The sequence below is a fragment of the Brachycentrus maculatus genome, unplaced genomic scaffold, assembly GCF_059751285.1.
Source record: "Brachycentrus maculatus isolate JH-2025_06_01 unplaced genomic scaffold, ASM5975128v1 h1tg000130l, whole genome shotgun sequence".
Lineage (NCBI taxonomy): Eukaryota > Metazoa > Arthropoda > Insecta > Trichoptera > Brachycentridae > Brachycentrus > Brachycentrus maculatus.
The window spans coordinates 1-217031 of record NW_028280883.1 but is presented as its reverse complement, the minus strand read 5'-3'; the positions used below and the strand labels follow the sequence as shown (position 1 = coordinate 217031).

At 35.2% G+C, this 217031-nt stretch overlaps 8 protein-coding genes across 10 annotated transcripts; 3 read left to right on the top strand and 5 right to left on the bottom strand.

Moving 5' to 3' along the window:
* Positions 1-7272: 7272 nt before the first annotated feature.
* sim (bHLH transcription factor single-minded) lies at positions 7273-66075 on the bottom strand. The gene is made up of 8 exons (XM_088260249.1): positions 65630-66075; positions 32920-33120; positions 29953-30128; positions 29066-29272; positions 22968-23146; positions 9729-9835; positions 8627-8774; positions 7273-7942 (listed from the first exon to the last, which is right to left on the bottom strand). The coding sequence occupies exons 2-8, from the start codon at positions 33092-33094 to the stop codon at positions 7348-7350; spliced, it is 1587 nt and encodes a 528-aa protein (XP_088116375.1). The 5' UTR covers positions 33095-33120; positions 65630-66075; the 3' UTR covers positions 7273-7347.
* A 6148-nt stretch (positions 66076-72223) lies between these two features.
* Positions 72224-77866, bottom strand: LOC148309331 (tetratricopeptide repeat protein 1-like). The gene is made up of 3 exons (XM_088260255.1): positions 77675-77866; positions 75234-75847; positions 72224-73411 (listed from the first exon to the last, which is right to left on the bottom strand). The coding sequence occupies exons 2-3, from the start codon at positions 75842-75844 to the stop codon at positions 73123-73125; spliced, it is 900 nt and encodes a 299-aa protein (XP_088116381.1). The 5' UTR covers positions 75845-75847; positions 77675-77866; the 3' UTR covers positions 72224-73122.
* A 1124-nt stretch (positions 77867-78990) lies between these two features.
* Positions 78991-87748, top strand: LOC148309330 (uncharacterized). The gene is made up of 9 exons (XM_088260247.1): positions 78991-79242; positions 80094-80463; positions 81767-81961; positions 83016-83202; positions 83923-84104; positions 84643-84719; positions 84797-84969; positions 85880-85988; positions 87142-87748. The coding sequence occupies exons 1-9, from the start codon at positions 79126-79128 to the stop codon at positions 87361-87363; spliced, it is 1632 nt and encodes a 543-aa protein (XP_088116373.1). The 5' UTR covers positions 78991-79125; the 3' UTR covers positions 87364-87748.
* A 308-nt stretch (positions 87749-88056) lies between these two features.
* Positions 88057-109491, top strand: slmb (beta-transducin repeat containing E3 ubiquitin protein ligase slmb). 3 transcript variants are annotated; one of them, XM_088260240.1, is made up of 12 exons: positions 88057-88241; positions 95278-95412; positions 96391-96499; positions 98216-98402; positions 99327-99462; positions 100806-100934; positions 102544-102735; positions 103795-103938; positions 104661-104812; positions 105459-105615; positions 107292-107412; positions 108737-109491. In XM_088260240.1, the coding sequence occupies exons 1-12, from the start codon at positions 88188-88190 to the stop codon at positions 108745-108747; spliced, it is 1527 nt and encodes a 508-aa protein (XP_088116366.1). In that variant the 5' UTR covers positions 88057-88187; the 3' UTR covers positions 108748-109491. The 3 variants fall into 3 exon arrangements, with proteins under 3 accessions (XP_088116366.1, XP_088116365.1, XP_088116367.1); XM_088260239.1 differs by having other exon boundaries at positions 107289-107412; positions 108737-109220; XM_088260241.1 differs by lacking the exon at positions 88057-88241 and having other exon boundaries at positions 95279-95412; positions 98200-98402; positions 107289-107412; positions 108737-108879.
* Positions 109492-123118: 13627 nt separating this feature from the next.
* On the bottom strand, positions 123119-125998 carry LOC148309328 (uncharacterized). The gene is made up of 2 exons (XM_088260248.1): positions 125546-125998; positions 123119-124197 (listed from the first exon to the last, which is right to left on the bottom strand). Exons 1-2 carry the CDS (start codon positions 125918-125920, stop codon positions 123934-123936), a joined length of 639 nt encoding a protein of 212 aa, XP_088116374.1. The 5' UTR covers positions 125921-125998; the 3' UTR covers positions 123119-123933.
* A 914-nt stretch (positions 125999-126912) lies between these two features.
* Positions 126913-134666, top strand: IntS14 (integrator complex subunit 14). The gene is made up of 7 exons (XM_088260246.1): positions 126913-127274; positions 128490-128644; positions 129554-129665; positions 130537-130637; positions 132067-132381; positions 133324-133635; positions 134062-134666. The coding sequence occupies exons 1-7, from the start codon at positions 127088-127090 to the stop codon at positions 134236-134238; spliced, it is 1359 nt and encodes a 452-aa protein (XP_088116372.1). The 5' UTR covers positions 126913-127087; the 3' UTR covers positions 134239-134666.
* Positions 134667-139996: 5330 nt separating this feature from the next.
* Swim (Secreted Wg-interacting molecule) lies at positions 139997-166074 on the bottom strand. The gene is made up of 10 exons (XM_088260242.1): positions 165951-166074; positions 165200-165263; positions 162753-162922; positions 159335-159503; positions 147551-147723; positions 146320-146503; positions 145072-145206; positions 143857-144059; positions 141717-141853; positions 139997-140387 (listed from the first exon to the last, which is right to left on the bottom strand). The coding sequence occupies exons 1-10, from the start codon at positions 166072-166074 to the stop codon at positions 140226-140228; spliced, it is 1521 nt and encodes a 506-aa protein (XP_088116368.1). The 3' UTR covers positions 139997-140225.
* A 40961-nt stretch (positions 166075-207035) lies between these two features.
* Positions 207036-212453, bottom strand: LOC148309325 (uncharacterized). The gene is made up of 2 exons (XM_088260256.1): positions 212253-212453; positions 207036-211145 (listed from the first exon to the last, which is right to left on the bottom strand). Exons 1-2 carry the CDS (start codon positions 212451-212453, stop codon positions 207036-207038), a joined length of 4311 nt encoding a protein of 1436 aa, XP_088116382.1.
* Positions 212454-217031: the final 4578 nt, after the last annotated feature.

Here is a 217031-nt window from a genome sequence, read left to right as displayed (position 1 = left end):
TGTTTTTGCTTGTCAATAAAATATTGATGACCAATGTGTTTCACATTTGTTCTTCGACATAACATTATTCTCACGAGTGCAGAGTTTAGTAAAAAATAAATTAGTAAAAATCTCAAATATCCCGAGTCTAACTGGACCGTAGTAACCTCTCACCCTGTTTCTTAGAACTCTGAATGGCCCAGACATTTAAAAAAAGCTTAAAAAGTTTTGAAATTTAAATTAATTTTTAATCATATTATTCTTTTTCTAATTGTTTTCATACTCATATTCATATTTGATGTATATATATATATATATATATATATATATATATATATATATATATATATATAACGTGGTAATAATTTTCTTTTGTAAATTAGGTGTAAATAATATGTAAAGTGGGTGTATAATAATAAAATAAACAATGTGTTGCTTTGTAATTAAAGAAACGACAGTAAAAGTTTATTCTTAATTAATCTTTACAATAATTTTCTATCTATCTGATTCTGACAGTTAACAATATTATATTTTTTCTATCTGATTTTTTTTGTTTTATTCAGTGCGACGCATGCGACATCTGGTGGTAGAACTGTTTTATGTAGGTACTAAGTACTTAATAAAATGTATAGGTAGGTACCTAGGTATTTTATTACATATATAATAATAATAAAACCCTTATCCGCACCCCAATGGTGCATAGGGCACTGCTTCATATAAACGCAGTGTTATTTTGATCTTTTACACATGTAAGAAAGGTTATCAGCCCTCCGCTTCAGGTACCAGTCCAGGGTAATATTAAATAAATATTAGACTGAAAAATCACTAATATTTATTTTGACCCTCTTGGGAATCGAACCCGGGACCCCCAGAACGGTAGCCGAACGCACTGACCATTATACTACGGAGGGAAACAAAAAAATAATCGTATATATAAAATATATAAAACTTGTGTAGACCCATCATGACATATGTGGTCGAATGCAAAGCGGACACTGCAGTGACAAAAAACGCGCTAAGAGTGTCAGAAATGAAGACTCCAAGGAGCATATCAGGCAAGAGTCTACGAGATAGAATAAGGAACGCCAGGATAAGGGAAATATGCGAGATCCAAGATGTCGTTAGGTGGGGAAGGCAACGAAGGAGACAATGGTATGCGCATGTGAAGAGAATGGAACCATCCAGACTCCCCCACATTGCACTGCAAGGCCGAACCTAAGGTAAACGACTCCCGGGAAGACCACCAAAGATTGAAGGATTGACAGCTAGGAATCAACATCGCAGGAGGCTAAATTATCTTTAAACCAGGCCACTAGCCTTCGAAGAATTATATTGTGTGAATATATAGAAATTTGATCAAAAATAATCTGATGAGTCTGACTAAGTGTATGGAGTTGGTAAAAGAATAATAAAAGTAGACAGAATGCAGTCGGAAACCGATCTCTCAGCGCGGCAAAACCATGAATGGTAGATGTTCCAATGGTGAAATAAGGTAAGAATACAAGCCTGATATAAGCATTATGGATAAAATGAAGAAAGGTGTATCGAGATGGTTTGAGCATGTCGCTCACTCCTTTCAAGAACGTCATAAATCAAAAATCGTCAATTTTCAGTAGTGCATGTTTTCGGAATGCCCAGAAAATTTACTATATCCCAGCAAAACATGCATATTTTTAACTTAATATTTACCAGCTACAGGGCAGAAAATGTTGTTTTTGAATTTTGAGAAAAAGGTATTGTTTAATTATTTTTTTTAATGTATTAAATATTTTTCAAATGGAGAAAAAACTTTCCGGTTTTACCTAAAAAGATCTGTTGCACAGTAAAAAGTTCGATAATACGTAAAATGTTACCTGGATATAGAAAAATGTAAGCTGTGACTAAAAATTTCCCATTTAATAATAATAATAATAAAACCCTTATCCGCACCCCAATGGTGCATGGGGCACTGCTTCATATAAACGCAGTGTTATCTTGATCGTTTACACATGAAGGAAAGGTGATCTGCCCTCCGCTTCAGGTACCAGTCCAGGGTAATATTGAATAAATATTACAGTGAGGAAATCACTTATATTTATTTGATCCCCCCCTGGGAATCGAACCCGGGACCTCCAGAACGGAAGCCGAGCGGGCTGACCATTACACTACGGAGGCGGACAAAATTTCCCATTTACAAAAAAAAAATATAACTGGCAACTTCGTTTGAAGGAATTGGACCTGAAGGATTTGTTTATTTCGTCGGCGAGGTGGTCACTATGAAACGAAATGTATTAGACACGCAATACTTCCCAAAGGTTCCATGTTCGAGTCCACACTCAACACACTTGCCGACACAATACTTCCTCAATAACAATACCATGTATACAAAATACACCTTCAACTTTGTACAATTCTCGAGAAATATCGTATTATATCGACCCTTTTCTGTCAAAATATTGTAAATTAAAAGTGATAAATATTTATATTCTTCTGCTTCTAACCCTCATCCGCACCCGGTGGTGCATAGGGCACTGCAAACAGTGTTGTCTTGATCAGGCATGTCAAACTCGCGGCCCGCGAGTATTTTTTTTGCGGCCCGTGAATTTATTTTTCATTTATTTGAATTATTCATTAAAATCATTTTTTTGTACGGAACATATGATATTCTTTTACAAAATCATTAAGTAAGATCTACTGTACCTCATGTGACTATCTTTGATAATAAATTATTCTTTTAAAGCAAGATAAAAATGAAAATGAGATTTTTGAGTTTTTTGATGCGCCCCTTCAGGATACACAAAATACCTTATGCGGCCCTTGGTGCCTTTTGAGTTTGACACCTCTAGTCTTGATCGTAAACACATGAAGGAAAGGTGATCAGCCCTCCGATTCAGGTACCAGGTCAGAATATTGAATAAATATTAGAGTGAAAAAGTCTCTTATATTTATTTGAGCCCCCCTGGGAATCGAACCCGGGACCTCCAGTACGGTAGTCGAGCGTGATGACCTACGGAGGCGGGTAAAATATTTATGTATTATGTATGATAAAAATAATACTCATTTACAAAGCGCTGGTTTTGTGAAAAATGGTAGGTAGGTAGTAAGGTAAGCTGGTACTACTTAGTAAGGTAGGGTAGGTAACAACGCCATAAATCAAAAAACTTGACTTTTCAGGAGATTGTTTATAAAGTTTACAAATATAATAAAATGTATAAAAAATAAATATCAAGCCACTTATTGAACTTTTTAGGTAAAACCTAAATGTTTTTTCTCCATTTGAAAAATATTTAATATGTTTAAAAAAATAATAAAACAATACCTACACCTTTTCTTCAAAATGCAAAAACAAAACTTTCTGCCCTGTAGCGGGTAAATATTATGTTAAAAATATGCCGCTGTTGCTGGGATATAGTACATTTTCTGAGCATTCCGAAAACATGAACAACTGAAAATTTCCGATTTTTGAAATATGACGTTGTTGAAAGGAGTGAGCGATATGTATAAGCATTTGCAGTCCTTATTTCATGCAGATATACATACATGTAATGTGCTACCTATTTTTTCTTTCCCATTTAGACAGACTGAGATAAGCAGACTGTGGCCGGGTAACAACTAGTATTAAACAATTATAAAAGTAAAAAAAATCATTCATATTTAATTTGACCCCACTAGGAATAGAACCTAAGTATGCTAGACAAACGTGCTATCCACTATTCTTAGGAAGGTGACATGTTCTCATTAGGGATTAGTAAATAAGGAAATTTTTAAACGTATTATATTGTTTATTTTTCGAAAGATAATTTTATACAAATCTACATTATAAATAACTAATGATAGTCTATAAATATAAGAGTATTAAAAATTCAGAGTACAGGAAAAAAATCTAGCAAAAGTTGGCGTTTTTTCTCTTCTAAATGTTATTTTACATTAAAATAGGGTAAGCGGTCGTATTGTTGACACCCTTCCTGTTATTGACACTTTTGAATTCACCTTGAATTACTTATTTATTTATAATCCATCATACACATAATTACTAATTACAATAAAGTGCCCTACGCAGCTTGTGTCTGCCTGGTATTCCGTCTCAGGACTTAAGATTTCGATTGAGTACTGTATATAACAATTCTTTGAGACTACAAGTGCTCCATATAAATAGCTTACATAGGTAAAGTAAGTAATAATATATGGTTGAACACTTTCCTCATATATTTATTGATTTGGCGTTTAATTTGTAGAACTCCATTTTAATTTATGTAATAATTTTTAAATAAAACATTTTTAAATCTACATATTTACATAACGATATGGCACAGGTTTTATGTAGGTGTATGACAAATTTATATATTTAAACTAAATTCTAAGTGTTTTTTTTGTTGTTGATCAAGAGTTAATTTTATGAAAATTGTAATATGTTTACATTCTTAATTTTTCTATCTTTTTTGTGTGTATATTAAAATGTGGTTAAAATCGTTAAAAACAATAAAAAATGTATTACTAAAGAACTACACCGACAAGACACACAAGGTGGCTTGGTGGGTCTCTGCAAAAAAATTGTTTTAAATATGTTTCAAATTGTGATTTGAAAAAATGCATACAATTTATGTTAATAAAAATAATAAAAAAACGAAATTTTACTAAAACGAAAAACAGACACCGCCATACGTCATCAAATTTTACGTAATCGGGTGTGTTATGGGGCGTATCTCTTTATGTATCTAATCTATAGAGCTGTAATAGTACCTAGTAGTGTGGATTCGTTTCTGTGACGTCATTCGTTGCCAACTTGCGAAAACAACGTTTTTACGAAGGCGAATTTTGCAAATAAAAATATTGATTATATCGGCTGTTATAAACACTTCACGAGTCTTACACAATCCTTTATAGGTTAAGTATGTGAAATTAGATATTCCTCCCGACTGATAATACCCTATTATATACACACTTGTTATACGAGTATATGTTTTTATTTTATTTTCATTAGTTAGCTAGATTTAAAAATAACGATCACATTCCATATCAGTCTGCGGTTACTAAAAACCGATTCGATCTTCCTATTTTTCTACTTTACTAACAAATATTTTTTTCTACGCATCAAATTCCAATAAATATTCTAAAACGAAATACCGTTCGCGGATAACACGTGTGGCTTCTCGCACAGCCGGTCGCGTACTGAATTGTTTGAGATATAATATACTGTAAACCCCTCTATAACGTTGAGATAGGTACCGCGTTATCGGAGGGAACGTTGTAAGAAGTTTATGTTTTAAATTGTATTTTTACATTTTGACCAGCGGAAATTAGGCAGTAGGTACACAACGGAGTCCTAGTTCCAACTCTAATGTATGGAAGTTAAACATGGAGTTGGCAAAAGAAGGATGAAAGTAGAATGAATGCAGTCGAAATGCGATCTCTCAGAAAAATGTGCGACAAAACGATGTATGATAGATGTGCGAATAGTGAAATAAGGAAATAATGCAAGGCTGAAATAAGCATTATCGATAAAATTAAGAAAGGTGTGTTGAGATGGTTTGGACATGTAGAACGAATGAGTGCGGAAAGAACGGTTAAACAAATTCATGAGGCGAATGTAATTGGAAAAAGGACCAGAGGACGTCCGAGAAAAACATGGCACTATCAGGTATGCCAAATACTTAAAAGTGGTTAGGTTTGGAGTCGTAATAATCGGCGGGTATGAATGAGGAGATGCATGAACGTGGAAGAGGCGAAGAATGTTTGCAGAGGCAGAGTGGCATATTATTCTCTCTGCTTACCTCTGCGGAGAAGCGGAATGACGGTTAGTTAGTTAGTTAGTTATACCAGCGGAAATGACTCAAATGAGTTATCATTATATCAAAATATAATTTAAAAACATGTACCCTCTATAACGTTCTCTCCGATAACGATCTCTCCGTTATAGGGGGGTTTACTGTATTTGGCTAATAAATTTGAGAGTACACCCTTATTAAGCTAAAAAAAAAGTTTTATACAAATGCTTAATTTTTATATTTAAAACGACAACTACACAATATAAATAATAATAATCAAATCAATGAAAAATGTTACATTTTAAAAGTGAACGCATTTCTTTTCAAGGCAAAACGATTCTAAGGTACATTTTTCATTTTAAATTACTATAATTAGACATTTTAAAGAATTATGATTATGTACAAGCGATTTACAATTCTTCTTCTTCTTTTTCCTAAGAAGATTTATAATTAATTAATAATTCGACTATTAAATATTCATACTACATATCTCATAATAATAAAATAATAAAACCCTTATCCGCACCCCAATGGTGCATAGGGCACTGTGTCATATTAACCCAGTGTTATCTTGATCGTTTACACATGAAGGAAAGGTGATCAGCCCTCCGCTTCAGGTACCAGTCCATGGTGATATTGAATAAATATTACAGTGTAAAAATCACTAATATTTATTTTACCCCCCTTGGGAATCGAACCCGGGACCTCCAGAACGGTAGCCGAACGTGCTGACCATTACACTACGGAGGCGGACAAATATATTTACACGTTTAAAATACTTCTAAATTCAACAGATTGCAAAGCACCACAAGGGCGCTTATCCACAATGTGTCTGAATTTTACCGTCCGGCAGTCCGGTTTTGAAAAATGAAAGCGACTACGACAGTTTAGCGTGATCGAATTTACGCGCAACGTGTTCACGCACCGATCAAGAACACCGATCTGAAGATAGATGGACAAAAGCACAAGCCAATCCAAGCCAATCATCGTTTTAAAACGCTAACTGACGTGCCGGACGGTAAAATGTAATTTCGTGTTGTGAACAAGCGCCCTAAGGGTGTAGTAATTTCCAATGTGAAGAATATCACCCCCAAGATAACGATGTAGGATGGAAGTCTTGGGAGACGACTAAAAGACAACTAAAAAAATTAGCAGAACGATGAAGGTTGAGAAAAAAACAAGATATTGGAAGTACAGTATAACGAGCGTATAACCTCTTATAACGAGCGAAAAAATATGAGAAAAAGTTGCTTCTTTAACGAGGGACATTTCGCATAATGAGTTACAGAGAAAATGTAAGGGACTTAAATGGCCCTCCTGAACATTTTACGTTTTGTTAGTTGGTCACTTTCTCCTGTACGACTACGATATATATATATATATATATATATATATATATATATATATATATATATATATATATATATATATATATATATATATATATATATATATATATATATATATATATATATATATATATATATATATATATATATATATATATATATATATATATATGTATATATATATATAAAATTAAATAGTATTTTTTTGTACGTTTGAATGATGTTTGATCAGCAACTGATGCACACATTTATGAGTCCATATCTTTACTGCGGCATCATCCCAAGACGTACTCGTCATTGATGCCGTGAGGATGCTGATACTGCTGGGTCGTGGTGACGATGACACTCGTATACGCGGGCGGCGGGGCTGGCTGGTGGGTGTAGCACTGCAGCTGCTGGAAGTGTCCTTCTTCTTGGAGATACACAGGAGCTGGTGGAATATTGACCAGCAGTCTACCATCAGCGCTTTCTGCAGAACTGCAAGACGAAGACCCGGCAGAAAATGGTCTCTGTTGGTTTGAGAGGTTGCTGTGGTCTGCCGTGTCACCATACCCTCCATTATAGAACAGCTCATGGTATCCTCCATCGTTTGGAACCTGGTTTCCAAGGTCTTGCAAGAGGTCGACAGGATATTCTGAATAGTGGAATCCACTCCCAGAATCGCTGAATTCTCCCGAGAACTTATCTACGGAGCTGACGTGGTGGATCTGATGCCCTGCGTGGCTGTGGTGGTTCTGCACTGGTCTTGGCGGGATAGCGTCACAGGCTGGGGGGTTTGGCTGTATTTCTACTGACACGGGAGCCGTCGGAGAAGGCAAAGAGGCTGAACCTTGCTCGGACGTCAGGAGGAGTTCTTTCGCTTCGATGTCACTGTCGAAACAATACAAATCATCATCAAACACTGATATTTTAGCAAGGATGTTCATCATTCTTGTACATCTTTATTGCATTGATTTTTGGAACTTGTTTATATGCAATGGTCTTGGATCCCTTTATGTGGGTAGGATACTTTATGCTGGAGTGTATCATTAGAGACAAAATAAAAAGACACGCATTCGTGGAAGCCTGGGTGTACCGGGCATCAATATTAAGGTAGAGGAAAGGCAAATGAGATGGTATGGGCACAAAGGATGCAGAGAACCTGATCATTAATGAAATGCTTACATGGTCAGCTGGAGTGTCCCTTAGAGACAAAATAAAGAGTTCACGCATTTGTGGAAGCCTGGCTGTAACAGGCATCACAATATTAAGGTAGAAGAAAGGCAATTGAGATAGTACGGGCACATAGGATGCAGAAAACCTGATCATATTGTTAATAAGGCAATCGCCATGGATCTTCCTCGAAAGACTAGACCAAAGAATTCATGGATGCTGCAGAGAGATAACATGATTCGAAGGCATGGCCTGGTTGACGTTATCCATGAAAGAAGGTCCTACAACCTGAGGACGAGGAGAGCTGACCCCAGCAGTCTACAAAGACCTTTTACTATATAGACTATTACTAAATGGGATATGGGATTAGGTGATCAGTGAATGAATCATCAATGTGGTTACCTCAGCACGTAATTGACCGAGACGATGCAGTGAGGTCTGGAGCTTCTGGAATTGTGGACGATGGTGGCATAGCTTTGCATCCACACCCAACCACCGCCCTTCGTGAGGAACCGGTAGTATTTGGAGGTGACTTGGCCTTTGGAGAGTACTGAAATAATAAAAAATGAACGATTATACTTTTGTAATTCTAATGTCAAGGACAATTACTCTCAAGTGAAAAAGAATAATTTTCATATAATTTTTTTTTGTTGACATCTCATCCCAAATGAAGAAGAATATGGAAGTCTGGGCATTTACGGGGCTGATGACCGTCATAGGCTGGTTTAAGTGGTCACTTTACACACGTGGAACATTCACACCAATTCTACCCATTATTGACAACCACACTACTCAAATTCTTGGAAGTTCTATATATGAACCAATTTAGAAATATTGTTCTTGAATACATGAATACATACATATATAAATATGTGGATATATATATATATATATATATATATATATATATATATATATATATATATATATATATATATATATACATATATATATATATATATATATATATATTAATATTAATATATATATATATATATATATATACATATATATATATATATACATATATATATATATATATATATATATATATATATATATATATATATATATATATATATATATATATATATATATATATATATATATATATATATATATATATATATATATATATATATAAATATATATATATATATATATATATATATATATATATATATATATGTATATGTATATATATATATATATATATATATATATATATAATGTAAATTAGTTCAAATTAGTTGTTATATAAGCTAACTAAAAAAAAATATGCCTGCCGATAGAAGAGAAGACCTGCAGAAGCAGGTGACAAGGGTGTATATTGTGTGCTAGGAAAGTGATTTGTTGATGAATGTTGTAAATTTAAAGTTATGGTTTTTGAAAGAGATTAATGTAAATCTGGGTTTAAAGTATTAGTGTATTATTAGTTTAAATTGATATAAAATCACTACCAAAATTTGGCTTGGAAAAGCCAAGAATAAGCTGGTCAACTTACAAGTATAATGGGCGTATCTCATATGGTGTATATCTGTAGCATGGATGAAATTGTAGAGCGTTTTCTCGATCAGGTCTTGGGGCTCGTATCCTGTGAGTGCTGCAACCCTGGGAACAAAAATATCATAATAATAATGTAATAAGGTAATGCATTGAAAATGCTAGGATTTGTTCTGCGTACTGCCAGGGTTTTCCAAAATACCCGCGTGCTGAGAACTCTTTATAACTCCTTGGTGCGAAGTAGACTCGAGAGTGACTCCATGATTTGGGGGCCACATGAGCTTAAGTACTCTCTTATGGTAGAGAAAGTCCAAAAGAAGTTTCTGAGGTATCTCTACATGAGAGAGTACGGCTATTATCCTTTGCTCTACCCGACCCAGTTTCTCCAGGGTATGCTTGGCTACAATAGTTTAGAGACTAGAAGGAATGTGTATTTGATTACGCATTTTTATCGATTGTTGCGCGGTATGATCGATAATCCTGAAATCATCCGGAGCATTGGTCTGTATGTTCCCGAAAGTTACCTAAGACAGCGTCGGCATAGATTGTTTCACATTCCTATACACAGGACCAACCTGCCGATGGTTATGCCTGTAGGAAAAGCTACCGCTTTGTTGAACAATATCACATTGGATATTGATCTGTTCCATGTGTCCGAAGGAGTTTTCCGAAGCGGGATTCTTCTACACCTTTAAGTCTTCTTGCTTACTTTTAATATATACGCCTTGAATATTGTTTGTTATGTATATATTATTTTTTTATTGAATAAATTGAAATTGAAATTGAATAAATTGAAATCAATCGATACTATTAATTACCATAAAACAGAATTGGTGAATGTTACACGTGTGGAAAGTGATCACTTTAGTACACAACCATGATACAACCATGGTCATTTACGGGGCTGACGACCGTCATAGGCTGGTTTGTGATCACTTTACACACGTGTAACATCCACCAATTCTACCAATTCATCTCACCAATAGATGTCTGTAGTGAAGTTCTGGTGATTCAAGAACAATGTTTCAAAATTGGTTAATATATATATAGAACTTCCAAGAATTTGAATAGTGTGGTTGTCAAAAATGTGTAGAATTGGTGAATATTACAAGATAATCCAGGTTTTGTGAACAAGTATTTTGGACACACTAAAAATGTTGTTTTAAAAAAAAAGGTTATGCCATTTTTTTCATATTCATTTATTCTAATGATTAAAATGATTAAAGAAAACACTTGTTTTTTACCACATGAGTTTTATTATAGACTACATGTTTCAGAAGTTAAACTTCCATCATTCAGGTCTGTGGTAAAAAAATAAGTGTTTTCTTTAATCATTGTAACATGTCTTACCACAAAGTTAATGCCGAAACAATAAATAAAATATTAATTTATTCACTCTGTCTAACCGTTCGGAGAAGCGTCATTATATTTAGCTGGTTTACTTATATTTATATTGCCGAGAAAAAATAATTGCAGTATGTCTTATAAAAATAATCACAGTAAGGGTCGTGCCAACCGGCACCCCCTCTGTGTAAATGCAGAACCACTACGGCAAACAGCTAAGTGCTGCGGAGAGCTCTCGATAGCGAGGACGTGCCTAATCTGTCTCCTGGAGCCTCCCTTGCCACCCACCCCACTCGAACCACCCTGAAACATCCCATGGCCTCCCACCCCATAGCGCTGAGTCCAGGCTCTATGGCGGAATGAAGTTTACATTTGCAATATCTAAAGTCGATTTGTAATATCTAGACTGACCGGTGCATTTCGTGGTAACAAAACATCGTAACATCGCTCGCGGCGAGCATACGTTATGACGTTACGGCATTGCTGACTGACTGGCTAGTGGCCTTGTGCTCTGTGTTGTCATATCGCTCACTCCTTTCAAGAACGTCATAAATAATAAATCGTCAATTTTCAGTTGTGCATGTTTTCGGAATGCCCAGAAAATGTAGTATATTCCAGCAAAAGAGGCATATTTTTAACTTAATGTTTACCCGCTACAGGGTAGAAAGTGTGGTTTTTGCATTTTGAAGAAAAGGTATTGTTCAATTATGTTTTTAAATATACAAAATATTTTTCAAATGGAGAAAAAACCTTCAGGTTTTACCTTAAAAGATCTGTTGCACAGCAATAAGGTCAGTGGCTTGATATTTATTTTTAATACATTGTATTATATTAATAAACTTTAAAAACGTTCTCCTGATAATCAAGTTTTTTTTATTTGTGACGTTCTTGAAAAGAGTGAGCGATATGTCACACCAAAAAATCTGAAAATCTGAATCAATAACCCGAAATCTGTATGAATCCTTGTAACATTGCATTCGTACTGTAGTTAAAATGTCGGACGACGAAGACGTGATTCTTGGTTCTGTGATTTTAATAAATTACTGCTTACTCCAAATGAAGGAAAAAAAATATAGTGCCAATCCCCACAAATTCCCCGCAGTTTGGGGAATTTCCCACAGATTGGCAACCCTGTACTAACCTAAAATTGCATCCGACATTTTGATTTTTCAATCTTCTTTAAGATAATGTCTAGCTTACATGGGTCGCATGTTTTGAATTTAGTAATGACGCCATTTTTTTAATACAAAAGAATAATAAAATACATATACAGGCACAAAAAACGCGCTTAGAGTGTCAGAAATGAAGACTCTGAGACAAGGGTGGGCAACCCGCGGCCCGCGGGAAGCATGCGGCCCGCCGGGTGTCGGCGTCAAGGCGTCAAGTAGTAAAGACGTTGGACTAAAGAAGAGAAGAGTAACAGAAGAACTGAGAAGTTTATAAGACAGATGGACTAGTTTTTCGTGGAATTTAAAACAGAGCCAACATGCCTGATATGCAATGATTCTGTTTCTATCTTGAAATAGTATTACATTAAACGGCATTACGAGGCTAAACATGAAAATAAGTTTGAAAAGTACCTAATTAAGTAAAGTAACTATTAATATGTTTGTAATATACGAGTAGAATGTATATAGAAACCTTGTTCTTGAATCACTAGAACTTCACTAGAGACATCTATTGGTGAGATGTTAAGAAGCTTTTCATTAAGATTTTGTGAACAAGTATTTGGACACAATCAAAATGTTGTAAATAAATTATCTGGTCAAATTATAAGCTTAAATAATAAAAATGAAAATGGTATTTTCTGGCGTTTCTCATGTGTGTGATTATAATCCAGGAATCGGACCTCACATACTAATATAAGAGTTTCTGCTTAATAAAAAGCTTCTTAACATCTCACCAATAGATGTCTCTAGTGAAGTATGTATATATATATATATATATATATATATATATATATATATATATATATATATATATATATATATATATATATATCGTGTGCTTTGAATAACAATTTTTTTTAACAGCCCGGTAAGAAATCTCATTTCTAAAATCTGGCCCGGCTACTCATAATGTTGGCCACCCATGCTCTGAGAAGTATATCAGGCAAACCCCGTCTTCCCGTATATCATTAAAAAAAAACTAAAAACTCATTTGTTTGCTAAATCATTTCGACCACCTTATTTTCCCCAATTCATTCACAGTGAAGCTCCCTTGAGGTAGTATTTAACGAAAATGGCGCTATATAAGTTATCCAAATTTATTATTTATTATTATTACTATTATTATTAAAGACTGCTAAAAAATACATCGATATAATTTCATCCACCGAAAATTTTTCGCTAGCTCGCCTTAAATCAAACAAAGGAAAGTGTATTGTGTTCCCGATAAAAAAGCGTATCCGGTTTTGATATAACAAATCGTTTCCTCACACCCTCATCCCTGATCGCGTTTCATCCCCCATACAGGGTGCAAACCAAACACTCGAGTCCTCGTACCAAATCTACAAGGGTGGCTGAACACTGAACACCCCTCGTAAAACAACAATGCACGGATTGATAGCAATTACGAACTAATGGAAGAGAAAAGGATTTGCTCCCAAGACGCCTGACAATGAATTTACATCATATTGCTTTAGGGGATGTGGCTACTTCGATTGGGGTTTTATTAGCTAACTATGTTAGAATGAGTGTGGAAAGAGCGGTAAAACAAATTTACGAGCGAATGTAGTTGAAAAGGGAGCAGAGGTAGACCGAGAAAAACTTGACACGATCTGTAATGTCAAATACCTACTTGAAAGCATCCAGGTAGGAGTCGAAATAATCGGCGGGTAGAGGCGAAGAATGTTTGCAAAGACAGAGTGGTGTGGCGTTCTATTATTTCTGCCTATTCCAGCGGGTAAGCGGCGTGAAGGTTAGTTAATTAGTTAGTTAGATAACGGTCCTGCTGGAGGTCCCGGGTTCGATTCCCAAGAGGGTCAAAATAAATATTAGTGATTTTTCAGCCTAATATTTATTTAATACATTTTGAGTGTTACAAATACTTTGTTGTAAATAAAATAACTGATCAATTTATAAGCTAAAATATATAAAAAATGAAAAGAATATTTTCTGTTTCTAATGTAAGTATGTATATGAATATAATCCAGGATTAATCACATACAAATAAAAGAGTTTCTGCTCAGTAAAATCTGTAAACCGCTTTTATCTCACCATAGATGTCTCTTTACAACATTTTGAGTGTGTCCAAATACTTGTTCACAAAATCTGGATTATCTCCAATTACAGGAGTTATTTTCTTATTATTTTTTGAGATCTCATCAAAGATGAAGAAGAATATGGAAGTCTGGGCATTTACGGGGCTGACGACCGTCATCGGCCGGTTTAAGTGATCACTTTACACACGTGTAACATTCACCAATTCTACCCATTATTGACAACCACACTACTCAAATTCTTGGAAGTTCTATATATATGAACCAATTTAGAAACCTTGTTCTTGAATCACTAGAACTTTACTAGAGACATCTATTGGTGAGATGTACGATGACGGTCGTCAGCCCCGTAAATGCCCAGACTTCCATATTCTTCTTCATCTTTGATGAGATGTCAAAAAATAATATAGATGTCTCTAGCGAAATTCTAATCAATTCAAGCGCTATGTTTCAAATTTGAACAATATTTATTTATTTATTTATTTATTGAAACGGCTGAAGCCTTTAAAGTAATACATATAATACATATATACAGTATCTAATACAAAAGTAAAAAATACACTAATAGAGAAACAAAAAGTCTTGTAACAAATAGTCTTATAACATAAAATCATAATAAAAATAAAAAACAAGATGTAAGCGCTAGTAACTACACGTCTCCTTCAAACACTATCGGCGAGCAGTAAGAGAGAGTGAAACACAACGTTTAAATTTATCCATTATAACATGGAGAAGAAATGCTGAGAAAGTATAGATTTCAAGGACGATAACAATATATTAAATAAATTTATACATTCAAAAGCATTGGCTAACATGTGAAGCCGCGGAATCGGAGAAAACATGGCATAGTTTGCATTATGTACAAATACTGCAGATACAGATTTTTGCCTAGTACCTCTTTGGCGCACGCCAAGCTTTATTTGGTTTAGGAGATCAGGGCTGTCCAAAAAATTGTTAATAATTTTATATAACAGAATCAGATCAGTGATTTCCCTATATATATATATGGAAGTTCCAAAAATTTTTGTAATGTGGTTGTCATCATGAGTAAAATTGTGAATTTTGCACGTGTTAAAGTGATCACTTAAACCGTAAGCCCTGTAAATACCCTGACTTGATATTCTTCTTCATTATGTTGAGATGCTAAAGTTTCATACATATGTAAAACATATTAACTAACTAACTAACTAACCATCACGCCGCTTCCCCGCAGGGGTAGGCAGAGAGAATAGAGCGCCACACCACTCTGTCCTTGCAAACATTCTTCGCCTCTTCCACGTTCATGCATCTCCTCATACATACCCGCCGACTGTTACGACTCCTAACCTGTCCACTTTCAAGTATTTGGCATACCTGATCGTGCCATGTTTTTCTCGGCCTTCCTCTGCTTCTTTTCCCACTAATATTCGCCTCATAAATTTGTTTTACCGTTCTCTCCTCACTCATTCGTTCTACATGTCCAAACCATCTCAACACACCTTTCTTCATTTTATCGATAATGCTTATCTCAGCTTTGCATTCCTTCCTTATTTCACTATTCGCACATCTATCATACATCGTTTTGTCGCACATTCTTCTGAGAGATCGCATTTCGACTGCATTCAGTCTACTTTCATCCTTCTTTTGCCAACTCCATGTTTCACTTATTAAATTCACGTATTAAAACATATTAAATTCAATATTTCTTCCGTGCGGAAGTAGCCAGTTGTATTATAATTACCTTTGCTCATAACAAAAGGGGAGAAATGCGATATTTACCAAAAGTTTAGCACCGAAAGTGTTTACAAAAAAACAGCTGAGCAAACAGCGATACGAGCTGTTCAGAGCGAAAATGGCGTATCTCGAATTTTTACGACTTTTCCGGGAATTTTTTGCGAGCGTTTATGCGCAAATTTACAATCGACTTTAATATTAAACATTGTAGCAGATTTATATACAACATTTTGAGTGTGTCCAAATACAAAATCTGGATTATCTGGTATTTTCTGGCGTTTCTCATGTGTGTGATTATAATCCAGGATTCGGATCTCACATACTAATATAAGAGTTTCTGCTTAATAAAAAGCTTCTTTACATCTCACCAATAGATGTCTCTAGTGAAGTTCTAGTGATTCATGAACAAGGTTTCTAAATTGGTTCATATATATAGAACTTCCAAGAATTTGAGTAGTGTGGTTGTCAATAATGGGTAGAATTGGTGAATGTTACACGTGTGTAAAGTGATCACTTAAACCAGCCTATGACGGTCGTCAGCCCCGTAAATGCCCAGACTTCCATATTCTTCTTCATCTTTGATGAGATGTCAAAAAATAATATGAAATTTATATGCTTAAAAACGTATTGTGACACCTTCTGCCCCTTGTATTTTAATAATAAAAAAAACTAGCTTACAAGGGTAGGAAGAAAGAATAGAACGCCGCAACAATTTCTATTTGGAAACAATATTCGCCTCTCCCACATTCATGGATCTCCTCATACATACATACCCGCCGATTATACCGACTTTTGACCTGACCACACGAAGTATACCATTTATTTAAAATACTTAATAATTCGAGGATTGTACGGAATATTTATGTTGGAAATTCATTATCGTAGGAACAATTCCTGGTTTTAAGTATGATTTTATAGAAAACATACATATCATGGAAATTGATTACTTAGTAGGTACATTCCCTGATTTTAAGTGGGATTTAAAGACAATTAATAATCGAAATGGATTCTTGTAGGTACATTTCCGGATTTTAAGTACGATTTTACTGACAATTTATTATGGAAATAGATTCTCGTAGGTACCTTTTGTGATTTTAAGTACATTTTGCAGAAAATTTATCATGGAAATGGACTTTTGTAGGTACATTTCCTGGTTTTAAATAAAATTTTACAGAAAATTTATAATGGAAATGGATCATCGTAATAATAATAGTAAACCTGGATAATTTATATAGCGCCATTTTCGTAAAATACTACCTCAAAGGCGCCTCACTGAATGAATTGGGGAAAATAAGTTTGTAGGTACATTTCCTGGTTTTAAGTATTATTTTACAGAAAATTTATAATGGAAATAGATTCTTGTACGTAAATTTCATGGTCTTGAGTAGGATTTTCCTGAAAAATTATAATGGAATTGGAGTATTATAGGTAGCATATCAGGCAAGAGTCTTCGAGATAGAATAAGAAACGCCAGGATCAGGAAAATATGCGAGATGGAAATGTCGTTAGGTTGGGAAGGCAACGAAGGAGACAATGGTATGCGCATGTGAGGAGAATGGAACCATCCAGACTCCCCCACATTGCACTGCACAAGGCAGACCACCAAAGAGATGAATTGACAGTTGGGAATCCACATCGCAGGAGGCTAATCCCTCTTTAAAACAGGCCACAAGGCCATACCAAGAAGAATAAGAACATGGAGATCATTTCATGTAGAGTTCTTATTTAAAAAAAAAAACAATATTTGCAGCCGGTAGATAAGTCCTTTTGCGCTGTAAAGCATCTACACCCGTGCCGTGTTTTGGTTTCTGCTTTCAGCTGGTCAATTCCAAGTTTAACGACTCCTTATACCAGGGGTGGTCAAACTTCATATTTATTTTTTATTTAAATTACATGTACAGAGAAAAAATAAGTACATTGGCGAGCTTATTGCTAAAAGCTCTATATTCCAACCAACCAAAAACAGACTAGTGATATTGGTGAAAACGCTTGTTACCTCACATACTTTTTTATTATTATTTTTTTTATTTTTTTTATTTATTTATTTCGTAGATACATAATTTTTTTTACTATTTGTATTACGGCTCTTTAGATGTTTTATTTTATTATTATTATTTTTTAATTATTTAACTTAATATTTACCAGATACAGGGCAGAAAGTGTTATTTTTGCATTTTGAAGAAAAGGTATTGTTTAATTATTTTTTTAAATGTACAAAATATTTTTCAAATGGAGAAAAAATATTCAGGTTTTACCTTAAAAGATCTATTGCACAGTAAAAAGTTCAATAAGTGGCTTTATATTTATTTTTAATACATTTAATTATATTTTTAAACTTTAAAAACGATCTCCTGAAAAATCAGGTTTTTTGATATATGACGTTGTTAAAAGGAGTGAGCGATATGTATATATATATCATCCCATCCCAACACACCTTTCTTAATTTTATCGATAATGCTTATCTCAGCTTTGCAAATTAAAGAAAATGTAAAAAAAGTAAATATAGTATACCTACATGTGCGAATGATTTAATTTATGTAATATATAATAATTTATACATAATTTATAATTTAAATGTTTGAATATAATATATCGTAGTCATACAGGAGAAAGTGACTAAGTGTATTATTAACAAAAACGTGATTATTAACTATTTGATATCTTACTAGCTTAATATTGCCAAAAATCCCAAAGCGATTTTAAACTTGGAAGTATAATATGTACAATATATTGACTTGTTAAAAATGACTAACTGCATTGATGTTTATTTTCTTGCTTGGCAAAAGTGACTTAAATAGCCCTCCTGAACATTTTTACGTTATATTTTGTTAGTTGGTCACTTTCTCCTGTACGACCACGATATGTTCATTATAACAGTATTTTATTAGGTATTTTATCAGACAGAAAGTAGGTAGGTCGCTAGGAAGAGTGACAAATGTTTGGTTATCCCTGATATTACCCAATACAATTCCCGTATTGCATTATCGGGCCGACTTAGCGCCTTAACAGAGCTGCATGGAGTTATTACGTCATCGCCAGACGCATGTGCAATAAAATGCCGTTCCGTTCCTCTAAAACCCACATTTCTTTAATACCGGCAGATTTAAAATTTTAAATTTTTTAAAATTTTTATTATGGCACAGTGGAAAATTATGATTCGTGTCACATTCTATATTGACGTCTTCTATATTTTTTGCTGATTTTATATTATCTGCCTCCGTAGTGTAATGGTCAGCACGCTCGGCTACCGTTCTGGACGTCCCGGGCTCGATTTCCAGGGGGGGTCGAATAAATAAAAGTGATTTTTTCAATCTAATACTTATTCAATACTACCCTGGACTGGTACTTGGAGCGGGGGGCTGATCATCTTTCCTTTATGTGTAAAGGATCAAGATAACACTGCGTTATATGACGCAATGCCCTATGCACCATTGGGGTGCGGATAAGAGTTTTATTATTATTATTATCATATTTTTTACTTTCTACCTTGTTAAAAGTCTACGTTATCGGAGGCCATATACATATATGACTAGCAGGCATATCGCTCACTCCTTTCAACAACGTCATTAATAAAAAAAACTTGATTTTTCAGGAGATCGTTTTTAAAGTTTGAAAACATAATGATAATATCAAGCTACTTATTGAACTTTTTACTGTGCAACAGATCTTTTTAAGTAAAACCTGAATGTTTTTTCTCCATTTGAAAAATAATTGGTTATATTTAAAAAAAATATATTAAACAATACCTTTTCTTCAAAATGCAAAAACAAGACTTTTTTCCCCGAGCAGGTAAATATTAAGTTAAAAATATGCCGCTTTTGCTGGGATATAGTACATTTTCTGGGCATTCCGAAAACACGCACAACTGAAAATTGTCGATTTTTTATTTGTGACGTTGTTGAAAGGAGTGAGCGATATATGACTTCCATATAGGCACAAAAGCAGTGACTATCCTAACTTACCTGTGTGACAAATAAAAACACAACGAGTACCTACCCTACCTTACTAAGTAGTACCAGCTTACCTTACTAACTACCTCTACTGCCTACTCTAGTAAGTATGTAGTACCTATCTTACCTTACTATCTACTCTACAAATTACGCTTATTAATTATCTGTGCACGCTAGTGCTTGAACGTTAGATAATCAAAATAATTATTTACAACATTTTAAGTGTCCAAATACTTGTTCACAAAATCTGGATTATCTCCAATTACAGGAGTTATTATTATTTTTATTTCATTACACTTCCATATCCTTCTTCATCTTTGATGAGATGTCAAAAAATAATGTGAAAATAATTATAATTTATATTTGAAATACTAACTTTGTGATTTTCTATTTTATAATTAAAGTGTAACTATGTTTAAGGTATAATAAAATATTTATAAAATCACTATAAATATTTTATTATAACTTAATTATAATGACTACCGGTTTCGAAGCTAGCCGCTTTTTTATCAAGACTTCTTCATCAGTCTTGAAAAAGAAGCGGTTAGCTTCGAAACCGGTAGACATAAAAATTAAGTTATAATAAAATATGTATAGTGATTTAAAAACTTACATTCTAATTATAAAATAAAATAATTACCTCATGTTACAAAACGTCTGGTAAAATTATTATACAATAACATGTCCAAAGGCTAAAATTGCAAAACTCTGAACGCGCGGTCTTTTTGTTTTGACATCAAAAGAAAAGTGTTGCCAATACGAAAAAAAAGGCAAACAATGGCGGGATATTTGACACCGACTGTAAAGTGTTAACAGCTGGCCGACGCGAATTGAGGTTAGGTTTCGGGTTACCATTACATCATATATAAACGTTTTTTTAGAGCTTTTTAAATCGTTTAAAATGGAGTTGTTTGCATTCAATCAGACGCTAAATTATTACTTTTGTGTGTATTGAAATTAGCACCTAGACGAAAATGTGTTGAATAACGCATTAACCATATATCGCTCACTCCTTTCAAGAACGTCATAAATCAAAAAACTTGTTTTTCAGGAGAACGTTTATAAAGTTTAAAAATATAATACAATGTTTTCAAAATAAATATCAAGACACTTATTGAACTTTTTACTGTGCAACAGATCTTTTTAGGTAAAATCTAAAGGTCATGCAATCAAATCAAAATGCAATCTCCATTTGAAAAATATTTAGTATATTTAATAAAATACTTTTTCTTCAAAATGCAAAAACATGCGCGGGTAAATATTAAGTTAAAAATATAATAAATAAATAATAAAACCCTTACCGCACCCCAATGGTGCATAGGGCACTGCTTCATATAAACGCAGTGTTATCTCGATCGTTTACACATGAAGGAAAGGTGATCAGCCCTCCGCTTCAGGTACCAGTCCAGGGTAATATTGAATAAATATTAGAGTGAAAAAATCACTTATATTTATTAAACCCCCCTGGGAATCGAACCCGGGACCTCCAAAACGGTAGCCGAGCATGCTGACCATTACACTACAGTTAAAAATATACCTCTTTTTATTAAATTATAAATATATTTATATATATATATATATATATATATATATATATATATATATATATATATATATATATATATATATATATATTTATATATACACTTTGTAAAATATAATTGAATATATATAAATATATATATATATATATATATATATATATATATATATATATATATATATATATATATATATATATATATATATTCAATTATATTTTACAAAGTGTACTTAACTTAAGACCCAGCTTTCGTTAAGCCGCAAATTAATTTTCTCTTAATCCAGGTAACATTTAACGTAATTGATTTACGTATATGTATTCTAAAAAAAACAACATTCAATATAACCGTAGTACTTGAACTTTGATGTGTTACTTGAGCCCAGTACAAAAAAATAGATCTGTATTTGGTCTACAATAATGAACGTATCGACATGATTCATTGTTTCCCTGACAGGTGACACTTCGCTCACTCCTTTCAAGAACGTCATAAATCAAAAAACTTGATTTTTCAGGAGAACGCTTTTAAAGTAAAAAATAGAATTCAATGTATTAGAAATAAATATCAAGCCACTTACTGAACTTTTTACTGTGCAACAGATCTTTTTAGGTAATAGATAGACATGATTCATTGTTTCCCTGACAGGTGGCACTTATTGTCACGATACGTTCGTTATTGTAGATCGAATACAGATTTAAATATTTTTTTTTGTACTGGGCTCAAGTAACACATCAAAGTTCAAGTAGCCCCGTTCTACGGTACATTCTAAAAAAAAATATTCTGAACGCATTCTGAGTTGAAAGCTTGAAATCTAGGCCTTAATAGATGTATTATTTTGGGAAATAAAAAGACCTTGTTTTTTGATCAACTCACATTTTTATTAACCGACTAGCTTTGTTATTCTTATTATTCTAATATGAAATGAACGCGATGTTTTGCCTATATAAAAGGCAACGAAGCTAGTCGGCTAATAAAAATGTGAGTGGATAAAAAAACAAAGTCTTTTTATTTCTCAAAATAATATATCAATATGATTAACAAAGTTAATGCAGTTAACTCCGCCTCCGTGGTGTAATGGTCAGCACGCTCGGCTACCGTTCTGGAGGTCCCGGGTTCGATTCCCAAGGGGGGTCAAATAAATATAAGTGATTTTTTCACTGTAATATTTATTCAATGTTATTACCCTGGACTGGTACCTGAAGCGGAGGGCTGATCACCTTTCCTTCATGTGTAAACGATCAAGATAACACTGCGTTTATATGACGCAGTGCCCTATGCATCATTGGGGTGCGGATAGGGGTTTTATATTATATTTTTATAAGTTAATGCAATCAATATTCGAAACTTAATAGATGTTTTTATGGATATAGGTCGAAAAAGCCCAAACTCGAGTGACTTGGAGTCATTGGAAGAGATTTACTTTATCCAGCTGTGGAGAGACGACTGAAAAAGAAAAATACTTGGGTATTTACCTGGCGTCCAGGAATATTATCTTGAGGTCTAGGCTCGCTCGGAACATGAACATGTTGTGGTGCATCTTCAGCTCTGTGACAGCAGAGGGGGGCAGCGAGTGTCCGACCGCCACGAGCCCCAGCAGCCGCAGGCCCCCGGCCAAGGGGCGCGCCTTCAGGTACCCCGAGCAGTGGATCACCTGCGAGGAGTCATGCGACCCTGGTTAGATGGTTTGACGAGAAATTGCATATATATGCGCTGGTAAAGTCATCAACATCCTCTAAAACAATGTTCTTATTCTTTTATCAATTCGCTCACTCCTTTCAAGATCGTCATGAACCAAAAAACTATATTTTTAAGTAGAACGTTTCTAAAGTTTAAAAATATAATACTATGTATTAAAAATAAATATCAAGCCGCTTATTGAACTTTTTACTGTGCAACAGATCTTTTTAGGTAAAACCTGAAGGTTTTTTCTCCATTTGAAAAATATTTAGTATATTTAAAAAAATAATTAAACGATACCTTTTCTTCAAAATGCAAAAACAACACTTTCTGCCCTGTAGCGGGTAAATATTAAGTTAAAAATATGCCGCTTTTGCTGGGATATAGTTCATTTTCTGGGCATTCCGAAAACATGCACAACTGAAAATTGTCGATTTTTTTTATTTATAACGTTCTTGAAAGGTATTATTATTCTTTTTGTGGGAGAAACACCAAGGTGAAATTTTCAGGGAAATAAAATGCCTTCCCCACCTAACGACATCTTCCATCACGTATATTTCTCTTACCCTGGTGTTCTTTATTCCATCTCGTAGACTCTTGCCCGATATGCTCCTTAGAGTCTTCATTTCTTACCCTCTTAGCGCGTTTTTTGTTACTTGTAATTACAGTATCGAACAGATTAATTGGAACAAAACTTTTATTCCGTATTTTCAACATTCTTTAAAAAAAATTGCAGGTGTTCCTCGTATTATGGACCAGGGCTGCTTCTTTCAGTGACTGAGATGATGAATAGCGAGAAGTATCACCCAATTCTACTGGAAAAGATACTACCAGAGATACCAAAACGAAGGTATAATGGTAATGGAATATTTCAGCAGGATTTAACCCCCTGCCACAAAAAATTATGAATTTATCACACAAAAACAATGAACTGTGATGGACTGGTCAAGAATTTTTCCAGACATAAACCTAGAAAATCTATCGGCAATCTGTAAGAATCAGCTCTCCAAAATTGATTGCACTACGGTGGAAAAGCTCATTTTGTCCGTAATTCATGTATGGTTTCGAGACGAAAAAATGGCATCGAAAAACCTTATATAATAGATGCCAAGAAGAGTAAAATCTATGATTGAGCCCAAATGAGATCATATTAGCTATTAATTTGTGATATAACCTTTAAACAAAAGATTTTACAAAACTTTTTACGAAAATACAACAAATAAAGTTTTTCTTGAATGTTTTTCGCAGATACTTTGTGGCACATTTTATAAACTTTATAAACTAAAACAACTTTGTTTTAACCACTTTTTATTGGTGCACTTTTTAACCGGTTTCGACAAGAACCTTGTCATCATCAGGGTTTATGTGTGTTTATGTTTAGATTCTTGTCGACACCAGCGGGAAAAAGTATACCAAAGAAAAGTGGTTAAAGCAAAGTTGTTTTATTTTATAAAGTTAAAAAAAGTTTTGTTTCAATTAATCTGTTCGATACTGTACATATTGCATATGATTTGCATTCTAGTACCGAACATTGCACCGTGAGTGCATTCTCTAATATGAGCTCTTCATTATGCAATATCACGTTTATTGCAACACGCATTCGGATTAAAACAAAGTGCAGTCTTTCACCCAATTTGCGTGCATTTTTGTGCATTTTTCCTTTGTGTCTGGGGGGATGATTGGTTGCATAGGGGCTTTGTGTGAATTCTGTTCAATTATTCATTGCAGTTGCACCCGCGCTGTGACAATTAACCCTTAGTTACTACAACTGCATATTTTACACAAATAGTAATGATGACAATAATTCTGGATTATTTTAACGCTTTTTTCGAAACACACGACCACAAGGGCAGTTTGTTGTATATGTATATTATATGTATATATCGTAGTCGTACAGGAGAAAGTGACCAACTACCAAAACGTAAAATGTTCAGGAGGGCCATTTAAGTCACTTTTGCTTGGCAATAAAATAAATATCTAGCAGTTAGTCATTTTTAACAAGTCAACATATTATACTTTCAATTTTAAAATCCTTTGGGATTTTTTCAGGGCATTATTAAGCTAATAAGATATATATAAATATATATATATATATATATATATATATATATATATATATATATATATATATATATATATATATATATATATATATATATATATATATATATATATATATATATATATATATATATATACATATATATATATATATATATATATATATATATATATATATATATATATATATATATATATATATATATATATATATATATATATATATATATATATATATATATATATATAAATATATATATATATATATATATTTATGTATATAAATATATATATATTTATATATATATATATATATATATATACATATATATATATATATATATTTATATATATATATATATATATATATATATATATATATATATATATATATATATATATATATATATATATATATGTGTGTGTGTTTGCAAGATTCTTCCCGAATTATTTTACATTGCAAGAGACACTTGAAAATATTATTTTCAAGTTTTATGACGTTTATAATTTGACTAGTTATTTTATTCGTAAACCCAGAATTCCATATTCGTCCTCATCTACGTTGAGACGTTAAAATGTATGAAAAAATCATTGCCTATACAGCTAGAAATAAATAAACAAATAAATAATAAACTCTGCAGTGGGGTCATATTTAAAATGCTGCGTTTATATCCGTGGTGCTTTCAATGCCCAGTCTGCATACAAGTACGCGCTATATATCGTAGTATGGTTCACGCATATACAGAGTTGAATGGAGTTTGGAGAGCCGTGCTCCTACATATATTACGGTTATTCATATCCCACACATCGATTTACCTCCGCAGTCGGCAATCGTAAATGGGCCAGACAAATCCATAAATAACAAACAAATCCCCGACAGCGAGAGCTAAACTGGTAGTGCGCAACAAACATTCAAAATTCAAACCCTCATCCGCACCCGATGGTGCATAGGGCACTGCATCATACAAACGCAGTGTTATCTTGATCGTAAACACATGACGGAAAGGTGATCAGCCCTCCGCTTTAGGTATCAGTCCAGGGTAATATTGAGTAAATATTAGAGTGAAAAAAACACTAATATTTATTTGATCCCCCCTGGGAATCGAACCTGGGACCTTCAGTACGGTAGTCGAGCGTGATGACCTACGGAGGCGGGTAAAATATTTATAAAATAATAATAATACATATTTACAAAGCGCTGGTTTTGTGAAAAATAGTAGGTAGGTAAGTAGAGGTAAGCTGGTACTACTTAGTAAGTCTTTCTGCCTATATGGAATGCACACCACAGAAGATGAAGTAATGTGTAAAGGCAACTAGCCGTGAATTAAGTTGCGTCCCAGTAGGGTAGCCGAGCGTGCTGACCATTACACTACGGAGTCGGACAACAAACATACATGATAGAAATAGTGCAGGACATTGGTGCCATAAACCAAGCCAGGACACAAAATGCCCAACCCTCTTCTAGTGGAACGGAAGGCCTGTTGAGGACAGTCAGCAGTCCGGCTTCTCCTGAGGAGTGCAACGTGGTTTCCTCCCAGCAATCAGCAAATGTAAGGAAGTTACTGATTATTTTTAAACATAAACACTTATTTAATACCACTTAATGAGTTTTGTTTCATTACACACGACTAGTTTCGAAAACGTTGTCGAAAACATTTGACGTTTTTATGTATTAATTTTTAAATCAAACACAGATTTTTTGAGTGTAAGTTGTATTTTTTTGTTAAAAAACACATAAAAATTAATATTGTGACAATTGTTTCGCCTAGTTATGGCATTTTCAGTCACAATATTAATCTTTATAATATTCTCAATATTATTAATATTTAAAGCATTTACTTTGTGGTTAGTCATTTTTACTTATTTATTTTTTTACAACAATGTTAATAATATTAGTATATAACCACTCACCGAGATTTTTACGTCTACCGGTTTCGAGACGTACCCGTCTCTTCGTCAGGACAATCACTAACACAGCATCTTTATGTATTTTTATATATTTTGATCTTTATGTATTTTTAAATAAAATACAACTTAGTAGACTCAAAAAATCTGTGTTTGATGTAAAAATTAATACATAAAATGGAGTTGTATAAATAAAACGCCAAATCAATAAATACATTTGACATTATTGATTTTTTTGGCTTAGAACATCGTTTTTGTATTGAAAAACCAAGTTTTTCTTCGAAAAAAATATATGGTTTTGAAAAAGAAAAAGGTTATTGAATGGTAAGGCGTTAAAAAGTAATACAAATAGTTTTTCAATAAATCTGTAATAGGTACATTTGAATGTTAAAAAGTGGAGTTGGCAAAAAAAGGTTGAAAGTAGACTGACTGAATGCAGTCGAAATGCGATCTCTCAGAAGAATGTGCCACAAAACAAAGTATGATAGATGCTCGAATAGTAAAATAAGGAAGGAATGCAAAGCTGAGATAAGCATTATCGATACAATTAAGAAAGGTGTGTTTAGATAGTTTGGGCATGTGGAACGAATGAGTGAGGAAAGAACGGTGAAACACATTTATAAGGCGAATGTAATTGGAAAAAAGAGTCGAGGAAGATCGAGAAAAACTTGGCTCGATCAGGTATGCCAAATACTTGAAAGCGGTCAGGTTAGGAGTCGAAACAATCGGCGGGTATGTATGAGGAGATGCATGAACGTGGAAGAGGATAATAATGTTTGCAAGGACAGAGTGGCGTGGCGTTCTATTCTCTCTGCCTACCCCTGCGGGGAAGTGGGATGGTTAGTTATATAATAAGGATCGCCATATTTTTGTATTATATTTCAATTCTTCAGTGCTTTTGACGCACCCCTCGCGAGAACACTTACTAAGCGTGGCTAAAGGAAATGTGAAGTTATTTCCACATACGTGTATAAGACTGCAAGCATTACAAGGGAACAAGTGTTCATTAAACTTGCAACGCTATGTGGGGTCTCTTTCTGAGAACATGCTATGAACATTTTCCGTTTATTTTCTTCTTCTTCTGCTAGACTACAAACTCAACTGAGGCTGACAGAACCAACCGTCTCTACAATGACACCCTTTGCTCTTTACTTCCTGCAGAAGTTTTATGACGTCATATGGTTTATAGAGCTGTAATAGTAGTAGTAATAATTTGTCCGCCTCTGTAGTGTAGTTCTGGAGGTCCCGGGTTCGATTCCCAGGGTGGGTCAAATAAATACAAGTGATTTTTTCACTCTAATATTTATTCAATATCACCCTGGACTGGTACCTGAAGCTGGGGGCTGATCACCTTTCCTTCGTGTGTTAAAGATCAAGATAACACTGCGTTTATATGATGCAGTGCCCTATGCACCGTTGGGGTGCGGATAAGGGTTCAAATGAATATATAAATATATATAGATATATATATATATATATATATATATATATATATATATATATATATATATATATGTATATATATATATATATAAATATATATATATATATATATATACATATATATATATATATATATATATATATATATATATATATATATATATATATATATATATATATATATACACATAATACACACACACACACATGTGTGTGTGTATTATGTGTACTGATGTTCTTAATGAAATACCACCCCTGTTCTGGAGGCAGATCTAATGTGCAAAGGCAAATAGCTGCAAGTTAAAAACAGTAGCTTTGAGATAAACGAGTAAAAATAAAGGAAAGAGATAAAGCAAAGTCTGTGATTGTATATGATAGAGGCCAGTTATAAGAATGCTTTGGGCCGTGTTACGCCAAACAGCCGCAACTTGAGTTACGGCCAGTTGCCTTACACATTAGAGCTGGATGTAGAAGGCCACGTTACCTTGTATCCCGATGTGGTGAGGCCGGCGTTCCTCTTGGCCAGCACGCACTTCATCCTGATGAAGAAGGCCCTCTCGCACTCCAGGTCGGCCCGCAGCCCCGGGCCCCCGCCGGGGCACGTCCCGGGGGCTGCCGTGAGCACGGCCGCCATCTCCTCGTGGTCTGCGGGGTGGATGTACTCGTAGATGGAGTTGCCAGTCAGTTCCACCTGATACGAATGAACGGTTCAACATATAATCACATAACTTTAATATATACATAGTTTCAAAATTATTCACCTTTGCTTTCAATTTTCCTTTATTTTCAAACTCCGCCCTCTTGACTAACCCTTACCTTCCCCTAACTTACCCCTCTCCTTATTTATAGAACAGATAACGGGACTTTTTGTAAAAGGAAACATAGATAATAATGATGACGTATTTTGAAACAGCATATTATTAATAAACGTTTTATCAGTTTTTTTTTTATTTATTTATTTCTAAATTGTTCATGACTTGAACCCCTTCCCTTCTATTTATTACCCTGTCAACCTTTATGTCAAAAAAAAAAAAATAAAAATAAAAAAAAATAAAAAAAAATTTATATATATATACATATATATATATATATATATATATATATATATATATATATATATATATATATATATATATATATATATATATATATAATAATAATCACAAATATTAAAAAAAAAACTTCTAAGGAATGTTTAGAGTGTGAATAACAAATGGCAGAGCCATTACCCAGCACACAATCAACATGTTGTAAAATTGAGATGAAGTCAAGGTCCCTCAAAAGCCAAAATAATCCAGACATTATAATTGTCTTCCTTTAGTGGAATTTGGAGACAAACAGGACAATTTGGAGACCATTAGGACGTCTTACCTGACTGAGGCCCAGGTGGACGCTGGCTGTCTCGGAGATGTACATGATCTTGCCGTCTGGAGCCACCACGAAGATGAACCCGTCCAGAGTCTGCAGCAGGTGTGAGCCCAGCTCCCTGATGGCCAGGTCGCGGGGGCCTCTCGGAGGGGGCGCAGCACCCCACGCGTCGCCCAGACCTGGAGAAGGACAATGCCAGAAAAAAAACTTAAATATATTACAGTAAAATGTGTCATACTAAAACGTGTAAAATATATATATTAAAGTAAAACGAGTCTGCACTGTTCCGTGTCAGTCTGCTGTGCTGGTCGGGGTTGTGGGCGTCTGTGTACCGGCCAACGTCGGGTCGGAATCGGATCTAGCTGACTAATTGTACTAAATACTAATCCCTTTCACTGCCTATACTGGGGTACTTCTAGAAAATTTGGTGATGGACTTACAATCTTGTATTTATTTAGATTGGCAGTGACGGTATATTGAAAGCTTTTAAATGTAAATTCAAAGTAAAATCGGGATACAATTTTATATTGTTTCACATTTTCAATAAACTTCGCAACTTGGTGTAAAAAGAAAAATTGCTTAGCAAGAGCAGATCTGTCAGGAAACCTAGATGTTTCTGTATCAGATCTGGGCATGCGGTGGGACAGCTTTCAACATAGTAAAACGTCTCTCTAATCAGCCATTGGCTGGTCCACCATTTCGGTTGAAATAATGAAGGACATTGGTACCAAAAACCAAGCTAGGACATAAAATGCAATATCAACCAGATAAGCATTATCGATAAAATTAAGAAAGGTGTGTTAAGGTGGTTTGGACATGTGAAACGAATGAGCGAGGAAATAAAAACAAATCTACCATCAAATCTAGTCGTCTACCTTAGGGTCGGCCGTGCAGTGCAATGTTGGGCAGTTTGGAGGGTTCCATTCTCCACACATGCGCATACCTACTATTGTCTTCTTCGTTGCCTTCCCCACCTAACGTTATCTTCCATCTCGTATATTTCCCTTATCCTGGTGTTCCTTATTCTACCTCGTATACTCTTGCCATATATGCTCCTTAGAATCTTCATTTCTTACACTTTTAGCGCGTTTTTTGTTACTTGTAATTACAGTATCGAACAGATTAATTGAAACAAAACTTTTATTTCGTATTTTCAACATTATTTAAAAATGTTTTGCAGGTGTTCTTCGTATTATGGACCAGGGCTGCTTCTTTCAGTAACTGAGATGATGAATAGCGAAAAGTATCACCCAATTCTACTGGAAAAGATACTACCAGAGATACAAAAACCAAGGTCAAATGGTAATGGAATATTTCAGCAGGATTTAACCCCCTGCCACAATTTTTTTTTGAATTTATCACACAAAAGCAATGAACTGTGATGGACTGGTCAAGAATTTTGCCAGACATAAACCTTGAAAATCTATCGGCAATCTGTATGAATCGGCTCCGCAAAATTGATTGCACTACGGTGGAAAAGCTCATTTTGTCCATAATGCAAGTATGGTTTCGAGACGAAAAAATGGCGTCCTCGTGCCAAAACCTTATATAATAGATGCTAAGAATAGTAAAATCTTTGATCGAGCCCAAATGAGATCACATTAAATATTAATTTGTGATATAAATAACAAAAAAAAGATTTTACAAAACTATTTACGAAAAATGTACAACAAAAAAGTTTTAATAATTTATATTTGAAGCACTAACTTTGTGATATTCCATTTTATAATTAAAAAGTATCTTTGTTTTAAAATCACTATAAATATTTTATTATAACTTAATTATAATGTCCACCGATTTTGAAGCTAACCGCTTCTTTATTAATGATTACTGATTAAAACTAAAACACTATCTACTTAACAATATTCAAAATATTTTGACGGTTAGGGAAAGAAGCTTGGGTAAATCTCAAGTGGCTTTATTTTTTGTGTTGATTGGCAGTCACAGTCAAAAGGGATCAGGGATGATGAGTGATTGGAAACATATTTAATAACTGACTTTCAGCAAAATCATTTACTTGTGTATTTATAAGTTGTAAATTATTATTAATAGCCTTTTTAATTTCTAATATTTCTAAGTAATCTAATTTAAGTCCGTTGTTGCATGTGTGTGATATATTTAGACTTTTATTTTTATCAAATGAGTGATTATTTTCTATTAAAAAAAATGTTTTGTTTCAATTAATATGTTCGATACTGTATGTACATATTTAACATAATAAATAAATAACTATTGGTGAATCACCGCACATCTGGCCCTGTTATTATTCATTTGATAGGAAGACGATGCGATGTTCTGACACTGTAGATCGAGGCACGCGATACGATATGTAAGAAGGTGTTGTAGACGTTTGAACTTCAATATTATGAGTAGTCTCGTATTACAGAAGATAAACTATTCTGAATGCCTTGGATATCGTTTGTCACATTTGAAATACCATGAATAGTTTGAAAAGAATTTCACAAATGGATGGATTAATAATTATAAAATGGACTTGCCAATTTATTAATATATATATATAAATAAACCTATCAGCGGAAGCTAAATTGGCAGTGCACAACGGAGTCCTGGTTCCAACTCTAATGTATGGAAGTGAAACATGGAGTTGGCAAAAGAAGGATGAAAGTAGACTGAATGCAGTCGAAATGCGATCTCTCAGAAGAATGTGCACACGTGTAACATTCACCAATTCTACCCATTGTCAATAATGGGTAGAATTGGTGAATGTTACACGTGTGTAAAGTGATCACTTAAACACCAGCCTATGACGGCCGTCAGCCCCGTAAATGCCCAGACTTCCATATTCTTCTTCATCTTTGATGTGATGGCAAAAAAGAATGTGTAGATTTATAAACTTAAACATTAAAGTTAGAGAAGCTGTGCTGGAGCAGCTTCTCAAACTTTTTTCCTGGGAACGCCTAGTTAGCTAGTTTTTTACCAATTTAGTCTTGTCCTACAAATCTCACTTACCATCAGGAAAGAGCTGTCGCAGGCGCAGATAGCTGGTTGACAGGCGGATGACGGAGGCCTTGTCGAGCTGAGCCGTGATAGCGGCCGGAAGCGGAAGCAGCCTCCCGAGCTCCAGGAACTCGGCGTTCTCCTTCTCCCTCCTCGAGCGAGCGGCGTTCTTGCTCTTCTCCTTCATGGCGAGCAAGTCTGGAGTGTCGCGTGCTGAGGACAACAGAAAGAAATAATCAATTGATTAACTAATTGATAATTAATAAGAATCTAAAGACAGTCGGCAGAAGAAGGATGAATGAGGAAGGAGTCCTGGCGCCAAACCTCGTGTGAGTCAAGTTGGCAAAAAGAGATTTTTACATATATTTGGGAATTTGACAGAACAGTGATATCAAGTTATACACATATAAGAGGTGAAGAAGAATATGGAAGTCTGAGCATTTACGGGGCTTACGACCGTCATAGGCTGGGTTAAGTGACCACTTTACACACATCGCTCAGTCCTTTCAAGAACGTCATAAATCAAAAATCGAAAATTTTCAGTTGTGCATGTTTTCGGAATGCCCAGAAAATGTACTATATCCCAGCAAAAGAGGCATATTTTTAACTTAATACTAACCCGCTACAGGGCAGAAAGTGTTGTTTTTGCATTTTGAAGGAAAGGTATTGTTTAATTATTTTTTTAAATAAACTATATATTTTTCAAATGAATAAAAAACCTTCAGATTTTACCTTAAAAGATCTGTTGCACAGTAAAAAGTTCAATAAGTGGCTTGGTATTTATTATTAATACATTGTACTATATTTTTAAACATTAAAAACGTTCTCCTGAAAAATCATGTTTTTTTTATTTATGACGTTCTTGAAAGGAGTGGGCGATATATTTGGGAATTTGACAGAACAGTGATATCAAGTTATACACATATAAGAGGTGAAGAAGAATATGGAAGTCTGAGCATTTACGGGGCTTGCGATTTCATAGGCTGGGTTAAGTGACCACTTTACACACATGTAACATTCATCCATTCTCAGGGGTGGGCAGCCAATTTTTTTTAGCAAGGGGCTCGCGGTCCGAGGGGAGAAGGGAGGCGTATCATTTGTTTTAACTATCCAAAAAACGTAATAATTATTTTAGACAAAAACAGATAGGTCTTTTTCTAATAAATATAGAAATTTCACAAGGCAGCAAAGTTTTGTATTTTATAATACATTTAAACCAACCACTGAAATTCATTCATGTACTGATTTAATTAGAAAATATTGATTTATCCTAATTTAACAAGGGGCTCGCGGGCCCTAGTCTAAATTAACTAGGGACTCGCGCGAGCCCCTCCGAGCCCCCTGCAGCCCACCGCTGACCATTCTACCCAAGATTGACAACCACACTTCTCAAATTCTTCGAACTTCTATATACACTCATCAACTTTGAAATCAACTAGATATATTGATTAAACTCGATACACAGTTCTTGAACTCGATAGACTTCACGAGAGACATCTATGGTGGGATGCCGCAAGCTTTTTATTAAGCAGAAACCCTTCTATTTGTATTTTTGTGATTTTTCGCTATAATATTTACTCAATTTAGTAGACAGAATGCAGTCGAAATGCGATCTCTCAGAAGAATGTGCGATAAAACGATGTATGATACATGTGCGAATAGTGAAATAAGGAAGGAATGCAAAGCTGAGATAAGCATTATCGATAAAATGAAGAAAGGTGTGTTGAGATGGTTTGGACATGTAGAACGAATGAGCGAGGAAAGAACGGTAAAACAAATTTATGAGGCGAATGTTATTGGGAAAAGAAGCAGAGGAAGACCGAGAAAAACATGGCACGATCAGGTATGCCAAATACTTGAAAGTGGTCAGGTTAGGGTCGTTACCATCGGCGGGTATGTATGAGGAGATACATGAACGTGGAAGAGGCGAAGAATGTTTGCAAGGACAGAGTGGTGTGGCGCTCTATTCTCTCTGCCTACCTCTGCGGGGAAGAGGCGTGATGGTTAGTTAGTTAGTTATATTTATTCAATATTATCCTGGCTGGTACCTGAAGCGGAGGGCTGATAACCTTTCCTTCATGTGTTAACGATCAAGATGACTCTCTTCCGTGTCTTATTCCTCATTACTGAGGGCTGTGACCAAGATAACACTGCGTTTATATGATGCAGTGTCCTGTGCACCATCGGGTGCGGATAATTGAAGATGAAAAATTACCATTTTATAACTGGGCCATGGACAATAGCCAAGAAATTTGGTCCAGCAGCTCAGGGATGAAACACACAAAGGAACTGATCACAGGGTACTCGCGGAAATTCACCACGGAAGCTCTAAAGCTTAGCAAAAAACAAATAAGGATCCTAACCAGGACCTTGATAGGACACTGCAGACTGAGGAAACACATGTCGAAAATTGGACTACAGGACTCCTCAGTATGCAGATTTGTATGGAGGATAACGAAACACCAATCCACATTCTCTATAACCGAAGTCACACCCTTGGAGGTCCACTACTGGACTCCGAGAAGGTGAAGCTCCTACCACCAAGGCAGGTCATGAGCTACATGACTCACGTAGATCTTGAGAGTGAGCTGTGATACAGAGGGAGGTCACTATATACCTAATATGGTCGCAGTGACATAAGGGATGCAAGATCCCGTGACATCACAAAAAAAATCATAACTGTTGACGATCGATGCATTTTTCATTCAATATTGCTACAATGCAGTCCTGTTTTGTCGCCCTAATGGGTGTGGCCTAGCAAATGATGCGGAGTCGGCAGGTAGGAACCAAAGTGGGCACATAAAGCGTAACGTCTGTCGGATGGGTAGGTACTTATCTGGTACTAGTGCAGGGGTAGCGAACCTTTTTGAGCCTGAGTACCTTTTTTTCTCAATAAAATAATATCTCGCGTGCCACATGCCATGAAAATAAACATTCATTAAATGTTTGCGTACCTTCAGATTTTTAATATAAACAAAGCATTAATACATCGAAGAAAATAATTGACTAACTAACTATCACGCCGCGGCATTTCCCCGTAGGGGTAGGCAGAGAGAATTGAACGCCACACCACTCTGTATTTGCAAACATTCTTCACCTCTTCCACGATCATGCATCTTCTCATACATACCCGCCAATTATTTCAACTACTAACCTAACCGCTTTCTAGTATTTGGCATTAAAAATAATTAAATATCAAAATCAACATAAAAAAATAAAAAAGTACCTACTCATTAATGGCAAAATATAAGAAATAAATAAAAAAATGTAGAACCCTTAAAACTTCATTATCATTGCGATTTTTGTTATTGGATGCTAGATGTCATTTTTTTATATCGGGTTCATAGCTGGTAACTTTTTATAGAATACAAGCAGTAATGCTTTCGTCTGTAAGTATAAAACTTTTATAATTTTTTTTGTAAAATCACTTTTTCTTCATTTCGTTTTTTTTTTTTAAATTACCTATCGTCCAAGTGACTCTGAAATCTAGCTACGGCTTATGCAACACCGCTTATCATGACCCTACTATGGCTTCAACTTTTTATGTTATATAGCTTACGCCTACTCGTGATTGGATTTACTCTTTATGTTTAAAGTTACTGTAATTTAATGTAGGTAATTCATGAGTGAAAATTCTAGGCAAAAACACTCGCTATCTCGCTAGAGGCATGAGGTTATACGTTTCGTTGATTCTAAGCTAGCAGTGAAGTTACTTAGGTGTATGATTTTAGTTCTGTGATTTTACTTAGGATGTGAGTTTACTTATGTACTGATCATGCCAAAAATTGTATATTTTTTATAACAATTTGTTTATTAAAATTGCAGGCATAAATGTATTCGAGAAGAACAAAGAGACGCCGTTCATTAAATTTTAAATATTGTCCCCACTTCATGCAACTCTTTTAAAAATGTATATAAGGGGTGGAGGACCAATATTTTTGTGCTCAAATAACATTACTATTCAAACGTGTATACGTCTTTTTCTAGCCCTAATAATTGTTATAATTTTCGATATATTGGTGTCGCTTTGTTCTTTTCACTTTGTAATTTTTATAAATAAATAATTGACTATCATTTGCGCGTTTCCATCTTCCTCATCACAAGTGTTCCAGTACCGTTAGCAGTAACATGAACTATGTATATATTTCTAGGTATATGATCTATCATTTCACATGCCACCTATGGCACGCGTGCCATAGGTTCGCCATCGCTGTACTAGTGGGTACCTACCTACGCGACGTGGAGGGGAAGCGGCGCTGAATAATTCATGCCGAAATGTACTTGGCGGGAAAGTACCTACTTGTCACTTTCTGCGGACACAAAATGGCGGACGCTCTCGCGTTCGCCCGTTTGTCTGATTGGGGCAATTTGGGAAAAGCTCTGCGCTAAATGGGGGCGCCGCGTCGCGCTTTATACATTTTCCGAACGCTCTCGGCCATAAGTTGAAACGACAAAGCTACAAAATACATGTCGTTTAAGATAAATCTTGAATTGATTCGACAATTTTACGACAAATTTACTTAAGGCCGAGAATTCGTTGAATCGTAACTTAATTTTCTTTAAACCGAGGTAACATACTTATACTTAAAAACTCTATATTTTTTTGTCACTTATACTTATAACAACTCTTTTTTATTTTTGTAACTTTTACTTATTACAACTCTATATATTTTTTACTAATAACAACGCTATATTTTTTGTAACTTATACTTATAAAAACTCTTTATTTTTTGTAGCTTATACTTTATATTTATGTAACTTATACATTTAACAACTCTTTTTATTTTTGTAACTTATACTTATTACGACTCTATATTTTTTTTACTAATAACAACGCTATATTTTTTGTAACTTATACTTATAAAAACTCTTTATTTTTTGTAGCTTATACTTTATATTTATGTAACTTATACATTTAACAACTCTTTTTATTTTTGTAACCTATACTTATTACGACTCTATATTTTTTTTACTAATAACAACGCTATATTTTTTGTAACTTATACTTATAAAAACACTTTATTTTTTTGTGGCTTATACTTTATATTTCTGTAATAACTCTTTATATTTTTGTAACTTATACTCATAACAACTCGATATATTTTGTAACTATCCTTATAATAACTCCATATTTTTTTGTAACTTATACTCATAAAAATTCTATGTTTTTTGGTAACCATACTTATAATAATTCCATATTTTTTGTAACTTATACTTATAACAACTCAATATTTTTTGTAAGTTGAATTTTTACTTGTAAATCCCTCTAGGCATTTGTGTGAATAAATAAATAAATAAAAACATTTGACGTAATCGAATTTATGCTTAAAACATCATTTTTGTACTGAAAAAATAGTTTTTTTCGAAAATATATGGTTTCGAAAATAAAAACAGTTATTGAAAAGTATGGAATTAAAAAAATACAAATATATGTTCTCAATACATGTTCTAAAAAAACGAACCCGGGACCTCAATAACGGTAGCCGAGGGTGCTGACCATTACACTACGGAGGTGGACAAATTACATTAAGTATTACTAGCATTAAAACCCATTAAATATCCACTAAATGATAAAAACAGTAAGAGGCAAGTCAAGGATGTCATTATAATCTTATCCACTGGTTTTATATCGGGGACAGTGTCTATCCTGCTGTGACCTTAATGGTTAAACTACGTGGACAAATATTCAATAAATATTTGAGTGACAAAAATACGGAAGTCGGAATAATCGGCGGATACATATGTATCGTAGTCGTACAAGAGAAAGCGACCAACTAACAAAACGTAAAATGTTCAGGAGGGACATTTAAGTCACTTTTGCTTGGCAAGAAAATAAACATCAATGCAGTTGGTCATTTTTAGCAAGTCAATATATTATACTACCAAGTTTAAAATCCTTTGGGATTTTTTCAGGGCAATTCTAAGCTAGTAAGATATCAAATAGTCAATGATCACGTCTTTGTGAAAAAATGTACTTCACTTACTCCTGTATGACTACGATATATACGAGTATATAAGTAAGTATATGAGATGTGCAAGGGGAGGAGATATAGTGGTATTGCGTTCTATCGTTCTATACCCTCTGCCTACCTCTGCGGGGAAGCAGTGCGACGATTAATTAACATTTTATAAAATGTACATACTTTAAAGAACCTAAGAGGTTTGTACACATCACCTCATTAAAAAAAAATAGAATCTCTAATTACGTTTTTATTAATGATTTATATATTTAAATTTATATATTTTCGTCCGCCTCCGTAGTGTAATGGTCAGCACGCTCGGCTACCGTTCTGGAGGTCCCGGGTTCGATTCCCAGGGGGGGTCAAATAAATATAAGTGATTTTTTCACTGTAATATTTATTCAATCTTACCCTGGACTGGTACCTGAAGCGGAGGGCTGATCACCTTTCCTTCATGTGTAAACGATCAAGATAACACTGCGTTTATATGAAGCAGTGCCCTATGCACCATTGGGGTGCGGATAAGGGTTTTATTATTATTATATTTAAAAAAAATACATACCAAAGACGCTTCGCGGGTTCTCTCTATTTAACAACCTCATAAATATTTTATAAAATAATATATTACACTAAAATTGAATAAATTAAATAATGTAAACAACTTTTTAATAAATTGCACAATTAAAAATCAGTTTTTTTTACAACTCGCCCCGTTTCCCAATGTCCCACGGTTCACGACACGCAACGCACAGCCATAAACGCACATTTAAAAAAAGAATATTGATATATCGACCACGGAACTGTATCGACTACGAATTCGTGCGCGCGAATCGGCGGGAAGGTTATGCTGACGGCCCAACCTTATCCTGCCAACTGACAGATGACTGTGTTGCAAGTGCGAGATGGTGTAGCTACTTATTGCTATTGTACAAAGGTGTGGGTAGGTACCCACGGACGTTTATTGTTTTATTGCACCGGTGCATGATTCTCTCCCAAAGTCCCAGGGATGATATTAGAGCCCATTCGGGGATCCAAAAGAAATGATTTGAAAAAATACTTCATGGATATATATATATATATATATATATATATATATATATATATATATATATATATATATATATATATATATATATATATATATATATATTTATATATATATATATATATTTATATATATATATATATATATATATATATATATATATATATATATATATATATATATATATATATATATATATATATATATATATATATATATATATATATATATATATATATATATATATATATATATATATATATATATATATATATATATATATATATAATATGTAGTGTTTAGTCATATTTTCTTATTTTGTTTTTACCATGTATTTTTTTATATTTTCTCATTTGTTATATAAAAAAAACCAACTAACCATCACGCCGCTTTCCCGCCACTTTCTAGAACGCCACAACACTCTGTCCTTGCAAACATTCTTCGCCTCTTCCACGTTAACGCATCTCCTCATACATACCCGCCAATAGTTTCGACTCCTAACCTGACCACTTTCAAGTGTTTGGCAAACTTGATCGTGCCAAGTTTTTCTCGGTCTTCCTCGGCTCCTTTTACCAATTACATTCGCCTCATAAATTTGTTTTACCGTTCTTTCCTCACTCATTCGTTCTACATGTCCAAACCATATCAACACACTTTTCTTAATTCTATCATTTGTTATTTTTTCTCATTTGTTTATTTTAAATATGCTTCTTACCTTATGTTTTTCTCATTTATTTCTTTTAAATATGCTTCTTATGCCTATTTATTATACCTGTTTATTGTTTTTATATTTTGCCATGTATAAGTTTTGGTTATTTAAAAAACAACTTTTTTGTAACTTTATTATTTGTTTTCCAGTCTTGTTAACCTTAATTTCATGGTTTTTTATGAAATATTAGAGTGAAAAAACACTTAATTTTATATACATAATACATATATCGCTCACTCCTTTCAAGAACGTCATAAATCAAAATTTGTCAATTTTCAGTTGTGCATGTTTTTGGAATGCCCAGAAAATATACTTTATCCCAGAAAAAGTGGCATATTTTTAACTTAATATTTACCCGCTATAGGGCAGTAAATAATGTTTTTGCATTTTGAAGAAAAGGTATTGTTTAATAATTTTTTTTAAATATATTGAATATTTTTCAAATGGAGAAAAAACCTTCATGTTTTACCTAAAAACATGTGGTGCACAATAAAAACTTCTATAAGTGGCTTGATATTTAATTTTAATACATTGTGTTATATTTTTAAACATTAAAAACATTCTCCTGAAAAATCAAGTTTTTTGATTTATGACGTTCTTGAAAGGAGTGAGCGATATGTAAGATGGCATTTAAGTCCTTATTATTATTGTATTGTCCGCCTCCGTGGTCAGCATGCTCGGTTACCGCTCTGGAGGTCCCGGGTTCGATTCCCAAATAAATATTAGTGCTTTTTTTACTGTAATATTTATTCAATTTTACCCTGGACTGGTGCCTGAAGCGGAGGGCTGATTACCTTTCCTTCGTGTGTTAACGATCAAGATAACACTGTGTTTATATAATGCGGTGCCCTATGCACCATTTGGGTGCGGATAAGGATTTGAATTTATGTTTGTAATATGTTTTAATAAATTAATAAATTTCCAAATAAAATCAAATAAAATATATCGAACCTATGGCGGAAGCTTTCCATGGTGTATGATGTAATAGCTAGCTATGGTTGTTTATGATAGGTCTAGGTGTCGTTTTGTATTATACAACCCACCATAAGACTGGCACATAGGTATCACCATAAGTGGTAACACGGCGAAGCGTGCTTTGGAAGTAACACAGAAGATTAACAAGCTATCGAAGTTCGGTAGACACTCCCAGTCAGGGGCAGGGGTGTGAAACCGTAGATTTTAGTAAAGTATTCCGTTTTCCATCCTTCTGCACTACAAGGAATTTTAATGTCCGGCAGTCCGGTTAGCACGATAAAACGGATGATTGGCTTGGATTGGCTTGTGCTTTGACCGTCTTTCTTCGGATCAGTGCGCTCGTTCGGTGCGTGATCACGGTGCGCGTAATTTCGATCACGCTAAACTGTCGTAGTCGCTTTTATTTAAAAAAAAAACAGACTACCGGACGGTAATAATCCGTATAGTGCACAAGCGCTCCAAGGGTCACAATACTCAGTTATGAGGAATAAGACGGAGAAGAAGGAGAAGATCCGATATGTGTCTTTTATTAAAAATAATATTTATCAATTGCCTGAGAAAAATCTCCTTGCCTTTTTATGTACAAGGATTTATTACATATTCAATTTACATATCGTAAAAAAGATTGCGGTTGTTTATTTTCTTCTTCTTCTTCATACCCCTAATCACACCCGATGGTGCGTAGGGCACTGTATCGTGTAAACGCAATTTAATTTTTATCGTTAACACGCGAATTAAAGGTGTTCAGCCCACCGCTTCAGGCACCAGTCCAGGGTAATATTGAATGAATATTAGAGTGAGAAAATAACTTATATTTAACTGTTCCCCCTGTGGAATTTAACCCGGGACCTCATAAATATTAAAGTGAAACAATTACTTTATTAGACCCCCCGGGGACCGACCCGGGATTTCTAGTTTGGTAGCCGAGCGTGCTAACTATAACATTATAGAGGCAGACAATGTGAATAGTAAATAATAACTTCATGAGGTTGAACCCTAAAAACAGTACAATAAATACAACCGATTCCATATCTAGTATCAATCAAGATTTGTCGCATAGTTCATTTATTAGTTCATTTGTCTTATTCGTCTTGTCATATTTTCTAAGTAAAAAATAAAAAGGCACCAGATATAACGGAGTCTTATTTAAAAAATACTGTTAAAACTTAATTAGGTGTGTGAATTTTAAAAACGTATTGATATTACCACAAAGCAGTATGGCCAACGGTTGACCATCCGCTTCAGCTAATATACGCGGAGAACAAATAGAAAAATCGTCCCGAGTTTTTCTTCCAGACACGTAGACACCTCTTTAGAATTTACAAATATTCGGGGGTTACTTTAGGGGCACATATTTTCACGTACAAGAGCTGTAAAACTACCCCACCTGACGCTGCAAGACGTGCCCCTTTCTATGGACGAATACAATAATCAAAACACAGGAATTAATACTATTTGTTGTCTTTTCGTTTTTAAAGAATCTTTGTTTATTTGTTTAGAAATATCTCTGTATTGTAAAATAATATTTACCTAGATTTAGAATTAGAGAACATCGTCGTGGACTAACAAGTAATTATTTTTCGGAATTTGCAAATCATATCATGGAAACTAACCACTCATTTGACTGTCATACACTTAAATTATTACACTCTGTTACAAATAAAGGTCAAGTCATGAATAATTTAGAAAATTTAGAAATACATAAAAATTTAAATTCAGATAAAACAATAATTAATAATATACTGTTTCAAAATACGTCACCATTATTATCAATGTTTCCTTTTACAAAAAATGTTGTTCCTTAACCCCCCTACCTATATTTATTAACCTATATATACACCTATGTAAATATATTTTTATTCGTTAGTTTTAATTTGTACCAGAAGATGAAAACAATTGTCGTTTTCGAAACTAGTCGTAAATAAAAATAAAACTCGATAAAGTGGATTATTCAAGTGTTTAATTTTAATAAAATAATATTTACCTATCTGCCTGTAAGTCGATACAAGTAAATCATTTATTGTAACTGCAGACAGTTGGTAGAATTCCATTCTGAATTGTTGGGTAATATATCCAAAATTAAACACGGTTAATGGATAGAATTCTACTTTTATTTACATATATATGACAATATGTGACGCGTTTCGTCTTATTGAGACATTATGTTTTTGAAAATGTCTTAATAAGACGAAACGCGTCACATATTATCATTTACACATATCGCTCACTCCTTTCAACAACGTCAAATATCAGAAAACTTGATTTTTCAGGAGAATGTTTTTAAAGTTTAAGAATACAATAAAATGTATTAAAAATAAATATCAAGCCACTTATTGAACTTTTTACTGTGCAACAGATCTTTTTAGGTGAAACCTGAAGGTTTTTTCTCCATTTGAAAAATATTAAGTAAGTATATTTAAAAAATGTGTCCGCCTCCATGATGTTATGGTCAGCGTGTTTAGCTACCGTGCTGGAGGCCCCAGGTTCGATTCCCAGGGGGGGAGGTGAAAATAAATATTAGTCATTTAACACTGTAATATTGATTTAATATTACCCTGGACTGGTTCCTGAAGCGCAAGAGTGATCACCTTGCCTTCATGTAAGTAATGATAAAGATAACACTGCGTCAATTTGATGCAGTGCCCTATGCACCATTAGGTGCGGATAAGGGTTAAAAATAAAATAAACATTAAAAAAAAAACCTTTTCATTAAAATGCAAAAATAATACTTTCTGCCCTGTAGCGGGTAAATATTACGTTACAAATATGCCACTTTTACTGGGATATTGTACATTTTCTGGGCATTTCGAAAACATGCACAACTGAAAATTGACGATTTTTGATATATGACGTTGTTGAAAGGAGTGAGCGATATGTACACAAATAAAAATAGAATTGTATCCAATAACCGTGTTTAATTTTGGATATATTACCGAACAATGCAAGTAACTCACTTGAAAATTAATAGATCATCTTTTTCAAAGCCTTATTAGGGCCCAGTGGTGCAAGGGGCACTGCAAAGGATAGATGATGGTTGTTTTAGTTTGATCGCTTGTTGCATAAAAGCAAGGTGATCAATTCTTCGCTTCAAGCACCATGACAGGTGATCAGTTGATCGAATTTTGTACATCAGGCGCGTAACGTATTAGAGATGTTGTTATCTTGATCGTTACTTACTTGAAGGCAAGGTGATCACACCTCCGCTTCAGGCACCAGTCCAAGGTAATAATAAATACATATTAGAGTGTAAAATCATATTTGTTTTAAATCCATCATCCCTGGGAATCAAAACGGCCCTCCAGCGCGGTAGCTAAACACGCTTACCATTACACCACGTAGGTAGACAAAAAAAAATAATATATATATATATATATATATATATATATATATATATATATATATATATATATATATATATATATATATATATATATTTATTTATATACATATATATATATGTATATATATTTATATATATATATATATATATATATATATATATATATATATATATATATATATCATGGCAAGAGTTACACGTGTGTATAAAGTAATCACTCAAACCACGCTTTCTAAATCCCCCTATTCTTCACATAAATACACTTCCATATTCTTCTTCATCTTTGTTGAGATGTCAAAACGAAACTCTAACATACATTTAGTATTACCCTGGACCGGTACCTGAAGCGCAGTACTTATCACCTTACCTACATATAACCAACGCTCAACCTAACTTTGCACCATTTGACGCAGTTCTCTATGAACCATTTGGTGCGGAAAATAATCATTTTTAGCGCGATTAGAATGATGGTATTACAAAATATTGACAGGATTTTCTAACGTATACGGTAAATTATTACTGCATATGTTTAAAATGTCACTTAGAATTGTATCGCTACATAAGGACCATAGTCCATTTGATCTTCACATTCGTTTGAAAATGCCATAACTAGGCCAAAAAAATTGTCACAATATTAATTTTGTATGTGTTTTTGTTAATAAAATACAACTTAGTAGACTCAAAAAATCTGTGTTTGATTTAAAATTAATACATAAAGTACTACTTTCATCCTTCTTTTGCCAACTCCATGTTGACGAAAGTAGACTGAATGCAGTCGAAATGCGATCTCTTGTGCGACAAAACGATGTATGATAGATGTTCGAATAGTGAAATAAGGACGGAATGCAAAGCTGAGATAAGCATTATCGATAAAATTAAGAAAGGTGTGCTGAGATGGTTTGGACATGTAGAACGAATGAGTGAGGAAAGAACGGTAAAACAAATTTACGAGGCGAATGTATTTGGGAAAAGAAGCAGAGGAAGACCGAGAAAAACATAGCACGATCAGGTATGCCAAATACTTGAAAGTGGTCAGGTTAGGGATCGCAATAATCGGTGGGTATGTATGAGGAGATGCATGAACGTGGAAGAGGCGAAGAATGTTTGCAAGGACAAAGTGGTGTGGCGCTCTATTCTCTCTGCCTACCCCTGCGAGGAAGCGGCGTGATGGTTAGTTAGTTAGTTAGTTAGTTACATAAAGTACTTATACGGTAACACTCAATCGGCCTTGCGTGCGGTATTGTTTATTTAAATAAAATATTAAGGATATTAGGGAAACGGCTTATGAAGGAAGACGCCGTAAGCCCAGTTAATCCTTGAAACGGATATTCACATCAATACGACATTATTGGCTGGAAGACGATAGTTAACAGTTAGTACGAGGGGAACCCCACTCGCAGCTTTACCCATATAGGTAATCCAAAACATATGGGTGCTAGAACGGACCTGAGAAATACGACCAGATCGCTAAGTGTGGAGGTCCTCACCAAAACGTTACATTTCCATTATAACTGAAGAAGAACACGGAAGTCTGGGCATTTACGGGGCTGACGACTGTCATAGGCTAGTTTAAGTCGTCACTTTACACACGTGTAACGTTCACCATTATTGCCAGTATTTGTATACATTTACGTATTAAAATCACAATTTATACATATTTCGATATTTTTTTTGCAGACTCACCAAGCCACCTTGTGTGTCTTGTCGGTGGAGTTCTTTTTTAGTATATTTTTATTGTTTTTAACGATTTAACCTAATATACACACAAAAAAGAGAAAAAAGTTAAGAATATTAACATTTTACAATTATCATAAAATTAACTCTTGATCATTTACCCATTCCTTTATTTTGCCTTTGTTTCATATTTTTTTTGACCTCTTACATCCGTCGGCAACAAATTAAAAATGTTCGGAACGATATATTTATTCCCCATATTTATTGTTTAATTCTTAAGTTTTTTTCATATTATTTTTTGACATCTCATCAAAGATGAAGAAGAATATGGAAGTCTGGGCATTTACGGGGCTGACGACTGTCATAGGCTAGTTTAAGTCATCACTTTACAACACACGTGTAACGTTCACCAATTCTACCCATTACTGGCAACCACACTACTCGAATTTCGAAACGTTGATCTTGAATCAATAGAACTTCACTGGTGTGATGAAAAGAAGCTTTTTTATTGAACAGAAACTCTTTACTTAGTATGTGAGATCCGAATCCTGGATTATAATCACACACATGAGAAACGCCTTATAATTTGACCAGTTCATTTATTTACTACTACATTTTGAGTGTGTCCAAATACTTGTTCACAAAATCTGGATTATCTCCATTTATAGGAGTTATTTTCATATTATTTTTTTGACATCTCATCAAAGATGAAGAAGAGCATTGTTAGAAGTTACTTTAATTTCATGTAATTCATTAGTGAAAATTCTAGGCAAAAACACTCGCTATCTCGCTAGAGGCATGAGGTTATACGTTTCATTGATTCTAAGACACATCAAAAAGATGAAAAAGAGCTTTGTTCTTCTTCATCTTTGATGGGATGCCAAAAAATGATATGAAAATAACTCCTATAATCGGAGATAATTCAGATTTTGTGTACAAGTATTCGGACACACTCAAAATGTTGTAAAGAAATATCAATCGATTGGCAGAAGCCAACTGAGTTTTCGTTGTAGATTAACGCTAATTCAGGTAAATATTACATGTAATAAAATACAAGATTTTCTAGGAATTACAGAGCTTAGCTGTAAAACGGGCGTGAGAAATGCAAGACGGAGTGTTCCCAACCAGATTACGCAGGTTTTGGGTCTGGGTTTGTCCGACTTTTCTCTCTTTTGGACAAAATAAGGAGAACGTCTCAAAACTAGAGTCAGTCAGTAATGTGCAGAACTGTTCCCACAGTTATTTTGAATTTTCTCGGCCTTAAATTTTATGAAACTGCTAACCTAAAATCTGGCGGTTTCAAAAGTCTGCGTAATCGGAGGGTATGTATGTCTAGATGTATGGATGTGAAGGAGGCGAGGAGTGTATGTCAGGACAGAAGAGTGTGGCATTCCATCCTCTCTGCCTACCCCTGCGGGGAAACGGCGTGATGGTAGTAGTAGTAGTAATATATATATATATATATATATATATATATATATATATATATATATATATATATATATATATATATATATATATATATATATATATATATATGTATATATATATATATATATATATCGTATGTATATATATATATATATATATATATATATATATATATATATATATATATATATATATATATATATATATATATATATATTTTCGTTCGCCTCCGTAGTGTAATGGTCAGCATTCTCGCCTACCGTTCTGGAGGTCCCGGGTTCGATTCCCTGGGGGGTTTAATAAATATAAGTGATTTTTTCACTCTAATATTTATTCAATATTACACTGGACTGGTACCCGAAGTGGAGGGCTGATCACCTTTCCTTCATGTGTAGTCGATCGAGATAACACTGCGTTTATATGAAGCAGTGCCCTATGAACCATTGGGGTGCGGTAAGGGATTTATTATTATTATATAAATATATATATATATATATATATATATATATATATATATATATATATATATATATATATATATATTATATATATATATATATATATATATATATATATATATATATATATATATATATATATATATATATATATATATATATATATTTACATTTCCTTACAGTAAACAAAACATTTATTTTTAAATTCTTTCAGACTCTTCAGTCTTCATACATTCATTTTTAACCCTTATACATTAAAAAAATTAGCGTCTCTGTTTTTTTTTACAATAGCAGTGTTTTTGTTTCCTTATTTCTAGTAATATGTTCATTACAATTTTTATTTAAAACTATTTTATCCTTAAAATATTTTGGTAATTTATCGTTAAAAAAATTGTGTATAGATAAAGATCAGCATATTAAATTTTAGTCTCTATTTTATAGATAACCAGTTTAGTTCTTCTCTCATTTTTTCATTCAAACTGCATTCAGTCTACTTTCTTCCTTATTTTCTTCCATGCTTCACATCCATTCGTTAGTACTCCGTTGTGTACTGCCAGTTTAGCTTCCGCTGTTAGATTTTCATTTGCTACACCTGATTTTTAGTGCACCATTTACTATGTTCCCAGCATTCACGATACAAGAGAAGTTTAACAGTAAATATGACATTAATAATACATACTTAGTTTACCTATGCCCTGATTTGTTATAGTTAGTTTACGTCAACAATGCGACATTTTAAAGGAGTCGAAGTAGTACTACCAGAATTTCACTGTTCACTGCCAGAAGGTATAATATATACATGTAAAAAAACTAACTACTAACTAACCATCACGACGCTTCCCCGCAGGGGTAGGCAGAGAGAATCGAACGCGACACTATTCCGTATTTACAATCATTCTTCGCCTCTTCTACATTCATGCATCTCATACATACCCGACGATTATTGCGACTCCTGACCCGGCCGCTTTCAAGTATTTGACATACCTGATTGCGCCAAGTTTTCCTCGGTCTTCCTCTGCTTCTTTTTCCAACTACATTCGCCTCATAAATTTGTTTAACCGTATATATATATATATATATATATACATATATATATATATATACATATATATATATATATATATATATATATATATATATATATATATATATATATATATATATATATATATATATATATATATATATATATATATATATATATATATATATATATATATATATATATATATGAATATATATATTTGTATATAAAGGGTCCGCCAAATAACTTTTTTTTTTTGAAAATGCTATAAAAAAAAAACTAACTAGCTTCGGCTGTGTGGCACGTAGCGCCGTCCTGTTGAAACCAAATGTTGCCAATATCCTCCTCTTCAATTTTTGTGAACAAAAATCCGTTCAACATGGCCCGATAACGATCGCCATTGACTGTAACGGCCACTCCTTGCCCATTTTCAAAGAAAAATGGCCCAATTATGCCTCTGGACCAAAATCCGCACCAAACAGTGACTCGTTTTGGGTGTACCGGCTTTTCAATGTATGCGTGCGGGTTTTCTGTGCCCCAAATACGACAATTTTGCTTGTTTACATACCCGCCAAGATCAAAATGAGCTTCATCCGAAAAGATGATTTTTTTGGCAAAATCGGCATCTTCTGTAAGTCGATCGCAGGCCCACTCAGCGAAGCGAAAACGCATTGGATGGTCAGTTGGCTTCAACTCCTGAACCAATTGGACTTTGTATGGCGTCATACCAAGGTCTTTATGCAAAATTCGTCTCAATGATGTCTCCGAAATGTTCAATTGTTGAGAACGACGGTGAATTGATGTTGATGGCGCTTCACGCACACTTTCTGCCACAACATCGATATTCTCGGGTGTACGCACTGTTTTTGGCTTTTCACGCTTTGGTTTATCGATGAGGATGCCAGTTTCTTTCACTTTTTTCACAAGATAACGAACATACGGAGCTGACGGTGCTTCTCTTCTTCCAAAAACCGTACGCAATTTTCGCACACATTCTGCAACATTACCATGATTTTCAAAGTAATGTCGCAATATTTTCCAGCGTTGTTCAAGCGTATACACAACCATATTCGCTCAGCGGAAGGATAAAACTAATTATCTGTCAAATCAGACATGAGCTAAGTGTTACCATTCACGAAATAAGCACTAGTTGAAAAAAAAAACTTTAGATGGCGGACCCTATATATATATATATATATATATATATATATATATATATATATATATATATATATATATATATATATATATATATAATATATATATATATATATATATATATATATATATATATATATATAATATGTATATATATATATAAATAAATATATATATATTTATATATATATATATATATATATATATATATATATATATATATATATATATATATATATATATATACACACACAAATATATCTTCTTCCAACCCTTCGCCGCACCCAATGGTGCATAGGGCACTGTATCGTTTTGATTAAGTGTTCTAGATCTTAAGCACATGAAGGAAAGGTGATCAGCCCTCCGCTTCTGGTACCAGTCCAGGGTAATATTGAATAAATATTAGAATGAAAAAGTCACCCATATTTATTTCGAAATAATTATTCGGGAAATCGAACCCGAGTTTAATGTAAGTCTTCATGTAAGTAACAATAAAGATAACACTGCGTCAATTGTGTTGGGTTGTGGTCCCGTGATTAGTGTCGCAGACTCTTGAGTCAGAGTTTCTCGGTTCGAACCCACTCCACCACAATTTGATACCTATTTCCAATAATGAGCCGCTCAGGCTCACAGAAATAGTATGAAATAGAAGTATTTTTGTAAATGATAAAATCACAAATACTTCTCTTTAATATGTAAAAATACGATATAGTGCCTTATGCATCATTGGGTGCGAATAATAAGGGTTAGAAGACTTTTACTTTACTTTGATTTAATTTACTTTGAAAAAAAAATGTAAAACGAACTCTATTTCACAAGTATCTATTTGAAATGTTTTGTTTATTTACCAAATATTATGTATTATTTAAATATGTATTTTGTAAAAAAAAAATCAATAAAAAAAGACTGCAAGTTTAGCTTTCGCTGATAGATTTGTGAATGTACGCCAGATATAGCTACCATTTTTGTGAGGATTCCATCTCCAGTACGGGTGGTATAAAACTCTGTTAGTCTTCCTTAATCCGGGCAAAATTTTATGTCATTTTAATCCTACAATCCTCCCTACACGGGTTCGGAAACGCGGGAGCCATTTGTCTTATGCGAACAAGATGTCACGATGCTTTGGGTGGGTGAAGGATGTCGCACGTCACGACCCTTGAACCTCATAAAAAATGTCATAAAAAATGGAAGAAATGTAAAATATAACTAACTAACCATCACAGCGCTTCCGCAGGGGTAGACAGAGAATATAACGCCACACAACTCTGTGTTTGCGAATATTCTTCGCCCCTTTCACATTCGTTTATCTCTTCACATATGCCCGCCGATTATTGCGACTCGATTAGATATATTGTCATCATGTCAAGTACCTACTACATTTTTTAAAATTTTGTATTATTTTCGGCTTCAAATTACTTTACTTTTTAGTAAAATTTAATAAAAATATATTACATTTATATTTATTTAATATTACCCTGGACTGGTTCCTGAAGCGCAAGAGTGATCACCTTGCCCTTCATGTAAGTAATGATCAAGATAACACTGCGTCAATTTGATGCAGTGCCCTATGCACCATTGGGTGCAGATAAGGGTTATAATAAAAAATATAAAAAAATCAAACTTGTTTTTGGCTTTGAATTACTTTACTTTTTAGTAATGTTTATTGAAAATAATTTTTGGATTTAAATTATGTGTTACTTGTACAATTTTTTTAGTTATGTTCATTACGTTTTTAATGTCGGGTTGTGGTCCCGTGGTTAGTGTCGCGGACTCTTATGTCAGAGTTTCTCGGTTCGAACCCACAGGCTCATAGAGATAGTGTGAAATTGAAATATTTGTGTAAATAATAAAAACACAAATATTTCTCTTTTGAAAAAAAAATTAAATAAATTTAAACATGTAATGTTTATTTAAAATTAAACTTTTATCTGCTTTAAAGTATTATGTTTTATAGTCATGTTTATGTTAAATTTAAACTTATTTTTTCATTTTTTATTATTTCTTTCTTAAGTTAGCTTTTATTACAACTAATATAAACTCTTATTTACACTTAATTTACATCATCTATATATATATATATATATATATATATACACATCTCCTTACAGTAAACAAAACATTTATTATTAAATTCTTTCAGACTCTTTTCATACTTCATACATTCAGGCATCTCATCATACATCTTCAAACTCTTATATTAAACATATTCGCAACTCGGTTTTATTCAACAATGGCAGTCTTATTTTATCCTTATTTCTACCGCCTTATTTCTTATTTTTTGGTATAAATTACATTTTTTTAGACATATTTATTCAAAATTTAAAAAGAATAGGCGTTAAATTACTATGCTTTTTAGTGATAATTTTCTTCCAATATTTAAACTCAGTCTGGTTATTAAATTATTACTTTTTTAGTAAAGTTTTTTTAATTAAAACTCGTCCTAAGATTTAAATTAAATTAAATTAAATCATTGTATGACAGAATTAAAAACGACGATATAAGAAAGGAATGTAAGGCTGAACGAGGAATAATTGAAAAGATTAGGAAGAGTTCTTTGCGGTGGTATGGACATGTGCTTGCTCTAAATTAATACATTTTATATAAACAATATCGTTGGACCACCACCGCCCATAATTTGAAAAACAGGTCACTCAAAGCGATCAAAAAATTCACCCCCTGCTGTACACCATTCACACAGGTAAAAAAAAACTATCACTTTTCCCCTGTGCAAAGCTTCTCAAAGGCGGAAAGACCATAAATTCAGGAAATCCGAAACAGATGCTCCCACGGTCGGCGGATATTTGGGAAATAACCAAAGTTCTGCAATAAAACAAAACGCACGCGCTGAAACGGTAATCGCGATCGGACGTGGAACCGGACAAAGGGAAGGTGTGGACGTTCCCTAAACGCTCATAAACACCTTCATTATGGACCAAGCCTTAATCCCCGTGAAACACCCGTAGGTAGGTACTATGGGACAACCTACAACACCAATAAATACCTCACAAGAGTAATACAGGTAATTACGCTAAGCTAGTTTTCTCACGGTTTTGAGATAGCAAGTATTTTGGAAGTAGGTACCTATTTATTGTAACTGCAGATAGTTGATAGAATTCCATATTGAATTGTTGAGTAATTTACCCACAATTAAACAAGGTTATTGGATGGAATTCAACATTTATTTATGTATATGTTAAAACGTGGCGCGTTTCGTCTTATTAAGACGTCCGGTGTTGATAATGTCAGTATGTATTAACATATATATACATAACTAAATGTAGAATTCAATCCAATAAACCTTGTTTAATTTCGGGTATAATCCCTTACAGTGGGTACCTAGTTTAACCAGTCTGCCTCCGTAGTGTAATGGTCAGCGCGCTCGGCTATCGTCCCAAAACTCCGGGGGAAAGTTTTTTAAAAACATTTTTAACATCTCAACATAGATGAAGAAGATTATGGAAGTCTGGGCATTTACAGGGCTTACGACCGTCATAGGCTTGGTTAAGTGATCACTTTACACACGAGTAACATTCACCAATTCTACCCATGATTGACAAACTACCCTACTAATTTGTTTGTAACTCCTAGATATATTGAGGTGTGAGTTCACAACAGCCATCTATGTTGGAATAGGTTGGAATGGAATAGACAAAATCACATGTAGGCACTATGTCACGAGTTTGATCAATATATCTAGGAGTTCGTGTCGGAGGAGTCCGAAAATTTGAGTAGCGTTGCTGTCAAAAATAACTCATAATCCAGATTTCTGAATAAGTATTTGGATACACTCAAAATGTAACAAAAAAGTTTCTTAGGTGGTTGTCAATCATGTCATCATCATCATAGAATCTGAATATTAAACGTATACAATGTGATCACTTAAACCCGCCTATGAAAGGTAGTACGCGCTGTAAATACTATTTTTCCTATTATTTTTTGACATCTCATCAAAGATGAAGAAGTCTGGGCATTTACGGGGCTGACGACCGTCATAGGCTGGTTTAAGTGATCACTTTACACACGTGTAACATTCACCAATTCTACCCATTATTGACAACCACACTACTCAAATTCTTGGAAGTTCTAAATATATGAACCAATTTTGAAACATTATTCTTGAATCACTAGAACTTCACTAGAGACATCTATTGGTGAGGTGAAAAGAAGCTTTTTATTGAGCAGAAACTCTTATATTAGTATGTGAGGTCTGAATCCTGGATTATAATCACACACATGAGAAACGCCAGAAAACATCATTTTCAATTTTATCATTTAACCTTATAATTTGACCAGATAATTTATTTGCAACATTTTGAATGTGTCCAAATACTTGTTCACAAATCTGGATTATCTCCAACTACAGGATTATTTTTCATATGATTTTTTTGACATCTCATCAAATACGAATAAGAATAGTCTTCTTCATCTTCGATGGGATATGAAACAAAGCACAAATCAACACAAATATCGTAACTTCCTTTCATTGACTGGTTAAAAAAGTGATCACTTAAACCAGCCAATGGAAGGAAGTAAGCCTGTAAATACCTAGACTTCCAAATGCTTCTTCATCTCTATTGAGATATCTATACATATCCGGTCCATCGTCATGGAAAATCAGATGACCACCATTTTGGCATGAGTAATTTATAAGTACATTTTCAAAGTGACACAGATAATCGACTAATCGTCCATAGATTGTATTTTTGCTGGGTAGAAAACGGTGCTTTATTTACGAACGTTTTTTTTTGCTTCTGATTTTCCAAATGCGTTCTTTATTCATAATTTGAATGCTCATTTTAGAGTAGGCCATTGAGCATAATTCAACAGATCCCAGAGCAAATATGAGGGACAACAAAACATCCAATTTATGCGAAGGCACGCGCCGCTCTCAATGGTAGGTAGGTACCCACTGCCTCCAAGCTACTGTGTGTAATAACTCACTGGCAGCACTATAAGCCTATCCACTGAATACTAGATTTTTTAACATAAATACCATATCGCTCTACATTTCATGTGATTATAATCCAGGATTCGGACCTCACATACTTAAAATTCAAAGAGTTTCTGCTCAATAAAAAGCTTCTTTCATTTCACCAATAGATGTATCTAGTAAAATTCTAGCGATTCAAGTACAATGTTTCGAAAATAGATTTTATGTATATATATATATATATATATATATATATATATATATATATATATATATATATATATATATATATATATATATATATATATATATATATATATATATATATATATATATATATATATATATATATATATATATATATATATATATATATATATATATATATATATATATATATATATATATATATATGTGTATATATCCAAGAATTTGAGCAGTGTGGTTGTCAATCATGGGTAGAATTGGTTAGTGTTATACGTGTGTAAAACGATCCTTCCATATTCTTCTTCATCTATATTGAGGTGTCAAAAAATTATATCGCTCATTTGGTGCAACAATGGCGTAATTACACTTTTAGAAATATCACAGGAGATGCCATTCAGACGTTGTAGCAACAGAAATGGCGACATTTTACTCAATTCTACAATGCCACTAGCGTAATCTCGCAGCATTTCACCACAAAATCAATTCTGTCCATGTTTCTCCCCATGTAAATAGTAATTCCGCACATTTTATATAGTTTTGGAGGTCCCGGGTTCTATTCCCAGGGGAGGGTCAAATAAATGTAAGTGATTTTTTCACTCTAATATTTATTCAATGTTATCCTGGACAAGTACTTGAAGCGGAGGGCTAATCACCTTTCCTTCATGTGTTAACGATCAAGATAACACTGCGTTTATATGATGCAGTGCCCTATGCACCATTGGAGTGCTGATAAGGGTTCGAATGAATGAAATGTGCTCACGGCACGGGAAAACTCAGTGAGGGCGCATTATTGTAATATTTAAGCAGGTAAATAAATAAATTTATAATACAAATTAATTCGCCAGCACGGAATGCAAAATCACTCGCATCCGAAAGTCCTTTGAACCATCCACCCTTTTGTATCATTTTATACACAATGTGCGATGTAAAGTTTTCATGTTTTGAGACACTAACCTACCCGCATTAGGCCCGAGCTCAGTGACAGTTTGTTGTTTTTCCCGCCACGAACGTGCGCCATAGAAAAAGCGCAATGATAGATTGGTGTCGTACGTGAGTTCGTGACGTTCTCACCTTTGCTGTTTACACGGGCACCGAAGGATAATAAATACGCGGCTCCTGTGAACGCCAAAGTACCTACCCTACATACCTTTATAAAAATACCATTAATACTCTACTATAACGCTGTTTTCTAAAGGGGTAGGCAGAGAGAATTAATATTTTAATTTATAAATCAAACACAGATTTTTTAAGTTTACTAAGTTGTGTTTTATTTAAAAAAAAACACATTATTTCGCCTAGTTATGGCATTTTCAAAAGATGCCATAACTAGGCGTAACAATTGTCACAATATAAATTTTTATGTGTTTTTTTAACAATTAAATACAATTTAGTAGACTCAAAAAATCTGTGTTTGATAATAAGCGTCCGCCTCCGTAGTGTAATGGTCAGCACGCTCGGCTGCCTTTCTGGAGGTCCCGGGATCGATTCCCAGGGGGGTAAAATAAATATAAGTGATTTTGATTTTTTCACTCAAATATTTATTCAATATTACCCTGGACTGGTACCTGAAGCGGAGGGCTGATCACCTTTCCTTCATGTGTTTACGATCAAGATAACACGTTTATGTGCGGATAAGGGTTTGAATGATAATTAACCCATAAATTAAAATGGAGTTCTACAGTTTAAACGCCAAATCAATAAATATATAGAAAATATTTTTTTAAATGGGAGTTTCATTAATTTTTTTACATGGTTAAACATAAAAATAATCTGAAGTGTAGTTTTAGCATTTGTTTTTTTGACAACTCAACATATATGAAGAAGAATATGGAAGTCTGGGCATTCACGGGGCTTACGACAGTCATTGGCTGGTTTAAACCAGCCTATGAAGGTCGTAAGCCCCGTAAATGGCCAGACTCCCATATTCTTCTTCATCTTTGTTGAGATGTCAACAAATAGTATAAAAAACAAACTCTTATTTGGAGTTAATCCGGATTTGTGAACAAGTATTTGGACACACTCAAAATATTACACGCATTAGTCACATACGAGTATATAATATTCCCGATGAGTAATTTCCATTACTCATTTTTGGACATGGGATTAAGGTTAACGAGACTGAAAAACATATAAGAAAGTAAAAAACATATAAAAAGAAGGCAAAATATGGTAAATGATATATTATTATACGACATCATCAGACTGGTGGGAGGCTATACAAATTGTTATGTTATACATAAAACAAGGCAGGAGTTGATAACCATGATTTGATATAATTATTTTTAATTTAATTTTTATATATAACATAACAATTTGTGTAGCCTCCCACCAGTCTGATGATGTCGGCGAAACCCGGTCGCTGGTCAAATAAAAAAAGTGGAAAAGCTAAAAATATTGGTTTTGATCTAATGATATATTAAAAATGCAATTCCATCACGAAGTGTCAGTGGATAATATAAATCTATTAAAAAATGGGTAAATGATCAAGAGTTAATTCTATGAAAATTGTAAAATAGTTTATATTCTTTATTTTCTCTCTCTTTTTTGTGTGTACCTAATAATAAAATAAATAAAACCCTTATCCGCACCCCAATGGTGCATAGGGCACTGCGTCATATAAACGCAGTGTTATCTTGATTGTTTACACATAAAGGAAAGGTGATCAGCCCTCCGCTTCAGATACCAGTCCAGGGTAATCTTGAATAAATATGACAGTGAAAAAATCACTTATATTTATTTTACCCCCCTTGGGAATCGAACCCGGGACCTCCAGATATTACCTATATTAGGTTAAAATTAAAATAAAAATGTGTAAAAAGAACTCCACCGACAAGACACACAAGGTGGCTTGGTGGGTCTCTGCAAATTTTTTTTTAAATATGTATGTTTATAATTGTTCTTTAAATAAATGTTTAAAATTTATGTAAATAAATAATAAAAAAAAAACAATAAAGAAAACACAGGAAAAAAGTAATAGGCAGAGAATATAGAACGCCACACCACTATGTCTTAGCAAACATTCTTCACCTCTTTCATTCATACATTCATGCATCTACTCTCCTCATACCCGCTGATTATTGGGAAATCATGCCAAGGGTTTCTCGGTCTTCCTCAGCTCTTTTTTCCCACTACATTAGCTTCATAAATATGTTTTACCGTTCTTTCCTCGCTCATTCGTTCCGCATGTCCAAACCATCTCGACACACCTTACTTAACTTTATCGATAATGCTTATCGCTGCAACTCAGTTGCATTAATGGGATATGCAAGTATAACATTAGTAGCCTTTGTTCGCCTGTGATTGTACATAAATAAACTTTGTACTGAAATGTCGCATTGTTGACGATAATTAGCTATGACGAATCTGAATATAGGTGACTCAAATACAAAGTATTATTATTTTTTAAATATTATTTTTTAACGTCTCATCAAAGATGAAGAAGAATATGGAAGTCTAGGCATTTACGGGGCTGACGACCGTCATAGGCTGGTTTAAGTGATCACTTTACACACGTGTAACATTCACCAATTCTACCCATTATTGACAACCACACTATTCAAATTCTTGGAAGTTCTATATATATGAAACAATTTAGGAACCTTGTTCTTGAATCACTAGAACTTCACTAGACATCTATTAGTGAGATGTAAAGAAGCTTTTTATTAAGCAGAAACTCTTATATTAGTATGTGAGGTCCGAATCCTGGATTATAATCACACACATCGCTCACTCCTTTCAAGAACGTCATAAATCAAAAATCGTCAATTTTCAGTTGTGTATGTTTTCAGAATGCCCAGAAAATGTACTATATCCCAGCAAAAGTGGCATATTTTTAACTTAATATTTACCCGCTACAGGGCAGAAAGTGATGTTTTTGCATTTTGAAGAAAATGTATTGTTTAATTAATTTTTTAAATAAACTAAATATTTTTCAAATGGAGAAAAAACCTTCAGGTTTTACCTCAAAAGATCTGTTGCGCAGTAAAAAGTTTAATAAGTGGCTTGATATTTATTTTTAATACATTGCATTATATCTTTTAACTTTCAAAACGTTCTCCTGAAAAATCAAGTTTTTTGATTTATGACGTTCTTGAAAGGAGTGAGCGACATGAGAAACGCCAGACACACAGTATTTGGACACACTCAAAATATTGTATACAAAGTATTATTTGAGTATTGTCCGCCTTCGTTGTGTATTGGTCAGCGTGTTTAGCTACCGTGCTAAAGGTCCCGGGTTCAATTCCCAGGGGGGGGGGTGAAAATAAACATTAGTGATTTCACACTGTAATATTTATTTAATATTTACCCTGGACTGGTTCCTGAAGCGCAAGAGTGATCACCTTGCCTTCATGTAAGTAATGATCAAGATAAAACTGCGTCAATTTGATGCAGTGCCCTATGCATCATTGGGTGCGGATAAGGGTTATAAGTAAGTATAACATGTTGAGTGTGTTCACAAATCTGGATTATCTCCAATTATATTTTTCATATTAGGAGTTATTTTTCATATTATTTTTGACACCTCAACATATGTAGATGAAAAAGAATATGGAAGTCTGGGCATTTACGGGGCTTACGACTGTCAGAGGCTGGTTTAAGTGATCACTTTACACACGTGTAACATTCACCAATTCTACCCATTATTGACAACCACACTAATGTCAGGGAAGCATGGAGTTGGTAAAAGAAGGATGAAAGTAGACTGAATGCAGTCGGAATGCGATCTCTCAGTGCGGCAAAACCATGTATGGTAGATGTTTCAGCGATGACATAAGAAAAGGGTGCAAGGCTGAGATAAGCATCATCCAGCAAATTGAGAAAGGTGTGTTGAGATGGTTTGTGTTTGTGAAGAAAGAACGGTAAAACAAATTTATGAGATGAATTCGACTACTATATTTAGTTGGAAATATATGGATGGAGAGGAAGACCTAGGCAAACTTGGCTAAATGCGTTCTCTCTGACGAATGTGCGACAAAACGTTGTATGATAGATGTTCGGATGGTAATTAATGACAGAATGCAAGGCGGAGATAAGTATTAGCGATGAAATGAAGAAAGGTGTGTTAAGATGGTTTGGGACAAAGGAGAGTTAAACAAATATCTGTGACGTATGTATTTGGCAATAGAAGCAGAATAACACCACGAAAAACTTAGCATGATCAAGCATATCAAATACTTGAGCGTGATCATGTCAGGAGTCGTCATAATCTGCGGGTATGAGGAGATGCATGTGTGTAGAAGAGGCGATTAATGGATTTGACTGAACTGAGTGGTGTGGCGTTCTATTCACTTTACCTGCCCTCACGGGATGGTCAGTCTTTTAGATAGCCATTTGAAACCGCCAAAGTATGTAGGCTTACATATCTTTACAGAGTATGTAACACCTCTCTTTTCCCCATCGAAAAACAAAGCATAGGTATAAAAAAATTGTAATAACTTACATTCCATCCTATGCGTAAATGATTCACTATATATTTTTTTTTATGAAAAGCACTTTATATATTGTAATTTTTTGTAGTTTTAAAACAAGTTTTTTAACCCACAATTTAAACAAAAACGTATATATTACACACCAAAGGCAGGGCTTTTTTATAAACAAAAAAGGTTCCCGAACTCACTTCTTGTCAAGCTTTTTACAAAAAAAAACTAATTCATTACAATACCATAATTTATAATTTTAACAAATAATATAAATATAGATTGTAATTACGTAAGCACAAACATTGTTTCGTCTATATTTTAAAATTATTTTAAAAAAAGAGGAATATTTGTGTTTTTATTATTTACACAAATATTTCAATTTCATGCTATTTCTGTGAGTCTAAGCGGCTCACTATTAGAAATAGGTATCAAATTGTGGTAGAGTGGGTTCGAACCGTGATACCCTGACAGAGTATATATATATATATATATATATATATATATATATATATATATATATATATATATATATATATATATATATATATATATATATATATATATATATATATATATATATATATATATATATATATATATATATTCACCGCGTTACATGGAAAAAAAACCCTGCACAAAGGTATTATAAAAACAAAACTAAAATACAACAATGGTATGCTGTTTGCAAAGAGATGGCCTGAAGTATACTGAAAAATAACCATGAAATATAATACATTTAAAATAAAGTTGCATAAGGAAATAAATCATCTATACCAGGAGCTGTGGTCAGCAAAAGAGAATAATTTTCCCGTAAAATACTATCGTTTTGCAGCAATAAAACGCTACATTTGCTGTATTGTATAATAAACAATAATTAGCGAGGCATTGTTTGCTGTTTATTATCAAAAACACGTTTGCGGAAGTGATTGATCTTTGTTCTTGACGTCTGTCAAGGTGCGTTATATAAACGTTGATAACGATTGTTCTAAAATCAGTCAATGTCGTCACTTCACCGCTGTTGACAATTTTAGACGTTGGTATCGCGTGTGTTTGACATTTTCAATGATGATCACTTTTAAACCCAGTTTAAAACAAAGTTACATTTTAATTATAAAATTTATAAATGGGAGATTTCGATCCCCCTCTTTCAGCCGGCTAGGTTAAACAAAATGAGAGTAAAGCCGCTTGTCCACTACCCGGAATTTGACCGTCCGGCAGTTCGGTTTTAAAAAATGAAAGCGACTACGACAGTTTAGCGTGATCGAATTTACGCGCAACGTTTTCGCGCACCGATCAAGAGCTCCGATCCGAAGAAAGATGGACAAAAGCACAAGCCAATCGTCGTTTTAAAACGCTAACTGACCTGTCAGACAGTAAAATTCCGTGTGATTTCGTGTAGTGGACAAACGCACTAAGACAATAGGTATATTTTCATCTAATACCTACAGGTAATTGTCGTTTTACACCGGGGTTCTGATCCGAGAAACTCCGGCGCAAAAAAATATCGCCGTAAAATGAACACAATTAAAATGATATTATTTTTTTGACATCTCTACTTAGATGAAGAAGAATATGTACCATTTTACCCATGATTGACAGCCAAAGTACCTACCTACCTACCCAAATTTTTGGGACTGTTATACATTGTATAATTGACAAGTTCTTTCATATGTGAGTTCTCGGCAACATCTATGGTCGAATTGAGTAAGTTTTCCATTTATGGAGACCTTTATTTAAATTATTCTTTTATAATTTCTATACATACTGACCCCTGACGCCTGAAAACATGATTTTTTTTAAATATAAAGCTTTTAATTTGATCAGTTATTTTAAATACTTGTTTATGAATTTAGATTATCTCCAATTATGGGATTTTTTTTCAAATTTGTAAATGTTACACGTGTGTAAAGTGATCACTTAAACCAGCGTATGACGGTCGTCAGCCCCGTAAATGCCCAGACTTCTATATTCTTCTTCATCTTTGATGAGATGTTAAAAAATATTACGCACAATAGATACAATAACAATAACAGTAGAAAGAATACAATATAAAATATAATAAAATATATACAGTACAATATTAAAGAATTACATCTCAGACAGAATATATGTTGACCCTTTGATTTATCAATAAATCACCCTTTTCGATCTTGCATAGGTGTCGTTTATACCCTTGAAAAACCCTAACCTGTATTTTCGCAATTTCAACGGTAGGTACTTATAATCGAAGACACAATAATAAAATATAAATTCAATATCGATTGATCTTCATATGAAAACCCCTAAGGGTATGTGGACAATCTTCAGTTGACAATGAATCCGTTTCTGACCCACATCATGTAAATGATTCGCAAAGAATGCCCCATCTCTAATCTATCAATCTCTGAAATAGTGATGTGCCGGGTCTGTCGATTATGTCAACAGTTCGTCACTTATCTTCGATCTAAAAAGGGGACAATGTCAAAAGAAATTGCTGTTTATTGATCACAAGTGTGTTTAGCCGACTTTGTCCGTTATTTGAATACGCGATTTTCAATTTTAACCGTTTTAAAGTTGATTTTTTTCTCATATGTATGCTAAAATTTATGGAAGATAGAGAAAACAGAACGCTACACGCTACACTCTTTCTTTGCGAACGATCTTCGCCTCTTTCACCTTCATGCATAGGACCACCTATTTGAAATACTTAATCATGTTTAGTTAGCAAATTCCTCGTCTCTTCTACATTCGCCTCATAAATTTGAACATTTATCATATAGCGTTTTGCCGCATGTCTGAGAGAACGCATTTTGCCAAGTTTTTCTTGTTCTTCCTCTCCATCTACTTCCAACTAAATATAATTGTATTTGTAGGGTAAATGTAGTTTTTCCAATTACATGTAGTAGACGAATGCGTCTTATAATTCTGTTTTGCCGTTCTTTCCTCGCTCACTCGTTCCACATGCCCAAACCATCTCAACACACCCATCTTAATTAAGCATGTTCACAAGGGATGGAAATATTAGTAATAATATAGAAAGGAGAGTGAACACTGGGAACAGAGTGAATGGTGCACTGAAATTAGTTTTGACAAATATGATGGTGTTTAAATAAAGATCGATTCCCCTATTGTTCCCATCCTGTTGCAAGTAGGTACTCTTCCTGTAAAGGAATACCTACCCGGATATATCCAAAGAAAAGGCCATTGTCGTTGAATCTGATACATAAGGGTTGCTTTTGATAAAATTGAAAACAAACAAAATTACTTCCCCTCCCCTTGTCAGTGGCTGATCTTATGGTCATCATATTTACATGCTGACATCTCAACATAGATGAAGAAACAAAAGTAAGCCCAGTGTGTAAAATAATGCGGTAGTGTTAAAAAATAATAATAATAAATCGTTAAAGTTAAATCGTTAAACTGGCAAAGGAAGGATGAAAGCAGAGTGAACGCTGTTGAAATGCGCTCCCTCAGACGAATGTGTGGAAAATCATTGTATGACAGAATTAAAAACGACGATATAAGAAAGGAATGTAAGGCTGAACGAGGAATAATTGAAAAGATTAGGAAGAGCTCTTTGCGGTGGTATGGACATGTGGAGCGAATGGATAGCGAGAGAATGACTAAGAAAATATATGTGGCGAATGTGAGAGGGAAAACAGAACGTGGACGACCGAAAAAGACTTGGCACGATCAGATCAATCAGAACCTAAAATCTGGCGGTGTCAAAAGTCTGCGTAATCGGAGGGCATGTATGACTAGATGTATGGATGTGAAGGAGGCGAGGAGTGTATGTCAGGACAGAAGAGTGTAGCGTTCCATCCTCTCTGCCTACCCCTGCGGGGAAACGGCGTGATGGTAGTAGTAGTAGTAGTAGTATAAATCGTTAGTGTAATGGCAAACAGGTATTTCTGTCAAATTTTTCGTTTTCTAAGTTTGTTCCACAAAATGTCTAAAATAGTTTATTCCATAATCTGGCAAAAGGATATAGCTGTAGTTGCAATACTTATTTAGTTTTATTAAGATATGGACATATAAAAATACATAAAACAAATGAGTTATTTAATTTCACAAGTTTGTTTTTGCTCTCCTGTAAAATTTGGTTTGAGACAGATATACCCCTTTGCCTTTACACTATTGAAATTTGGAGACATAAAATACTACCTCGAGAGCCCTTCACTGAGATTGAATTGGGGAAAAGGAAGTAGTGGAAAGGATTTAGCAAACAAATGCGTTTTTAGTTTTTTCTAAAGATCATCTCATCCCACTATTTCTAACTATTGCGTTTTAAATCGTTAATACCAGTTTTTAAATCCCATATACCATAAACCTATGTAGACACAACGACTATACAAATAACATCAGTAAAGGAAAGTTGAAGAAAAGATGAAGATGTGTATTTAAAAACTCACCAGGAAGAAAGTAGAGAAGGCGCTGTTTTCTCTACTGTACGACAATCAAGATGGACATCCTTAGCACACGAGTAGTAAAAAATATACAATATAAAAATGTCACGTATTAAAAAAAATTATGTAAGTAGGTACCTAGCACATTTACATTAAAAAAAACTGAAAAGATTATTTTTAACACACTAAAACAGAGGTTAATCGTAAGGTACCTACCTTCAACTACCATACCAAAGACAAAAATCGATAATTCTTTTTTTGAAAATATTTTTTTTAACTAACACCGATTCGGCCGTCACTTGTTTTACTCAAACGTCACTCATTTGAATTTCCCGTTGAAATTTTTCATGTTCGATTATTGACCGGGTGTCGATTGATGCCGGTTCGAATATTGCCCGAACGTGGATCGCGCGGCAAGGTGGACGCGACACGCCAAAGCCTGTGTGAAAATTAAATTGATCTTTTGTTTCTGACGAGATTCATCTCCCCTCTCCTGGCTCCCCCTTCCAGTCTCCCTTTCTGTGGGCGGAGTCTCTTGCTATTGGTCGGAAATAAAATCGTTTAAAATCCGTTCATCGCCTAGAAAAAAAGCGCCCGAAATTTATAATTTAATAAAACCAACATATATTTTATTAGAAGTCCCCCCCTGTAGTGTACACGCTCGGCTACCGTTCTGGAGGTCCTGGGTTCGATTCAAAGTAAAATACATATAAGTGATTTATTCACTTTAATATTTATTCAATATTACCCTGGGCTGGTGCCTGAAGAGGATGGGCTGATCACCTTTCCTTCATGTGTAACGATCAAGATAACACTGCGTTTATATGATGCAGTGCCCTATGCACCATTGGGGTGAGGATGAGGGTTTAAAGAAGAAGAAGAAAAATATTTTTTATGTACATACATATTTTGAATGATATTGCTTGCATTCATAGTGTGTTTGGCTACCGAGCTGGAGGTCCTGGGATCGATCTCCAGAGGGGTTTTTGTAACTTATTAATTAATTAAATTATTATTATTAATTATTCATAATAATAATAATAATTTTGTTTAATTTATAAAGTGCCATTTCCGTAAAATACTACCTCAAGGGCGCTTTACTGTAATTGATTTAATACCACTTAGGACTGAGTACCTATATTTATTTTTAATTTAATTTAAGTTTTACTTGGTAAATACCACTATTTCCACTGTAGGAATGAAAAAGTGGTATTTACCAAGTAAAACTTAAATTAAAAATAGATAGGTAGTTCCACAAAGTGACTGCCGAATTAAGTAATAAAACTAAGTATATTTACTAATATTTGTGCAAATATTATTAATCTTCTATTACCAACTACATTCGCCTCATAAATTTTTTTCACCGTTCTTTCTTTACTCATTCGTTCCACGTGTCCAAACCATCACAACACACTTTTCTTAATTTTATCGGTAATGCTTATCTTAGACTTGCATTCTTTCCTTATTTCATCATTCGAACAACTAACATATCTCCATCGATTTCGACTGCAGTCTACTTTTATCCTTCTTTTAACAACTCTATACATATTTCACTTCCAAACATTTTTCAGACATTCATATTCTTCTTCGTCGATGTTGAGATGTCAAAATGTAAAAATAACTCCAGTAAGTGGACAAGAATTTAGACACACCCAAGATGTTAGTCAAATAAAATTTGAAAATCCATATTGTTATTGTTTTATTCATTTTATATTGTTTTTAGTTGTTAATTTTTTTTAAAGAGCTGTGTATTCCGGACGAATTGGTTGATAGACGTCTCACGCTTCGATCGGCTACAACAACTGCTATGGGCAAAGTGATATTACCAGGTCGCAACCAGTGCACTAAATTTGGCCAGCGGGTTTTTGCTGTTGCGGGACCGATGGCATGGAATGCTCTTCCACCAGTAGTCAGAAATGGTGAGAGTGGAATGACGTTTAGTAAAAAACTAAACACGAATTTCTTTGCTAAATTATTTCCACCATCTCCTTTTTCCCAATTCATTCACAGTGAAGCGTCCTTGAGATAGTATTTTACAAAAATAACGAAATAATATAAATTATCCAAATTTATTATTATTTCAGTAATCGATTAATTGTGGTAAAATCTTTTCATTTTTAATTAATGTTTTACTTAGTAAATACCACTATCTACTTGTAAAAATCTACTGTGACACGTGTTTCGATTCCGCACCATTTTCTGCACCACACTTACGGTGTTTGAAAATGGTGCGGAATGCATCAAAACACGTGTCACAGTAGATTTTAAGAAATAGTGGTATTCACTAGGTAAAGCATTAATTAAAAATTCATTATTATTATTTATTTTACACATTTTCCCAATTTTTTTTACTTGAAATATTTTAAATGTTTCCAAAGTATTAATGAACAGCTATAGGTTATAAAATGAATGTAAGATAAAGTGGTTTAATTTCATGTTCAAAGTATCAATTTTTAATTCATATTTCTACCCCTAGAACGAAGGGGAGGTTACACAACCCTATGGTAGCAATTTGTACCTTTTCCTCGAGGGCTAATAAGTGTGGGGTGAATAGAAACGCCTCTGCGTTCCTATTGGTCCCGTGACAGCCAATCGGCGACGAGTGTCTCTATCTGTCACACTGACAGCACCTGTCAGATGTTGTCTATTATTATTTTAATGTTTCGCATCCAGTACTGGAATCACAGTGAAGAGATATCTCGATAACTACGTAGCATCGATAACATTAACTTTACTTGTATTCGGTAAAAATTCAGCACCGAGATCGCATACATAGTTAGTCGATATTCATATCGTGGTGTCTCAATTTTCACCTAGTATGTCTTGGACTTGAGCTTTGATCTTTCTCTTTTCCCCTTTTCCTCCCTCCCGTCCCTCTTCCAAGTATTTATATTAAATTACAAAAGTGACATTTTGTAACTGGGATGTTTCAAATACCTGTTTTTTGTTACTCGTAAATGTAAATATATTTATGTAACTGTTAAAATCTCTAAACAAAATAAAAATAAAACAAACTAATAATTTCATCCCTCATCAGCACCCAATGGTGCATTAGGCACTCCATCGTACATAAGCTTAGTTATCTAAATCGTAAAATACATGATTGCGTGGCAAAATGATCAGTGGCGTGCACAGAGTTTTTAATAAAGGTAGGCATGGTTGGTTGATTAAGGATTATTTCAATTTCAATTAAATTCAATTGATTTATTTAGTTATAATTAACATACACATTACAATCTTAAATTTAAATCGTATACATTAACAAATATAGAAAATAAGCAAGAATACTATTGCTGAAGGTGTAGAAGAATCCCGCTTCGGAAAACTCCTTCAGACACATGGAACAGATTAATATCCAATGAGATATTGTTCAAAATAGCGGCGGATAAATATAATGCACTCCTATATAGAATGCACGAGCGAGTGTTTTTGCCTAGAATTTTCACTCATGAATAACATGAAATTATAGTAGGTAACTTTAAACATAAAGAGTAAATCCACTCACGAGTAGGCATAGGCTATGAAATTTAAAAAATTGAAGCCTGAGTAGGGCCATGATAAGCGGTGTTGCATAAGCCGTAGCTAGATTTCAGAGTCACTTGGACGTTAGGTTATTAAAAAAAATACATATAAAAAATAAATAAATAAAATACAGTGGTGTGCTGCAGGGGGCGCAGAGGGGCTCAGGCGAGCCTCTTGTTAAATTTGACTTGAGCCGGCGAGTCTCTTGTTAAATTTGACTTGAGCCGACGAGCCCCTTGTTAAATTAAGAGAAATCAATATTATCTGATTAAATCAGTACATAAATGCAATTTCAATGGTTGGTTTAAATGTATTATGAAACAATAATATGGAAATTCTTGGGAAATTAATTAAAAACTAATATCATTTATTTGATTTGTTGAATTAAAGATTTTTTCACCTTAAAATGAAATCATACTTATATTTTGCCGTTCGATGGGCATATTAAGTATTTATTATTATTATTTTTGATAATTATGTATTTTGGATAGTTAAAACAAAATGTTACAGCTACCCCTCCCCCCCTCCCCCACCTCTTTCCCTATCACCTGTGAGCCTCATGTTAAAAAAAATCACCCCAGGTTACATAAGGAAAAAGTGCAAGGCTGAGAGATAAGCATTATCCAGCAAATTAAGAAAGATGTTTTTAGGTGGTTTGGGCATGTGAATCGATCGCGTGAAGTAAAATAATTTTATAGGGCGAATGTGGTTGGTAATATAAGCAGAGAGAGACTGAGGAAAACTTGGCATGATCAAGTATAAAATACTTGGGCGTAGTCGATCAGGAGTCGAATGTATGAGGATAGGCGTAAACATGGAAAAGGCCAAGATTGCAAAAAACACTGTGACGTACCATTTTCACTGTCTACCCTTGCGGAGAAGCGGCGTGAAGTCAGCTAGTTAGTTACCTATATTAGATTAAGGAGTATAAAATCGGTACCCCAGATCTCACTTTACTATTCAAATGTTTTTTTGTAATTTCAACCCGAAAATAATTTGAGTACAGATTTTGGCTAATTCATAGGTTCCTACATATATTTTCCACCTGGCTATGTGCACTGCCACCATGAGCAAGTTTGCTGAAACGAGAAATCGCGTGGTCTTTCTGATTTGGCGCCTAAAGTACCTACAATAGTAGGTTCATCACGTCAACCTAATAAGATTCTATTGTATAGTGACATCTGTTGGCATAATTTTTAACCATCCACATTATCCAAGGCTCAAACCACTCTCGATTAGATTATTCTGTGCAGTTTCAGGGGGTGCGTGCCCTCTCTGACCCATTGCCGAAAGCTTGATCAATGTTTTGAAAACTAATACATATATTCATTCAAACCTTCATCCGCACCTGATGCTGCATAGGGCACTGCATAATATAAACGCAGTGTTATATTATTTTATTAAAATTAAACACTTGAATATGCCCCCTTAATGAGTTTTATTTATATATACGACTAGTTTCGAAAACGACGGATGTTTTCATATATTGAAGATGAAAACATCTGTCGTTTTCAAAACTAGTCGTAAATATAAATAAAACTCATTAAAGTGGTATTTTCAAGTATTTAATTTCAATAAAATAATCATATCATTCCACAAAGTTAATGCCGAATCAATAAATAATACAGTGTTATCTTGCTAGTTAACACATGAAGGAAAGGTGATCAGCGTTCAGCTTCATGTACCAGTCCAGGGTAATATTGACCCCCCCCCCTGGGAATCGAACCCGAGACCTCCAGTACGGCAGCAAAGCGTGCTGACCATTACACTACAGACACCAACATGTAGAAAAAAAAGATATTCTCAATATTTGAGACACCCAAGTGATATTGACTGGGAAATAAAATAAAAACAGGTTATTTTATTGAATACTTTATTAACGAAATCTAAAAATCATATTAAACAATGGACACACTTATATCATTATCATATAGGACACACCTATCAAAACAACCCTAATTCTTTGCTGCCGGCACGCAGTCTGAGACACCCTAGATAATACCCAACGCATGTTGGGCACACAGTTTGTGACAGACCGAGTGTTGACGCCTTAATGATATCTGGTTTAAAACATATCTAATTCTTTTTATGAATAAATCTTAAAAATAATCTTAGGCTGTTTCGCCTTGTACAGGTTTTTCAAACTGCCCTCCCAAGGCAAAACAGCTGTCACAAAAATTAATAAATTCAGCACAAACATGTTTTGATTTATATAAATAAAAATACAGAATCATTTTTGATGTTGCAATTATACTTTGAGATACGGGTATTTAAATAAATCTCTTGAATTTGATGTTTTTGATCTGAAAGTTGTCATTACAGTCAAACCCCAGAGTGCTACAGGCACATATATCGCTCACTCCTTTCAACGTCATATATAAAAAATTGACGATTTTCAGTTGTGCATGTTTCCGGAATGCCCAGAAAATGTTCTATATCCCAGCAAAAGCGGCATATTTTTAACTTAATATTTACCCGCTACAGGGCAGAAAGTGTTGTTTTCGCATTTTGAAGAAAAGGTATTGTTTAATTAATTTATTAAAGATACTAAATATTTTTCAAATATTCAGGTTTTACCTAAAAAGATTTGTTGCACAGTAAAAAGTTCAATAAGTGGCTTGATATTTATTTTCAATACATTTTATTATATTTTTAAACTTTAAAAACGATCTCCTGAGAAATCAATTTTTTTGATATATGACGTTGTTGAAAGGAGTGAGCGATATGAGATTCATCACTCGGAACTTGTAGGGAACGACGAGGTATTAAGCAGGGTTGGGGAGTCTAGATGTTTACTAAATAAAGTAAAACAACAGCAAGCCGAATGGATAGGCCATAATATAAGACACCCAGGCCTGCTTCTTACGATTGCGGGGGGCATGTGCGAAGGCACAAACTACAGAGGATGACCCGCTTAACCTATATGAACCAAATTATCTTCGACATGCGCTGTAGCAGGTACGCCGAGTTGAAGAGACAAATCATCACAAGGAAGAATACCAAATTGAAAATTATATGACCATCTTTAGCTATACTTTTGCAGTATGGTTGCATTATTTTTTTCATATTTAATTTAAGTTTTACTTAGTACATACAACTATTTTTCTTAAAATCTAAAGCTGGGGACTAACTGGAGTCAGTTCGTCGTAACGTAACACGTTACGATGCGAGCATTCGTATAGTCAGTATAGCGTTCCGAGTGCTCCATCCATAGCAGGATGCTCGCGACGTTACGACGTTATGCCATGTTCTCTCCGATTGCGCGGCTTCACATGTTAGCCAATGCTTTTTATAGTATAGATTTATTTAATATATTGTTATCCACCTTGAAATCTGTACTTTCTCAGCATTTCTTCTCCATGTTATAATGGATAAATTTAAACATTCGGTTTCACTCTCTCTCGCTGTTCGCTGATAGCGTGTGAAGGAGACATGTAATTACCAGTGCTTACTATTTGTTATTTTATTATTATTTTATGTTTAAAACTTTTTGTTTCTCTATTAGTATATTTTTAAATTAGATACTGTATTGTATATGTATTATGTTAAAGGCTTTAGCCGTTCAATAAATAAATAAATAAGTTACGTTATGACAAAATGCGCCGGTCAGCCCCCACCTAATTGTAACACGTGTTTCAATGCATTCCGCATCATTTTCAATCACCGTATGCAGTGTGCATGTGTGCAAATGATGGGGAATGCATGGAATCACGTGTCACAATAGATTTTAAGAAATGGTGGTATTTAAAGGTGGAGACTGAACGGAGCATGATATGTTACGATGCAAGCATTTGTACTCAGTACAGCGAGCCGAGCACTCCGTCCATAGTTTCGGATGCTCGGTGATGCTTGCCGCGAGCAATGTTATGACGTTATGTTACGACGAAATGCTCCGGTCAGTCTCCACCTTAAGAGTAAAATTTAAATAAAAATAGATAGAATTTATCACAAAGTGACTGCCGAATCAAAAAATTTAATTATTTTTTTCCTTGAGAGAAGTTGATTGAGTATCCTTGGGTCTCGGGATCCTGCGTCATCTGAAAGTTTTCCGTTGACAGTCCAAAAGGTCGGAGGAACAGGTTCCCGAGGTCTTTGAGTTTGCCGAGCATTTCCGTCTTGAGTTTTTCATTCCGTTCCTGGATGAGCGGAGGGAGTCGGAGAACGGCCTTCCTGGCCTCTTGATGCTGCGGATCCATCTCCAAGATTTTATTGAAATCTGCCAAACTCTCGTCGAACAACTCCGTTAATTCGTAGCACTGCGCTCTCCTGAAACAAAGCGAATAATTAAAAAAGCGAACAAATCGGACAGATCTCAGGAATTGGTAATATTTTCAGTCATAAATTAAACCCTGAAGAGGGCAACAGGTTGTTGCCAAAACTAGTTGGTTAATAAAAATGTGAGTGGATCAAAACACAAAGCATTTTTATTTCTCGAAATAATATATCAATATGATCCACAAAGTTAATACTTTCAATATTCAAAACATGGTAATATTTTCTTTAATTGATTCGGCAGTCACTTTGTAATATAATCTATCCATTTTCAATTTAAGTTTTATTTTATTTTTTGACATCTCATCAAAGATGAAGAAGAATATGGAAGTCTGGCCATTTACGGGGCTGACGACCGTCAAAGGCCGGTTTAAGTGATCACTTTACACACGTGTAACATTCACCAATTCTACCCATTATTGACAACCACTCGATATCTTCCATATTCTTCTTCATCTTTATTGACAACCACTCAATATCTTCCATATTCTTCTTCATCTTCTTCCATATACGAACCAATTTTGAAACATAGTTCTTGAATCCCTAGAACTTCACTAGAGACATCTATTGGTGAGATGAAATGAAGGTTTTTTTGAGCAGAAACTCTTTTATTAGTATGTGACGTCCGAATCTTGGATTATAATCACATACATGAGAAACGCCAGATAATATTATTTTCATTTTTATTATTTTACCTTATAATTTGACCAGTAATTGGAAATAATCCAGATTTGTGAACAAGTATTTGGACACACTCAAAATGTTGTAAAAAAGTTTTATTCCATGAATTCCGCATCATTTTCAAACACCGTATGTGAAGCTAAGTGTGAGTGCTAAGTAAACAATGGATGGTAAGGAGAGTGTTTTATTACCATACCAAAAAGTTATCAATGCTTTTAATATACAAAATATAACATACAGTGTTTGAAAGTGATGCGGAATGTATCGAAACACGTGTCACATTATATTTAATGACATAGTGGTATTTATTAAGTAAAACTTAAATTAAAAATGTGATTATATTGTCTGAAAACTCACCTAAAATATTTATGTATTAATTTTAAATCAAACACAGATTTTTTTGAGTGTACTAAGTTGTATTTTATTAACAAAAAACACATAAAAAATTATATTGTGACAATTGTTTCGCCTTGTTAGGGCATTATCAAACGAATGTGAAGATCAAATGGACTACGGTCCTTATGTAGCTATACAATTCTAAGTGACAGTTTTAACATGTGCAGCAATAAATTATGGGAGACAACAGTAGCTAATGGGGGGTGTAGGTATGTACCCTTTTATTTGTTTTCTGGGAAAGGAAGAATTTATTGACATGGCCATATTTTAGAGATTTTAATACAATTGTTAGTAATATTATTTTTAAGAATTTTTATATGTAATAATTACATCTACATATAAAAATTCTTAAAAATAATATTACCAACAATTGTATTAAAATCTCTAAAATATGGCCATGTCAATAAATTCTTCCTTTCCCAGAAAACAAATAAAAGAGTACATACCTACACCCCCCATTAGCTACTGTTGTCTCCCATAATTTATTGCTGCACATGTTAAAACTGTCACTTAGAATTGTATAGCTACATAAGGACCGTAGTCCATTTGATCTTCACATTCGTTTGATAATGCCCTAACAAGGCGAAACAATTGTCACAATATAATTTTTTATGTGTTTTTTGTTAATAAAATACAACTTAGTAGACTCAAAAAATCTGTGTTTGATTTAAAATTAATACATAAATTAAAATGGAGTTCTACAAATTAAACGCCAAATCAATAAATAAATAAAAAACACCTAAAATATGCTTTGATGTAGGAACTATCATTATCTATCGCCTTGGTGCAGTCCTTGATGGCTTCCTTATTTTTGCTCAGCTTCATTTTGGCCGCTGCTCTGTTGGAATACAGGACAGCTCTGTCATCCGGGAAAACCAGAGGACAAATTTTCAGCCCCTCCGTGTAGCAATTGACGGACTCCTCAAATTCCGCTAACTTAAATCTATCATTCCCTTCGATCTTATGTTTCTCCGCTTTCAATCTACGGTCTTCTTTTTCCGCTTCGGAAAGAGAGACTTCGAGGTCTTTCAAGGCTAATTCGATATCTGCCTCATCGTCACTCGCTTCCGAATGTTTGTCGTCTTCGTTGGCGTCGAAACTATCCGGATCGAATCGGTTGTTATCCGGTTTTTTGTCGTGGTTGACGAAATCCGGATGTGTCGCATCTCCGATCGAGTCTTCGGGAGTCTGGAAGCAAGGGTCGTCGAGAGATTTGGACGATGTCGAAGGAGAATCATCCGCATTATCAGAAACCTGAAGCGAAGATTCGATGTCCTTTGTCAGATCGTTGATCACGTCTTCATTGCTGACCGTACTCTCGGGGAGCTTTTTTGATGTTAATTCGGACATTTTCTGAAATAGATTATATATTCATAATATTAGTTATAGACAAAAATTTCATCCTACTAGTATATAAGCTGGTTTATTAATACGTTTAACCGTATTACATGTTTAACCTCGGCTCGTAACGCATGTCTGTGGTGAAAACTTTAGTGCATGTTGGTCTTCGGGTCGACCAAAAATCGCATGTGTTAAACATTTTGTGTAGTTTTAAGTGTGTAAATGGTGCTATGGTGGTGAAGGGTGGTATGGTTTGCATGCTGTGGCAGTGATTGTCCTGACGAAGAGACGGGTATTTCTCAAAACCGGTAGACATAAAAATCTCGGTGTGTGGTTATATACTAATATTATTAATATTTTTGTAAAAAAATAAATAAGAAAAAATACACTATCAACAGAAGCTGCACTGGAAGATTTTAAAAAAATGATGATCGATTTTTATAAATACTACTATTACTTGGATAGCTTGACTCTGGCCAATGTCAATAAATGACGGATACTTCAGTTCAACTGGTGGTGATCGGTAGCCCGGAGGGGAAGAGAGGGAGAGGAAGATCCCCACACGATGGACCGATCAAGTTACGGTGGTTGGAGCGCTATGTGCAGCGCAGTCAAGGGATAACTGGAGAAGAGTCATTGCTTCCACAAGGGTCACAACCCTCAGTAATGAGGTATAACACGAAGAAGAAGACTACTACTACCATTACGCTGCTTTCCTGCAGAGGTAGGCACAGAGGATGCAACGCCACACTCTTCTGTCCTGACATACACTCCTTGCTTCCTTCACATCCATACATCTACATACATGCCCTCCGATTACGCAGACTTTTGCCACCACCAGATTTTAGGTTCTGATTGATCTGATCGTGCCAAGTCTTTTTTTGCCGTCCTCATTCTGTTCTCCCGCTCACATTTGCCACTTATACTTTCTTAGTCATTATCTCGCTATCCATTCGCTCCACATGTCCAAACTACCTTAAAAAAAACTCTTCTTAATCTTTTCAATTATTCCTAGTTCAGCCTTACATTTCTTTCTAATATCTTCATTTTTAATTCTGTCATATAATGATTTCCCACACATTTGTCTGAGGGAGCACATTTCGCTCACTCCTTTCAACAACGTCATATATCAAAAAACTTGATTTTTCAGATTGTTTTTAAAGTTTAAGAATATAATGTATTAAAAATAAATATCAAGCCACTTATTGAACTTTTTACTGTGCAACAGATCTTTTTAGGTAAAACCTGAAAACCTGTTTTTTCTCCATTTCAAAAATTTTAGGTATATTTAAAAAAAAAAATTAAACAATAACTTTTCTTCAAAATACTAAAACAACACTTTCTGCCCTGTAGCGGGTAAATATTAAGTTAAAAATATGCCGCTTTTGCTGGGATATAGTACATTTTCTGGGCATTCCGAAAACATGCACAGCTGAAAATTGACGATTTTTGATATATGACGTTGTTGAAAGGAGTGTGCGATTTACGGCGTTCACTCTGCTTTCATCAGTGTCGGTATAAATACAATTTTGTTTTTATTTTTATAAATACAAAGGATGCAAAAGTATTTCTACTGTCAAATTTCTCTGCCTGCTAAACAAAAATGCCTACTAGTTTGATGACGACAAGGGAGCGACGAAACCGGTTATCAGCTATCAAAACATCGTTATTTTATCAATACTGATAAAATAAAGCCTTGATAAATAACACGTCAAATAAAAATTGCACCATTTAGTAAATTTAATTCAACCACGACAAGCTAGTAGGTTCTAGAAACATGTTTTAAAACAATATTGATTTTATTAGTGTTTTAAAAACGGTGGGAATATGAATACTTACGTTACAAAAACCAAAACATCAGAGATATTATAAATGGTTATAGAAAATAAAGATTTTTAAGGAAAATCGAAGAATTTGGGACGCAATATTTTACCGATTTACTCAAAATGTTTAGATTAGATTCACAACACATTCAGAGTGATTCAGAATTTGACACACGTTTGACAGCTGTCATCCCCGATCCCAGATTATGTCCGTTGTTGTTGTTTCTATGGTTGCTGGAATCATTGTACAACATAGAATCAGTGCCACCTAAATATTTTCTTACCTATGACGCTAACTTACCAACTTTTATGGCAGGTAGGTAGGTACCAATTTATGGCATAGATGTATGTCTTCATCTTCTTCAAACCCTCCGCACCCCAATAGTGCATAGGGCACTGCATCATATCAACGCAGTGTTATCTTAAATTAAGGAAAGGTGTTCAGCCCTCCCTCTTAGGTTCCGGTCCAGGGTGATATTGAATAAATATTAGAGTGAAACCCTAAATAAATAAGTTGTGTATAGCGGGATAAAAACTTATTTACCTAGCCATCACGCCGCTTCTCCACAGGGGTAGGCAGAGAAAATGGAACACCAGATCAATCTAACTGAAAACAATCTTCACTTATTCAACATTCACGTATCTCCTCGTATATATTCACCAATTTCGACCTGACCACTTTCAACTATTTGAAATATTTGATCATGCTAAGTTTTCCCCTGCTCCTATTTCCATGTACTCGCATCATAAATTTGTTTAACTGTTCTTTTCTAACTTATTCGTTCCATATGTTTACATCATCTCATATCTGTCTTAATTTTATCCATAATATTCTTATCTAAACCTAACGTTTGTTCCTTATTTCATCATTCAAACAGCGTAACTTGTATGGTGGAATAAAAGCCCACAAATTCCCGTTTAAAGATATTAGATAATTAATTAATTTTGGGAGATTTAAACAACAATGTTAACCCAGACACTTTTCACAAAACAGGATCCAACTGTTATCATATATAGAAAAGTAACTTCAATCAGGCGAATATTAAACACTTTTTACATTGATGAAAATTCTAAAAACGTTTTTTTTTACCTAACTTAGAAGTGACTCTGAAATCTAGCTACGGTCTATGCAACACCTCTTATCATGACTGTGACTGTACTCAGGTTTCAACGTTTTAAGTTTAACAGCCTTTACCTACTCGTGAGTGGATTTACTCTTTATGTTTAAAGTTACTATAATTTCATGTAATTCATGAGTGAAAATTTTAGGCAAAAACATTCGCTCTAAAAACTCGCGTGTGCTGGTTGTCTTATAAATGTGTCTATGATTTTATACTTGACAGTTGACGTTGACAGTAGTTTGGCGGAAAACAATAATATTTTACTCTTTGATGTTACAAATTTGGACGGAAGTCGCCGATTATTTCATATTACAAATACATTACGCGGTAACAGTGTAGCCCCAAAATGGAATTTAAAGATATTTGTCGCTTATGCTTAAAAAATGGAGAATTTCAATCAATATTTTTCATCGAAAACGATATGCACTATGCGCAGAAAGTAATGATTTGCGCTTCTGTAGAGGTTAGACTTTTTAATATTGTTTTATTCTCAATATTATTAATATTTAAACCATTTACTTTGTGGTTAGTAATTTTTTTTTACATAAATGTTAGTAATATGAGTATATAACCACTCACCGAGATTTTTATGTCTACCGCTTTCGAGATGTACCCGTCTCTTCGTCTGGTCAATAGTACACAAAATAATACTTAAAACTACACATTTTGTGTGTAAATAGTGCTATGGTAGTGAAGGGTAGTATTGTTTGCATAAACATATTGTCGTGCAGTTTTTTCATCAACCCTGACCCTAATTATACTCAGTCTGCCGTTCGGCCCTCAGTATACTAATCACATGTAACCACAAAACAAGTTTTTGGCGTCTCTCGCGCTCAATCAAAAGTAAGCAATTAGAACGCTTATAATCGTCTCCCGCTCTCTACCAACAGTATGTAAAAAACGCCTTAAAGTGTTTCCCAAAATCAATCAGTTAGAAGCATTGTTAACTTTTTAGTATGGTAACACAACACTACTTATCATTCATCGTTTACTTTTCGTAATACCACTTAAAAACTCTACTTCACGACTACCGATTTCGCAATAACTATTCCATAATCAAATCAACTGTAGACCTTTTTTAAATCTGTTCATTAACATATTGTTGTCATGCAGTTTTTCCATCAACCCCGACCCTAATTATACTCAGTCTAATCACATGTAACCGCAAACCAAAGTTTTTGGCGTCTCTCGCGCTCTACCAAAAGTAAGCAATTAGAACGCCTATAATCGTCTCCCGCTCTTTACCAACAGTATGTAAAAAACGCTTTGAAGCATTTCACGCAAACAATGTGTTAATCTATTTTTTCATTTCAGATCTTGCCAGATGATTGCTTACCAGTGCTGATCTGTCATCCCTGTATTTCTAATTTGAAAATTGCATACAATTTCAAAAAGCAATGTGAACTCTCTGATGAGACATTGCGAACGCAAATATGTAAAGACAATGTAAAATTACCCCTGGATTCACCGATTGAAAATAAGCCACCAATTGGCAGCATCAGCGCTGATGACTTGGGTATCAAAATAGAGGATAATAGCAATTACGATGATGAAAAATTTTATGATTCTGATTTCGATGAAAGTGCCGATGCCATTCCATTGTTAAAACGAAAGAATAAAGTAAAAACACGACAGATTGAAGACTGTGCTGAAGAATCTATTTTAAAATTTGAAATGCCAATAGGTATGTAACGAATGCAGTTTGTTTATGATTCGTGTCAACTCTAGATTACGGGACGTTCGTAAAATTCACGATGGACATCTGATCTGTGTAGAGCACCGAGGCAACACATGTAAAGGATGTAGTTACAACTAGCATTTATCTTAATTTAAAAAATTAATATATACGCTAGTAAAATTATTTTATACTCAAATAACCTAATTTTATTTTATTTATTGTTTCGGCATTCACTTTGTGGTAAGACATGATGAAATTGTAAATGAAAACGCTTGTTGATTATTTTTAAAAAATTCAACACTTGAATATACCACTTAATGAGTTTTATTAAAATTTTTTTTAAATATATATATATATATATATATATATATATATATATATATATATATATATATATATATATATATATATATATATATATATGTATATATATACGCTACTATTGTACCATTTATATAAATATGTATAAAAGAATACATCAATTGCGACACATCAATTTATCAAGTTGTTTCAATCTACTTACATAGAAAAATGTTTTAAATGTTATATAAAAAATAAAAAATAATAATAATAAAAAAATATATGCTATAAAAATAAAACATTATATTGAAAGTAAACAATAACATAAATAAACTAACTTTTCAATCAAATATATATATGCCTAGTTTTGAAAACTTACAGATGTTTTCATCTTCTGGTAAAAATTAAAACTAACAAAAAAAATAATTTAGGGGTATATGTAGGGTAATAAATATAGGGTAGGGGGAGGGGGGGTTAAGGAACAAGATTTTTTGTAAAAGGAAACATAGATAATAATGGTGACGTATTTTGAAACAGAATATTATTAATTAATGTTTTATCTGATTTTAAATTTTTAATTCAGAATTTTTTTTTTTTATGAAAACAACTAAGTTTTCGAAACTAGTCGTATATATAAATAAAACTCATTAAGTGATCTATTGAAGTGTTTAATTAAAAAATAATAATCAACATGTCATTCCACAAAGTTAATGCCGAATTAATAAATAATAAAACGCTTATTTTTTTATCACTTGAGTATTATATTTAAATACAACATTTTGAGGTTGTCAAAATACTTGTTCACAAATCTGGATTATCTCCAATTCTAGGAGTTTTTTATATATATTTTTTTCACATCTCAACATAGATGAAGAAGAATATGGAAGTTACAAGAATTTTTAGTATTGTGGTTGTCAATCATGGGTAGAATTGGTGAATGTTACACATGTATAAAGTGATCTACGAAGAATACAATTTCTCTTACAATGTCAGATCACATTTCTTTCAGCGTCTCTCAAAAAAAGAGAAATTTTGGATCCGTTTTCGGCGGACGTCAAGTCCAATGATAAGAGTTTCGATACCAATAAAAAAGTGAGGAGAAAAAAGGAGCCTTCTCGCAAATCTCTCAATTACCAGTGCTCCGATTGTCCCAAGGCATTTAAATTCAAAAGCGAAATGGTCATACACACAAGAAGACATACAGGTATGGACAGGATAGTGTGATTATTTTTATGTTAACACCTTGTTGTCGGGCGGTTTGTACGGTACGACGCCATTTGTGAAAATTATAGCATCTTTCATCAACCCTGATCCTTCTTAGTATACTAATTAGGGTCGTATACACAACTCACCTAACACAGATAACCACAAACCCAATTCCGATCTGTACAATGCTTTTTGGCATCTCTCGCACTCTACCAAAAGTAACCAAATATAACACTTATAAGCGTCTCCCGCTCTCTACCAATAGTATTTAAAATACGCTTTTAAGTGTTTTCTGCAAAAAAAACCAACCATCAAGTCTCTTTCTGCAATGATAGACAGGAAGAACAACACGCCACACTAATCTAACTAACTAACTAACCATCACGCCGCTTCTCCGCAGGGTAGGCAGAGAGAATAGAACATCACACCACTCTGTCTTTGCAAACATTCTTCGCCTATTCCACGTTCATGCATCTCCTCATACATACCCGCCGATTGTTACGACTCCTAACCTGACCACTTACAAGTATTTTAAATATTTGATCATGCTAAGTTTTCCTCTGCTTTTATTTCCAAGTACGTTGACCTCATCCATTTTTTTTTCCTAACTACCTCATAAAAAGTAACCTTTCAAGTATTTGGCATACCAGGAGAGGATTGTGAGAGGAAGACCGAGAAAAACAGATCGTGCCATGTTTTTCTCGGTCTTCCTCTCACACTAATCTGTCTTCGCAAACAATCTTCGCCTCTTCCACATACATGCATCTCCTCATACCCGCTGATTATTCCGACTCCTAAGCTGACCACGCAGACTTGCGTTACACTTTACTTTCTTCTTATTGAGCTACTCCACGCTGAAGGTTGGTAGATTTTACTTTGTCTGTAGCCCCTCTTAATAAATTTTCATCGGGCTGTTTTGTTCATCAACCCCGACCCTAATTATGCTCTGGCAGTCTGCCGCCCGATCCTCGGTATACTAATCACAAGTAACCGCAAACTGAATTCCCATCTGTACGATAAGTATTTAACAGCTGGTTATCGTCTGTCCTCAGGAGAGAAGCCGTGGGAGTGCCGCGAGTGCAGCAAGACCTTCATCTCGGGCTCGGAGCTCAAGCGGCACTGCTCCTCCGTGCACTCGCAGCTGCTGCCCTTCTGCTGTCCCGTGTGCGGGCGGCACTTCACACTCGCCAGCGGCCTCAACACGCACATGCGCACGCACACGGGCGAGAAGCCTTACCAGTGAGATGCAATCATTAATATTCTTGTTTTTGTGCCTTTATTTTTACTGAGTTACTCTCACTTTGTTTAACCTAGCCGGCTCTAAGAGGGGGATCGAAATCTCCCACAAATAAATTTTATAATTAAAATGTAACATTGTTTTAAAATAACTATAAATATTTTATTATAACATAATTTAATGTCTACCGGTTTCGAAGCTAACCGTTTCCTTATCAAGACTGATTAATACTATTAATTAGTTCGTTAAATAGAGGTCTGTTATATCGAGGTTTTACTGTACTATTATTTAAATCTTCATCAATGTTTATCACCACTAGCTCCATTAGTATATCATCATTAGTACTCAAGTGTGTGACCAAGACCAAGGCTTGGTCGCAGGTCGTAGGGTGCAGCAAATCTTGGTCACAACTGTTGTCAAGAAAAGACGATTCAGTTTGTATGGCCATGTTATCCGCATGCCTCCCGAGAGCCGCCATCAAGCTTGCCTGTTTTACAAGGCATCAGGTTCCCAACCACTGCTGAAAATTGTTTGGCAGTTCTCATCTGAACTTTGGAACGCGGATCTGACTTGGGAGGATGCAAGGGAGCTGTAGGCCAACAGAAAAGTCTGGAGACAGTTTGTGGACTCCGTTTGCTCGACATAGGGAGCGGATATGGTAAAAGAAGGCTCAAGTATTATAGTTCCTCCAGCTCATCAAACTGTTTTGCTTTGATTGACAGATGCGCCGAATGCGGCGCACGCTTCTCGCAGCCGGGCTCGCTGCGCACGCACCGGCGCACGCACTCGGGAGAGCACCCCTTTGTGTGCGACGAGTGCGGCGGCGCTTTCACGAGCCACGGGGGGCTCGCACGCCACAAGCGCACGCACACGGGCGAGAGGCGAGCCCAGTGCAACGTCTGCGGTGAGGGACAACTCCATTACAACGCACCCAAAACAAATCACAATTTAAGTGTGAAAAACTATAGATGGTCCCAAAAACTAGCATGTGAAAGAAGGTGTTGTTGTTTCAAAATTAAAAATCATGTTTTCAGGTGTCTACCTAGTATGTTTACAAAATTATCATTTCATGTAGGTCTCTGCTAAATAAAAAAAACTTATAGACATTGCTTCTTTCACATGCTAGTTCTCAAACTAGAACGTGAAAGAAGGTGTAAATTGAATGATAAATATGATGTCCAAAATTCCAGTAGTGTGGTTGTCAATCATGGGTAGAATGGTGAATGTTAAATGTGTACAAAGCAATCACTCAAACCAAGCCCCGTAAATATTCTTCCATACTCTTTCTCACCTATGTTCATCTATATCAAAATGTAAGATAATAAAGTCATATGATTACACAAACTAGCATATGACAGGTTGTAAACCCTGTAATGTAAATACCCAGACTTTCATATTTTATCAATGTTGAGATGTTAATAAATTTAAATTTATTTTTGCAGGAAAGAAGTTTGTGTCAGTCAGTTACCTTCCGGAGCACATGAGGTCGCATACGGGAGAAAAACCCTTCCAGTGTAAGGTTTGTAACTAACTAATCATAACCTTGCTTCTATGATTGGATTGCGCCCAAAAGAGTTGACATGTGTTTGATTTCAGGAGTGTGGGAAGTGCTTCTCTCTGGCGGGTAATCTGTCCATCCACACGCGGACGCATCGCACGGATGGAGAACATGTGTGCGGCGAGTGCGGGAAGCCGTGCACCGACCTCAAGGTCCATATGAGGAAGCACACGGGCGACCGGCCGTACAACTGTCCATACTGTGAAAAAAAGTAAATTCCCTCTTTTTTTGTATTTAAGTTGTTAGCACTGTGGTTTGACAAGATATACTGTCGGCAACACTGCGAATTACGGTGCCATCTAGCAGCACCTCTCATAGCTTGTAGGATGTAAAGTTTTTTTTAATTTTAATTTTATTCTGTATATTAAAAGCATTGTTAACATTTTGGTATGGTAAAATAACACTCTCCTTATTGTTCATCCTTTACTTTATGCAATACCACTTTTAAAAAAACAAGTCGAGCGTCTACCCAACTACGCCAAGGTGCGTGTCTGATGATGTATCGCTCATTTGGTGCAACAATGACGTAATTAATAATAATAATAATTATAAAACCTTTATCCGCACCCCAATGGTGCATAGGGCACTGTGTCATATAAACGCAGTGTTATCTTGATCATTACACATGAAGGAAAGGTGATCATCCCTCTGCTTCAGGTACCAGTCCATGTTAATATTGAATAAATATTACAGTGAAATAATCACTTATATTTATTTTACCCCCCTTGAGAATAGAACCCGAGACCTCCAGAACGGTAGCCGAGCGTGCTGACCATTACACTACGGAGGCGGACAATTACACTTTGAAAACAAGTTAATGACGTAATTACACTTTGAAAACAAGTTAAACATGTGAAAATGTGCGGAAAGACTATTCACATGGGGAGAAACATGGACAGAATTGATTTTGTGGTGAAATGCGGCGAGATGGCGCGAGTGTCAGTGTAGAATTGAGCAAAATAACGCCATTTCTGTTGCTACAACGTCTGAATGGCATCTCCTGTAATATGTCTAAAAGTGTAATTACGCCATTGTTGGACCAAATGAGCGATATGATTTCTTGAGATCTACCTACTTGCAATTTTAAAAATTGTAATAGTTGCCATTTTGATTTTTTCAAGGTTCAAACAGTGCAGCAGTCTCAAGTACCACATCACCACGCACACAAATGAGAGGAAATATGAGTGCAAAATTTGCAATAAGAAGTTTAAAACCGCTGATGCCCTAAAGGTAATAGTTCTAGTGCTGACATTCATCTCTTTCTACCATTAATATGTATTCAGATGTGTAAATAATAAAAACCGCTTAGAGTGTCAGAAATGAAGACTCTAAGAAGCATATCAGGCAAGAGTCTTCGAGATAGAATAAGAAACGCCAGGATCAGGAAAATACGCAAGATGGAAGATGTCGTTAGGTGGGGAAGGCAACGAATGAGACAATGGTATGCGCATGTGAGGAGAACGGAACCATCCAGACTCCCCCACATTGCACCGTACGGCCAACCCCATGGTAGACGACTTCCGGGCAGACCACTAAAGAGTGGGATCGACAGCTGGGAATCGACATTGCAGAAGGCTAATCCCTCTTAAAACAGGCCACAAGGCCTACAACAAGATGAAGAAGAGAGGAAGAAGAAATTCCAAATGGATGGCTTGACTCTGCACACGACAAATTCTCCAGTTTTTTGGACATGTTGCGCGTGGCAATGAGGGTAGCCTGGAACGACTGGTTATGATGGGTAGCCTGGAGGGGAATAGAGGGAGAGGAAGATCCCCACACGATGGACCGATCAAGTTAAGGTGGTTGGAGCGCTACGTGCAGGGCACAAGGGATAACTGGAGAAGAGTCATTGCTTCCACAAGGGTCACAACCCTCAGTAATGAGGAATAAGACGGAGAAGAAGAATCCAGGTGTAATATGATAATTGACTGAAGTGAGTTTCCGAGTTCCTCCAGGGTATGCTTGACTACAATAGTTTAGAGACTAGAAGGAATGCATATTTGATAAGGCATTTTTATCCATTGTTGTGCGGTATGATCGATAATCCTGAAATTATCCGGAGCATTAGTCTGTATGTTCCCGATAGTTAGCTAAGACAGCGTCGGCATAGATTGTTTCCCATTCCTATATACAGGAGCAACCTGCCGATGGCTATGCCTGTAGGAAGAGCTACCGCTATGCTGAACAATATCACACCGGATATTGATCTGTTCCATGTGTCTGAGGGGGTATTCCGAAGCGGGATTCTTCTACATCTTTAACAAGTGTTCTTGCTTACTTTATAATTTTTGTTTTAATATATACATTTTAAATTTTTGTTTGTAATGTATATGTAATTTTTACTGAGTAAATTGAATTGAACATATATATTTTTATATTGTAGGAACATACAACGGTGCATACTGGGGAACGTCCATACAAGTGCGAGATGTGTGATCTATCATTCCGTGGCAATAGTTCCAAAAGAAAACATATCAAAAAATATCACACTGATCCTAGTCTGAAGCAAGATCTACAGCAGATGTCTAAAAAAACATGTAAAAATAATAAACGGGATGGATTAAACTTGCAAAATCTCTTTGAAACAGTCAAAAATGCAATTTGAATAAAGAAATAAAAAAAAAATTGTTTTAAATTTTCGGGCCAACTCTAATTCCCTCCTAAATGAATAGTGGAAACTTTTTTAATTCAATTTAAAAAAAGAATTATATCATAGTGTTGCCCGTGTTACAAAAATGTACCAACTAGTAGAAAAGTTTGTGTATTTTAGCACACTGTGTGGCGCTCTATTGAGCTTCCTAGCTTTTTATTCAAAATTTAAAACTCATTGCAATCAAATGTGCCACGAGTTGAAAAGGATTGATGATACACTTAAGGTTATAATTTATGTGAACTTCTCTTTATTTATATTTTATTATACTCCACACTTGCAGTAAATCATATATATAACAGAACAATTCTAAGAAATAAAGAAATTTTTGAGAAGAATAGGGAAGTCTAATCATTTAACATAGCTGTCAATGGCTAATTTAAGTGACCACTGTTGATAATGTAAAAAAATGTCATCTTCGTCCCATTCAGAGGTTAGAACCAAAAAATGTTGGCTAAAAATGGACTTTTTTGGTAGAGTATCTAAAAGGCGAATGGTACTAATGTACCTACATGGAAATTGACCAGTAGGTACTTAGGCTTATTTTTTTCTGTACTATATATAAATCTTTATTGAACAACCATATAATAAGTATTACTTTCACGCAGTTGGTACGCGTGGATGGAGCTTTGCATTTTTTTCGACCGCAGTGCTAGTTCCTGTCTTTTCGTAATGGCCGCTGGCTGACGTCACTGTGGGATCTTCTCCAGGTGGACTCGAACATAAACAGTTTCAAATGAATTCTCTGTGTTATTAGTGCGTTTTATACATTTAGGATAATGATTAAAATGGAAAGTGATAAGACTATAGAAGATGTGAACAGTAATTCGCAGGTATAGTGCCTTTATTTAAACTATGCGCGGGTCTTGTCAAAGTGTCAGAGGCTAAGCTTGAACCGCCATCTTTTCAACAACACATTTTGCCTCTTTTCTACTCGAATCGAGACGTTTGTGGCGTTTTGTGTGATTTCGTACCTACCGAATTGAGCGCCGTTCTTTGTATAACAGTGAAACAAATTTATGCGATCGGTTTCAGTTAACAGTGTCGTGTAATTCATGGAATCTGCTATTATTTGGTCCGCAATGCAGGGGCCGCCGTTCGCGTCGACTTGTCGCGAGTAATGCATATTTTGCCGCTGTATAACGCTGAAAAGATGAATAAATCACGGCTCGTAAGTGCGGGGAAAAGTTTAAAATCGGAAAATACTTTATGTCGGTCGTTTTATTAAGTTTTTTCGGGGGGGCTTCGGGTGGCTTCTTCGTTTTATGGCAAATGTCAAGAGCTGCCACGGACCGTGCGAAATTAGGCGACCTCTGAGAAAGAGAAAACGGTCTCAGCGTTGTGTATTTGTTTCGTGTTGCAATGTATTGTGCGGCCAAATCCTTAATCCGGATCACTTCCGCTAGTATTGGTAGTAAATAAATCGAACAGGAAGTAAATTTGGAATGTTCCGTTATCCGCATGAATCATTTAAAAAATAAACATTTTTTATTTGTACGGATTACATGCACGTATATTTGTACTGGTCATTGTGTTTTGTTTTTCCGTGAGTGAATGACTCCTTTATTGGAAGAAAAAAAGAGTCAAATATACATACAAGTGTCTCTTTCTATTAAGATTATCATCAATGTCCTTTTTTTCTGATAATAATGAAATTATTGATACTTAATTTGATCGTCATGATTATTTAAATAAAAACATTTGTATTTTAATGGTTCTTATATTGGAGTAAATAGGGCACTATTAGTTTGATACAGTGTTATCTTTATCGTAAACTAGGTTAATTTACCATCAAATAGAAAAATGGATTTCTTTAAGAAAATATATTTTATTTTGGCTTTTTCTGGTTCCAACCCTAATGTATGGAAGCGAAGCATGGAGTTGGCAAAAGAAGGATGAAATAAGACTGGATTTAGTTGGAATGCGACTATCAGTGCAGCAATACCATGTGTGGTAGATGTTCCAATTGTGATATAAGGAAAGAATGCAAGGCTGAGATAAACATTACTGATGAAATTAAGAAAGGTGTGTTGAGATGGTTTGGACATGTGGATTGAATGAGCGAGGAAAGAACGGTGAAACATATTTATAAAAGGAATGTAGTTGATAATAGTAGCATCGGAAGACCGAGTAAAACTTGGCATAATCAAGTATTTTAAATACTTAGTGGTCAGGTCAGGAGTCAGAATAATCGGCGGATGTATATGAGGAGATGCATGAATGTAGAAGAGTCGAAAGTGTTTGCAAAGTCAGATAGGTGTAGCGTTCTATTCTCTGCCTAATAATAATAATAAACTCTTATCCGCACCCCAATGGTGCATAGGGCACTGCGTCATATAAACGCAGTGTTATCTTGATCGTTTACACATGAAGGAAAGGTGATCAGCCCTCCGCTTCAGGTACCAGTCCAGGGTAATATTGAATAAATATGACAGTGAAAAAATCACTTATATTTATTTTACCCCCCTTGGGAATCGAACCCGGGACCTCCAGAACGGTAGCCGAGCGTGCTGACCATTACACTACGGAGGCGGACAAATTCTCTGCCTACATCATCTCAACTTGTTCTAATATTATGTCTTCACTCATTGGATTCACATGCCCAAACCATCTCGACACACCTTTCTTAATGTTATACGCTAGAAATCCTTAAGACCGTTTTGTAAATCATTTTGCTCCTATTCCAAATGGCATTCTATCCTCTCGGCCAAGCCCTGAAAGAGAAACAACGTGATAGTAAGGTCTAATTAAATAAAAAAAAAAAAACAAAGGAATCGCTACTGATGTAAATTATTTAAGGGTTGCTATGGATACTATTCACTTTGTTACTTTATTACTTTGTCCGCCTCCGTAGTGTAATGGTCAGCACGCTCGGCTACCGTTCTGGAGGTCCCGGGTTCGATTCCCAAGGGGGGTAAAATAAATATAAGTGATTTTTTCACTGTCATATTTATTCAATATTACCATGGACTGGTACCTGAAGCGGAGGGCTGATCGCCTTTCCTTCATGTGTAAACGATCAAGATAACACTGCGTTAATATGACACAGTGCCCTATGCACCATTGGGGTGCGGATAAGGGTTTTATTTATATATATATTTACATGGATACTATACTGTACAATGTATTTCATTGTTTTCTGCTACAAAGTCCACATACTTTGTCCCTTTCTCACATTGTAAGTTCTTTCTCTCTCTCTCTCTTCCCTTTCTCTTTCTCTCATCCACACACATACGCAGTGGCATGTATTAATAAGGTACAGTGAAATTGATGTTTAAAAAAAAATCTACCGTCCTTTGTGAAATATTTGAGTAACTAAAACTAACTAACCATCACGCCGCAGGGGTAGGCAGAGAGAATAGAACGCCACACCACTCTGTCTTCGCAAACATTCTTTGCCTCTTCCACGTTCATGCATCTCCTCATACTCAATCTGCCCCCAATAGTGCAATAGGGCACTGCACTATCAAAACAGTATTTTTTTGCTTCGTGCTTCACTCCCATGCATTGAAGTTGGCACCAGGACTCCATTTTGATGTTGGCACCGCCAGTTCAACTCATTTACTAATATATACAAACTTTTATTTATTTAAACTTCATGTACAGAAAAGAAGTACATTGGCGGGCTTATTGCTAAAAAGCAACATCTTCCCACCAACCAAAAACAGACTAGTGATATTGGCCAAAACTTTTGATACCTTTTATAGCTGTTTGCAATCAGAGGGTAGATAGTACTTGAATATTAAAAAAAAACATAAATAACAAATTGATGATAATAAGTAAGGCAAAGGAAAAAGGGAGTTTAAGGAAGGAGGTAGAGGGAAAAACTAAGGGAGGAAGTTTATGGACAGTTAGGATTCTAATGATAGATAGTAAAGTCTCAGACGCTTCTTAAAAGTTATTAGAGAATTTTTAATTAACGTTTTACTTAGTAAATATCACTACTTCTTAAAATCCACCGTGACACGTGTTTCAAAGCATTCCGAATCATTTTCAAACACCGTACATCATTTTCAAACACCAAACGGTGTTTAAAAATGATGCGGAATGCATCGCAACACTTGTCACAGTAGATTTTAAGAAATAGTGGTATTTACTATGTTAAACATTAATTAAAAATGGACAGATTTGGGCACAAAGTGACTGCCGAATCATTTAATGAAGTTATTAGAGAAGTTAGCTTATGGATAAGAGTTGCACGTGTGTGCGTGATGTGGTAATGATCACTTTTACTTCCTGACTAGCCGGAGACAGAGACAGAACTATAGATGAGTCATGCCTGCTTAATCGCGGCTCGTAACTGTAGTTTCTGTACTCTCTCTGTCCGGTTCCGCTTCGTCGATGCGCTGAGTACTTTTTGCTCACCTCACCGCTTGCCTTGTGGATAATGATTGAGACAGGTGTCGACAACCATTAGATATGGGGTTTAAAAAGTGTTTGAGGTGATAGGGTGTCCAAACTTAAAACACAGTAAGGGAAGTTTTTTGTAGTAAGTGTTTTTTTTGCATTTTTGAACTAAGTAGAATCTACTTAATCCAAAAATGCAAAAAAACGTACTATAAAAAAATGTCCTTTACTGTGTTTTGAGTTTGGACAGCCGTGATATGTTGCCATTTTATAACTACATGCATTTAAGTTTCAATAAAATTGTAATTGGCTCTCTGACCATTTGTTTGCCTGTTCTGTTGGCCAAACTGAAATGGAAAAAAACATATCGCTCACTCCTTTCAACAACGTCATAGATCAAAAATTGACAATTTTCAGTTGTGCATGTTTTCGGAATGCCCAGAAAATGTACTATATCCCAGCAAAAGCGGCATATTTTTAACTTTATATTTACCCGTTACAGGGCATAAAGTGTTGTTTTTGCATTTTGAAGAAAAGGTATTGTTCAATTATTTTTTTAAATATACTAAATATTTTTCAAATGGAGAAAAAACATTCAGGTTTCACCTAAAAAGATCTGTTGCACAGTAAAAAGTTTAATAAGTGGCTTGATATTTGTTTTTAATACATTTTATTATTTTTAAACTTTAAAAACAATCTCCTGAAAAATCAAGTTTTTGTATAAATGACGTTGTTGAAAGGAGTGAGCGATATCTCACAAATTTGCGATGCACAAAAGTTGAAAGATATGCTTGAAAGTAAATGCCATTCAAGTCTTGGGATATTTAACACTAGAGCCGGTAATAAATTCGCAACGTAATTAACCATCACGTCATTTCCCCTCAGGGGTAGGCAGGTCTTTGCTAACATTCCTCGACTCTTCCATATTCATGCATCTCCTCAGCCTTCTTCTTGTGTCCAGTATTAAACAAAGGCCTCCCTCTTGGACTTCCACAGTGCTCTCTCTTCCAGTGCAGGCCCGCCACTAATATTTATATTGACCCTCTTGGGAATCGAACCCTGGACCTCCAGTGCGGTAGCCGAGCGTGCTGACCATTACACTGCGGAGACAGACTAAGGAGTGTAACCCCTCAAAATGTATAAATGACGAATATAACACATTCATATTCTTTTCAATCCTTTATAATTCACTGCTCTTGATGCAATATTACTCCATTCTATTACTTGTTTATTCATTTAATTATTTATTCATTGTATAGTACCTTAAGAAACTCTTATATTAGTATGTGAGATCCGAATCCTGGATTATAAAAAAGCTTCTTTACATCTCACCAATAGATGTCTCTAGTGAAGTTCTAGTGATTCAAGAACAAGGTTTCTAAATTGGTTCATATATATAGAACATCCAAGAATTTGAGTAGTGTGGTTGTCAATAATGGTTAGAATTGGTGAATGTTACACGTGTGTAAAGTGATCACTTAAACCAGCCTATGATGGTCGTCAGCCCCGTAAATGCCCAGACTTCTTATTCTTTCTTGCCCATATTCTTCTTCATCTTTGATGAGATGTCAAAAAATAATATGAAAATAACTCCTGTAATTGGAGATAATCCAGATTTTGTGAACAAGTATTTGGACACACTGAAAATGTTATACAGTACCTAATATAAAAATACACTAATAGAGAAACAAAAAGTCTTAAACATAAAATAATAATAAAATAACAAATAGTAACTATGACGGTCGTCAGCCCCGTGAATGCCCAGACTTCCATATTCTTCTTCATCTTTGATGAGATGTCAAAAAATAATATGAAAATAACTCCTGTAATTGGAGATAATCCAGATTTTGTGAACAAGTATTTGGACACGCTTTAAAATGTTGTAAACAAATAGTAAGCACTGGTAAATACACGTCTCCTTCACACACTATCAGCGAGAGAGAGTGAAACATTTAAATTTATCCATTATAACATGGACAAGAAATGCTGAGAAAGTACAGACTTCAGGGTGGATATATTAAATAAATCTATACTTTCAAAAGCATTGGCTAACATGTGAAGCCGCGGATTTGGAGAAAACATGGCGTAGTTTGCATTATGTAAGAATACTGCAAATACGGATTTTTGTCTAGTACCTCTTCGACGCACGCTAAGCTTTATTCGATTTATCAACGTGTTGTCATTTCAGTATCCGTAGCAATAACACTGATGTAAAAATATTTATTGTATTGGTATGATAGGCATTTTTCATCAGTCAATATCATTGTTTGAGAATAAAGATTATTGTAAAATTTATTACCTTCCGTAAAACAGTTCTAGATTGGTGTCATCGTGAAGTAGGTTGCACATAAATGGCATAGTCCCCCATTGGCCACTTGTGTTTTTTTTTTTCACAAAAATAACTAAAAATATGAGTTTTTTTTTTAAGAGTCAAAATAATTTTTAGTTAAAAAAAAACAAAACTGAAGCAACAAAAAATATTACAAAAAAACTTGATCTATCGATATAAAGAAAAATATAACAAGTGGAGCGAATGGATAACGAAGAAAATATATATGGCGAATGTGAGAGGGAAAACAGAACGAGGACGACTGTAAAAGACTTGGCACGATCAGATCAAAATCTGGTGGTGTCATAAGTCTGCGTAATCGGAGGGCATGTATGACTAGATGTAAGGATGTGAAGGAAGCGAGGAGTGTATGTCAGGAAAGAAGAGTGTGGCATTCCATCCCTTCTGCCTACCCCTGCGGAGAAACAATGTGATGGTAGTAGTAGAAGTAGTAAAACAAGTAACTATAATAACTAAAAGAAAATGATAAAAATTATATTTAAAAAAAACAATTCATTTATGGAAGAATTTTCAATAAAAAGTGGTCAGTTCATGTTGTATGTCGTAGAACTTTGAACAATATTACCTCAAAATTAGGTCACGGATGCCACTAGAAGGATTTTACTAACCAGAACCAAATTATGTGTTAAGCCAGTCAAATGCCAGGTCGTATGCCCTGGGATGCTCAGGCATCCATCTTCAAAGGATATATCGTTCACTCATTTCAACAATATCATATATCAAAAAACTTGATTTTTCAGGAGATCGTTTTTAAAGTTTAAAAATATAATATAATGTATTAAAAATAAATATCAAGCTATCTTTTTAGGTAAAACCTGAATGTTTTTTCTCCATTTGAAAAATATTTACGATATTTAAAAAAATAATTAAACGATACCTTTTCTTCAAAATGCAAAAACAACACTTTCTGCCCTGTAGCGGGTAAATATTAAGTTAAAAATATGCTGCTTTTGCTGGGATATAGTACATTTTCTGGGCATTCCGAAAACATGCACAACTGAAAATGATGATTTTTGATATATGACATTCTTGAAAGGAGTGAGCTATATGTTTTATTTCAAGTTGAGACACCTATAATATTAAAAAATCGTTTTACAATTTACTTCCTATGCAAGGCTCTTACTCTTTGTTATTCTGATTTCATCAATGGATGTGTCTTTGTTTGATTCCAGTTTCCCGTGACTGTCCTATATGATTCCAATAGAAGGAAAGATTCCGCGGGAACGCAGGAGCGAGAGAGAGAGGCCCACAGGGCAGAGAGGGAGGCATGCCTCTCCTACTTCTCGGGATGGAACGAAGCCGACCAGGTATGTGCACTTATCTCTTAACACATTGACTACCAAAAGCCAACTAATCGGCTTTTCGTTGCCAACTGTAAACGACCAAACACCGATCAGTCGGTTTTTCTACCCTTCTTACTGGAAATAACTCGCAATGGATCTTTGTCAGACGGGAGGAATATCTAATTTAACATACTCAACCTATAAAGGATTGTATTAGACTCATGAAGTGTTTATAACAGCCGATATATTTAATATTTTCATTCATCATTTTCTTTTGGAGAATCCGCCTTTGAAAAAACGTTATTTCAGTAAGTTGGCAATGAATGACGTCACAGAAACGATGGACTTATTTTAATGTTGGTGGCATTGCTTGGATGTCTATGCGCCTCCAACACCACATTACGAAGGCATCGATTTGTCTCTTTTCTGCTGCTTTTATAGTCCATGTTTCAGCAGCATGGAGAAAAATGGAGTGGACCAAGCTCCTGACAAGCTTAACCCTTACTGGTCCTATGTGAAATCTCATTCAACATCGATTTTTTCCTCTTAGGTCCCATGTCGGATGATATTTGACATTTTTTTCATCAAAAGTATTATTTATTTAAATTCCAAGCTTAGTCACTCGTATCTATTACAACAGTATGTGGAGCAGAGGACAAAAGATTTTTTTCCCAATATTATTAATATTTAAAGCATTTACTTTGTGGTTAGTCATTTTTACTTATTTATTTTTTTACAAAAATGTTAATATTGGTATATTATAACCTCTCACCGAGACTTTTATGTCTACCGGTTTCGAAACCGGAAACATAAAAATCTCGGTGAGTGTTTGTATACTAATATTATTATCATTTTTGTAAAAAAATAAATAAGATTTTTTCGAATTGGAATGTAAGTGTCTACCTAGATTTTTTTTTTAATTTTGGGGTGCCGGAAAGGGTTAAGTTAGTTCATTAAAACTCAAAAGGGTGTTTTATTTTTATATTTGAACGATTGTTTCAGGTTGAATTTGTGAAACAATTACTGGAGCGAATGTGCCACTACCAACATGGCCACATCAACACATACCTCAAGCCGATGCTGCAGAGAGACTTCATCACCTTGTTACCAAGTGAGTATACTCTCCGTCTGGTGCGCTTTTCATCTTTTCATCCAAACATCCACATGCTTCTCCAAGTTCCATGTCAGGGAGAACTGTTGATTTATGTATTCATTTCTAAATCAAACACAGATTTTTTGAGTCTACTAAGTTGTATTTTATTAAAAAAACACATAAAAATTTATATCCTGACAATTGTTTCGCCTAGTTATGGCATTTTCAAACAAATGTGAAGATTGGGTATGGTCGTACATATACGTCCAATACAAAACATGATTTATGACGTGATTTATATCAAAACATGTTCAAAACATGATTTATGTCAAAATTGCCAATGTTGCGATAAATCATGTTTACAGGTGTAAATGTTTTTTTATTTTATTTTTTTATTCAAGAAAATATGTTGCTAATAGCATTGACTATGATATAATAATCAAACCCTTATCCGCACCCCAATGGTGCATAGGGCACTGCTTCATATAAACGCAGTGTTATCTCAATCGTTTACACATGAAGGAAAGTTGATCAGCCCTCCGCTCCAGGTACCAGTCCAGGGTAATATTGAATAAATATGACAGTGAAAAATCACTTATATTTATTTTACCCCCCTTGGGAATCGAACCCGGGACCTCCAGAACGGTAGCGTGCTGACCATTACACTACGGAGGCGAACAAACAACTGACATTTGCTGGTGGAACTGCATTTTATAGAATAAAATTACTAGTTAGAGTACATGGTCAGTAAAATTACATAGTTGTTATTTTATTCTATAAATACTACTACTACCATCACGCCAAACTTTTGTTTTGGATTTCTGTTCTTATGCATGGATTCTGATCCTAGACTTAAAAAAAAAAATTATTTCCATTTTAAGCTTTTAAAGTTTGCTTTTGTCTGATTTACGTCGATAAGTGCGTTTCAAAGATTTTAATTGATCTTATGAGCAACAGTTGGTAGCGCATTGATAAACCCGAAAGAAAATTGCATATTATATATGAAAGGTACAGTAGTGTATACTCTGTCCGCCTCCATAGTGTAATGGTCAGCACGCTCGGCTACCATTCTGGAGGTCCCGGGTTCGATTCCCAGGGGGGGTCAAATAAATATAAGTGATTTTTTTCACTCTAATATTTATTCAATATCCCCCCCTGGACTGGTACCTGAAGCGGAGGGCTGATCACCTTTCCTTCATGTTTTAACGATCAAGATAACACTGCGTTAATATGCAGTGCCCTATGCACCACTGGGGTGCGGATAAGGGTTTGAAGAAGAAGAGAAAGTGTTTACTTGTCTATCATAGCTATTACAACCACCCTTGTGTATATATTAGTTTTATTTATTGTTTCAGCATTAACTTTGTGGTAAGACATGTTACAATGATTAAAGAAAACACTTCGTTTTTTACCACTTGAGTTTTATTATAATAAATAAATTAGTCTATAATAAAACTCAAGTGGTAAAAAACGAACTTTTTTCTTTAATCATTATATATTAGTTAGAAAATGGCATCAAGATAATTTAAATGGGATGTTAATTCATTCTGTTTTATTTGCGACGAGTTTTAGTGTAATTGGAGACAATCCAGATTTGTGAACTAGTATTTGGGGCACACTCAAAATGTTGTTAATATTACCGCATTGTATAAATAATAATAATGACTTGATTAGACAATGCATCTGGTGAATAGCAATAAAGCTTACTGGCCTAAAAGAGTGGTGGTGTTGCAGTTAAGGGGCTGGAGCACATAGCGGAGAGCATCCTGTCGTACCTGGACGCGCGCTGGCTGTGCGCCGCGGAGCTGGTGTGCCGCGAGTGGCAGCGCGTCATCTCCGAGGGCATGCTCTGGAAGAAGCTGGTCGAGCGCAAGGTCCGCACCGACTCCCTGTGGAGGGGGCTCGCCGAGAGGAGGGGATGGTTAGCATCGTAACTATTGCATAAGTACCTAGAACTAGATAGCTACATAAGGACCCTCGGTCCATTTACTTCCCCTAAACTGCGCTACGTGCAGCGTGGTGGAGGGGTAACTGGAGAAGAGTCATTGCATCCACAATGGGTCACAACCCTCAGTAATGAGGAATGAGACATAGGAGTCCATTTAATCTAATCGCAGTAGAAAAAGTGCTTGAAGTTTTACACGAAGTTTTACTGTCCAGCAATCCGGTTGGCATGATAAAACGGATGATTGGCTTGTGCTTTTGTAGGTGATCACGATGCGCTTAAATTCCATCTCGCTGAACTGTCATAGTCGCTTTTATTTTTAATAACCGGACGGTAAAATTCGTAACAAAATAATACTCTTTTTTGTGTGTATTAGGTTAAAATCATTAAAAAGAAAAAAAAATGTATTATAAAAGAACTCCACCGACAAGACACACAAGGTGGCTTGGTGGGTCTCTGCAAAAAATTGTTTTAAATATGTTTAAATTGTGATTTAAATAAATGTGTACTTTATAAATTTAATTAACTTTGTTTTCACCACTTTTTTTTGAAGAAAACATTAAAGAAATAATGTATTATTGATATACATGTTAAACCCTGATGATGACAAGGTTCTTGTCGTAACCGGTTGGTTTAATTGTATTAATAAAAAAAAGTGGTGAAAACAAGGTTAATTAATTTTATAGTTTATAAAATGTGCCACAAAGTATCTGTGGAAAACATTCAAGAAATGTATACTATTTATGTTTTAAAAAAAAGGTAAAAAACAAGTGTTTTATTTATAATTTATTACATCTCTCACTTATTATTTTTCAAAGACTCGGATTCTTACAAACTGTAATTTTTCATCAACCCGGCTGGCTATGTATAGAATATAACGTTGGACGTCTTGTGTTTCAGGATACAGTTCCTGTTCAAGCCCAAACCCGGCTCTCTGCACCCCACACACTCCTTCTACAGAGCGCTCTTCCCGCAGATCATACGGGACATAGATTCTATTGAAAACAACTGGCGGATGGGTAGACACAACCTGCAGGTAAGTCGCACACTCTCTATGTTGCACGGGGCACTGCGCCCAGTCGATACGATGTTAACATGTTGATCATGGTTTTTACGAATTATGACACAGAAGCTCTAGACGCGGGACATCAGGTAGACTGTTCATATAATGACTTCGCCAAGGCCTTTGATACAGTCAACCATGATGTCTTATTGAAGAGGCTGTATGAGATCGGTTTCTCGGATGGTATGCTAAAATTAATGGCGAGCTACCTTCAAAACAGAAACCAATACGTCTCCTACGGTCTATTTGCGTCAGAGTCCTTCAATACTTTCTCGGGTGTCCCGCAAGGCTCTAACCTGGGTCCGTTATTGTTTTCTATTTTCATTAATAATATTAAGAATGTAATTTTAAACTCACGGTTTCTGTTATTTGCGGATGACCTAAAGGTTTTCTTAAAGGTGACAACTTTTGACGATTTTCATCTTCTCCAAGCAGATATATCAAATATATGTGAATGGGGAAGACGAAACAAACTAATGCTTAATGTTTCTAAGTGTTCGGTCACGTCTTTCACTAGGGCCCAAAAAACATTATTTTATCGCTACAAAATGAACGACCAAAATCTGATGCGAGCGTCGAATGTTAGGGATCTGGGCGTTAGGTTTGTGAGCACCCTGACATTTCACCATCACATAGAGGCAGTCAGTGGTAATGCATTGAAAATGCTAGGATTTCTTCTGCGTACTGCCAGGGTTTTCGAAAATACCCGCGTGCTGAGAACTCTTTATAACTCCTTGGTACGAAGTTGACTCGAGAGTGGCTCCATGATTTGGGGGCCACACGAGCTTAAGTACTCTCTTATGGTAGAGAAAGTCCAAAAGAAATTTTTGAGGTATCTCTACATGACAGAGTACGGCTATTATCCTTGGCTCTATCCGACCCAGTTTCTCCAGGGTATGCTTGGCTACAATAGTTTAGAGACTAGAAGGAATGTGTATTTGATTACGATATTTATCCATTGTTGCGCGGTATGATCGATAATCCTGAAATTATCCGGAACATTGGTCTGTATGTTCCCGATAGTTACCTAAGACAGCATCGACATAGATTGTTTCACATTCCAATACCTGCCGATGGTTATGCCTGTAGGAAGAGCTACCGCTATGTTGAACAATGTCTCATTGGATATTGATCCGTTCCATGTGTCTGAAGGAGTTTTCCGAAGTTGGATTCTTCTACACCTTTAGCAATAGTATTCTAGCTTATTCTCTATTTTTGTTAATGTATAGGATTTAAATTTAAGTTTGTAATGTGTATATTATCTATAAATAAAATAAATTGAAATTGAAATCATTAATGTCGTGTTGCGTTTTCAGAGGATAAACTGCCGTAGTGAGAATTCCAAAGGAGTATACTGTTTACAGTATGACGACCTCAAAATAGTTTCCGGCCTTCGGGATAATACAATTAAAATATGGGACAGAAAAACGTTACAATGTACAAAGGTAAAATATACATTTTATTTATTAAAACTTTGTTGTCGGGCGGTTTTGTTCATCAACCCCGACCCTAATTATACTCTGGCAGTCTGTCGTCCGACCCTCAGTATACTAATCACAAGTAGCCGCAACACCCGATTCCCATCTGTACAATGTTTGCAGGCGTCTCTCTCGCTCTTCCTAAAGTAAGCAAATAGAGTGCTTATAAGCGTCTCCCGCTCTCTACCTACGATGTTAGACGTATGTTCGACGCTTTTAAGCTCTTTATTTCAAATTTTGTTGAAATTATAGGAAGATTATAATATGACCCTAATAAGTATACTAACTAGAGTCAGGGTTGATGAAAAAACTGCCCGACAACAATGTGCTAACCCATTGCACCACTAATAAAGATGACATAATTTAACAACATTTTGAGTGTGTCCAAATACTCCAATTACAGGAGTTATTTTCATATTATTTTTTGACATATATTTTTTGACGTAAATGCCCAGACTTCCATATTCTTCTTCATCTTTGATGAGATGTCAAAAAATAATGTGACATAATTTGTTCATACAACACACTATTTAATTTTGACACATTTTCTTATTACAATAAGATTAAGACCAAATTACACACAAAATAAAAACATAAAAGCATAATTTTTTGTTGTTGTTCGTAAGCTAGATCATTATGACTCACCCCCAGGCAGTTTTAAAAGTGTGTCCAGTTCAGAGTTGTGAAAGTCATTCAGTTTTAATGTAAAAAAATCACTTTGAAGACAAACCGGCGAATCGCCGGCTCTGTGAGTCAGTGACAAATTGACCTTGGCCGACGATTCGCCGGGTCTGTGTTGCAATGGGTTAATAATACAGGGGTTCCCAATCTTTTTCAGCCCGCGGCGCACTTACAAGTTTACTTAAGTAAGCTATTTGGAATAGATAATGTGACTATATACATATCGCTCACTCCTTTCAAGAACGTCATAAATAAAAAAAAACTTGATTTTTCAGGAGAATGTTTTTAAAGTTTAAAAATATAATACAATGTATTAAAAATAAATATCAAGCCACTAATTGAACTTTAAAACGTAGAACGGGGCTTCTTGAACTTTGATGTGTTACTTGAGCCCAGTACAAAAAAATATTTAGATTGTGGTATCGATCAAAGTATCGTGACAATAAGTCGCTCACTCCTTTCAAGAACGTCATATATCAAAAAACTTGATTTTTCAGGAGAACGTTTTTAAAGTTTAATACAATATATTAAAAATAAATTGCTAGCCTTATTGAACTTTTTACTGTGCAACAGATCTTTTTATGTAAAACCTGAAGGTTTTTTCTCCATTTGAAAAATATTTAGTAGATTTAAAAAAAAAAATTAAACAACACATTTTCTTCAAAATGCAAAAACAACACTTTCTGCCCTGTAGTGGGTAAATATTATGTTAAAATATGCCTCTTTTGCTGGGATATAGTACATTTTCTGGGCATTCCGAAAACACGCACAACTGAAAATTGATGATTTTTGATTTATGACATTCTTGAAAAGAGTGAACGATATAGCAGCCCTAGTTTGGGTTGAATGCCTGGTAGAATGGGTGGTAGTACAGAGTGCCTCCGCCGGCTTGCAGGTGCTGACGGGCCACACGGGCTCGGTGCTGTGCCTGCAGTACGACGAGCGGGTCATCATCAGCGGGTCGAGCGACGCCACGGTGCGCGTGTGGGACGCGCTCACGGGCGACATGGTCAACACGCTCATCCACCACTGCGAGGCCGTGCTGCACCTGCGCTTCACCAACGGGCTCATGGTCACCTGCAGCAAGGTATTATTAACATGACTGCAAATCATCTCAGAGATATTGGTTTTTGTTTTTAAATACCTGGTTTGAGTTTATTGATCAATGTACTAGTTTCGAGAACTACAGTTTGTCATTTTCTATTACATTGAAAGCTGTCCCATCGCATTCCCAGATCTGATACGGAAGCATCTAGGCTTCCTAATGTTGTTATTATTCACCCTATACTTTTATTCTTAAGGCCCAATTTACGTTGAATTGCAACTTGATTTTCACTAAACCCAGGTAGCATTTGATTAATTTTTTCTTAAAAAACCGTTTTTGTATTGAAAAAAAAAGTTTTTTTTCGAAATGCTTACGGTTTTGAAAAGAAAATAGTTTTTAATAGGTAAGGAATTATAAAAATATTTTTGGTTCGATCTATAACGCTTCTCTTTTTGTTGTGGTTGATATTATTCGCAATCATGGATTACATGCAGTTTTTACGTTTTTTGTTTGTCTTACTGTTTTACAAAAAAATAAATTCAAAACATTTTTTCAATACCCCCAATTTGTACGTTCGCTCCATTTAGGTTTTTGTATGCAAAAAAACTCATCTACACGATTTTTACAAAAGATAAATAAATTTAAAATGTTTTTTTCAACACCCCGCATTTATATTTTCCCTCCATTCACATTTTTTTTCCTTTAGTCCCGTAAAAAAAACTTAAAATAGGGATTTCACTGTACTTGTTAGTATTTTTCTTCTTCCTTGCTACATCCCAACTTGTCATCTTTGTAGACTGCTGGGGTCAGCTCTCCTCGTCCTCATGTTGTAGGCCCTTCTGTCATGGACAACGTCACCGAGGCCATGCCTTCAAACCATCTCCTCTCTTTGCAGCATCCATGAATTTTTTGGTCTTCCTCTAGATATCTTTCGAGGAAGATCCATTTCTATTGCTTAGTTTACGGCATGCTCGGGTTCTCTGCGTCCTATATGCCCATACCATCTCAATTGTCTTTCTTCTACCTTCCTGAGGGAATATGAAGCTTGGTAAGAAACTATGAATTGCCGTGTATTTGAGATTGCGATGTTTGTTTGCGCAGGACCGATCGATCGCCGTGTGGGACATGACGTCGCAGACGGAGATCACTCTGCGGAGGGTGCTGGTCGGGCACCGAGCCGCCGTCAACGTGGTGGACTTCGACGAGAAGTACATCGTGAGCGCGTCAGGCGATAGGACAATCAAGGTACGCCAAGCCACCAACATACTTTTCTGCCTTTGAAATGGGGCCGTTGGAGAAGGTAAAAATACCCTTCCCGTCCTTAAGCATGGATCGAACTAACGGGTAGAAATACCTTTCCTGTCCGTAGCGTATTAATTTAATAATTTATCATCAAAATCTTAAGTTAGAAAAAAACATAAATCGAGAAAAATTAACAATTACCATCCCAATCAGGTAACTGAAAAAGTAATAGCTACCCATAAACCTTTTCCTTACGGTGCTAAAATCTAGAGATATGTATTTTGTACACCGTATGAAAATGTGATTTAAAAACCGGAAAAATGTGAATATTCTTCAATGTTGCTTTTATTGACCATAGTTGATGTTGACTTTGGTTAGTATCTAAAAACATGAAAAAAAATCACACGTAAAGCACGGCACGCACGCACACACTGGGAAACGTGATTTTATATCAGAAATTATTTATTTCCGTCGCTGCAAATGAATAACTTTATATTATAATACTTTCATGTAATACATAATTGTATTACAGAAAAAATTTGAGCCCGTATCTATTAAACTTTATATTGATATTCTAATTTTTTAAGTCGATTTGTAGTAAATACATATCATCGGGAGGGAAAGGTTAACACACTTCTAGAAGTGTGTTAACCTTTCCCTTCTTTTCTGTCTCTAGTTTGAATCGCTGTATATTTGTGTTGTGTTATGACGTGCGCGCGTTGCAGGTGTGGAACACGAGTTCGTGCGAGTTTGTGCGCACGCTGAACGGGCACAAGCGCGGCATCGCGTGCCTGCAGTACCGGGACCGCCTCGTGGTGAGCGGCTCCAGCGACAACACCATCCGCCTCTGGGACATCGAGTGCGGGGCGTGCCTCAGGTACCTACCATCCGAAGCTCTCTCTTTCTCTGTTGAAGTGGATCTATCTTCATCATTCCCGGCAGACCTCTCTTGCAAAGCAATAGATGGATCATAATGTGTTATTATTGGCTAATAATTCAATATGAAAAATCACAAGACTATCGGTAACATTCTGATTGAAATCTGTAGAGAAGTAAGGGAGATATTAAGGTTTAAACTTTAGATATTTGAAAAAAACCAAAACGGACGTCGCTATATGTTATCAGGTGTGTATCCCTTGATGTATCTGCTTTATAGACATGTTATAGTAGTAGTGTGGATTCGTTTCTGTGACGTCATTCGTTACCAACTTACGAAAACAACGTTTTTACAAAGGCGAAATTTGCAAAAGAAAATGATGAATGAATACATTGATTATATCGGCTGTTATAGACACTTCACGAGTCTTACACAATCCTTTATAGGTTGTGAGTATGTTAAATTAGATATTCCTGCCGAGTGATTATACCCTTTGGATATATTACCCAAGAAATCAATATGGAATTCCACCAACTGTCTGCAGTTACAATAAATGATTATACCCTATTAGGGACGATTTCCTCCATATTGCAAGATACGGCCATTTAGTCCGGACTAATTGGAGTCGCGTTGTGTTGTCGCTCAGGGTCCTGGAGGGCCACGAGGAGCTGGTGCGGTGCATCCGGTTCGACGCCAAGCGGATAGTGAGCGGCGCGTACGATGGCAAGATCAAGGTGTGGGACCTGCCCGCCGCGCTCGACCCGCGGGCGCCCGCCGCGCAGCTCTGCCTGCGAACACTTGTGGTAGGTACCCATATACTGGCGCACCCACACACACGCACCCACCCACCCACACACACGCACACACACACACACACACACACACACACACACACACACACACACACACACACACACACACACACCGGCACGCTCGTGCCGACACCTGCTCCATTTTTAATTTGTCGCCGACGGAGGTTAGAGGTCAAAATAAAATATGGAACAAAGGCAAAATAAAGGAATGTTTAAATGTTCTAGAGCTAATTTTATGAAAATTGTAAAATGTTTATATTCTTAATTTTTCTCTCTTTTTTGTGTGTATATAAGGTTGAAATGGTTAAAAACTATAAAAATGTATTAAAACAGAACTCCACCGACAAGACACACAAGGTGGGTATCTGCAAAAACAAAAAAAAATTATATGTTAAAATTTTTTATTTAAATAAATGTATACAATGTAAGTACCTCCGTAGCGCAGTGGTCAGCGCGTTTGGCTACCGTGCTGGAGGTCCCGGGTTCGATTCCCAGAGGGGTCAAAATGAATATGACCAATTTTCATTCTCATATTTATTTAATATCACCCTGGACTGGTACAAGAAGCGCAGGGCTGATCACCTTGCCTTCATGCAATTAACGATCAAGATAATACTGCGTCGCTACGACGCAGTGCCCTATGCACCATTGAGTGCGGATAAGGGTTAGAAGAATACAATGTATGTTAATAAAGGAAACTATACGTACACAAAATATGAAAAAAAAAAAATAGTCAATTTATCACCCCAGACAACTGGTGCATACACACAACCGCACACACGTGCCGACACCTGCTCCATCAATCTCACTTCAAACTATACAACCTGAAACTATACATACACAAAATGTGTAAAAAAAAAATAGTAAATTTATCACCCCAGACACTTGATGAGGGACTGTTGTCTTGTGTGTTTTTTGTCCGGTATATCCTAAATTTGTTAAATAGCGGTCCGTTATATCGAAGTTTTACTGCACTTGTTTTTAATTTTACATTTTATCATATAACAGTCAAATGACAAATATTCTAATACCCTCCTTATAGTATTTTTTTTTTAAATTATACCACCTAAACCAGGGGTTCTCAAAGTGTGCGCCGCGGTGCCCTGATACACCGTAGTAAGTCAAGAGGGGTGCCGTGAGTCGATCCTCTATCATTATCCGAAACCACAAATATTCTCGGGTACCTATAAAGCAACAATTTATATTTTGAGACCTAGCATCTTTCTACCCAACTACTATTATTGTAGATACCTATTTCTTTAGACTATAATATATATAACTAACTAACCATCATGCCGCTTCTCCGCAAGGGTAGGCAGAGAGAATAGAATACGTATATAGTCACATTATCTATTGCAAATAGCTTACTAAAGTAGGGCGCCGTGACAAAATACTAAACTTGTAAGTGCGCCGCGGGCTGAAAAAGATTGGGAACCCCTGACCTAAACGATGGAAAGACAGCTGGTCATCCATCTCCCGGGAGCTGACAGGAAGAAGAAGACAATTAAATGTCTTGACCTCCTTCAATTTGATCCCCGCTATTTGCCAGCAGTTATTTATTAGTTTACTAGATAATGTGTAAGGTGCATTGGAGGGTGGGCTGCGTCGAGTGGAATATATAGTGTCGCCTTGTCTGTTCTCGCCCCCCCCCCCTATCGCCCCAGGAGCATACGGGCCGCGTGTTCCGCCTGCAGTTTGACGAGTTCCAGATCGTGTCCTCCTCGCACGACGACACCATCCTCGTCTGGGACTTCCTCAACTGCACGCAGGAGGAGGGATCCGCCGCCGGTAACTATGCCTCTTCCTCCCTATCCGTGTTTGTCTCCGAGTCACTCGCTCCCGGGCCAGGCGAGTGAAAAGAATTAACCACTAAGGGTTAATGCTCTCAGGTGGCATTCTAAGGACATGTCCTTCATATGGCCAACACGAGACGTCTCCAAGTCACTTACTCCCGGGCCAGTCCGGCATCTCCAAGTTACGCTGAGTATTGCCGGCGAATGGTCGGCATTCTGAGGACATGTCGCTCACTCCTTTCAAGAACGTCATAAATCAAAAATTGTAAATTTTCAGTTGTGCATGTTTTCGGAATGCCCAGAAAATGTACTATATCCCAGCAAAAAAGGCATATTTTTAACTTAATATTTACCCGCTACAGGCAGAAAGTGGTACTTTTTCAGTTTGAAGAAAAGGTATTGTTTAATTATTTCTTTTTAATATAATAAATATTTTTCAAATGGAGAAAAAACCTTCAGGTTTTACCTGAAAATATTTGTGGCACAGTAAAAAGTTCAATAAGTGGCTTGATATTTATTTTTAATACATTGTATTATATTTTTAAACTTAAAAAACGTTTTCCTGAAAAATGTAGTTTTTTGATCTGTGACGTTCTTGAAAGGAGTGAGCGATATCCCAACCATGTCCACCTTCTCCTCTTCAGGACTTCCAGTATGAGGGGCTGTTGGGTTCTTCTCCTTCTGAAGCGAATACTTAATGTAAAGTGGCATGACTTGGTCAGGAATGACCATGTGAGGAAAAGAACCCAACAGCCCCTCATACTGGTAACTATACACACAACCCTCGACAAAATACTACCATAGGGTGTTTTTTTTAGAGGTTAGGTTTTTATTGCGTTGATCACCAGGTGAGTTACATCTAACTCACGCTATGTGTGGTCAAGAGGTTGCGTGCCATCTTTCAAACAAAACCAATTTCGAAACATATGTTACTGAATCACTAGAACTTCACTAGAGACATCTATTGGTGAGATGAAAAGAAGCTTTTTATAAAGCAGAAACTCTTATATTAGTATGTGAGGTCCGAATTGTGGATTATAATCACATACACGAGAAACGCCAGAAAATATCATTTTAATTTTTATAATTTTGAGTGTGTCCAAATACTTGTTCACAAATCTGGATTATCTCCAATTACAGGAGTTATTTTCGTATCATTTTTGACATCTCATCAATGATGAAGAAGAATGTAATTTTTAAATGCAAAATCACAAGTTATGGCTTCAAATATAAATTGTAACATAGGTATTGTTTGAAAGACGGCCGCATATCTACAAATTTGTATATTGTATTGTAATGGGTGTTTTTGCAATTTGCAGGATTCGAATGAGCGCCGCCTCCTCTCCACCCCGACTGACTGCCGACTTGTGATTAGTGATATAAGCATAAAACTTGTAAATTAATTTAACCTAGGAATGGAAGGATGATTCAATTTGGGGCGCTCCGCGTAGCCGAATCGTGTACCATTTTATATACTATATACAGTACATCCTCTACTTATGTGATTTCGTACTTCTTCGAACCCTTATCCGTACCCCAGTGGTGCATAGGGCATTGCATATAAACGCAGTGTTATCTTGATCGTTAACACATGAAGGAAATGTGATCAGCCCTCTGCTTCAGGTACCAGTCCAGGGTGATATTGAATAAATAAAAATTGTGTGATTTCGTACATACACAATTTTTTTTTCAATGTTATTTTTTGTCCACCCCCGTAGTGTAATTAATGGTCAGCATGCTCGGCCACCGTTCAGTAGGTCCCGGGTCCGATTCCCAGGGGGGAGTCAAATAAAAATATAAAAATATAAGTGATTTTTTCTCTCTAATATTTATTGGATATTACCCTTGACTGGTACCTGAAGCGGAGGGTTGATCACTTTTCCTTCGTGTGTTGACAATCGAGATAACACTGCGATTATATGATGCAGTGCCCTATGCATCACTGGGGTGCGGATAAGGGTCTTGTGATTATTTTTTGACCCTTAAGATTTCAAACAAATGTTTTGATGATCAAATTGATAATAATAGAAGACGTGCCATAGTAATGGAGACCAAAGTCAAAATAATAAATAAATATGACACAGGTAAAAATTGGCTGACATCGCACGCACTCATAGAACATCTCATTCAACAATTAGAACAATTATTAAATACAATGCTCTTATTACGGATTACGTAACCAAATCAGCACTAAGGCAAACTACGATAATTACCAATAATATGTAGCAATAAAAAATGTATATACGTATATGTATTTACACATAAATATATCTAAAAATAATAATGTTTTAATTAAATATATGTATGTAGATCTATTCTGTTTTCACATATCGCTCACTCCTTTCAAGAACGTCATATATCAAAAATCGTCAATTTCCAGTTGTGCATGTTTTCAGAATGCCCAGAAAATGTACTATATCCCAGCAAAAGCGGTATATTTTAAACTCGATATTCACCCGCTACAGAGCAGAAAGTGTTGTTTTTGCATTTTGAAGAAAATGTATTGTTTAATTATTTTTTTTAAATATACTAAATATTTTTCAAATGGAGAAAAAACATTCAGGTTTTACCTAAAAAGATATGTTGCACTGTAAAAAGTAAGTGGCTTGATATTTATTTTTAATAAATTTGATTATAATTTTTAACTTTAAAAACAATCTCCTGAAAAATCAAGTTTTTTGATGTATGACGTTGTTGAAAGGAGTGAGCGATATGCACTATATAGTTTGAAATTAGCGCATATTATTACATACCGTATATCAACGATGACAAAATTCAACGTGCGTGATTTTTCGACTTATACGAAAACCTTTTGAAGGAATTAATCACTTAAGTAGAGGACTTACTGTAAACCGTTGGCCCGGGCATCACAATTATATGTATACATTAATTTAATATAGATAATTTTTTATTAATTGTAAATGAATTGTATAGAATACACTGTATGTTACGGAGAGTGATGTGGATTTTGTCACAATCGCCGTCTCGTCTACGCTTAGTTTCATTTCGCTGTCTACGGGGCCTTTCTGCCGCTCCGGTTTGAGTTGAATTATGGTAGAACCCCTCTTATCCACACTCGGTTGATCCTTGACAAAGTTTTTTTTTTTACTTTACCTTCAATATTTATATGCATGTATTATCATGTCCGCCTCCATAGTGTAATGGTCAGCACGCTCGACTATCATTCTGGAGGTCCCCGGGTTCGATTCCCACGGGGGGGGGGTCAAATAAATATAAGTGATTTTTTCACTCTAATATTTATTCAATATCGCCCTGGACTGGTACCTGAAGCGGAGGGCTGATCACCTTTCCTTCATGTGTTAACGATCAAGATAACACTGCGTTTATATGCAGTGCCCTATGCACCATTGGGGTGCGGATAAGGGTTTGAAGAAGAAGATTATCATATCATTTCTGTTTTCAAGAGGGATTAGCCTCATATCACTCATCTTCAATAATCATAGGTTTTGTACGGTTTAAAGTACACACCCATATAACGTTAAGATATGTACCGTAGAACGGGGCTACTTGGACTTTGATGTGTTACTTATTTATTTCGATGTGTTACTTGAGCCCAGTACAAAAAAAATTTAGATCGTGCTATCGATGGTAGTATGGTGACAATAAGTGTCACCTGTCAGGGAAACGATGAATCATGTCGATACGTTCATTATTGTAGTACAATTAAAGATGTGATTCCTTTTTTTTTACTGGGCTCAAGTAACGCATCAAAGTTCAAGTAGCCCCGTTCTACGGTACTGCGTCATCGGAGATGGAGTTATTGTTTAAAATTGATTTTTTACATTTTAATTAACGGACAAGACTGAAATGAGTCATTTAAAATTAAAAACACAATTTAAAAACATTAGCTGCATATAAAGTTCCCTCTGTACGTTTACTGTATTTGCAATGTTTTTAATTATAAATAAAACACTTGTTTTTTTTACCACACGAGTATTATATTATTTATAATTTATTCGTGTCTTGCCACAAAATGAAATTGTAAAAGAAAAACGCTTGTTTTTAACCACTTGAGGTATATTTATTTTATATTATTTCGAGAAATAAAAATACTTTGTGTTCTGATCCACTCACATTTTTATTTAACCAACTAGTTTCGGCAACAACCTGTTGCCCTCTTCAGGGTTACATTTATTACTAATAATAAATGTAACCCTGAAGAGGGCAACAGGTTGTTGCCGAAACTAGTTGGTTAAATAAAAATGTGAGTGGATCAGAACACAAAGTATTTTTATTTCTCGAAATAATATATCAATATGATCCACAAAGTTAATGTTTTCAATATTCAAAACATATATTTATTTTATTTTAACGATTAGTTTTGGAAGCTACGTTTCCATCTTTGGGTCTAAATATGAACCATATAAACATAGTTTATATTTAGACCCGAACATGGAAGCATACCGTCTGAAACTAGTCTTTAAAATAAAATAAATATAATTCAAGTGGTAAAAACCTAGTGTTTTTCTTTTACACTTTGAATAACAATAAATATTGCAATATTAAAAAAAAAACCTTATCCGCACCCCAATGGTGCATAGGGCACTGTGTCATATAAACGCAGTGTTATCTTGATCGTTTACACATGAAGGAAAGGTGATCAGCCCTCCGCTTCAGGTACCAGTCCATGGTAATATTGAATAAGTATTACAGCGAAAAAAATCACTTATATTTATTTTACCCCCCTTGGGAATCGAACCCGGGACCTCCAGAACGGTAGCCGAGCTTGCTGACCATTACACTACGGAGGCGGACGAAATATTTTTAATGCAGGGAACAATATATAAGTAATTTTTGAGTACCGTAGAACGGGGCTACTTGAACTTTGATGTGTTACTTGAGCCCAGTACAAAAAAAATATGTAGATCTGTATTTGGTCTTCAATAATGAACGTATCGACATGGTTCATTGTTTCAGGTGACACTAATTGTCACGATATGTTTATTATTGTAGACCAAATACAGATTAATTTTTTTTTGTACTGGGCTCAAGTAACACATCAAAGTTCAAGTTCTACCGTACAGGATTTGTTTATTTTAGCGTAAAGTGGTGAATTAGAGGAGTTCTACTATACGTATATCCTATATCAAGCATTCTATCAGTGTATTGGTGCATCGGCGAACTCACCTGGTAACTGCTTGTTTGGCACGTAGACTGTTTACTTTCTCCGTTGGCGCGTTTGGCTACCGTGTCGGAGGTCCCGGATTCGATTCTCGGAGAAGTCGAAATAAACGCAAGCGATTTTTTACTCTAATATTTATTTAATTTTGCAAACTGGCGTCTGACTTGCAGTGCAGGACTGATTATCTTGCCGTCATGAAATTAAAGATCAAATCAATATTGCTGCGATTTGATGCAGTGCCCTATGCACCATTTGGTGTGTTTCTAAATAAGTAATTTTCAATTATTTACTAGCAAGATTTTTGTTGATATATCAACATAAATGAAAAATTTATTGGGATGGGAATATAAAAGTCTGCATCGTTGGCTGGTTTAAGTGATCACTTATTTAGACCCTGACATTTTTGCTTTGAAATGTGAAGTGTTTCCGTAAGTATGGTGAACGTTATACAGTGTATCATGTTAACCACCCAATGACGGGTCGTAAGTGCTGTAAATGCCCGGACCCATTTCCCATCTTAATAACTATGTTTATCACAATGAGATATTTTTTACCGAAATTTGTGAACAAATATTTGGACACACCATATTGGTAATTTAATAGCATTTTAAACCTAAAGTTAAACTAATATGTAATACATATTAGATTTATAAGCCAATGTTTCAGTTTTTAAATGATTGAAAACTTTTATCTTTTTTTTTTCAAATGGTCTGTGACCCAAACAAAGCATTCAGGTGACACGGTGAATGAGTTCAACGCTGGGTTTGCATGCTTAAAACTTACAATGAAACACGTTTTTAACACCCAAATTTCCCACAGCTATTTCACCACTCCCATATGTGTTCTCTAGTATTATTTTAACACTTGACATAAAAAATATTTGAATTTTTGGAAATTTTATATATAGACTATACTATATATAGATACTAAAACGCAGTAAGAGTATCTTGTTCTTCTTCATGTCTCATGTTAGGTCTCCCCGACATCACTTGAGAGTAATTGTCCTTGTCTCGGGCAGCTCTAAACAGTCCTGATCCCCGTCCAATCTCATATATTCCGGAGCCAGATCTGCCTTCTGCCCACTCGTGGACCCTCCACCAGGTGCAATAGCTCGTACTTGTCTCCTCTAAGCACATGCCCCAGATAGGACACCTTCCGGACTTTGATTATTATTAGATATCCGGACTGTGCATAGAAATATTTTAGGCACGCGTTGACGGGAGTCATGTTGAGGTGTTTCTTATACCGAATAAAATCTCCATTAAAACTCATCAGCCAAAGAGGTCAATTCCAATATGGTCAAATGCGAAAACCTAATAATGGCCTCTTCTTCTTGGTGTAGACCTTGTGACCTGTTTTTAAGAGGGATTAGCCTCCTGTGATGTGGATTCCCAGCTGTCAATCCATCTCTTTGGTGGTCTGCCTTGTGCAGTGCAATGTGGGGCAGTCTGGATGGTTCCATTCTCCTCACATGCGTATACCATTGTCTCCTTCGTTGTCTTTCCCACCTAACGACATCTTGGATCTCGCATATTTCCCTTATCCTGGTGTTCCTTATTCTATCTCGTAGACTCTTGCCAGATATGCTCCTTAGGGTCTTCATTTCTGACAGTCTTGTCAATCTTCTTAGCCCTTGCAATCTTATCGCAAACACTCGGCATGTGTTCTTACTGCGCTTTAGCGACTATATAGCAGTGGTTCATTTTGCAAGATATGGAAACGGGTAATTTTGGTTCAATTATTATTTTTGCGGGAGAAACGCCAAGGTGAAAATTTCTGGGAAATAAAATGTGATAGAATTAGACCAATGTGCACTGATGGAATGTATGTATTACGCTTAGTACCGCGCGATACTCGAGCGATTGTAAAGATATTTATATGGAAATAAGAGGCTTTTGGGAAAGTTCTACCGTTAAAAAAAAATTATGAAATGTTTTTATAGTACCAAGGGGCCCGTTATTAAATATATGAAGCAGCGACTCAATGTTACAGCGGAACCACTCTCCCAAGTTATGGAGTCAGGATATACGCCTCCTATGCTGCATTTACCTTCCACTCTGCCCTGTAATATAATACGTATTACTTTGCATTTTTATTCCCTCGTAAAAATAGCCAAAGTACTAGTCTTAACTTCTCTCTCTTTCTATCCAATTTACAAAAAAGGGACTATACGCCAATAAAAAACGTAGATTTTTTTATCAGTTGCCAACATTCAGTTTAACATCAAAAACGAGTCAAAATTTATGAAATTTATTGGTTCGGAGATATCATTATGACTTGTATTGTTAAAAATATAAAATTTTATTTTGTAGTATTTAGGCAGTTCTACATGTTATCCTGATTTAACAGGGAGCAACAAATACTCGCCATTATTTCTTGACATCTCATCAAAGATGAAGAAGAATATGGAAGTCTGGGCATTTACGGGGCTGACGACCGTCATCGGCTGGTTTAAGTGATCACTTTACACACGTGTAACATTCACCAATTCTAAAAGAGTTTCTGCTTAGTAAAGAGCTTCTTTACATCTCACCAATAGATGTCTCTAGTGAAGTTCTAGTGATTCAAACCGTACATTTTTATTGATTACTTTTTATATTACCTCTATTTCATAAATGTTTGCGGTGAAATTCGTAAGATAACTAGATAAAACGAAGAGTTTGTAGACAAGAAATATTCACAACATTTTGAGTGTGTCCAAATACTTGTTCACAAAATCTGGATTATCTCCAATTACCAGTGTGTGAATATAATCCAGGATTCGGATCTCACATACTAATATAAGAGTTTCTGCTTAATAAAAAAGCTTCTTTACATCTCACCAATAGATGTCTCTAGTGAAGTTCTAGTGATTCAAGAACAAGGTTTCTAAATTGGTTCATATATATAGAACTTCCAAGAATTTGAGTAGTGTGGTTGTCAATAATGGGTAGAATTGGTGAATGTTACACGTGTGTAAAGTGATCACTTAAACCAGCCTATGACGGTCGTCAGCCCCGTAAATGCCCAGACTTCCATATTCTTCTTCATCTTTGATGAGATGTCAAAAAATAATATGAAAATAACTCCTGTAATTGGAGAATATCCAGATTTTGTGAACAAGTATTTGGACACACTCAAAATGTTGTAAAAAAAATACTCACTAATTTTAGAAAATGTTACTGGAACAATAAATGAAATGTGTATTTGATGACAAATCTATAAATTTCATAAGTATCTTAACACATTTCAGACAGGTTTTTTTTACGCCTGCAGACCGCTGGCGACAGGATTCGATAATTATATACATATAGTTAAGGCCTAAACAGATTGATGTACAGTATTCATATAAAAACATTGGATTATTCCCTCTTTTCTGCGTTTGAAATGAGGCTGGCGCAGAAGGTAAAAATACCCTTCCCGTCCTTAACCTTTTAACTGCGTCAACATTGTTCCTGAGAGACGCCCGTACGCGGCGGTATTTAGCCGTTTTTAAAATGATTACTTTTATCATGTATTTAGTTAAGAAACGATTTATTTTCCTAAACAAAAACGTTCAATGGGATTCATTGTGCCTTTTTGGTACTCTATAATACACTTGTGTCACATTATTCTTGAAATATATCGTAATATAAACAAATAAGATCGTAACATAAATAAATCAAAGCTCGCATCGCGTGTCACTCTTACCCACTGGCGATGCGTAGCGTCGAGAGTGAGACAGATATAGGGCATGATTATGGCGCGGGCTAATTACCGACCGCAAGAAAAATCAGGGATCTGTTCTTTTATTTATCCTTGTGATGTTAAAAATTATTAGTCAGATATTTCAACAGATGTCATAAGGCCGAGGATTGACGTATTATTTTATCCAAAGTTCCACACCATGAAAAAATCCCTCCAAGTTGAACTGAGGTTCGAGACTTGGAGCAAAGTGAAAACACAAACGCTTATGTCAGCCGCGTATGGGGCATGTCTTGTTAAAACACATACGGTTATGCGAGCCGCGTGGATCCGGTTAAGCATCAATCGACCCAACGGGTAGAAATACCTTTCGCGTTCCAAGTGTGTTAAATGCAAATCGCTAAATTAATCAATGAATTTTCAATGTTATACGGATTGATTGTAATTCATAACTGATGTATCTTGTAATGTCAACGGGTATCCAAGCTAATAGCTTCTTCCTTAAAACCAAAAATCACAATATTAGTGCTTCAAATAATTACACTGGCCAATAATGATTTTGTAACTGAAATTTTGTTGACTGATTTGGACTAAGTTAATCGTTCTTATTCAAAGTCTATATGGTGACAAGCTTGTATCACGTCAAATTTTGATGTTACAGTCATATTATGTTTGTATGGACCCCATATGTTGAAACTGTAATAGTGGTTGGTATCTAGACACGTTTTAGTCTAAGGTCTATAGATAATTATGGAGTAACAGTGGAAATATATTAACTTATTAATTTTGAATACGGTAGCATTATATGTTTATATATATTTATAAATATATAATGCTTGTCCGCCTCCGTAGTGTAATGGTCAGCACGCTCGGCTACCATTCTGGAAGTCCCGGGTTCGATTCCCAAGGGGGTTAAAATAAATATAAGTGATTTTTTCACTGTAATATTTATTTAATATTACCCTGGACTGGTACCTTAAGCGGAGGGCTGACCACCTTTCCTTCATGCGTAAACGATCAAAATAACACTGCGTTTATATGACGCAGTGCCCTATGCACCATTGGGTGCGGATAAGGGTTTTTAATATATTTATAAATAAATAATAAGATAAACTTTAGTCTATATCAGAATGAAAAATATCCATAACTAAAAAATCTGACGTGCTACATTTTTTTTGCTTTCGTTTTTGAATTCAGCTATGCAAAGTGCATAAAGATCAGTTATTTTCATGCCAGTTACAAAATTAATGTTGTAAATTGTTGACCAGTGTAATTATTAGATAAGTAATTCAATTGTCTGGCGCTCTTTTACAGACACGCTAAAGAATTATGTCCCAATACCTCTGTATGTTAAATTTAGCAAAACCTGCATAGTTTTTCACTTCAAATAATTTTTTTTACAAATCAAATTTGACACCTTACAAATTAAATTGGATATCCAACAAATGGCATTGGACATTATATTGTATTTTATAAAAAAAGTTTCAAAATATATTCAAAGTACAGCGATTCAAAGTACGCGCGAGTCTTGTAGTACTCATGATTCAAAATAGTATTGAAAATGTTGTCTGTAAACTTGAGTACACATCGCGCACACAGACTATGACAGCGCCCCGTGCAGGCTTGCCAACTTGATGACTAACGCACTCGCTAGTCTTAATAAAAGATGCGGGCAGGTATTCGGATGTCCAAACTTAAACACACAGTGAGGGAGATTTTTTTGAAAAGGTTTTTTTTGCATTTTTGGACTAAGTAGATTCTACTTAGTTCAAAATTGCAAGAAAAAACCTTTTTAAAAAAAATGTCCTTTACTGTGTTTTGAGTTTGGACAGCCGTATTCACACGACGGTATATGTAGTACTAATATGAATCTCAACAAACGTAATACAAACGTCCAATTTGTTTTGTAAAACGTCCACTTTAATTTGTAAGTTGTTCAATTTAGTTTGAATAAGTTGGACGCTTGTTCAACTCGAAGTGAAACCAACCTGTACAAGAAGATGCGATTGAACTTTCTCAAAGCCTTAAAAGTCGTTAAAAACTTCACGACGTTGTGTCTATTATTGGCGGAAAATGTTGCAGCTTGTTGAATGCGGAGCCAAATATATATCTAGCTAACCCGGAGAGGATAGAATGCCGACTGTACGCTAGAAAATTTTGGCATCCTGTCTTCTCCTCCCGACACTTTCTAAAAATTTGGCATAACATTGGAATGCGGACAGAATTGTATAAATCTTTTATAAAATTAACTGTAAAAAGGAATCGGAAAAGCAATAAATAATTTTTATTCGTTTTGGTGTTTTGTATTATAGACTAAGAGTCACCATACTATTTGGTAGTGAATTTTTAAAAACTTTGTTTTTATATTTGAAAAAAAAATGTCCCGACAAATTTCCAGATTTAAAAAAATTCTACTCTAAGATATTCATACAGCTATTTCAGTGTATGATTAGTAAAAAGATTCAACAAGGATTTGTAAATGTGATAAATATTAGCGGTGTAAACAAAATGATCTGCCTAAAATACTTGTCCAAACGTCACATTTATCACTTTTTCTATATATCGAGTACCTAACCTCAAACAAAATGTAAAGTCTACGGTGAAATCCATAGAAATTGTCACAATATAGATGGAGATTGCCGATAGGATAATACAATAATCTCCTGAATAGCGTCAATTTCTGTGGATTTGACCACAGATAAACCTAAATGTTTAGATATATTTTGCATATATTGTAATTCATGTTTATGATCTCTTGCGATCGTGTTGTAAAATTTTATTTCTGGACATTTGAACATTGCTGTTTGTCACCAATGATAACGAATCCTCGGTTTAACATCTCTGGCAATGGGTTATGTCAAACCGAGGATTGATAATTGATAACTACAAATATGAACGAATACAAATAAGAGGCTTCTGTAATGACTCTTGACTCCAAACTCTTGTAAAAAGGCTTATATTTGGTTCTTATTTATATATAAAAAAATTAAATGAATGTAAAAGTCGAAAATCTTAGCCATGGCAATGGACGCTTTAATTTATGAAAGAATTACATTATTTATTCAATGAAATATTGACATTTCAAGTTAGTACATTCACAGCAGACAACGGGCATTGATATTTTTCTATCATTCTTCTTTCCCTTATCTGCGCCTGATGGTGCATAGGGCATTGCACTGTATCGCAGCAGCATTATTTTGATCATCCATTACAAACAAGGCAAGGTGATCAGTAGAGAAGTGACTAATGGGTAACTCTCACTTTAAATTACCCGATTATGTGGCTACTTTTTCTCAGCTTGCATTTCTTTCCAACGTAAATTTTTGACATCAAATTGTCAAATATATCAGGCGCTAGAAATACCCAATGCGCAACCCAATTCGTGCACCGATTGGCGTGATTAGCTCTTAGGGATCGAATGCAAAAACCAAATTAAGTGATAAGTTATTCTAAAGTTGTTTTTTTTATTCGATTGCCTATGTCAACACTATCAAATATTTCACAAATTCGGAATCTAAAAAATACTAACACATATCATTCATTGTTCACTTTGTGTAATATGTATCACTTTAATGTGGTATTACCCAAAGTGAATGATGAATGATAAGGAGTGTTATATGTACTACCATACCACAAAGTTAACAATGTTCTTAATATATTTTTACAAAATATCAACAAAAAATACTCATCAGATGTCTATGGTAAAATCCATAGAAATCATCACAATAAAGATGAAGATCATAAAACAATACATTTTAAATTGCGACCATTTCTGTGTATTTACCCATAGACAAATCCTAATTTAAAAATATTTTATATAATGTCATATCTTTTTCATTGAACAAATTGTGTAATTCATTTCCAAATGGAAGCGATTTTAGACCTTAATGATGTAAGAAAGCCATTGGTGATGAAAGAATTTGCCGTCTGCAGTGTCATGTTGGTTTTGATTTTCTACTCATTATTCTCATTCAGCCTTTCTACTGTGTACATGTATGTACCACTCACTATTTAATTAATGCCTTCCTAAAAAAAATTATTGTAAAAAAAAATACATTTGCGGAATGCAAAGCTGTACATAAATTATTGTAATAGAAATGTGGAACATTTTACAATAAAAATGCCTGGAAATTGTTTCTTTTTAATTGAAAATGTTTTATTTTTTAACCTTTCCTTTACGGTGCTACAAAATTCCGCATGCACCGGTTTTTTGTACACCATATGAAAATGTGATTAAAAATGGGAAAATTTTGAATACTTAATGTTGGTTATTGACCATAGTTAAAATTGAAATGTAACAATTTTGTTTACAACATTTTGAGTGTGTCCAAATACTTGTTCACAAAATCTGGATTATCTCCAATTACAGGAGTTATTTTCATATTATTTTTTGACATCTCATCAAAGATGGAGAAGAATATGGAAGTCTGGGCATTTACGAGTTTAATATAAGAGTTTCAGCTTAATAAAAAGCTTCTTTACATCTCACCAATAGATGTCTCTAGTGAAGTTCTAGTGATTCAAGAACAAGGTTTCTAAATTGGTTCATACACATAGAACTTCCAAGAATTTGAGTAGTGTGGTTGTCAATAATGGGTTGAATTGGTGAATGTTACACGTGTGTAAAGTGATCACTTAAACCAGCCTATGACGGTCGTCAGCCCCGTAAATGCCCAGACTTCCATATTCTTCTTCATTTTTGATGAGATGTCAAAAAATAATATGAAAATAACTCCTGTAATTGGAGAATATCCAGATTTTGTGAACAAGTATTTGGACATGTTGAAAACAATATGTTTGTTATATTAGCTCTGGTAAGTATCTGAAAACGAGAAAAAAATACACTGCAAGTGGGGTTTTTAAGAGGGATTAGCCTCCTGCGATGTCGATTCTGACTTTATGATGCATATTATAATGTTTTGAACGTTTTATAAACTAGAAAAATACAGTAAAGTGGTTTGAAATGTCATATTTATGTGGTTTTACAAGTAAATTTAACTTTTAAGTTTAATAGCGGGTATTTTATTCACGCTAAAAGCTTTAAATAACAGGGATTTTAGCGTTTTTTGCCAGTATACCGACGATATAATTACTCATTTGCTACAAAAGATACTAAAAACATGGAGAAAATCAACTTATTGGTAAAAAATGGCTAATTTGATTTGGGTCCTGAGAGCTGCATTGAGATGGTCACCCCACCAAAGCAGTAGACAAGTTTATATGATTCATTGATTTTCCAGTCACTTTGTGGTGGTATGTACTCATTTTTGACTTAGTTTTACCACTATTTCTTAAAATCGATTTAGAAAATGTGAAACGTGTGTTTCAATGCATTTCGCACCATTTTCAAACAATGATTTAGATAATAATAATATAAATGAATGCCTTGATACGGGCTGTGCCCAGTGAGGTTTCCAAGTAAAGCAAGCAAAACTTTTCTAAAAAGGAAATATGGAAATCTGGGTATTTACAAGGCTTGCGACCAGCCACTGGCTGGCTCAAGTGATCACTTTATAAAAAAATTAATGACTTGTGTAAAATTGAAAATTTGACTCAACGCCCACATAGCCTGATTTTTGAAATTTGTATATAAGAGAGAGGCGACATCTGTGGAAATTCTTGTAAAGGAATGGTGAACGTTACACAACCCAGCTGGCAGCCCTGAAATTGTCCAGACTTTCATATTACATTCTCAGAAAGAAATCTGTGTTATTTTGACTTGATTATAAATACAGCGATTCTTCTGTTTGTGTCATGTCAGGTCCCCCTGACGTGGATTATCACTTAAGAGTAATATTCCTTTTCTCATTATCAAAAAAAATGCATTTTTTTAAAGGTTGTAATAGTGCCACATATCGCTCATTTGGTGCAACAATGGCGGAATTATACTTTTAGAAATATTACATGAGATGCCATTCAGACGTTGTAGCAACAGAAATGGCACCATTTTACTCAATTCTACAATGCCACTCGCGTCATCTCGCAGCATTTCACCACAAAATCAATTCTATTAATGTTTCTCCCCATGTCTCAGTCTTTCCGCACATTTTCACATATTTATCTTGTTTATTGTAACTGCAGACAGTTGTTAGAATTCCATTTTGAATTGTTGGATAATATATCCAAAATTAAACACGGTTATTGGATTGAATTCTACTTTTATTTACATGTGTGTGATATGTGACGCGTTTTGACGTATTAAGACATGGAGTGTTTGATAATGTCTTAACAAGAGGAAACGCGTCACATATTATCTTCTCCGTCTTATTCCTCATTGCTGAGGGTTGTGACCCTTGCAGAAGCAATGACTCTTCTCCAGTTATCCCTTGACTGCGCTGCATGTAGCGCTCCAACCACCGAGGTGCCTTAATTTGATCGGTTCATCATGTCGGGGATCTTCCTCTCCCTCTCTTTCCCTCCAGGCTACCGATCACAACTAGTCGTTCCAGGCTATCCTCGTTGCCACGCGCAACGTGTCCAAAGAACTGGAGAATCCGTCGGGTACAGATATTGGCCAGAGTCAAGCCATCCATATTATCATATATATGTAAATAAAAGTAGAATTCAATCCAATAACGGTGTTTAATTTAGGATATATTATCCAAAAATATTTAACTTGTTTTAAAAAAAAGTGTAATTATGTCATTGTTGCACCAAATGAGTGATATGTCCTTTTCGCTTTCCAGTGCCGATATGTATGTAATATATCCCAAATGATATAAATACTATATATATATATAGAGTTTTCTACAAATATTACTCCATTTTTTTACCATCTTTCTAACAAAATTTGTATAAAAAATAATGTTAGTGCATGTACATCTTATCCAATGATTTCTAGGTATTATCTAAATTATTTTATTTTGATGTTTTTAAAATAAATAAAAGTATAATATGAAAATTAAATGGTTTATTTGTTCAATTACATACAACAACAAAACACATCCTAAATTTTGAATCCCATCAGTGATTTTCAAGAACCGGTTCGCCCTTAAGGTACTTCCCCTACCCCTCCCCCCCTATAAAAAATAGTTTTTACATTTATAAATTTATTTGCTTTTTATTCTGCACACAAACAGAACATTCACATAACTGAGAGTGCTCCAAATGCTGAAGCGTATACTTTTCACGATAGGTATTCTTTTTACTAAGTGCAATAACTTAACTGAATTTTTCCACTATTTTTTTTTCATCTTTCCAATATTTCATGGGTAGAATGGTGGTGAATGTTGTACATGTGTAGAGTGATCACTTAAATCAGCCTATAGCAGGTTGTAAGCCCTGTAAATATCCAGTCTTTCACATTTTATTTCCTATAAATACCCAGACTTCCATATTCTTTTTCATCTATATTGAGATGTTATTTTTGTTTGTTTTACATGGCTAGTCGCAGACAAGCTTTCTCAGCTGTCGAGAACACATTTAAGGTCGATAAGTGTAGGAATATTATGGTTCGTAAGTTCTCAATATCCTTAATAATAATAATAAATTTGGATAACTTGTATAGTGCCATTTTCGTAAAATAATACCTCAAGGGCGCTTCATTATATCATTAGTTTCCTTTTTTCTTAATTTCACCCTCACATAAATTCCTATTGGTTCCTATTCAACCAGGCAGGGGGACAAAAAACTTGACAAGCGGTCTTCTTGCCGAAAATTTTGAGAATCTTTGGTTTATACATCTTTCTCCAATACAAGATAAATCTCTTGTCATGATTCAATGGCTCTTCTTTCGTGTAATTCGGTATTATCAGTCAGCCCGTTTCTGAGCCCTCTTAGCAGAACTTGTGAAATAAGATCCTCTGCGTAAATTCTTTGCTTGGTCTCCATCTTTCTTAACTTTTCCCTAACGTAGATTCCTATCGCTTCGTATTCAACCAATGATACACTTTCTCCCGGTAATTGAGCCATACTTTTATCTGGATCACTCTTCAAAATACAGTCGGGGGCGTTCAGAATCAAATACATCGGATCCTGCAAACGAACAAGTATTGCAAACATAACTTACAAAATAAATATGTTTTAAAATCACTACCATATACCGTGCAAAAAGTATTATTCTTCTAGACCTTGAAAAAAAAAACAAAATTTTGCGTTGAAAAAGAGGATCAAACTTAATATTGTTTTTGGCCCATTCACCGAACCTTCTTCTTCTCTAAACCCCTATCCGCACCCCAATGGAGCATAGAGCACTGCATCATATGAACTCAATGTTATATTGATAGTTAACACATGAAGGAAAGGTAATCAGGCCTCGGCTTCAGGTACCTGTCCAGGGTAATATTGAATAAATATTAAAGTGAAAAAATCACTTTTATTCATTTGACACCTCCCCCTGGGAATCGAACCGGGGACCTCCAGAATGGTAGCCGAACGTGCTGACCATTACACTACTGAGGCGGTCACTTAATGTTATAAGTATACTTAAATAAAATAAAATATGGGCTCCTTGTTTGAAAATCAATTCAGGATATAAAAAAAAACATTATTTCTTATTGTATCTTAATTTTAGTAAAAAAAAAAAAAACAATTAAAAAATCAAATATGACAAAAATGATTCAGCTAGAAAAACAATTCCCTTCCATATACCTTTCTGCTCTAGTAAATTACATACAAGACCCATGTGTTACAAAAAAAACTGAAGCGAATGCAGTTTTCGAGTATAATTTATATTCCTACTTATGTAATATTTCACAAATTGTCTCTGGTATATTTGCTTGACTAGATCTGCATTTTATTGTATGATATGTAGGTAACTATTAATATGTAATATGACGTAATAAATCTTTAAAAATATCCATGTTTTAACTTTAGGGTGAATAATAAATTATTCCTTAAACATTACTGTGATAATTTATTTATTATTTAATTCTTTTTCAATTCCTGACGAATATGCTATGAAAAATATGATTTCATTCTCTCAATACAATGAAAATTTATAGCCATCAGGCAAGACATGAAAAGGGAATCATTTTACCATAGGTCTGAAGGGGCTACAATACATATTTTTAATTAAATTTAATTATATAGTCATGCCGGAATCAACAGATATTATTATTTATGGGGGACTTTTTTTTTTAAAACAAAAAGGTCCAGGGACTTATTTCATGTCAAGCTTTTACTAAAAAAAATATATTCAAATATCATTTTAATATTCATTACGATAAAAATATAGATTGTAATTACGCAAACGTAAAACATTATTTCGTCTAATTGAATTTGAAAATTAAAAAAAATATATCCGTGTAAAGGGGTGCCCGAACGCCGTTCCGCCGCGTTTCACGAAAAAAAACCCTGTTATTATGGATGAATATATATTTACTTCTTCAACGTCTTCAGGATCAAAATAATCTGTCTCCACTTCTGAATGTTTATGAGCCTGTTTTTTATTATGATCTCTTGTGAAGAGCAATAGTTTAAAATACCAGAGACCGGGTTTATAAAATTTATCCGACTTCATTTTGCATAGCTCTTTTCTAAACGAACCCCTAATACTCTGAATTCTCCGGACTACCCAGTCCTTATCGGCGCGAGAACAGATCCTTTTAGACAGACGTATTAAATCGTTATATCCCTTGGACTTTAAATGTTGATTTTTGTATTCAATCGATGTAGTCTTCCATAAACTGGGATGGCTTCTATACACACTTATGAATTTGACTAGAAATTTACGACTCCATAATCGGATATCAGACATAGTAATTGTGATTTTTTTAAATGTAAATGACACGCGATATATTTATGAAATCCCGCGGAGTTAGAACGTCCCACAATGTTTTCCTGTCACTAAATCGTAAACTGAAATGAAAATTATTTTGTCTCTGGTTTGCTTTCTCTAGCCTCTGCCTTCTATATAATAAAGGGATGTTTTATGCAATTTTCCAACAAATACCTATCTAGGTTGTTTTTTTTATGAGCCTCCTCTAGGTACTTAGAATTTATCACATTTGACGTTGATTTTCCAAATTTGAAATTCTCGTATTCTGATTTTGAAAAGGATATTTATTAATAGTAATAATAAAAAATCATTTACATTTATTTGACCCCCCCTGGGAATCGAACCCGAGACCTCCAGAATGGTAGCCGAGCGTGCTGACCATTACACTACGGAGGCGGAATAATTTTTTAACTAAAATATTTATTCAATATAACCCAGGACTGCTGGACCTGAAGCTTAGGGCTGATCACCTTTCCTTCATGTGTTAACGAACAAGATTACACTGCGTTTATATGGTGCAGTGCCTTATGCATCATCGGGATGCGAATAAGGGTTTGAATGAAATAATATTTATTAATAATAAAAAAAATATTTCAAAATAAAAAAATATTTCTTTAGGTTCATTTTGTATTTAAAAAAATCCATTCCATACAAATTTAGAAAACGCCGATGGAAAACATAAATTGCTGGCTATTTTATAATTATACACGTCTGTGGTTTCAAGTATTCGGAATTCCGAATTCGGAAAATGGACGAACTTATTTGGAGAATACCTAGAAGGCACCACTCCACATTAAAAAATACTTAACTCACTTTAACATCCTTTCTGATCGAAAAGTGTTCAAAAGATAAGTTTGTCTGGAAAAATATTCCCGCGTTGAAAAAGCTAACCAAAAAAAAACGAAGAAACAGTTTAGAGAAAAAATATTTATTAATTTTGAATCTATATGTCAATCAGATCTATGGTTAATTTTATCTATGGCGATTTGTATCGAAAAAGTCGAGAGCGGAGGAGAAATTTTGTTTTCTTGTGATTTTCTTAGGAGTTTTCTTGTTTATGGCGGAGGCTTAGCCTTGAATTTTTCGTGGATATTATTAGTTTTAATCGTTGAACATACATATTGATAGGAATATTAGTACGCGAACATGCCTATTGTCATTTTAATCGATGTCTCCCTCTCGATGTCGCGTCCCGTGCCGGCCCAAGACTCGGGAAAAACTCATACGAGATTCAGTTTAGCGGTCGCCGGCATCAACTTGTTGCTCGACCATCTAGCCGCCAACTCCAAACTAGAGTTCGTCTCGTTGGTAGCGTTCTCATCACTTTACGAAGGTAATTTCATCCGTTTATTTATTCTAACCTGTAATTTATAATTGCATTATCAATATTGGATACAATATTATAATAAATTTATAATAATGACAACTTTTAAGAAACGTCTGAGACATTACTATCTATCATTAGAATCCTAACTGTCCATCAAACCTCATCCCTTAGTTTTACATCTACCTCCTTCCCTAAACTCCCTTTTTCCTTTGCCTTCCTTACTATCATGTAATGTTCAAGTAGTTCCTTAATTAATACATCAGTGATTTGTAATTTCTGTTGTTTTTTTAAATGTTCAAGCACTATCTGCCCTCTGATTGCAAACAGCTATATATGGTATCAAATGTTTTGACCAATATCACTAGTCTGTTTTTGGTTGGTAGGAAGATATTGCTTTTTAGCAGTAAGCCCGCCAATGTACATATTTCTATTCTGTACTTGAAGTTTAAATAAATAAATAAAAAAATATTAAGCTGAATATTTCTTGGCTACCAACTATCAAATTTGTGATATCTAGTCACGTATCACAAGTTTCATCGCAAACATTTATTAAATACAGGTAATATAAAAACTAATCAACAAAAATGTATGGTTTGCGATAATTGATTGGAAACTGTAAATTTTATTGATTATATTATGTATTATATTTTATATATCTCCGATCTCAGAACCATAACCGGAAACACATTGTGAGACCGAGTAAGAAATACCGACATCCGGAGCATGTGTAAGACGGAGGATATCGTGAGGTGGGGACGACAACGAAGGCGATACTGGAATGATCATGTAAACAGAATGTCAGAAGACAGACTTCCACGTATCGCCCTTTAAGGCAACCCTGAAGGACGCAGACCCCCAGGCAGATCTCCAAAAAGGTGGAAAGACAGACTGGCAGTCAAACAAACAACACAAACAGATCCCTAGGATCTACAAAAAGAAAAAGAAGAAGATATTTTATAAATGTTTTGTGATGAAATTTGTGAGATAGTAATAATAAATTTAGATAATTTACATAGCGCCATTATCGTTAAATACTACCTCAAGAGCGCTTCACTGTGATTGAATTGGAGAAAAGGAGATAGTGGTTATATTATTGATTTGTTAAAGGGAGGGATGGTACAAATAAGCCCGGGAAACACTATGGTTTTAGAGCCATATTATGCCAGTCTTATCCTTGCCAGTAATTATGTATGCGATCTGTAAGTGTGGGTGTGCTTGCAGTGGTGTGCGGCTTCACGAGGGACTATGACTCCATCAGGGCCAAGATGCGCCAGCTGGAGGACTTTGACAAGACGTGCCTGCAGAGCGCGCTGGCCGGGGTGTACCACACCGTACTCTCCGAGTGGGGCACACAGACTCACGCTCACGTCGTTCTGGTAATCACTCGTGGCTTCCCACTATGCGCGCATGTGCAATGCTCTACCTGTACATCACACAATTCAATAGGGTATTATCACTCGGGAGGTATATAGGAGTTATTTTTCATATTATTTTTGACATCTCGTCAAAGATGAAGAAGAATATGGAAGTCTGGGCATTTACGGGGCTGACGACAGTCATAGGCAGGTTTAAGTGATCACTTTACAGACACACTTTACACACATGTAACATTCACCGATTCTACCCATTATTGACAACCACATTACTCAAACTCTTGGAAGTTCTATATATGATCCAATTTCGAAACATTGTTCGTAAATCTCTAGAACTTCACTAGAGACATCTATTGGTGAGATGAAAAATTACACGTGTGTAAAGCGATCACTTAAACTAGCCTATGACGGTCATCAGCCCTGTAAATGCGCAGACTTCCATATTCTTCTTCATATTCTTCTTCATGAAATTATCCGGAGCATTGGTCTGTATGTTCCCGATAGTTAGCTAAGACAGCGTCGGCATAGATTGTTTCCCATTCCTATATACAGGACCAACCTGCCGATGGTTATGCCTGTAGGAAGAGCTACCGCTATGTTGAACAATATCTCATTGGATATTGATCTGTTCCATGTGTCCGAAGCAGTTTTCCAAAGGGATTCTTCTACATCTTTAGCAATAGTATTCTTGCATATTTTCGATTTTAATGTATTTTAATGTATACGCTTTAAATTTTAAGTTTGTAATGTGTATGTTTATTATAAATAAATAAATTGAAAATTGAAATTGAAAATCTTTGATGAACTGTCAAAAAAGAATATGAAATTGTAAATTGATGATACGAGGAAGGCAAAGGAAGAAGGATTAGGTGAGTTGGTTGGGCGTCAAATAGAGTGTGATTCTGTGTGCAGGTGACTGACGGCAACACTTCCAGTACCAGCACGCCGCCCCCAGTGCCTGCCTTCCCGTGCACTCTGCACATCATGTGCGTGGCCGCTCCGACGGAGCCCTCTCTCATCGTCTGTGAGTACTCTGTTGCGAGACATCTTACTTCTGTTAGCTCACGAGGAAATGGCATCAACCGAGAGATTGGTCATCTGATCCAATGAGCACTTTTGCACCTGTAGCCCCTTTAGAAGTCTGAGTTTGGCATAGAGAAAAATGGAGTGGACCAAACTCCTGACAAGCTTCATCTTGGTGTTGTTACTCACACCCTGGTCTTTCCAGATTTTGTCTAGCTTGGACATGGCACTTTTGGCGATGGCAATACGACGTCTGATCTCTCTGTGATAATATATAACTACATATAATAATATTATGATACATATACTTATGAGCCCTAAAAAACTAGCCCTACTAAATACATATACTTATAAGCCCTAAAAACTAGCCTAAAAACTAGCCCTAAAAAACAAACGTTCCAACAATGGGACACCCACCCTACTCTATGATAAAAATGTAAAATGTAAAATGTATAAAAATTATCATCTCACTCATCTAACCCTTATCCGCACTCCAATGGTGCATAGGGCACTGCATTATATAAACACTGTGTTATCTTGATCGTTAACACGAAGGAAAGGTGACCAGCCTTCCGCTTCAGGTGCCAGTCCAGGGTAATATTGAATAAATATTATCGTGAAAAAATCACTTATATTTATTCGACCCCCCCTGGGAATCGAACCCGGGACCTCCAGAACGGTAGCCGAGCGTGCTGACCATTACACTACGGAGGCAGACGTAAAAATTATACTATCTTTTTTTTTTTTACTGTTTTATTTTATTTTAAAGATGTCTCTTTTTGCGATGGCGATACGACGTCTGATCTCTCCTTCGCAAGTTCCTTCGTTAGAGGGTAGTGAGAGTATTGTTAATGAGGGCATTCGTGTTTCAGCCACTCCCCGCTACATGGCGCTGCTGGACAAGGCCAACGGGGCGGGAGGAGCCCCCCCCGGCTCCCTGTGCGTCCCCGAGGGCCCGCTGAGCATGGCGACGGTGAGTAGTCTGCCAAATCCATCACAAAACTCTTCCCAACTGCTTTCCATTCAACATTTAACATTCTTCTCTAATGTCTAACTAACTAACTAACCATCACGCCGGCTCCCCACTCTGTCTTTGGAAACATTCTTCGCCTCTTCCACGTTCATGCATCTCTGCATACATACCCGCCGATTGTTACGACCTGTTACGACTTCCTAACTTGACCACTAATGTCCTACTTCCCAAATGACCTCTCTAATGTCCTACTTCTCAAATTACTGTACGGCATTTTCGTATAGTTGCCTAGTCACCTATCTTAACATGTTGTTGTCGGACGGTATTTTTATCATCCCTGTCCCTAATTATACTCAGCCAGTCTGCCGCCCGATCCTCAGTATACTAGTCGCAAGTAACTGCGATACCCAATTCCCATCTGTACAAGGTTTGCAGGCGTCTCTCGCGCTCTATCAAAAGTAACCAACTATAACTCTTTTAAGGGTCTCCCTCTTTCTACCAACAGTGTGTAAAATACGCTTTTAAGCGTTTACCGTAAATGTGTTAATACAATCATTCGAGATCTTACAAGGTCATGTCCAAGTACTTGTTCACAAATCTGGATTATCTCCAATTATAGGATTTATTTTTCATATTTTTTGACATCTCATCGAAGATGAAGAAGAATATGGATGTCTGGGCATTTACGGGGCTGACGACCGTCATAGGCTGGTTTAAGTGATCACTTTACAGACACACTTTACACACATGTAACATTCACCAATTCTACCCATTATTGACAACCACATTACTCAAACTCTTGGAAGTTCTATCTTCTTTCTTCTTCTCCGTCTTCCTCATTGCTGAGGGTTGTGACCCTTGCAGAAGCAATGACTCTTCTCCAGTTATCCCTTGACTGCGCTGCACGTAGCGCTCCAACCACTGAGGTGCCTGCTGCTGCCTTAATTTGATCGGTCCATCGTGTGGGGGATCTTCCTCTCCCTCTCTTTCCCTCCAGGCTACCGATCACAACTAGTCGTTCTAGGCTATCCTCGTTGCCACGCGCAACGTGTCCAAAGAACTGGAGAATCCGTCGGGTACAGATATTGGCCAGAGACAAGCCATCCAAGCGTAGTTCCTATATGTCATATATAGAACTTCCAAGGATCATATATAGAACTTATATTTATTTGTTCTATATATGATCCTTGGCTGGTGAAATTGGATCATATATAGAACTTCCAAGGAAGTTCTATATATGATCCAATTTCGAAACATTGTTCTTGAATCACTGTTCAAAATATGGAAGTCTGGGCATTTTCAATGTCATTTTTATCATTTTCCCTGTTATCCGACCTTGCTGCGGCCGGTTTAGGTTGGATAATCGAGACTACCGTACGACCATTCGGTATCTTGTGAGGTTGTGAGGTGATATTTGTCTCTCGTCCAGGTGCTGGGTGCGTTCCAGCGGCTGTGCGCGACGGCGCTGGCGGCGTGGCGGGGCGTGCTGCGCGTGGGTGCGCTAGAGGCGCGCGTGGCGCTGGCGCCGGCGCCGCTGCCGCACGCGCACTGCACGGAGCTGGAGAGCACGCGGCTGAGCGTGGCGCCCGCGCTGGAGGTGTGCGGCTTCCTGCCCGCGCAGGACATCGGCTCGCCCTCGGCGCTCGGCCGCCACCTCGTGCTGCCGCTGGGCGCGCCCGACGCGGCGCCCGCGGACGACGAGCAGGCGCCCAACCTCTGCGTGCTGCTGCACGGCGCCCTCAAGGTCAGCATTTCATCAAACATTAATATTTATCTATGACATTAAACAAGAGCAGATACTTCCAGAACAAAATCTCCACTTCGAACCTCCGAGATGAAGACTCTCCGATCCATAGCCGGAAACACATTGCGAGACCGAGTAAAAAATACCAACAACCGGAGCATGTGTAAGACGGAGGATATCGTGAGTTGGGAATGACAACGAAGGCGATACTGGAATGAACATATAAACAGAATGTCAGAAGACAGGTTTCCACGCATCGCCCTCCAAGGTAACCCTGAAGGACGCAGACCCCCAGGCAGACCTCCGAAGAGACGGAAAGACAGCTGGGAGTCGACATCCCAAGAGCGACATGCGGAGGCACAAACAGATCCCTAGGATCTACAAAAAGAAGAAGAAGAAGAAGAAGATCAAACATTATTATTTCATCATTACACTACATTATTTTATCTCCTTTCAACAACTTCATAAATCAAAAATCGGCAATTTTCAGTTGTGCATGTTTTCAGAATGCCCAGAAAATGTACTATATCCCAGCTAAAGTGGCATATTTTTAACTTAATATTTACCCGCTACAGGGCAGAAAGTGTTGCTTTTGCATTTTGAAGAAAAGGTAATGTTTAATTGTTTTTCTAAACATACTAAATATTTTTCAAATGGAGAAAAAACCTTCAGGTTTTACCTAAAAAGATCTGTTGCACAGTAAAAAGTTTAATAAGTGGCTGGATATTTATTTTTAATACATTGTGTTATATTTTTAAACTTTAAAAACGTTCTCCTGAAAAATCAAGTTTTTTGATTTACGACGTTCTTGAAAGGAGTGAGCAATATGTCCTATTTGGTATAAGTCTCATGATCTGGAACGGATTAAGGACGTTTACCGAGATTCCACTGTATATGAATTAAATGCAGTTCCACAAATCAATATGCGAGTTTTCTGCGCAGGTGGAGAACATGGCGGGCGTGGTGGTGCTCGGCGAGGACTGGTACGGGCTGATCCACTCGTGGGCCGACTCCAAGAAGAAGTCCAACCTGATGCTGAGCGTGCTGCCGGTGGGCGGGGACTGCGTGCCCTGGCTGGGCCCGCTGGCGCACCTGGGCGCGGCGGGCGCGCCCGGCGAGCCGCCCGCGGAGCCCGCGCCGCGCCGCAGCTACGCCGGCCCTGCCTGGGTGCGCCCGCAGGGCCTGCAGGCCGACCTGCACAAGCTGCTGCGCCACGCGCGCAAGCTGCCTGACAAGGCCAACCACTTCAACCGGGTGAGGCCGCTCTACTCCCTATACTCTACAAATTACCACCCTACTCCCCATCTATTGCGTGGACTCTTCCACCAGATTTTGGGTTCCGATTGCTCTGGTCGTACCGAGTATTTTTCGGCCGTCCTCAGTCTGTGCAATATTTTATTGATTGCACATTAAAAACAATCAAAAACATTCTTGAGAGCCAAATATCTTTTTGTTGGGTAATATATCCAAAATAAAACAAGGTTTTTGTTGGATTGAATTCTACATTTATTTATGTATATCTTAATACGTGACGCGTTTCCTCTTCTTGGGACATTATTAGGAGACAATTGTGAGGAGAATGGAACCATCCAGACCCCGCCACCGCCAACACCCTTTTTTTCCATATTTTTTTTCTATGAAGAAATTCCATATCTGTAGGGTTTTTTTTTCGGCGTGCAGGAGGTGAATCGGGTGCGTCGGGCGGCGCTGGCTCTGGGCTGGGTGGAGGCCCTCGGGGCGGCCGCCACGGTGCTGGAGCGCGAGGGGGCGCTGCTGCCGCAGGCGGGCCCCGCGCTGGCCTCCGCCGTGCAGCTGCTGCGCAACTGCCAGGACCCCAAGCTGCAGCTGCCCCTGTGAGCTGTGCCCCGGGCGGCTACGGAGCCAGGATCCAAGGAGGGAGAGGGAGAAGCCAAGGAGCACCATGTACGACACTGTATCCTCGGCCGTCAGCTCACTTATTGCAACTCAAGAAGCCAAGGAGCACGACACCATGTATCGATGGCTCCCCAATTCCTATTCCAACGCATTGTTTTGTCAGCTTACTGTTGCAACTAAATTCCTATTCTTACGCATTGATTTGCGGGAAAAGCTTAAAAGGGTCTTTAACATACGTAGGTCTTGGCAGTGAGCTGTGATACAGACGGAGGTCACAATAAACCTAATATGGTCGCAGTGACATAAGGGATGCAAGATCCCTTGACCTCACAAAAAAAAAACAAAAAAAACATACTGTTGGTAGAGAGTGGGAGATGCTTAACCTTTCCGGGAGTATGGATGTGAATTTTCCTCAAAGGAGTATCGACGTTAATCAATATAAAATAAACAAATTCTATATATGAGGAGCGTTCATAGCATATATGGGTATTCATAGCACACCTGTTATATTTATGTGTTTAACTTTAAAACATTGACTGCCAACTATGAGATAACTCTAGGATTGCGTTATTTGCTAGGACGCCGACTAGGAGTTATCTCCTACTGTGTTTACTTGCCATATTCCTGCTTTCTTCTCCGTCTTAATCCTCATTGCTGAGGGTTGTGACTCTTGCAGAAGCAATGACTCTTCTCCGGTTATCCCTTGACTGCGCTGCACGTAGCGCTCCAACCACTGAGGTGCCTGCTGCTGCCTTAATTTGATCGGTCCATCGTGTGGGGATCTTCCTCTCCTTCCTATTCCTGCAGCTACCATCTAATTCCTAGTATATATAATATAATATATATAAAACCCTTATCCGCACCCCAATGATGCATAGGGCACTGCGTCATATAAACGCAGTGTTATCTTGATCGTTTTACACATGAAGGAAAGGTGATCAGCCCTCCGCATCAGGTACCAGTCCAGGGTAATAATATTGAATAAATATTACAGTGAAAAAATCACTTAATTTATTTTACCCCTCCTGGGAATCGAACCCGGGACCTCCAGATTGGTAGCCGAGCGTGCTGACCATTACACTACGGAGGCGGACATTTCCTAGTACATATAGCAGTGCTAATATGGGTAGGTGGCGCATGGGAAGATGCTGGCTTACATGAACACAAAATTTAGTTATAAATTAAGAGAAAATGTAATTATGTACTGCAATTAGAGTTTTTAATGATATATGATTAAATGAAATGGCCTTTTAGACCGGAATTCTGAAAATTTCCATGGCAGTCAACGTGTTAAAAGTTAAACAAACATATGTATATTTTTTATTGTTAGTATATTTTTTTAAATATATATATTTTTGAAATAAATTGTTGACCAAACATAACTTGTTTAATTTTTTAAGTAACTAGCTTACAAACCACCATGCCACTTCTCCGCAGGGGTAGGCAGAGAGAATAGAACTCCACTCCAATCTGTCTTCAGAAACAATCTTCGCCTCTTCCATATTCATGCGCCTTCTCATACATTTTAATTAAAATTCTTTTGTATTTCACAATATAATATAACACAAAAAAGATCCCACAAAGGCATGCTCAAAACGTGTTACCTAGAGGTAGACGGCGGTCGGCCGGTGATTGAATTCTGTGTTGCATTGTGTCACCTTAACACATTGTGAAAGTGGGCGGAGAACATATCGTGGGTATACTGGCAAAAAACCTTAACTCTAAAATCCCTGTTTGAAAAATCCCTGTTATTTAGAGATCCCTGGAGACTGGCCGGAGCATTTCGTCAACGTAACATGTTACGATGCGAGCATTCAGGCAGTCGGTACAGCGAGCCGAGCGCTCCGTCCATAGTTTGGGATGCTCGGTGATGCTCGCCGCGAGCGATGTTACGACATTATGTTACGACGAAGTGCTCCGGTCAGTCTCCACCTTTAAACTTAAAGTTTAATTTATATTTAAAACCACATAAATTTGGCATTTCAAACTATGTACTTAGTGTATTTTGCCAGTTTATAGAACGTTGAAAAACTTATAATACTGCATCATTAAGTCAGAATTGCATATTTTCGAGTTAATATTTTTTACCAGTACACCCACGATATGCAAAGAGGGAAGATGACACTCACTCCTTTCAAGAACGTCATAAATCAAAAATCATCAATTTTCAGTTGTGCATGTTTTCGGAATGCCCAGAAAATGTACTATATCCCAGCAAAAGCAGCATATTTTTAACCTAATTTTTACCCGCTACAGGGCAGAAAGTGTTATTTTTGCATTTTGAAGAAAAGGTATCGTTTAATTATTTTTTTAAATATGTATATTAAATATTTTTCAAATGGAGAAAAACATTCAGGTTTCACCTAAAAAGAACTGTTGCACAGTAAAAAGTTCAATAAGTGGCTTGATGTTTATTTTTAATACATTGTATTATATTTTTAAACTTTATAAACGTTCTCCTGAAAAATCAAGTGTTTTGATTTATGACGTTCTTGAAAGGAGTGAGCGATATAATAAAACAAGAGCTTATAAGCTACATTTTATTATAGAAATATACAATCTATAAATCTCCTAACAATAATATAAGAATTAATAATAACACAATGAACATACAAGCAACAGCTGTGTTTACAAAATGGCAGTATATTTTTTGAATTCAAGTCCACAATATCATCTGTCGCATACTGAATTGTGTATATTTGAGAGGTTACACCATTAAACTAAAAAGTGGTCTTACACAATTGTTTTATTTTTACATTTAAATCATTATGTTATTCCACAAAGTTGATGCCAAATGCTTATAAGCATTAAAATACAATTATTATTTATAATACAATAGAAAAGAGGACAATATTATTTTTATTTATTTATTTTTAAGTACGCGCGAAAATGTTACATTTTTCTCGATTATAAGTACAAAATTAGCATGAAATATTGGGATTTTTACGCTGAAATGGCAGTGCAGGTTTAAACTTACTAAACACATATTAAGATTAACATTAAAAAAGAAGATTTTACATCAATGAAATATCATTATTTAAATCAAATAAATATCAATATTTAAAATATTAAATGCCCGGGGGATATGCTGAATATATTTTTTATCTTACTAATTAGTTGAGTGATATATAGGCTGTATTGAAACGCCTTGGATCTTCTACAATCTCTTTATTCAAAGAATGGGAAATAATTAAAATTGACCCATCATATGGGATTGAATGCAGAGCAGACACCGCGTGACAAAAAACGCACTAATAATAATATAATAAATCCCTTACCGCACCCCAATGGTGCATATGGCACTGCTTCATATAAACGCATCGTTATCTCGATCCATTACACATGAAGGAAAGGTGATCAGCCCTCCACTTCAGGTTGGTACCTGAAGTGGAGGGTGTAAGTCCAGTGTAATATTTAATAAATATTAGAGTGAAAAAATCACTTATATTTATTAAACCCCCCTGGGAATCGAACCCGGGACCTCCAGAACGGTAGGCGAGCATGCTGACCATTACACTACGGAGGCGGACAAAAACGCACTAAGAGTGTCAGAAATAATGACTCTAAGGAGCATATCTGGCAAGAGTCTACGAGATTGAATAAGGTACACCGGGATAAGGGAAATATGCAAGATTGAAGATGTCATGTCTCCTTCGTTGCCTTCCCCACCTAAGTGGGGAAGGCAACGAAGGAGACAATGGTATGTGTATGTGAGGGAATGAAACCATCCAGACTCCCCCACATTGCACTGCAGGTCACATTTTTACAGTCAAATTTCTCAAAACAAATATGGAGTCAAACATAATATGACATAACTTTCCCTGATTTATTATTTTAAATATTGGAAAAAAAATACATATATTTCAGCTTAAACACGGAAAATGCCGTTTTTCGATTGTAAGTAAGCAACGGCAGTGTAAATATTAAAAAATAAAAACTAATTCTACTGAGATATTTAAAATAAACAATAAAATTATGGATTGTCGAAAGAAGTAGATGCTGTCATTATTATTTTGATAAAGTACAGTGAGAGCCAGATTAATATGGGAAATTTATATTATAAAAATATATTATAACTTATTATAGATTTAGAATATATGTTTGTCCCGGATGGTTACAGCCGGGTAAGCAGGTTTCTGTAAATTTTGAACTCGGTAAATGGCGCTGTAGTCGAGCCATGAAAAAAAAGTTGTTTCTCTTGAACCAATGGACCACCAAATTTTGTTCACATGTCTAATACAATAACATGGCCTAGTACAATTTATTCCAAATTCTGGACCTGATAGGTGGCGCTGTAACCGATTTTTTCAATAAAACCTTTAATTAAAATTAACCAAATCAATTTTCAATAAAACCTTTAGTTTGATATAATTAATGTATCCAAAATTTACAGAATTTCATTTATTACCAAAAAACCAGCTTGTGCGGAACAACATCCGCCGGGTCAGACATATCTGGTACAGACATACATGGTCATAACCAAAAATATTTGTACTACTTTAAAAATAAGTCAATTTGCTTGAGAAATTAATTAATATTTACATTATTTTGCGCCTATATGCAATTGCCAAATAATATGAGTAAAACCCTAAATCAATTTACTGAATGTTTATTAAAAATATGGTTAAGTAGTAATATTAGTCCCGAGGAAGGAACACATCATTATTCTGAGACTGTTTGACAGTTACTGCACATAAAATAACAAAAGTTTTAAAAATAACAACCATGCTACTTCTCTCTACCATAGATATCAATCAACAATATGGCATCTATTTTTTTCCTAATTTATGGATCACAGGTTAGATTAGATGACCTAATCTATGGATCATGTGTTAGGCTAGGTAACATAATCTGCAGATAATAAATTATGTTTGACCTGACCCTAGTCATTATCAGGTCAAATCTGAGCTGTAGGTCACAGTTTAGGTAGGTAAGGTGAATCTTGATGTATGGATAAAAGGCGAGTTTGACCTAATCTATTGATATAGATCACAGACTAGTTTAGGTCACCAAAACCATAGTTTGACCCATAGGTCACATGTTGGATAATATCTCAAACTATGGATCACAAGTGAGGTCAGGTCACCTAATCTAAGATGAGCACAGGGTCATTACTATTGAGTTGTGTGGTAGTTGAATTAGGTCATATAAACTATGGATAACATGTTAGGTTAGGTCACCTTAACTATGGATGACAAGTGACGTCAGACCACTTAATCTACATATGAACACAGGGTAGGTTGGACATTACCATCGGGTCGTGTGATACATAGTTAAATTAGGTCACATAAACTACGGATGTAAACATGTTAGGTTAGGTCACCTAAACTGCAGATGACAAGATGGGTTAGGTCAACCAATCCACAGATGAGCACGGTTAGGTTTTATATTGTCATCGGGTCATTTGGTCACAACGCCATCAGATCATGTATTAATTGGGTAAAGTCACCTAAACTATGGATGATATGTTGGGTTAGGTTACCTAAACCTTGGATTACAATACACATAGATATAAGGTCACCCAAACTGTGGATGACAAGGTAGATAAGGTCACCTAATCTACATATGAGCACAGGTGAGGTTTAACATTCTCATCGAGTCATATGTGATGTTGGGTAAGGTCACCTAAACTCTAGATGACGTGTTAGATTAGGTCACCTAAACTATGGATGATATGTTAGGTTAGATCACCTAAGCCTTGGATTACAATAAACATAGGTATGGTCACCTAAACTGTGGATGACAAGGTCACCTAATCTATAGATGAGTACAGGTTAGGTAAGGTCGCCTATACTATGGATGACGTGTTAGGTTAGGTCACCTAAGCCTTGGATTACAATATACATAAGTATGGTCGCCTAAACTGTGGATGACAAGGTCACCTAATCTACAGATGAGTACAGGTCAGGTTACACCTAACCTGCGGATCACAGTCTAGGTTAGGTCACCTAAACTAGGAGGCAGACGGCCTAGCCCCTCCTGGAGTTGGTGGGGACGCGGTTCTTGTTGTCTCTGATGGTGTTGGCCCACGCTCCGATGACGAAGGTCTCCACGTCGCACTCGTTGGTACCTCGTACGATGCGGAAGTAGCCATTCTCTCCCCAATCCTCACCCCAGCTATTTGCAGCCACCTGAAAGTTTCCATTGGGTTTAAAATTTGATCTTTTAACCCTTCACTGCATAACTTTTTTTGCATGACTGCACGACTGCATTGACAGTTGGTCTTGGAGAGACAAGTGAAGTTATTATTTTGGCGTTCATAGCGCGTCTTTTGGCTAAATTATGAACTATATACAAGAGTTATGAATGTATCTCATCAGTAACAACAAAGAATGGTTGCTTATATTTTTAAAGGACGTTTTAACACTAACTTTTGGGTATGTAACAAATTTGATACACTATGCAGCGAAGGTTTAGTGATGGTTTGGATATGTAGTACGAATGAGTGAGGAAAGAACGGTAAAACAAATTTATGAGGCAAATGTTATTGGAAAAAGGAGCAGAGGAAGACCGAGAAAACTTGGCACGATCAAGTATGCCAAATACTTGAAAGTGGTCAGGTTAGGAGTCGAAACAATTGGCGGGTATGTATGAGGAGATGCATGAACGTGGAAGAGGCGAAGAATTTTTGCAAGGACAGAGTGGTGTTGAGTTCTATTCTCTCTGCCTACCCCTGTGGAGAAGCGGCGTGATGGTTAGCTAGTTAGTTAGTTTAATGAATCTTCTTCTGTTTGTGTTATGTCAGATCTCCCTGATGTGGACTATCACTTGAAAGTAATTGTCCTTGTCTCGGGCAGCTCTAGACAGTCCTGATCCCCGTCCAATCTCGTATATTCAGGAGCCAGGAGATCTGCCTTCTGCCCACACCATGTCAACCCTCTATTAGGTGCAATAGCTCATACTTCTCTCCTCAAAGTAGTTTAAAACACAAAATGTAGATATTTTTGTGTGTTTTATTCACTTAAATGAATAAACTGTCAACTTTAGTTGTCCGCCTCCGTAGTGTAATGGTCAGCACGCTCGGCTACCGTACTGGAGGTCCCGGGTTCGAATCCCAGGGGGGGGGGGTCGAATAAATAAAAGGGATTTTTTCACTCTTATATTTATTCAATATTACCTTGGACTGGTACCTGAAGTGGAGGGCTAATCACCTTTCCTTCATGTGTTAACGATCAAGATAACACTGTGTTTATATGATGCAGTGCCCTTTGCAACATTGGGGTGCAGATAAGGGTTTGAATGAATGAAAATTAGTTGAGAGTCGTTGGATTTTTGAGCATGCTAGTATCGATGTATGTAAACGAGCATGCTTATTTCATGCAAATGAGCATGCCTGTCTTAAGCACGCTTAATTAGAAGCACATGTTAATATACCTTAACTAAGAGTAGCTGTTTAGAGCGGCTACAGACTAACGACTTCAGGGTGGATAAGACATAAGACAATATTATGTACGATTTACCCAGTATTTGATGCCATCTTCAGTCCCCCAGCCGACAAGTCGGACGGAGTGGTAGCTGAAGTCTGCGGGCACGTTCCTCGCGCGCTTGTAGATGCCTCTCTTATAGGAGAACAGGTCCTGGAACACCTTGATGGTAGCTGTAACAGGAATAACAATAATTAAAATAAATTTGCATAATTTATCTTATTTCTTCTTCTTCTCTAGCCCTCTGTCCTCCGCTGCTATCCAGCTTCAGCTATATCCCTCCTCCTGGCCTATATCCATAGGCCTCCTCTGTTTCCTTCCTTTTTTTTTGGTCAATTACTACTTGCAGCCATTTTTTACCCCCCACAGAGTCAATTTCGTCAGACCATATTTTTTAAGGCCTTTCGACGCTTCTTTTATTCTCCCAAGGTCTCCATCATAAACTTTTAGGGGTCCATCTTGTGGAGTCTTGTTTTTGGAACATGCACTGCTCATTGCCACTTTGGTCTTGTTAGGATCATTTACATAGCGCTATTTTCATAAAACACTCAAGGGCACTTCACTTTGATCGAATTGGGGAAAAGGAGACAATGGAAATAATTTAGCAAATCCGTTTAAAGTTTTTTCCTAAAGATCTCACTCTCTCTATTTCTAACTATTAGTGGAAGAGCATTTCGCGCCATCGATTCCGCAACAGCAAAGAAATGCTCATCAAATTTAGTGTGCTGGTAAGATCATTTTACCCATATTTTAAAATACTTATTGATAAAACTATATGAAAGAAAATTGTTTATGACATGCAATCAAATACGACATGGTCAAATGATGCGATCTATTTCAGATCTACCCACTTCCATTAACCATTTATGAATAGCTCGTTTATACTTATGTTTAGAGTTTATAGATAATGGAAGCAGGTTGTACAACTGTATTGCAAAATAATCAGAGTTATTTTGACCAAAAGAGGTATGTGCTAGGTTTTGTTTGATGTGATCTTATTTTTAATTGACACTCTTTATAGAAATGTACATAGAGTACGTTTCCATAAAGAGTGTCAGTTGTGATTTGAGGATAACTGTGAGAAAGTACTTAAAGTGTACTTACCAACCAATCTGCTTTCCTTTGTAATAAAATATGTTCAGACCTAAATGATGTATTTTTCCATAAAGTGTGTTGATCGTAATATAGTTTTTATTTTTATTTATTATTATTTCGTCCGCCTCCGTAGTGTAATGGTCAGCACGCTCGGCTACCGTTCTGGAGGTCTCGGGTTCGATTCTCAGGGGGGGTCAAATAAATATAAGTGATTTTTTCACTATAATATTTATTCAATACTACCCTGGACTAGTACCTGAAGCGGAAGGCTGATCACCTTTTCTTTGTGAGTTAACGATCAAGATAACACTGTGTTTATAATGGAGTGCCCTATGCACCATTGGGGTGCGGAAAAGGGTTTGAATGAATTGTTATTATTCTTAAAGTGCATATTATTTAAAAATAGATATAAAAAAGAATATTAACACATTTTAAACAGGTATTTTTTATGCCTGCAGACCGCTGGCGACGGGTTTGATAATTGTGTACATAACTATATGCATCAACTATAAAACGTTAATAAAAAGATTGATATATAATATTCATATAAAAACATAAGATAATTCCTTTTTACCTGACATTGAAATGAGGCTGGTGCAGAAGGTAAAAATACCCTTCTCATCCTGAAGCATCAATTGACCGTACAAGTAAAAACACCTTTCCCCTACCAAGTGTGTTTTAAAAAAACTCCACTGACAGGACACAAAAGGAGACTATGATTTTATAAATGAATAAATTTAACATGTATGTAAGTTTTTTTAAATTTAACAAACAAAATTGTCCATCTCCTTGGTGTAATGGTCAGCACGCTCGGCTACCGTTCTGGAGGTCCCAGGTTCGATTCCCAGGAGGGGTCAAATAAATATAAGTGATTTTTACACTGGAATATTTATTCAATATTACCCTGGACTGGTACCTGAAGCGGAGGGCTGATCACCTTTCCTTCATGTGTTGACGATCGAGATAACATTGCATTTATGTGATGCAGTCTCTATGCACCATTAGGGTGCAGATAAGGGTTTGAAGAAGTTGAATAAATGTATGTAGGTTTTTTTTTAAATTAATAAAAAAGGGTTCTTACCCTGAGCCGGTCCGGAGTTGAGTATCTCGTACATGATGTCGGTCTCGTTGCCGAGCCTGTAGGCGGGGGACACGTGGTAGCGCTCCACCCTCCCGGGCACGTCCGCGGGCAGCGAGCACCCCGACATCTTCAGGTTGCCCTTCCGCTGCAGGGTGCATTTCTGCTCCAGCCCGCTGTACGGCAGGCACTCCTCGTTCACCAGCCTGCAATAGCAAACCATAATAATTATCAATGATTAAAGAAAACACATGTTTTATACCACTTGAGTTTTATTAAAGACTACATGTTTCGGAAGTTAAACTTCCATCATTCAGGTCTGTATAGTAAATAAAATATAAAAAACAAAATTGTTTTATAGTAATTATCCACACATTTTTGGTGTGCCCAAAGGCTTGTTTGCAAATTTGGGCCTGTAGGAGGGGGACACGTGGTGGCATGCCACCCTCCCGGGCATGTCCGCTTAGAAGTTAGTTTTTACATCTCAATTTTAACATCTTAACATAGATGAAGAAAACCATACTCTTCCATAAGTCTGAGTATTTACAGGGCTTGGTTTGAGTGATCACTTTACACACGTGTAACAATCAAAATTCTACCCATGATTGACAACCACACCACTAAAATATTGGAAGTTGTTATATATCCTTCAATTGGCACCTTACTAGGACCGTAGTCCATTTGATCTTCACATTTGTTTGATAATGCCCTAACAAGGCGAAACAATTGTCACAATATAATTTTTTTATGAGTTTTTGTTAATAAAATACAACTTAGTAGATTCTAAAAATCTGTGTTTGATTTAAAATTAATACATAAATTTAAATGGAGTTCTACAAATTAAACGCCAAATCAATAAATACCCATATTTCTTGTTAATTCTTGGGACTATCAAACCTTCGTTGTGTGTAAATCGTGTATCATGGTTGTGTACTAAAGGATTTCGATATTTTCGATATATAATACGATTTGTTATAAGACTTTTTGTTTCTCTATTAGTGTACTCATTAGTGTATTTTTAATTTTTATATTTGATACTGTATATATGTATTATATGTATTATCTTAAAGGCTTCAGCCGTTTAAAAAATAAATAAATAAACATTCACCATTCTACCCACGATTGACATAAAAGAAAAAATCTTTATACTAAAACGGTTTATATTAAATGGCAGAGGCCTTAATGTATGGTTTGGTGTTGGGGAATAATTGTCGTTACCCAAACTTCCTGATAAACTGCCAGGCCCTGTCGAGGTAGCCTCCGCTGCAGGACTTCTGGCCGCGGCTGTTGCACGACACCAGGTGCTGGGCACTCAGCATCGGGTGCTCATTCATGTTGGACATGATCACAAATCTGGAAATATCATCAATAATTACTTCAACTCGTCTGAAAAACACGTGGCAACATGATTTATAGATAGTACCAATCTTCAAATGATAAATAAAAATGACAACCACACTACTCAATTTTTGGAACTTGTAAATATATTGATCAAACTCACGACATACTACATATCGCTCACTCCTTTCAACAACGTCATATATCAAAAATTGTCAATTTTCAGTTGTGCATATTTTCGGAATGCCCAGAAAATGTACTATAGCCCAGCAAAAGCGGCATATTTTAAACTTAATATTTACCCGCTACAGGGCAGAAAGTGTTGTTTTAGCATTTTGAAGAAAAGGTATGTTTAATTATTTTTTTAAATATCCTAGATATTTTTCATTCAGGTTTAGAGGAGAAAAAACATTCAGGATTTACCTAAAAAGATCTGTTGCACAGTAAAAAGTTCAATAAGTGGCTTGATATTTATTTTAAAACATTTTATTTTATTCTTAAACATTAAAAACGATCTCCTGAAAAATCAAGTTTTTTGATATATGACGTTGTTGAAAGGAGTGAGCGACATGACATTTATACACAAATAAAATTTTGTTCAGGTTTTACCTAAAAAAAATCTGTTGCACAGAAAAAAGTTTTAAAAAAATGGCTTGATATTTATTTTTAATACATTTTATTATATTCTTAAACTTTGAAAACGATCTTCTGAAAAATCGAGTTTTTTGATATATGACGTAGTTAAAAGGAGTGAGCGATATGAGTTCAGTTGGAATAGGGAAAGCTTTTTATTAAATAAAGACTCATTCTACTTGTATGCAAGGTACTTGATGTCCAAGAACCTTGGGTTAAATTCACATACTCAAACCCCGCCTGCAAAAATAATTATAAATTTTTTGCAAAGTTTGTAATTTTCTTCGAAAATTCTAGGCAAAAACACTCAATACCTAACGAGCATCAAATCATAAAGGAATGAAAGCATATCTCGATGAAAAGACTGCATCACATCAACCATACAATGTTTCCTGTTTGATTTCGATATGGAGTGTAGTCTGCTGACAAAATTAAAATTCTTCCGGACACTTTGGAGTAGAGCAATGCGCTGTACACTATGGTGGATATACTGACTTGTCGCTGGCCACGGCAGCGGAGGAGATGGCCCACGAGGAGCCGCACCAGCCCTGGTCCTGCACGGGGGCCAGCAGCCCGGGCCAGTTCTGTCTGGCGTCGAACTGCGCCGGCATGCTGTGCGGGTCGTACACGGGCCGCAGGGGGTACATGCCCAGGGTGCTCCGCTGGGGCGACAGGGTTCCTGAGCAGAGACAAAGATACATCACTCAAAGAGTTCACAACATTGAGTCAAAGCAAATTAATCTTGTCTATTGTATTTTGTATTGTCCGCCTCCGTAGTGCTCGTCTACCATTCTGGAGGTCCCGGGTTCGATTCCCAGGGGGGGTCAAATAAATACTAGTGATTTTTTCACTCTAATATTTATTCAATATTATCCCGGACTGTTACCTGAAGCGGAGGGCTGATCACCTTTCCTTCATGTGTTAACGATCAAGATAACACTGCATTTATATTATGCAGTGCCCTATGCACCATTGGGGTGTGGATAAGGGTTTGAAGTGAAGATTGTATTTTAAAAGCACTGTCAACTTTGTGGTAAGGTAATATAAACATTCCTCATCATTCTTTATTCACTTTGTGTAATACCACTTTAAAAAATCTCTACTTAATAACTGGCAACTGTCTCGCCATCGCTTTGGAGGTCTTCCAGGTGGTCTTTATCCGTCTGGGTTCTCTTGAAGACCAATTCGTATTTCCAATTACCTTTTATACATTGAAATTACGAATTGCTTTCAAGAGAACCCAGATGGAAGAAAACCACCTAGAAGACTTCCAAAGCGATGGCGTGAAAGCTGCCAGCCCACATCACAAGAGACGGATAATGGAACAGACAGATCCAATGATCGATACAAAGGCAGAATAAAAAGAAGACATTTTTTGCACACAATATTTGCAGTATTGCAAATAAATATATGAGGTTCACGAAGGTCAGGGGTTAGGGGTAGTGCATTTATCTTCTTCTGTCCATGTTATGTCAGGTCCTTCTGATATTTACTATCACTTAGGAGTAATTATCCTTGTCTCGGGCAGCTCTAAAAAGTCCTGATCCCTGTCCAATCTCGTTTATTCCGGAGCCAGGAGATCTGCCTTCTGCCCACATCTCGTCAACCCTCTATTAGGTGCAATAGCCCGTACTTGTCTCCTCTCAGCAAAATCTCGTATATTGCATAGTATAATGCAACTAAAGCATTTTTATTATGCAATGGTTAAAAATAGTCAGGTTCTCACCAGTTCTCAGCTTAAGTCCTTGGCTGAGCTTGTGACCCCAGAAAGGGGTGTGGTTGGAGGCCCTCCAGGTGATGGCCGCGTCGTTGTTCACCGAATCCAGGAGCTGCTCCTCCACCATGCACGGGTCCGTGTCGCACACCATCTCGGCACGGCCTCCCACATCACTGCACGTGCTGTAATCATGTGCAAATCAATTTATTAGTGTGTGAAGTAAATATATGTCGTATCGCCATCGCCAAAAGTGCCATGTCTAAGCTAGACAAGATCTGGAAAGACCGGGGTGTGAGTAACAACACCAAGATGAAGCTTGTCAGGAGTTTGGTCCACTCCATTCTTCTCTATGCTGCTGAAACATGGACCATAAAAGCAGCAGAAAGGAGAAAAATTTCGCTTTCGAAATGTGGAGTTGGAGGCGCGTGCTCCAAATTCCATGGACAGCTAGACATTCGCCAGGAACTAAACTTGGATGGCTTGTCTCTAACCAATTACTGTACACGATGGATTCTTCACTTCTTTGAACACGTTGCGCGTGGCAATGAGGATAGTCCGGAATGAATGGTTGTTTTCAGTAGCCTGGAGGGAAAAGAGGGAGAGGAAGGTCCCCACACGATGGAGCTATATAGTTAAGGTGGTTGGAGCACTATGTGCAGCGCAGTCAAGGGATAACTGGAGAAGAGTCATTGCTTCCACAAGGGTCACAACCCTCAGTATAGGAATAAGACGGAGAAGAATAAAAAAGTAATAAATAACCAGACTTAATGTTGAGATGTCAGAATGATAGATGTTTTATCCAAAGTTGAGACTCCTATATTATTGAGATATAAATAGAAGTAATGCAGTGTATGAACAGTTTTACTAATTGATTTGGCAGTCACTCAGCGCCCATTGTTTATTTAAATTTCACTCAAATCTTCATGATTCGGTGGTGAAAAATCTCAATATGGATGAAGGAGAACAAACGAGGATGTGGACAGACCCAAAATGTTGTGAATAAAATTACTAATAAAATTGAAAATTTTGTTTTTATGCGTTTACCGATATAAAATAATTAGGTAAGGAAATATCCTTACCATACAATAGTATGTATTTAAATAAAAGGTCTCTGCTTAATAAATCTTACTCAAATCAACCATAGATACTGCCCGTAAACTCGCGCATTATGCGACATATGAATCGTATCATATGCATATATATATTATATGAGTTCCAAAATATGAGAAGTGTGGTTGTCACTTAATTTGTGATCAGTTAAACCGTAAGCCCTGTATTCCCAGTACCCAGACTACCAAATTCTTCTTCATCTCTATTGAGATGTCAAAATGCGTTTCATTTATTAAAATTCCATCCCAGTTCGACACTGTCTCCGTGAAAAAATGGCAATTTAATTTTTGACTGAAAACGGTGAAAAGATATTGAAAAGTAAATACTCAGACTTCCATATTTTTCTTCATCTATCTTGAAATATCAAAATGCCTTCCTTTTTCCTTTTGAAAGATTGACTTATCATTTAAAAAAAAAATCAATTGCCCATCCCTGTTCGGCACTGTCTCCTTAAAAAATTGTCAATGTAAGAATTGACTGAAAACGGTAATAAAATATTGAAAAGTAAATAAAGTACGTGTTCATGACTGTGACAGATGAACAAACAATCATCCGAAGAAGTAATAAAGATGAATGTTTTAATGGCTTCATTAAAGTTTAATATTCCGTTCAGGGCCAAACACCCAATATAAATGACCATTAAAATGTTCCATGTTGATACGTTTATGTCATATGTGCAATAATATAGTCCATATATGCTGATTCCTTGAGCTAAGAGCACAGCAGAACTCTCCTTTCACGCTGTGCATACATCTTAGACCAGTGGTCGCCAATTTGATGCACATTGCAAAGATTAAACATTTTCTTACTAGACAAATCTGTTTGGAATTCTGGTATACCTTATTATTTTTTGCCATCTCATCAAAGATGAAGAAGAATATGGAGGTCTAGGAATTTACAGGGCTGACGACCGTCATAGGCTGGTTTAAGTGATCACTTTACACACGTTTATCTCACCAATAGATGATGTCTCTAGTGAAGTTCTAGTGACTCAAGAACAAGGTTTCTAAATTGGTTCATATATATAGAACTTCCAAGAATTTGAGTAGTGTGGTTGTCAATAATGGGTAGAATTGGTGAATGTTACACGTGTGTAAAGTGATCACTTAAACCAGCCTATGACGGTCGTCAGCCCCGTAAATGCCCAGACCTCCATATTCTTCTTCATCTTTGGTGAGATGGCAAAAAATAATATGAAAATAACTCCTGTAATTAGAGATAATCCAGATTTTGTGAACAAGTATTTGGTCACACTCAAAATGCTGGTATACCTTAATTATAACCTTAGACCTTAATTAAAATACGGGTGGACCCAATAAAACTTAGAGGATTAAAAAATATTTATATTATTTTTTTATTTACATAAATAGTAAACATTTATTTAAAGAACAATTTTAAACATATTAAAAATATTTTTTTGCAGACCCCACCAAGCCACCTTGTATGTCTTGTCGGTGTAGTTTTTTTTACATACATTTTTATGGTTTTAATCCATTTTAATCTAATATTTACACAAAAAAGAGAGAGAAAATTAAGAATATAAACTATTTTAGAATTGTCATAGAATTAACTCTTGATCATTTACCCATTTCTTTATTTTGTCTTTGTTCCATATTTTATTTTGACCTCTAACCTCCAAATCTATCTAAATCTACACCAAAGATGTCAAGATCCTATTGTAGCTTTGTTTTTTTTCAATTAAAAACGTATTTTAGCGACAAATCTGTTTTTAAATTCTTATTTGAGTCGAATAATTTATTCACGAGGGAAACCGCAAACGTCAGGTGACTTCCCGCGCCTGCCGCGAGATGTCGCGTCCGTCCGCGGTCCGTGGCTTCCTGCGGTGTTGCCAGCTAACTGCACTTCCTGCCAGGTTAACCCTTATTCTCACAACACATCCCACATTCTCTATTTTAATCAGTCTGGCATTATTGTGAATTAAATATTAAAATTGCTGTGGTAACATGTAATATTGAGATAATCAAACCGCCAGGTTATCAGTTATCCCACCGCAAACTTTTATATCGGCGAATTTTTCACAAATTATAAAATGTTGTTATTATCATTCATATTCAGTTGACCACTTAATGCTCGGTTTTTTCCTCAAAAATAATACCAAAAATATCAGGTTATTATTTTATTTAAAGGGTTTACATAATTTCAAAGTTGTCCAGTTCAAAAAAACAAAACAGAAGCATTTAAAAAGGTAAAAAAAATATTATAATAAATTTGATCATTTAAAGAAGAATTTAAAAAAAAGTGTCAAAGGCTCGCTCAGTTGGATTGTGGAATCAAGTGGAAACACGCGAGCAGTGCTCGGGTTGGCGCGAGACGACACATGCGTCGTCCGCGAATACCGCTGCCGACGCATCAAAATCACCAAAAAAAGAATTGAAAAAAAATTCATTGAAATTTTTTTAAACATCGACATATAATCATCCGTTTCACAAGGAACAATAATGAAAAAAAATAGCTCCATGGGGAAATGATGGAAGCTAAACATTAAGGCATCATCTTCTTCTTCTATGTCAGCCATCTCTCTACTGCTAGATGTAGGCCTATTTGAATGGATAAATATCACGATGTGTGATTATTAGCCAATAAATTAATATGAAAAATCACAAGACTATCGATAACATTCTTATTGAAATCTGTAGGGAACTAAGGGTGATATTAAAGTTTAAACTTTAGATATTTGAATAAAACGAAAAACGTGCATTCGCATACGTCATCAAATTTCCGTCATCGAACGTTTTATGACGTCATATGGTTTATTGTCTATGGTTTAAAGAGCTGTAATGGTAGTAGTATGGCTTGTTTGTTTACCACTACATTACCATTTGTGTGATACAAATATGAGGGGAGGGGTGGGAGGGTGGAGCATAGACATCAACAAATAGAGCCACCAACAATTTAGCAATGACACCCACATTAAAATAACTCCATCGTTTATGTGACGTCATTCATTGCTAACTTACGAAAATAACGTTTTTTCGAAGGCGAATTTTCCAAAAGAAAATGATGAATGAAAATATTAATTACATCGGCTGTTATAAACACTTCACGAGTCTAATACAATCCTTTATAGGTTTAGTATGGTAAATTAGATATTCCTCCTGTCTGACAAAGATCCATTGCATTTTGGACTTTATTTTAAGAACGTGTAAAAACCTTTTAGAGATATTAATACAATGAAAACCTTGTTTTATACCTATATTAAAGCATCCTCGAATACGGATCCCTGTTATGGATTGTATAAACGGAGAAACGATGGAGTGCAAAGTAGATTTCTGAAGTACCTAGACTATAAATTTACCTAGACTATCAAACGCGAGAGTTAGATATAATTTGCTGCAACACCATATACAACGCTCTTGTCTAACAAAAGGCCATTGCTCTTTGCGGTTTTTTGCTGCGTGGGTTACTGAATGGTCATTTGACATTAAAAAAACATGGTTTGCATTTGTTAAGAAGCGTTTACGATCTTATATGTACATCCAATGTACGTATGCATTCATTTAATTATATTTTGCCTGTTCTTCGTAACTGTTTTGCACTAAGGTGATGGAACATGATTAGAAATAGCTCGTAAAGTACTAGGACTTTGGTTTGTTATAAACTAGCTGCACCCGGCCACGCGTTGCTGTGGCCTAATTTGGTCAAAAGACAAAAAATAAAAGCACACAATTATATTATTATTAATTTTACAATGCTTGTGAAGCAATGAAAACAGTAATAACCTTAGAAACAACAATGCATTCTAAAACATAGAAAATGCCAAGCATCAATATCTGTCAAGAAGCACGCTTTTGCCTATGAGTAACATACAGTATGAATGTGTTGCTCTTATGTCCAACACATGATGCTTTGCCCGTGGCATGATTTAAGATTTTGCACTAACGAACTTTATTATAGTACTGGATTCTTAGTATGTAGATTCATATAATTCTCAGTAGATTCTAAGGATTCTTCGACTCTTGTACTGGATTTATTTTTTACCTTAAAATAGCGTCAGATCGAAATGTGGAATGGTTTTAATGATACAAAAACCTTCCCGGATGCGCATCCAACATATTAACAAAATTTCATCGTGATCGGATAAGCGGTAAAGGCATACATAGCTTCATAAGTCACAAACAAACCAACAAACATACATTCTTTTTTATATATAAAGATAAATAAATAAAGTCCGCCTCCGTAGAGTAATGGTATCGTTCTGGAGGTCCCAGGATCGATTCCCTGGGGGAGGGGTCAAATAGTTATAAGCGATTATTTTACTCTAATATTTATTCAATTTTACTCTGAACTAGTACCTGAAGCGGAGGGCTGATCATTTTTCCTTGGTCCGTTAACGATCAAGATAACACTGCGTTTATATGATGCAGTGCCCTATGCACCATCAGGGTGCGGATAAGGATTTGAATTGAATTACTAGGTAGCTCTGTGAGTGACTTCTTTCGAGGGGAGAAAAATCTAGAATAACCTTGCCAGATTGTTCAGGTTCATTCCAATTCGTTCCATAGTCTATAAGAGGGTAGATATTACTAACATTAAAAAAATACATATTGATAAGGAAGGCAAAGGAAAAAGGGAGTTTAGGGAAGGAGGTAGAGGTAAAAACTGAGGAAGGAGGTTTGATGGACAGTTAGGAATCTAATGATAGATAGTAATGTCTCAGACGTTTCGTATAAGTTATTAGAGAAGGTGCATTTGTTTACGCGGAGAGGTAATTCATTCCATAGTCTGGCCGCTTGGACAGAGAAGGAATTACTGAAGAATGATGTGTCATGGCGAGGAATGGAAAGTGTTCTTTCTTGGGAAGAACGAAGTGATAGACCATGATCTGAGAGGTATATACAGTTTATACAAGCAAGATATTCATACGTTATGTTAAAAGCACAGTTTACTTTGTGGTATGGTAATATACCATAGCATTCTCCTTATCATTCATCGTTCTCGTGTAATACCTTTATGCGTAATACAACTTTGTAGAATACCATACAATTTTTTAACCCAAAGACTATTTGTCATGCTAATAGGTGCGAATTACATATTTACCTAGCCGACTTACCGCAAAATATACAGCGGTTTCAAATATTTTTTTAGATACCTACATCAATGACGAACCTCATCATATTTTTTTAAAACGAACGGAGTATATGAAAGTCAAGACCAGGGATGGCTAACCTTTTCATTTCTAAATGTCACATTTATTTATCTTAGTAAATTATAGGCCGCCTCCGTAGTGTAATGGTCAGCACGCACGGCTACCGTTCTGGAAGACCCGGGTTCGATTCCCAGGGGGGATAAGAATAAATATTAGTGATTTTTTCACTGTAATATTTATTCAATATTACCCTGGACTGGTACTTGAAGCGGAGGGCTGATCACCTTTCCTTCATGTGTAAAGATCAAGATAACACTGCGTTTATATGACGCAGTGCCCTATGCACCATTGGGGTGCGGATAAGGGTTTTATTATTATTATTAAATTATAGGCACTGACAGGCACCGTGGCGTAGTTGGGTAGACGCTCGACTCGAAACTGGCTAAAAGTAGAGGCATTGCGGCTTATTCCTTTCAAAAATATGTAAATTTATATATATATATATATATATATATATATATATATATATATATATATATATATATATATATATATATATATATATATATATATATATATATATATATATATATATATATATATATATATATATATATATATATATATATATATATATATATATATATATATATATATATATATATATATATATATATTGGTCATCAGATATATATAATTGGGTGTTTTTTAATATAATAATAGTAATAATAATGCAGTATTTTTAGAACCTCTTTTTTCAAAATAAAATTAAAAATCCATGCTTATTTTAGCCTTGCACTCTTTCCTTATATCACCATTGGAACATCTACCACACATGGTTTTACCGCACTGGGATCCTCATCCTACTTTTGCCAACTCCATGCTTCACTTCCATACATAAGGGTTGGAGCCAGGACTCCATTGTGCACTGCCAGTTTAGCTTCTCTAAGCTGGTTTGTTTGACTTTAAGGTCTTAATCGCCAGCACAGAATACAATGAAGAATAAGAAATTAAAAAATTGGCTACTCCTGTGATATGCCTACTCTTTGTATACTGGAAGCACTTCATTATTCTACGAACGCCCGTGAAATTCTCATACAATCGCGATACGGTTCTCCTTATTATTTAAAATTAGTTCTACATCATAGATCAAGGAAACCTCAAATAATTTACATATTCAAATTCTGTGCTGAAAATCGGCGTCTATTATAGTAAAAAATACAATATGTTCTATATTGGCATCTTAAAATAGACGAAGAAGAATACGGGCAACGTTTTGGATGTTTCTAAATCATTGTTCACAAATACAACAACTCTACTCAAATTCTTGGAAGTTCTATATATATGAACCAATTTAGAAACCTTGTTCTTGAATCACTAGAACTTCACTAGAGACATCTATTGGTGAGATGTAAAGAAGCTTTTTACTAAGCAGAAACTCTTATATTAGTATGTGAGGTCCGAATCCTGGATTATAATCACACACATGAGAAACGCCAGAAAATAACATTTTCATTTTTATTATTAAGCTTATAATTTGACCAGATAATTTATTTACAACATTTTGAGTGTGTCCAAATACTTATTCACAAAATCTGGATTATCTCCAATTACAGGAGTTATTTTCATATTATTTTTTTGACATCTCATCAAAGATGAAGAAGAATATGGAAGTCTGGGTATTTACGGGGCTGACGACCGTCATAGGCTGGTTTAAGTGATCACTTTACACACGTGTAACATTCACCAATTCTACCCATTATTGACAACCACACTTCTCAAATTCTTGGAAGTTCTATATATATATGAACCAGTTTAGAAACCTTGTTCTTGAATCACTAGAACTTCACTAGAGACATCTATGTTGAGATGTAAAAATGCAGGCATATGTCTTGGATATTTACAGGGTTTGCGACCCATCATAGACTGGTTTTAGTGATCACTTTATATAAGTGAAACATACAGTGATGAAAAAATCGCCCGCCAAAAATGTGTTAATTTAAAACTAACTAACTAACTAACTAACCATCACGCCGCTTCCCCGCAGGGGTAGGCAGAGAGAATAGAGCGCCACACCACTCTGCCCTTGCAAACATTCTTCGCTTCTTCCACGTTCATGCATCTCCTCATACATACCCGCCGATTGTTACGACTCCTAACCTGGCCACTTTCAAGTATTTGGCATACCTGATCGTGCCATGTTTTTTTCGGTCTTACTCTGCTTCTTTTCCCAATAACATTCGCCTAGTAAATTTGTTTTACCGTTCTTTCCTCACTCATTCGTTCCACATGTCCAAACCATCTCAACACACCTTTCTTAATTTTATCGATAATGCTTATCTCAGCTTTGTATTCTTTCCTTATTTCACTATTCGCACATCTATCATACATCGTTTTGTCGCACATTCTTCTGAGAGATCTCATTTCGACTGCATTCAGTCTACTTTCATCCTTCTTTTGCCAACTCCATGTTTCACTTCCATACATTAGAGTTGGAACCAGGACTCCTTTGTGCACTGGCAGTTTAGCTTCCGCTGATAGGTTTTTATTTGCTATAACTGATTTCAGTGCACCATTCACTTTGTTCCCAGCATTCAATCAGCAGTTAATTTAAATTAATAATTTATATTTGAGGCACTAACTTTGTGATTTCCCATTTTATAATTCAAATGTAATTTTGTTTTAAAATCACTATTTCACTTATGGTGATTTTAAAACAAATTTACATTTTAATTATAAATTAAATTTATTCTAATCCTTATCCGCACTTAAAATTAAAATCACGTTTTCAGGCGTCGCCTAGTATATGAAATAATTCATTTTTTTCAAAATCATTTTGACGGAAAAATCATGAATTATTCAGACGAGGTCAAATTAATACTGCAGAAGCATTTTTCGTCGAAGACAAGTGAATTTTGTAAAACATACAGTGAAATGTGTAAAGTCTACCAGAGTATTGAAGAGTAGGTATAGTTGAAAAATGAGAAAAATACAGTAGAAGTCCCTATTACTGTCAACGGAGCATGTTCTTTAAAACCCTTATACGCACCCAATGGTGCATAGGGCACTGCATAATATAAACGCAGTGTTATTTTGATCATTAACATATGAAGGAAAGGTGATCAGCCCTCCGCTTCGGGCAGTCCAGAGTAATATTGAATAAATATTAGAGTGAAAATCATATATTTATTTTACCCCCCTGGGAATCGAACCCGGGACCTCCAGAACGGTAGCTGAGCGAGCTGACCGTTACACTACGGAGGCGGACAATGTTAATAAAAACATGGCGGAGCATGTTAGTTAATACTCATTAGTGTGAACCGACTTACACTGTGTATTTAAGACAAAAAATATGTTAAAATAAAATAATCATTAGCATTACTTATGGGATGATTCCAATAGTAAGTTATCTTTATGAAATATAAATGCCCGGACTTATATATTCTTCTTCATCTATGTTGAGAAATTAATATAAAAATCTTGATGTAAATATAAATATTAAGAAAGGTTCTTTAAGGTAGTTTGGACACGTGGACGAATGGATAACGAGAGAATGACCAAGAAAATATATGTGGCGAATGTCAAGGGGAGAACAGAACGAGGACGACCGAAAAAGACTTCACGATCAGATCAATTAAAACCTAAAATCTGGTGGTTTCAAAAGTCTGCGTAATCGGAGGGCTTGTATGACTAAATGTATGGATGTGAAGGAAGCTAGGAGCGTATATCAAGACAAAAGTGTGTGGCGTTCCATCCTCGTGATGATCTCTAGCACAAATAACTCTCAAAGGGAGCAAATACAGTATTTGTGAACTAAAATAATAAAAAAGCAATAAAAGTATTTTATTGTAATTAATTTGCTACAAGTGGTCATTAAAAAGCGATGCGGCGACAGATGCAACACTGTCAGACCAAATAAATCAATTGATGTTAATTCTAGAAGAGGTCATGGCTACACCAGCATTTCATCTGTATCAAAATGGCATTTCCGTATTGAAAAAAGCGCAAGTTTTTTGTTGCCATTAAATTGTCACGGGCGGTATTCAATATGCAAATAATTGAGCGAATAAAACAGCGTTACATTGTTCTAACATGTATTTGACGTGAAAAAATGGCCATGTTGCATGTACAAAACAAATGATATTCGGGACATAGTTTTAGCGAGTGTTTATGCCTAGAATTTTCACTCATGAATTACATGAAATTTTAGTAACATTAAACATAAAGAGTAAATCCACTCACGAGTAGGCATAGGCTGTGAAATTTAAAAAATTGAAGCCTGAGTAGGGTCATGATAAGCGGTGTTGCATAAGCCGTAGCTAGATTTCAGAGTCACTTGGACGTTAGGTAATTAAAAAAAGGGACATAGTTGAGTTATATAGAATAAACATATGATCATCAATTCATAGTGAAGTTATATGGAATAAACACCTGATCACCGAATCATAGGGGAATTAAATAGAATAAACACATGATCAATCATAGTGGGGAGGAATGGAGACTAACGAACATATTAGAGACCTACTAGGGTCACCACAGAGTGAACAATGACCACCAGGACATAGTGGGGTTAATAGAAACATGCAAAGCTAACTCACCACTCGTTGCAGTTAGCTTTGCATGTTTCTATTAACCATTTATTAATTAGTTGCCCCTTGAGCATGTACTTTCCAACATGCTAACACTGAATGGAGACTAACGAACATATTAGAGACCTACTCGAGTCACCACAGAGTGAACAATGATCCCCGGACATAGTGGGGTACCCACTTTTCTATTAAGAAACATAGTGGGGTTAATAGAACCACAGTGGGGTTAATAGAAACATGTAAAGCTAATGCACTAATATGAGTGAACAATGATCACCAGAATCTACCTGAGTCACCACAGAGTGGACAATGTGGGGTTAATAGAAATACGACGGGATTATGCAAAGCTAACTCACCACTTGTTGCAGTTGTCGGTGACCTTCTGCCCCTTAAATATGTACTTTCCAACATGCTAACACTGGATGGAGACTAACGAACATATAAGGGACCTACCTGAGTCACCACTAAGTGAACAATGATCACCGGGACATAGTGGGGTTAATATAAACATAGTGGGGTGAATAGAAACAAAATGGGGTTAATAGAAAAAAAGCCAACTCACCACTCGTTGCAGTTGTCGGTGACCTTCTGCCCCTTAAACATGTACTTTCTAACATGCTAATACTGAATGGAGACTAACGAACATATTAAAGACCTACCTAAGTCACCACAGAGTGAACAATGATCACCGGGACATGGTGGGGTAAATATAAAAATAGTGGGGTTAATAGAAACGTAAAGGGGGTTAATAGAAACAAAGCCAACTCACCAATCGTTGCAGTTATCGGTGACCTTCTGCCCCTTAAATATGTACTTTCCAACATGCTAACACTGGATGGAGACTAACGAACATATAAGGGACCTACCTGAGTCACCACTAAGTGAACAATGATCACCGGGACATAGTGGGGTACCCACTTTTCTATTAACAAACATAGTGGGGTGAATAGAAACATAGTGGGGTTAATAGAAACAAAGCCAGCTCACCACTCGTTGCAGTTGTCGGTGACCTTCTGCCCCTTGAGCATGTACTTGCCGGCGTGGTAGCACTGGATGATGTTCTGCGGCGCCTCCCCGTGGCAGTGGCTGAAGTAGTCCGGGCAGCAGTCCTCGTTGCGCGTCCGGTTGCAGAAGTCGTCGCAGTAGCACAGCGTCCCTACGGAGCCCACTGAGCACTTGAGGGTCAACCTCTGCTGGGAGCGCTCGCGACCCGGCGGTCGGGGTTAGTCCCACACTGGGGCGACTATGCGCACAGGCCCGCCTTTTACTCAATTTCAACTGTATACGATATATCGTAGTCGTATAGGAAAAAGTGACCAAGTGCATTTTTTACAAAAACATGATCATTGACTATTTGATATCTTCATTTTTTTTCATTCAAACCCTTATCCGCACCCTATGGTGCATAAGGCACTGCATCATATAAATGCAGTGTTATCTTGATCATTAACACACGAAGGAAAGGTGATCAGCCCTCTGCTTCAGGTACCAGTCCAGGGTTATATTGAATAAATATTACAGTGAAAATATCACTAATATTTATTTGACCCCCCTGGAAATCGAACCCGGGACCTCCAGTATGGTAGCCGAGCGTGCTGACCATTACACTACGGAGGCGCCTTTGATATCATACTAGCATAATATTTCCCTGAAAAAATCCCAAAGGATTTTAAACTTGGCAGTATAATAAAATGACTTACTGCATTGATGTTTATTTTCTTGCCAAGCAAAAGTGACTTAAATGACCCTCCTGAACATTTTACGTTTTGTTTGTTGGTCACTTTATCCTGTACGACTACGATATATGTGTGGAGGTCCTCACCAAAAGGTTACATTTCCAATATTGCACAAAAAACTCTTTAAATGCAAATCTGTTCTGTTTACTGTATTCTATAGCAAGCTTAATTAAAGTTGCGACAAAACGTGACCAATCCTGTGTTAAACCAATATGAAATCATTGAATCGCACCAAAATGTAACAATTTTACAAGCTAGAATTCCTGATTTTTAAAAATCTTTTATATTGGAAATGTAACGTGGTGAGGACCTCCACATATACGAGTATGTATATATATATATATATATATATATATATATATATATATATATATATATATATATATATACATATATAATAGTTAAATTGAATAAATATGACCTGATCGCACAATCTCCCCGTAAAACGAAGCCATAGCATCATTTTTCATTTGGCGTTGCAAAGTCTGAACACAACGAAGACGGTATTGTTATTCTTAGGTATTCACATATCGTGGGTATACTGGCAAAAAACGTTAACTTTTAAATATGCAATTTTGACTTAATGATGTATATTATATAGTTTTCAACGTTCTATAAACTGGAAAATAGACTAAGTAGTTTGAGATGTCATATATATGTGGTTTTACAATTTTTTTTTATAAAATACAATATAACGTGCAATTTGTTTTACAAAACGTCCAATTTTATTTATAAAACGTTCAATTCGGTTTGTAAGGCGACATCATTTGAAGTAAAAAAATATTCATATCCAAACATGCAGCAGTCATTTCAATATTTTAAAAACCAAAATAAAAAATAAGCACTTATAAAATATCAATTACGTTTTATTAGTGGTTCTTCTTCTTCTAGTCCTTATCTGGACCCAATGTTGCAAAGGGCACCGCATCTCATCGAAACAGTATGTTATTAAGGGTGAGATCCCAAACGTACAAATTTAGAGACCTCTTAAGTAAAACTTATTTTTTCAGCGTCGTTTTAAGCAAAAAAAAATCAGTTACCATAGAACGGGGCTACTTGAACTTTGATGTGTTACTTGAGCCCAGTACAAAAAATAAATAATTCTGAATTTGGTCTACAATAATGAACGTATCGTGACAATAAGTGTCACCTGTCAGGGAAACAATGAATCATGTCGATATGTTCATTATTGTAGACCAAATACAGATCGAAATATCACACGGTGTTTGAAAATGATGCGGAATGCATCGAAACACGTGTCACAGTAGATTTTAAGAAATAGTGGTATTTCCTAAGTAAAACATTAATTAAAAATGGATACATTTTACCACAAAGTGACTGCCGAATCAATCAATGAAATTATCTTTTTTGTACTGGGCTCAAGTAACACATCAAAGTTCAAGTAGCCCCGTTCTACGGTACATTAAATGTTACATGGGTTTTCAGAAAATTAAGTCGCGGGCTATCGAATATCGCGGGCCTTAAACAAAATGCAATCAATTATGATTAAAAATCAGAGGTGGTCTATATGTTTAAAATACCATGTTTAGGATAGCTACTGGAATGCGTATATCGTCGCACTCCCATAAATTTCCCGCTAATAGCCTTCTCTTTGCGTCCTAATAGATCCAAATAAAACAAATCCTGCTAAACCAGAATTAATAGGAAATGTAAAATATCCTTGACATTATCGAAAACGAAAAAAAAATACTTTGAATAATCCGACTTGTAGCCAAAATTTAATTACAGTGAAACCTCGGGCTACGTACGCCTCGAGTAACGAATAAAAACTCGATCTACGAACGAATTTCATAGAGCTACTAAATACTCTAAATAGCTAACATTTGAAAGTATATTTTTTAAACATATTTTAGCAGTTAAGTAATACATTTACCAAAATGTCAACAATTTTAATAAGCAGTAATTTTTTTTCATTTTACAGAATTTTATTTGGCAGTCAAAGATATTTATTTAGCAGAATTTCAACAAATTAATTTTGCGGTTACTTTATTAATTTAACAGAATTTCAGGGATGTTTTTAAGCAGTTCAGTAAATCATTTAGCAGAATTTCAATAATTTTCATCTAGTAATTCAGAAGTTCAGTAATTTTATTCACAGTTAAGATATTAATCACGCAGAAATTAAAAAAAATGCTGTTCAAATATTATTTTAAAGATAAAACTAACTAACTATCATGCCACTTCCCAGCAGAGGTATGCTAAGAGAATAGAACGCCACACCAACTGTCTTCATTAATTATTAATTTAGCTTAGTAGCTTAGAAATGAATTTAGCAGAATCTCAATAATTTTATTCAGCAGTTAAGATACTTATTTATTTCATTTATTTATTTGTCTAAAATTATTGTAATTCTACTCAATTAATAACAAAGCTGTTAATACAATTAAATTCTGCGTAATTCAGCAGAATTTCGACATTTTTATTTAACAATAGAGATATTAATTTAGCAGAATTTTATTTACATTTAGCAGCTTAGTTACTAATATGGCAGAATTTTACCAGTTTTAATAAATAAATACAGATATTAATTTAGCAGAATTTTATTTACATTTAGCAGCTCAGTTACTAATTTGGCAGAATTTCACCAATTTTATTTAGCAGCATCAAATACAATAAAGATGAAATGATGACAGTGCCAATGGGGTTACCAAGTATGGGGGCCGAGCAGCCGTCCCGCCGGCCGGCGCAGCAGTCGGCGCCGGGGGCCTGCCCCCCGCAGTAGGGCCCCGGGGGCAGGTCGGGCCCGCTGAAGGCGCTGCAGCAGGCCAGCAGGCCGCCCAGGAGCAGCAGCGTGGCGCCCCCTGGCACCCTGGGATTCCTGGACAACAAAATATTTATATTAATATCTAAACAAAGATTATCATAAATATGGAATATTTTGTACATATCGCAGTCATACAGGAGAAAGTGACCAAGTGCATTTTTTACAAAAACATGATCGTTGACTATTTGATATCTTACTAGCTTAATATTGCCCTGAAAAAAATCTGAAAAAAGTATAATATATTGAAACTTTTCCACATATATTTTATCTGACCAGTGACTGGGTTTCGTCTTTACCGACATCATCAGACTGGGTATAATGTCGGTAACGACGAAACCCGGTCACTGGTCAAATAAAATACGTATGGAAAAAACGATAGTGGTTTTTTATTATGAGAAAAAACTTGAAATGAATATTCCTCATATTGTAATTTACTTTACAATAAAATGCAATTAATTTTTACGTGCGATAATTTGACATGAAATGATTGATTCACGCCCACCCACGCGCGCGCCGCCACTGGCGAGTGTTTGCATGGAAATATTTGCAGTGATTTACGGCGGTGTTCGCAGAAAGCAGGGGCGGCCGCCCACCGATTCGAGAGTGGGTTACGCAACATAATGGGAATGGAATTATTCTATTTGTGGGAACGAAATTGGTTTCTAGGAAGATCGCCTGATGTGGGCCAAGGGCAAGGCAATTAAAAGGCGCTACGTTGCGAAAAATAATTAATTATGTACAATTGAGAATGTGAAATAGAACAAAGCGGTTGATATAATGTTATATGCGTTTTTATATAATTTTTTGACATCTCATACAAGGTGAAGAAGAATATGGAAGTCTGGGCATTTACGGGGCTGACGACCGTTATAGGCTGGTTTCAGTAATCACTTTACATACGTGTAACATTCAACAATTTTCAAAACCCATGATTGACAACCACACTCCAATTCTTGGAACTTATATACTAATATATATATATATATATATATATATATATATATATATATATATATATATATATATATATATATATATATATATATATATATATATATATATATATATATATATATATATATATATATATATATATATATATATATATATATATTCTTTTTCATCTTCATTGAGATGTCAAAAATGTAAATAAATATGGTCAAAGTGCCGCTAATTTCTGTTTTTTGGACCATGCATAACAATGACATATGCTAATTCCACAGAATCAATTATCTACCGACAGTATATTGATGTCAGCACGACAAATTGGTCGATAGCGAGCGTACAGTATTAATAACCTATTATTGTCCGCCGCCAGATGACTTCATCTTGTCTATGGTATTTGAACTTCCCAATAAAATACAATTGTAGTTATGTAGTTACTTAATTATAAGTACCCTTGACATCTCACCATAGATGAAGAAGAATGTGGAAGTCTGGGTTTTGAGTGTGTCAAATACTTGGTCACAAATCTGGATTACATCCAATTTTAGAAGTTATTTTTCATATTATCCATGACAAAGTTCCTGCTCAATGAAAATGCTTCTTTCATCTCACCAATAGATTATTTATTGTAACCGCAGACTGTTGGTAGAATTCCATATTGAATTGTTGGGTAATATATCCAAAATAAAACTAGGGTTGTTGGATTGAATTCTACATTTATTTATGTATATGTTAATACGTGACGCGTTTCGTCTTCTTAGGTCATTATAAAACACTGTGTGTTTGATAATGTGTTTGACACATGCATTATATAATGTTTATATATATATATATATATATATATATATATATATATATATATATATATATATATATATATATATATATATATATATATATATATATATAAACATTATATAATGCATGTGTCAAACACATTATCAAACACACAGTGTTTTATAATGACCTAAGAAGACGAAACGCGTCACGTATTAACATATACATAAATAAATGTAGAATTCAATCCAACAACCCTAGTTTTATTTTGGATATATTACCCAACAATTCAATATGGAATTCTACCAACAGTCTGCGGTTACAATAAATAATCTATTGGTGAGATGAAAGAAGCATTTTCATTGAGCAGGAACTTTGTCATGGATAATATGAAAAATAACTTCTAAAATTGGATGTAATCCAGATTTGTGACCAAGTATTTGACACACTCAAAACCCAGACTTCCACATTCTTCTTCATCTATGGTGAGATGTCAAGGGTACTTATAATTAAGTAACTACATAACTACAATTGTATTTTATTGGGAAGTTCAAATACCATAGACAAGATGAAGTCATCTGGCGGCGGACAATAATAGGTTATTAATACTGTACGCTCGCTATCGACCAATTTGTCGTGCTGACATCAATATACTGTCGGTAGATAATTGATTCTGTGGAATTAGCATATGTCATTGTTATGCATGGTCCAAAAAACAGAAATTAGCGGCACTTTGACCATATTTATTTACATTTTTGACATCTCAATGAAGATGAAAAAGAATATGGAAGTTAGGGAATTTACAGGGTTTACGACCATCTTGGGCTTGGTTAAGTGTTTATCACTTTACACACGTGTAACATTAACCAATTCTACCCATTATTGACAACCACACTACTCAAATTCTTTGAAGCTCTATATATATAAACCAATTTTGAAACGTTGTTCTTGAATCACAAGAACTTCACTAGAGACATCTATTGTTGAGATGAAAAGAAGCTTTTTTATTGAGCAGAAACTCTTTTATTAGTATGTGAGATCCGAATGCTGGATTATAAACACACACATGAGAAACGCCAGAAAATATCATTTTCATTTTTATTATTTTAGCTTATAATTTGACCAGTTAATTGAACGTTACACGTGTGTAAAGTGATCACTTAAACCAGCATATGACGGTCGTCAGCCCCGTAAATGCCCAGACTTCCATATTCTTCTTCATCTTTGATGAGATGTCAAAAATAATACACTCAAAATGTTGTTAATATGTTATATATCTATCTGTTTTATATATATCTTGTTTTAAACCCACTATTATCTGGTATTTCTTCCTTTGAAGATTAATGTGGTATTTTATCACGTTTCTTGGACTTGTCAGCGCTTATACTAAGAAGCGAGACGCTAATCTCGGCCCAGTTCCTCTGGTCCAATTCTTTAGGAGCACAATACATTAATCTGGCAGGTAAATCCAAACTTTGGCACATGGTCTCAAAGGCGAACATACAAGACGGTGCCCACGCCTCAACTCAATGCCCAGCAAAGCACAAAAATTACAATGGACCTTTGTCAAACGGGAGGGATATCTAATTTAACACACTCAACCTATAAAGGATTGTATTAGACTCGTGAAGTGTTTATAACAACCGATATAATTGAACTAACTAACTAACTAACCATCACGCCGCTTCCCCGCAGGGGTAGGCAGAGAGAATAGAGCGCCACACCACTCTGTCCTCGCAAACATTCTTCGCCTCTTCCACGTTCATGCATCTCCTCATACATACCCGCCGATTGTTACGACTCCTAACCTGACCACTTTCAAGTATTTGGCATACCTGATCGAGCCATGTTTTTCTCAGTCTTCCTCTGCTTCTTTTCCCACTAACATTCGCCTCATAAATTTGTTTTACCGTTCTTTCGTCACTCATTCGTTCCACATGTCCAAACCATCTCAACACACCTTTCTTAATTTTATCGATAATGCTTATCTCAGCTTTGCATTCCTTCCTTATTTCACTATTCGCACATCTATCATACATCGTTATAATTGATATTTTCATTAATCATTTTCTTGGGGGAAATTTGCAAAAACGTTATTTTCGTAAGTTGGCAATGAATGACGTCACAGAAACGATGGAGTTGTTTTAATGTTGGTGTAATTGCTAAATTATTGGCGGCTCTATTTGTTGATGTCTAAAAAATCGTGATGTCTTAACTTGCACACGTGTTAATATCAGGAATTGTCATATGTTGAATCAGTGAAAAGAAGTACATCATATCGCTTACTCCTTTCAACATCGTCATATATCCAAAATCGTCAATCTTTAGTTTTGCATGTTTTCAGAATGCCCGAAAAATGTACAGTAAAAGCGAAAGTGGCATATTTTAAACTTAATATTTACCCGCTACACAGCAGAAAGTGTTGTTTTTGCATTTTGAAGAAAATGTATTGTTTAATTATTAAAAAAAAAAAAAACGTTATATTTTTAAAATGGAAAAAAACATTCAGGTTCTTCTTAAAATAATCTGTTGCACAGTAAAAAGTTCAATAAGTGGCTTGATATTTATTTCTAATACATTTCATTATATTTTTAAACTTAAAAACGATCTTCTGAAAGTTTTCTGATATATGACGTTGTTGAAAGGAGTGAGCGATATGTACAGTGAATCTACAGTTATTTTACATCTTGTTGTTATGGTGACTAACTAAATATTAATCAGAGGTAAAATAAATACGAACATAAATATGTATAAAGTAAAATAAATATGAACAAAAATAAAATAAATATGTATAAAGTAAAATAAATATGAACATAAATAAAGTAAATATGTATAAAGAAAAATAAATATGAACATAAATAAAATAAATATGTATAAAGTAAAATAAATATGAACATAAATAAAATAAGTATGTATAAAGTAAAATATATATGAACATAAATAAAATAAATTTGCATAAAGTAAAAAAAATAAGAACATAAATAAAGTAAATATGTATAAAGTGAAATAAATATGAACAAAAATAAAATAAATATGAAAATAAATAAATCAGAGGTAAAATAAATATGAACGGACAGTAGATGTCGATTTAAACAGATTCTGAATGTGTTCAATAATCGCACACGTTTCGTGATTCTGACGCATCGCTCAGTTTGCAAGATGCGACACTCGATAGCGTCAGGTCTCCTTACACTCGTAACTGTATGAAAGAGTTTATTGTAAGTCTGGCTCTAGAGTCAATATTGGTGGCAGTGACTTTCATCATAGAAAAAAAAGACGATTCAAAAACTTTCACATAAAAAAATTGGGTTCATGGACTTTGAATGCAAACTTTAAACTTATTAAAAAAAAAACCTTCTCAGTAGATTAAGAAATAAGTTAAATAAAAATACTGCAGAACTCATTTATAAAACAGTAATTTATTATAGTCCGCCCCCGTAGTGTAATTGTCAGCACGCTCGGCTACCGTTCTGGAGGTCCCGGGTTCGATTCCCAGAGGGGGGTCTAACAAATATTAGTGATTTTTTCACTCTTATATTTATTCAATATTACCCTGGACTGGTACCTAAAGCGGAGGGCTGATCACCTTTCCTTCGTGTGTTAACGATCAAGATAACACTGCGTTTATATGATGCAGTGCCCTATGCACCATTGGGATGCGGATAAGGGTTTGAATTGTAATTGAATAATATGATAGTCATTAAATAAACCCTGAAGAGGGCAACAGGCTGTTGCCGAAACTAGTTGGTTTTTGATAAAAATGTGAGTGGATCAAAAAACAAAGTCATTTAATTTCTCCAAAATATATTACAATGATCCACAAAGTAAATGCTTCAAATATTTAAAATATAAAATGGATAGATGGTACCGCAAAGTGGCTGCCGAATCAATTAATGAAAACAATGTAGTCAAAATTGTGGGAAGTTACATCGAAGAAAGTTGGAACCTTTCCAAACATTTGTGTTGAGAAAGATTATTATATGAGATATTACACAATGAATTTTTCGCGTGCGTGAATAATCTCTCCTGCTAATAGAATACTTAGAGAGAAAACTCAGAATTCAAGGCCAGTTCTTCTCCCAGAGACGACCAGATCTATTTGTGTTCGTCATTACTCGAGTACGCATCATTAAATTCCAGTACAGTGATCCCCCGATCCAAGATGACCTCACAGACACTATTTGTCTTAATTTAAACTGATCATATACATACTAATCAATTCTCAAGCAATCGCTTTCTTAACATGGCTCGTTACATTCCTACAGATCTATTTACGTAGGTACACCATTCCTCAAGTACTAGCATAGAAAATTAATGATATAAAAGTTTTGTGTGACCTATCGTGATATCGCTAACTCACATGTCGCTCACTCCTTTCAAGAAGGTCATAAATCAAAAATCGTCAATTTTCAGTTGTGCATGTTTTCAGAATGCCCGAAAAATGTACTATATCCCAGCAAATGAGGCATATTTTTAACTTAATATTTACCAGCTACAGGGCAGAAAGTGTTGTTTATGCAGTTTGAAGAAAATGTATTATTTAATTATTTTTTTAAATATCCTAAATATTTTTCAAATGGACAAAAACCTTCAGGTTTTACCTAAAAAGATCTGTTGCACAGTAAAAAGTTCAATAAATGGCTTGATATTTATTTTTAATATATTGTATTATATTTTTAAACTTTAAAAACGTCCTCCTGAAAAATCAAGTTTTTTTATTTATGACGTTCTTGAAATGGGGTGAGCGATGTGTAGAATTGGTTACACGTTTTCAAAGTGATCACTTAATTAAACCGGCATATGACGGTCGTAAGCCCCGTAAATGCCCAGACTTCCCTATTCTTCTTCATCCTTGTTGAGATGTCAAAAAATTAAACTTTCACCAAATTCACCAGCTGCCTGACATATCGCTTACTCCTTTCAACAACGTCATATATCAAAAAACTTGATTTTTCAGGAGATCGTTTAAATGTTTAAAAATATAATAAATTGTATTAAAAATAAATATCAAGCCACTTATTGAACTTTTTACTGTGCAACAGATCTTTTTAGGTACAACCTGAATGTTTTTTCTCCATTTGAAAAATATTAAGTAAGTATTTAAAAAAAATAATTAAATAATACCCTTTCTTCTAAATGCAAAAACAACACTTTCTGCCCTGTAGCGGGTAAATATTAAGTTAAAAATATGCCGCTTTTGCTGGGATATAGTACATTTTATATGCATTCCGAAAACACGCACAACTGAAAAAAACTGACGTTTTTTTTAAATATGACGTTTTTGAAAGGAGTAAGCGATATGCCAAAAATCAAAGCTTTGGATAATATAGACGATGAGTATGCTCAATTCGAGGACTACGTGACAGCGCATAGGAATGCCTGATGACATCACACACGCACTCTGATCTGAATGATGAACTTTTATTGAAGAAACGAAGACCCATTTTAAATAAATAGCTTATAAAAAATGGTGACTCCATTACAATTGATTGTGATTCAAACTGGACGTTTTCAGTGCCTGTATCAAATCAAATTCTCTATTTAGACATTTCTTCAAATGACTCTTCGCACATTCTTTTGCTGTTACGAAAGGACAATCACTCAGGACAGCATAGCAAGTATATTAAGGATAAAATAGTGTTAAACAAAAATTTTCAGGAACATATTACTAGAAATAAGGATAGAATAAGACGACCATTGTTGAAAACATAGTTGGACACCGAGTCACAAAATTGATTAATGTATAAGGGTTTGAAAATGTATGATGAGATGCCTGAATGTATGAAGAATGAAAAGAGTCTGAAAGGATTTAAAATAAAAGTTTTGTTTACTGTAAAAAGATGTAAATATATATATGATGTAAATTAAGTGTAAATAATAGTTTATATTAGTGTAATAAAAGCTAATTAAAGATATAAATAATAAAATTTAAAAAAATAACTTTTACAAGTATGCGTTTTTTCAGGGTGACGCAATATTAATCTTCCTTTCGGAAGATGTTATAATTTTTGCAAATTTGACACATCGCTCACTCCTTTCAAGAACGTCATAAATAAAAAATCGACAATTTTCAGTTGTGCATGTTTTCGGAATGCCCAAAAATGTACTATATCCCAGCAAAAGAGGCATATTTTTAACTAAATATTTACCCGCTACATGACAAAAAGTGTTGTTTTTGTATTTTGAAGAAAAGGTATCGTTTAACTATTTTTTGAAATATACTAAATATTTTTCAAATGGAGAAAAAACCTTCAGGTTTTACCTAAAAAGATCTGTTGCACAGCAAAAAGATCAATAAGTGGCTTGATATTTATTTTTAATACATTGTATTATATTTTAAAACTTTAAAAACGTTCTCCTGAAAAATCAAGTTTTTTGATTTATGACGTTCTTGAAAGGAGTGGGCGATGTATGCAGTGGCGTGCCTAGGGTTTACCAGTAAGGCAAACTCACTATTTTTCACATTCGTGAATACATGATGTACCTATAATTTCTTCGCCTCATATCATTCCCAGTATATAGTAAGCATCCAGAAAGTATTATAAATATAAACAATGTATTGTAATCATTGTAAAAATATGCATACATGTAACTTTTGTAAGGTATAGCCATCACCTTTAAACAAAGAAAATGTTCACTATAATAAAATATCTTCCTCAGATATCAACCATCACCAATAAGTACCATCACCATATAATGGCATGCGTAGTGTTTAATAAACATATAAGCGCACGATAATTTAAAAACAGTCACACATTAATTATGTATTTTTAATCATTTGGTCTAGATTTATTCATTTTTATTTGGAGTTTTCGGGCTTTTGGGCTTCTAGGGAAGTACCGCCACTGGATGTATGTAATATGTTTTGAAATAAATAAATAAATAAATAATAAATTACTTGTACTGCGACATTTCCACGTGACTCCAACTTCTAGTATGTAGAGTAATGATAAAATTTTGACAAACAATTAACAATGTAAAAAAAAAACTGGTTTCAATACCTTTTTTTTATCAGTTACATATTTGTTGAGTTCTGGCCTTTACCTCGAGATAAGGACCTTTGATTTACGCCAGAGATGTCGCTTAATGTCCGTGTAATTTGTTAGATTAGTTCTCTGCTGACAGATTAATCTAATTCGCATGTCGTTCTTCTAAATCAGGGGTCGTCAAACCGTGGTGCGCGCCAAATTTATTTTTTAATTTATTTTATTTGCGAACAATTACATTAATACATTTACATTCATGAGTAACAAAAAACAGGTATTTGTAACATTCCATTTACTAAATTTCACATATCGCTCACTCCTTTTAACAACGTCATGTATAAAAAAACTTGATTTTCAGGAGACCGTTTTTAATGTTTAAGAATATAATGAAATGTATTAAAAATAAACATCAAGTTTATTGAACTTTTTACAGTGCAACAGATCTTTTTAGGTTAAACCTGAAGGTTTTTTCTCCATTTGAAAAATATTTAGTATATACACACGAAGGAAAGGTGACCAGCCCTCCGCTTCAGGTACTAGTTAAGGATTATAAATGAATGTAGAGAGAAAAAATTACTTATATTTATTTGTCCCCCCCTGGGAATCGAACCCAGGACCTCCAGAACGGTACCCGGGTAGATTTATAAATATATATATATATATATATATATATATATATATATATATATATATATATATATATATATATATATATATATATATATATATATATATACATATATATATATATATATATATATATATATATATATATATATATATATATATATATATATATATATATATATATATATTTATATATATATATATATACATATATATATATATATATATATATATATATATATATATATATATATATATATATATATATATATATATATATATATATATATATATATATATATTTGTGTTGGAAATCGATTTTTTTCGAATTAACATATTGTGAAATATTATTTTTGTAACTCCTAGCCTTTCAATAACTCTTTTCTTTTCAAAAGTACATATTTATAACGAAGAAAAACTTGTTTTTTCAATACAAAAACGGTGTTTAAGCAACAACCAATAATGATTACCTTAAATGTTTCCTGGGTTTCAAGATAATCAAGTTGTGGGCTAGGATTATCCTGACTCAAGGTTCGAAACCACTGTTATAAATGCTAAGGCTTTTAAAGAACAGACGGTTTAATGAACTTCGTTTCCTCGTAGGTGCTATAGACTGATTGATACCAAAATTGGCACCTACTATTTTTTTTTTTTTGCTTGAAAGCACTTAAACACTGCAAGAGGCGATATCGCTCACTCCTTTCAAGAACGTCATAATCAACAAACTTGATTTTTCAGGAGAACGTTTTTAAAGTTTAAAACTAGAACACAAAGTATTAAAAATAAATATCAAGCCACTTATTAAACTTTTTACTGTGCAACAGATCTTTTCAGGCAAAACCTGAAGGTTTTTTCTCCATTTGAAAAGTCTATAGTATATTTAAAAAACAATTAAACAATACCTTTTCTTTAAAATGCAAAAACAACACTTTCTGCCCTGTAGCGGGCAAATATTAAGTTAAAAATATGCCGCTTTTGCTGGGATATAGTACATTTTCCGTGCCTTACGAAAAATTGACGATTTTTGATTTATGACGTTCTTGAAAGGAGTGAGCGATATATCAAGATATAAAAGATGTCTCGGCAGAGACGAAGCATATTTTTATACAAAACACAATGCGTCTGTGTATTTATAGGTCTAAAGACTCTAAAAAAACTAACTTACTAACTAATCATCACGCCGCTTCCCCGCAGGGGTAGGCAGAGAGAATAGAACGCCACACCACTCTGTCTTTGCAAACATTCTTCGCCTCTTCCACGTTCATGCATCTCCTCATAAATACCCGCTGATTATTACGACTCCTAACCTGACCACTTAAAAATATTTGGCATACCTGATCGTGCCATGTTTTTCTCGGTCTTTCTCTGCTAAAGACTCATTTTAGTCGGTTATTTATTATGGGTAGGTCTTTATTAATTCTGTTTTGAATATTGAAAGCATTGTGGATCATATTGATATATTATTTCGAGAAATAAAAATACTTTGTGTTTTGATCCACTCACATTTTTATTAACCAACTAGTTTCGGCAACAACCTGTTGCCCTCTTCAGGGTTTATGAATTAAAATCAGTCATAAAATAAACCCTGAAGAGGGCAACAGGTTGTTGCCGAAACTAGTTGGTCAATAAAAATGTGAGTGGATCAAAACACAGTCTTTTTATTTCTCGAAATCATATACTTTGTTAATTGTTTTACATATTCCTAATTTTTAAAGATTATCTCAACAAAGACCAATTTTATTTGCATTTTGATTCATTTGTCTTTTTTCTTTATTTCAAAAATTTATTTGTGTATAAATGTAATGTGTTAATACCATATTCCGATTGCATACTTATGGTCCCATTTTCTGAAACATTTCTCTGCCATTTCAATTAGTTTCTTGTTTCTGGTTTCCGGATCTGATTTCAATTCTAGGAAACGTTTTGTAGTATGTTAAACCCTGTCAGCTTACCGTCTGCCACTTGAAATGTATTTGCGCAAAGAAATTGTACAAATTGTACAGACAGCTTCATGTCGATCGTGACTTGTGGCTTTATGACGTTTGAAAACTTATTTCACGACTGTTTATGTCTCATCTATCGCTAAAGGTAAATTAAGGTAGATGATGACGTATTTGGTATTTTTTTAATTTATTATAAAGGCTGTCCCATAATCCTACGTATTCCTTTTAACGGGGTGTTAGGCCAGCATATTACTGACCAAAAAATGATAACATTTTGAGTGTGTCCAAACACTTTTTCGCAAAATCTGGATTATCTCCAAATACAGGAGTTATTTTTTAATTTTTATTGACATCTCATCAAAGATGACTTCCATATTCTTCTTCATCTTTGATGAGATGTCGAAAAAATAATAAAAAAATGAAAATATGACCTCAGTGAAAGTGCCTTAGTTTACAACTTTTGTTTAAAAAAAAAAATCCGCCAAGGCAAGCCAGTATTGATTATATTTTGGACTGTGATCGTTAGAATAGTTATTCAGTATTATGAAACAAAAATTAGAATCCTAAAATATGAAAAATTTTAGGATTCTAATTTTGTGAGTGGCACTCGAAAACCTGATCTAAGGCGTAGATGTTCGGGAAATTCATAAAAGTGGAAATATCCGGAAAAGTAAGGCACTTTCTATGAGGTCATATTTTCATTTTTTGGTGAGTAGCTGTCCTTTAAAAGGAATACGTAGGATTATGGGACATCTGTATAAACTGTTCCCGACCGCCTATATATTTATTAGTTGCCTTAGAAAATTATCTTCGCCTATTATGTACATGTGTAATGGTCAGCACGCTCGGCTACCGTTCTGGAGGTCCCGGGTTCGATTCCCAAGGGGGGTAAAATAAATATAAGTGATTTTTTCACAGTCATATTTATTCAAAATTACCATGGACTAGTACCTGAAGCGGAGGGCTGATCACCTTTCCTTCATGTATAAACGATCAAGATAACACTGCGTTTGTATGACACAGTGCCCTATGCACCACTTGGGTGCGGATAAGGGTTTTATATATTATTATTATTATGTACAAGGATTAAAGGCATTTTACTTTATATACGTAGTCGTACAGGAGAAAGTGCTAGAAATCACTAGAACTTCACTAGAGACATCTATTGGTGAGATGAAAAGAAGCTTTTTATTGAGCAGAAACTCTTATTACAGTGAAAAAAAATATTACAGTTAAAAAATCACTCATATTTATTCTTACCCCCCCTGGGAATCGAAACCGGGTCCTCCAGAACGGTAGCTGAGCGTGCTGACCATTACACTACGGAGGCGGACCTGTGTGACTACGATATATATATATATATATATATATATATATATATATATATATATATATATATATATATATATATATATATATATAAATATATATATATATATATATATATATATATATATATATATATATATATATATATATATATATATATATATATATATATATATATATATATATATATATATATATATATATATATATATATATATATATATATATATATATATATATATATATATATATATATATATATATATATATATATATATATATATATATATATATATATATATATATTTGTATGAAATATGGAAATCATGCTAAGCTAGAGGCGAAGAACGTCTCCAAAGACGTGTCAATATATTCTCTCTGTCTACCCCTACGGAAGCAGCGTGATGGTTAGTCAGTTAGTTAGCTTTGAGACCGAATGTCGTCGGCAAACAATGGATTCAAATAAATAAGGATATTCTTAGATTAATCTAACTGGTGATCCAACGTGACAATGCTATATGCAAAACAGCTATTGAGAAGTCGTTGGCTTATCCAGTATTTGATCTTACTGAAGATCAATTTATGGGGACTATTTCCAGCTCTAGGAACGGAGAGACGACAAAAATGCAATAAAAACATATCAATTTTTTTTTATAACTTTTGAGTATGTTCAAATAAATTAACCGGTCATTATAAGCTTATATAAAATAAAAAAATTGTATTTTCTAGCGCTTCTGAAGTATGTAAATATAAACTTTATAAAATGAAACAACTTTGTTTTAACCACTTTATATTGATACACTTGATCCAACCGGTTTCGACAAGAACCTCATCATCATCAGGGTTTATGTCCTAAATTCTAAAACATTGAAATACTCATAATTACCTTTCCCTTACTAAAAACTTCCACGCACTCCGTACACCATATGAAAATATGACTAAAAAATATTATAAGTTGTTTTATTTTATAAAGTTTATAAAATGTGCCACAAAGTATCTGCGAAAAACGTTCAAGAAATGTGCATATAATCCAGGATTCGGACCTCAAATACAAATGAAAGAGAGAAATGAAAGCTATATTTATGTTTGTACTTTTAATGTTTTGTTTTACAATATATATGTTGCTGTTTATTTATAGATATGGCGTTCAATTTGTAGAACTCCATTTTAATTTATGTATTAATTTTAAATCAAACACAGATTTTTTGAGTCTACTAAGTTGTATTATATTAACAAAAACATATAAAAATTAATATTGTGACAAATCATATCAAACGAATGTCATAATTAGGGGAATAATGCCATACCTAGGCAGAGCAATTGTCACGATATTAATTATTACGTGTTTTTGTCAATAAAATACAACTTAGTAGACTCAAAAAATCTGTGTTTGATTTAAAATTAATATATATATATTATTTACAACATTTTGAGTGTGTCCAAATACTTGTTCACAAAATCTGGATTATCTCCAATTACAGGAGTTATTTTCATATTATTTTTTGACATCTCATCAAAGATGAAGAAGAATATGGTAGTCTGGGCATTTACGGGGCTTACGACCGTCATATTCCATATTCTTCTTCATCTTTGATGAGATGTCAAAAAATAATATGAAAATAACTCCTGTAATTGGAGATAATCCAGATTTTGTGAACAAGTATTTGGACACACTCAAAATGTTGTAAATAAATTATCTGGTCAAATTATAAGCTTAATAATAAAAAAGAAAATGGTATTTTCTGGCGTTTCTCATGTGTGTGATTATAATCCAGGATTCGGATCTCACATACTAATATAAGAGTTTCTGCTTAATAAAAAGCTTCTTTACATCTCACCAACAGATGTCTCTAGTGAAGTTCTAGTGATTCATGAACAAGGTTTCTAAATTGGTTCATATATATAGAACTTCCAAGAATTTGAGCAGTGTGGTTGTCAATAATGGGTAGAATTGGTGAATGTTACACGTGTGTAAAGTGATCACTTAAACCAGCCTATGACGGTCGTAAGCCCCGTAAATGCCCAGACTTCCATATTCTTCTTCATCTTTGATGAGATGTCAAAAAATAATATATAAATTATGTTGCTGTGGTTAACCTAATTTAAATTTTAATAAAAAAATGGAGTTTCCTGTTTAATTCATTTTTTTTACAAAAAAACTGTAAAAGCGTTAGTCCATAGCGGTTGTTGGGGCTCACGGTTGAAGAAAGGTCATTAGGTCATCGGGGCATGGTGAATACAATGGCATTTGACTATCCTACCATCAGGGAACGGTGGTGTGATTTGCATATGCACGGGACAACGCCGTGAGAGCTTGCAAATATATATTATTATTTATTGTAACTGCAGACAGTAGGGAAAATACCATTTTAAATTTTAGGGTAATACAGTGAAACCTCTATCTATCGTTCCTCGAATAATCGTTTTCCCGGATGTGTCGTTTACTTCTATCCCGAATTAATTTCATAATAAACTAAACCGCATCGATCGTTACTCTATCACCATTTACCGCATTTATCGTTCGAATTAAGCTGTCTTTTACACTCTTTTCAATTATCTTAAATTCAACGGTAACTTATGGAATAGAAACTATCGAAAGCTTGTGTAACCGATAGCAGGAGAGGTCGATATTGATGAAAAGGAGCCGCTGCCTGTACCTGCATTTCCAGAAGCATGCACACTCTTTGAAAGAAAACTTTCTACAACGCACATTCAATAACCGATGCTGAAAAAATACAATTTGCAAAGCCGAAAATATACTATTGACTTACGAAAACAAAACAGAAAAAAAAAAACAAAAGTATTTTAAAAAATTCTATTTAAGTTTGTATTTTTTTAAAAATAAATACATTTGCATCTGAAACATGTATTCGTCTTAGAATTTTAGCCTACGAATGGTTATACAGATTGGGAGGACGGTATCTTTACTCGGTCGTATCTATTTGCGTATTGACCTCTTAATCCCGCATTCATTGTTTTCCCGCATTCATAGTTTATTTTAATAGGTCCCTTTAAAAACGATAGATAGAGGTTTCACTGTATATCCAAAATTAAAAACCCGCATTACTCACTGAAATACCCACTATTATATTTACCCCTAGACCTAATAATAGCAATTATTGTTAGCATATAAGGACATTTTGTAAATATTTTTAGCCAGTGTTTGATAATGTCTTAGTAAGACGAAACGTGTCACATAGTATCATATATAGCTCACTCCTTTCAACAACGTCATATATCAAAAATCGTCAATTTTCGGCGTGCCCAGAAAATGTACTATGCACAGCCCCGTAAATGCCCAGACATCCATATTCTTCTTCATCTTTGATGAGATGTCAAAAAATAATATGAAAATAACTCCAGTAATTGGAGATAATCCAGATTTTGTGAACAAGTATTTGGACACACTGAAAATATTGTACTATTTCTCAGCAAAAGTGGCATATTTTTAACATAATATTTACCCGCTATAGGGCAGAAAGTGATGTTTTTGCATTTTGAAGAAAATGTATTGTTTAATTTATACTAAATATTATTCAAATGGAGAGAAAACATTCAGGTTTTACCTAAAAAGATCTGTTGCACACTAAAAAGTTCAATAAGTGGCTTGATATTTATTTTTAATACATTTCATTATATTCTTAAACTTTAAAACGATCTCCTGAAAAATCAAGTTTTTTTATATGTCGCTCACTCCTTTCAAGAACGTCATAAATCAAAAATCGTCAATTTTGAGTTTTGCATGTTTTCGGAATGCTCAGAAAATGTACTATATCCCAGCAAAGGAAGCATATTTTACCTTTCACACTGACGGTATATGAAGTACTAATATGAATATATTTTTCTAAATTCCAACTACTTTTTAAACAAAATAATGTTACGTCTAATTTGTTTGGTAAAACTAATAGTAAAGAAAGCACTCGAAATGAGTGCTTTCTTTTTTTTCTTCTCCATTTGGCCAGACGGAGCCGCAGCGAAACGTGGCCGGATGCAGCAGCTACTCAAATATATAAAAAAAATACTTAGTTTTATATTGTACTAAACAGCCTTTTAAAAAAAATTAAGGAGATAATCGTAAATAATAATTTCAATTTGCTGTATGAGTAATAATTTACAGTGTCGTGTAGAATATGTAAGCGCCACCGACAGCAAAAAAATAGTAAATTAGTCAGTTATATTATGTACCAGTGGCGAACCGTCAATTGTATCATATTATCTGAAGTTTGTTATTTTATTAACTCTTAATAGGGCGTTAACATAAATACAAAATCGCAACTTAATTTTCTTAAAGTATTGAAATTTTCTTACTATACCATTTTGTACTGAAAAACAAAGATATTGAAAGGTGAGGTGTTAAAAAAACAAAATATGTATTCAATATACTCGTATATTCTAAAAAAAAATGTTTTGAATATTGAAAGCATTAACTTTGTGGATCATATTGATATATTATTTTTCGAAATAAAAAGACTTTGTTTTTTAATCCACTCACATTTTTATTAACAACCAACTAGTTTCGGCAACAACCTGTTGCCCTCTTCAGGGTTTAGTTTAAGAGTCGTAAATTAAACCCTGAAGAGGTGACGATATATATAATATATATATATTTATATATATATATATATATATATATATATATATATATATATATATATATATATATATATATATATATATATATATATATATATATATATATATATATATATATATATATATATATATATTTATATATATATATATATATATATATATATATATATATATATATATATATATATATATATATATATTTATAAATATATATATATATATATATATATATATATTTATATATATATATATATATATATATATAAATATATATATATATATAAATATATATATATATATATATATATATATATATATATATATATATATATATATATATATATATATATATATATATATATATATATATAATGTGAGAGGGAAAACAGAACGTGGACGACCGAAAAAGACTTGGCACGATCAGATCAATCAGAACCTAAAATCTGGCGGTGTCAAAAGTCTGCGTAATCGGAGGGCATGTATGACTAGATGTATGGATGTGAAGGAGGCTAGGAGTGTATGTCAGGACAGAAGAGTGTGGCGTTCCATCCTCTCTTGCCTACCCCTGCGGGGAAACGGCGTGATGGTAGTAGTAGTAGTAGTAGTATATATATATATATATATATATATATATATATATATATATATATATATATATATATATATATATATATATATATATATATATATATATATATATATATATATATATATATATATATATATATATATATATATATATATATATATATATATATATATATATATATATATATATATATATATATATATATATATATATATATATATATGTATATATAAATACATATATATTTATTTTAATTTTTTTTTTAATGACATAAAATTAATTACCAGAGAACTTACTCCCTTAAGGCTGAGATATCAAACGTTTAAATTCAGACGCGTAAGGCTGCGCTAGGGGCCGGACGTGTTTCCGCGATTTATTATCATTTTTTTCTAATATGTGTTCTTTTTTAAAAAGCACGTCCGGTCCCTAGCGCACTGTTCCGAATTTGAAAGTTTGAAATCTCAGCCTTAAGGGAAAAATCTCCCGTCCAAAAAGTTGCGGCTCGCCACTGCTGCTCGCGATACAGTGATAATTGATTCGGCACATACATCTCGCTGCTGCTGGCGATTATTGACTGTCCAAACTCCCAATTCTCCTTCATTGATTTACAGCGCTCGTGATTTGCCGCCAGCATTCAGGTTATAATTATTTATTAGCAACTAAACGCACAACGCGCCAATAAAACATCCTAGGACCAGAGTTCCCCAACGTGGGGCGCGCCAATAGGGTATTATCACTCGGGAGGAATATCTAATTTAACATAATTAACCTATAAAGGGCTACCCGGAATTTAACCGTCCGGCAGTCCGGTTTTGAAAAATGAAAGCGACTACGACAGTTTAGCGTGATCGAATTTACGCGCAACGTGTTCACGGACCGATCAAGAGCTCCGATCCGAAGAAAGATGGATAAAAGCACAAGTCAATCCAAGCCAATCCAAGCCAATTATCGATTTAAAACGGATGACTGACTAACTGACGTGCCGGACGGTAAAATTCCGTGTAATTCCGTGTAGTGGACAAGCGCCCTATTTTGTGTTTATAACAGCCGATATAATCAAAATTTTCATTCGTCACTTTCTTTTGCAAATTCGTTGTTTTTTGTAAGTTGGTAACGAATGACGTCACAGAAACGAATCTATATTACTACTATTACAGTTCTATAAAGCAGATACATAACGGGGTACGTCCCATAACACACCCGATGATGTCAAATTTCATGACGTACAGTGGTGTCCGTTTTTCGTTTTATAAAAATATCTAAAGTTTAAACCTTCATATCTCCCTTACTTCTCTACAGATTTCCTTAAGAATGTTACCGATAGCCACATTGATTTATTAGCCAATAATTTATTTTAATGTAATTTTGTCTACCCTCACACCAGTCTGATGATGTTGGTTACGACGAAAGCCGGTTGTTGGTCAAATGAAATACACTTGCAAAAATTATATTTTTGCTATTTTATTTAAAAAAATTGATAGATGGCGCGTGGAGATTTTAAATTCGTGAAAGTGGGTCATGGTACAAATAAGTTTGGGAAGCACTGCTTAAGACGGAAGCATCCGAAAAACGTATAATTTAAAACTTAAAAAAAATATTTTTAAAACAATAATGATACGTTATGTTAAATATAAACAAGTTTTAATGAAATTATAATGCCCGGTATTTATTTACGAATTTTAAAAATGCCAAAAAATCCATAACTATCAATTATCCATTTTCAAAACTTGATATATTGTATTATTAATGGATTTGGCATTAAATTTTTGGAATAACATGATGATTTCATTTTAAAATAAATCATTTGTATTTTCACCCGTTGATGGGAACATCCGTAGCTGTCGAAACTAGTCGTGTTTACATTAATCATCTCAAATGTGGTCTTATACCATACAGGCACAAGATTATCACACATGAATTACATGAAATTATAGTAACTTTAAACATAACGAGTAAATCCACTCACGAGTAGACATAGGCTATGAAACTTATTAAGTACTTAAAATTCAACATTTTGAGTGTGTCCAAATACTTGTTCACAAAATCTGGATTATCTCCGATTACAGGAGTTATTTTCATATTATTTTTTGACATCTCATCAAAGATGAAGAAGAATATGGAAGTCTGGGCATTTACGGGGCTGACGAATATAAGATTTTCCGCTTAATTTAAAGCTTCTTTACATCTCACCAATAGATGTCTCTAGTGAAGTTCTAGTGATTCAAGAACAAGGTTTCTAAATTGGTTCATATATATAGAACTTCCAAGAATTTGAGTAGTGTGGTTTTCAATAATGGGTGGAATTGGTGAATGTTACACGTGTGTAAAGTGATCACTTAAACCAGCTTATGACGATCGTCAGCCCCGTAAATGCCCAGACTTCCATATCCTTCTTCATCTTTGATGAGATGTCAAAAAATACTTAAAATTCATTTCAATTTATTAAAAAATTAATATATATGGTACATACATTACAAACTTTAAACATTTAAGGGGTACATGTTTAAAAATAAAGTGTCCACCTCCGCGGTGTAATGGTCAGCGTGTTTAGCTACCGTGCTGGAAGTCCCGGGTTCGATTCCCAGGGGGGGTGAAAATAAATATTAGTGATTTTACGCTGTAATATTTATTTAATATTACCCTTGACTGGTTCCTGAAGCGCAAGAGTGATCTCGTTGCCTTCATGTAAGTAATGATCAAGATAACACTGCGGCAATTCGATGCAGTGCCCTATGCACCATTGGGTGTGGATAAGGGTTATAAGTAAGTTAGTAAGTATTAAAAAACCATTAATAAAAAAGTAAGCAAGAAGACTCTTGTTAAAGATGTAGAAGAATCCCGCTTCGGAATACTCCTTCAGACACATGGAACAGATCAATATCCAATGAGATATTGTTCAACATAGCGGTAGCTCTTCCTACAGGCATAACCATCGGCAGGTTGGTCCTGTGTATAGGAATGTGAAACAATCTATGCCGACGCTGTCTTAGGTAACTATCGGGAACATACAGACCAATGTTCCGGATAATTTCAGGATTATCGATCATACCGCGCAACAATGGATAAAAATGCGTAATCAAATACACATTCCTTCTAGTCTCTAAACTATTGTAGCCAAGCATACCCTGGAGAAACTGGGTCGGGTAGAGCCAAGGATAATAGCGGTACTCTCTCATGTACATAGAGATACCTCAGAAACTTCTTTAAGTATAGCCTGAGTAGGGCCATGATAAGCGGTGTTGCACAAGCCGTAGCTAGATCTTAGAATCACTTGAAGGTTAGGTTATTTAAATAAATTAAACAAGTTTTTATTTTTAATATTAAATTTTTTATAGTACAAGTGATATTGAATGATTATTGGAATGAAAATTTGATGGTATTTATTTTTGTTACTTTGAAATCGAACCCGGGACCTCCAACATAGTTGACAAATGCTTGATAACTAGTAATATTCTGCAGAAGCTATAAACGAAATACACCAATCAGATGAACGACAGCAAATTAATACTATGTAGTTGTCTTTTTGATGTAAAAAAAATACATACAAATTTAGTATTATTTCGGCACGGAACGCATTATCGTATTTTAAATGAATTTCTATGCAAAAACAAATGTTTCGCTTAACGAGTAAGATGCTGGAACGAAATATGCTTGTTATAAGAGGTCCGTCTCCGTAGAGTAATGGTCACCACGCTTGGCTACCGTTCTGGAGGTCCCGGGTTCGATTCGCAGGGGGGTCAAATAAATATAAGTGATTTTTTCACTCTAATATTTATTCAATATTACCCTGGACTGGTATCTGAAGCGGAGGGCTGATCACCTTTTCTTCATGTGTTAACGATCAAGATAACCCTGCGTTTATATAATGCAGTGCTCTATGCACCATTGAGGTGCGAATAAGGGTTCCAAGAAAAAAATTCTATTAAAAAAATACGTACAAATTTAAATAAATATTCGTTCGGCTTGGAACGCATTATCGTATTTTAAATGAATTTCTATGAGTAAAATTTTTTTCGCTTAACGAGTAAGATGCTGGAACGAATTATGCTCGTTATAAGAGGTTCCACTGTATTTGTTTTTTTTCCTTCGTGTCACTCTTGTCCCGGTTTAGAGCTTCAAAATTATGGTAAGCCTACAAATAATTATAATTTCCTTCGACCTAAATGTACGTACATACAGTGAATCCACCTCCAGCGCTAACTTCGCCGGTATACAATGTTATAATATGGTATAGTTCATATTGTGCAGTTATCTGGCATTCTCGGGTTGCACGGTTTGACCCTCCAAGTTCATCACGACTTGCCACACTTATCCTCGGCCTTCCTGCGCCCCTATTCACATTCCTCGCCCGACAGTAATTCCGAGTTAAAGCTCTATTTCTAAATGGGTCGTACTGTAACTTAAAACAGAACTTTGTATCTAAATCTTTACCTACAACATTTTGAGTGTGTCCAAATGCTTGTTCACAAATCTGGATTATCTCCAATTATAGGAGTTTCTTCATATAACTTTTGTCAAAAAAGTATTTGGACACACTCAAAATGTTGTAAATAAATTATTTGGTCAATTTATAAGCTTAAAATGATAAAAAAGAAAATGATATTTTCTGGCGTTTCTCATGTCGCTCTCTCCTTTCAAGAACGTCATAAATAAAAAATCGTCAATTTTCAGTTGTGCATGTTTTTGGAATGCCCAGAAAATGTACTATATCCCAGCAAAAGAGGCATATTTTAAACTTAATATTTACCCGCTCCAGGGCAGAAAGTGTTGTTTTTGCATTTTGAAGAAAAGGTATTGTTTAATTATTTTTTTAAATAAACTAAATATTTTTCAAATGGAGAAAAAACCATCACGTTTTACTTTAAAAGATCTGTTGCACAGTAAAAAGTTCAGTAAGTGGCTTGATATTTATTTTTAACATTTTGTATTATATTTTTAAACTTTAAAAACGTTCTCCTGAAAAATCAAGTTTTTTATTTATGACGTTCTTGAAAGGAGTGAGCGATGTGTGTAATCATAATTCGGACCTCACATACTAATAAAAGAGTTTCTGCTCAGTAAAAAAGCTTCTTTTCATCTCACCAATAGATGTCTCTAGTGAAGTTCTAGTGATTTAAGAACAATGTTTCAAAATTGGTTCACATATATAAAACTTCCAAGAATTTGAGTAGTGTGGTTGTCAATAATGGGTAGAATTGGTGAATGTTACACGTGTGTAAAGTGATCACTCGATCACTACTTTCATCCTTCTTTTGCCAACTCCATGTTTCACTTCCATACATTAGGGTCGGAACCAGGACTCCGTTGTGTACTGCCAGTTTAGCTTTTGCTGATAGGTTTTTATTTTCTATAACTGATTAATAAAATCTATTTATAAACAGAATCTATGGAATATATAATGAAGATTAATTATTATTTTAATGCCGAGGTCAAGGATCATGGCTATCCATCTATATGACACTATATCTACGGGTGGTGATAAATGTAATACATACATAACGTTTCGTAATATGCTATTAACATTATTTTAACTGCCAGTGTCATTTTATACGTCTAATGGCCGCTCCAACCGGTATTAACATCTCAAATCAATTTGTTTTCTATAATTTTTACATTTGTATTCGTCGAAGAAATTGAAAACCGTTGAAAATCGTTAAACAGTCGAGTTATCGAATGTCACCGATATAAGATATCAGGCTATATCCACTCGGTTCACGATAAAATAAAAATTTCACAATGATTGAAGAAAACATTTGTTTTTTACCCCTTGAGTTTTATTAAAGACTACATGTTTCAGAAGTTAAACTTCCATCATTCAGGCCTGTATAGTAACCTGTCTGTTATTATACAGACCTGAATGATGAAAGTTTAACTTCTGAAACAGGTAGTCTTTAATAAAACTCAAGTGGTAAAAAAACAAGTGTTTTCTTTAATCATTGTAACATGTCTTACCACAAAGTTAATGCCGAAACAATAAATAAAAATTTCACACATTCGTGGAAGCCTGGGTGTAACAGGCATCAATATTAAGGTAGAGGAAAGGCAATTGAAGATGCTATGGCCACATAAGACGTAGAGAACCTGATCATATAGTGAACCAGGCAATCGCCATGGATCTTCCTCGAGAGACAAAGAGTTTGCGCATTCGTGGAAGCCTGGCTGAAAAGGCATGAATATGAACCATTTTGGAACAATGTTCTTGAATCACTAGAACTTCACTAGAGACATCTATTGGTGAGATGAAACGAAGCATTTTATTGAGCAGAAGCTCTTTTATTAGTATGTGAGGTCCGAATCCTGGATTATAATCACACACATTCAGACTTCCATACAATTGACCAGACAATTGCCATTGATCTTCTTCGAGAGACAAAGAGTTTGCGCATTCGTGGAAACCTGGCTTTAACAGGCGACAATAGTAAGGTAGAGGAAATTGAGATGGTATGGGCACAAACGACGCAGAGAACCTAAACTTATTGTAAACCAGGCAATCGCCATGGATCTTCCTTGAAAGATATCTAGAGGGAGAACAAAGAATTAATTAATTCTGCAGAAAGATAACACGATTCGAAGGCATGACCTAGGTGACGTTGTCCATGACAGAAAGACCTACAACCTGAGGACGAGGAGAGCTGACCCCAACAGTCTACAAAGACGATAAGTTAATAATAACTGCTAAATTAAAGCTATCTTAATCCAACAAAGATGGCTCTTGTGAACTGTACATGTATATGTAGGTACTGTGTCATGAAATATGAATTATGTAGGAATTCCAAAAATTTGTGGAGTGTAGTTGTCAATCATGGGTATGGTGAATATTGCACGTGTGTAAAGTGATCACTTAACCACCGTTTGACATGCATAAGCCCTGTAAATATACCCAGACTTCCATATTCTTCTTCATCTTTGTCGAAATGTCAAAAATTCTCAGTAATTATGTATACACGAGTCTTTAAAGAAATTCTAGCCTAACTGCGTATTTTAAAACCAAATGTTTTTTTTCCGTATACTAGTAAAAATGTAATTTATTCGTCAATTTATTAGACTTACAGAATGGTAATATAACTGTGACATCTTTAAAATAAAATAAAATAGAAAAAAAACATCGCTAGTAGGGTAAGTGTCCCAGTGTTGGACCGTTTGTTTTTAGGACTAATTAATGTTGGTTACAAATTGACAAAAATTAGTATTAAAAACATTTCAAAACTTACTTAAAATGTCAAATACTTTAAAGCGGTCAGTTTAGGAGTCGAAATAATCGGCGGGCATGTATGAGGAGATACATGAACGTGGAAGAGGCGAAGAATATTTGCAAAGACAGACAATACGTCACATATTTGTATGTGAGGTCCGAGTCCTGGATTTTAATCACATACATCGCTCACTCCTTTCAAGAACGTCATAAATCAAAAATCGTCAATTTTCAATTGTGCATGTTTTCGGAATACCCAGAAAATGTACTATATCCCAGCAAAAGCAGCATATTTTTAACTTAATATTATACGCTACAGAGCAGAAAGTGTTGTTTTTGCATTTTGAAGAAAAGGTTTTGTGTAATAATTTTTTTTAAATATACTAAATATTTTTCAAATGGAGAAAAAACTTCAGGTTTAACCTAAAAAGATCTGTTGCACAGTAAAAGTTCAATAAGTGGCTTGATATTTATTTTTAATACATTGTATTATATTTTCGAACTTTGAAAACATTCTCCTAAAAAATCAAGCTTTACGCCAGTAAATATTCTTTTCATTTTATTATTTTTAGATTATAATTTTACCAGATTTTTTTACAACATTTTGAGTGTATCCAAATACTTGTTCAAATCTGGATTATCTCATATTTTAGAAGTTATTTATCATACAACTTTTTGACATCTCAACATAGATGAAGAATAATTCTTCAAATAAAGTATTTGGACACACTCACAATGTTGTTAATAAATAAAAGTACTTAAATTGGGCCAAATTGGTTCAAAATTGGATATCATACCCCACCTGAATGACATTGAGTATAATTCGAAGATGCTTGTATAATTTTATTCATATATTTAATTTTATGTAAATCCGACAATGGCTCACAAACGCCAGCGATAATATTTATAATAAAATATAAATTATACATGTTTTATAAGAAATAAAGCTCGCACCATATGTGGATATTATACGTGAAATTAATATGGCATCCATGCCAACAAGACCTTCGATGTCAAGTAGATTACGTTTATTAATGTTGTTACACCTTAAATTAAAACAATGGTGTAAGAACAATTTTTAGATTATTAATGTAAACGCAATATTTACATACACACGCAGACACACACACACACACACACACACATATTTATACATTTAATAGATTTATATTATCCACTGACACTTGGTGATGGAATTGCATTTTTAATATATTATTAGATTAAAACCAATAATTTTTGCTTTTCCACTTTATTTTTATTTGACCAGAATGGTGCATAGGGCACTGTCATATAAACGCAGTGTTATCTTGATCATTTATACATGAAGGAAAGGTGATCAGCCCTCCGCTTCAGGTACCAGTCCATGGTAATTTTGAAAATTTATTACAGTGAAAAAAATCACTAATATTTATTTTACCCCCCTTGGGAATCGAGCCCGGAACCTCCAGAACGGTAGCCGAGCGTGCTGACCATTACACTACGGAGGCGGACAGATATATATATATATATATATATATATATATATATATATATATATATATATAAATAAATAAATATATATATATATATATATATATATATATATATATATATATATATATATATATATATATATATATATATATATATATATATATATATATATATATATATATATATATATATATATATATATATATATATATATATATATATATATATATATATATATATATATATATATATATATATATATATATATATATATATATAAAATATATATATATATATATATATATATATATATATATATATATATATATATATAAAGAGCTTCAAATTTGCTTTTTATGACATTTTCCTGCAATATTTATTACTTGTAATATTTTTTCAATTTATTTTATTTTATTTTATTTGTTCGGAAATTGTACAGATTTACATTTAACTGAGTGTATAATAAAAAATAGTTACATTAACAGTAATAAACATTGCATTACATTAACAAAAATAATTACATTAATAAAAAATAAAGCCAATTAAACAATTCTACATTTATGTTATAATAACTATTAAAACATTTAGAAATAAAAAATAAATAAAAAAAGAGCGGGAGTGTGTGTGAAGAAGGGAGTAAAAGGGTAAGGGTGTGGTATAAAAAATAGACCTACCTATATTTAAGGTAACTACCTTATATAACACATATTAAGTATTTTCAAGTTACTCACTTGGGATTTATATATACTTGGGCCTCGTATAACACGGTTTTATATAGCACGGATTTATAAATTGTGTCAAATTTTTTGTATGCACATGTATTGTACACGCTTCTTATAACACGCTATCAGAAAAATAAATAAATAAAATAATATATTTGTTATTCAAAAAATAAAGTACATATATATATATATACACTATTTTAGTTTTTTTTTGGAACGCATTCCCTAATTTTGTATTAACTTCAAACCTTGTATAATATGGGTTTTTGTGGAATCATATAACCGTGTTATACGAGGCCAGAGTGTACATATCGCTCACTCCTTTCAAGAACGTCATAAATAAAAAAAAACTTGATTTTTCAGGATAACGTTTTTAAGGTTTAAAAATATAACACAATGTTTTAAAAATAAATATCAAGCCACTTATTGAACGTTTTTACTGTGCAACAGATTTTTTTGATGAACCTGAAGGTTTTTTCTTCATTTCAAAAATATTTAGTACTTATGTTTAAAAAAATATTATACAATGCCTTTTCTTCAAAATGCAAAAACAACATTTTCTGCCCTGTAGCGGGTAAATATTAAGTTAAAAATATGCCTCTTTTACTGGGATATAGTACTTTTTCTGGGCATTCCAAAAACATGCACAACTGAAAATCGTGGATTTTTTATTTATGACGTTCTTGAAAGGAGTGAGCGATAAATGTATGTACCTATGGATGCATTTTTATATAATTTATAAAGATAACATTAATTTCCGTTCGTATCTCTCGTTACTTTCGCCGAAATGTCATCGCGATAACAGATGGCGTTACCAGGTCTCTTATTACACTTTTTACATAACCTCTGACCTCCGTAAATCTCGTTCTTTATCCCAATTACCTATTATGCACGCAGTTGCATACAATACTTGCAGTGTTGCGTCACTACTGTCTGTTGCAATTCAATTATTTCATTTTATTTAAAACATATTATATAAATAAGTCATATATCGCTCATTTGGTGAAACAATGGTGTAATTAGACTTTTAAAAATATTACAGGAGATGCCTTTCAGACGGTGTAGCAACAGAAATGGCGCCATTTTACTCAAATCTACAATGACAGACTTTCCGCACATTTTTACATATCGCTCACTCCTTTCAAGAACGTCATAAAACAAAAAACTTGATTTTTCAGGAGAACGTTTTTAAAGTTTAAAAATATAATACAATGTATTAAAAATAAATATCAAGCCACTTATTGAACTTTTTACTGTGCAACAGATATTTTTAGGTCAAACCTGAAGGTTTTTTTTTCATTTGAAAAATATGTAATATATTTAAAAAAAAATAAGTAAACAATACCTTTTCTTCAAAATGCAAAAAAAAACATTTTCTGCCCTGTAGCGGGTAAATATTAAGTTAAAAATATGCCGCTTTTGCTGGGATATAGTATATTTTTTGGGCATTTCGAAAACATGCTCAACTGAAAATTGACGATTTTTGATTTATGACGTTCTTGAAAGGAGTGAGCGATATCGCACACTCCTTTTAACTACGTCACATATCAAAAAACTTGATTTTCAGGAAATCGTTTTTAAAGTTTATATAAAATATAATAAAATGTATTAAAAATAAATATCAAGCCACTTATTGAACTTTTTAGTGTGCAACAGATCTTTTTAGGTAAAACTTGAATGTTTATTCTCCATTTAAAAAATATTTAGTATATTTAAGAAAAAAAATTAAACAATACCTTTTTTACAAAATACCTACAAAAATAACACATTTTGCCCTGTAGCGGGTAAATATTAAGTTAAAAATATGCCGCTTTTTCTGGGATATAGTGCATTTTCTGGGCATTCCGAAAATAAACACAACTGAAAATTGACGATTTTTGATATATATATATATATATATATATATATATATATATATATATATATATATATATATATATATATATATATATATATATATATATATATATATATATATATATATATGTATATATATATATATATAAATATATATATATTTATATATATATATATATATATATATATATATATATATATATATATATATATATATATATATATATATATATATATATATATATATATGTATATATATAGGGTCCGCCATCTAAAGTTTTTTTTTTCAACTAGTGCTTATTTCGTGAATGGTAACACTTAGCTCATGTCTGATTTGACAGATAATTAGTTTTATCCTTCCGCTGAGCGAATATGGTTGTGTATACGCTTGAACAACGCTGGGAAATATTGCGACATTACTTTGAAAATCATGGTAATGTTGCAGAATGTGTGCGAAAATTGCGTACGGTTTTTGGAAGAAGAGAAGCACCGTCAGCTCCGTATGTTCGTTATCTTGTGAAAAAAGTGAAAGAAACTGGCATCCTCATCGATAAACCAAAGCGTGAAAAGCCAAAAACAGTGCGTACACCCGAGAATATCGATGTTGTGGCAGAAAGTGTGCGTGAAGCGCCATCAACATCAATTCACCGTCGTTCTCAACAATTGAACATTTCGGAGACATCATTGAGACGAATTTTGCATAAAGACCTTGGTATGACGCCATACAAAGTCCAATTGGTTCAGGAGTTGAAGCCAACTGACCATCCAATGCGTTTTCGCTTCGCTGAGTGGGCCTGCGATCGACTTACAGAAGATGCCGATTTTGCCAAAAAAATCATCTTTTCGGATGAAGCTCATTTTGATCTTGGCGGGTATGTAAACAAGCAAAATTGTCGTATTTGGGGCACAGAAAACCCGCACGCATACATTGAAAAGCCGGTACACCCAAAACGAGTCACTGTTTGGTGCGGATTTTGGTCCAGAGGCATAATTGGGCCATTTTTCTTTGAAAATGAGCAAGGAGTGGCCGTTACAGTCAATGGCGATCGTTATCGGGCCATGTTGAACGGATTTTTGTTCACAAAAATTGAAGAGGAGGATATTGGCAACATTTGGTTTCAACAGGACGGCGCTACGTGCCACACAGCCGAAGCTACACTCGATGTTTTTTATAGCATTTTCAAAAAAAAAAAGTTATTTGGCGGACCCTTTATATATATATATATATATATATATATATATATATATATATATATATATATATATATATATATATATATATATATATATATATATATATATATATATATATATATATATATATATATATATATATATATATATATATATATATATATATATATATATATATATATATATATATATATGTATACATATATATGACGTCGTTGAATGGAGTGAGCGATTTGTAACGTGTTTTTTTTTAAAAGTGTATATACGTCATGGTTGCACCAAATGACCGACATAAAATATTCCCGATTTTTAAAAGACTTGACACTGACAGAAACATCCTCTCACTGGGATGACTCCGAAATAAATAATATAAATAAATAAAAACTTGGTGTAAGAGTTATGGAAACGAAGCTATCAATTCCATCAAAATAAAGCGAGTTTTCTTTTAATTAATCTCGAATTACATAAATATAGCTATTATCCAATTTAGCTCGGCTATTTCCATCTCGCCCACAAATTAATTGTAATCAGCTAGAGGCGTTAGTTGCCAATCAAACTTTTTATTAATAGAGTGAATGATGAAAAAAATGACTATTTGTTAAGAGGCGCCAAGGAAGTTATTTACTTTATACGTTTTAATAGAAGACCGTTTTCATTAAGTATGTCAATATTAACAAATTATTATATTATAATTATGTTATTAAATAACTTATATATGTATGTATATACATATTTAAATATTTATATATATATATATATATATATATAAATATATATATATATATATATATATATATATATATATATATATATATATATATATATATATATATATATATATATATATATATATATATATATATATATATATATATATATATATATATATATATAGATAGTAGTCATACAGGAGAAAGTGACCAAGTGCATTTTTACAAAAATGTGATCATTGACTATTTATATCTTACTATTTAGCTTAATATTGCCCTGAAAAAATCCCAAAGGATTTTAATTTTGGTTGTTAAAATTGACTAACTGCATTGATGTTTATTTTGTTGCCAAGCAAAAGTGACTTAAATGGCCCTCCTGAACATTTTACGTTTTGTTAGTTGGTCACTTTCTCCTGTACGACTACGATATATATAAATATCGCCTCCATAGTGTTATGGTATAGTGCACTAGGCTTCCATGCTGGAAATGCCGGGTTTAAAATATCCAAGGGGATTAATATAAATATCAGTGATTTTTTAAATTAATATGCTGTTCACCTTTTCTTCGTGTATTTTACGATCAAGATAACACTTATTCTACATATATGTATATATATATATATATATATATATATATATATATATATATATATATATATATATATATATATATATATATATATATATTTAAGTTGTATACACAATCTTTTAGAGAGGGATGTTTTCCCTCCGTGTGGAAGAGAGCACTCATTACTCCTATCCACAAAGGTGGTGACCGATCCGATATCAGTAATTATAGACCGATATCCAAACTTCCACTTTTTGGAAAAACTATGGAAAAAATTGTCACGGATAAAATCAACCCAGTAATAAGAAATGACATTATATTGAACCAACACGGATTCTTAAGAGGCAGATCGATTGAGTCAAATTTGCTTGAGTTCAATCATTTCATACTATCGGCCATGGAAGAGGGCTACCAGGTGGACGCCATATATACTGATTTTGCCAAGGCCTTCGACAAAATAAATCACAATGTCTTGATTCGTAAGATTCGCGAAATGGGTATTCATGGTGATCTTCTTAGATGGCTCATTTCTTATGTTGAAAATAGAAGCCAAGCGGTAGCGGTTCTAGGATTTACTTCTAATTACATTATGATTCCTTCTGGGGTTCCCCAAGGATCCCACCTGGGCCCATTATTATTTTTAATATACACAAACGATATTAACAAATATATCAATCAAAATTTTCTCATGTTTGCTGACGATACCAAGTTATTTATACGAGTCAAGTCTTTAGACGATTGTTCCAGATTGCAAAACGATCTCGATAATCTAGTGTCTTATTGTAATCTTAATCAGCTTTTTCTGAATGTCAATAAATGTTTTAGCATTACGTTCTCAAGAAAAAAAAATAAAATTATATTTGATTATGAAATTAACAATAGTCGGCTGACCAGGAAAACTGAATTAAGAGACCTTGGTGTCATAATGGACGAGAAACTTTTGTTTTCTTCACATATTGAAGCCTGCGTTAATAAGGCCTACAGAAACTTAGGTTTTATTTTTCGAACCACTAAACCATTTAAAAATACATCATCTCTTGTAACTTTATATAACGCTTATGTTCGTAGTCACCTCGAATTCGCCTCAGTCGTTTGGAACCCTCAGTACGCTATATATATAGCTCAACTTGATCGTATTCAAAATAAATTTCTAAAAATGATGGATGGTAAGCTTCATTTAAGTTTCAACTCTTATGAAGAATCTTTAGCCTTCCATAAATTATCTTCACTTAGTAAACGTAGGAATATATCAGATTTATGTTTTTTGTATAAAGTTATAAATAATATGACTGAGAGCCCTTATCTTCTTGCGCAGATACCTTTTCACTGTCCAATTAGAATCAATAGACATAGTCATACCTTTTATAATCCAGCACCAACAAAGAACTATACAAAAAATTCCTTTATTTATCGAAGTTGTGGAAAATTTAATGAATGTTGTACCGACCTTGATATGTTCTACTCCAATCTTTTAAAATTTAAAGCTAAATTGTTCGAAATCTTATAAACCTAAAAAAGTAATTCTATTCCCTGTCCTTTCCTTTTCTTTCCTTCCTATCACTGCCATCTCCTTTTCTCTTTATCCTATCCTTGTCTCATGTCTCTTCCTTTATATAGACCTCTCTTATGTATAGTTGTGAAGAACTATAATTGGTACTCATGATTTTATTTTTTGTATTCTGTATGTATCATATATTGTAACTGTTGTTCTTCCTTCCAATAAAAAAAAATAAAAAAAAATAAAAAATATATATATATCCCCTCTAATCCTTATCCGTATTGACACATCTTGATCGTTACTTACATGAAGGCACCCTGGGAATCGAACCGGGGCCTCCAGCACTGTAGCTGGAGGTCCCGGTACACGCTGACCATTGACCACGGAGGTCTACGTATGAATTGAACATATAAACATATGTGCATGGAGTTATGGACGTTTCCACGTCTATATTTATTTATTTATTTAAACTTCATGTACAGAAAAGAAATAAGTGCATTGGCGGGCTTATTGCTAAAAAGCAATATCTTCCAACCAACCATAAACAGACTAGTGATATTGGTCAAAACGTTTAATACCATATATAGCTGTTTGCAATCAGAGGGTAGATAGTACATACTGGAACATTTAAAAAATATGAAAATTACCAATTGACATTTAAAAAAACATAAATTACAAAAGATGATAATAAGGAGGGCAAAGGAAGAGGGAGTTAAGGGAAGGAGGTAGAGGGAAAAACTAAGGGAGGAGGTTTGATGGACAGTTAGGATTCTAATGATAAATAGTAATGTCTTAGACGTTTCTTAAAAGCTTTAAAAGAAGCTGCTTTTTACTAGGTGCATATTACCCAAAAGAAAAGTGCCGCAAGTGCCATGATATCACTGCAAAGGTGCGCCGTTTAGTGCGCGGTTGGTGCGTCATCATATCGACGCTGGATGGCGCGAAAGATGGAAGTGACGCTTAGTCAGACACCGTTATTTATTGTATTATTGTCACCGCGACATGCGAATTGTAATCACTGTCATTATGTACATATCGCGCACTCCTTTCAAGAACGTCATAAATAAAAAAACTTGATTTTTCAGGAGATCGTTTTTAAAATTTATAAATAAAATACAATAAAAATAAAATTTATAAATAAAATGCATAAAAAATAAATGTCAAGCCACTAATTAAACTTTTTACTGTGCAATAGATCTTTTTAGGTAGAACCTGAATGTTTTTTCTCCATTTGAAAAATATTTAGTATGTTTAAAAAAAAAAATTAAATAATACATTTTCTTAAAAATGCAAAAACCACACTTTCAGCTCTGTAGCGGGTAAATACTAAGTTAAAAATATGCCTTTTTGCTGGGATATAATACATTTTTTGGGCATTCCGAAAACATGCACAACTGAAAATTGTCGATTTTTGATTTATGACGTTCTTGAAAGGAGTGAGCGATATATCAACAACGGACCGTTACTTATTAATATCGATAATCAATGACATATTTAGAAGGTTAATAATACTCGTACTAAGCCTCTTCTTACAACATTTTGAGTGTATCCCAATACTGTATCCAAATATTCACCAATTACCTCACATACAAATTGAAAGAGTTTCTGCTTAATGAAAAGCTTCGCTCGTCACACCATAGATGGCTTATGTGATCTTGCGCATACTGTGTTGTATAATTATTATTATTTTTTATTATTTTATTTTTTTGAAGGCTCAACATAGATGGAGAAGAATGTGCAAGTCTGGGCGTTTGCGGGGCTTACGACCGTCATAGGTAAGTGATCACTTTACACACGTGTAACATTCATCAATTCTACCCATCGTAGACACCACACTACTCAAATTCTTGGAAGCTCCATATCGCTCACTCCTTTCAAGAACATCATACAATAAATCAAAAAACGTAAATTTTCAATTGTGCATGTTTTCGGAATGCCCAGAAAATGTACTATATCCCAGCAAAAGAGGCATATTTTAAACTTAATATTTACCCGCTACAGGGCAGAAAGTATTGTTTTTGCATTTTGAAGAAAATGTATTGTTTAATATTTTTTTTTAAATATACTAAATATTTTTCAAATGGAGAAAAAACCTTTTACCTAAAAAGAAAAAGTTGCACTGTAAAAAGTTCAATAAGTGGCTTGGTATTTATTTTTAAAACATTGTGTTATATTTTTAAACTTTAAAAACGTTCTCCTGAAAAATCAAGTTTTTTGATTAATGACGTTCTTGAAAGGAGTGAGCGATATATGATCCAATTTTGAAACATTGTGCTTGAATCCCTAGAACTTCTTTCATCTCACAATATATGTGTCTAGTGAAGCTCTAGTGATTCAATGTGAATAAAACAACTGGTCAAATTATGAGCTCCATTAAACACGGATTTAAACTCGCCCAAATCAAATAGTTAATTAAAACAAAATTGATGAGGTAATAGGACATCAGGATCTGTCGGATTTAGTGGTGTCTTATTTAGAAAATGTGACAAGACGAATAAGTGAGAATAAATGAGCTATGTGACAAATCTTGATTGATATAAGATATTGAATCCATTGTGTTCATTTAATTGTTGTACCTTTTGTAGTGTTTTTGGGGACCAATCTCATTCATTTTATTATTATTTATTATGAACTTTACACATCCTTGTACATAATAGGCAAGGAGAATTCTCTAAGACAACTAATAAATATTTTAAATAAGGATTTGGATATTTGAACTCAGCCAAAACGTTGTAAACACACGACGTCTTAATAATCGCTTTATATTTTAACCACGTTTGTTTTAACTTACATGGTTATTCCCCAGCAATGGCGACACGCTGATAAAATAATAAACGCATTGTTGTATTTCACAGATGCGTGTTGGCATACGATAAAACGCATTCTTAGAATCGACAAACGTGTGATGGATAAATTGACAATAAGTTATAACGTTTTTAGCGGCTCTCGCAGGCATTTCACGGAGGTCTGCTGCACTGAATTAGATATGGGTTTTCTTAAATAAGACTGCAGTATACAAAAATGATACCATGTTATATTGTGTTTTGTATATTGTGAATTTTCATTCGGAATGCATTGAAACACGTATCACATTAGATTTTAAGAAATAGTGGAATTTAACAAGCAAAATTTAAATTAAAAATTGATATTTGTATACATACCAAATCTACCCATTATTGACAACTTAAATTCTTGGAAGTTCAATATATATATATATAGATATATATATATATATATATATATATATATATATATATATATATATATATATATATATATAATATATATATATATATATATATATATATATATATATATATATATATATATATATATATATATATATTATATATATATATATATATATATATATATATATATATATATATATATATATATATATATATATATATATATATATATACATATATATTAAATATATATATATATGTTTATATATATATAAATATATATATTTATATATATATATATATATATATATATATATATATATATATATATATATATATATATATATTATATATTTGAACCAATTTAGTAACCTTGTTCTTGAATCACTAGAATTTCACTAGACACATCTATTGGTGAGATGAAAAGAAGCTTTTTATTGAGCAAAAACTCTTATCTTAGTATGTGAGGTCCGAATCCTGGATTATAATCACACACATGAGAAACGCCAGAAAATATCATTTTCATATTTGGACCTCAAAATGTTGTAAATAATTTGTTATTGTTGACATTCTTAATGAATAGTCTTCTACAGACTAATAGTCAGACTTTAGTCTGTGATCTCAAACGATCAAATTCTGAACGCGACCGGCCGCACTAGGGGCTAGATGTGTTAAAAAAATTAATTATTTGCTTTTTAATTCCTTACCTCGGCTGTCCAAACTTAAAACACAGTAAGGGACATTTTTTTGTAGTACGTTTTTTTTTTGCATTTTCGGACTAAGAAGAATCTACTAATCCACTAGTCCGAAAATGCAAAAAAATGTCCCTTACTGTTTCTTGAGTTTGGACAGCCGACCTTTCAATAACTCTTTCCTTCCCAAAAACATAATTTTTTCGAACGAAAACTTGTTTTTTAATATGAAAAATTAAATTACGTCAAATTACGTTACCTGGGTTTAAAGAAAATATGAAATTTAACTTAAATTAGTTAAATTAAAATTAAGAAAGTATAACATATAAAGTAGTCACATATAATGTGACGTACTCGATTCGTCAATAGTAGATTAACATATTAAATGGTCAATAACTGGTAGAGTCACCCTACATTTGCATGCTACAAAGAATAGTAATCACATTTCGCCCAAGGAGGTTATTATGTCATAGTTACCTCATCACAAGACCTGACTAGGAGGATATTTATATTTGAAGTAATATATTGTACACTTTACGATGGAGCGCTTGCTGCAGAATATATGCAGATCAAAATCCGATGACCCCGTTCTCTGTCAGACAATAAGAATGCAATTTAACTGATGAAGGATGCTGTAAAGCTGTCCGAAGCGTCGCGATGCCTTTACGACAGACGGTTATTTTGCGTGCTCAAAGGGCATATTCGCTAACACACAATTCATTCCGCCGTAGAGGTAACATCTCTGTTCAAACCTGATTTTTTCAATGAGCATATTGGATTTTTTGTTTGTTTTTTAGAATATATTTAGAAAAAATATTTTTACATACATACGGGTCTCGTATAACATGGTTTTACACATCGCTCACTCCTTTCAATAACGTCATATATCAAAACCGTCATTTTTCAGTTGTGTATGTTTTTGAAATGCCCAGAAAATGTACTATATCCCAGCAAAAGCGGCATATTTTTAACTTAATATTTACCCGCTACAGGGCAAAAAGTGTTGTATTAAAAATAAATATCAAGCCACTTATTGAACATTTTACTGTGCAACAGATCTTTTTAGGTACAGCCTGAATGTTTTTTCTCCATTTGGAAAATATTAAGTAAATTTAAAAAAATACTTAAGCAATACTTTTTCTTCATAATGCAAAATAACACTTTCTGCCCTGTAGCAGGTAAATATAAAGTTAAAAATATGCCTCTTTTGCTGGGATATAGTACATTTTCTGGGCATTCCAAAAACATGCACATGTGAAAATTTACGATTTTTTATTTATGACGTTCTTGAAAGGAGTGAGCGATATGTTTATGATCTATCTCATTACACAGTATTTGAGTTCCCGTCAGCCATCTATGTTGGTTTGAGAAAGCTTTTAATTAGCAGAGACCCTTTTATTTGGATGTATGTAAGATCCGAACCCCGGATTATTTTTACATACTGGAAAACGTCTGAGAACGTAATTTTCAATTTTGTATTCAAATTTTTTTTTACGCCTGCTTCTTAATATTGTGGAGGGCATGTGCGAAGGCACAAACTACAGAAGATGACCCGCTTAATCTATATGGAGCAAAATATCTCCGACATGCGTTGTAGCGGGTACGCCCAGTTGAAGAGACGAGCGGGGGATAGAGTGTTGTGGAGACTGACAATTAAAGAAGCAAAACAAACATTACACAGATTTTAACCCACGAAAAAGATGATATATATATATATATAAATATATATATATATATATATATATATATATATATATATATATATATATATATATATATATATATATATATATATATATATATATATATATATATATATATATATATATATATATATATATATATATATATATATATATCCAAACACAGACGGCTAGTATAATTTAAAAAAAATTCACTGTTTACATTTGATCTTGTTGCCCGGATGGCAGAAAACAGCAGCGGTAGCCGTGTCGAAATTTGCTACTCGACCTTGGCGACTACATTCCAGTCTGGAGGGTGACGTATGGCCGCTGCATTCTGACTCCTGTGCGTACATTATTATTTTATTATTATTTATTTAATCACGAAGTTCAGCCATTGAAAAAATACCAGACTACAGAAAAACAAAAGGCAAAAAGCTACGCCAGATGGCGAAAAGAGTCGTAGAAATTGTTTAAAAAAATAAATAAACATCCTAACATATGTAGGTGAAGATGAATATGGAAGGGGTATTAAAACGGGGCTTACGACCGTCATAGGCATGTTAAAGTGATCAATTTACGAACGTGTAACATTCACCAATTTAATGAAAGAAGCTTTCAGCTTATCACAGATGTCTCTCGTGAAATTCTAGTGATTCAAGCACTTTGTTTCGAATTTGAACAATATATATATATATATATATATATATATATATATATATATATATATATATATATATATATATATATATATATATATATATATATATATATATATATATATATATATATATATATATATATATATATATATATATATATATATATATATATATATATATATATATATATATATACATATATATATATATATATATATATATATATATATATATATATATATATATATATACATGCATGAAAAACCTTAATTTATATTTGAATTTTTTCGATGTTTTAACCATGCAACTATCATAAATACGACACTGGCATTGAAGGGGTTAACAATAAATCTGATTGGGATCGTGACAACCATAAAATTAAATTAATTTGTAATTAGCAAATTGTCTGAACACGACCATACAACTCGTGACGTCACAGCGTTGTTAAACAGCGCGGTGATTTAATAATGCATTCCTTAAATCTGTGAATAATTACAACGTTTGTTCATCTATCAATCATTTCAAAACCCGTCGCTTCTAAAAATATAAAAACATAAACAAAGCAAAGGTTTTTTTGTTTTTTTTTTTTAAATCTGACACTCAAGAGTGTGGTTGGTAATGAAAGTAGGTTGTACGAATTTATTGCATACTGGATAGTAATTTAAAACTTTTATATTGTAACTGGCATGAAAATACATCGTTCACTCCTTTCAAGAACGTCATATATCAAAATCGTCAATTTTCAGTGGTGCATGTTTTCGGAATGTCCAGAAAATTTACTATATCCCAGCAAAAGCGGCATATTTTTAACTCAATATTTACCCGCTACAGGGCAAAAAATATTGTTTTTGCATTTTGAAGAAAAGGTATTGTTTAATTATTTTTTTAAATTTACTAAATATTTTTCAAATGGAGAATAAACCTTCAGGTTTATCAAAAAAGATCTGTTGCACAGTAAAAAATGAATAAGTGGCTAGATATTTATTTTTAATACATTGTGTTTTCAGTTTTGCATGTTTTCAAAATGTTAAAAAAATGTAAAAACTAAAATAATAAAAAAAAATAAAGACTCAGAACCTAGATTCCGAACCAAGGAATATTTCTTTATTATTAATTTACTTTGTTCATAAAAAAAATGTAAAACGAACTCCCTCTCTAAACACAAGTATCTACTTTATAAGAGATAGAAGTAGAGAGTAGAAACGTTATATTTGAAATGTTTTGTATATTTAATAACTATTTTATATTCTTTAAACATGTATTTTGTAAAAAAAATTCAATAAAAAAGTAAAAAATAAGCGGCATATTTTTAACTAAATATTCACCCGCTACAGGGCAGAAAGTGTTGTTTTTGCATTTTGAAGAAAAGGGATTGTTTAATTATTTTTTTAAATATACTTAATATTATATGTATATATATATATATATATATATATATATATATATATATATATATATATATATATATATATATATATATATATATATATATATATATATATATATATATATATATATATATATATATATATATATATATATATATATATATATATATATATATATATATGTGTGGTTGTCAATCATGGGTAGAATTGGTAAATATTATACGTGTGTAAAGTGATCACTTGAGCCAAGCCTATGACGTTCGTAAGCCCTGTAAAAGCCTAGACTTCCATATTCTTCTTCATCGATGTCGAGATGTAAAAAAAAGACTTCTTGGATAATGGAAGCCGGTTATACAACTTTATTGCATGATAATCCATTTTTCGACCAGTATTTGTGTACCATAACTTGAACACACTCAAAATAAAGTAAATTATAGTTAACCACATGAAGCCTTGTAAGCAAGGCTAAGGGAGATAAGGTGATAAGCGATAAGGAGCACGAAGAAAGAAGAAGTAATAAAATGTAAAATAAACGGTAAGGTAAAGTTATGTTTTAATCCGTACATATTTTTTTGAATCAGTAAAAAATACTCTAATGTAGGTAATTAAATTAAACATAGAAGAAAAATGTGTCCATTTGAAGAATTTTACAGCTTTACACAAATTACTTTGAAATAAAATTGGTTTAATATACTTTGTTTTTCGCGTTTCTCTTTGAGGGGATCGATTTTAGCGATGTATCACTTAGTATAACTTTTTTATTTATTGTTTCGGCATTAACTTTGTGGTAAGACATGTTACAATGATTAAAGAAAACACTTGTTTTTTACCACTTGAGTTTTATTATAGACTACATGTTTCAGAAGTTAAACTTCCATCATTCAGGTGTGTATAATAACTAAAATATAAAATATAAAATTGTTCTATAAATAAGGAGAGCGGAAAGTTAGGGGGAGGGGGTTAGCCAAGGGGCGGAGTTTGAAAACAAAGGAAAAATGGAAAGCAAAGGTGAAGAATTTTGAAACAATATATTATTTAATAAATTATTATTCGAATTTAGGTTTTTTTGGATTTCTAAATTATCAAGATAATTCATAATTTGACCTTTATATGGAACAAGGTGTAATAATTTTAATTTATGAGAGTGAATTGAGTGATTAGTATCTATTATGTGATTTGCAAATTCCGAACAATAATTACTAACAAGACCGCTATGATGTTCTTTAATTCTGATCTTTAAATTTCACGCAGTTTGGTCTATATACTTTTTTATATTTTTTGTTTTTTTTTTAGCCTTGTTCCATATAAAGGCCAAATTATGAATTATCTTGAAAATTTAGAAATCCAAAAAAAAACTAAATTCTAATAATTATTTATTAAATAATATATTGTTTCAAAATTCATGACCTTTGCTTTCCATTTTTCCTTTGTTTTCAAACTCCACCCCTTGACTAACCCCTTCCCCTTACTTTCCCCTCTCCTTATTTATAGAACAATTTTATATTTTATATTTTAGTTATTACACAGACCTGAATGATGGAAGTTTAACTTCTGAAACATGTAGTCTATAATAAAAGTCAAGTGGTAAAAAACAAGTGTTTTCTTTAATCATTAGTATAACTTAAATAGTTAAAAATCATAATATAAATCGAAAAAATTTGCTCAACCCTGAAGGAATCCCTGACGTACTGTCCAAAATTTACCAGATATTTAAAAAAATAATAACTCCTTACTTTTCAATGACTCTTCCTTCTTTCAATAACTCTTCTCATTCTTTTCACAACCATATAATTATTTCGATGAAAAACTTTTTTTAAATGCAAAAACGGTTTTTTAAGAAAAAAATCAATTAAGTTAAATGTTACCTGGATTTAGAGAAAATTAAGTTGCGACTCGACGAATGCTCGGCTGTCCAAACTCAAAACACAGTAAGTGACATTTTTTGTAGTACATTTTTTGACTAAGTAGATTCTACTTAGTCCAAAAATGCAAAAAAACCTACTACAAAAAAATGTCCCTTGCTGTGTTTTAAGTTTGGACAGCCGTGCTGGGCCTTAATGTAGAAGAGGCTTACAATGATTAAAGAAAACACTTCGTTTTTTACCACTTGAGTTTTATTATAGACTACATGTTTCAGAAGTTAAACTTCCATCATTCAGGTCTGTATGATGGAAGTTTAACTTCTGAAACATGTAGTCTATAATAAAACTCAAGTGGTAAAAAACGAAGTGTTTTCTTTAATCATTGTAACATGTCTTACCACAAAGTTAATGCCGAAACAATAAATAAAATAGAAGAGGCTTAAAAAATCTAACGGTACTTTTGAAATTATAACGTTAGGCGCCAATTCATTAGGATTCTCTACCACGCTCACCTACAAGGACGATGACGTCTTTAGCAACCGCTAATCCGAATTTAAACGAATACCTGAATAATTCGACTAATACTGACGATTCCCCTCATTAATTAGCATACATAATTTATGTCAACATGACCAATAAACGGCGTTTCTACCTGTGTTTGTTTGTACGAAACGAATACGGTTCAGAACGAAGGTGATGTCAGATCTTCCAGATAAGTAAATTCAGACTTGAATGAAAACATGTATTTTTTTTAATTACCTAACGTCCAAGTGACTCTGAAATCTAGCTGCGGCTTATGCAACACCGTTTATCATGTCACTACTCGGCTGTCCAAACTTAAAACACAGTAAGGGACATTTTTGGTATATATATTGTAACCGGCGTGGGTTACGTGCGATGACTCTCAAAAATGTACACGCCTGGTCTTCTTCGGAATCTCCCAACTATGCCACCGTTGTAAGGGGTGACGTTCCAGACGGCCCCGCCGTACCGAGTTACCGAGTAAGCTGGATACGGACGGAGGTGAATGGATGTATGAGCCGGGAAGAGCGGGCACTGGACCGACAAGTCAACCTCAATAGCCCTGATAAGGGCTTTCCGAAACTGGTCCGTGAATCGGTATAATGAGGCGAAGCGGTCCAGGCTGGCGGCGCGGCGAGTAGTCCAAGGAGCGGGAGCGGAGAAATGAAACACAGGTTTCAACAGTCACACCAGAACTGGTTTATTATCAAAAAATGCGCCCTCTATATACCCGGCCGTGATCGCGTACCGCCCGACAGTGGGAAAGTACAGCCAATCAGCGGCCGGGGGAGAGAGACAGCCATATCTCTGTCTCTCTCTAATGGGCACCGGACGGGCTACACTTTCATACCGTACCGGTGCCGTTCCAACAATTCGTTATTACATTACAATTTACAATTTACAAGTTTATTTTATCAGTAATCTATATCAGTAATCTATTTATACTACTTAACATCTAGGCGCATTTATGTATTAACATTGTCTTATTCTTTCTTATATCTAATACATTCTGTAAATATATGAGAAATCGGTAGAATCCATAGAGGCCCTTCTTCGGGTCGCATTCCGACGGGCGACCGTTTCGCTCGCCGCCAGGCGCCTGGAATTCTTTTTCAGGGCCGCCGTACGGGGTGTGCGATCCGTCCGTAACACTCCCCCCGTGCAGCTAGTCTGCACCTGAATTCTCGGGGACGGGTCGCGCGCCTTCTCTTCTTATTACCGCGATCTTTGCGGCCGGCCTGGTGTAGACCCCCCTAGGGGTCTTTACCTCCACGACTCGTACTTGGCCGTCTGCTGCTTGGTCGGCTCGGGTCACTATTCCCCGCGGCCAACAGTTCCTCGGCAGGTTCGGGTCGACAATTACGACCATGTCGTCCTTCTGGATCGGAGGCGCGGGATCGCGCCATTTCTTCCGTTGGGCCAACGTTGGGAGATATTCCCGCAGCCAGCGCCGCCAGAACATATCCGCGGATCTCTGGGCGATCCGCCACTGTTTGCGAAGGCAGGCTCCTTCGTCGTCTTCGTCGTAATGCGCCAGCGTGGGGTGCGCATTAGCGGTTCCGATGAGCAGGTGGTTCGGGGTGAGGGGTATAGCTTCCTCGGGCTGCAGAGTCACCTGTGTAAGTGGACGGTTGTTAACTGAATACTCTGCCTCGGCCAGTATCGTTTTCAGGGTCTCCTCCTTCGGAGCCTGTTCGTTTAAAGTCGCCTTGAGAGCTCGTTTTACCGACCTAACGAGCCTCTCCCATGCCCCACCCATGTGTGGGGAAGATGGCGGTATGTATTCCCATCTTATGTTCCGAATTGTCAGCTCCGCCAACAATTTTCCATCCTTCCGTAGTTCCGTCACGGCGTCGCGCATCTCTTTGTCGGCGCCGTGGAAATTGGTCCCGTTGTCGGAGTACAGGGCGATGGGGCACCCTCTCCGGGAAATCATCCGCCTCACTGCCATTATCGTGGAGTCCGCTTGCAGTGAGGACGCGAGTTCTAGGTGGATGGCGCGTGTAACCATACACGTAAAAAGAACGCCATAACGTTTTTCCCGTCTTCGGCCGACAGTCACGGCTATCGGCCCGAAGAAATCTACTCCGCAGTGCGCAAAGGGCGGTGCGCCGTACGCAAGCCGGGATGCGGGCAACTGTCCCATCAGTGGGATCCTTGGTCTGCTCCGAGCTGTCTCACATGTCTGACATTCCCGTGATATTTTCTTAGCGGCGTCCCTCAGCCGCAGGATATGATACTTCGTTCGTAGGTCTGCTACAGTTCTTTCTGTTCCTGGATGTCCACCTTTCTTGTGGACATGTTCAATCAATAGCCGCACATATCGGCATGCTCCGTCGAGGACGGGTGGGGCAGTGAGGCCTGCCGCGAATTCGGACGCGGCCTTAAGGCGTGTACCCATTCGTATTATTCCATTGCTGTCCAAGTACGGCGTCGCGGCGTACAGACGGCTTCCGGGCGGGCTTCCCTTTCCCTCCCGCAGCATTTGCAGCTCGTCTTGAAATGAGCTTTCTTGTGACCTCCTAATCCACATGTTTTCAGCGTCCTGCATCTCCGCGGCGCGCAACTCAAACCCCCCTCCGGGTTGTCCTGTGACCGAGTGCCGCCGGCATCTGGAGATGAATCGTAGTACCCAGGCGGTCGTGCGCACCAGCCGGGTCCAGGAGGAGAACCGCTCCACCTGCGGGAGGGCCTCCTCGTTCCTTGTGTGTCCGACAAACTGTCGAACCGGTTTTTCTTCGAGCGCTTCTGCGCTTGGTCTCGTTCGCCCAACTTTCTCTGTGGGCCATTCTGTCTCTTCCTCCCTCAAGAAACGCGGGCCCCCAAACCACAGTCCGTCTCTTGAGAGGTCAGGGGTCCCCTTGTCGCGGGTTCCAATGTCCGCCGGGTTTTCCTTTGTGGGGACCCATTTCCATTCTTCACGCGTGGTCAACTCATCGATCTCTCCCAATCGATTGGCCACGAACGTTGCATATTTCAAAGGATCATTGCGTATCCAACACAGCACCGTGCTGGAGTCCGTCCAGTAGATCGTTCTTACTATCCTCGCCTGACTCTCCCTTTTGATGGTGGCAGCCATCCGTGCCGCCATCAGTGCCGCCTGTAGCTCTAGGCGCGGTATGGAGAGCGGCTTCAGGGGGGCCACTTTCGATTTGGCCATCACGAACGCCGCGTCGCCGGCGTTCACAAAGTAGGCTATCGCACAACAAGCCTGTTCAGATGCGTCGCAGAAGATGTGCAGCGTCACGAGTCGCCCTTTAGACTGTAGCACACATCTTGGTATTCTGCATTCGTTGTTCTCCATCAGCCGGCGCCACTCTGACCATCTCTCAGAGTGCTCCGGCAACAGCGTCTCATCCCAGCCCGTCTTTGATCGCCAGACGGCCTGTAGGATAATTTTTGACCGCACGGTGAGGCACGTAATAAAGCCGACCGGGTCAAAAATACTCATCGTCGCGCTCAGCATTTGGCGCTTGGTGGGGTTCTCGGGGATCGAGGCCATCTCGGTCCCATATTCGAAGAGAAACGTGTCGCTCCTGGGGTTCCACATTAAACCCAGGACTCTTTCCGTTGTATTTGCTTCTCCTATTCTGATGGCATTTTCCGCCTTTTCCTTTTCCGCAATGCCTTTCAGGACTCCTGGCTTATTAGACGCCCACCTCGTGAGCTCAAAGCCTCCCCTTAGGAGCACCTGCCTCAGGCCATGTATGAGGGATGCGGCCGCTTCTTCGCTGTCGGTCGCATCCAAATAGTCATCCATATACATTCGTCCTTGTATGGCCGCCGCGGCGGCCGGAAATTCGTGTGCGTACGTTTGGGCGACCTTGTCGCGGACAAACTGGGCACTACTGGGCGAGCATTTCGCGCCGAACATCATCGATGTCAACATGTACGTTTCGGGTTCATCCCGGCTATTCGTTCGCCACAGGAACCTTTGCGATGGCTGGTCAGCTTCATTGATCCTAATTCGCAGAAACATCTCCTTGATGTCTGCGGCTACCGCCACGGCCCCTTCCCTGAATCGAAGGAGGTTCCCCAACAGCGAGGACAGGAGGTCTGGTCCTGTCAGTAAGTGGTCATTCAATGACGTCCCCCGGTGCTGGGCGGCAGCGTCAAATACCACTCTTATCTTACCCGGCTTGTTCGGGTTACTCACAGCGAAGTGAGGTAAATACCACTCCCTCGGGTGGTGCACATTCTCTTCTGCGGGGTCGAGCTTCACAGCATATCCTTTTCCAATATATTCACTTATCTTGGCCTTGTAAGCCGCTGCCAATGCCGCGTCACGTCCTAGCTTCCTTTCTAGAGAGTGAAGCCTGTTCAAGGCTGCCTGGCGATTGCACGGCAGTACGTCTCCGTCCCGAGCCCATAATAGCCCGGTCTCCCATTGGCCTGACGGGAGCTGTCTTGTAGTATTCTTCAAGAGTTCCAATGCGCGCTTATCGGTTGCGCGATTCCTTTCGGCGGTGGAGACGCCCAATGACTCCACGGCGAAGTTTCTCTTCAATAGCTCGTCCAACCCTTGCTCGACCCGGTTGTTTGGCAGATTGAAGTTGGGGTGTACGGTACCCCCGTACGTTACTGGCCCCAGTGTGGTCACTATGGTCAGCTGACCATCCTCCCGAAGCACTGGAGTGTCGATCGGGAACATGAGAGACGCGTTATCGAGGCCGATCAGCATCTGCGGTCTGATGACGCGAGCTCCAGTCCGCGCGGGCGCGCCACTTTTGTGTACAAGGTCCAAGTCCTTGATGGTCCTCGCCCCGATCTCGAATTCCCCGTTGTGATCACTTATCAAGGTCACCGTTACACGCTGCGACCTGTGTGTGTTGCTTTGTCCAGTCGCACCTTTTATCGTCAGATTCCTTGCTATCCCCGTAGCACCTATCGCGCGGGCGACACCCTCCTCGAGGAGGGTCACAGACGCAGCCTCGTCCAACAAGGCGAACACTTTTGCGGTCCCCCGCGGTCCCTTCAAAGTAACCGGCAGCACTTTGAATGTGACCGGGACCTCACAGTCATTTGTCCACAGCACCTGCGCATTGTCCACAACTTCCTCACTTTTCACGGCTTCCGCGGCACCATCCGTGCGGTAGTGCAGGATTCTATTGTGGTGTCTCCGGCAGATTTCACACTTTCTTGCTTCACACTCGGGCACCCTGTGCCCTGATTCCAAACACTGGAAACACAGTTTGGACAGCCGCACAAATTCCCAGCGGTCGTCCACGGTCTTCTTCTCGAACCGTTTGCATCGGCGTAAGTTATGCCCGCTGGCCTTACAAAATACGCATTCCTTGTCACTCGTCGTGTCGCGCGTCGCAAACACGTGACTCCTTGGCTCGACGCGTCGAGCGTTCTCGCGGCGGGCGGGCTCGGCGCACTTGTCGCGCTGACCCGCGCGCTCCTTGTCTCTGTTCCTCGCCACCATTCTGAACAGACCTCCGTGGCGCGTGATGCCGGCGGTGATCTCGTCAAGCCAAGCGGCGAGATCGTAGATACTGCTCCTCGTCTCGCGGCGGCGATCGCGGAACCAATCCCACCGGAGTTGCGTCGGCATCTTGGCAACCATCTCCGCTAGCAGCTGCGGGTTGTCGAGATAGCAAGCGTCCATCCCGTCCACGGTGGTGATGACGTTGCGTATCGAAACCGCAAAATCCACGACTGCTTCATCCGCGGGGTGGTCGGCGAGACTCGGCATCCTCCGGGCGTCTTCCAGTATCTGCGCGATGATGAGTGTCGGGCTGCCGAAGGCGTCCTCCAGCGTCCGCAATATTTCCGACACGTTGCGCGGATACAGTAGCAGGCCTGCTACCATGTGACGCGCACGCCCTTCCAGTGCGCGCGCCAATCTTCCGATGTTGTCAGCGTCCCCTATCCCCCATCTCTCAGTAGATTGGAGATATGCCGCGTTGAAGCGGCGCCATTCCCTCGGGTCTCCGCTGAACTTGGGCAACTCCGGCGGCTGCCCCGACCATCGAAAGTAGTCCCCGCCTCGGGGTGAGGGCTCCGCGTAGATTGCTCTTCCATCATCTCTGCGGTGCCGTTCGTCCGGTCGAGCTCCGTCGACCCATTCGCGTACCGGGTAGCGATCGCGTTCGTCCGGTGCGCGCCAACGCAAGCCAGAGGTTTCCATACGCCTCGGCTCCGCGTTGCCAGTAGGCGCCGGGCCATGTCCCCCGGGCGCTTCTCCTCTGTGGCCGGTCAGTTCGTCCCGCGATTCCCCAGCGAATCGCGTAGGTTCCGGATCCAACACCGGAACCGGTAGAGCTGCGGCCGATGTCCTGAATCCCGTTCTGGGCTGATTGGCGGCGTCGTCCTGCCGCGTTCGTAGGTGGGTGGATTGTTCGACACCCGCGATAACCTCCCCCCCTGGGGAGCTTACGTTAGCTGCTGTGCACTTCGACAACAGCTCACGGAGTTGCTGGAACTGCCTCTCGTTGCTGGCGGCTAGCTCCGCCATCTGGCGGCGCAAGTCGCTACTCGTATCAGTCCGGACTGAACTGACAGAGTCCCGATCCTCCTCACGGCGCTGCTCTTCGGGCTCCATGGCGACGTTGCGTCCCGACCTCAGGGATGCAGGCATCGTAGCTGGAGACTGCGTTGAAGGATCCGGCTCGAAGGACCAAAATGTAACCGGCGTGGGTTACGTGCGATGACTCTCAAAAATGTACACGCCTGGTCTTCTTCGGAATCTCCCAACTATGCCACCGTTGTAAGGGGTGACGTTCCAGACGGCCCCGCCGTACCGAGTTACCGAGTAAGCTGGATACGGACGGAGGTGAATGGATGTATGAGCCGGGAAGAGCGGGCACTGGACCGACAAGTCAACCTCAATAGCCCTGATAAGGGCTTTCCGAAACTGGTCCGTGAATCGGTATAATGAGGCGAAGCGGTCCAGGCTGGCGGCGCGGCGAGTAGTCCAAGGAGCGGGAGCGGAGAAATGAAACACAGGTTTCAACAGTCACACCAGAACTGGTTTATTATCAAAAAATGCGCCCTCTATATACCCGGCCGTGATCGCGTACCGCCCGACAGTGGGAAAGTACAGCCAATCAGCGGCCGGGGGAGAGAGACAGCCATATCTCTGTCTCTCTCTAATGGGCACCGGACGGGCTACACTTTCATACCGTACCGGTGCCGTTCCAACAATTCGTTATTACATTACAATTTACAATTTACAAGTTTATTTTATCAGTAATCTATATCAGTAATCTATTTATACTACTTAACATCTAGGCGCATTTATGTATTAACATTGTCTTATTCTTTCTTATATCTAATACATTCTGTAAATATATGAGAAATCGGTAGAATCCATAGAGGCCCTTCTTCGGGTCGCATTCCGACGGGCGACCGTTTCGCTCGCCGCCAGGCGCCTGGAATTCTTTTTCAGGGCCGCCGTACGGGGTGTGCGATCCGTCCGTAACATATATATATATATATATATATATATATATATATATATATATATATATATATATATATATATATATATACCACTTTTTTTGAGTTTATTAATGTGAACACTAGTTTCGAGAACTAAAGACGCTTGTTCTTATCAATATTTTTATACGTAATGTGAAAGTCATTTGGTACTTGTAATGACATCATAGATGGGCACTCCCAATACTGACCTCAGATTCCAGAATTCTAATGACCAGTCTTGATGCATACATCATATGATCGATATAACCGGTCATACAATATATATATATATATATATATATATATATATATATATATATATATATATATATATATATATATATATATATATATATATATATATATATATATATTTATATATATTGGGTTGATGCAAAAGTAATGACCGTTTTTTATGATCCCAGGTAAAAAAAAAATTTTCACAAATTATGAAAGGTATCTTCTTTTTTTATGATTCCATTGTATAAAGGATGCTTTCCCTCTACTTTCTATTCAGTTTTGGCCTGGCCAGAGTACAGTAATAACCCCTTATATTTTTTCAATATGTCGTTCGATAAAGTGCATTTACGTCATTGTTTACTTTATGAATTCCGTAAAGACAATACCGCGAGTGTGGCAACCAAAAACATTTGTGAAGTGTATGGAGCAGATGTCATCAAAGTTCGACAGGTACGAAGATGGTTTGCAAAATTCCGATCTGGAGATTTTTCGCTCATTGATAAACCACGTACCGGGCGGCCATTGAAGTCTGATGACGATGAATTAAAAGTCATAATTGACACCAATCCACGTCTAACCATCAGGGAGATTGTGTCAATGATGGGAGTCAACCAAACAATCGCATTAAGACATTTGAAGCGTATGGAAATGGTTTCGCTGTACGACGTTTGGATACCTCATCAAATGTCGGCTGCAAATTTATTGGATCGTGTTTCTACGCGCGTTGCTTTGAGTGCGAGACAAAAACATGAACCTTTTTTGGATCGTTTGGTGACGGGAGATGAGAAATGGGTCGTGTACTACAACGTGACAAGAAAAAGACATTGGACTATACCTGGACAAGCCCCATTAACAACTTCGAAGGCCGAAATCCATAAAAAAAAGTTATACTTTGTGTTTGGTGGAATAATAAGGGTATTGTGTATTTTGAAGTCTTGGAACACGATAAGACAAGTTCAACAGAACGATATTGTCAGCAATTATCCAAATTGAACATGGTCCTTCAAAAGGATAGACCAGAATTGGTAAACAGAAAAAGGGCAGTGTTTCATCACGACAACGCGCGACCACATGTGGCTATGATGACCCAACACAAGCTAAATGAGTTAAATTGGGATGTTATCAAGCATCCACTGTATTTTCCAGATCTTGCTCTTTCTGATTTTTATTCATTCCGATCACTGCAAAAAAATTTAAATGATGAAAAAAATTATTCAATAGAGCAGGTAAAAACATCCCTTACTTCATTTTTCGCATTAAAATCCACGGAATTTTATACTACCGGTATTTATAAGTTGATAGAAAGATGGGAGAAGGTTATAAGAACTGATGGAAATTATATAATTTATTAAATAAATAATACACAAGAAAAAAAATATTAAAAAAATATATGTAAAAAACGGTCAAAACTTTTGCATCAACCCAATATATATATATATATATATATATATATATATATATATATATATATATATATATATATATATATATATATATATATATATATATATATATATATATATATGTTTGCAAAGACAGAGTGGTGTGGCGTTCGATTCTCTCTGCCTACCCCTGCGGGGAAGCGGCGTGATGGTTAGTTAGTTAGTTAGTTAGTTATATATATATATATACAGTGGGTGGCCAAATTATTAGGGACACTTGTACTTTTTTGTAGTTTTCAAGTTTAAATGAATTTTTTGGTCAAATTAATTAGTTATAATTATTTTTTCTTATGTACTTTTGTTGCTGGTATCATAATTATTGTTTTGAAGATGTATCAATACTGTGAAATACCATAAAAGTAAGTTTTTTTTTCATTTGGATGTTGATAAGTGAAAAATGATATTGGTGTGAGCTCAGTTAATATTTTTTTAAACCATTTTTGTGTAAGTTTTTTGAGTTCAAGACCATAAAAACGTAAGTGTTGTTTAATAATTTATTAGTTTTGCTAATTCAATAAGTTAATTTCATTTAATTTTCAAGTATAATTCAATTTAGTTTGAACTGAACTATAATATTCTCAATTTAAGTATGGGCAAGTTTTCAAACAAATCTCCGAAAAAATGTAGGGAAGTTATAACCTTACTACTTCATTCCACATATTTCCAGAAAGAAATAGTAGCACTTACAGATGTTTCGAAGTCAGGAGTCCATCGGATATAAAGAAAAATTGATAAAAACCTGCATCTAGAATCAGCCCGCGTCGGAAAAAAAGGCAGAAAAAGCATCACAACTCCACGTGGTGCCCATAAAATCAGGGACATCTATTTCCAAAATCGTAAAAAGTCTGTTGATTGTCTAATTGTTGTTGATTTCTGTTGATAAACGATGAAGGAATCAACGTATCCAAAAGGACAGTTCAGAGACGGTTAGTTGAAGTAAATCTAATGGGTCGACGTCCAACCAAAAAATTACGCCTGACTGAGGTATGAAGAAAAAACGACTCCTATGGGCCAAAGAACACCGGAATGTAACTGTTTCGAACTGGATTCGAATATTTATGGCTTGTATTCGTAAAATAAATTAAGAAGATAAAAAATATATGTATTTTTGCAATTACGGTAATACATTACAGGTCTGCTTCTTGGACGAGTCAACATTTAAAATTTTGGTGGGAAAAACTTCATTTTTCCGACGTGGCCCAGGAGAAAAATTCCACCCAGACTGCCTTGTGAAGATGGTTAAAAATACCCTGTTAGCATAATGTTGTGGTCCGTAATCTCATTTAAGGGTATGGGATGCCTCTTTATCATGGAAGGGACCATGAGGCAAGACCAGTACCAGTGAGTACTGAAAAGTCGACTCCAGCCGAGGCTCAAGAATGGTTCCCTGGCGATGAAGAGTATGTGTTAATGCATGATTCGGTATTGCGTCATAAAGTCAGGAGTGTTATCACATTCCAGGCTGAAAAAAACCTCTGTGTTTTGCCTTACCCGGGGAATTAGCTGGATATGAACCCCATTGAAAACCTTTGGGAAGTATCGAAACGTGAGATTGCTAAAGAAGTCATCACCACCAAGCGGCAAATGATAGAAACTCTTATCAGAGTATGGCATAATAACCCTAATATCTGGCACAATGCAAAAATTTGCATTAAAAAGTATGTCCTGACGTTTGGAGGTTGTAATCGCAGCAAAGAGTGTTATTACTAAAAATTAAGATTTTTTCAAAATTGTTGAATAATCACTTTTGTTGATAAAAAATAATTGGTATTATTAAATCCATGATAATATACTTTTTAAATTCTTAATAAAGCACACCAATCAATAAAAAAATATTCAAAAAACCAAATTATTTGCTCATTAAATTCATTTAATAATGAAAATTACAGGAAATTCGAAGTGTCCCTAATAATATGGCCACCCACTGTATATATGTATATATATATATATATATATATATATATATATATATATATATATATATATATATATATTACTTATATATTACTACTACAACTACCATCACGCCGTTTTCCCACAGGGGCAGGCAGAGA

Excerpts from the sequence above, each read along its gene's own strand:
- IntS14 (XM_088260246.1), top strand. The coding sequence starts at position 127,088 with ATGCCTATTGTCATTTTAATCGATGTCTCCCTCTCGATGTCGCGTCCC. Across the intron at positions 129,666-130,536 it reads GGAGCCCTCTCTCATCGTCT|CCACTCCCCGCTACATGGCG; the intron begins GTGAGTACTCTG and ends TTCGTGTTTCAG. Across the intron at positions 132,382-133,323 it reads TGCTGCACGGCGCCCTCAAG|GTGGAGAACATGGCGGGCGT; the intron begins GTCAGCATTTCA and ends TTTTCTGCGCAG.
- sim (XM_088260249.1), bottom strand. The coding sequence starts at position 33,094 with ATGAAGGAGAAGAGCAAGAACGCCGCTCGCTCGAGGAGGGAGAAGGAG. Across the intron at positions 23,147-29,065 it reads TCACCACATCGGGATACAAG|GTGATCCACTGCTCGGGGTA; the intron begins GTAACGTGGCCT and ends GACTCCTCGCAG. Across the intron at positions 8,775-9,728 it reads GAGATACGCCCATTATACTT|TACTCTCCAAAGGCCAAGTC; the intron begins GTAAGTTGACCA and ends TTATTATTTCAG.
- LOC148309328 (XM_088260248.1), bottom strand. The coding sequence starts at position 125,920 with ATGTCTGATATCCGATTATGGAGTCGTAAATTTCTAGTCAAATTCATA. Across the intron at positions 124,198-125,545 it reads ATCCTGAAGACGTTGAAGAA|GATCCGATGTATTTGATTCT; the intron begins GTAAATATATAT and ends GTTCGTTTGCAG.
- LOC148309331 (XM_088260255.1), bottom strand. The coding sequence starts at position 75,844 with ATGTCCGAATTAACATCAAAAAAGCTCCCCGAGAGTACGGTCAGCAAT. Across the intron at positions 73,412-75,233 it reads TACATCAAAGCATATTTTAG|GAGAGCGCAGTGCTACGAAT; the intron begins GTGTTTTTTATT and ends GCTTTGTTTCAG.
- slmb (XM_088260239.1), top strand. The coding sequence starts at position 88,188 with ATGATTAAAATGGAAAGTGATAAGACTATAGAAGATGTGAACAGTAAT. Across the intron at positions 95,413-96,390 it reads GATGGAACGAAGCCGACCAG|GTTGAATTTGTGAAACAATT; the intron begins GTATGTGCACTT and ends CGATTGTTTCAG. Across the intron at positions 102,736-103,794 it reads TCATGGTCACCTGCAGCAAG|GACCGATCGATCGCCGTGTG; the intron begins GTATTATTAACA and ends TTGTTTGCGCAG.
- Swim (XM_088260242.1), bottom strand. The coding sequence starts at position 166,074 with ATGTGCCAAAGTTTGGATTTACCTGCCAGATTAATGTATTGTGCTCCT. Across the intron at positions 145,207-146,319 it reads GCTGCCGTGGCCAGCGACAA|ATTTGTGATCATGTCCAACA; the intron begins GTCAGTATATCC and ends TGATATTTCCAG. Across the intron at positions 140,388-141,716 it reads AAGATGGCATCAAATACTGG|GTGGCTGCAAATAGCTGGGG; the intron begins GTAAATCGTACA and ends GGAAACTTTCAG.
- LOC148309330 (XM_088260247.1), top strand. The coding sequence starts at position 79,126 with ATGGAATTTAAAGATATTTGTCGCTTATGCTTAAAAAATGGAGAATTT. Across the intron at positions 83,203-83,922 it reads ACGGGCGAGAAGCCTTACCA|ATGCGCCGAATGCGGCGCAC; the intron begins GTGAGATGCAAT and ends TTTGATTGACAG. Across the intron at positions 84,105-84,642 it reads AGCCCAGTGCAACGTCTGCG|GAAAGAAGTTTGTGTCAGTC; the intron begins GTGAGGGACAAC and ends TTATTTTTGCAG.
- LOC148309325 (XM_088260256.1), bottom strand. The coding sequence starts at position 212,453 with ATGCCTGCATCCCTGAGGTCGGGACGCAACGTCGCCATGGAGCCCGAA. Across the intron at positions 211,146-212,252 it reads CGAAGTGCACAGCAGCTAAC|GCCAGCGGGCATAACTTACG; the intron begins GTAAGCTCCCCA and ends GTATTTTGTAAG.